This window comes from Prionailurus viverrinus, chromosome E1 (assembly GCF_022837055.1).
Source record: "Prionailurus viverrinus isolate Anna chromosome E1, UM_Priviv_1.0, whole genome shotgun sequence".
In the NCBI taxonomy this organism is placed as follows: Eukaryota; Metazoa; Chordata; class Mammalia; order Carnivora; family Felidae; genus Prionailurus; species Prionailurus viverrinus.
The window spans coordinates 38,197,912-38,438,516 of NC_062574.1; the positions used below are offsets into that span (position 1 = coordinate 38,197,912).

General features: G+C 46.1%; 2 protein-coding genes, 2 long non-coding RNA genes and 2 other non-coding genes across 9 annotated transcripts; 3 read left to right on the forward strand and 3 right to left on the reverse strand.

Annotated features, from left to right (window-relative positions):
- Positions 1-1,202: 1,202 nt before the first annotated feature.
- On the reverse strand, positions 1,203-81,455 carry ERN1 (endoplasmic reticulum to nucleus signaling 1). 2 transcript variants are annotated; one of them, XM_047833886.1, is made up of 22 exons: positions 81,244-81,455; positions 54,032-54,152; positions 35,302-35,335; positions 34,224-34,296; positions 30,989-31,061; positions 28,536-28,658; positions 27,065-27,166; positions 25,976-26,237; positions 24,682-24,760; positions 23,348-23,513; positions 19,138-19,256; positions 16,236-16,427; positions 14,212-14,479; positions 13,397-13,487; positions 12,918-13,107; positions 12,075-12,174; positions 11,584-11,783; positions 10,968-11,115; positions 9,094-9,221; positions 6,821-6,944; positions 6,305-6,372; positions 1,203-5,762 (listed from the first exon to the last, which is right to left on the reverse strand). In XM_047833886.1, exons 1-22 carry the CDS (start codon positions 81,286-81,288, stop codon positions 5,550-5,552), a joined length of 2,919 nt encoding a protein of 972 aa, XP_047689842.1. In that variant the 5' UTR covers positions 81,289-81,455; the 3' UTR covers positions 1,203-5,549. The 2 variants fall into 2 exon arrangements, with proteins under 2 accessions (XP_047689842.1, XP_047689841.1); XM_047833885.1 differs by lacking the exon at positions 81,244-81,455 and adding an exon at positions 54,276-56,088.
- Positions 81,456-93,902: 12,447 nt separating this feature from the next.
- LOC125151505 (uncharacterized) lies at positions 93,903-94,293 on the forward strand. Its single transcript, XR_007146822.1, has 2 exons — positions 93,903-93,980; positions 94,209-94,293. It is a non-coding gene; the product is annotated as an uncharacterized LOC125151505 (long non-coding RNA).
- On the forward strand, positions 94,061-94,130 carry LOC125152243 (small nucleolar RNA SNORD104). The gene has a single exon (XR_007147099.1). It is a non-coding gene; the product is annotated as a small nucleolar RNA SNORD104 (small nucleolar RNA).
- A 29-nt stretch (positions 94,294-94,322) lies between the features above and the next one.
- Positions 94,323-94,455, forward strand: LOC125152260 (small nucleolar RNA SNORA76). The gene has a single exon (XR_007147116.1). It is a non-coding gene; the product is annotated as a small nucleolar RNA SNORA76 (small nucleolar RNA).
- A 1,202-nt stretch (positions 94,456-95,657) lies between these two features.
- On the reverse strand, positions 95,658-201,765 carry TEX2 (testis expressed 2). 3 transcript variants are annotated; one of them, XM_047832625.1, is made up of 13 exons: positions 201,646-201,748; positions 159,242-159,430; positions 156,232-157,897; positions 136,988-137,188; positions 135,528-135,867; positions 134,028-134,275; positions 122,548-122,694; positions 118,271-118,370; positions 108,812-108,944; positions 102,875-103,000; positions 101,216-101,425; positions 98,877-98,997; positions 95,658-97,080 (listed from the first exon to the last, which is right to left on the reverse strand). In XM_047832625.1, the coding sequence occupies exons 3-13, from the start codon at positions 157,870-157,872 to the stop codon at positions 96,958-96,960; spliced, it is 3,390 nt and encodes a 1,129-aa protein (XP_047688581.1). In that variant the 5' UTR covers positions 157,873-157,897; positions 159,242-159,430; positions 201,646-201,748; the 3' UTR covers positions 95,658-96,957. The 3 variants fall into 3 exon arrangements, with proteins under 3 accessions (XP_047688581.1, XP_047688582.1, XP_047688584.1); XM_047832626.1 differs by lacking the exon at positions 159,242-159,430 and having other exon boundaries at positions 201,646-201,765; XM_047832628.1 differs by lacking the exons at positions 159,242-159,430; positions 201,646-201,748 and adding an exon at positions 170,342-170,445.
- LOC125151504 (uncharacterized) lies at positions 103,503-108,802 on the reverse strand. The gene is made up of 2 exons (XR_007146821.1): positions 105,599-108,802; positions 103,503-105,568 (listed from the first exon to the last, which is right to left on the reverse strand). It is a non-coding gene; the product is annotated as an uncharacterized LOC125151504 (long non-coding RNA).
- Positions 201,766-240,605: the final 38,840 nt, after the last annotated feature.

Below are 240,605 nucleotides of genomic sequence, written 5' to 3' on the forward strand. Positions count from 1 at the left end.
TGTTACTTGGCTCTTCATGAGCTCTCCTAGCTATGGCATGCATCCAGCATAAATGACGGAGGGGACAAATAACAGAGTACAAGCGGGTGCCTTTGCTGATGAAATACCGTTGTGTGTATATACACATTTACCTCATGAAATGTATCAAACGCTCAGAAAAAAGTACCCTTTCTCACAGGCCCAACATTGACTCAGCATGCAAAACAGCAAGCCCTGCCTCGGTGGCCCAGAACCATGGCCCTGGCCATGCCAGTGTCCCAACCACCTGCTGGCCTTCCTCCTGAGGACCCGCACCTCTCTCACTGCTCTCAGAGCCAGCTAAGGGTGCGACCAGTTGTCTGCCTCCCTGGCCTGGGCCAATTCAACATGTGGCCCCTGCCCTGGCTTAGCAGCTCCGTGGGGAATCCGAGAGCGGTCTGTGCTGTTGCATCAGATGGCAGGAGGCAGCGGCCAGGCGTCCACGGCATCCCGCAGCCCCCTCACACTTCCTGGGATTTGTCCACATCCGAGACCCAGAGCTTCGGAGGGAGGGTGTGTCCACGGTTCTCGGGGATGGTCCTGGGGTCCCACCGAGGCCGGGGGATGGGATGGTGGCAGGCGGAGCAGAAGGAGCCAGTCCCAGTGCATTGTGAGCGGTCCCTTTCCATGATGCAAGAGAAAGAGCAGCCTCCTCCGCTTTCACCAGACGGGATGGGGGGAGGAAAGCAGGAAGCACGCTGGCAGGATCCAAAGTTCCAACCAGACTGGCCGCTGGGCTCATTCCCTGGCGTGTGGGTAGACGGATTACGTGCGCCTGACATGCTCAGATCATGGCTTTCCCAGCACTGTGCTGGCCGTGACTGCAGTGGCTTTAATCCCTTCACGGGCTTTTCGGTCCAGTACCCCATTCACTGTACACACACCCCAAACTTGCCATGGGGCAGTTTGGTCCCAGCCTGGCCAGCTTCCTGGAATTCAGCCCAAACCAATACTTTTGGGGACTCCCTGCAGGGTTTCAAGGAACGTTTTCCCGCAGCCTCCAAGGAGGACGTTCCAGCCCCCCGGACCCTGCCGTGGATGCCGGCGGGCAACCGCGTCCCCCTACCCGCTGAGTCAGCCGCTCGCCTTCACCACCCAGACATCACACCCAGGAAGAGAGCTGGGAGTGACCCCTTGCCTGAAGGTGAGGGTCAAGGTCAAGTCTTTAAGAAGATGAAATCAACTTCCAGATCTAAAACTACCTTTATTTGTCATTGGCGCAACATGAGACGCCATCATGAATCAGCAGAATTATAAAACTGTACAGGAGGTACAAAAATAGGCTGTTTAACTTAGATAATTACCCTCACATCAAGCTTTAAAAATACACATAAAAATTGTACAATCTGGCAGTTTATAAAATATAAAGCTAAAAAGAGGATTGTAGGTTCACAACGAGGATTCTATCACACAATTAACACATACCCATTAAACAACCGTCCACAGAGAAGACACAATGGCACAGAATTTTCTTTAAAAAAAAAAAATCACTTAAAAATGAAAATTTTTACCCTGACCAAATCATTCACCCTTTAATGACAAAACCACTGTGAGGCATCCATTCCGTGGAAGGATACAGTAGAACTTTTCCAGTTTTAAAATGGTCAGGGGTGTGTTGTCCAAAACAAATCTGATGTGCTTTCAAAGCAAGTGCAATTGTAACCGGGTATACGTCAGAGTAAAAATTAAATAAATATAAATAGGTTAAATAAATAGGTCATTGCAAAAGGAACACTACGTAAGGTCTGCATCTGAGAATGCCGCATGTTTGACTGGTAATGCTTTCCAGGTAAGTGGGGACTCCCCCGTCACAGCTTTTGGGATACTGAAAAGAAATACTGTACCCGCCGAACACACAGAGAGCACAGGGTGAAGCGAGCGGGGTGCGGGCTTTGGCCAGAGCGTTAAGGCTGCTCCAGTGGTAGGCTCGTCGCAGATGCTTTCTTTGTGGTTGTCCAATGAAAACAGAAAGGGTTTACGTGCTCATACAAGAAACGGGAACCTGGGTTACTCATGGGAAATCACTGTTTCATAAAAGAAACAAAGTATGGGAAGAAGGGACACTTTGATTTAAAAGGTAATGGTCCAACCTTGGAAGGCGGAATTTGGGCCCATCCGTATGGGGCACCTGGTGACTCTCTCCTAGGAGAGACCAATGCCAAGCCATACTCAACTGAAAGGACTGCTCCGGGATGGTGAAGGCATCAGCAAGGAAAAGACACTGACACGTACAAAGAAAAGGGATTTCAGGAACTAAACGAGCAGAGAGAAAGCTAAAGAGAACTTAGAAGACTCTTTACAGGTGTGCTGTGTGCTTCCTCATCCAGCTCTTGGGGGGCAAAGAACCAGTCTACCCTCTGTGAGGACTTCAAGGCCAAGGATGCAATGAACAGGGCTGGAGAATGAAAGCAGTCTCGGGACATCCAGGCCTGGCCAGAGCGCGGCTTCTGAAGAGACAGCAGCTGAGAGGAGAAAGGCCTACAGGCCAGAGGCCCCCCCACAAGTGCGAGGGGGGCAGCCGGCTCATCTTTCACGGCAGTGAGAGAAACTGCAATGGGAAACAAGTCACACAAAACCTCACCAAAAGTTGACTCTGAGATAAACACCTTTCTTCTAGAGTTGGCAGAAAGAAAATACTTTGCTGGACCCACTAACCTGTGGATCTTCTAATATGTGCCAGAGTGAGGTCTCACCGGAAAGAACCGAGGATGACTATGGCATGGAGAGGGAGTGGGAGGGAGAGCCTGCCGCGCCCCGGGTTTTATGTCAGCCACTAGATGATTCAGTGACTTACCAAGGACACCAGTGATTCCCCAAAAGTGCAAGTGCTCTGATACGCTGAAGTCAAAAAGACTCAAGAAGCAACAGGAGAAATTCTGGCAGGCGCACCGAAGACAGATTCAACGCGAGGTTCAAGACAAGATTTAATGAGAGTGTCCCTGGGGTTCCTAACAGATGCGACTAAATTCTGTCGGAAAAAATGAAAGTAGCGTACTTCTAAAAAGTTAAACAGCCTTCTAGAAATCACACTAAAGATCAAATAGCTCAGCTGCTACACGATGCACACGGCTGAAAAACCCTGTTCTAGCAAAAGACACCTTCCCGCTACACTGAGCACAACAGGAAACCAGAATTCTACAGATTAGAACAAGATATAGCAGATGATGCCCAAGGTGTTTCCACGACAAGTGCCCACACAAGAGACCTCTTCAAACCACCCGAGGGACTGATGAGTGACCAGATTCCGAAAAGCGACGGACAGAAGGCCAACGGAACAGACTTGACCAGATCAGACGGGTTCTGGGTCACAGGCAGCTTTAAGAAAGAAGAAGTGTGAACAGCAAATGAATGCCCTTGCCCACCCTCTGGCTTTTCCGGGAGCACTGGTGCTTACTTTCTGCTTACTTTCTTACTTTCTCTCTCACTCCACGCTCTTTAAAAAGCAGAGGTTTTGCCTATCTTGTTTACCTCTGCATCCCCAGCACCCAGGATCCTGCCTGGCTCACACAGTGACTACTCAAAATAAAATACATCGAATACAGGAGTCTGAGAAAGGTGGGTGGTTAGAAATGAAGGTGATAAAGAGAAAAGGCATTTAAAAAACAGCCGTCCTGGAGACAAGGTGGGCCCAGATAGGGAGAGGACACAAACCCTGGGCAGCCAGAAGTGACCTGACTACTCCCCCCAGGACACTGTTCAGCCATGAGACCAAAGCAGGCCAGGTCCCGGCAGCACAGAGAGCCAACGGCCCTGTTCGTCCCTTGTGGCACCTTCTCCACCTGACTGCCTGGCAGGCCATCACCACTCAGGCCCGGCTGTGAAGTGACCAACCACAGAGCCATACAGACAATGGTGCGGGTGCATCAGAGCAGGGAGAGGAGAGGCGTCTGGCCGTGTTCCTGAAAAACGGGAAGTATGGCAGAAGATACCACGATGTCAGCCAAAAACGCCAGGGTTCCAAGGTATCAATGAGGTAACTGATGAGGTTTAAAGACGCAGGATAATGCTAATTTAAGAAAAAAAGTGACTTCAGGCATTATGAAAGGGAACTGAATTCGACGAAGGCAGAAGGCCCTCATACAAATCCATCAGCAAGCACGTCACAGAAGAAACAGTGAGTTCTCGGTCCATCAGTACACCCTCGCTCCTGAGTCTCGGAGGTCGGTCGCCAGCACTGAAGGCAGCGTGATGATGTGCTCACCCAGCTGGACAAAGGACACGGGAGACATCTCCTTACTTCGTACCCTAATCTCACTTAACTGCTAAGGCTCTCGGTAGAGAAAAGACAGAGGAATTTTTGACTGAAACTAAAGTTAAAAATTAAACTAGTTTTAGCAAAAAAAGATGGTATGGACATAATGTAGAGAATATCACTTCGAAGCTGTTTAATGGATGTATATAGCCTTGCTCTAATGTTTTACTCCTCAGCAGTAGAGCACGTTCTGAACACGAACGCTCTTTCTGGAGGGGATGGAGACTTTTGGTGCCACACAAAAGAGAAAGTGTGCTATAGATCTTGCATTTAGCTTCTTCACAAGTAAACTTCAAGTTCAGCTTACCTATGCTAACGCAGCATTCTACAGTATGTTCAAAAGTTATTAAAATCTGCCAGGAGAAACATAAAAACCTGCCCACGAAGCAAGTGGTGACCCTGGCCTTGGCTCCGCCCCCCTGGCCCGTCCTGCCGGGTCCAGGGATGGGGGAACCTCATTGCCCACCTGCTGGCCCAGGGCTCTCCCAGGGTGGCTGAGAGGGTCCTATTTGGCCTGCTCTCGCCTGGGTGCTGCTCTTCGTGATGGGGAACTTACCACCCCTCGCCCCCAAATGCTCCTAAGCACCCCCTTAAATCCACCAAAGGCCACTGGGGCATGTGGTGCTGATCTGTCCCAATGCCACGCCCCACACTCCAGACTCTGCTGCCCCCAGGGAACACTGGTTATAGTGACCTGGGAGGCTTTGGGCACGTTCACGATGAGCGAGGCATCTGTGATACCCGGGGAACGACACCCTCTGAACGTCTTCTTCCTCCTTAGCGCCGCTCACCTCTGGAGCCCCACTCCGAGCAGAGGCTGCACTGAGTGCGTCTCAGCCTAGCTGGTCGAGGAGAGAGATGCTCCTGGTCCTGCCTGTAGGCAAAACGTAGCACTCCCTCCTCTCTCTTCCTCATAGGCCGACATCAAACAGGAAGTTTACAGACAAGTGTAAGTCTGAAGCACGTGTGTCCACGAGGAGGTGGAGGATGCCTCCTTCGCTGCCTCTGCGATGGGCCCTCCTCGGCAGAGGACCCCCGAATGTAAAGCTTTCATGGCCAACAGCTTCCCAGCATCCTACAGGCCAAGGCGGGTGGGGGGGGGGGGCCGTGTTCCCCACTTCCTGGGGTGAGCATCATCTTCTGCTGGCTGTAGAGCAGGCTCAAGGCACTTGGTTTGGGGGCCTGGTCTCCCTGCTAAGCCGGGAGGCATCAGGCTCGGGCTGGTAGAGACCAGGCCCTCAGTCACAGCTGGGGCCACCAGAACGGCGGCCACCCTGGCTCAAAGGGCGTCTGGAGTCACGGGGGGCCGGAGCTCTGGGGGCTCGTGGAAGTAGTAAGGCTGGAAGAGCCTCTCGTGGCTGCAGGGCTCCATGGCCCGGTAGGTGTGGGGGAGGAGGTGGGGGAAGCGGGACGTGAAGTAGCGCACAAAGTCGTCGGGGAGAGAGCCCAGCGTCTCCCGCACCTCCGCAGGGAGCTCCCGGTAGTGGTGCTTCTGCAAACAGGGCGGACACACAGACATGGTGGTTAGCAGCTGGGAAGCTGGGAAACACCGCTAAAAGACCCTCTCACTATCCAAGGAAGATAGGATGTTAGCTGGTTTTCTGAAAGGAGAAAAGGCTTATGCACCCAACAGTCCATCTGTTTATCTTACTTGCTTCCCCTCACTCAGGAGGGGGCCTCAGAGCTGGGCCTGGCCCGGTGCTGTGAAGGCGGGAGGGAGCTTCCCTACCAGAGTGGCCCGCGGGCCAGGCCTGCATGGGAAGGTCTCCATTAAGGGAGTTTATACGGCGGCGCTGTATCAGGCAGGCACAGGGCATACAAAAGTCACCACAGACAACAGCAGCATCAGAGAGCCTGCTTCCCAGAGCGGAACTCCTCACAACATCCCTGAAGAGACAACCCGTCCGAGGCAACACAGAAGAGCCTCTGCGAGGTCAGGATTCTAGTATGAATGGAAGGACCCAGAGGACAGAAAGGAGGAGGAGGGTGGTTGTACCCGGGCTGCTGGCCTCATCTGGGGTTCACCCCCCTTACCTTGTTTCTCATGGCTCGGAGAAGGTCGCGGACAGAGCCACCTTTATAGGTTCTGAATTTACGCAGATCTAGGGGAAAAAACAAGGACTACAATGTAACAAACACATTTCAAAAGGAAAGGACTGCTGGGGTTCCCCGGGATTAAGCGATCAGACTGAGACGCGACATAACTCTGCCATACTTGTGACTGACAGGAGTGTGTCCCCCAGAGTGAACCCGAGGGCAGTGGCAGTCTGAATTCTGCCTCCTGGTTGCACCCACAACCGGGAATAACCAGTGAGGGCAGGGCACCCATCACTCACCTGTCACCCTAAGGGACATGAAACCCACGTCAGTGTAAAGGTCTGATTTGTGCCCAAACCCCAGAGGACACACCCACAAAAGCCTCAACCCTGCGAGGGGGATTTGGAGCCCAAACAGCCCGGAGTTGCCAATTCCACGTTCACTTCCTAGAAACGGCTGCTGCTCTTGAAACGCGTCTGCCAACATCTGCCGTCAGGGCCTCGGCACGGTCACCTGTCTGCAGGGGGACGGTGATGTTCTCTCTCCAGTCTGTCTTCACCACGGCTCTCCCGCCTCGCTCCAGCTGCTTCACTATCGGGCCGTCCAGGGATTCCTTTTCTATTCGGTCACTCACGTCCTATGAGGGTGACAAGGGCAGCAGGTGACGGTCAGTGTGCAGAGAAGCAGAAGCTGGAGGAGTGAAACACCAGGTCACGGAACGGTCACTGCCCCGCAAGCCCCAGGCCCAGACTGAAGTCTGCCCCAGAACCGGCAGCGAGCGTCCTGTCTCTGTCCCCTCACGATCCATTCACTTCTCCCCCGTGAGCAGCCGTGTCTGGGGTTCACAGGGGAGAGGCCCACACGGACATCTCCGTGACAGAGACGTGTCACACCTCTCCACAAACCCTAACGCCTCACCCACGTGTCACCCATGTGCACACACACGACGTGCCACACGGAGCCCCTGTGTGCAACCTGTGTTCATCAACGGACAACAAGCACCACCACCACCACCAGAGCTCAATTCTGATTTGCATCTTGCACTTTTCCACCACCCAGGGCAACGGGACAAGCGCAAATCTAGGACTGGCCATCAGTCCTCATGCAAACAATTAGAGAAGACAGATGAAGCCCTCTTGTAGAGGGAGAGAGCTGCTGACAAGAGTGTGGGCTGCAGAGGCCCTGGCCCGTGTTTGAGGGACACAGCCTGGGCACGAGCTCTAACAGCCGAGAAAACAGAGCGGCGAGCCCCACACACGTTAACGCCGCACCGCCTCACTGGCCATGGTCTCTTTCTTCTCTGATGAAGATGGAGCCTGGCTGGCCGACTCTCGGACTTGTACCTGCCATGGGCAAGCCTTGGAGGGACAGCTTCTGCAAAGCGGGTAGAGCTGGTCAATACAACGGAAGCCTGGTGTGTTCACAAGACATGGGACTTGGCAAAACTTAAGAGTTTCAATCCTAACCCACAGAGGGGTGGAGGTCCCTTTCTGTGAGCTTTATTCCTGCCCTACATCTGCTCATCATCAAAGGAACCTGGCTAGTTTTCAGAAGTCCCTGCAGGACAAGTGACCTCAGAACTCAAAGGTTATGACCTGTGCGACACAGAGAACGAGCCTGATGTTATCCACACTCACTGCTGCCATGGAGAAGGGCACGAAACCCTCCCCTTCCCAATCCATCCAAACAGTGACTAAGCATCTGCCACGTGCCAGGCTATGTCCTGGGCAGTGGGGACACAGCAATGAATCCAGAAACCAACCACTCCTGCCCTCAAGGCGCTTACATGTTGGGAGTTACACCAGAACCAAAGCTCTAGTCAGACTCCAGGACACTTTGATGATCACTCCTAAACCCAAGCTCCCCTCCGATCCAGGCCCAGGAGGAAAAGCGCTGCCCGCATGTGCCTGCTTCTCAGAGCTGGTGTGCTGGGTAGGATGTGTCTGGATTGAGCCATGCTGATCTGACCCCAGAAGGCTCGACTACAAAGCCTTCACACAGCCAAACCACTGAAGGAGCTCACAGCTACTGATCCTACAACTTAACATCTCAGAATCCACCTTAAGCAAAGAGATATGGGCAAAGACTGAGTTAAAAAGGATAGAAAGAGCCCAATGTAAGTAAACGTTTAGATTTATGAGACTTGAATGAAATATGATGCCTATGATTTGCTTCGAAGTAATCGGGTGGAGGGTGGTGGAGAGAGAGCAGAGGTTCAGGTAGTAATTGCTGGAGCTGGCTGATGGGTAAATGGGAGTTCATTATAGTATTCCCTCCACTTTTGTGTGTATTTGAAAGTTCCCAGAATATAGCATATGACAGAGCACTAGAGTCATTAAAGTTTTAGAACTTTAACATGAAGAAAGATTATGTTAAAATTCTAAAGATCATATTAATACAGTACTATTAATACTGTAATAAAATACTAAATTAAAATATTATGTACTGTAAAAAAAAAAAGAAGATACAAAATTGTATATACGGTTTGATCCTAATCACATTTTTATCTATATGAAAAAAGTATGTTAAAATGTCAACCATGCTTATCTCTTGGTTATGGGATTAGGAGCCATTTGTTTTTTGTTTTTTGTTTTTTGTATTTTTTATGTTATGTTATGTTATGTTATGTTATGTTATTTTATTTTATTTTATTTTATTTTATTTTATTTTATTTTATTTTATTTTATTTTATTTTATTTTATTTTGCCTTTTGCTGTACTTTCAAAATCTGGAAGAAGTTAAATGAAGACTTTTGATAAGAAACAAACCACAAACAAGAGATGTACCTGGAAGAACTGGAGCTGCTTTTCCAGGCTCCAGAAGAACGGGTGCTTCAGCACATGCTTCGCAGAGGGGCGTTTCTGAGGATCCATTGCGATCATCTTCTCTATTAATTCCCGGGCAATGACATCTTCTACAGAGGAGGAAAATAAACAAGTAACTGATTATCACCGGCCCACAGCCACCATGAAATACTCAAACCTTAACAGTGCATGTGCCTTTTGATTCAAGATTCTACTGACACAACCTCACTCCAATAGCGTAATTAAGAACTTGCACAAGCTTCAGCTGATAAGGGGAGTCCTCACCACATAGTCTGTGAAAAGAAGTAATTGGAAATACCCACTGTTGGAGGCTTTGGTAACACTGCCTCCACGTACTGGGCTGTGCTATTAGAATGATGCCCTGGTAAGGGGTATCTGGGTGGCTCGTTGGTTGAGGGTCTGACTTCGGCTCAGGTCACGATCTCATAGTTCATGAGTTTGAGCCCCGTGTCAGGCTCTGTGCTGACAGCTCAGAGCCTGAAACCTGCTTCGGATTCTCTGTCTCTTGCTCTCTCTCAAAAATAAATAAACAATAAAAAAAAAAATGTTAAAAAAAAACGATGCCCTGGTGGAATACCTATCAACTTGGAGAGATATTCAAGATGATGTTAAAAAACAAGCATGCCAACTATCAACAATAGCCAAAGTATGGAAAGAGCCCAAATGTCCATCGATGGGTGGATGGATAAAGAAGATGTGGTATATATATACACAATGGAGTTATTACTCGGCAATCAAAAAGCATCAAAGCTTTCCATTTGCAACCACGTGGATGGAACTAGAAGGTATTATGCTAAGCGAAATAGAGAAAAACAAATATCATATAACTTCACTTATATCAGGACTTTAAGACACAGAACAGATGAACACAAGGGAGGGGAAGCAAAAATAATACAAAAACATGGAGGGGGACAAAACATAAGAGACTCTTAAATATGGAGAACAAACAGAGGGTTACTGGAGGGGTTGTGGGAGGGGGGATGGGCTGAATGAGTAAGGGGCATTAAGGAATCTACCCCTGAAATCATTGTTGCACTATATGCTAACTTGGATGTAAACTAAAAATAAATCAATAAATTAAAAAAAAACCAATTATCCATAAAAAAGAACAAAATAAAAATAAAGGCATGTAAGAAAAAAAAAGCATGCCAAAAAAGAGTATGTACTATTTATTTTACAAAAGTATGCATATCTATCTAAATACGTGATTGGAATAAGATATACAAAAGTATTAACAGCAGGAATTCATCACTGTGTAATGGGATTATGGATCTTTTATGCTAATCTGTTTTTTCTACAAGGAATAAGAAAAATTAATGCAAAACAGTGAGTTAGTTTTACATTTTTTAAAAAGGTGGCACTGGGTGTCATGGGCCAATTTTAACACAGGAAACGCTGAAGTCAGGAAAAAAGACCTGTCGCCCCTGCACCCAGAGAGCAAGACCCAGCTGTCTGCCCCCCGCCCAGCCACACCCCCTGATCACTGGCCTGCACACGAGTTTATGGAGCACGGACGACTGTCCTGAATGTCAGTGAAGGAAGAGACTATTAAATGCTCACAAGCCACAAGCTGGAAAATAGAGGTCCTTGCCCAGGTCACACAGGTAACTGGGGGACCTGAAGAAACCTCAGAGCTGTGTGCCTTCAGGAGGAGATGCTCCAAAGACAACCCAACCTTCTACCAGCTTTGGAGTGAATCATCGATGCACTGAGCCCCACAGGGCCAGCAGTTGGAAAGAAGGGCCTCTGGAAGCACAGGGCTGGCGCCCTCCCAGGGCTCAGGGGCCACGTGGTCAGCCGGAGCGGCTCCCGACCGTCCTCTGCCACCCACTCACCGTGCTTCTCCGGGTGTAAGCAGTCGAGGCTGTAGGCGCCCAGGAGGATGTTGGCCTGCCGCTGCAGGGACTTGCCAAAAGGGTGGCTGCCCTCAGATATCACGTAGTAAAAGACACAGCCCGCAGAGAAGATGTCCACTGTGTAGGTCTGAAAAGAGAGACGCAGGGTGTGAGAGGCTTTTGGAAAATTCTCATCCTCACTGAGAAGCAGCAAGGACAGGAGTGCTGCTGTTGCTTCTACCACCTTGAAGGGTCCCGGGAGACTGGACTGGCACGCCGGAAGTGCCCAGAGCAGCACTGGCACCCGCAGGGGCTGCATGAGGGTCGGTGTTTGCAGTGGAACGTGGGCTCTAGAGCCGACTGGCTGGGCTTGGAAGTGACTGAAAAGTAGGGGGGGAGACACGGACAACTGCCCACACTTGCCCCATTCACTTGTCTGAACACGAGACCACATGGAAAACGCCAGCAGCATGCTATTTACACAGAAGCTCTTTGATAAAGAACTGTCATGTTCCAGCTACGTGCGCCGCAGCCCCCAAGTCTTGAATGCAGAGGCTCTCGTCCCCGAAGATGCGAGAGGCTGGCAGTTTTCCCCAGAGCTGCTCCCTCTACTCACGGGATTGTCCTTACAGTCCTCGCTCAGCATCTCCGGAGCGATCCAGCCTTCTGTGCCAGGCACTCCTGAGCGGCGGCTGAAACTGTGCCTGCCCACAGCCAGCTTCTTGCAGAGGCCAAAGTCAGAGATCATGGCCTTGATCCTGCCATGTGCGTTGGGCATGGACAGGAGAATGTTGTGGGGCTTCAGGTCTCTGTGAACTAATAGAAAACTCCAGATCAGTCTGGTATTTACCAGTGGCATCGGGCCTCCTCCTGCGGCGGGGAGTGCACTCTTCACGGACTCCCAGCGGGCCCACCAGACCTCTAAGGGTTTTCTCGTTTGCAGCTGTGAAAGATTCCTCCTCAAATTCTTATTCTCAAAAGGCCACCTAAAAACCCCACAGGCACACCAGTGATGACACTGAGATTCTCAGCAGAGGCAAGGACCCCTCCCCAGCAAGGGAGCTCCCCACCGGGCCGCGGCTGGTAAATACAGGGGAAGCTTCTCACCAATGTTGAGGGAGTGCAAATGGGCCAGGCCCGAGGTGGTCTGCTGCAGCAAGGTGATGGGCTCCAGGCCGAGGTGGGCGAAGTCCTTCTGCTCCACGTACTGCAAGAGACACACGACAGCCAGGTCACACACACGGCCCTTGGGGACGGGCCCCTCCACACAGCACTTTTTTTCTCTAAGTGATTCAATTTTATTCAGGAAAGTCCTGCCTGCAACTTTTTGCCTTAATTAATGTTTGGCTATTTTAAGAAAGAAACGGGAAGTTGTACTGACCACACTCTATGTCCAAATCCACATTTGCTCACGGACTTTCTCTGGCAGCCGTAGGCCAACTTAAAAGTTCCAGCTGACTCGTGTACGGTGAGAAAGGTAAGAAGGCAAGGAACTCAATTTCACTGCCTCCTACAGGCAAACCTGCAGGTGTCTGATACTGACATAGTGTCACGTGAGCCTGGAGACTGAGCAAAAGGAGTTCGCTGGATGGTCTCAACGACCTGACTCCTCAACCAGCATCCTCCAAGCCCAGAGCAGCCCTAACCCACGGGGAGAACAACTGCCGGGTTTCCTGGAGGCAGAGGGACAGAGATACTAACTGTAACCAAAGACCATCCCACCCAACTGAAGCTGAGGTGATAAAAATACTCTCCAACTGGTTTGTGGTTACGTGGGTGTGAGCCCGTCACATGCACCAACTGTTCATTTACGTGAGTGTGCTGTGTTGTAACTTCAGTAAAGTGAATACAGAGAAATAAAGGGAAAAGAAATCACAGTCTCTCGTGCCACCTGCCTCCAGGAGCAGGGAGGCCGCAGGACGAAGGCAAAGCGGCCCCGGGGGCACCCACCTCCTGCAGGGTGGCCGCACACAGCTCGATGGCAATGTACTGGAACTGCCGGTCCCTCTCCGTGCAGAAGTAACGAATCACGTTGGGGTGCTCGTCTGATTCCCGAAGCAGCTGGACCTCACGGTCCGCGAAACTGAAACACTCGGGGAGGATCCTCTTGACGGCCACGTCGCGGTTGTCGAACATGCCCCTGAGGACAAGGATCACAGGTTGGTTTGGGGGGGGGGGGGGGGCGCGAGCCAGGCTGTGGAAATGGGAGACCCGCAGACCCATGGTGCTCCTTCTGCGATGCGGCAGCCACCCCGGGAGCCTCGTAGCCCCTGACCGACCACCACGCGGCCAGCACTTCTTCCCTGGAGGTGAAGTCCTCCGTCTTGGCCACCACCGTGACCCTGCGGCACCCCCCAGCCTGGCGTGCCACCTGCAGGCCGACAGACCTGGACGTGAGGGCAAGTCACAGAGCTCTCCAATCCACTCACCGGTACACAATCGTGCCCTCAGCTCCGTGGCCCAGCACGTCCTTGGGACAGAATGAGATCTTCCCAACAATCACCATGCTGGTTTCCTCATCTGGGACAAAACAAGAAGAAGTTGTTTTAAGCAAACCTAACCTGAAACACCTTGAGGCTAGAAAGGAAGCAGCGTCCTGAGCTCAGGTTCAGAGATGGGATCTCACAGGCTCTAGGTTCCCAGCCCCTGGTAACAAGTGCCCGCAGGGCATTGACACCCAGGGCTGCCACCTCCCCCGCCTCCTGCCCTCTGTTCCTGCCTTTACATTATTATCAGAAGACAGGGCTTCTCCACAGACCCGCCTACGATTTGAGCCTGGAGCCTCCAGGCAGTGGATGTGCAATGAAGAGACCAGCGGTGGCCTGGCCTGGGGCTCAGGTCTCGTACACTAGCTCTGTATCCATCCCCTCAGAACATCGGCCCTGACAACCGGCCCGAGCCCACTTCCCAGAGGAACCGGGATCAACAGTCACACTTGGCCACGGACTGGCTGTAGGAACTCCCCCAAGCCAGATGCCCAGGGCACCTCTGGTCAGCAGCAACTGCCAGCCCTTATGGGGCAAGATGGCAGGAGGACAAGGTGGACCCCAAAAGGCCCCCTGAGTGGGAGAGGCCCGGATGGCACGCAAGCCTGGCCCCCAGAGTGAGAGGGACCTAGGTGAGAACACGGTGAGCCCTTAGAAACGACACTTCACAGTCCCACGGAGACTCCCCCGGAGAACATGCCTCTCAGGTTGTGTTCAAATGAAAGAGAAAACAGCACCAAAACAGCAACTCGCTTTACCTTCATCGTCCTGCTCCAGGAAGGGGCTGGCACCAGCCCTGGAGGCAGAGCCACTGGAGTGGAGCGAGTGGTTGGAGGCTCTGGGGGATGTGCTGGGGCTGCTGGTGCCCGAGCTCTCTGAGTACAGGCCGGACGAGTCCAGGAGCTCAGCATCCTGAGCCACGTCTCCAGGGGGATGGAAGGGCAGCTGCTGCTGTTGCAGGAGCTGGATTTTCTCTAGTTCCTTCTGGAACTGCTGGTGCTGGAGCTGCTGCTGCTGATGCATGCTCTGGGGAGAGAAACGCACATCCAGACACGTGCAGCCCACTCCCCCGGGGACAGAGAGAGGCTGGAAGGGTGAGGCTCCCTGCGGCAGAGGAAGCAGGTGCGCTGCCCAAGGGGTGGGGGGCGGGATGAGACCAGTGAGAAGGCACAGGAGGAGGGATAGGGTGGTTGGAAGACTCGAGTGCTTCTCGCCAGTTAGGAGTTCCCAGGACAGCCCACGCCCCCTGCTGGACGGGCCCGACAGGGGCGGGAGAGGGGACTGAGACGTAGGTGGAGGCTGGGCCAGATGAAGGGGGCTCCATTTAAGTCTAAAATCCTGGGGCTTTCACGGAAGTCTGGGAGTGGTTGCAAAAATGAAACCAAAGAGGAAGAATGGTTATGCCCCATAGCTTGGAGCATGGTGGACACAGGCAGCTCCAGGCTTGCCGTCCACTACGGCTGTGCACTTGACAGAGGCGAGTGCACAGATGGCCACCGACCAGGCAGAGGAAGCAGCGGGGGCTCGGAACCTCGCTGCCATCTTCCCGCGGCCACACAGCCAGAACGTGGCTGAAATGTGGCGCCTGGCCATGGCCCCACTCCAGCCCCATTTCATCAAGCTGCCCTCCCCATACCCCACACTCTTCTCTCTGTTCCGAGAAATTCTTTGTCATAATTTGAAGCAGCAGTGAGCCATGATTGTACCGCCTGCGTGGGAAGGGGACCGAAGGGATGGGTGTGAAGCCAACACCCCCTGGGAGTTTTCTGGTTCTCGTGTACACCCCCCCACACACACTGTCTCTCTCTCTCTCTCTCTGAACTTGGGTTCAAATCTATCACCGGCTGACTAACCCTGGGAAAGTTATTTAACTTCCCAGAGCCTGGCTTCTTCATTTGTGGGCAGGGCACAGTAATAATGACCTCACAGGACTGTGTGAGGTAAAATAGAAAACAGTGTGGGTGGAGTGGACCCATCTGTACCAATGGAAGGGTCTGTCATCGCCATTCCTGCAGGGGACATGAGCTTCCTGGGCACTAGTATTCCCAGGTGATGACACTTCAATGCTCTGAGCAACTCGAAAAAGGAATATTCTTCTACAAGGTTTTATCCAACCCACAACATATTCAACCATGTAAATTTAGCTCGCTCATTTCCAACTAGATAGTGCAAGGGGTGTTGCCGTTTTCACTCGTGCTAGTGTCTCTAAGAGGCAGTTTGTAAGGGAGGAAAGTTAAGTGGATTTTCATCTATTAGGACTATTCTCAAAAAGGGAAATAGTTAACTTTGGGTGGCTCAGTCGGTTAAGCGTCCCAACTCTTGGTTTCGGCTCAGGTCACGATCTCACGGATTCATGAGTTTGAACCCCACGTCAGGCTCTGTGCTGACAGTGAGGAGCCTGCTTGGGATTCTTTCTCTCCTCCTCTCTCTCTCTCTCTGCTCCTCTCCTGCTCACGCTGTCTCTGTCTCTCTCAAAGATAAATAAATAAACTTTAAGAAGGACTTCCTTCTCTTAAAACAAAAATAAAAACAAACAAAAAACCCTAAAATGATCTGCAAGCAAGGTTTACAAATCAGCTTTTACAATGAGTTAACTCTGAGACATAGGTAAAAAAAATTTCCTGAGAAGCTAGTGTCTCTTTGATTACAATGTTTCTGAAGAGAAGCACATACTTACTCTTAAATGTGAAAGGAAACATATCTGCTCGTTTGTCATGAACATCAGGTGACCAGCACAGTTCAAAAACATACAGGAAGGCAAAGGGAAGGGGCCGAGCTTTACCAAGGGGTAGGTGATGATGAAGGCCACCCAGCCGATGAGCAGGAAGGTGCTCAGGATGATGGTGGCTATGTCCTTCAGCACAGAGTCCACGGGGGCCTCGGGCTTAGCGGGGGCATGCTCGAACTTCTCCTCCACCTCCTGTGAAACGGCGGTGGGCGCGTTTTCTGAAGTCTGCTCGACCAGGTTGATAACCTTGTGTGGGACAGAGGGACTATGTCACTGCAGAATTTCTAGCCAGATACAAAATGGCCAAACAGTCAAGAGTAGTCATGACTACTTACCAGGAATGACCCCCACCGTAAAATGTGTTTTTTTTTAGAGCTCATCAAAGATCACAAAGCCAAACAATCGCTGCCTTTATCAAAGTGACTGCCCTGAGATGCCATGCTTTATTGTAGTGACTGTATCAGTACTGAGAAACAGTTCTAACAGCAGTACTTTTGGAAATGGCTTCAGATCCATATTCTTTTGAAAAGCCTTACTGAAGGCAGATCCTTCCTCCTTTGATGGTAGATTTGATAACTGGGAAAACTCTGAAATCATCTGTAACAAAGTCTGGTAAAAATGTTGGCAGTCATTAATACCATGTCACATTAAAAAGGTGGCTCAGTGGATTAAGCATCAGACTCTTGATTTTGGCTCAAGTCATGACCTCAGTTTGTGGGATCGAGCCCAGTGTCAGACTCCACACTGACGGTGCAGAGGCTGCTTGGCATTCTCTCTCTCCCCGACTCTCTGTCCCTCTTCCACTCGTGTGCACACATGTGCCCTTTCTCTCAAAATAAATAAATAAATTTAAAAAATAAAAAGGAAAACAATGTGTGTGCACACACACGCAGCTGAAGAGTAATGAAGCAGCTTGCTTCTGTGGCTTATAAACTTTTGGTGCAACTCCAAAAACAAAATCATTTTCTCGAGTATTCCACTCTTTTTCAAAGTTTCAGAAAAACATCAGAATCTTTTGTTAAAGAAACTTTTACTTGGGAAGCCCAGAATGAAATCAGATGAAAGTGGACCTTCCGTCTGAACTTCTTGGAGGCTCTAGGACTTCAAGAACAGTTTATAGAACACGTCGATTCATTCTCGAACATCCAGGGTTCCAGGAGTGCCATTACTGCTTGTCCAATGAAGTGACTGCACGGCCTCTGGGCAAGTGCAGAGGGTTTGGCGTCCCCCCCAACACCCGACCTCACACACCCACCTCTCCCGTCCGATTCCTGCCTAGGGCTCTCTCCCAGCAGCTGCCCCACCCCTACAGTGCATGGGGCGGGGTGGGACGGCTGGTGTGGAGCAGGCAGCTCAGGAATGTCTGCTGAGCACGTGACCAGGAGCAACCCTCCTTTGGTTAGATTCTGTTCAAACGCGTTTGTTAAAGAAGGTGCCTTATTGCCATATCAGTGTACTTCAGAGTATTTTAATGGAGTTTTAGAAAACTCTGTCCAAGTTTGGATGATTATTAAAATCTTAACTGTGGCTACCTCTGGGTGTTACATTGAGGGTCCTGTCCTCTTTCCTTCTCTATACTTTTATTTTCTAAGCATTCCAGGATGGATAGGAGTGACTTTGATAAGATCAAAATCAGACGGAGACTTCAGGGCACCAGTGCTTTCCAAAATTACTGTCCTAGGACTCCATGTATTTTCCTAACTGGCTACCTCTAGAGTAACAGGCAACTCAAGATATTTTGCTCTAGAATTTTCAACAGGCACATGCTTTTCCTTCCTTTCTTTCTGGATAAAATCTGGACCCCTACAGTGAACTTGCCGTGATCGTGGTCCCCCCGCAAGCCAGCCCCTCTCGTCTTCCTTGGACCTTGTCCCTTCTCAGGCCCCTTCTCGGGCCTGGGGTCTCCATGGCAAGGATGCCAAGACTCGCCAAGTCCAAATGGACCTTCGGACCCGCCCCCACCTCACTGGCCATGCTGGACGCCTGCCTGCAGAGCCACCCTCCTGCCTTCTCCACCTGCTCTGTGCCACCTACGGGCATAGCAGTGGTCTCCCGGCCCCCTGGCTTCTGACTGGGACACCAGCAGATGGGCCAGAGGGAGGAGAATGAGGTCCAGTTCCGTGGGATTGCTGAACATGTCAACTGAACCTCTAGGCTCCTGGCCTGGGGCCCTTTCCACTCCCTCCCCCCAACTTCAGGCTAAAGGATGCAAAGAGAAGCCCTGGGACTGTCCACATCTGTGTGAATAATCTCTTTATTACACTGCCCTCTGATCATCCTAATCTGAGTGGCCACTGGTGTCCAGCTGAGACCCTGACTGGCACCCTGTCTCCCCAGGGCTGCAGGAGTGCAGCCCAGGTCAGAGGCTCATGGCAGCTACCACCTGGGTGGGCCTTCCCACTGCCCAAAGCTCCATCCCGTGGGCACCCTGGGTCCCCACCAGACCGAGCAGCCAAGCAGGCTGCTTCCAAAGGGCCACTCCTGGCTTTGTGAAGCTTCAGGTCTCCCACGTCCTCTTTTCATCAACCCTTTGCTCCACTGCCACGTGCCAGCGAACCTTGGTAACATGGTTCCTCTGTAGGACACGGCCCCATTTCTCACGACTCCCCCCCCCCCCCCCCGGTGGCCTCGGAGTAGGTATTAGCCCCAGAGGTGCCCAGGCAAGGTCAGTCCCACCTCCAGGCCCTCATCTCTGCTGCTCTCTTCCCTCCAGTGCCGTCTGCCTCTCTCCCACCGGGCCAGACCCCCCCCCATCCCTCCACCCTTCTTACAGCCTTCATTAAGCCCTTAGCACCAACCCCCCAGCAGTCTGTCATGGGGTGATGCGTGCTATGGATTCCCGAGCATCCCTCTCCCCTCCCGAGTTCACCGTAAGCTCTAAAGCCAAGGGCAAATGCCTTAGCCCCCAACACCTCACATGAGGAGCCAGGAACTAACTGTTTACGCCCCCACTCACTTCCTCAAAGCTCTTCTTCTCTGAATCGGCAGGAATCACATTTTCTCGATGTTTGGGCAGATTATTGGGGAATCTCTCCAGCATCTTGGTAGACGCAGACAGGGGGGTTTCATGGTGTCCTACGAGAGGAAACAAGCCTTCCATGAGAGCAGCCCCCCACACGGTGAAAGTCCCCCATGCTAAGCTTAGCCTACAGTGGCTCCCCGTTGAGGGGCCCACAGTGCAAACACCCACATATGTAAAGTGAGAGAAAACGACAGGCAATTACCAGAAAAATCTCATCGAGACAGAAATTTGATTACTTGGTGGCACGTATACAGTATTCTGAATCTCATAATGAGGGACGAAGAAGTGTCCTTGTCATGAGAGGAATCAGGACCTTTGAGATGTGTTCAGAGTAAGACTTGTGTGGGTAATTCCTACTTTAGGCTGTATGCTGCCCAAGCATCATGAAGCTTCATTAAAAATTCACGCAGTTCTCCCCAGTTACCTTGTAATATCCCTCTACTAAGGGTCTCACATTCCCCCCCTTGATATTTAAATTGCTCAGGCGGAGTTCTATTCCGATGATCTGCATGCATACTTCCATCCTGGCAAGTGGTGAATTATGCATAAAAGAGAAACGCGATGTATTTGCTGGGGAGCAGAGGGTCACGGCTCTCTCAGCGCCCACTCCCTGTTCTCCACACTATCTAGTACATGTTACACACTGATTGAGCGTCTACTGTGTGCATATCACTGTAAGAGAGACAAAGTTGAATATAAAATAAGCAACTGGGACTTGATCTGGCGGGAAAGTCTGTTTAGCTCTAACATTAAATGACTCCTGTACTAACTACCCAGAAGAACCAGTTCACTCTCATGCTGGGCTGTCAGCCCCCTGACATAATTTCTTTTTTGTTCTTTCACTGTGATTCGGGTCTCACCCTATGGATCCCTCCACTGTTCTCTCAAACCTATCAAGGATTTTATGATCTGTATTTCCAAGACAAAAATAAGCAAGGACTAGTCCAAGCTGTGTACATTCCTTGATCTGGAAAAAATCTTTATCTTTAGGTCAGTTCTCTATCTACAAGAGAAGACTGCTCTTTAAGGGAAACCTTGTTTTGTTTTAAACCATCGCCAGGTGAGGACCATGAGACATGCTTTGCCGTGAAGCAGGGTGTCCTCAGGTGGGCTCCACCTACCTCAGCCCTGAGATCAGACTTGCTGATGGGGCCCAGGGGTCTGAATGTGAGTTTCTCCCGGTGCCTCTGAGGTTCACTAATAAGAAACCTTCGCTCTAGGGGAAAGCAGGGTGCCTTCCACGTGCCGCCTTGTGTTGCAGGAGCCTCCCCCAACCCTGCACCTACCCCCCCAACAGACCACTGCAGCCCTGATTAGCCCGCAGCCTGCTTCCTCCAGGGCTACTTCTCCTGAACAGGTTTCACCCAAATCTGGGCCTTTAGGAATCTCATTCTGCACACTCCGACCCAGCGGCTCCACAAGGCCAATCATGAGATCCTCAAACGTGTACAAACAGTACCTGGTCTTAGTGATTTATCTGTCCTCATCACCATGTCTGGGCTCCAGAGCAAAAAGCACAGGCCCTGCCCCAGACCTACTGAATTGGGATCTGCAGGGGTCACACGTGCTTCTGTGACAGACCCCCAGGAGAAGCCAAGGGCACTCCGGGTTAGGGCCACTGCTCGGGGAAACCCTAAGGCCGTGCCACTCAAGGTAAATGGACTCAGTTTATTTTCCAGACCAGTGTGAAAGAGGCAAGATCCTTAATGTCCTCCACAAACACCAAATCAAAGGACAAGGCTGGACGTAAAAGAGCGTATGTTATTGTACCTGTAGCCCTGAGTCTATGCAGAGATGGTCAAGTCGTTCCACTGCCTTATTTAAAAATGACTGGCTCTGGAGCTCCTCAAGGGGACTTCAGAGGTGTGAGAGGATCCCCTAATTACTTCTTTATACTTTGTTGAGTTTCTCAGTTGTCTTACTTGGACAACCTTTACATTTTAAAAGGATATCTTTCTGCGGCGCCTGGGTGGCTCAGTTAAGCATCTGACTTCAGCTCAGGTCATGATCTCACAGTTTGTGGGTTCGAGCCCCGCATCGGGCTCTGTGTTGACAGCTCAGAGCCTGGAGCCTGCTTCGGATTCTGTGTCTCCCTCTCTCTCTCTGCCCCTCCCCCACTCATGTTCTGTCTCTCTCTCTCTCAAAAATAAACATTAAAAAAAATTTTTTTTTTGGGGCGCCTGGGTGGTGCAGTCGGTTAAGCGTCCGACTTCAGCCAGGTCACGATCTCGCGGTCCGTGAGTTCGAGCCCCGTGTCAGGCTCTGGGCTGATGGCTCAGAGCCTGGAGCCTGTTTCTGATTCTGTGTCTCCCTCTCTCTGTGCCCCTCCCCCGTTCATGCTCTGTCTCTCTCTGTCCCAAAAATAAATAAATGTTGAAAAAAAAAAAAAAATTTTTTTTTTTAAAAAAGGGTATCTTTTTGCAACCTAGCCATGAAGACTTTCTCCCCATGTTTTTTATAATCTTGCGTACACATTTCCTTAGTTTCCAACAGTTTGTTCACTTTGTGACCACTGCTGGGCAATTTATGTAACCCTTAACTGGTACATAAAACTAAATGACCTTGTGATTTTATTTTTTTATTTTTTAATTTTTTTTTCAACGTTTATTTATTTTTGGGACAGAGAGAGACAGAGCATGAACGGGGGAAGGGCACAGAGAGAGGGAGACACAGAATCGGAAACAGGCTCCAGGCTCCGAGCCATCAGCCCAGAGCCCGACGCGGGGCTCGAACTCACGGACCGCAAGATCGTGACCTGGCTGAAGTCGGACGCTTAACCGACTGCGCCACCCAGGCGCCCCGATGACCTTGTGATTTTAATAGCCTCCACTCATCAGCTATTTTTTTCTTCACCTGGGTCCACTCACACATGCTCTTGAAACTACTTTTGTTCAAAAAAAAGGTAGAATTACTTTGTTATCTCCTTTGCCCATTATTCTGTAAAAATAATAACCAAAAGAAAGTGGCTACAGGGAGTCAGGAAGAACAAAAAAGAACAGGACCCGGACAACCACAAAGGGAGCGATCGGGACTCCAGGACGCTCAGGCTCCTGTCTGCAACACCCAGTTACACACCCCCGTCCGGATGCCGCTGCGGGACAGATCCTGCGGCCTCCCGGGCCCACACGCCTCCACACCGCTCTATGTCCCTTCCCTGTGTCTCTGGCACTGCCCTCTCTCCCCTCCATTCCAGTCAGCTGCTAGTAGGGGGGCGGGGGAGAGAAAGGGGTAGTGGGGGTGGATGGGGGGACCTCATCAACCCGTGTGCTCTGGCACCCTCCCCCCCCCCCCCCCCGCCTCCTCTCTCCTCCCACAAGGCTACATCCTCACCTCTCACCACCTCTGGGGCTGACAGTCAGCAGATTTGGGGGAAGACAGGGCACAGGAAGGCAAATCAGATTCAAGAAAACTCTGTCCTGCTCTAACTGCTTGGGACACTTGCCAGAGACACAGCTCCTCTCACGTGACTGCCTTCATTTGTCACACTCACTGCCTTCGGGTGTCATCTCGACTTATCTCCGTGGCTCACAGGACCCCCAATTCAACCCAAGGGCCGTTAGCAAGGACAGCAAGAAATGGAAGAGAAAGGAAAAGGGACCACCCCCCCACCCCCACCCCCACACCAGGGACTTGTGCCGTGACTCCCTGACTCAAGTCTAGCCTTGAACCAGACTCCTCACCCCACCCAATCCTTCCCGGGTCTCCCACCCTCTCCTCCCCCAGCCCTGGCTCCCACACCAACCCCAAGGGAATTCTTCCATAGGAACCGCCCTGGTTCCCCATAAGTGGAAATAACAAGAGTGTCTACCTCACAAGGGGCCGCTGTGAGAAATAAGGAGACGGGTTCTAAAGTGCTTACTGCCAATGCCCGGCACGGAAGACGTTCAGTGTGCCAGATAACTGCACGAATTTTATGTTAGTCGGTACTTGAGTTTTGTAACATTAAGCAATTTTTGAGAAGTGACTTGGTAACACAGCTACTCTACATAATTTTCCTTGGGGGTAAAACTGTTCCCAGGTCTGAAAAGACTAATTTGGACCTGAACTGAGCACAGCGCGTTAACCACAGTAACTAGCATGGAGGGCTTTTGTCCACCAGGGGGCAGCACGCCATCGCCTGAGGAGCCGAGAGACCCACTCTTACCTATCAGAAGCCAGTAGTTCCTCAAGTAGTTGAGCTTGCTCTTCCCTTTGAGCCCAGGGTCAAACTTTAGGTCTGTGCTGGGCGTGATCACACACTCCCCTTTGTCCCCAATGGTGACCCCGTCAGTCTGGGGGCCTTCCAGCAAAGGAAGTGTGCTGCCCCGGGGCTGTGAAGACAGAACAGGAGTGAGGCCTGTGGTGCGGACGAGCACCCAAGGGACGGCCGCCCTCCAGGGAAGGGATTTCTGTGTGGGGCTGGTCCAGGACAGTCGGAACAAGACACAAAGGCCCTAAGATGGCAGAGGCCCCTCCTTCAACATGTGACAAGGCCGTGTTGACATCTTTACCACGGACATCTTTTTTTTTTTTTCAATGTTTATTTTTTGGAGAGACTGAGTGTGTGCGGGGGAGGGGCAGAGAGAGACGGAGACACAGAATCCGAAGCAGGCTCCAGGCTCTGACCTGTCAGCACAGCACAGAGCTGTGGGGCTCGAACTCACAAGCCATGAGATGATGACCTGAGCCGAAGTCAGACGTTTAACTGACCGAGCTACTCAGGCGCCCTATACCGTGGACATCTTTTTAAATTCTTAGGTCTGGGAACCGGGCAGAAGGCGTGTGGAATTCCCAGAGGCTCCCGTGAGGAGCAGAGGGAAGTGAAGGAGTCCGCAGGGTGACACTGACCAGGGCAGAACAAGTTCCAGCCAGGAGCCGGGTGCAGGCGCTGCCCCGCTCACAGGAGCGGCCGACAGTCTAACTGAGAAGACAAGAGATGCCGACCAGACAGCTCCAGTGCTGTAAGGACCCGACCAGCGGCCACGATCACCACGCCTCGAACGTGCAGAGACAGAGCAGTCTGAAGAGGCCGGTGAGGTCTGAGGAGACCTCGACAGGTCACAAAAGGTTGGGAAGGCTTCGGACAGGAGAAAGGAAAGGAGAGCGTTGGAAGCGCGAGGCGCAGCCTGAAGAAAGGTGGAGAAAGGCGAACAGGAAACTTCTGGAAACGGGGAGAAGATGGACCATCCGACTCTCCCAGAGACGCCAGCAGTGTGGCCGAAGGGCCCTGCGTGACTGGACTGAGGAAGGCGTGAACACCAGCCTGGGGACTTTAGACTCAAACGTGAAAGCAAAGTGGCATGACCAGGGCTCTTGTCACGCATCTTTCCTCACAAAGTAGAACGAGGTATGGGCAGGGATTGTCTCTGAGGATTTGCGACCTGTGTCTTGATGCTTCACCCACAGGATGTCCACTTATAACTCAGAGTCATCTTTGCTAAATGGAACAGGAGCAGTTAGGAGGAGGCTGCATCTGTGAGCCCCCCAAAGTAGACTTACCACAACGGCGACCCCCTCGTGCACCATGGAGGGGGAGGCATACAGGCTGGTGGAGTATTTCCCGACATACAGGGTGGGCCTAGGAGACAAACAGACACACACATTCCACAGCCATTTAATTCCTGCATCCCACAAAAGGGGCCTTTCTGGAGAGAAGTATCCCAGCCCCAAATGCCACTCAGAAGAATAACCAGATTAACCCCTAGCATTCCGAACGGTGGGGATGTAAAGGCCGAGCTACTGTCCTGGGAACCTGGACTGCAGGCCCCCGCTGTCACTCACTGCCTACAAACAAAGATGTGCACAAGTCACCTAAGCGCAAGCCTGGGTTTCCTCCTCTGCAAATGGCAGGGCCACACTACGGCATGCCCACGATGTCCGCAGAAAGAACCAGGTGCGGTGATCATCCGGGAAGGACCGAATGTTTGCAACCATCGCCAAGCCTCTAAGATAAGATGGTCCCGGCCACAGCACGCTCCAACAACCAAGCTGCCATTCTCTCTCCAGATTCTCAAGGCGTCTAGAGGTTCTACAGAAGCCCTAAGAGACAGTCAACTGCTCTAATCAGGATGGCTGGAGCCAAGGGATACACGGAAAGTTCCAACCGGGTAAGACTTCCATTCCCCGGGGTGGGTGGGCTTGGGCTTTGGCTGTGGTGTCGGCATGAAGATGTGGGGGTGGCACCTCCAGACCCTTCTGGTTTCTGTCAACAGCCACTTTGGCTGAATTCTTGAAACTTCTCTCAACAAATATTTTACGTTTCAAAGGTGTACAACTCAGAGAACACTTTCCAGTTCCCTTTGCTCTTTTCTGCAGCTCTGTAAGGTGGGGACTGGGAGGCAGCGAGTCCAAGGGACCGAGTTTCAGGTTGTTAACAGGCAGGGATGGCGACCACAAGCCTGGGGTGTCTTAGACGTACACACTGTGACACTCTTCCCGATTTTTACAATGTTTCAGTACCAGCAAAAATCCAGAAACCACAGTTAAAAAACAAATACACCTCCCGTGTTCCCACCAGCTGAGGCATATCCAAATTGTACTGTAGCTATATACTGGCAGTGTCTTTCTTATCCCTGCTCATGATTTTATTTAATATTCAAAAGTTCTGAAGCATCAAGGGATGCCCCGGTTCTTATACGTATTGTGAGCTTTCTGAGTAAGCCTGTCTTGGCTCTTTATACACCCCACGGCTTCAGAGATGTGTGCCTCGAGCCCTGGCATGCTACGCTGCAGCAGGACTGGGACGTCTGGGTCGCAGCCGCCCTCTTCTGCCCCCGAGTTAACCCAGACTCACGTCAGCTTGCTCTTGGCCTCCGTCTCCTTGGGGAACGGGTACTTCCACTTGGTGATGCGGCCCACCTCCCCAGACATGAAGGTCAGATAGCGCAGCGTCTCCACTGCGACGTTGATGTGCATCACCTTCCTCAGACCCTCCCGCTGCCAGACATAAAAGGCCACCACAGGGGAAGCGTAGTTTTGGATCCACAGGACATCGCCAGATTCACTGTCCACGGTCACCACCAGCCCATCGCCGTTGGACACAAAGTGGGACATCTCTGTACAGATCAAATAAACAAAGCATGCGGTCTCACCCCACTTTGTGACCACATCCTCTCTCTCTCCTGGCAAGTGGCAGTCACTCAGCTAGAGGAAACAAGACTTCTGGAGTATTCTCAGATATCCTCCCGACAATTTCGCTTGTTTCCAATGGACCCGCGCAGGCTCTATGACACAATCCAGACAGTGAGAGCTGCCTGCTCTTTAAACATAAAAGAGGATCACTCCCTGGAAGGCTATTTACTTGGGGAGATGCTTCAGCACTCTGTTCAATTAGTGAGAGTAAATATGGAGGAGAAAAGGGCCAGAGGAGGGGCCTATGGTTCTGATATTGTATAGCAGTCATTTTGAACCGACTGATCAGGCTGAAAGTCAAAGCTGACCACCGACACTGCCCACGTCTGCCCACAGAGGAGATTTCTGGCAGACTTTCAGGTATCGGTGTTCAGATGGCAAAACCTTTTTTTAGCGTCCACTTGAGCTGGGGGAGTGTTTGCGAGAGAAACGGGGTGGGCTGTCGATGTCACAGCTGACGCTTAACTCTGCCTCCCATGGGCTTCTGGTGCGTTCCTTCTGTGACACGGAGGGACTCACCAAAACGCACCCCTCCCTCCTCTCAGGCTAAGCTCCCCACCTGTTTCACTGAGGTTTCCTTCCACACTTCTCACCCCGGCCCCGGCCTTCAACACTGTCAAATTATTTACTAGAAGCCCAGAAGCTGGCGATCGAGAGTGCCTTAAGAGAAAACCCAGCGTCCAGGAGAGATTGCTTCCTCATGGGTCACAAATACCCAGCCAACCTCGCACAGCCGCCAGGGAGCACTTACTGTAGTCCCCGTCGTCCTCCGGCAGTGAGGCCGCGTAGTCGAAGTAGGTGGCATTCCACCGGAGCTCGCGGGTTTTGGTGTCGTACATGGTGATTGTGTACTCTGGAGAACACACACCAGCCTGTTACCTGGAGGGGCCACAGCTCCTGCTGAGGTGCTGCCCGTATCTAAACTACAGCAGACAAGGGGTGCCTGGGTGGCTCAGTCGGTTAAGTGCTCGACTCCTGGTTGCAGCTCAGGTCTTGATCTCACGGTTTCGTGAGATCAAGCTCCATGTAGGCCTCCGTGCTGGGTGTAGAGCCTGGTTGGGATTCCCTCTCCCAGCCTCTCTCTCAAAATACATAAATACACTTTAAGATAAATAAATTACTACAGACACATCCTCTCTAAATTGTGTGTAAAATGTCCAGGCCATCCATGTAGAAAGAGAAAGGCCACGTAGATGAGAACTGAAGTCCCAGGCACGAGTGAACCCGGCCGATGGCATGTGGGGCGGAAATAAGCCAGTCACACTGCACCCTTGAACTCATGACTCACCGAATCAATATCATGGTGTTGTTGGTGTTTTGTTTTCTTTTTTTAATTGCACATCACTTTTTTTTTTTTTACCATGGTTTTTTTTTTTTTTTAAACCACCTGTTATGGGGTACTTTGTTATATAGCAATAGATAGCTGATCTTAGAGAAGGGTACCTAGAAGTGGGGTAGGGCCATAACAAAAAAAATGAAGCATGTAGCATTGACCGGGACAAGGTGGCAGCTGGAGGCTGGCAGGTCACCGTGGAGACTGGAAGAGCAGTAAGGAAATGCTACCGGAAGCTGCAAAGGGATGGCCCAGGTTACACAGTGGTCACACTATTAGGAAGACCAGTGCTTGCAGTCACTTGGAAAAGTGCAAGAAAGCACCTTGGGAACTTTGTGGATCTGGTGGAGGTAACCCGACCCCCGGGCACCCCAAGTAGTTTCTTGAATATAATGCAGGACAGAGAAGCTGAAGAAGAAACCATTCAGTTTTCAAGTGAATACAGAGGAAATACAGAGGGTTCAGAACCGATGCCCCAGCTGAGCTGGAAAAGATTTTCACTGCAAAAAAAGGCCTCAAGGTCAAGATCAAATCAGGGCAAAAATGTGCATACCTGGTGGAGAGGGACCCGCTACTGAACATCTTTAAAAATAGCACTGCTTCTTCTGGGAACTGCTTGGGAAATGTTTGAGCGAGGGAAACACAGCCAAGGCAGGCAGGGGACAAAAGGGGAAGTCAGTGGAGGCTTTGCAGGCTGCGGTGGTTTGGGCTAATCCCTCAGGCAATGGGGAACCATTGTGGGGTCTTCTAAAGGGGAACAATGTGGTAAAATCTGCATTTGGAGAAAACAGATCTGGAGACCTTCTAGAGAATGAAGCCCGGGCAAAGGCTACTTCGGGTTCTTTTTTGGAAAGAGGCAGCTTGTAGGTAATAAAAGGTTCCTTCTTACCTGTTCGCCCGAGATACAGCAGAGAGGTTGATGGGCAGAGACTGTCTGCAAAGGCCGATGACAAAGTCTGCTGCTTCTCCCCGGTCAGAAGATCGATAACATACCAAATGTCCTGCTTTTTACCTGAAAGGTCACGAGGACACGCTGTGGTTTACGCTCATCCAATATGAGAAAAAATGTATCTCTGCCAAACGAGCAGGCCAAAACGTTCTCTGTGCCGAGAGGCCTGAAGTTCTTGTGATGTTGAAGACATTTCCATGATGCTCCAAGGGTGACAAGGTAAGTGGTAATGTGGAGATCATAAAACTTCTGGAGCCTCTGGGTCTTAATAATAACTTAATAACCTAATGATGGTTTAAAAATTTCTTCAAACCTACTAACCTAATAACTCCTAGATTTTATTGCTTTGATTAGTGGCCTTAAATATGAAAAAGCCTTGGGGCGGGGGGGGGGGGGGGCGCTGGGTGGCTCAATCGGTTAAGCATCCGAGTCTTGATTTTTGGTCAGGTTCGTGAGATCCGGCTGCGTGCTGACAGCACGGAGCGTGCTTGGGATTTTCTCTCTCTCCCTCTCTCTCTGCTCTTCCCCCGCTCGCTCTCCTTCTCAAAATAAATAAACTTAAAAAATATATATGAAAAGCCTGGCCTATAAAGGACAATCCTTTTCCCATAGACTAGGATCTATATATAGAAAGGGACCCAAGGGTTCATCTCTCTGGTAACCATTATTCATAGATCTCCGCATCCCTACTAACGAGCCCGCATGTTAAGAGGATCTACCGTCACTGTTTATATCTCTAATTAGCTGATACCTCTGACCGGGCAGTAGTCGGTTGCAACCTGGTGCTAATGAGGCCGAACTTTTCTCAGCCCCTGACGCCAGCCAGCAAGTTATTTGCCAGCCACACACTACACCCTACTCCTCAGTCAGCTGATTAAAAGGTATGAACAGGCAGACAGCACAGCCAAACAACACTCCTGGGGAATCTCAAAGCGTATGCATCTACGATCTATGGAACATACACCAGAACATCATCCCGGTGATAGTGAGTCCGTAGCATGGGCCTCTCATCTGAAAGTCAACACATTCACCGTAATGTGTGCATTTCCGTTTTGTAAGGCATGGCCTTACGTGGTCACTTGTATCTTCCTAACTTATTGGCCGAGGTTCCTCTTTCAAGGGAAACGTGGAAGCAGAGTACAGGGATGTCAGGAAGATCACAGGTCATCAGAATTTGCTAAAGCTACACTTAGTTCTAACAGATGTAATGTATATGCCTAGTCTACATATGTGAAACTTGTTGATAACTTTCTGTTCTCAACAACAAAATCTTAATATGAAAAAGATCTGCACATAGAGTGAAAACATCACCCAACAGCTGTGACCATGAGCCCTTTCCATCTGGCATGGCACCCTTACTTCAAGAACCATTACAGTCTGCGTAACTCAGTTACCTCTTTAATGATGGATGGGGCAATTGCCACAATTTTAAATATGTTTAATGAACCACTTAAGAGGGTACCACACGAAGATGATGGAAACACACTATCCTAAATGCATCATAAGGGATGAGCTGCTGGCAAAAGCTAGAAGACTAGACAGAAAACAGGGACACAGATGGTCAGATGGGCCTAGAGCGAGGCCCAGGGGAGAAAGCAAGCCTCTGTTGATCACTTCCTCTGAATTTCAAGGCTTGGGACTTCCTCTTTCTGAAGGTGTGCGAGAAAGCAACAGCTCCAGCGTCCCTGGCAAAAACTTAAAAAATCCAGCCTGCACTTAATGCCCAGAAACACACATAAAGCTCCTGAGGCATGAATAGGCAATAAGAACTTTCAGTTCCTCAGAAGGAAAGCTGCTGTATAAATACAGGATATTATTACTACTATGATTTCAAGATAAACACAGCTCTCCTTTGTATTACAAATGCATTTTTATTGACATTTTGGCAGCAACATGGTAAAAGAAAAGAGGCGATCTGATGCTTTGAAAGAGGTGACCCCCACAGGTATGAAGGCAGCTTATCTAGCCAAGCTGTTAAGTGCTGTTTTATCCAATATTCTGATAGCAGGAAGTACTAAGAAAGTCCTATAATTAATAGGCAGAACCTGGCTTCCCTTTCTTGGCTCAGAGTCTTGTGTTCACTTTAAATTTCATCCAATTGCTTCTGGGTATGTTGCAATCTTTAAATCACAGGGGTAAGTCAACACAGCAGCTAAAAAGCTTGTTAAATGAGTAACCATATTAATGTGTCAAGTCTGCTCCCAGGTGGGGGGAACCTTTCCTTAATTGGTCAGCTGATCCTGGCGTGAACAAGCACAACTAAGAAAGACCTTTCCCAGAAGGGTTGGTGGGGAGTGACCGCACACCTCTCTCTCAGACACACCATTGTCCCAGAACCTGGGACTCGTTTCCAAAGAGATCAAAGTTTCGGTGTTGAAAACAGGAACTCTTACCCATGTAGAGAATTCCATCTGAACTTCGGCATGGGGATGCCTGTACGAGCTCTGGGATGGTAAAGGGAAGTTTCTTTTAAAAAAAAAAAAAAAAAAAAAAAAGGAAAGGAAAAAATAAGTTAACCAAGTCTTGTGCAATTATTATAATTTTACTGTAGTCTTTCTGTTACCCCATTCTGCAAAAAAGAGAGAAGCACTGTTGATGGTAGATGGGAGTTTTCCTGACTGGAAACCCAAGAAAAAGGGGGGCCTAGATGCCCTAGTGTTCCATATCCACTGTGGACAAGACTCCAGCCGCCGGGTCCCCTCCAGGAGCCCCTCAGAGTGTCTTGTCCAGAGCACTTCTGGGGAAGACACAAACCTTTGCTGAAAACACTTACACAAATATGGAGAGTGACAGAATCTTTGAAATTTGGGGCGGTCGGGGGGGAGGCGGGAGGGGTGGACAGAAAGAATTCTCTTGTCTTGGAAAACTGACCCAGAACCAGCGAGGCTGAGTGGAATGACATGTTTTCAGAGTGTGTGCGAGCCAAGAGATTCATTCTGAAGAGAAGCGACCCCAGCACCCAGCTGAAGCTTGAAGGGAAAGGAGAAGTCGGCATTATGTGGGTGACCCAGGAGCTTGAGGTGGAAAAAGTTGTTCTGATGTTTGCTTCAGAAAATAATTCTCTACTGAAAAACACAGAAAATTAAGCCTTTTTCAGTATTAGAAAGAAATTATGGTAGGCGCCAGGAAAAGAAACTCAAAGGAATCCACATGTTTCAACTGCATTTCATCAGAAAACTGATTCTTCTGAGTCCACACAGCTGACATCTGAGGGGTTCTTCTGGTTAACATTCGTTTCAGTATACTTTATTTTTGGAACATTCTGTGTTCTTGAAACTATTCTATACATATACCTGCTTCTGCCACACTGTCATCTTTTTCTCCAAAAAAGAAAAAGATTTCTCTCTAGCTTTAACAAACAGAACTTTAAATAATCAATCGTTTGGATTTTCCCATTATCCCAACACTTAAATGAAGCCTTAGAAAAGGACAAATGCCAAAGAGAGGCTGTCGTGACTGACTGGATTTTTGTCAGGTGTTTTGGAGAATCAGAAAGTCATCGCAAGGCTTCCAGTCTGGAATCCTGTAGCGTCTGCTAAACAGCTCTACAGGACTCCCTGGCCCAAGGGGGAAACACACCGCTCCCAGAACACAGGAAGGCGTGAAGGGTGGTGGTCAGAGCATCCTTTGGAGGTTAGAGCTCAAGGCCAGTTCCAACACTGGAAGCTTTGGCCTTGGGCACATTCCTTCACTTCTGTGGGTGAGGTTTCCACACGTCTTATTTGGGGTAACACCTATATCCCAGAGGGCTGCTGAAATAGGAACAACTTCTACAGGTAGTCCCACACAGGGTCTAGCAAAAAGTGCTTCGGAAACAGGCTCCGGAATGTGGAGAGAGATGCTCGAGGTGAGACACGCACACACCTCTCCACAAGGCTTGCCCTCCTCCCATCTGTTCCAGTCACAGGTGTTCATAAAACAATGTCAGAATATGCCAATCAGAGTTCACAGCCACTTATAGTCTAGATCGCTGCTTCTCGGCCTTAGCTGCACATCAGAGTCACTTGGAGGCTTTTGAAAAAATATTTCCTATCGAAGCAGAACATACAAACAGCACACAGAGTGCACAGCTCAGCTAAGTTTTGCAGTGAACCAGCCCATGTAACCAGCATCCACATGAAGCAGCAAAACATTTCCAGCGCTCTGAAAGCCCTCGCCTTCTCTTCCAATCATCCCCTCCCAGGGCCATCATTATCCTGACTTCGAAACAGCATAGGCTGGTTTTTCCGGTCTCTGAGCTTTACATAAATGAATCATTCAGTGTGTAGCCTTTCTGGTTTATCATCTTTTGTCCAACCTCCTGTTGGTGAGGTTTATCCATGCTCCTGGGTAGTGTCACAGGCCGTTGGTCCTCACTGGTGGAGACCATTGAAGGTGTATCACTATCCCATAATTTATTTATCCTGTCCACTATTGATGCTGTTTGGACAGTTTTCACTTTTTGGTTATTCTGCATCATGCTGCAGGACATCTGGTACCTGCCTTTGGGGAACATAGACACAGACACTTCTGTGGGTACACGCTGACCCAGGAAGGATTAACTGGGTCATAAGGCTTTACAGATTTTGCCAGTTTCCAAACCGGATATACCAAGTTGCACTTTCACCAGCAGCGTCCAAGAGTTCTATGAATCTTTTGTTGGAGTCATATGTGTACTTCAAGTACATTGTGGCCTGCTTCTCTTAATGGTGTCTCTTAACAAAGAAAAATTCTTAATTGTAATACAGTCCAATATATCTATTTTTTTTCCTTTCTCATTAGTGGGGGGGGGGGTATTTTGTTTTGTTTATCTCATCCAAGAAATTTTTTCCTACTCTAAGGTCGTGCAGATGTTCCATTACTTTCTTTTTTTTTTCTTAAAGTTTTGTTTTTACGTTTCACACTTAGACATGCAATCTCTCCGGAACGGAGTTCTGTGTGTCTGGTGTGAGGCAAGAGCTCAGCTTCTTTTTCCACGTGGATATCCCAGGTGACTCACCACTTACTGAAAGACCACCCTTCCCCACTGCACTGCAGCCACACCTCTGTCAGGAATCAGGTGCCCGTCTGTGTGGGCCTGTTTCTAAATTCTCTTATCTAGGGAGCTTTTAAAAATTCCTGATGACCTAGATCAATTAAATGGAAGCTTTTGGGATTGGGACCCAGACTCAGTCTTTTTTTGTTTGGTTTAGAGCTCTCCAGGTTATTACAATGTGTAGCTAAGGTTGAGAACCACTGGTCTAGATTCTCAGATAAAATTGGGAATGGAACATCACCTGCCCCCCTACCTCGTAAAGGGATGTCTGCTCGGGTGGAGGTGGGCAGGGTTGCAAACTACCCTCCACCCCCAATTTGAAATCACTAGTCGGAGCAAGCCCTGCTGTTAAAGGGAGTATCGTACCCCTCTGGTGTGTTGGCTGGGCCTTGAGAACCTGCTGGTCTAGATCAATGCTGCTGAATTCTGGCTGCCAGTTAAAAGCTCATTTAGGAAGCTGTAAAAAAGATATTGATGCCCAGGTCTCACTGCAGACCTCCTGAATTAGAATCTCCGGGAATTTTTTTTAAGCTCTCAGGTGATCTCGGTGTGCGACAGTTGAGGACCACTGGTCTGGAACCTCTGAAGAACACAAAGAAGCTAAATGCACTCACCGTCAGGCCTTCATTATTCTTGCCCCCAAGTGTATACAGGCTGCCATCATTGGGATCTGGGAGGAAGGCAGGCCTAGAGATTAAGCAATGAGTATCAATAATAAATTACAGCCCAGGGCACAAAACAAAATATCAAAGCCATGCAAAGCCATGTTTGGGAGGAGGGGGAGGATGTGTGCGTATAAGACAATTCCACCCACGGCTCTTTCACTTTTAGCAAATAAAATATCCCTATGGTGACAGGCTACGTTTGAGCAGAAAAAAGCAACCTGCAGAAAAGAAAAAAAAAAAAGCAAAAAACCAACCACAGAAGAGTAAACTGTCGTTTGGTCAAAGCATCCTGGATGATGATAAATAAGTGAAAAGGACCCAGTAAGTCTGCTTTCCAGTTTCCAAGTCAATTGTGTACAGAACTTTAATAATTAATATTCAATAGCATGGAACAGTACATAAACAGGTAGGACAAATCTACCTTCAGTGTTCAACAAACATTTATTTTTAAACTGGAGGCAATTTAAACTGGAGGAAGCAGACTCTGAAAGCCTGACATCTGACAGGACCTGCCAAGGAGATGGATGGTGTCCAGTACATGGCTCCTCACGAAGCAGATACAACGAGGTCTTTGGTCACGTTAACCTTCTAAAGTCTGCGCTCTGACTAGTCACTCAGGAACCTGTTGCTGAATCTTTTCTGTACTTAGGATGTCCCATCATGTGAGCTCCTGCTGGGGCCATAACACACATGCTGTAGTAGCAGGTCACGGCCATGTTTCCCCTCCATGGTGCGACACAGTGAAGAGGGAGAGATCTAAACCCTCTGGCAGGACTTTGGCAGCTTAAGCTCGAAACTCAACTTGACTTTCATCAGACTTTTTAATATCCCTGCCTCTGCCACTGGCCCCAGCAGCTGACCACCCTTTCCTGATCGTAGAACCTGTAAGACTTCCTCTCTCCAGCACTCTCATTATACTTTACATATATGCACATAATGTACTCCCAACAGCTGGCTTCCTAAATATTAATTGACTAGTTTAGAAAATGAATTAAAGGGAAGTGCTTAAGCAAATCAGAAGACTTACTCTTCCACATGCGTTGGAACCTGCAGAACCGGATCTGTGCAAAAGAACAACAAAGGCATCGTCAGACAGACTCTAAAATATCGGGATTCCGAGAGAGCCCCCCAGGACTCACTCACAAGTGACACCAATAACTTAAATTTACCTACAGGAGATAATGTACGTGAAGGCACACTTTAGAAAACACACACCCAAAGACACAGACGTAGGCTCTTATGATGGTCTCCGAGGCTGGATAGAGAACAGAGTAGAAGAAAACTGCTGTCAAGAAACATGCACACAGGGGCAGCTGGGTGGCTCAGTTGGTGAAGCACTGGACTCTTGATTTCAGCTTAGGTCATGATCTTGCACAGTCTTGAGACCGAGCCCCACGTCGGACTCCACACTCAGTGTGGAGCCTGTTAGGGATTTCCTCCTCTCTCTCCCTCTCCCTCTGCCCCTCCTCTGCTCCTGCTAGCTCTCTAAACAAACAAACAAACAAACAAACAAACATTAAAAAAAAAGGGGGGGGGGGGTGGTGCCTGAGTGGCTCAGTTAGTTGGTTAAGTCCAATTTCAGCTCAGGTCCTGATCTCATGGTTTGTGATTTCGAGCTCCATGTCTGGCTCTGTGCTGACAGCTCAGAGCCTGGAGCCTGCTTTGGACTCTGGATCTTCCTTTCTCTCTGCCCCTCTCCCATTCACACTCGGTCTTCCTCTCTCTCGAAAATAAACATTAAAAAAAATTTTTTTTAAAAAGAAATGTGCACATAACTTGGGGGATGGACATTGAAGGAAGAACCAGTCACAACCCACAGTGGACAATGGGTCACACTGTCACTATCTGACATATCAAGGACTTTTAAAACCTAAATGATCACCCTGTCAGATACCTGGTGTGGTACTAGGTACTCCCATTAGGAAAATCAAAACGATGTCTTAAGAATAAACTTTCCTGTTGATGAGAATTTTGTTGGATGGTAAATGAATACACCCCTTTGGGGCAGCAACAGGGCAATCTTAGAGCCCCCAAGGGCTTGTTTCCCTTGATTCCCTTTGATCCATTTCTATAAAATCTAGTTTGAAAGCAACACAAAATAGGAGGCACCTGGTGGCTCAGTCAGTTGAGCATCCGGCTCTTGATTTCTGCTCAGTTAAGGACTGGCCACTTGGCAGAAAATCACAGCTTCTAGAAGGCCTTATAAAATTTTTTTAAAAATGTACAAATCTTTATATTATGATGTTCAAGAGAAAAGATAACATTATACATAGAGTATTAATGCAACTGGGGAGAAAATCTTCAATGCACAGAAAAAAACAGAAAGGCAGAAAATGCTAATTGTGAATTATTTTTGTTGGAAGTATACATGACCCCCTCTTTTTTTTTTTTATTTCCCAAAACTTGTATAACAACAGGCAGTACTTTTTACACTGGAAAAAAAAGGGTTTTCCCAAAGTCAATTTTCTATCTGCAGTAGTCAAAAACAGCATTATCTCTCTCTCTCTCTCCTGATTCTCCCAGGCACGAATCAAGAGGATGCTCCTGGTTCCTTGGGGTCAATGGCGGCATGAGAACACAGTGACACGACCAGGGCTAAAGTCCACAGGCATGAGGCAGCTCAGTCGTGAGGGGGTTCCCAGCAACCAAAACCCCACGGGCTACACAGACCCACCGTCCGCCACTTCAAAGCTGGGGGTAAGGAGGGCTAATATTGGGACAGGATTTTTGGACACAGGGTTCCGGGCTCCACCGGCTGTGCATGTGGTGACAGACGGCTGCCTGACTCCCCCCGTCACCTGGGACTCTCAGATGAAGAAAACGCTTTCAAGCCTTATCGTCTGTTGACTTTGCTTTACAAGCCCAGCTCTGACATGAAAGCATACGGTGTTCACAGTGACAGAAGCCACACAGACCGCACAGAACATGTGGTCTGTGGGCAGCAAACAAACAATTCATTAAACCAAAAACATTTTAGGAAACAGGAGGAACTTTCAGTTAGTAAGCCTGCGTTTATTGTTCCCATTAATCGCTTCTCGGTACAAACAGACTGATGCAAGAGACAGGAAATACGGACACGCGGCGTTCACCCCACCGAACAAAGTCAAGGTGCAATTACAACCCGCTACCTCTACACAGCCCTGATGCCACACAAGCCAGGAAAAGCAGGAATGCCACATTCCAAAGAAAACACGGCAGTCGGGAGGCATCTTTGGTGTCCATTTCAGCTGCTTCAAGGCGTCACAGACACACACAGAGGAAGAGGAGACACTGCCAGATTCTAGCACTTTCACCAGAAATGAGACACGGAGACTGACAGGATTTCGAGTCCCGTTCGCAGGCTTATCTTTGCCGTACGGGCACCGGCTCACTCTCAGGGTCTTGCCTTCAGCTGCGGATTTTCCTGGTTTTCGAGAGGTCGTCCACGGGTCACCTGACACTGAGGCCTCAAGTCCCCAAACGTGTCCTGCACCAGACAGGTTCAGTGTCCAGTGAAGGCACGGGCCCTCGGCAGGAGCTGACCAGTGGGACAGCTACGCGGCTGTTGAGGATCTGAGCTTTCTCTAGGCTGAAGAGGAGAGGAAGGTCGGCTTAGCATTCCCACCCACTCGGTAAAATAAGGTCCCCGGAAGGAACACGCGTGGAGTTGTGGGCCAGGTAACAGCACCACCATTAATTACATCAGCTCTGACAGGCGAGCAAGCGCCGCTTGGCTTCTGAGGGACGGCAAGTGACCTAGGCCCTAGGGTTTTTGTTGGTTTGTTTCTTGAAGAATCGCTTGAATCTGAGATTTGCTTTAAAATACTACAGGAAAAAAAAAAACCCCACATGGGGAGTGGGGAGGGCAGATAAAACAAAAACTGGCCGCCTGCTGCTAACTGTTAAAGACGAATGTGGCACTGGGTGGGGAGTCACTTGGCGATTCCTTCTACCTACGCTTGAAATTTCCCGTAACGTGAAAGGTTAAAGATAAAAAATATTTGGAAAGCCAGCAAAATAGAAGCAAGCGGCGTCATCTGAAAATGTGCAACGAAAGCCCAACGTGAAAAGGTGGCTGTTTTTGTTTAATAACGAGAATGTGTATCAGGCAAGATTCTTGCTTTAAAAAAAAAAAAAAAAAGTAAACAAACAATTCAGCCATGTGAACAGAAACCTGGCCTAACTATAAGGCTATAAACAAACACTGCTCCAGAATAAACCGCTCTATCTATACGGAGACTGATAAGGATAAAAGCCATTTCATAAAGCTGTTTTACTTTCGGAAGGAAAAAAAAGCAGGGGGTGGGGGTGGGGGTGGGAGACGAGGTTACTTCACAAGCATGGAAACAGGTGTTACTCAAGGTAAAGGCAAGGATCTCAGAGGAGGAACTGACTTGGGCAGAAAGTAACCTCCTCACTGCTCCCCAGGGAACGAACACTGGACGGGACCCGATTTCCTAGTGGCTCCAGCTCGAGCCCGAAATGGCCCAGTCTTCACACCCAGAGAAACGTGGATGAGGTTATGTGACAACTCATTGCTACTGCTGTGCTAATTGAATCCTCCTTTTTAACCCGGGACAGAAATGGCTCAAAACAGATGTTTACACCCTTCCTTTTGCCCAAGTTCCTAAGGACGTTTTTATTTCCGAAAGATGTGAATTTTCGTCGTTCCACGAATACCTCTTTCACCTTCGTTCTCCATTCCGTCCTGTCTGGGACCTCATGCCCTCTCCCTCGGGACTGGGCCACACGTGGACTCGACTCTGCTCCTCTCCTGAACTACGGGCCTTCGTGGCTCCATCCAGCACCACCGACAGCCCCACCCACCCTTTCTGCCGCTTCTCGACCATTTGGGCAATGCCACGTGCCCACTGCCCCGGACCACGCAGTCGGAGGCAGCCCCTCCACTGCCACTTCCCACTCTGTGGCTCGCCCCGCCCCTCGGGTATCCCGCCCTTCAGCCTCTGTGGCCCTGCACAGCCTGATTTCTGTCCCCCCCCCCCATCCTTGGTGCCCTCTTTCTCTACTCCCAACAGGGAGGAACATTTCCGGGTGCTCCCCTGAGTTCTCTCAGAGGACACATCCATCTCTGTAACTTCAGCCTACATGGGGAGAGTCCAGGGCCCCTATTTCCTGAGCTCTTCTTTCTGGATCAACTGGACACTTCCACTATTTCCTACCAGAACTCAGCTACCACCTGCCCAAAGTCATGCCCTCCATCTTTTACCTCAGATCAACTTCTACTCTTGATTACCCTATTTTGTTAACGGCCCACTATTCTCTTGGAAGGCAGACAGGCTCCAATGACTCTGTTGACACTCATTTCTCCCCAATACATCTCATCGGTTGTCAAACTTGAGGGTCTACTTCTAGAACAATCGTCACTTTGTTTCCTACACCCAATATCCCTCCAACATCATCAAAGCCCCTTCCCTTTCAAGGACTCTAGTCTATGTGGCCTTTGGATTCAGCTGAGTCTATGCTTAAATCCTAGCTCTGCCAGTTACCAGCCGAGTGACCTCAGCAAAATTATCTAATCTCTCTGGGCCTGAATTTCTTCATCAATAAAGGAAAAACCCCAGAGAGATAATAATACCAACCTCATGAGGCATCTCTAGGTGGATTAAATAGGATTAAATGTTTGTCAAGACTTTAAGTCTGTGCCTTGACACAGAGAACAGTGATCCTTTTAAGGACAGAAGTCAGAGTACTCTCTACTCAAAACCTCTGGTGGTCCCCATCTCACTCAAAAAGTCAATGGCCACACGGTGGCCTGCAAATCCTACACAATTCCACTCTCCCACCCTCTAACGCTCTCCCACTATTTCCTCCTTGCTTATTCCAGCCGAGCTGGCCTCCTTGTATTCCTCAAATACCGTCTAGCCTGTCCCTGCCTCAGGGCCTTTGCATTTGCTGCCCCCCTCTGCCCACGTCTTTGATTAAATATCACCATCTCAGAGAGGTCTTCCATGACTACCTCTTACCGCCCCCCCCCCCCCCACCAAGGATTCCCTACCCCTCTTCCCTACTTGATTTTTCTCCACAACACTTACCACCTCTGAAGTACAGTACATTACTTACTTTGTCTGACTCTGGGGAGCCTGGGTGCCTCAGTTGGTTAAGTGTCCAACTCTTGATTTCCGCTCAGGTCATGATCTCACGAGCTCCGTGTTGGGTTCTGCGCTGACGGTGCAGAGGCTGCCTGGGATTCTCTCTCTCCCTCTCCCCACCTCTCACCTGCTTATGCTCACTTTCTCTCTCAAAGTAAATAAATAAACTTAAAAAATAAATAAATGCCTGACTCTAGCTACTATTAACTACATAAGGGCTGGGATTTATCTTTTGTTGTCTGCCATATTCTCAACACCTAAAACAGTGCCTGGCACAGAGGGGTGCTCAATATATTGACTGAACGGAGCAATCACTACATGTTAGTTTCTTTCCTACTTCGATTCGTGCCCAGCCTGGACATCCATTACCAATTACTTTTTTTTTTTTTTTAACGTTTATTTATTTTTGAGAGAGAGACAGAGTGCGAGCAGGGGAGGGGCAGACAGAGAGAGAGGAAGACACAGGATCTGAAGACGACTCCAGGCTCTAAGCTGTCAGCACAGAGCCCGACGCGGGGCTCAAACTCACGGACCGTGAAATCTTGACCTGAGCCGAAGTCGGAAGCTTAACCCAGGTGCCCCCATCCTTAATTACTTTTAATAATCCAGCAAATATGCTCTACCATCGCTCACCCCAAAATCTGTGCAATCCCCTTTCCTCCACTCAGGCTCTGAGTTGTGCTGAAGAAAACACTACAGTCACTCTGGAAAAACCATTCTACATCTATGGCCCACTGGGCCCCATACTGTAGGAGATACACTTATCTATTTCCTGGTTGGCATCTTTAAACTTGCACTCCTTGCCTCAAGGCCTCCTTCCCTCCACACCCGATTCTGCCTTCCGTGGCACAGGAGGAATAAGAGGGGACAGAGTGAGCTCTCCCAAAATTCCTACCTTTCTCCTCAAGTTTGCCCAATCCCATTTCACTTCTCCATACAGAGACAATGCGTCCACCTCCATACTCATAGATACTGCCCAGCCCCCAGGTGGTACCATGTCTCCAAGGACCCACAGGTCCTCCTCTGCCTGGCTAACTCCTTCCCCTCAGCCCACAAACACACTAAACCTCTGGGCTCCCCTTCTCTTTGGCACACGCTCTCCTTTCTCTCCTAAGGCAGCCACTTTAAGTGTACGATTCAACGAGTCTTGAGAAACATACACATCCACGTAACCACCCTTACACCCTAGAACATTCCCATCACTCCAAAGCATCTTCTCACGCACCAACTCTCACCCCCACATAACCACTGACAGGTTCGTTGTGTTTGTTCTAAAATTGCACAAACGCAGTTCATACGTTAGGTTCTCTTGGGTGTCTGGCTTCCTTCTCTGCATCATGTTTTTGAGGTTCATCTACATCGTCGCATGCATCATGGTCTGTCCTTTTATATTGCTAAACAGTGTTCCACTGTGTGGATATGCTATAATTTGTTTATCTGCTAAGGGACACTGGGTTATTTCCAGTTTGGGGCTGGAAAATGAGACTAAAGCAGCTATGAACATTTATGGTACAAGTTTTCGCTGGGACCTACGTTTTCATTTCTGTTGGGAAAATACCTGGAACGTGGAGCCATATTGTTTACATGGGACTCGACAAGGAGCTGCCACACGGCGCTTCAAAGTGGTCGTGCTATTTTAGGTGCCCACCAGCACAGGATAAGTTTCCCTATGGTTTTTTAAATGTCGGTTCCTGGGTCCTTCCCCCAGGAAGCTGATTCTGTGGGTAAGGCCAGGGAATTCGAGTTCTTAACTAGGAAACCATTATCCTGTATCTTATTTCACCTTCTCGCCTTCTGTGTCTTTCTCACCTCACGGCTCTCTGGCCCCTACCCTCGGAGTAAGACCAGAACTGCCACTGTCCAGTTCCAGTAACCAAATCTAACACTTGCAAATCCTTATTATTAGGTTCCCACATGGCATCTGACGACGTCTTCCCGTGGAATCCATGACTCAGCCCCACTTCGAGCTGCTTACAGTGTATCTCCACCCTGAGGTCACACCCCCCAAACCTGATCCTCCTTTACATTCCCAGATTGGCTGGCCAGCCCCACTCCTGCCCTGTCACACAATCCGGAAACACAGAGCCGTCCTCGACTCTCCCCTTAATTCTTTTTTTTTTTTTTTTCAACGTTTATTTATTTTTGGGACAGAGAGAGACAGAGCATGAACGGGGGAGGGGCAGAGAGAGAGGGAGACACAGAATCGGAAACAGGCTCCAGGCTCCGAGCCATCAGCCCAGAGCCTGACGCGGGGCTCGAACTCACGGACCGCGAGATCGTGACCTGGCTGAAGTCGGACGCTTAACCGACTGCGCCACCCAGGCGCCCCTACTCTCCCCTTAATTCTAACCTGCTCCCATTCAATTAGATGCTGAGTCATGTAAGCTTCGACCCAGCACACATTTCTCAAAACCTACGTCCTCCTTTACCACTGCCAAAACTAGGCAGCCATCATCTCACTGGGTCTACCTAGCAGTCTCCTAACCAGCTTCCTGTCTCAGATCTTGGCATCTTGGGCTTTTGGACATGCATTCTACCTACTGTCTGCAAGGGCCTGACACAGGCAAATCTGTTCACGTCTTTCCTCCACATAAAACCCTTCAATGGTTCCTTCCTCCCTCTGCCTACGGAATACCTTCCATCTCTGTGACTCAAGTCAGAGGTTCCCAAACTTTCTTGGTTCACAACACCCTTAGTGTGTCAGTAAATTCTTCATAGGGCCTTCGGCAAAAAGAAACGCCTGACGGTTCCATTTATTAAGCAGTTAGTTCCAAATGGCCTAAGTATGTAGGGACTAGCAACTTCAAAGCCACTTGAAAAAGAGGAATACATGTAAATGGAAAGAAAACTATTTCATTCTTAACCATAACTACTTACTAATGGGATGTGTCCCTGCTGGGTGCTACACATATTCCAAACCTTATAATCGGATTAGACACTGCCACCCTCATTACCATTCCACATTGCTTTTCATGTGGTGTTTGAATTTTATTACAGCAACCACCAAAAATTCAGCCTTGCAAAGATACGTCGTTGAAAGGAAAGCAGCACAAGCTGATGTTGAAACCCCAAACTACCTCGAACAGGGTGTCTGACATTTGTTTGTTGAGTACTGCTATGCTTCTCTCAAAACTTGAAAACAAGTTGCAGTGCCTCTGTGAGTTTACTGCGGCCCCCAGGGCCCCTGAGGATGGTTTGGGAGTCACAGGCCTATGCGTTCAAGGCTGTGCAAAACGCGGGCCCGATTCTTCTCCATGACTCTCTTTCAATCCAGTCTCTTCCCAGAACACCCCTGTGCTTTCATGTTGGTCTCTGTGCTCATCACTGCCTGTTCCTCTTTAGCTATCTAAATCTGCTTGTTCATCAGGGCCAATTCAAATGCCCCCCTTCTCCAGGAAATCAGACAGTGACCACCCACCGCACTGGGTGTGTTCTTAGAATGCACTGATCACGCTTCTCCAGGGCTGGTGTTTCGGCGCAGGTGGCCTTTCAAATATCTGGGGGCTGGACTGAAGTTTAAGCATGTTGAAGGACAGGGACCATCTACATCACGTACATAAAAAGCGAGATATACACAGAAAAGTACATAAAGCTTATGTACGGTTTAATGAGTAATCAGAGAGTGAACTCTGGGGTAGCTGCCATCCAGGTCTCTGCTCCCCTCATACTTAGTAGACAATACTCTCTGCAGAATGAAAGGAAATCCGTGATTTAAGATATTCAGTCCTATGGGGCGCCTGGGTGGCTCAGTCGGTTGAGCGTCCGACTTCAGCTCAGGTCATGATCTCACGGTCTGTGAGTTCGAGCCTCGCGTTGGGCTCTGGGCTGACGGCTCAGAGCCTGGAGCCTGCTTCCGATTCTGTGTCTCCCTCTCTCTCTGCCCCTCCCCCGTTCATGCTCTGTCTCTCTCTGTCCCAAAAATAAATGTTGAAAAAAAAAAATTAAAAAAAAAAAAAAAAGATATTCAGTCCTGTATGTCATAGTGTCATTCCAACAAGTTTTTTTCTAACGAAAAGGACTTTTCCACATAGAAACCTATGTGATAAAAGCTAAAGAGAGCTGCCAGGCACAGTTTGGTATGTTCACTCACATTTAAAAATTGTTTAAATGTATGGGGGGGGGGACGATATGGTATTTGCTTCAGAATAATGAAGGAGATGAGGAAGGGGACTGCCTGCCACATGTTGATCACTACTGAACCTGGGTGCTGGTTGCATGAGGGTTTCACGATACTATTCTACTCTTTTGCATGTGTTGGAAGTTTTTCTAAAATGAAAAATTTTTTAGAAAGAGAGAAGCCAAGAAAAAGAAGTCATTCAAGCAAGGAAAGCCTTTCCAATATGTTCAGAAGAAAGGCCTGTTTCTCCTGCATTCACTTGAAGTATAAACCTTCACTTTTTTTTTTTTTTTTTTTTTTTTTTAGTAATCTCTACACCCAACACGGGGCTCAAACTGATGAACCTGAGACCAAGAGTCACATGTTCTACTGACTGAGTCAGCCAGGCGCCCTAAACCTTCACTTTCTGAAGTGAAGCCCGATCCTACAATGTCACAGGGTTTGAAGGGACTGGAGGGAAACCCACTCAAAGAGCAAGAAAGACCTTGTCAGCACTGCCACAGGCCTCCCTAACATGCTTAGCAAAACTGGTGAGGATGTGGGAAGACATGGGGGTGAGAAGTCAGCAAAACAGAAGAATGTCTCTGACGAAGTCAACCAAAACTTAAGTAAGTCTTTCAAAACAGAGCCCACATTTAATGGCCTCTCCGTGGAGGTAGCTCTGGGCAGACTTTCTTCCACGTAGGAGGGAGTAGATTCCTTTGATTACAGAAGCCACAAGAACAGGTTGCCCATCTGACTGGAGCTCAAGGAACCTTACAAGATCATTCTCTTCTCTTCCTCAGATAAGCGTTGAAATTTCTGGAACACACTGCTTCTCTGGCAGAATCTAGATGAGCACTGGCTTTTCTGCCCTGCCCCACCTCACTCTCCTTTCCAAAGCACAACCACCTGGCTGACCCCTACACCCCTTGCATTTAAAACCCGCTTCCTCTCTGACTAGAGGACTTCTCTGGGTACATCTCAGATGTCACAAAATATTTGAAATTCTCCATACCAGCCCCTTCTAAGTACACCTCTAGCAATGATTTGAACACTTCTGGGCTGGCCCTTCTGAAAGGTATTTATGGACCAAAGAAACCCAGGAACGAAGCCTCCTCATATACCAAATACTCAAGAGCCTTGTCCTTCCCTCTCTCCCTTTCTCTCTGAGGAAGAGTATGACAACCCCACTCTTAGTAATTATCTGTGGAGATTTACCACACACATCTCAAAAGCAAAGATAGAGCGTCTGCTATCAGCTTGATTCTCTGCTCCACGCTGTGTGGGTTAAAGAAAGGAGTTGATGCAGCCGATGTGCACGAACGGTATCTGATGAACTGCCGAAGCATGTGGTACACACCACAGGATTTCCCAGGTGAGGGAAGTCGCTGAGGGCTTGTGTACTCGGGGAAGAAAGGCTTCGTAACGGAGGCTGGCTCAGAGGGTGGGAGGACCTGACAGCATGAGTGAAGAAGCATCACCCCATCTGTGGCAACGAGGACACAGCCTTGGCGAATGCAAAGTGTTCCCTCTGAGAAGCAGTGACAGTAAGGCTGGACAGGAGGCAGCGAGGCCATGGAGGAGAATGCTGTGACAGCACTGACACGGTGGGTGCTAGCCAGGGGCTGACTGGAGGCTTCCGAGCAAAAGAGAGACGGGATCGGAGTCCTCCGAAGGCAGGTCAGATGGGCAGGCATCAGGGCACAAAGTGAACAAGACAGGGAAGGAGTCAAAAAGCGCAGTGAGGGAGGCGACAGCGGCCTGCACCGTGCTGGGGAGGGGGAGGAAGGGCGGCAGGAGGAGGGGGAACGTATCAAGAGAACTTAGTTCTGATGAAAAAAACGCAGGGGACAAGAAGGACCTCAGGAGGACATGGGGATTTTAATCCTAGAAGACAGTGAAGCTAGACTGGCTGGTCTGAATGCAACGAACCACCGGCATCTCCTCAAGAAAATGCTTACGGTTCTAATACTCTTTTCTTACAGAAATCATTCGTAAAACAAGGCCGTCCACCCTCCCTGAACTCAAAAGGTAAGCTTCCCCAAATATGTTCCACGCACTCAAGTGAATCTGTTAGGGAATGCTTCTCCCCAGCGGCAGCTCACTTCCTCCCCCAAAGGAAAGGTGCTTCTGCAATCTGAACCTCAAGTTCCCGTTGAAGTTGCGAGGTCCAACGTGTAAGATAGCAAGTCTCCAACGTTTCTCAAAGTTCAGCTTTGATAAGGAGAGCATTTTATTTTTTTATTTATTTAGCTATTTATTTATTTTTTCAACGTTTATTTATTTTTGGGACAGAGAGAGACAGAGCATGAATGGGGGAGGGGCAGAGAGAGAGGGAGACACAGAATCGGAAACAGGCTCCAGGCTCCGAGCCATCAGCCCAGAGCCCGACGCGGGGCTCGACCTCACGGACCGCGAGATCGTGACCTGGCTGAAGTCGGACGCTTAACCGACTGCGCCACCCAGGCGCACCAAGGAGAGCATTTTAAAGCGGACATCTCACCAAAAGCTAACCCTCGAATTCCAGGTCTCACCTGAACTGGGACAGGACGTTAACAAGTCTTCTCTGCGAGTCACCAGATGTCACGCTCAACAGAGACCATCATGGGGACATGCCAAAGTAACCTGAAAAAGCTCCCACTCCAGAGGCAGTCGGATTCTACCATGTTCTTCCTCACCTTCACCCTGACAGGAGTCACTCAGACCTAAACACACACACTATCATCACCAGTGAAAGAATTAAAGGGGGGAGGGCAAGACAATTCAATGCTATGGCCTGAGCCCAAACGCCTCTCAAGATGTCAGAGCTTCACAGAATCCGTTCGTGAGTAACCAGAGTGCCATCAAACCTTGCACGGTCAGGCCAAGATGAAAGGACAGGTAACGAAGTTACAGCCAAAAAAGGATTTTATTCACGTGCTTCAACATTCACAGCTGGATCTCGACACAGACCTAGTAAGAGTGCAAAGAATACCCACTGGAGTGGAAATCTATGCCACCAAGCGTAGTGACAGCTGTTTGAGAGACCTCCTCACAACGAGAGACGTGTCACTCTGAGGTAAAGCCCAAGCTTGAGGGAGGACGCCAGAGGGGGTACCAAGGAGACTGAGCCCGAGCTGGTTCTCACAGAAGCTAAATGAGGAGGACACGAGGGTTTGTACCTCTCATTGTCTCTAAGTTTGCGTATGTTTAGAATCTTCCATGATAAAAAGGAAAACACGACAAAGAAAACACATTTTCAAGATACTCAAAACAGGCCCCTCTCATATCCTCTCTCACAACTTAATTTTCAGTCCTCCCAAACAATGGAAAGCAAATAAACACTTTTCTTGTGCTTAAGCAATGAGGTAGAAAGGGAGTAATGCATATCTTAAGCCTAGAAAATTCAGTAAGAGAAGACAGATTAGAACTATGAACGAAATACTGCCCCTTCTCACACTTCCCTGCTCATGTTTCCATCACACCTCTGAAGGCAGATCTCTCTTTCAGAGGAACGTGCTCGCTGCCGAGGGACAGGAGAGAAAAACCGACAGCAAAAAGTCACAAAGAGCCATACGAAACTCCAGATCAGAAACTGGAACTGGAACCTGCCGTGACAGTGGTCCAGGTGACAGATAATGCATCCCAAGGGGGCAGAGTCCAGGCTCATCTGTTTCTCAGGGTTCCCCAAAGACATCTAGTCAGAGGGTTCCGGGACCCGAGTCAGCATCAGGTGCCTGAGACATCTACTGAGCATCCCTGGCTGTCTAGGGAGCCCAACCTCAAGAAATTAGAATTCAGGGGCGCCTCGGTGGCTCAGTCGGTTAAGCGTCTGACTTCAGCTCAGGTCATGATCTCTGTGAGTTCAAGCCCCACATCATGCTCTGTGCTGACAGATCACAGCCTGGAGCCTGCTACAGATTCTGTGTCTCCCTCTCTCTCTCTCTGCCCCTACCCTGCTTGTGCTCTGTCTCTCAAAAAAAAATAAACGTTAAAATTTTTTTTTCAATAGAAAATAATAAAGAAATTAGAATTCAGTGGGAAGACAAATGTAAACAAAGTTTCACAACACAAGCACAAAGTGCCCTGAATCCAGATGAGGAAAGGAGCTCACCCTGCTTGAGGGGTCAAGAAGGTGACCGGTGAAGGGGATCTTAACAGATCTATAAGGAGCCTGTCCAACGCTGCAGGCTGCTGGTGGGGAGGGAACATGAGCGAAGGCCCCATGTTGCTGAGGCCTAGAGATGGGGTGAGGGCCAGATGGTGAAGGACCTCGCATGCATGCAAAGGGGCTTAGACTTCACTCTGTGGACTGGGGCCTTCTCTGTGGCGAGGGACCAGTTACTGAAAACTCTAACCCAGCACGGATGACTCTTAGGATCCCTTCTGTACTTCTCGTGGACAGGTAACACAGGTGGGCAGACCACACTTAGGGCACTGCCTTAGACGGCACCGAGGCTATCTCAGCAGAGGTGCAGCCTGGTCCGTGGTCTCATTAGAGGGCAGGTCTGAGAGCAGCGTGATGGGTGAAGGACAACAGAGATGGCAGGCAGCCAGGAAGCTGTCCTCTTGATCTAGGAAATGAGTCTGGCTGAGATACTGGCTAGAAGGACTGGGTAGCTCAGTCGGTTGAGCGTCCAGCTCCTGGTTTAGGCTCATGTCATGATCTCACAGTTCAGGAGTTCGAGCCCCGCGTCGGGCTCTGTGCTGATGGTGTGGCGCCTGTTTGGAATTCTCGCTTTCGCCCTTCTCTCTGCCCATCCCCCACTCTCTCTCTCAAAACAAATAAATAAAAACTGAAAAAAAAAAAAGGAGCCACATTTAAGAGACACTACCTCAGTCTACATGACAGAACTCAGTGACCAAGTAGCAGAGCATCACCGTACTCTCCAGACTGGGGGGGCCGTGGCTGTCGGCACCAGGAGGAACTACGGGAAGAGGCACACGTTAAGAAAGGTAAACTCAGGCGGGAAGATTTTCTTCAAATTTCACGTAACTTCATTCTTGTATTCTATTCTATCTAGTTTATTCTTTATTATTCTTCCAAATAATCCTAGTTAGCTTGTTAATTTTAGTCAAATGGTATCTCAAAGTGAATGCAAGAAGCCTTAAACCAGCCCAGGCAATACCAAAAAAAAGTCCTTTCAACCCCACCAAGCCAAAGCAAGCTTTAGAAAACCAATCTAACGCCAAACAGGGCAGCAGTGTTTTCTGTTTGCATCTGGGCTGAAAGTGCAGAAAAGAAACACACACTCAACTATCTCCACTGGTGAAATTTCAGACAAAGCCAGACAGTGTTGTTGCTACAGTCACAAAATCACAGCCTAGAAAGATTGCACCTCGCGTGGTGTCAGAACTCGTTAGTTTCTGAAAGCAAATAAAACTCGTTTTCTGTACTAGGTGCAGTTCGCTGCTGTGGTGTAAGAAATCTTCATTTCTGGGAATGGCAACACATGTTTGGGTGAGGAACAAACGCACCTGCCAAAACCACTCTGTGGAAAGAAAAAAGAAAACAAAACTCTCCCAGTCTGTTGGCCCCTGAAACAAGTAAACAGTCAGGAAACCATGAAATGGAGTAACAGGTAGATACTGTGCATAGCCCCAGCTTGATGAGTTAAAGGGGTCTGTTTGCATCTGCAAGTTTCTTCCATTTGCCTCTGATCCCCCACTGCCTCTCAGGCCCAAGCCCACAGCCTCCCTTGCCTGGACTGGTGCGGCAGCCTCCGCCTGGTCTCCAGCTTCCTCCTGGCCTCATCAGTTCAGTCTCAACATGGCACCTGCTAACCCTGTAAAGTGGAGGCCAGGTGTCTTAGCCAGCTCAGGCTGCCTTAACAAAATCCCACAGTTTACGTGGCTTAAACAAGAGACATTTACCTCTCACTGTTCTGGAGGCTACAAGCCCAAGATCAGGCTGTCCGCAGGGCTGGGTTCTGGTGAGAGCCCTGCTTCTGGCTTGCTGACGGCAGCCTTCTCACTGTGTTGTCATATGGTGGGAGAGAGCAAAGGCTCTGGGCTTTTCCTCTTCCCAAAAGGGCCACTGATCCCATCATGAGGGTCCCTCCCTCATGACCTCATCTCAACTAAATCCCACAGGCTCCACCTCCAAATACCACCACATTGTGGGGGAGGGCTTCAATGTGAATTCTGGAAGGACACAAACATCAGTCTGCAATACCAGGGCAAGTCGCTCCCCTGATCAGATGTCTCCGGTGGTGGCTTCAAAAAGGCCAACAGCCTCACACGCCAGCCACCTGGCCCTACACCTCTATTGGGAGGCTATACCTCTATGGGGAGGGCACGGCTTGCCAGGCAGCACTCAGGAAATCTGTGAGGGGCATTTCTTGGCGGTCACAGAGACTGGGGGGGGGGGGGGGGGGGGGCGGCGGGCACTGCACAGCCAAAGATCATGTCAAATCTGTACACCGTTAGACACTCCCACAGGCCAAAAACCTTTGATAAATCCCTGGAGCCTACAACCTCACTTATGTAAAAGCACAAAAGTACTTTTTGCATAATTTTATACAAGTAATCTTTCCAGACTTTAACTACTGTATAAAGCAGGCAAGGTCGCACTTCTGACGTGTGGAGCGTTACCAAGAATTGCTCACCATCTTGGAGATGCGGGCACCGCTAAATGTCCTGGTGTTTTTATCAGTCTGCATTGGCGGGCACCACATTCACTCACGGCGGAGTGTCATCATGTAGGGGGGTATTTACATGTTAAATTACATGTAGGTGAGTAAGAATTACTTTTCTATTAGTCCATTGTTAGATTACCAGCTGCATAATACATGTATTTCTTTCTGAAATTGTGTGTCTGTGTATGTGTGTGTGTGGGGCGGGGGGGGGGGGGGGTACTGTCTATACCTTTCACTCCAGGACAGTAGGGGGGCATTTCCGTAATAAATATTGTATGGAGAGAGCATGGCATCCCCGCAGGACTGGCGCTCTCATCTCCTACTCCTCTTCCTCTCCTTTACTCCCTGCCCCCCCTGCAGCCACTCCCATACTCCAAGTCCTCCACCACGGAGGACTCTCCCCCCCTCGCCCCTACTATGCCTTCTGCCTAAAGGCTCCCCTGCCTCCTTGAGTTCTTGCTCAAATGGCGCCTTCTCTGTGGGGCCTTCACTGTTCAAAGTTGCAGCCCCCACCCCCACCTCCACCCCTGGCCCTCTCTATTCCACTCCCCTGCTTTATTTTTCTTCAATAAAGTCATAGCTTTTATCACCACTACGTAATTTATTTCCTTGTTTCCTGCCAGAATGAAAGCTCTAGGGGGGAGAGGATTTTGTCTGTTTCTTTCATTTGCTGTACCCACAGGGCCTGGAACAGTATCTGGATACCATTATAGGCGATTTACAGATTAATGGTTTAGAAATATCAATTTTGAAATCTTTAGTTATAATTGCAAGATCAAAACTAAGTCAAAAACTCAGGGTCTCTATGCATTATCACCCTTAACCTTTGTGTAGAAATACATAGATATACTGTAATATACACAGTGTTTACATCTATTGTAGAAATATATATAGTGACTGGTATCCAGGGCTGAATTTAACTTTAAAAAGCCAATCTAGGGGCGCCTGGGTGGCTCAGTCGGTTAAGCATGTGACTTCAGCTCAGCTCATGATCTCGCAGTCCGTGAGTTCGAGCCCCATGTCGGTCTCTGTGCTGACAACTCAAAGCCTGGAGCCTGTTTCAGATTCTGTGTCTCCCTCTCTCTCTGACCCTCCCCCATTCATGCTCTCTCTCTGTCTCAAAAATAAATAAATGTTAAAAAAAATAATAAAATAAATAAATAAAAAGCCAGTCTATTCTCAGAAAAACAGTGAGACTTAGAACGTAATGAACATCACTTGAAATTATCAGACCTTACTGAGATTTCTCAAATTCTCCCTTTAAGTGTCTCTTAACACCTCCCTGCTCTGCCTCCCTAATCTGTTCCTGGATTCCACTGATTTGTATTTCTGTCCCGCCTCTCATCCTTCCCACCTCTTCCCATCCCCCTGCTCCCCTTTCCAGGTCTGCCCCACAGCTCTGGCCTCTCTGTCACTGGCCCACACTCCCACACTGCACTGCAGGATTAGTGTTGAGTCACTCACTCTCAGTCATATTAATGGTCCCAGCTTCCTGTTCGTCCCGGTGCAAAAGCCAGGATGCTACCGTAGGACTCAACATGCCCTCTGCTTCTCTCCCTCCACCTCTACTCCCTAAGCCCCTCCCAAACAGGACCTAGACCTGCTGCCTCCTTTGCAGGCCTCACTCCCGACAGAAATTCACAAGGCTCAGCTCACCACAGCTTCAGAAATCTTTCCTGCTCTCAGCTGGCCAAGCTCAGAGCAGTTCCTACCACCTCCCAGAGGCCCTTAGAAAACCGTGGCCCAGCCCTAACATTCAATGGTAAAAAGTGTTTCTCTCAAACCTTTTGTTGAGGATTTATTGATTTCATCTTTGGACAAAATCAGACACTGTGAAATTTAAAGGACTCTACTTTTGTTTTAGAAACATTAGAAGGCTTAAACACGAAGGAGAGACGGTACAGATAACATTCCGGGAGGCTGTAATACAATGCTGAAAGCCTACAGTCTTCTTGTGGCCACTCACTCCTGAGAAAGCTGGTCCTTCCGGCTGCCTGAGGTTCTTGCTGATCCGAGCAGGGACCCACTCAGACAGGTGAGGCAGGGTGGTCTGTGATGCCCCAGCTGCCGCCATCTATGGACCGTAACCAGGTTTGCTGTTGGCTTGATAAAATGATGTGTCACCTTACGATATATGCCAATATTTTTCCATTCAAAACACTGTTCTGAGAACATTTTATTAGCGAAAGAAACACACTTGCTGTGCTCATGTAAATAATGAGTCACAGATCAGTGACGAAAAAGAGTATGCTGGTCAGACCCTAATCTAGGGCCAAATCAGAATTATTACTGGACTCTGAAAGCCCCAAATCCTTGGCTTTGCATAGCTTTATCCAGGACGATTGCTTTGGAAATCATATACAATTTCCCAGCTGTAGGACTCTACCGTGCTAACTATCACCAGCAAGACAAGATCATAAAACGGAGGCAGAGTAGATTAAATGAGAAACAAGTTCAGTGTTTCACTTCCCTCAATGTAAAGACCCAATAAAGCGGCTAACTTGGATGAATGTCAAGCTTTACAGCCCTCAAGTAGTTTAACCTCTGTAAAAACAAACGAGTAATTTGAGGTTACAGAAGATAGTTCTTATAATTATGATTACAAGATTCTAATCATCAGCTAGAACTTAAAAAAAAATTTAATGCAGCATGTCTTTGTAAAAGACCTACCAGCCAGAACTATTAATAGAAAAGCCTAGAGCCATTTAAACATGAAATCTGGACAGAAGAAAAAAAAAAAAAAAAGATAAAGCTTCCTCTTCAACTGATGCACTTTGTGAATAATCACAATTCAAGCTGTAAACATACCCTCTGAGTATAATTCCCTCTCTTCTCCTTGCCTCCATTATCCTTTTTAATTTTATTAAAATGTATAACTGTTTTTCTGGAATATGTTTCCTGGGAAGTAGCTGAGCAAATGCCCAGGTCAATCAAGGACCATATCCATATTACCTTCTTTTAAAGTCCATTTGATTGAGCCCGTCCTCTTACTGACAGCATGCAAGCTTCCATCCAGGGTTGACACAAACAACAAGGTTTCGGGAAGTGTCACTGTGCTGGGACTTCCAAAAATCTGCAATGAGATGTTCGTGTTCAATAGTAATCTTCATCTTGGGCACGTACAACCACAGACAGACCCTCCCACCCCACCGCCGCCCCACCCCACTCCAAAAGTTATCCTTCTAAAATCTGCCACCTCACAGATGAAGACGCTGAGGTTAGAGAGCCCGCATCCAAGGCACATGTCTAGACAACAGTTGAGTCAGGACTAGATCCCAGTTGCTTTATTCTCCCTAAGCAGCAATCCTTCCCGCAGACAGACAGGCTTATCACCTGACACAACAATGACAGGGATTCTGAAATAATCCACGGGCAGCTCCACTGAAACAGAGGAAGAAAGTATGCTCAGCTTTCTAACCGACTTCCTTCTCTTGGTTATACTGCACCTTCTAAAACTTGGTCATCCTGCAAGACTCACTGGTAAAGAAGAACGCCAGCACACCCACACTTGCCCACGTGCACTTACGGAATTTTAAAAAGGCAAAGAGCTAGGGAAAAGTGTTTAAAGCAAAATAGGAAAAACAGCTCTCATTACGTAAAAAGTTCATACAATGGGGAGCCTGCTGGTTCAATCAGTCAAGTGTCTGCATGATCTCATGGTTTTTGAGTTCGAGCCCCGTATCATCCTGTCAGCACAGAGCCTGCTTTGGATTCTCTCTCTCTCCCTCTCCCTCCTTGGCTTATGCACTCTCTCAAAATAAGTTAAAAAAAAAAAAAAGAAAAAGAAAAGTTCATAGAACAATAAAACACCAAGATTTCAAAAGAGGTTATAAAAGAAAATATATGAAAAATATAATGCAAATTGTTCTTCACTTACAGTCAAAATGTAATTTACATAAAATTTTTTATGCTTAATGTATTAAAACACACACACACACACACACACACACACACACACACACACACTCTTTACAGAAAGCAACCAAAGGTGGTGAAATTCACTTTCTCATCCATTGTTGGTGCCAATGAAAATTATAAGTCAGTGCAATCTTTCTGGAAAGTATAAAAATGCTCAGATTTTTGATCCTATAATTCCCATTCTGTATCCTAAAGAAATAGTTCCAGAAACAGAAAAACGTGTGTGCACAATTGATATGCTTATCATATCCCATTTCCCATTTACAAACACAGAAACTAGAAAGATCTGGATTTCCAATAATATCTAAATGACTGAAATAAACTACAAACACCCAACGGAATATTATGTAATCATTAAAATAGCACTTGGGAAAAGTTACAGCAACACAGAAAAACGCTTCTATACATTTTCATGTGAAAAATACAGAGTCCAAATTTTAATGTACACCGTGGTGATAATTATACTGGACAAATTTTCTTTGCCTATCCTCCAGTTTTGCTAAGAACTGTACCCTCATCTGCAGTTGCCATGGGAACAGCTGTGTGGGGGGGCTCATGCATGCGCACAGGCAATACATCCATGTGCAGGTGATAGCTGATAAGGTTTCCTGAGACAACACCCTTTTGAGGTATTCAATTCCAGCTTGTTTTTTTAAATGTTTGTTTATCTTGAGAGAGAGCATTTGTGCAAGTGGACGAGGGGCAGAGAGCAAGGGAGAGAAAGAATCCCAAGCAGAGCCTGATGCGGGGCTCGATCCCACAAACTGTAAGATCATGACCTGAGCTGAAATCAAGAGTGGGACACTCAACCAATGGAACCACCCAGGTGCCCCCAGCAATGCCAACCCTGTAATGAGACTTTCTCTTTGTCACCATACTGTCCCATAAGCTACCTGGTTCCTGTGGGTCTTAAATTAAAACTTGGCCAACGCAACTTGCTTATCCTGTGAGAGTTTGGATTTTGGCACAAAAATTTTTAAATATAGGAGTATGGCTGGCTTGTAGCACTAAACAGGAAAGACTGGGGCTTTATGTGTGCAAGGCAGCCTAACCCTAAAATAATACCTGCCCACTCTCGGTAAGAACCAGGATGGCACCCAGCTAATACCTTAATAAGGAAAGCCCGATGGCTCTTTCCAAAGCAGCCTGAGATGGCAGGACAGACACCCCAGTCCCTGCATTCCTGTGGAGACCCACTGGCAGAGGGGGCGAAGCAGCTGCCAGAGCCTGACTCATCTCCGCTCTTGTGTGGTTCCGGCCTAGAGGTGAAGAAGTCCACCCTTTACCTTGCCCAGAGCCCCTGGGGCCCACTCACCTGGAATGGAAGAAACAAGAGCAAGCTTTATCACTGCCTGTGGAGTCTATTCTCAGTGTAAAGCCCCAAATCAGAGGAAGACTTTTAACTCTATCTTGGGAACTAGGAAATTAGTCTGGGTACGACCTGGCTAGGAAAACAGAAGCCTCAAGGTGGTGCCTGCCCTAGCTGGGAATCCAGAGGTCGTGCATACCAAGTGTTTTAGGGATAAGATTATTTTAGCCTGCAGATTATAGACCGCTGTTGAGACTCATCTGAACCTGTTCACACCTGAACTGGAGAAACGGACACTGCCCGGAGCACATGGGCCTGCAGAACAGTGGCCCTGGGACAAGACGGCTAAGGGCTGTCGCTAAAGGACACTTAAGGCTATCCCCCACTGAGAAAGTGATGGGTTTGCAGCAGGACGTGGGACTCTGAGATCATATCAGCTGGGGGCAGTCTAGAGCTGGAATGAATGAAAAGGGAAGAGTGCCTGCATACCCGGGGACCGGTAGGTGGAAAGGCCTGCCGAGGCCCCTCTACCTGTTGTTTTGTACAACAGGTCTTGGGATCACACAAGAATTGTGAACTCTCTGGTCGCTCAACTGGTAAGGAATTAAAACTCGAGAGATTTCTGTGGATGTTTGCTGGATGTGAGAGAGACAAAGATTGAAACAGAGAAAGAAGCCTGAGAAGAAACACAGCTGAAAGACGGACAGAGTGCCCTGGCTTCTACTGTTCCTCAGGCCAACTTCCTGTCATTGGGCTCAGACACACACTGTCCCTTACAAGAAACTCCTCCTCTTTGCTTACATTTGTTGGAACTAGATTTCTGTCACTCGCAATCCAAAACAGTCCTAAAACACACACACACACATGCACCGTTAAAAATATATATGGAGAGAAGGGCACCTGGGTAGCTCAGTTAGTTAAACATCTGACACGACTTCAGCTCAGGTCACGATCTCACAGTTCGTGAGATTGAGCCCCACATTGGGCTCTATACTGACATCGCAGAGCCTGCTTGGGATTCTGTCTGTCCCTCTCTCTCTCTCTGTCCTTCCCCCATGTTCTCTGTCTCTCCCTCAAAATAAACATGAATACACACACACACACACACACACACACACACACACATATACACACACATATATGTATACATATATATGCATACATATATATGCATGTTTATTATATTATATATATTCATGTTTATTATATTACATATATTCATGTTTATTTTGTATTTCTATGGGTGTATATATACACATATATATATACACACACACATATATATATACACACACACAGAAAAAAGATGAAAGAAATATTACAAAACTATGGCAACAGTTTTTTTTCTCCTGTATTTTCTAAATTTTCTATGATATGATCATGTAATCTGCGATGAATTTTTTATAAAACGGAAAGAAGATGGACAAGTTAGCAGGTGGGACAGAAGCTCAAAGTTAGAGGAGCTTCAGCAAGCCCCTCAGGATATTAGGCAACTCAACCACCTTTGATCATTAATATCCAACAAACAGAAATAAAAGTTTAGAAACAAAGAGGTCCCTCAGTAAGACAGTGTGCATCCAGGAATAGATGAGTTTTGTCATTGCTATTAAAGCCTACAGTACAATGATAATGAACTAAATGCCCCCAAATATAGCTTATCACGGTATTAGTATTAAAAAGGGTCAATATTTACTAAAACATATCAGTGCTGCTTCATTACTAGTGTGGAAACAAAAGCCACCTGCCTCGTCTGATCATCCTGGAAACCACAGGAAGAGCAATTGTCTATGGTTGGTTGGTGAATCGAAATAAAACACTAATCACATAACTAACACAGTCTTATGAAAATCTTAAAAATACCAGGTTTGGCTAGAAGTTGAATTTAGCAACTGAGAGTGCCAACAGTTAATCACAGTGTCCATACGGACGTCACAAACCCTGTCACAAGCTTCTCTCCTCTTTAAAGGCTCTTGACAAATTCCAATTAGAATGTCTGGAGAGACACTCTGAATGGTGTAATTCTTTCACATGGCAAATTAATATGACAAAATTTGTCGCCTTTCCCCCGACATTTCTGAAAGCTGCCTGCCCTCAGATACAGTTGCTATCGCTAACGTGAATTAAATAAGCTTCTAGATGCCTTTTGGGATACTGAGCAAGCTGAGAACCATTTGTACCTGAACATCTAAAAATGCTGCTTCACAGTAATGAACTTGCACATTTCCTCACCCAGCCATTTCAGCCATTAGGGCTCTCTTCTCTGATGGATGAAATGGCCATAGGTGTGTGTTATACACACTCGTTTCCGGACAGCCTGAAACTGGAAAAAAAAAAAACAAACAAACCCTGATTCTGTAGATCTGCTTCGAGCTGACTCCCTAGAATCTGACTCATTTTTGCAACCAGTGGGATATGTACTCCTGGCTTGGATGATGACTTCTAGCAAGTAATCCCAGTAACACTATGGAGGGTGAAAATGCTAGTGGCAGGTAACCTACTCTAACCTAAAACTAAACACCCATTAGCCAGCTGGTCCTCATGGAAGTCTGGCCACACACGCTCTCTCCCAGGAGGTGACCCTGAAACACCCAGCCTGAGGACTATGAAGGAAGCCTGGTAACTCAGGGCAGATGATGCAGGACAAACGTTGCTACTAAAACCAACTTATTTCATGTAGGTTCGTTCAGTGGTAAAACAGGGCCCTCACCGAAGCCCTGCTCAGTCTGGACTTCAGCAAGAATCTCCCTCCCATGAAAAGAAACGCAGGACAGGGACTGTGTCCTTGTGTTCAGTGTTCCGATGGTAAAGCAAAGTGCAGCACCCACACCATTTCATAAAATGCAACACTCACTTTAGCTTTACTACAAAGACCCGGAAGCAACTACCGACAGCTTATACAGAGATGATTAAGAGGTGAGCCACCAACAATTTCACCCTAATATTCTAAAGTCAGCTAATTGTTAGTTGCTCTTGCATTAATGAACTCAGCACCTGGTATTTCAGGTAAGAAAAAAATCTTTTCTAAAATGAGTTTTGGGGGGCGCCTGGGTGGCTCAGTTAGTTAAGCATCTGGCTTTGGCTCAGGTCATGATCTCGTGGGTTCCTAGCCCCGCCTCGGGCCCTGTGCTGACAGCTGAGAGCCTGGAGTCTGCTTCGGATTCTGTGTCTCCCTCTCTCTGCCCCTCCCTGGCTCGCTCTCTCTCTCTCTCTCTCTCTCTCTCTCTCTCTCTCTCAAAAATAAATATTTAAAAACTTAAAAAAATAAAATGAGTTCTAGGAAGGTCTGGCTGGCTCAGTAGGTAGACTCGGTCAGTAGAGGATGCAACGCTTGACCTCAGGGTGGTGAGTTCGAGCCCCACATTGGGTGTGGAGCCTACTTTAAACAAACTGTTAAATGAGTTAAGTAACTTTGTTTAGAGAATGTCTTCAGTAAAGAGAATATGGACACACGAGATAGGTATGTGTTTAAGCAGCACGAAACAAATGAAACTGCCTCTCTTAAAAACCCACCCGTTTTGGAACTAGTACTTAGGACTGGTCAGGCAAGGAGGCAGCTCACAAGTACCTGGAGAGCCCAAGGCTTGGTTTCAGCTGCTATGTCTATCACGGAGGTGGCTGCTCCTTCCTACTCACCCTCTGCCCCCAGCCCCAGGAAGAACAGCAGGCAAGCATATTGTAAGCTCCTCCAAGATTGAGAACAGAGGAAAACCCAAGGCTTTTCATCAGCGTTTCCAGAAATGCTGCATCTTCCCAAGAAATACCATGTTTAAGTTTCAGACACATTTCAAGAAATAGTCCGCACACACATTAACTGACTACCTAATAACAAGGGTCATAAATAAGTTAATAAAAATAGCACAGACTTTTCATCTTGAAGTCAGGGGGAGGAAGTGGTGCCATGCACACATGTCTTACACCCAGCTCTCCAAAGTGATCTACACTTGATAAGCGTTGTAGTGCTGGTTCTATTTACAACACTGGGGCGTCCCACCCCCACAAAAAAGGTGCGCGCACACATCCAGAAGACCCACCACCGTGAACGAGAAAGCCATACACTTCTCAGGTGGCGTGCAAATCAATCAAGTCAAACCCAACTGCACATCTCCAAAAGTTAAATTTATATGGCAACACTGTAGCACTGGCTTAGTCTGATAAGCAGAAACAGTAAAAATAGTTAAAATCTTTTGTGACTCTTCTCTACTTCCCACCTCCACTCCAACAGACCACAGTATTCATAATAATATTCAAATACAATAATGTGGCTAATAACATAATGATTCTTTTTTCTTTTAGGAGTACCACACCAATTTCCAGGATATATTCAAAGGCTATTGGTTTGTTTTGTTTTTACTAATTTTTCCTCTATGTTCATTGGACTACCGTTATATTGCATAATGCAAACTTTAGTTTTATTTATTTAAAGCTAGTAAACCAGGGGCGCCGGGGTGGCTCAGTCGGTTGAGCGTCCGACTCGGCTCAGGTCATGATCTCGCAGTCTGTGAGTTCGAGCCCCGGATTGGGCTCTGTGCCGACAGCTCAGAGCCTGGAGCCTGCTTCCGATTCTGTGTCTCCCGCTCTCTCTTCCCCTCCCCCACTCATACTCTCTCTCAAAAATAATAAACATTAAAAAAAAATTTAATGCTAAGAAAACCATTCCTCTGAACTAAAAGTACAATGCTTGTATAACTCTAGCAAGGATACTGGCATGTTTCCAATAAAATATTATTACACAGCATAGTGAGCACGTGAATTCCTGGAAAACTACAACCTGCCATCAACAACCAGTCTGCCTTATGCAGTGCAGCAGCTCCTTGCCAGGGCTCAAACCCATTGGATGGCTGGCCACAGAGGTAAAGTGAAGGTAAAGGGACTTACAAGTTCACTTTGGTTAGTTAATATGTACACATTATGGTTTTACAGGTAAGGCATAAAACAAAGTCCCCAAGTGAGGGAAGGATTACATAAGAAAGATTTCCACGTTCTTTTGTTTTACTACTTAAGGACACATGCAATCTTTAAAAAAAAAATTGTTTTAATTATTTTAGAGAGAGAGAGAGAGTGTGCGAGCAGGGGAGAGGGGGAGTGGGACAGAGGGAGAGAGGGAGAGGGAGTGGGACAGAGGGGAAGAGGGGGAGAGGAAAAGGGGGAGAGCGGGAGACGGGGAGAGGGGGGGAGAGAGAGAATCCCAAGCAGGCTCCAAGCTCAGCATAGAGCGAGGCGGGGCTCAATTCCAAAACCCTGGATCACGACCTGAGCCAAAATGAAGAGTCAGATGCTCAACCTACTGAGCCACCCAGGCACCCCAGACACATGCAATCTTGAGACCAGATAAAGCTGCGTGTCATCAAATGCAGAATAATAGATTTTGAATGGATTAGAATATGCTAAAGAATGAGAGCTTCTAACTATTAACCTTAGCAATGATGCCCAGAGGGGAGAAGGGCATTCTCTGTGGGGGATGTACAATGCCACAGGAGGGAAGACAGTGTGTGTGCATGTGTGGATGTGGTAGAGGAGGTGGTGTCTGATGGATAAGAAGGTAAAGGTGAGGGGTAATGGCAGACAGACTGGATTATTCTCCTGTTCATAGTTAGCAGAAAGCTACAGGATGGATGAGCTGAGTTTAAGAGAGATCAATAAGCCACTTCTGGCATGCCATAATAGGATACCAGCCCTACAGGGCTTTACACATGTGCGCAAGTGCGCACACACACACACACACACACACACACACGTCAACCTGCGCAGTTAATAGGCCAATTCAGCAAGAAGTACCTTAAAATAGCATTCTGTAACATAGTCCCCAAGTAGGCACAATACTGAAGAAAAGGGCATCTTGTGTCTATAATTCTATTTATAGCAATATTATCTACCTCAGACCATAAACTTCAACAAAGCCTGGCTATTTGCAATTCTGGTTGCTTTACAAAGTACTCAATGGAGTACTGGTGTTCTGGTATCATTTGATCCCACTGTACAAAAATGATGGCCAAAAAAATCATCAAGAATTCACCAAAGCAGCATAGGACACAAATCAGTGCCCAGTAAATGCCTGCACACACCCATTAAAGATCTCTTGATGAGAAAAAAACAAAAACAAAACAAGAACAAACAAACAAACAAAAACATGAGTTTAAGCCTCGCCGATCAGGAAGGCGGGCTAAGCCAGCAGCTCCCAAAGGCCTACCGGGTATTTTATGGTATCTTATGGAAAAGCCTGATTAGAGAGATACAATAAAGATTTTTATTCTAATCCAACTCTCCTCCCCACCCCCCATCTCATTTACATGTCCGATCCAACAGTAAAGTACCTGTTCACAAACACGGAGAGTTCTATATGGCCATCTGTACAAGGTGATAACACAAAACTCACTGTGTTTAGTCTCCTGTCTGCTGACTTGGGATAAAGATTAAGAACAGAACGAAAACATCAGTGTATTGTATTAAGAGACTTTCTTGTTTAATTGTGTCTGTTTTCATGATCTCAGTCTACTACAAACTCATTCCAAACTCTATTATACTTTGTTCACCTGCAGGTAGGTCAGTAATAATCCATCAACCACACAGTTCCTTCTAACAGACTATTGGCTGTTATGTTTCCTGATATTAAAGTCAATAAAGGTAACCATGACATTTGCTTTGGATGGGAGTCAAGTGTCTGGTTGGGATGCTAAAAAGGGCAAGGTCTAACTGAACAGCCATGTGTGGTTTCCAAACTAAGCAACTGAGAGAGTTAAACTTGCATTTGTGGCAATTCTTGTGTGTGGTGTAATTAACCACCACCCAAGACAGTTACAATTCTTCAGTTTAGGCTGCTCCTCTAATGGTTCTGATAAAAGGTTCCTCCTAAATCCACTTTATTCCTGAGTGTGAAGATATGTTAATTTCACAACAGGTGATTGTTTCCCCCAAACTGGTTTTGGGGCCCCAGGCTAAGTGTCTAAGTTCAAGCAGCTGGCAGTTCTGTTTGTCTTCATGGTCCCTCTGCCATCAACTTATATTGACACCATGGGAGGAGGAAATACAATTGGGCATGAAAGGTTCTACTACGTGAAACCCTTTAGCACACTGTGGCCAAGGAAACAAGCCCTTATTGTTTCAGGTGGTATCAAATCCCTAAGGTCCTGAGGCATTTATGGACATGAAAACTAAAACCCAAGGTTTCACAATCATTTAGAGGCTGAGATTTAGAACGCAGGTATTGCCACTATTACTTCGTTGCCTTCACTAAAGAGAAACAGCGCAGTTGACATCTTGTAAAATTTGAGAAACCTGGGAGGCTCACTTACCTTAATGGAGCTGCATCGTAAACAAACGAAACTAATAAAGGTCTGACTTAAACTGTAAATGCAGTAGGGGACTACCAGCCTCAAAAAAAAAAAAAAAAAAAGCCGGGTTTGATCTACTTGACTATGCGTACTCATCTGCAGTTAAACGGATTAGGAGGAAGTCCTCCTACGAAAATTTCAACGGAAAAAAAAAAAAAAAGGACTCAATGAGATACCAAATTTTTCAGTCGGAACACTTGCAACTAATTTGAAACTGTCAATTGTTTCTACCGAACAATTGCAACTAATTTGAAACTGTCAATTATTTACTCTTTATACTGGTTAGAGATTTCTTTTGCCTGGAGGGGAACGAATGGGGTCAAGTAGAAAGTGGATAAATAAATGCTCTAGTTAAATAAAAATTATCTGCAAAAAGCTGTATTTATGACATAATTGCCACCCAAGCTTGCCAGATGTTGCCAAGTTTTATAATAGAAGTTAAACACTATGAAATGCACCTCTAGTTGAGATAGATACCTGGCCAGCCTGACTTCCCCTAGACAGAATCCCCACTGTTCCCAGCACATTTGAGGATTATCTACTTCCCTACTGGCCCGTGCACCACACCCCGTTCTTCTCTCCAATTAGCTGGACAGTCACTGAAACCCATATGGCTCCACACAACACAGATCAAACAGCAGGGACCGTTTACAGCTTCCAGGATAGGCCATCTTAGAGATGAAAAAGAGAGAGGAAGTCAAGGCCCGGAGGGGTAAAGTGACTTGCTCAAGGCACCAGAGACAGTTAACCATAGACACGGGACTAGAACCAAGGCATCCGCCTCTCCGTCTGGCCCTTTGCCCACTACACCACACTATAATTTCACTACTTTAAATCACGGTTCTCTGAGAACCATAAGCTTAAATTACTTCAGGCATGGAGCTCCCCTTTGAATTTTGCTGGGGCAGATGAAGATCTGCAAGCACCCTGCTCTGATAAGGGGGCAGGAGCTTTTAGAGGAGACCAAAATATAATTTGTGGATTCTACATAGACACCCAATATACCAAAAGGCACTGAAAATTATACAGGGTGGGGTCTTTAAAAAACTTTCTGGATATAAATTCCTGAGATCCCACTGTAGATCTAAGAGGGTGGGAATAACACCAGAAAAAGGTTGGCCGCCATAAAAAATTCCTGCAATACACATTTACCCAGCCCAGTCCCACTGGCTTAAAAAAAAAAAAAAAGAAAAAAGCTCTTTGATGATGATGATGATGATGATGATGATGATGATGATATAGTGACCGCTGCCAACTCCTTTGATGAAGCGAATCATTCTTTTCATGCCAGTGTCAAGGAAACACACATTACTGATTAGCACAGGACAACTCCCTTGAACAGCAAGAACCATTTTAATAACCAAACACACACTGATGAGCCTCACGTAGTTAAGCCAGGACTGCTACACCTAGCAAGAATAAGATGCTCACAAAAAAGGGAAGGAAACACAGATCTGAATATTGACTTTTTCATGTGAAAAAACCCATAAGCCACCAGATTTCCATCATTTCAGCAGGGCTTCCTGTGTTCTAGGCTCCTCTGAGAGGCAAATGTAAACATCCCTATGCAATTCTCACACATTTGGACAGAGCCAGAAACGCAAAAGAGACTGCTCAGAAGATTGTGTTGGCACAACCAAGTCCACAGAGTTGTGGTGTGAAAACCAAGGGCTAAGAAACAAGAGTGAAGCCAGAGGACGGTCCCGATGGAACAAGGCTGCTTCCTCCAGCTTACTGAGCGGTGGGCAGAGAACAGACACAGCACAGCATTACCAGCAAGCAGCTACAAAGCCTTTGGGGTCGAGGAAGAAGCCTTTCCAGACACTAAGGAGAACAGAACTCCCTCCTAAAAAAGGAAAAATGACCGTCCAGGGCAGGGATGGGAGGGGGGGACTCACTCTGTTGCCAACAGGCTCCACATTCCCAGGGACCTCTCTTCCTAAAAAGTCACCACGTTGATCAACCTGCTGCCTCGTCTGGAGGTCATCCAATCTTACTGCCGATTTCTCCGAGTCACAAAAGTGGCTTATGTGGGGATCTGCATTGTGGAGCAAGGTGGCTAAGCTTTCAAATGTTTTTTCTTTTGAAAACTGAGGGACAGCGACATCTCTTTAAATGCCGAGAAAGCAAAATAAATGTTAAGAATGTCAAAGACAAGAGTTATGTAAATATTAGGGAAGATCGTTTTATTTAAGAAATTGGTGGGGGCCAAAGATGCCATCAGAAAGTTAAACAAACTCAAAACCTGAATATCTACCCTGTCTCACAAGCTCAACTGCTCGCTATGTATCCTCCTGGGCAGACAGCAAGCATACGGTAGCTGTACTGACAATCTGGAATCATTAAGAAAAGGCTAAAATATGTTCGGTTTGTGGTGTTTAAGCAGGAAGAAGACTATAACTGGTGAAAAGATTTTCACCAAACAGCACGTTTCAAGTTCTGGGGCTGTACCTGAATTATGTGGAAACTCACTCACCTGGTACCTCCTATTTTCTGATGATGCTTAATAATTCAACTTCCATTTGTTAAGCTTTAATGCAGTGCCTGGCAGGACACTGGGGCAGCTAGAAGGGCAGACTCTGGAGCCAGACCATCCCGGCAGTCACTTAGCTCTCTGTGCCTTGGTTTTCTCGCCCGTAAAATGGGCACGGTAATCATACCTACTTCAAAGGGCTGTTGGGAGATTTAGATGAGTCAATGTACGTGAAGTTCTTAGAAGAGTGCCTCATATACAGCGAGCACCATGTGTGTGTCGGCTGTTATTAGTATGATTAACCAAGAACTACCTAAGGCAACAGGATCTAATCATAACAGATCTATTCCCGCCCTTGCGGAGTTTATGGTCTAATCAGGGACTGCATTAGTCAAATGATCACACAAACAGAATGACAAATTACAGCAAGTGCTATGAAAAGGGCATACGGGGAACCACGAGAGCCTGACAGGAGAAGCTGCTTTGGTCTCGTGATGGGGGTGCACAAGATCGCAGCGTCGAAGGATGTCCTGAAGGAGCGATACCTGAATCAAGATCTATAGGAGCGGCGGGGAAGGAAGGGAAGAACTGCCTGGGCAGAAGGAACAGCCTGTGCAAAGGCCCTGAGACTAAAGGTAAGTTACTGTGTGTGAAGACCTGTGGGCCTGTGCAGCTGGAGAGGGCAGAGCCGGGAACGGGCCGAGGTGGGGCTGGGGAAGCAGACAGGAGCCTGGGCGTGCACTCGTGCCGAGTGGGCCACAAAATCAGAACCTTCTTCACGTGCTCGTCTGTCACCCTTGCAGCTGATGGAAAGAAGAGGAAGGTGTGCTATTCTGATTGGTGTGAAGCAAATCTGGAAGGAGAAAACCCTCCCCGCTAAGGTGCAGTATTTGATATGCCACACAGTCTGTGCTCACACCCCAGGCGAGTCTCCTCTGGTGTTCTGACTTATACTGATGTTAGACTAATGTTTCTTAGCTGCGTTGACAGCTGAGTATGAGCACAGCGCACCCAAACCGCATGGGCGGGTTTAATAACTAAGACTGTTGTGACGAAATACGGCTACAGAACAAACCCCGGTACAATGTCTCTTGCTTGCTGAGACCCCCTCATCGGAGGGACCTCTCTGCAGCCACCGCACATGGGATCAGAAGCTCCCTCTGAAGCCCCAGGAGTAAGACAGGCCCCCTGCTCTCTTTTGCATCTTCCGGGGGGCTCCATCCCCCCCAGGCCCCTCAATCGGTGCCAGGGCCATTTTTGCTCCTGCAGGCAGATTCCAGGGGGTTCTATCATAAAATGAGGGAAGTCGCCGGATCACAGTCGCACATTACTCAAGAAGGCTGGCAAGGATATGAAGTATGTATCAATCTCTTCCAGGCACTCCCGGCTTCACAACTCTTCCTGTCAGCTGACTCTTCTATGTCCATTTTACTTGCTAGTTCACCCATTCCAACCCCACCCCCAGGCTGGGCTCTTTTATCCTCCAGATACATAGAAAGAGGGGTCCTGTCACGCATAAGGCACTGGAGCCCCAAGGCCTGCGAAGCTTCTGCCTCCCAGGAGTGTACCATCCGTCGGAGAAGCAGTACCTTACAAGGGAAAAGACGGGAACCCCACAACCGTATCTCCTGGCAGCACCTGGCAGTGCCCTCAGGCCCTGCCCAGAGCAGCTCCCTCAGATTCCGAGCCCACGCTTCCCCGCTCAGGCCTTCTCACTCTGCAGCCTAAGCCTGCGTTCCTGTAACTCCAAAGCCCACTCATCATCCTCTCAAAACTCCAAGTTAAAAAAACTTGACATGCTCAACATTCGCTTTTGGGTGAGGAAAGCTGAAAGGAAATGAGATGGGGCACGGGGGCACGTGTTGTGGTTTGGGCTCCGGGCATCAGTTTCCAATTCTACAAAGTAAGAAGACCGGGTTGAAGCTGCCATTTGTCTCAGAAATGGGACAAGTCCATGCTTTACCAGGCCCTCGTCCATCCTCAGGCTTTACTGAAGATTCTTCTAGCTCCAACCAATCAAAACACGCCCAAAACCCATGAAAGAATTTGAGAGAGTTTAAAAGTCTTGATGTCTTTCAACATCCCGCTGTCTCCACTTATCTCGAAACATTTCAACATTGGAAATTAGTAATAATCTGATTCACTTAAGCTTCAGGGTGGGGAAAAGAAATACCGTAGAAATCAACTAATGTTATATGGGAGGAAGTGGGTGACTCCCAAGCACACATTCTTGCTCTAGATGCTAAAAGCAACCACCTCCTAAACTGAAAGGGAGATCTCGGTCTTCTCCAAACCACAAATCAGATAAGTGATTGAACTTTACCCAGGCACCGAAAGCCCTAAAGATTTCCAAGTACTGAACCGTCAGATCAAGATGATTTAGGATTGCTTTTCGAAGCAACTGTGGTTTGGTTCCCAGTCAGCTGAGTGCCAGAACTACAGATAAACTTGTTCTTAATCTCTACGCATAAAGGAAACCGTTTTCTGCTCTGCAAAAACAGAACACAGCAAGTGGAAAATGAACCCTAACACAACTAAAGGATGAGGTCACTGGATTTGTTCAAAGAAAGGTGGTGCCTTTGAGGTCAGAGATTCCCCAAGCTGGCTTTACATCTTTCTTGCAGTATCTGAATTTATCTGGAGAGCTTATAGATACTTCTACAATGGAAAAAAAAAGACTTAATTTTGTTTGTAAAAAAAAAAATATATATATATATGTATATATATATACACACATAGACATACATACAAGCACATGTACATTTGGGAACAGAACCATCACAAAAATCAAAGACTTGCTGGTTCTGTTGTCTGAGTTGCGGGGGTTTCTGAGATTTCCTTGATAGAATTTTAAACCTTCTCTTATGTTGTCATTAAAAATTGGCCAACAGAAGGGCGCCTGGGTGGCGCAGTCGGTTAAGCGTCCGACTTCAGCCAGGTCACGATCTCGCGGTCCGTGAGTTCGAGCCCCGCGTCAGGCTCTGGGCTGATGGCTCAGAGCCTGGAGCCTGTTTCCGATTCTGTGTCTCCCTCTCTCTCTGCCCCTCCCCCGTTCATGCTCTGTCTCTCTCTGTCCCAAAAATAAATAAAAACGTTAAAAAAAAAAAATTTAAAAAAAAAATTGGCCAACAGTTACACTCAGTACCTCATAGTTGCTCAGGAGTTTCCAATGTACAGGAGCCATCAATACCAGTCCTTCAGATGATTAGATGTGAAACAAACTAGAATCTAAACCTGTATATTAACCCCAACACTGTGAGATGTGACGCCACTCAGAGTACAGGAAGGGCTCCTGTCTGGGAGAGGACAGTGGTTAGGGAGGGACCCACAGGGCAGGGGAGTGTAACCTGATGAAACCACAGCCCACTGCTGGGGCAACTCCCAGGCCCTCATCTCCCTTGCTCTGCTCTGTTTTCTTTCCTTCTGTAGAATTTTATCACTTTCCCACAAATATATTTATGGATTTATCACGCTATTGTGTCTTGACTCCACCAAGTAGAAGTTTTACGAGGGCACAGGTCTTTGTTTTCTTCATTAATGTGCCCCAAGCACCTCAAACAGTGCCTGGCAAATAATATATACTCAACAAAACTGGTGGATGAATGAATGAACACGTGGAATCCACTACATTCGGGAGCTAGGAAAGTTGGAAGGCTCAAACAAAGTAGCCCTCTCGTCTCTGACCACCTAGGTAGGAGTGAATGTGAAGCTGTATGGTGGGGGCACTAGTCACTTTAACCTGAATTGTGTTCCTAATTTGGGAAGACATTCAGGAATAGGCCAGCTTAGATTTTCTAGTTTCATGCCTTGTTGTTTTTTTTTTCCTAAACGTTTATTTTGAGAGAGAGAGAGAGAGAGAGAGAGCGCATGCGCGCGAGCGTGCAAGTGGGGGAGGGGCAGAGAGAGAGGGAGACAGAGAATTCCAAACAAGCTCCATGCTGTCTGACACGGGGCTCAATCTCACGAACCATGAGATCAAGACCTGAGCCAGTATCAAGAGTCAGACGCTTAACCAACTGAGTCACCCAGGCCCCCCCATGCCTTGTTCTATGGATGAGGAAACAGAGAGGAACTAACTCATTTGTCCAAAGTCTTCTAGCCGGCTAGCACCAACCCCTCCCTCAACTCCCAACTCCCATTCACTGAAAAAATACATGTGTATCATATGGGTCAAAATACACATGAAAACATAAAACTATGCCTATAAGCTACACTTCAAAACAGCTAAAATGACAAAGTACACCTACCTATCTACTTGAGGAGAACAGAATGGGGATTTCCTTTCGGCATGAAGTTCAGTCTGGAAAACACAGCCCCTGTCCCGGGGTTCACCCAACTCTGTTAGGTCAGAAGCCCAGCCCCATGCAGAAGCTGTCATCAAAGACTGACTTCCCAATCCTACTGACGTTTGTTCACCATTGTTCCAGCAGCATTTTAGATCTGGTCCAGCTCGGTCAATGTGACACTTAGAAGAGAGTCCCCCTTGCTTCTAAACCACCCGTTCAGATTGCTGGGGTCACAACGGATGCGAGACCAGTCCCTAAAAGGACACGTTGGCCAGCTCCCTGCGTTCTACAGTCAGGCCCTCTACCCGTGCACCTGCTGTAAAATCCCTGAGGGCTGTGAGGCTGACGAATAATCCAGATATCCAGCCCTCCCAGGAGAAGAGGAAGGAGAGTATCACAAATCATATCCTCCCACGATTTGCTTCCAATCATGGTCTCACCCTGATAAGAAAGTTCCTTTTTATTTACGTGCTTCATTCTTGTACTTTAACTATTGAACCCACTCCTTTCACAAGTTTCTTCCATACCCACTCCCCTTAGCTGCTTCACTCTGGCTCCAGTAGGCTCTTTTAAAACTCAGAGAGGGTACTGTAAAGGAACCTGGAAGAGAGTCTTGTTCTGATTCCTTAGGGCTCTTAACATACAGAGAAGGCAAGAACACTTAGTTAGCATTAAGCATAACTTCAAATAATTCTAAACATCTCATAATTCAATAACTAAGTGTATTTAATGCAAAGCCAGTTTTGCAGTTAAAGCAGATTTCTTAAAAAGCAATTTCAGTAGCTAGTACTCAAAAAAAAAAAAAAAAAAAAAGCCCTTTGGAATTACCTGTTCTTTAAAAGTTGGGAAATACAATGTATTAGAAAAAACAATGCTAAATTCTCCATTACCAGGTCTGCCACTAACTGGCAGGACGTATCAGTTCCAACTTCTCTACAAAATGAGCCAAACCTGTCTCCGGTCTGGTCCGGTGCTGTGATATTCCAGGGCACAGGGAAACACACTTGCTCTGTCCAGGATTCAGACACGGGAATTACTTGACAGCCTCAACCTGGCTGCATAGTAGAGTCCTCTGGGGCTTCTGATGTCATCAATAGTGTTTCTACAGAGGGAGAGGGGTTTCTGGAATCCTTGCGCGGTCGGCCATGAACCAGTGTGTGGTGTCCTCTTGATGGGCTCCTCATGTCAGTAACGAGATTAATTTTTCCATTGTCAGACCCCGTGAGATAAATGGTTGGTAATCATTCAAGTCAGTTTCATTTTTCACTCAGCATGATGTTTCATTGTTGAAAAATTTTTTTAATGTTTGTTTATTTTTGAAGGAGAGAGACATACAGCACGAGCGGGGGAGCAGCAGAGAGCAAGGGAGACGGAATCCGAAGCAGGCTCCAGGCTCTGAGCTGTCAGCACAGAGCCTGATGCGGGGCCTGAACTCACGAACTGTGACATCATGACCTGAGCTGAAGTCGGACACTTAACTGACTGAGCCACCCAGGCGCCCCTGATGTTTCATTGTTAAAAAACGAACCTTGATCTAGGGCTGTCTTCTTATGTATAAAACATATTTAAAAAATTAAAGTTATATGTATACAATTATTATATTTTATTTAAAAGAAAGGATGCTGGGCTCCCTTCCTAGAGATTCTGATTTCAGTCACCTTGGGTGGCACCTCAGGGTTTTTAATGAGCTCCCCAGGTGACCCTAGATGACTAATTCGGCCAGGGCTGAGAGGCATTGCCTCAACTTCACACATTCCTAGTTGCAGATGTGGCCTCCTAGACAGGTGTTTCTCTCACTCTTAGACGCTCCTCAGGAGTCATGGGCCGTTTAATTTAAAAGAGATCTGACTCAGTTTGGTCAACAAACACCTGTGACCCAACTGTAGGTCAATGACAGTATCAGGATCTAAGGATTCTGACAGCACTGTTTGTTCAGAAAATGTATGAAAAAATTCAGTTTCCATGACAAACACTTCTGCATCTCAGACGAACAGTTATTCCCTCATCTGAAATAGAGGGGGGGAAATAATCCACTGGAGAATGGGGTGGTTTTGAATTATAATTAGAAATTAGTCTACTAACTAGGGAAATGTTTTATACATAAAAGGACAGCCCTAGATCAAGGTTCGTTTTTTAACAATGAAACATCATGCCGAGTGAAAAATGAAACTGACTTGAATGATTACCAACCATTTATCTCACGGGGTCTGACAATGGAAAAATTAATCTCGTTACTGACAGGAGGAGCCCATCAAGAGGACACCACACACTGTGGTTCATGGCCACCCGTGCAAGGATCCCAGAAACCCCTCTCCCTCTGTAGAAACACTATTGATGAGATCCCATTAAAGGACACAGGAACATCTTCCTCCCCATCCTTCCCCCTATGAAACCCACAACCCACATGCCTGATGATAAAACAGCCCCTTGTTTTTATGGGTCTTAAAAAACTTCAAAAAGGAATACTCAATCATTATCTGCTGAGTGCTCCCTACAGTGGGTATGGCCAACTCACCGTGCTAAATGCCACAGAGGATGCAGATAAGCAAGACAGGGTCCCTGCCTTCTATGTCAAGAGACGTGATAGCCCTCTCTCCCTAGAGCACCTTCCTGGTGCCCTCCTTTCTCCCTCATTACTCTCCTGAAATCCACCTAATCTAACCTTCGTCCCTCCACTGTGGTCCAAGGGCCAAGGCCACTCTCTCTCCTGTCACCACAGACCCACTTCCTGGCGCCAGAACTGGCTGAGAGGCAGGGGCCTCTGCAAGGGCAAACCAGGCCGAGCCTGATGATTAGAAGGTTTGATCTTTTCAGGATTCTGTACCAAAGACTGGCTGCACCAAGGAAGAGCAACTCTGGTTTAAAGGCTTCTAAGATAATGAACTTTCAGTTTTGCTATTTCAGAAACATTTCTGGGTAAGATCTTACTGAAACACATGCACCTGCTTGGATATTATTAGATCTGAGTATAGAAACAAGCTTCAACTATGAAATAGGCTTAGGGCCCCTGAATCTCCTCTATCCAGGATCATTGGACTCGGCTCCAGAGTTAAAAATGGTCCTTCTTGCTGATGGAGAGTCTCAGGCGAAGGCAGTGTTTCCCCCTCAAAGCTGCATCTTTCGAGTACTGGAACAAAGGGTATGAGGCCACAATCCTAAGGGGATGAACAAAAGCATTATCTGAGCATGTTCCTGAAGCTTACTAGAAAGTCTGCTTTCTTCTCTTCCCAGTCCTTCTCCACACCCAATCTCTCACTGCAGCAACGTTGGTCACCTGCTCAGGGTGTGACTGGGGTAAACTGACTGGTTCTCACAAACCCACCAGAACTTAACCACTGCAGGAGCTGCTCTTCAAGAGGAAACAGGAGGATTAGCTTCAAAGTTCAATTCTACCACTGAAGCATGACCTTGAACAGGTCACTAGCCCTCTCTGGCCTCGGCTTCCTCATCTGTCTGCTCTGGGGAAAAGGACAGAGAGCATTTGTTCAATTTGGGAGGGGAGGGAATGGCATATGCCCCAAATGTACTCCCACTGTTACTGATGGATATGCATTCTATTCCTAACATGAGGTGGGGAAAATACTGAGGCTCACTGGACTAGATCCACAAGACTCCTTCTAGCAGTCTAAGACACCCTGACTCTAACCTTGGGAGGCTATCCATCTATGCACATATGCTCCCAATGCTCACAGTATTTGTGGAATTTTTTTGGAAATCCCCTTCAAAGAATATACTGCTGAATCCCCTAAGTGATAGCAAGTGTTTAGTTTTTAAAAACCAAAAATCAGATCCAGGTGTCCTCAATAAGTTATACATCAGTCTGAGTAACAGTTTTGATCAAAATTTCAGTGTGAACCATGTAGAAGTTACAGTCGAGCAAAAACTGGAAGGAAACTGGGAAAGGTTTTACATTGTGTAAGGATCACCGGCTTGAAAGTAAATATTTGCTTTTTTAGGGTTCCTTTGTTTTAAAGTTGAATTATTAAAGTGGTTAAATAAATTCCTAAGTGAAATAGTGAAAAGTAGAACTAAAAACAAAAAATTTTTAAACTGATCTGTATGACATGACCCCTGACCCCTAAAGAGGTGATTATTTGGAAAGACATGACGTTTCTTTGGATGAATCAGTTTAGGTATGTTTATAGGAAAAACAAAACAAAACACCACCAAACATATTACTCCACTGTCAAGTGCTACCTGAGTCTTCCCAGGAAAAACAGCTGTGTGGACAAGCTATATGTTTTAAGAACTGCAGCCTCCAAAAGGGACAATCAATGCACCAACTCTGGATTTATATATAAACAGTCTTGAGGCAAAATTTTAAATGGCCTCTGGGGCACCTGGGTGGCGCAGTCAGTTAAGGATCTGACTCTTGATTTCGGCTCAGGTCATGATCTCACAGTTCGTGGGTTCAAGCCCCACATCAGGCTCCGCGCTGACCGTGCAGAGCCTGCTTGGGATTTTCTCTTTCCCCCTCCCCTAGAAAATAAATATATAAACTTAAAAAAACATTTTAATGGCCTCACAACAAACTACAGAAAGAATCTTGTCTGCAGGAGATGGGCTACCCTCAAAACCAAACTCACAGAATCATCCCAAGGTATTTCAGGGTGCTCGTGGGAGCCATATCTGCTACAAAGCTGATCTGAAACCATGGCAGACCAAAGGACTCTGCAAACAAGTTACTTAACAAATCAGGATAAAACATTTCTCAGCAGCTTTTAGGTATATAAGTTGTCATCACGAGACCACCATGGCTATTTACATCTACAAAATAGAAGAAAAGAAAACAACATCTAAACATTCCACTTTCGCTTGACCTAAAATCCACACTGCTAAAAAGAAAATGGGTTACTTTAAAATGGTTATTATAAAACCAATTTAAAGGTTAGTTTTGTGTTTTTTTAAACATCCAACACTGCTTGGGGGCTGGGGGGAGAGGGCAAGAGTAAATAAGGTTAGCAAATTCTGGTACTGGGAAATTACCCCAAGGAAATCATCTGGCAGTTGAGATATGCTTAAACAAGAAGGTTTATCACATTGCTTATAATGCAAATTAAAGACAGCCTCAATATCTAAGTGGCTGAATGGTCAAATTATGGCATATGCATCCAGAGAAGTATGCAGCAGTGAGAATGTTATAGAATTAAATTTATTGACACAGAAAGATCTAGGATACGCTCCAGTTTGGGGAAGAAAAATATTATCTATACAAATATGTGCACAGAAAAAAATGTCTGGAAGGATATATATCAAGATATTAGATCAGCCATTAGGGAAATGCAAATCAAAACCATAATGAGTTACCTTTTCACACCCAGTAGGCTGATTACAATCAAAAAGAGAATGTCAGATGTTGATGAGGATGTGGAGAAATGAGAACCCTTCTACATTGCAGGTGGGAATGTCAATTAGTGCAGGTGCTTTGGAAAACTGTCTGCCAGTTACTTAAAAGGTTAAACACAGAGTTGCCATATGACCCAGAAGTCTCACTCCTAGGTATATATATATATCTAAGAAACATGAAAAAATATGGCCATTCAAAAGTTTGTACACAAATGTTCATAGCAGCATTATTCCTAATAGCCAAAAAGGGCAACCAACCGACCAAATGTCTATCATCTTAAAAATGGATAAACAGGGGCGCCTGGGTGGCTCAGTTGGCGAAGTGTCCAACTTCAGTTCGGTCATGCTCTCACAGCTTATGGGTTCAAGTCCCACATCGGGCTGTGCTGACAGCTCAGCGCCTGGAGCCTGCTTCAGGTTCTGTGTCTCCTTCTCTCTCTCTGCCCCTCCCCCCCACCCTCTGTCTCTCAAAACATGAATAAACGTTTTAAAAAAGTGGATAAACAAAATGTGGTATATCCATTATAATGGAATATTATTCAGCAATAAAAAAGAACAAAACAGCAATACAACATGGATGAAAACACTATGCTAAGTGAAAGAAGTTAGTTACGAAAGACCACATGCATGCATTAAGATTCTATTCACCTGAAATGTCCAGGGCAAATCTATATAGATAAGAAAGTAGATTCATGGTTGCCAGGGGCTGGGAGGTGAGTGGGAAATGGAGAGTCATAGCGAATGTGTGGAGTTTCTTTGGGGGATGATAAAAATATTATAAAATTGATTGGGGTAATGGTTGCCCCGTTCTGTGAATATACTAAAAACCACTGAATTACATCTTTAAATGTGTGAACTGTAGGATATGTGAATTATAGGTCAATCAAGTCTTAAAAATGTAACTAGAGGTAATGTTTGGGTAGTATGATTACAGGTTTGTTGTTTGGTTTATTTGTTTAATTTAGACTTATCTATGCTTTCTAACATTTCTATAATAAATATGATTACTTTGAGGGATTTTTGAAAATCTTCCCATGTTATCATATAGAAAGCATCAAACATACAAAAGATTTAAAGAAAGGGAAATACATGGGGCGCCTGGGTGGCTCAGTCGGTTGAGCGTCCGACTTCGGCTCGGGTCATGATCTCGTGGTTCGTGAGTTCGGGCCCCGCATCGGGCTCTGTGCTGACAGCTCAGAGCCTGGAGCCTGCTTCTGATTCTGTGTGTGTGTCTCTCTCTGCCCCCCTGCCCCACACACGCTCTGTCTCTCTCTGCCTCTCAAAAATAAAGAAAACTAATAAAATTAAAAAAAAAAAAAAGAAGAAAGGGAAATACATCTCTCCTTATAATAATGGGAAAACTGGAAACAACTTATATGACCCCAGTAGGGTGGTCACTATGCAAGGCATCGTTTACTACCATATCGATCTTGGTCAGTTATGACCCTTGTCCCCAACCTCAGACTGGGCACAGAAGGCTCAAATGCTTTTGGCATGGATGGCTGTTTACTAAGGTGCTAGTAAAAGTGACAAATTCAATGACATACTCAGAAAATGTCCTAATCGTTCTGTGGGGGGAGAAAAAAAACCAGAACATAAATATAGAACACATATTTTTATACTGTAGTATTTGCTGTGTGTTCGTACATGAACAAAGATCACATGATAATCAGAAGTGATGTAGAGGGTGCCTGGCTGGCTCAGTCAGTACAGCATGGGACTCTTGATCTCAGGGTTGTGAGTTCAAACCCCACATTGGGTGTAGAGCTTAATTTTAATTAAAAAAAAAAAAAAAAGAACATGGGGTGCCTGGCTAGCTCAGTCAGTTGAGCCTCTCACTCTTGATTTCGGCTCAAGTAGTGATCTCATGATTTGTGAAATGGAGCCCCAAGTTGGGCTCCGCATTGACAGGTAGACCCTGCTTAGAATTTTCTCTCCCTCTCTGTCCCTCCCCTGCTTGTGCGTGCACGCACTCTCTCTCAAAATAAATAAACTTAAAAAACTTGAAAAAATGCAAACAGGGAGCTTATGATTACTTTTAAAAGTTCTACTTTCCCCAGTCCATTTCTTGTCTGCTGCACTCACTTAAACATCACTAAGAATGTGTTGCTCTGAGGCAGGAAAGTCTGACACCAAACATGGGATATAGGTGAAGATAAAGATAGGAAAAAAAAAAAAAAAATCCCCAACCCCTGGGAAATACAGCCAACCAGCATGTTTATTATTCACAAACTATGATTCACTGTCCCTGTTTTTAAAGCCAGCACCACACTCTAATCATATTGCTAGGTTACAGGCCCCGAGTTATTTGTGCATAATAAAAACTGAATCCATTAAAATGATACATTGCATCTTTCCCACCTATATCATCTCTTTAGGGGCACATTTGATCACTATAACACGTGGACAATACTAAACCTAAAGATTACGTTGGATCCCCAAACCAGAGGTTTTCCAGTGAAAAATGACATCATTATCCAAAGATTCCTCAACCTGAAAAATGGGAGTCAAAATCCGAAGTGGGCAAATAACTCTCTCTCCCAGGTCCATGAAGGTGGCACTATTCTGTCCAGACAAGAAACCTTTGCGTATTTCACCAGTTTTACATTCAGGAATATGGTCTACTGTTGAACTCTCTGAAGAGGAACTCTCATACATTTTCTCTTGCGCCCTGAGAAGCTATATTACTGTGGAAAGCCCAATGGCCAGGCAAGTTAATGACATAAAATACACACACGTGCACAACTACAGTCCAATTTCATGATCGGCAGCCCTGATATGAGCTTAATGAAACATTCACCTCATGGCCTCAGTATAAATACTTGATATCTCCTAGTGGGATAATTTGTGCAAGCGATAACTATCTGAGTAAATGATAAGCAAGTACGTTTCTAGTTAAGACTCCGATGATATTCTTAGTGTGTTTCTGTACATACGTGGCCCTTAGTTCTCGGTGACATTGTTTGTTCTCCTCTAAAGCCAAAACACTGGCTGAACAAAAGCAATTGTATATATTCTAGCTGAAGAAAGCATTTTCCCTCCCATGCTGCGGATCTCTTTGGTACCTGACAGAAGTGGCAACACCATTAAATGAGGACTAGAAGACAGCAATAATGTAACACAAACCAACATTAGGCACAAGATCCAGGTCTAAGAAGGAGGGAAAACACTCACTAAATATGCACAATTTGGATGAACAAAAGACAGCCTAAAGTTAGCAACACCGATGTCACTGCATTTTGGATATGGTAGCCTAGAGTCTCAGCCTATGAGTCAATGTCTGGCCTAATCAGTCACACTCTCTTGAAAAATAAAAAAAATCACAGTATTGCCTCCAATGCCCTAGTTACTTCATCAATCAAAGCAAAGAGCACTGTGGTGCCTGGCTGGCTCAGTCAGAAGAGCATGCGACTCTTGATCTCAGGGTGATGAGTTGGAGCCCCATGTTGGGTGTAGAGATTCCTAAGAAATAAATAAACTAAAACCTTTAAAAAAGAGAGATAGCATCGAAAAATATTCCTCCTAGAGGTACACTATAGCAGTAACAAAAATAATGACAGTGAAAAGCATCTGGTGGGGGGAGAGTTTACATTTATTACCTATGATATGCAAGGTGCCTTCACATGTGCTGGCTGTCCCCATTTCGCATATCAGGAAACAGAGTCTCTAAAAAGTAAAATAACTTGCCTGAGGGCACAGCTAGCAAGTGACCAGTTTGAACTCAGGTTTGTCCAATTTTACAACCAGTGGGTTCTGCAGGACCTGGTTTAACTGCAAACTCAGCAATGAGTTCCGTTTGGCATTTAAAATAATAATTCTCACTCTGGGGATCAAAATTTTTACTGGTAGATAATTCTGGGAGTGAAATTCTGACGTTTTACTTACAAAGCAGTTATACTAAAATGTAACTTTTTAATAAGGGTCTGGGATATTTTACCATGAACTTTGAGAAGGGTGGATTTCTAAATACAATTTGGAAATATTTACACAAACTGAAACTATAGTCCCAACTAAAGCGAAATAGTTATTTTTGGCTCTAAGTTACTCAATAACTAAAATACTAGAGTCCACCAAAGAACAGCCAATGGAAATATGTAGCAAAACCCAAAGCCCATGTATACCTAGGCTGTGATATGAAATGATCGATTTCCGTATCATTTGTTTGGTCATTCTGTTTATACTCTTATTTATGAACAGGTACCAAACAACAGTCAACCAATTCAAGGCCAAGTGTTCAAGTTCAAAACAAGACCCTAGCTGTGAAAGTGGATTTTTTTTTTGAATTGGAAGAAAAAGTTAACTTACATGAGTTCTATCATGAAGTATGTACAAATTTTCCTTTAAAAACAAACAAAAAAAACCCCAAATCTGAAAAAGATGATTTTATATTCTATTTTATCTGTTTCCAAATTCTTGTTACTCCAAGAGCACTGACTATTATTTACCAAAAGTGTATAACCTCCGAGGAGTTCACACTGTGGCCCTTAGGTACACCTGGACAGCTGGTACATGATATACCGTATTAAAGAGTACATAGTGGAAGTCATTAAACAGAACCTGGCCAGTGTACCATACCCCACATCCTGAACAATGCGTTTTTTTTTTTTTTTTAACCACTAATTTAGGTTCTTCAAACCAGAAGAAAAAAAGCCAAGTCTGTCCACAAAATGTCCTCCCCAGCTATGGGGCCCAAATCCATAGCCTGAGTAAAGGCCTTAAACAGTTAACTAAATGTAATCCAGGAGCTTCTCTCCAGGAAAAGATGAAAAGGCGTTTCAGACAGCTCCACCGCGCTCTCCCAGGAGGAGACGGTCTTTCATTTAAAGTTTTGAAGCGGCTTTACCGCGCGGTCCCACAAGGGATCTTTAAAAAGAGGGCAAATCCCTCGGCTTAACCTCCTTAACGAAATCTTGGTGCAGGAAGCCTCCTGCCTCTGAAGACCTAGAAACGTGCGAGGCAGGTAAGCAGAATCAAGCTCACAGGTAAAAATGCTTACCCATTCCCAGTTGCATTTGCCTCTCAAAGTTTTCGCATTTTTAAAAGTTCAAACCAGGCTTATAAACGCAAGACATTCCCTGCCCTTCGGTTACACGGCCCTTTTGCATCCTTGCCCCACGGCCTCCGGCAGGTAGAGGCGGCGCCCACCTGTGGGAAGGGTCGGGCAGGTGGGATGGCCTCCCAAGCGCGCGGGGCCTTCCAGAGGCCCCGAGGTGCCGCCGGGACGACACAAACTTGTACTGGAGCGCACGGAGTCCGGGAAGCGCTGCCCGTGACAGCGCGCTGACCCGCCAGGCCCCTCGGGTGGCGTGCGCCTCGGCGGGGCCGGCCGCGGCCGCCACTCCGGCCGGCCGGGAGGTGCTCGCTCCCCGCCCGGCGCCGTCTCCCACGCCCGGCCCGAACCTCCGCTGGCGCGCGCGGGGCCTCGGGCCGCCGCCGCCGCGCTCCCGACTCGGACCCCGGTCCGCCACGCGCTGTCCCCCACCCCACGCTCCCCGGTCACTCACCCCGAGGCCGGACAGCAGCAGCGCCAGCAGCAGCCGGACCGGCATGGCGAGGACTCGGGCCTGGCTCCGGGCCCGGCCGGCCGGCTCCGGGGGGGGCGGTGCGGGCCGGCGGGCAGGCAGAGGACGGGGCGGGGGCGCCGCGACTACAGCGCCGCGGCGGCAGGACTTCAGCCGACGTAGAGCTGACTAGGCGGTGGCGGCACCCCCATGCCCTGCCCTATAAGCACCGGGTGCCGCCGCTTCTTCCGGTCGGGGCGGGGCCGGAGGCGGGGCCGGCCTGGGGGCGGACCCAAAACTGGGCGAGGGGGGCGGGCCCGAAGGCGGGCTCGGGGCGGGGCCGTACTGGAGGGGCGGGTCCGGGGCGGGGCTGGCCTCCTGCTGGCTGGGCGTCACGCGGCCCCGGTTGCTGGGGGGAAGGATCAGGCCTGGGCGTCAGGCGTCTAGGGGCCCTGAGCGATTTAGACAGGGAGCTTTTCCGAGGGCTGAAGGAGAACAGCAATCCCGCCACGCGGGTGCACCCCCTCCCCAGACCGTCTCACCAACTCCGCCGAGAGACCCGCTTCGTAAGACTCGACCAGGGGAAAGGTCAGGAGACGGGCGGTGCCGGGTGTTCCGAGCCCCCGCTTCGTCTTTTCGTCGTGATGGAATCTTTTTTTTTTTTTTTTTTTTAATTTTTGTAAGTGTTTACTGATTTTTGAGAGAGACAGAGTGCAAGCAGGGGAGGGACAGAGAGAGGGAGACACAGATCCGAAGCAGGCTCCAGACTCCGAGCTGTCAGCACAGAGCCCGACGCAGGGCTCGAACCCACAAACCGTGAGATCATGACCTGAGCTGAAGTCTGACGCGTAACGGACTGAGCCACCCAGGCGCCCCCAGTCGTCGTGATGGAATCTTGAGCAACCTCCAGAGCCAGGGTCAGCAGCTGGCAGGGATTCCAGCAAACGCAACACTTCTGCCATGCGCGTACAAGCTCTGGGGTCCTCCAGCTGTGCCTCAGCTAGTCCGAAGGCCCCTTTCTTCCCTTTCAACAATTTCCTTCAAGTCACGTCCCACAGCCATCAATTCCTTTTGGAATAAACCACAGCCAAGTCATTCGCCAAAAATTATAAGCAAAGAAGGAAACCATTTCAGCAGCCTGTGTCTTGTGTTTATGTGACATTTAGTAGATGTGACCTGGTGAAGCTAGAGATGACATGTGTCATAACCCATTGGAGGGACTGGGTGTGTTGAAGGCTCATACAAGATCTATTTGAGGATTATGGACTATTAACCTGAATTTGGTCACTGGGTCCATGCTGCTCTCCTCTTGGATGGAAGTGGACAGAGAGGGCATATTGTTTGTTACAATATAAACTAAGATTCACAGCACATTTACATATCTTTGGAAGAAAAGACAAGGGGATAGCAACTTCTCTGATTTTTCCTAACTTGCTCATAGGACAGCCTAAGATTTTTTTTTGGAGTTTGGGAGACTGGAGTAAACAATGCTAGAGAAAACAGCAAAGAAGTAGCAGAGGACTGACCAAATGTCTGGTCTGTGTGCACTGTGGATCAGTCCTATCTAAGTATAAGACAGAAATGTTCAGAGGAAGCCCAAATCCCAGCAACAGAGCTCCCTATTCCCAGCCCCCAATGCCTGGATGGAAGTCAAGGGACTAATCTCTACCAATGCTGGAGAATCCAACACCAGTTTAAGAGTGGGACAAATCTTGGCAACTGTGAAAGTCGTAGACACATTTTGAAAAGTGTTTTCGGCATGTTTCAGTGCAGAGAGGTTTGGGATTGACGGAGAGATGTGAGGAAGCAGAGGCTCCATCAGTCCCAAGCAGCATAGCCAGGTGTCCAGGGAGGAGCCAACAGCACAGAAACTGGGAGGAGTTCTTTAATGATTACCTGTCCAGCTTGTGAGCTGAAGACTGGATCTGTAAGAGCACATGTTTGAGTTAAAAGAGAAGCTTGACTACAAAATGTTACTTTCACATCCCTTCTCTGGTGCTTTTCCTAAAACAGAGTAAGTCTAGGAGAGGAACTTTCTGTGCTGGAACTCTGGCAACTCTTTGACAATTCAAAATGTCACTGTGACCCTGTAAGCATGGTAGATAAAACACAGGGGAATCTGACTCATCTGACTCACAAATCAGTTTTAGAGATCCAATGAATTAAAAAAAAAAGAGAGAAAAGCCCATTCCAAAAAGTCCAGGCCAGGTTGGTATAGTTTGTATCTTGTACTCAGTTGGACCAAATCTTCGGTCCTTAACTGCACTTTTATAGGTTCTCAGAATTTCTTATATACCAGTTAGATTGTTCTTACACTTAATCAGTTCCCATGTTTTATGTGCTTTCCACTTGATTGGCAACTCATACTGATAAGCTCTGGTTTTATTTATGGCAGCATTGCCCATAATCTTGCCCCACAGTTAGGTACTGTTTTAACAGCTTTTTGCTCATGATAAAGCAAAAGCTGCCATCACTGATAAATACGAGCACAAATGGAAATATTTTGTAGGGTGCCTTTGAAGTGTACCTGCCCATATAAAAGACCTGAAAATGGACAGTAGATGACCTTTCTGGAAGTTGCATTGAATGGCATCCACTAAACAAGGCAAAGGTCATGGTCTTTGTGTAAAGATAAGCCCTCTTTTTTCACCAAGGCAAGAAAAATATGTGTATCAGATTCAACAAGGACAGCAGCAGGACCTGAATGTGTATGAGGAGATGGGGGCTGGGAGAAAGTGAGTTCACAAAATCTTATTTCACTTCTCTCTAGACCAGTGGTTCCCAAACTTGGAGAACATTTACGTATGTATTTATTTATTTAAGTTTATTTATTGATTGAGAGAGAGAGGAAATGCAAGTCAGGGAGGGGCAGAGAGAAGAGAGAGAGAGAGAATCCCAAGCAGGCTTTGTGCTGTCAGCACAGAGCCAGGTGTGGGACTCGAACTTACAAGCTGCAAGATCATGACCTGGGCCAAAGCTGGATGCTTAACTGACTGAGCCACCCAGGCACAGCCCCAAACTTGGAAAGTTTAAAAAAAAAAAGAAAAAAAAAAAAAGAATTCCAACGCCTTTTCATGCCCTCCTCCCCTACTGATTCAGCGTCTCCGGGGGTGGACCCCAGGCCTGTGTGTTTTCCAGTTTCCGCAGGTGACTAAGGGCAGCCAAGATCCTGGGCGCCAGTTCACTTACAATGTCCGGTGTTAATTCCTGTGGGCTAATCCCTTTTGTTTATTTTAGCAAATGTCGCCCTCTGGTGGAATAAATTATGACTCAGCCTTTGAAGAGTTTGTGCCTGTTTCATTCCTGTTTAAAACCCTTCAAAATTTCATTTAAAAATGATTATGAGGCTGGTTTGCAGATAGCTATTTGGAGAGTGGGTAGCTGCCTTTGAAGGAGACTTGAAAGGAAGAGCTGGTAAAACCAAAAAGAGAGGTCACGGTTGACAGTTTCAGGAATGTCTCAAAGGTAAGTGTTGTTATTATCACTGTTAATATTTATTGGCTGTTGGGGCACCTGGGTGGCTCAGTGGTTGAGTGTCCAACTCTTGATTTCCGCTCAGGTCATGATCTCATGGTTTGGGGGATTGAGCCCCGTGTTGGGCCCTGTGCTGACAGCATGGAGCCTGCTTGGGACTCTCCCTCTCTCTCTGCTCCTCCCCCACATACACGTGAGCATGCTCTCTCTCAAAATAAATAAACATTATAAAAAATATATATATTTAGGGGCGCCTGGGTGGCTCGGTCGGTTGGGCATCCAACTTCAGCTCAGGTCATGATCTCACAGTTCATGGGTTCGAACCCCCTGTTGGGCTCTGTGCTGACAGCTCGGAACCTGGAGCCTGCTTCAGATTCTGTGTTTCCCTCTCTCGCTGCCCCTCCTCCGCTCGTGCTCTCTCTCTCTCTCTCAAAAATAAATAAACATTTAAAAAATATACAATAATATATATTTATATTATATTTATATATTTACAAATTAATGTTTATAATTACTATTTACAAATTAATATATTTAAGATATATGTTAACTGTTTGCAACTGTTTGGAAATGTGCAAGTACCTGCTTTATGGGATCATCTCATATCTGCACAGCAATTACAGAGGTAGGTGTTGTTTGCCCTATTTTACAGATGACACATTGAAATTTTAAAAGGTTAACAGTCTGGTGGGGTAACAAACAGCTAGCAAGAGGCACAACGTGGATTAGAACCCAGCTACTTAGGAGTTTGGCTGGGTCGAATTATGTGACCTGTAAACATAGCCAGTAGCCAGGATTGGCGCTTCCCTGGAGTACTGATAACAACCAGAAGTTTGTACAAATATGTGCTGATCAGGGGCATTGCCTCAAATAGCATATAAGCCTCCTGGTCTCATGCGGGGTGGGGGTGGGGGGGTTGTGGAAAAGAATGTAAGTAATAGGGGGGCCATCTGGGAAAGAATAGTGAGCTTCCTCTTGGGAGTTCTGCCCTGTGAGATAATTCAATCTAATCTTGACTGCTTATTTGTTCACTTGCCTGCGAGCTGTTGTATTTCACACCCAGTTGTGCCAAGTCTGTATGCCACCGTGGTGAAGTGTCCATAGTGTCACCGTTTATCATATATTAATACTCTCAGAGAGCCAACACGGCGCCAGTGTGGAAATGACTGTCCTCTCAAAATGCCTCCACTTTTTTGCTGGCCAGTCCCTCCTAATCCCCTGGGGTCTGGCTTATTTCCACAGAACTCTCTGGAAACTTCTTTCAGGCAGCTCATAAACATTCTTCCTCTTGTAAAATCCCAGTGGCCATACTTCATCTTGTTTTTCCTGGGCCTCCCTTCAGGTATGCTAACAGTCCTTTTTTCTGAACTTTCCCCTCTCTGGATATTCCCATTTTCTGGCTCTTTTTCCTCCTTCCGGACTGTGTTTCTCAAAGCTTACTGCGTAAACCTTACCTCCTCTCTCTGTTTTCCCTCTAGAACAACCGGATTTTTTATTATTTTTTTTAAGTAGGCTCCACAGAGCCCAACGCGGGTCTTGGCCTCATGACCCTGAGATCAAGACCTGAACTGAGATCAAGAGTTGGACACTTAACCAACTGAACCACCCAGGCTCCCTGACATAACCAGATTTTAGAGCAGAAGGCAACTTTAGTTATAATGTAGTCAGCTTCGCATGGCAGATGACTCCATCTCTGACTTCTACGTGAATGATTACTACTCATTCATTCATTCTTTAAAAAAAATTTTTTTAAACATTTTATTTATTTTGAGAGAGAGGGCGCACGCAGGGGACGAGCAGAGAGAGAGGGAGACACAGAACCCAAAGCAGGCTCCGGGTTTGGTCAGCACAGAACCTGACACGGGGCCTGAACCCACAAACTGTGACATCATGACCTGAGCAGAAGTTGGACGCTTAACCGACTGAGCCACCCAGGTGCCCCTCATTCATTCATTCATTCATTCTTTTAACAAATATCACCAAGGGCTTCTGAGTACAAAGGATTGGTACCATGAGGGAATATGACAGCGTAGGCAAGTTGGTGAAAGTGTTATGACCTGCACAGAAATAACCACCATGCAAAGCTAACTGTGAAAAGTTTGAGGAGGCAGGAATAAACTCAGAAACAGAACTATAGTGTTCAAGAGCGAGATGGATCAGGTGGAAGAGAGGGGGTGGGATGGATAGAGCAGGGCGGGGTGGGCTTCACGGAAGAAGTAGTTTCTGTGCTGGGTCTTTTCAGATACGGCAGGGGAAGAGGAGGGCCTAAACAAAGGCCTGGGGAAAGGATGACCCTGTGTGGCGTCACGGAAGCCTAAGCTGACTCATCAGTGAGCCGGGGTTTGGCCTCCCCACGGGGGAGCAGTGGGAGATGAGGTGCGGAAGGCAGGCAGGAGGGCCAGTAGGGTGCTCAAGTCCGGCTGGGCTTTGTCTAGTAGGCAGCAGAGTGACAGGACTGAATCTGAGCTTTAAGGGAAAAGACAGGCATTTGAGAGACTGTTAGGATGTCATTAACAAGAGTCACTTCGGTCTTAACCTAGAGCAAGAAAAGGGAGAGAAGAACAAGATGGATACAAGAGACCTCGCCAGGGCAGAATGGAAAGCATTTGACTGGTGTAGTTACATCCACAAGATAGAGAAGAAGGAATTCGACAAGAGTTCATCAAACGTTCGCCATGTTCAAGGGGCTCTTCTCACTGCTGCAACCTCAGAGGGAGCAAGCAAACAAGAATTGGGGCCAGCCCCTGACCAGACAAGAGGGGCGGATACGCCAGGTTGTGTGCCAGACCTGTTGACTGTCCCCCAGTGGGCACCTCCCGGGTTGGGCCAGTCATATCACTCTACCGTGGTAGTTAATTTTCAAAGATGGTCCCAAACAATACTCCACCTCCACCCCCACCAACCTCCATATGCATATGCCGTGCTGCTCTTCTCGTCCAAAGATAGAGCTGTTTGGGGGCTGGCTCAGTCAGAGCACGTGACTCTTGATCTCAGGGTTGTGAGTTCGAGCCTCACGTTACGTGTAGAGATTACTTAAAAATAAAAATCTTAGGGCATCTGGGTGGCTCAGTCGTTAAACATCTGACTTCAGCTCAGGTCATGATCTCACGGTTCGTGAGTTCAAGTCCCACTTTGGGGGTGAGTTCAAGCCCTGCTTCAGGTGAGCTCGAGCCCCACTTCAGGGAAAACATGAGCCTCACCTTGAGTGAGCCCCACTTCTCTCTCTCTCTCTTTTTCTTTCTGTCCCTCATGGGATTCTCTCTCTCTGCCCCTCACTCACTTGCACTCTCTCTCTCAAATAAAATTTAAAAATCTTAAAAAATAAGTAAGCCAAAAAAAAAAAAAAAACACAACTAATTAATTAAGAGCTGTTTCTCCTCCTTCAAATCTAGGCTGGCTCTGTGACTGGTTTTCACCAGAAGTGACATTCAGGGACTTCCCAGCCCAGGTTTAAGAGGACTGGCAGCTTCCATTTCCTTCCTCTTAGAACACTTACTTTGGGGATACTCCTTCTGGGAGCCTAGTTGCTATGTTGGGAGAAGCCCAAGCCACACTCAGGGCACATGGAGAATGGAGTTGCTCTAAGTAATCTGCAGCTGAGCTCCCTGCGGGCCAGCACCAGCTGTGAGCCATCTAGGTGAGCCACCTCGGATGTTCCAGGCCAGTCGGCTACTTCGAGTTGGGTTCATCCCTCAAAACCAATAAACCCTGATTAAAATGCTGACTCAGTATTTCTAGGAGGACTAAATCAACATTGCGTATGACTACGCCCGGCCCATGGCCAACCATCAGTAAAGCGGAGTTTTCTTTCTCCTTTTCTCTTCCCTACCAGCACCTGCACTCTGAGGAAGACTGTGGCTGAAGGGGATTAAAGGGGGATAAAATGTAGGGGTTTTCTTTTTACCCTCAACTACACTGTGGGCTACTTGACGATAGGGACCGTTTCCTTCCCATTCATGCTGCCCATGCCCAGAACAGGATCAAGCATGGAAGGGGGACTTTAACGTGTTTGTTGAAAGAGCAAGTGAATGAGAGGCCACATCTTCTGAGACCAGAGAGAAGGGTGTTATGTTGAGGTGGAGAAGAGGGAAGTTGGGGGAAATCACACGGGATGATTTGGGTTCCTTTCAGCTTCCACACATCACACCTCCCTCCACCCATACACACCAATGGCAGCCGCATCTGAGCAAGTTACCATGCTGGCTGGACGACTGTTCTAGACGGTGTTCTCTGTCTTCTCTTTCAACCCCCATATGCTGGTGTCTTTCTTATTTACCAGGACCCTTGCTCCACACTCACTTCAGGCCCCTCCAGACTTAGTACTCTTGACTCTCTTCCTAGGGGCTTGGGTCTCATGTCTTCTGTACAACTTCTGGGTCCACCTACTGTTCTGGGTTAGGACTCCCCACTGCCCCTCCGGCTCCCGGTCCCTTCATTCACTGGGTGGTTCATAGTATGGGAGGTTAGTAATCCTCTCTCAACAGTGAGGTGTGTAGGTATAAATGTTGGATGAACTCAATCTTCTCAGATAACAAGAAATGGTTTTCACTAAAACAGAGGGTGGTCCTTAGGAGATTGCATGGTATAGTGACCAAAGAGTATAAGGTTTGAAATCATATTGTTATGAGTTCAAATCCCAGCTCTGCTTAGCCATCTATTAATTGTGCAAGTATAATTGAGCCCTGGTTCTGATTGCTCCGGGAATTAGAGCTAAAAACCAGAAATAACATTCCCTACCTTTCAGGACTGTCCCGAGAATTAGAGCTAAAATTTGTCGAGTGCCTTGCCTGTGGTAGGCATGCCATTGTTAGTAGCTCATGTTATTCTTAAGGGGGAGATAAATCTGGACTGTGGAATGTCACAAGGAGTTTGAAGTCCACCTGTCACTCTTTTGCTTAAAACCCATCAATGATAAATTGGATTTCATCAAAATTAAAAAAGCCTCCTCTTTGAAAGACACTGTTGGGAAAATAAAAAGGCAAATATTCACAATACGCATATGTGAAAAAGGATCGAAAGAACTCATATAACTCATTAATAAGAAAACACTTTTAAAAGTGGGCAAAAAGTCTTCTGAAGCTGATTTGCCCCAAAACAAATGAACCATTAAACTCATTTGACTTTATCAAGCTGTGTCTTCTAAACCAAAGAAGAGTTTTATTTTAGTAGAGAACAAACTTAAAGTTGATGGAGGGAGGAGGGTGGGAGATGGGCTAGATGGGTGATGGATACTAAGGAGGGCACTTGTGATGAGCACTGGGTATTGTTTGTAAGTGATGAGTCACTGAATTCTACTCCTGAAACCAGAATTGCACTGTATGTTAACTAAAATTTAAATAAAAATAATTATTTTATGTTTAAAAAAAGTGGGCAAAATATCTGAACACTTTACAAAAAGATACAGTAATGGTCATATGCAAAGACTGTCAACATCTTTGGTCATCAGAAAAATGTAAATTAAAACCACAATGAGCTATCACCACATATCTACTAAAATGGCTAACATTAGAAACAGTGACAATACCAAGTGCTGACTAGGATTTGAAATAACGAGAACTCTCATGCATTGCTGGTGGGAGTGTAAAATGGTACAACCACTTTGGAAAATAGATTGGCAGTTTCTTCTTTTTTAAAAAATGTTTATTTACTTATTTTGAGAGAGAGCATGCATGTGTACTTGGGGAAGGGGCAGCGCGAGTAGAGAGAGAATCCCAAGCAGGCTCCGCGCTGTGAGGACAGAGCCCGACACAGGGCCCTATTCCAGGAACTGCAAGATGGTGACCTGAGCCAAAATCAAGGGTCGGATGCTTAACTGACTGAGCCACCCAGGTGCCCCCGGTAGTTTCTTATAGGCTTAAAGATATATGCTTATCAGATGATCTAGTAATTCCGTTCCTAAAATTTCTTCCTAAAAAGAAATGCAAATGAATGTTCATAAAAAGACTTCTACACTCATGTTCGTAACCACTTTATTTATAATAGCCCCAAAGTGGAGACGACTCAAATCCTGTACACGTGTGAATGGAAAAACAAACTGGCATATTCGTCCAATGAAATGCCCCTGAGCAACAAAAAGGAATGCACTACTGATACAATATCAGTATCAGTATTTGAGGATGGACCTCAAAAACATTAGGTTAAGTGACAGAAGTCCGATGGCAAAAGATCACAAACTGAATCCATTTACAAGAACACCAAAAACAGGCAAAGCTATTCTGTAATAACAGACATGGATCAGTGTTTGCCTGGGCCGGTGATTGAAGGGGGTGGGTACTGACTACAAAGAGGCAGGAGAGAAGCATTTTGGAGTGATGAGAATGTTGTGTGTCTTGATTGTGGGGGAGGCCACACAAATGTACCTATTTGTGAAAACAAAACACTAACAAAAACCAGAGCAGATCTATCACCCTCAAAAAGCACTCATGCTGCACCTTTGTAGTCAAACGCTCCCACACCTCCAATTCCTGGAACGTCTTTTTTTTTCAACGTTTATTTATTTTTGGGGCAGAGAGACACAGAGCATGAACGGGGGAGGGGCAGAGAGAGAGGGAGACACAGAATCGGAAACAGGCTCCAGGCTCTGAGCCATCAGCCCAGAGCCTGATGCGGGGCTCGAACTCACGGACCGCGAGATCGTGACCTGGCTGAAGTCGGACGCTTAACCGACTGCGCCACCCAGGCGCCCCTCCTGGAACGTCTTTTATCTGTTTTTGGTTCCTATAGTTTTCTCTTTTCTGGAATATCGTATAAACAGAATCATAGCATCTTTTGAGTCTGGCTCCTTTCACTCAGCATCACGCCTGCGAGATTCTTTCAAGTGTTGCACGTATCAGTACTCCATCGTATTTTATTGCTGGGTGGCATTCAGTTGTATGGATGTACCACAGTTGCTTAAGATTCCCCCATTGAAGGGCTTTTGGGTGGTTCTACTTTGGAAGGGTTATGAATAATGTTACTATAAGCATTTGTGTACAGGATTTTGTGTGAACATAAAATTCCATTTCTCTTGGGTAAATTATAAGAAACTGTCCAAATTCTTTTCCAAAATGGAAGTAACCAGTTTACGTTCCCAAGTAGTAATGGAGCAAAGTTCCTGTTGCTTTGCATCCTCCCCAGCATTTCGTACTTGAAGCGTAATCTTAACACATCACTATCAGTCAATGACAGCACATATACTCCCGATCAAGTATAAAACAGACATTTGGTCAATGTAATTACAACACAGTTAATGTTGCATTAATAAACATTTCATGTCAGTGTTTGTACATGCTAGTGAAAACATCTTCAAGAATCTGTGGAACATTTGTAAAAACAGATCCCATTCTAGGCCACAAAGAAAACTTTGACTCATTTCCCACTGTAGAAACTGTATCACAATTGTAATAACTGCTGAAAATAGTAACAAAAATTTAAGCAGTGATAAAAATAACCACATAGAAATTACAAACCATTTGCCAAAATAATTATTACTTTGGGTCAAAGAGGAATTTTTCAATTTAGCTAAAGTCTATGTAGAAAATAATGAAAATAAGAGCACCATTCAACCACAAACTCAGGTTGACATGCTTTTCTTATTACATTTTCCTTATTATGTTAGGAGGAAAAAAGGAAAACAATTCTCAAAGGGAACATAAAGGAAATAAAGATAACCAGATATTGTGACTGTCTGGTTACTGTTCTCTCTCCTGATAAATCAGGCTCTTAGGGGGCAAGACCATATTCTTATTCTCCGCTACAGTGGACCCTGGAACAACATGAGTTTCAACTGCGTGGGTGCACTTATTTGTGGATTTTTTTTTCAATAAATACAATACAGCACTGTCAATGTATTTTTCTCTTTATGATTTTCTTTTTTTTTTTTTTTTTTTAGGGAGGCTCCCCCGCCAAGGTGGGCTTGAACTCATGACCCTGAGATCAAGAGTCACATGCTCTACTAACTGAGCCAGGCACCCGGTCCTCCTTAGGATTTTCTTTGTATTTTCTTTCCTCTAGCTTACTTTGTTGTAAGAATACAGTATATGATACATATAACACACAAAATATGTGCTAATTAGCTGTTTATGTTATCCATAAGCCTTCTGTCAACAGCAAGCTATTAGTAGTTAAGCTTTGGGGGACTCATAATTTAGGAATTTTCCACTGCTGTGTGGTTGGTACCCTTAACACCTCCTCCACCCCCTTCCCTGTTCAAGGGTGAACTGTAGTGAATAGTGTGCCTGCCTTACAATATGAGTTCAATACTTAGAGGCATTTTTAATTTTCCCAAAGTTCGGCATTCTCTCCTTTGAGCTTCCACAGTAGGCTGTTCACAGCTCTATTTTACCATTTATCATTTATTTACTTCTTTAAAATTTTCTTAAAAAAATTTTTTTTAAATGTTTATTTTTGAGAGAGACAGAGACAAGAGAGTGAGCAGGGGAGGGGCACAGAGAGAGAGGGAGACACAGGATCCGAAGCAGGCTCCAGGTTCTGAGCTGTCAGCACAAAGCTAGATTCGGGGCTTGAACCCACAAACCTGGAGATCATGACCCGAGCTGAAGCCCATGCTTAGCTGAGTCACCCAGATGCCCCTATTTTAGCATTTATTAAAGCACTGCACTCACATAAGTTTTCCACATCACACCAGCCCTTTAAAAACAATTATTTGTTTACCATTCGGCCTGTGCCAGGCAACTGACAATAATCCATTTAATCCTCACGACAGCTTTTTTGAATATTCCTATTTTCCTGAAACTGAGGGTCATCCAACAAATTCCTCACAAGTTCAGGATTTGGTTGCACACACCCTACTTTCAAACATAGGCTTTTTTTTTTTTACCCAAACAGGTTACTTTGAACTCAGGAACAAGGTTAGATTGTCACCTTTATACGCTCAGCTCTTAGCCTAGCTCCTGGCACAGAATGTCTCAAACAAGTGACGCATTAGTAGGGTGCTGTTTGTAAACGTTCCTTCCGCGTACCGTGGCGACATGTGCTAATTACAAGCCAGCGACGTAGACTCGGAAAGAAATCCAGAATTTACGGACGCTGCAGGACTCTCGGTCTTTCTTTCACTCCCATCTCTATGGTTAGCAAGTGACCACTCTACACTCTGGAGGACTCAGCGAGCGCAGATGAGCCCTAGGCGACCTTATTGGCACGTGACCGGAAGTCTGACTTGCTATTGGTTAATGCTGGTAAAGCCCGCCCAACAGCCTCCTGTCAGCTCCTTTAAGTAGACTCCGCGGGGAGGCGCTCAGTCTTTCGGCGACTGTGAGGTTCGAGAGGTGAGGCTTTGTTTGTGGTGGGTCCTGGCGCCTAGGCCCGGGTCTCCGGGCCCTGGAGCCGGGTGGGTCGCGGGCGGCCTGCAGTGATGACATGCCAAAAAAAGCACGTGTTAGACTGCTGACGCGGGTGATGCGAACTACAGTCTGAGCCGAGCCTCCGCGGTGGCGGCGGGGAGGGAACGGACCTGCGGGCGCACGTCCTCTAACCCACTGCTATCGTTCTTGCAGATTCCTGCCGGGCCGAGAACGTAGATCACCTTCTACTCCCCTTCGACCTTTCCCCGAAGCCTTTGAATAAAATGGTTTGATCCCAGCCCCGGTCTTGGTGTTTCTTTTCGCGACGCGCTGCCTTTGAGCCCCCGCCGCGCCTGCGCGTGGCGCCGGGGGTCAGGCTGCAGCGCCAGAGCACACGCTTGCGCATAACTGGGGCCGCGCGGTCCTCCGCCAGCGGTCCTTTTAACCGCGAGCCACACGTCCGCACCCGGCTGCAAGGGGGTAGGCGACGTTGTGGGAAGTGCCCTGGAGAGACTACGGGGATCCTATAGGCCCCGCTACTCCGTTTCCCGCACATTCCTAGTTCTTTTGTGGAAGTCCTGTCGTCTCCGTGATTATCGGGACCTGCAGGTTAACCGTGGCGTGGGGGGAGGGGGGGGAAGGGGGCCCTGAAGGGAGGGGAGTACGTGGCCTTGAGCAGTTTAAGGACCGCGGTGTACTTGAACTGGTTTCGGTCCTGATGGTGCAAGAATAACACCTGGCTGAGGTGTGGCAGTGATCTATTTGAGAATAACTACCCTTTAGGGCCAACTGCTTATTTGGATACTGTACCAAGCATGGGAATAAAAGCTTGGACAAATTAATGTGTCCCAGTTAGCCTCAAGAAGGTCATTGGGAAGAGAATTTCGATCTTCTGCATTGCCGGGCACGGCAGGCACCTAAGTAAACGCACACTCCTCTCGGGTCCAGATAGGGGAGTAGCGATGTCCCCTGGGTTTGGGGGAAATGTGCATCAGTTCTGAGTACAAGGCAGCACATGTTGAAGGCCGAGGATGCAAAAGTGCAGTGTATCAACTGCTTTGGCCGTAATAACCGCAGGGGTCCCCAAGTTAACAGGATTGCTAGGCTGTTGAGGGTGCATGGAAGCAAGACGGTCTGCCTCAGGAGAGGGAGATTTTGTTCTAAAGATTCTAAGTAATATGCACTGAAGGTGAAGCTAGAGTTTACGACCCCCGAAATCGAGTCACATGCTCTACCTACTTAGCCAGCCGGGCGCCCGCTCCCTCAGTGTGGTGAGGACCGCCTTGCAGTTTAGAAAACCTGCCTGGTGGTCACCAGGAAATCCAAGCTGCTTTGGCAGCTGAGTGACCCAAGTGGCCTGTACCCACTGCTTAATTGTCTCCCTATTACCTAAAAAGGATTCAGTAGAAATAACTTAGATGCTTATCTAGTATTTGACATTGAGAGATTTATTTTGTGAAACAACGCAAGCGACTGTAAATCCCCACATACTATTCGGTTAAGTGCAACAGGGGACTCGTGTAATCTACACAGTAGTGCATCTAGTCCTTTGCCTTTAGTTATTGCACAAAAATTCTAATAGACCAGTGAACAAGACTGACCGGCAAATCGGCCTACACAATGAGAAATCAGAACAGTACACCGACTGGAATGATCAAATAATTTAAGTCAAATGTTTTAATGGTGCGATTAAAGTAGTCAAGGGTTCAGATATATTTTTTCAATATATTAATTTCTTTAAAGTCAGGTTCAGGCAAGGTGCTGTTTAAAAAACCACGATTAGCTTTGTCCACAGATGTAAATCATCAAAAGTTACCCATGGTAGTTCTGATGTTGAATGCAGCTTTTAAGCAATAAAAAATTGTTTTAAGTGTACTTCTCAAAGCAAATGATACAACTAGGGAGCCCCCAAACTTGTAAACTAAGACCTTCTGACACAAATGCACAAAATAAGATTGGCAACGTTAAAGAAAGGTCACGTGAGTTCTGAGCTAACGTAGTGTTTAATGTTGAGCAAAACTTGGTCTCAACTCTCAAAGGTGGTAGAGAGTTCTCGCCTTTGGCTGTCAGAAGAGGAAACTGCCCATAACCTCAAAACATCCCGAACCGGTTAGATTTAACAAAGCATTTAGACGGCCTGTAGAAAGCACAGGGCACGTAGGAAGTGCCAGATCGACCTTGCTCTGGCTTTCCGCCCCCTACCCCAATTCTTTATGTGCAGTATTTGACATTTTCACATACCCTCATGTCTCAGGAAAACATTTGGGATTAGTTAGAAACCAGGTGATTGTACCTCAGTGGTAGAAGGCTTGGGATGGTTTGATCTCATGGCTTTGCCTGATGTTCACATAAATCTCGCTGTCCCCACCCCAGCTGATAGGATGTTAGTGTGTGTATGTTCTATGGCTACTTGCTTCCAAAACGCACAATTTAATAGGAAAGGTAAGTTGCTACGCGTATCTCTTTATCATCAGTGAAATGGTTCACAAAGTTCCACTCCCCACCCTGCTCACGTTCCTGAACAGACATTCTCTGGAAGCGCGGAGGGCTGTGTCACCTACGGACTAGAAGTGCAAAAACGTTCCATTGTGCACTGGCTGCCTGAGGAAAAGCTTTGGAGGAGTCGGGGCAAGGGGAAGAAGGCCTTCCAGTTGTAAGCTTTGCTCGCACTGTGCTCTCGCTGCCACAAACACTGGAGCCATGGTGTGAGTCACCTGTCACCTCTGGATCCACCGTGGTCATTCTTCCACAGTCCCTTTGCTGAGTCAAAGCTTTGCAGCAGGCAGTGCAGACACCAGTTCCCGGATGCGTGGAATGACACCGCACAGTGGAATGGGCACCGGCAGGCAGAGGGCAGAAGCTGTGGCACAAGGGCAGACCAGTGCTACAGCGCAGATGGCAGCCAAGAACCCCACACTTTGAGCCAGATCTCGTAATACTGGGAAGGTCAGATCTTCACCCATCACAGCTGGTCAGCAGCCTCCACAAGTGGGTCTTTGAGGAGGCAGGAAGCGGAGCGAGGGTCCATGGCTGAGTGCATTATGGGGATATAGACATCATCCATGTTTGGCATGACAAAAACCTTCTGTAGAAAGAAATTAAAGAATAGCCGTGTGGAAGGATGCTCGGGTTCCTCAGGCTGTTGCTCTACTCTGTTCTGATAATTTTAGGTTTCAGATAAGTTTTAAATGTACATATGAACCAACTTTTCGTGCACATTCTAAACTAATTCCTCTGCCACATTTAAATAGTTGAGGAATCACAGTGCATGAACACAGGTCTGAGGCAGAAGCAGCCTTTGATTTCATGTACATATAAAAAACTACTCATGAGTTCATAAATATTTAACACCATTACTTTAAGAGGACTGGCTTAAGTTGTTCATAATATTTCCAAATTACTATGTCCAGAACACATATTCCAAGTAAGTTTATTTACTTAAACCCTAGCAAAAAAATGTAAGCTAATTTTTTTTCACACCAGAACCAGACAAAGCTATATATGAAAGAAATTCTGCCATAATGAACACGTGAAGGATCATCAGTGATTGAGAATGATGGTACTTTGACTATCATGTTTATAAACTAATTTTATGCAAGTGGATCCTGGCAATGCATTCAGTCTTCAGTAATGCCCTCTTACAAAAGCAAAAAAAGGTGGCTACGGGAGGGTGTAACAGTCACCTGTCAACTTCCCAACTTGCCTCAAAAATACCAGGAGCCAATCTCTGACCCTTGGCCTTTCTTTTCCCCCTTGTACCGCAATACCCCTGAAAGAGATAACCCACTCTAATTCCTATTGTAGGTTCTAGGGAAAAGAAAAAAAAAAAAAAACCTAAAGGTTGCCTTTCCTCTCACTAGGTTCAAACTACTTTTCTGCTTGGTGATAATACTAAGCTTCCCAGAAATTGGTTTTCAGTTAAAGTTAATCCATAGCTTTTGTTTATTCATTTGAGAGAGAGAGAGAGAGAGAACACGCACCACATGCGAGCCGGAAAGGGGCAGAGAGAAAGAGAGAGAGAGAGAATCTTAAGAAGGCTCTGTGCTATCAGCACGGAGCCTGACTCGGGGCTTGTTCTCACAAATCGTGAGATCATGACCTGAGCTGAAATCAAAAATTGGACACTTGGGGCGCCTGGGTGGCTCCGTCGGTTGAGTGTCCGACTTCGGCTCAGGTCATGATCTCACGGTCTGTGAGTTCGAGCCCCGCATCGGGCTCTGTGCTGACGGCTTGGAGCCTGGAGCCTGCTTCAGATTCTGTCTCCCTCTCTCTCTGCCCCTCCCCCGTTCATGCTCTGTCTCGCTCTGTCTCAAAAATAAACAAACATTTAAATAAAAAAATTGGACACTTAACCAACTGAGCCACCCAGGTGCCCCTAATCCATAGCTTTTAAATAAAAACCATAATTTTTCAAAGGCGGTATCTCAAAACATACCACTGCAAAAATATGGGTCTCCTTCAAACGGTGACATTTATTTCAAAGTAAATTGTTTGCTAATCCATAAAACGTTGACAGACCTCGGATATCTGATAAAAATTTGGTAGATATAGCTCATCCCAGGGCCTCGGCTACATTATTTCCTTTGGTGGCAGAAAGCAGAAAACAGGCTTGGAGAATGAGCTCTGGCTTAGTGGACCCAACTTTCGGGTTTCCTCTGAACTACTTAACAGGGTTCTGTGGCTGAGGCTCCGGGTTTCTGAAATCGTACCTAAGATGTTATGCCTGTCTGATCATAACACGTACCTTCCTGGGATGAGGGTCCATAGCTTTCATTGGATTCTCGAAAGAGGATCCTGACCCAAATGAAATTCAGAACCTCTGTTCTGCCCTGAGCTTTGAGACTCGTGTGAAACACACACCAGATGATACCACACGTTTACCTGAAACTCCTGTTCCAGTTTCTTCTCTATCCAGTCTGTCACATGAACTAGAGTCACTTCTCTCTCTCCAAGTTTTGGCCGAGCTTTCAGCTCTACATATGGTGGCTTCCGGAAACCATACCTTTTTGGAGAAGACAAGTAGCAAACAACTGCATTTAGAGGCAGACAAGGAAGTAGACAAGTACCAACAGCAAACATTCTTCATGTACCCAGGGCTTCTCCCCATGTGAATGTTCTCTTACGCTGAACACCCCCTCTAAAAATGATTCACGGCAGCAAATAGGAATTGCGAGCTCCCACGTCCCTGGACCAAGTGTAGGGCTGTGATGATTTGAGAACAGTTCTGACAAACTGGGAGAGCCAGGAAGCACCACTGGAAAAGTCTGTGACCTGGGCGTTGTTTTCTGGTCTTTTGCTTCTCCTGAAATGGCAAGGATCTCTTTTGTTTCTATTTTAATAAAGATAGTGTATGCGCATTACAAAACCCAAAATATACATATGTATAAAACAGAAAGTGAAAGATACTGCCTCTCTCAGAATCTTATCCCCAAGACAGGACCACTGAGAGAAGCGGGGTCAATTTCCCCCATACTCTTAATATGCATGTGTAAACAGAGAACATTCTATAACCGGCGTTTTCATTCCATCCTCTACAGCATGCTTATTAAGGCTTCCCAGTGGAGCTGACTGGCACTCACACTGTTGGTAAAGGATCCAGACAAGAGACTGTGTGCTATCAAACTACCTAAAAACTTCCACCTGGCATGGACCAATGTTTAAAAAACTACAACAAAAACATCAAATTGCTATAAACATATCTAAACACTCTCAAGATCTATACTTATCTCTGGATTAATAACAAATGTACTGGGTAGCACTATCCCAGAAGCCTTTAATTTCATCTTCCACTGAGCAGTGGCATCTGTAACCGATACATCTTAAAGCATGAAATTATGTAGGTGAAGGTATGTTGTATCAACTCTTACTATTAAAAAAATTTTTTTTCTTAGGTTTGGAAGACTGTACAGTAAGATATTAACAGTGGTTGTTTTGGGATGATAAGATTATAGGCTTTTTTACCCCTCTCTTTTTTTTTTTCATTTGTTCCTTTTTTTTTTTTTTACAATGAAATATTACTCTCTAGAAATAAAATCTAGGGGTGCCTGGGCGGCTCAGTCAGTTAAGCATCCAACTCTTGATTTTGGCTCAGGTCATGATCTCATGGTAGTGAGATCGAGCCCTGCATTGGGCTCATGCATGGAGTGCAGAGGCTGCTTGGGATTCTCTCTCTCCTGTCTCTGCCCCTCCCCCGCTCATGGGTGTGCTCTCTCTCTGTGTCAAAATAAAGAAATACACTTAAAAAATTATTTTAAAATAAAACCTAAAAAGGTATTTTAAAGTTTTTACTGGGAAATACCAGCATCCTCATCAAATGGTCAATTCAAAAAATTTTCTGATAAATCTTTAAAAATTTTTTTTAATGTTTATTTATTTTTAAGAGACAGAGAGACAGAGTGTGAGCAGGGGAGGAGCACAGAGAGAGGAAGACACAGAATCCAAAGTGGGCTCCAGGCTCTGAGCTGTCAGCACAGAGCCCAACGTGGGTCTCAAACTCGAGAACTGCGAGATCATGACCTGAGCCAAAGTCAGAGGCTCAAGCGACTGAGCCACCCAGGCGCCCCTAGAATGTCAATTTTAAACTGCAGTTCACAGATAGTGATGTTCTTCTGCTGGATCCATGAATAGAACATTTCACCGGTTCTCAATGCTGGCTTAGTCCTCCATGCTATGGATCCTGGGGGGTGGGTGCATCTCTGTTTTTAACAAGTCTCCAGGTGACTGTGATGTGCACTTTGATTTGAGGGCCACTAGTTCATTCGATGACAACTCCTCAGATAGACCTCCTCCCACAGTAACCAAGTGCATAGGTTCTGACTCCTTAACACCTCGCTCTAACCCAGGGAGCCTTCCCTAAGCACCTCAGCCTCTGCGGAATGCATGATCCCCCTCTGTAAAGCAGGGATACCAGTGGTACCTATCTCTGCAGGATGTTGTGAGGCACTCAGGCCAGGCAGAGAGTAAGAGCTCTACAGAGGGCAGCTCTTCTAACTGGTGGAAAGAACTGGCTTTAGAGAGGAGGAAGACCGAGAATAGAAACATGTGAAGATGAAGCTTTAAATGTGAATGAACCGTTCACAGAAGAAAGTAGAATTGGATTTGTGACAAACATTAAGGTTCCATGAAAAACGTGTGTAAGTGCTTCTGCCCAGAGGGCACTTTCCACAATGTCAAGGGTACGCAGGCCGGATTTTTATGGCCACACAACAGGTTGTACGCACCATATTCGGTCAGTCGGGGGAGGTGGAATGTTGACCGCCAGGGTTCCTCTACATTCTTGCACTTCCACAGTGAGCAGCAGGGGGGTATTGGAGACTTCTTCAATCTTCTTTTTAATGAACTCTGTCTCTGTTGCTTTTTGGAAATATTTTGACTTGGTAATTTTATCAACAAACCTCATAATCTTGCTTGTTCGATGACCCCCAACATACCTTTAAATGAAGGACACAGATGTTAGTATACTTCATACACAGAACCTCTGTGGTTCTTCGTTCACCTTACTCTAGACCAGAGTTTCCAAACCGAAGCACTACTGACATTTTGCACTAGGTAATTCTTTGTGGTGGGGGCTGTCCTATGCACCGTACAATGTTTAGCAGCACCCTGGTCCGAGCCTTCTAGGGGCCAACGGCATGTTTCCCCCAGTCATGATAATAAAAATTGCCTCCAGACATCGCTAAATGTCCCCTCGTGGGCAAAACAACCTCCAGTGGAGAAACCACTACATTAGGGAAGGTGCAGACATCAGACAGGACCCACGTCTTGACCAATGGAGAGACAAAGTTCTCACAGTGCAGAGAAGGCATCCCACCTGTCCTCCTTAACAGCCCTCAACTACTGAACGTAAATCCCGAGTTCTCCTAGAGAAACTTCCCCATGTCTACACAGCAAATAGGAAATCGTGCTGCATCTGACAGGGACATAAAACACAGTCATTAACTGATTGTCTTTTAGGTGATGGCATACCAACTTTCAGTGGCAACTACTTTTCAAAGGGCTTAGAACTGTTTTCTAAAGACAAATGTTACCTCAGGTGGCATATGCTAGAAGGCCACGAAACAAGCTTTTGTATCAGGTCCTATCAACCATAGGATTGCCCTAAGGAAAGAGGGCACTTGCTTTTTAAAATCCTCCGGAGTTCCAGAGTGCCAGGAAGAGTATGTGTATATGTGTAGGGAAAAGCAGTCATTCTTAAGGTCAAGAGGGTAGATTTTAAATAATGAACCCAAGTGTTAGTATTGACCCTTCCAACGTCTCGATTCTCTCCATCTTCTGTAGGATCTCACAAGTGAACAGGTCGATATTTTCTTACAAATGCTTCTGAATCTCTGGTTTCTTTATAATCTTAGTTGCTTCAACTCACTTCGAATAATTAAAAGATCCTTACAGAGAAGCTGTTTAAGCACTCTTATTATTCCACAGTCCAAGTTACAGGCAAAGGGAGCCCCGAAAATGAAGTCCATGACCCAAAAGATCAGCTAAGCAGCCCACATCTTCAAAATTCACCAAAAAAATCACCCGAATGTTCCAGCCTCATAGGAACCGGCAGCTCAATGAGAAAGTGTGACCCAACTGAGGGCAGCGATGCTCTCCATCGGGCACTAGGGGGAGGTGTTGTGTAAGCTCCTTGCACTAAACACGCCTTTCAATGCTCTATTATTAATTTCTTCACTGGCCCAAGAAAGCCATTTTGATGGGGATCTTCTTAGCTATGGAAAGAATTCTTGGGTCTTTCTGCTGTGGGGGCTGGAGTTTTAAGCACTGACTCTGGGTTCTTAATGTAAAAGTCACTCACTCAATACGGAGGAAGAAGAAAGATTATATAGGACACCCAAGTTGGTGCCCTGAGCCCTGGAGCCCTGGAAGCTGGATCCACTCACCCTTCAGCCCCTGGGAGGAGCGGTTTGTCTCCCGCGCTGGGCTCTGGAGCGTCGTCTTCATCAGAGGAGCCAGCACTGGAGGACTCCTCATCACTGTCCGCCAGACAGTACGCCCTGGGCCTGCAACTGATCAGGGCAGAGTCACCACCGTAGCCTGCCCTTCAGGCTCTGCTTAGAAAGAGAACACACATGCTCCACCGCCATCACCGCTAACATGTCCTCATTCTCCCAACCCACCCAGAAAAGAAGAGGTTGGATCCAAGAGCCCTCGGGTTGGTCAGGTTACCCGGAGTCTCCAGTGCCAAGTGCCCTGAGAGCAGCACAGGACTTGGGGCTCGAGAGTTCCATTCTGTGCATGCGTCCGGACAGGTGGTGGGAGTGTGATGCCGTCCACACAAAATGCAGTGATCTCATTGACAGTGCAGCAGTAGCCAAGTGGCGGGGCGGGGGGCAGGGGGGATGGATGGAAAGCACGATGGTTGCAAGGGTGAGGTGACAGCTGATGTTGGCGACATAACCTCCTCTCACACATGACGGGATGACGGGGATGTTTAGGCAAGTCCCTGGGCTCTGCCTGAGTTCAGTGACTCTGATGCTTTCTGCCTTAGTTGCCTCCAGATTAGTTTTGACTCAAGACTCCTTCCTAGTGAAATTATGTGTCTTATCCCATACCTGCTCTAGCTCCTAAAGGCCACAGGAAAAGCCAACAATCGCAAGGGACAAACCTCAAGGGACTCTAGAAAACAACCGACAGGAGAGCCTAGGAAGTTTCCCGGAGAAATACAAATTTAAAAACCATGAAAAAAAAGAAAGTGATACAAGGCCTCGTCAGTGAGTAACGTTCCCCGTTAATCTTTCCAGGGATACTCAGTTTCCAGAGGCATGGGGGTTACTAGATCACCAGCAGTGGCGAGGGCCACTCTAATGGCACTAGGGGGGGTTCTTGGCCGGGATTCGGCCCCACAAAAGGCAGCTCCCTCCCTGGATGGTGGCTTTGCTTCAGAGAGGCAGACAGGTAGGGCCCACCTCTGAGGCTCGGAGACTTGATTGGGATGAAGCCAACGAGGGACAGAGTAGTCTCTGAACACTACTAAGCAACCAAATGGTCACAAAGCAGAGCCTTGCATTTCTGATAAGGACAAAATTACTGGGAAGGCAGCAGAGCTTAGGTCCAATCCCTACAGGTGTGATCCCTATGGGGTTTCCCTCCGATGCTCACAGGGGGCAGTCATCTCCTGGCCAAAAGTGGCCAAGGGCACCCAAGGGCAGAGCACACACGCTCGTGCAGACTTGAAGGCCCAGCAGAATGGTGGAGCTGAAATCTCCACCCTGTGAAACAGGAGCCTGACTGTAAGAGGACCTCACAAGTGTCCTCCCTGGCAGGACACCCGGATCCTCCCCGACCCCGGCTCTGAAACATTAGAGCCAGCCGTTCCACCAACAGGCTTGCATACAGTTAAAGGGAAACTCCCCGTGCACGTACAAAAGCCTCTTGTCCCTGACCATGGAGACAATACCTAACTGACTCTTTCTTCCTCCTTCCGTTAGAGTCCTGGCTAGTCCGGGAAATGCTATGGGTGTTCACTGGTCGCAAAGCCATTTCAGAGCTTTCCCTGGTTAGGCAGTCCTCACAGAGATCTTCTTTTATATAAAATGTGCGCAGCAAAATATTAGTCCCAAGAAAGCCTATAAATTGGGTCTCGAGATGAGGAAAGTCAGGGAGGCAAGTGCCCAAGATAACACAACCATCCGAGAAACCCATCTCACTTGTCTGTCGGTTCGAGGACTGCTTCCTGGCTCTAGATGTGCCCTCAGACGAGGGGTCTGTGTCCCGCCAGCGCAGGTAGCCTGCTCCCCCTCCACGCAGCACAAAAAGCTGCCTCAAGATCTGTGACCGCAGCGAAACCTGCTGAGCCACCAGCCCCTCCTGTTCCCCACTGGTATTTGTCATCTGGCAGCCTCCAGCCCTGAGGCAAAAGATGCCAAAGGCTGAGCACTGCAGAGAGCTCTCGGGTTCCCAAATTAATCCTCCGCAGGGCAGAGCACAGGATAAATTTTGCGGCTTGAAGTTAATAATTTAGACAGTGCCGTATCAGTGCAAGTGGATCAGATGACATAAAATTCTGATTTTGACCAAACGGTTACCCCAACGTGGCACCCAATCCTTACTAGCTAAACATGTAACTGTTTGGCTCATATTTAGTTTTATAACTCAACATGAATTTTATGATCTCGTGATGTCAGCATGAACTTCAGAGAAAGATACACTGCACATTCTTATATAAGATGTGCTGGGGGGGCACCTGGGTGGCTCAGTCGGTTCAGTGTTTGGCTTCAGCTCAGGTCATGATCTCGCAGTCCGTGGGTTCGAGCCCCGTGTCAGTCTCTGTGCTGACATCTCTGGGCCTGGAGCTTGCTTTGGGTTCTCTGCCCCTCCCCCACTCATGCTCGGTCTCTCTCAAAAATAAACATTGAAAAAATAAATAAAAAGATGTGCTGGACCGTTAATAAGCCTAGTTTTTTTAAAACACACCTCAGAATCCAGATGAGTATGACATCCTTTCAAAGAGCCGCCTTAAAGGGCTAATTCTAGTTTTGCTGCTCTGCTAAAAATCTTTGGATACGTGCTTGGAGCCAGACACATAAGAAAAAATGAATTATTTTATCACTGATACTCTATCTTGGACCAAACATCTTATTTCTTGGTCTCAAGATCACCATCACCCCTGAACAACTTCTAGCAATTTCTCTAAGATCCAATCCATCTACAAAGCAGGATGATTTGCTGATATTCAGAACAGTTAAAAGAATGTCACAGGCTCTGGAGGCAGTCCTAAAAGGCAGCTTCCAAAGAATGCTTTAAGTGAAGGCTGCATAGTTACATTAAGCAGCCCAGTGAGGTGGCCACGCACGGGAGAATGTGTTCACTTTCTCTAAGTGAAATCAGCACCATGCATCTGCCACAGACACACGCGTGCACACGCCCTCCCAGCTAGACCGAGTCACAGTGGGGGCTGCAGGCACTCGGCTCCCAAAACACAGGGGCTTCGGGGTGGTGGTGGTCCGGGCTACGCTGTGGACTAGTGACCCAATATGGAGGTCACAGGGGCCTCCCTATGGGGACTTGCACACCGCACCCAGGCTGCAAGGGTAACGCACAAACAGGTTGAGCGCCTTACAGGACATGCCCTACTCCAAAGTGGCCAACATGTAGGATGTTTCCCTTACTGACTCGCTCTGGGCCTCTTCAGGTCGAATACAGTTATGGCCGCTCAGCTAGCTACCTGAATTCCACTTTGAGCACATTATCGCCCAGAGTTATGTTAATGACAGTGTGCCACAGGATGGCTATTTGGGAAATCAAGACTGAAGGAAAAATGCCTAAAAATATAAAGTATACACATATTTCAAAGAGAAAGGGCTTCACTAGAATAAAGCCACACAGATTTCAATTTCTCACTGTCATCCTCAGGGTAATAATGTGAGGACATGAACAAACGTTCTACCAGTAAGGAGGACTTCCCACAGGTTGAGCAGCATTTTCTAGAGACTCCCCCGGGGGCACAATCACTTGCACACTTGAAGGGGGACCGAAGAAGGCGGTGAAACAAAGCAGAGGTCCCACCAGAGCCTAATCTCTGGCGAGATTCACTGTGGAGGGAAACGTCGGTACCAAAGATCGCATGCTCAACAGTAGCTACCACGTACACTGACGTCCGTCTCTCCTCGGTATTTAGACTCAGGGTGATTCCAATATGCTCATGACTGAGGAAGTGAAGAAGTGGACTCTAGAATCACTCGTGGGATTAGGTTCTTAGTTATGGACGGGCTTTCAGAGGCTCTCAGTGCACTCAGAAATTGTGAGCCAGGTGGAGTGGGCATTTTCAGGGAGAAGGATCCAGAGCTCTCAGATTCCCCAAAAGGGGTCCTTTATGTAAAAAAAGAAAAGGCTAAAGGTCCATTTTTCCAGGCCTTTTTCTCCCAAATGAAGCACTTTTGGGAATGCGTGTTTTCCTTGCCTTTAAAATTAAATGACAGCCCATTACATGTCAGCATATTTAACACCCTCACAGGAAGAAGCAAAACATTTATCCCAGTCTCTACTAGGAAAAAAAAAGGTACTTTCTAAGTATATTACAGACAAATACCATTGTATTCCCAGAGCAGAGGAGATTTTTCATGCAGTCTAGTGAAACACTGCTTACTCAGAAACAGGTCCACCTGTTCAGCCAGGGCTTATGAACTTGAGATTGTGCCAAGAGAGCCACGTGAGTAACAGCATTCATGGAATACCTAAGTGGCCAGGATCTCAGGGACTTGGATGTATTGGGGTCTCATCTGCTGCCCAAGACCTCCCTTTCTATTGGAGTCCCAGCAGCTCTGTGTTGGGCACAGGGCTGTTTCCAGAACAGTCTCCTTCCACAAGGTTCTGACTGAAGTTTGCTCTGTCCTGCTCCTGTGTAGTTAGACCTCATTTTCAGGGTTGCTTCTGCCCAGAGTCTGCTTCATCTCATAGGCTGGATGGCTGATAGTGCAGCTGTGCAGGGCAGTGGGATGGGGACATCCAGGCACAGGAAGTTGAGTCTGATTGGATCAAACGCCCAGCAACTCAAATCAGGGAAGTTGGCAAGATTTTCCCTCCCAGGAAAGCCTCTTAAATACCCTGACCTCAATCCTCTCAGGTCTATAAACTGAGCCTCTACGTCCAGGAACATGTTAAGGACAAGCTTCCTAGTGGTGTCACACGAGACCAAACAAGACTCAGCACCTACAGGGCATGAAATGCTACATGGAGAGTTAATAAACACCACTCACCAGAAAATACAATCCACAGATTGCCGAATCCAAATACATTTTAACAAATAGCAGAAAAATGAAAGGAAAATAGCACAGATACAGGTTAGATTGCGTACGGCAGGGGAAACTTTCCAATCATTAAAATAGGAACATTTCATTAAGTAACCTGGATAAATCAGAGCAAGTAAAAGCACATTCTCAAATGCAAGACCCCCTCCCCCCCCATCTACTGTTACCACATGTATGAATACAATCATTAGGTCAGCATCATAACTGAACAAAAATCTAAGAGTCTGTGTCTCATATTCAGACCCTGACAAGGTGGGTCCTTGTGGGGTTTTCCTGTCATTGTACTGTCAATTCCACACCAAAGGTGTAAAGAGATGAGAAATAGACTCCACTTAGCATTTTTAGTTCGGTAAAAACAATAATCAAATTTACATTTTCAGTCAGAAGCAGTCATTTTTAAGGGGTATGGAAATGTAGAAGTTCCAGCTTATCCATTCTAGGCATCTAAGGAAAAAATAAATCAACCTTCATTAACTATCGCACAGATTTGAAATATTTACTCAATCAGACAAACTGGGCAGCAGATGCAGCGTCTTCTACAAAGAGAGGAATTTACTACTAAGCAAATCAATGTCGTTATTATTTAGGGAAAATACATCTCAAAACACTTTAGGAGCATCCTCTTGGCTACAGAAGCAATTATCTTATTATAAATAATTCTGACTTTGTGATTACAGCAGATAGACCCCCCAGGGACCTTCGCATCGCCCACACATTGCTGTTTGTGGGTGGAAGGAGGACGTTTCCGAACGATTCCCTTCACAGAACATTTTATTGTGCAGATGAACCTGCCCCGCCGGTCTGAGTCAGTGAGTGATGCTTTCTGGATAATCGATGCTGTGCCCCCAATGGCAGCACTGAGGCCAAAAGGTGCTGAGCAGAGGTGGGGACTCACGGCTTTTGGGGGACGAAACTAAGGAACCATTCCCTGAAATCCTCTGTGGTCCAAAAGCAATCTCGTGGAAGCTCACCCAACATCTGAGGCCACTACACATCAAAGCTGCTTCTCAAATGCTAGAGGGAGAGGTTGGTTCCCCAGGGTTGGATTAGTAAATCCATATGGCCCCTTACCCTTCTTTGCCAATTTCTCCAACCTTCAGGGCTTCAACAAGAGGCTCTTTCCCCAGTTTGGTCAAATTCATTTTGGTCTCGAGAGTCATCAGAAAGGACCCATTGTAGGACATTCCCAAATCGATCCAGAGTCCTGCAGAAAGGGCAAAAAACAGAAGGTTTTTTCCCCCCAGGAAAACAGGACTATCAATGACAGTATAAAAATTTATATCACATTGATGGGGCGCCTGGGTGGCTCAGTCGGTTAAGCATCCAACTGCGGCTCAGGTCATGATCTCACGGTCCATGAGTTCGAGCCCTGCGTCAGGCTCTGTGCTGACAGCTCAGAGCCTGGAGCCTGCTTTGGATTCTGTGTCTCCCTCTCTCTCTGCCCCTCCCCTGGCTCATGCTCTGTCTCTTTCTGTCTCAAAAATAAATAAAACATTTAAAAAAGTTAAAAAAATTATATCACATTGAAAGTCTATAGATTTGTATCGCCTGTACTACACTGCATGCAAGGGGAGGTCACACGAAGAAAAGCTCCTGGAAATGGTTCAAGCGTTTGTCAGCTTGCCAACATGTGAATATCCATTACAACGGTCACAGTGAGCTTAGTGAACCTGTCAGCATTGGAAGGATCCAGTCCTCTGGGTTCTTCTCACATTTAGTAAGAAAATACACTCCCAACAGGAGATGGCTTGACCCAGGGCAAAGCCAGGAGAAAGTCTGCTGATTCCCAGCCAGTTATGAGGCAGAAAAGAGGGGCTATTCTTTTTTTTTTTTTTATGTTTATTTATTTTTGAGAGAGAGAGAGAGAGAGAGAGAGAGAGAGAGAGAGAGAGAGAGAGAATGAATCCAAAGCAGGCTCTAGGCTCTGAGCTGTCAGCAAAATGCCCAACACGGGGCTCGAACCCATGAACTGTGAGATCATGACCTGAGCCGAAGTTGGACACTTAGTTGACTGAGCCACCCAGGCACCCCAAAGCTGGGCTATTCTTTAAAGACACATGTGAGAACCACTGTCTTGAAATTATCTCATGTTGGTGGGACAGTGGAGCACAGAAAATGCTCCAGATTGAGCTCAGTATGATAAAGATAGGGACAAAAACTTTTAGCACCCTTTTCTCTCTGGAAATTGCCTAGTAATGGAAATAAAATAATTAATGTTCAAGCCCCAGAATTATCCAGATAAAGTGGGGTAACCACTTTGTACCCTGGTTTAAAATACCAGTGTCAATGAGATCATATCTAAGTTTTGTGGAATGTCACTGGGATGGCCTACCAACAGAAGTGGTCACTGACCAGAAGTCTAAAATGCAAACAGGGATCATCTCATGACCTTCTACACCAGGATTCTGTGATTTGGCAATAGAACATGCTAGGCTGTGATTTTTCAGCTCAGGATTCTGTAACACTTCATGGACTTTCAATCAAAATGTGATCCTTCATGTGGGTGTTTAAATGTTAATAAACGTTATAGATCCTCATTAGACACATGACAACATCTGAAAGGAAGCAGGAAACTAATCTAAAACCATTGTTCACACACAGCAGCATTTTCAAGCAATTACAGTAAATAACTTATCCCCTATTTGGCCACCATTTCAGATAAAAGCTTTGCTTAACCTCAAGAAGCACTAATGGTATAATTCTTCACTAAAGGCAGAATAATTTCCATTTTGTTTTCAACAAATTCATTTCATCATAATTGGAGGTAATTATTTTCCATGAATGACATTAAGTGATATGCAGATCAACTGTGACTGTCTTGTTTGTCACAACTCACAAAACTGCATTATTTCTTGCTTATGTTGAGCAGTTAAAAATCATCAATTAGCTTGCTCTTCAAAGGTACTGTTACTGAAAACAAAGGGTACGTCTGCTTTTATAAAGACATTTAGTCAGAATCACTTCCAGGAGAAGGGAATAGGGCAAAAGGCTAGATATTAATAGGTTTTCAACTCAATATAGATAGAATATCAATAAAGAAGATACTTATTGCTGTATAATACCTCCACTTTTTTTTTTTTTTAACTTGAGAATCGATAGGAGTCAAACTACCTGGCTGCTGTATATATTCAGAAATAACTTCTTTTGAAAACCCTGGTCAGGCTTCCAATAAATATTAATAGTATATAGTGCCTCTGAAGATGGTCATGTTAAAGGCATCACAATTTTACTTCTTATAAAGTACGTTTTGTTTGTTTCTTTAAATGAGGAGGTGTGACTATAGCTTAGTGCACTGCTGGCTTATGCCCCAATAACTGGGACATTCAGCCCAGTGATGTGTGGTCCAGAGCCCCCTCTGCTAGGAGCTGGGGTGGGGAAGGCAGAGGGAAGGCGCACATGGAGCCCTGGCATGTGGACTGGGGCTTGAGTTCCACTGGAACTTTCTAGACCTCTGTTTACGGGCTTCCTAATGTGCACAAGGGGGCTGCGCTGCCTCTTCAGGGGAGGGCTATGTCCATCCCAGCTGGGGCTCTTCCCTCTCTCTGCTGTCGCCAGCCCACTTTGCTACTTCCATGACTCTTTGCTCCAGCCTAGGTTCCCGCTGTTGCCATGGCAGACGGGGACCAGCCCAGAGAAAGCCACGGGGCCAATGGGGCACTAGGTAGGCAGAGAGTCCTGTCTGGGCTGGGGAGAGCACGAAGCATGGACATCTATCTGATGGAGCCTCTGCCTGAGGAGCAGGGTCTGTTTTCGTATCACTGTGTATGCCCCAATAGGCCCACCCACAGGGCCATGTTCAGCCCTGGTTCTCAGGGAGAATATGAAGGAGTCAAGATTGGCCTGAGAACTTTTAAAACCAGATATAAACTGCAGCCATTCCAACAGATTACTTTAATATGACACGCTTGCATTTAGATGAGGGGAAGACTATTTTAGCATTAGGTGCAAAGAAAAATCTTCTTCTGTGACAATGATTCAGCAAGCCAAAAAGCATCCTGAAAAGCCTGGAGCTCACACAACCTGGAGCTGAGACCACACGGTTACATAATGGGTGAGTCAGGATGCTCTGCCAGTATGAGTGAAAGATGAAATGAACAGTTACTAGAAAGGCTGTCTTCTCGGTGCGGACAATCTGCGTCAACAACGTAAGGATGGGAACACGCCCTGCTCCTTGACCGGGGTCTCAATGCTCACCAAGCTGAACACGACTAGCCCGGATGAATGTAGGTGCAGAGAGCTCTTTCTTTTGTGCTCTGGACAAACGTTAAGACCCTTTCGCGAGGCATTTCATTTAAAATGCTCCTCTCTACCAAAGCATAAGAGACTCTTAAAAACTGAGAACAAACTGAGGGTTGATGGGGGGTGGGAGGGGAGGGTGGGTGATGGGCATTGAGGAGGGCACCTGTTGGGATGAGCCCTGGGTGTTGTATGGAAACCAATCTGACAATAAATTTCATATATTGAAAAAAATAATAAGATAAAATAAAATGCTGCTCTCTATAGCCGCCTGCTCTAGCACTCGAGGACAAAAACCAAACGTTGAGCCAGACAATTTTGAAGCCTTTAAACAGGAGTATGGCAATCAGTGTACAGAGAGGTTCTCCAGAAAGGCCATGAAAACAAAGGGTCTCCTATTAGCCTGCTTGGGTCGCTATAACAAACGGCCATAAACTGGGTTGGCTTAACGACAGATATTTATTTCTCACCATCCTGGAGGCTGGAAGTCCAAGATCAAGGTGCTGGTCAATTCAGTTCCTAGTGAGTTCCCAGTGAGAGCTCTCTTCCTGGCTCGCAGAAGGCCACCTTCTCACTGTGTGACCTCACACGGCAGACAGAGACAGCAAGCTAGCTGGCTGGTCTCTTCTCATAAGGGCACCGATGCCATCATGAGGACCCTTCCCCCTCAGGACCTCATCTAAACCTGGTCACCTCCCCAAAGCGCCACCTCCAAATGTCAGTACATTGCAGGTTAGGGCTTCAACATTTGAATTTGGAGGGGGGATGGGACAGGGGACACAAACATTCAGTCTGTAACAGACCTCCCCTACATAAGCGGTCCTCATGTGAAGAGTAGTAGCTGATGACTAACAAGTCCCTGTACCATTGGCACGTGATGTGGCAACACGGGGAACAAAACGGACAATGACGACTTCAGTCGGTTTTCATGCCAGCACCTGTGAGGAGCTCCGATGGCTGTTTTTCCGCTCTCCAGCTTCATGAGGGAAGGATCAGTCACCATTGCCACTGCTCAGAAGGAGACTGCGGCAAAGGTCACAGCCTGCCCCACCGAAAATGTTCCTTGAGTTCTCAGTGCAAGATGTCAGAGCTGAAGCCACTGAGATGAATCCCTGGCCTCAGGCACCTTATGCCTGAAGACAGATAAAGACGGCCTAAGGCCACCTGGTGCAGACTGGCACGCCTCAGTGTCACCAGAGACAACTAGAATACAGGTCTTTTGGCCTTCTCCTGGTATTCTATTTGACAGACGCCATGGACACAGGAACAGTCTCACTGGGGCCACATAAATCTAGTCATTTCTCTCAGCAGCTCACGGTTTCGCCACTGTTAAAGTAACTAAAAGGCATCAGTCTCACTGGAGTAGGTTCAACAGGGCACCCGTTCCTTCGGCGGGGTTAGAAGAACCGAAAGCCGCGCTCACCTGAACTTGGACCTTGTGTCATCTGCTCCTCTGTTTCCTGCTGATTTTAACTGTTACTGGTTGGTTTCCACTTTGAGAATCAACATTTGGCATCCAAAGAACAAACTTCTTAAAATGGAACATTTAATAATATATTACTAAGAACAGACGTTGGAGTTACAGGTTCTGAGAAAAGCACACCAGGGACTGTCTTGTTCCTGATGCCATACTGCTCACTCAAATACCACAGAAAACCAGCATTCCTTGTATCTGGGTGTGTCTTTTAGGACTGATGCCGCCCTGTCTACCTGTAATTGTTCTCGGAAACTGCTCCGCCTCTCAAGATTGATCGAATCAGTCTCCTCTCTTCCATCCCAACCAAATTCCACAAAATGGTATTTTTCTCCCTTTCCACAAAAAAGTAATTTTTCTTTCTGCAGCATGATCCGGTCAGAAAGTGTGGGCCCATTCCTGTCAGTGCGGAGCCCCACAGTCTGGCCCTGTCACTGTGCTCAACTCTGGGCTGCTGTTTTCCTGTATCTTCTTCTTCTTAATTTATTTTGAAAGAGTGAGAGTGTGCACGAGTGTGTGCGGGGAAGTGGCAGAGAGAAAGGCGGGGGGTGGGGGGGGGAGGGAGAATTCCAAGCAGGCTCTGCACTGTCAGTCGAACAGGGGCTTGAAGTCACAAATCGTGAGAACACGACCTGAGCTGAAATCGAGTCGGACGCTTAACCGACTGAGCCACCCAGGCGCCCCTCTCCTCTTTGTTCCTTTTTTTTTTTTTAAACGTTTTATTTGTTTTTGAGACAGGGAGAGACAGAGCATGAACAGGGGAGGGGCAGAGAGAGGGAGACACAGAATCTGAAACAGGCTCCAGGCTCTGAGCTGTCAGCACAGAGCCCGACGCGGGGCTCGAACTCACAGACCACAAGATCATGACCTGAGCCGAAGTCAGCCACCCAACCGACTGAACCACCCAGGCGCCCCTCTCCTCTAGGTTCTTAACAAGGGCGTAGTGGAAGGAATGGGCAGGTCACAGACCGGCTCTGGTTCCAGGTTTCTGCAATACTCAGTGGCAAAGTAACTTCGGTCCCAGCACCTGATAAAGGCACCAGGCACTAAAGGTCAAGGTCCGGAAGGCAAGTCGTAGATGGCAGATACCACCGGTCATGACCAAAGGCATTTCTGAAAACAGACAAGGTTTCTGTTCCTGTGGGACACGGTATCTTGCCACAGAATCCAACACCTTCTGTCAAAGCTTGGGCTGTTATTTGGGAATCTTGAAATAGACGGCACTCTGTCTGTGGTGGACGCTCAGTGCCTATTTGTAGGTTTAAATACATGCAGCCAAAGTCCTGAAGACCAAATGAATTTGTGAGCCTGAGGGGTCAGAGCCCACATCCTCGGTTCATCCTGACATTGCATGACATGCCTGCAGGTGCTGCTCTGACCCTCCAGGGCATCTGACTGCCATGCGGCCTGAAAGAAGAAAGGAGACCCACGCGTGGCCCTCAGTCAGAGGTGCGTGTGGAGTGTGCAGGGGTCAGAGATGAAGCAGCAGGTGCACAGCCAGTTTCCAAGGGACAAGTCTTCCCCTCTTCCAGCCACCTGCAATGATGGGGAGCGAAGACGCCCCTGGGGAAGGTGGTCATTCAACCTGAGAAACTGGCTGTGTGTCCTGGGACTCAGACAGGCCGATGGTGGCCGACATGTGATTTCATTTGGAGGAACTACAGACGTTGCTCCTTTTAGTGGCAAGGCCATGACAGCCGAGGATGGCCTTTTTCTTTCCGTTTATTCCTGTAAAATGGGTCAACTGGGCACCATAGCCACCTACACTCTAAACTCTCCCAGAGCAGCAGCAGCGAAGGCACCACTATCAATGGTAAAAATAATAGCCTGCACTTAACCGCACTCCCTTGGCATCACGCCTTCCAGGTACCTTCCATGCAATAACTCACTGAGTGCTAGACCAGCCTAGCCCATCAAGTCACAGTCTCCCCACTTCAGAGAGGGGTTAGCGAGGTTTACGGAAACTGCTCAAGGACAAGGAGCTGTGAATCCCAAAGCCCGGCCCCAGAGCTGTGCTCAGAACCACCGTTCATCGCTCATCCTGAGGACAGAGTGATCCAGTCAGCCTTGGCCCGAGTATCTGCACCCCCACCCCCCAGCCATTGTCTCCAACAAGTAAGTTAGGAAACAAAAAAGGGGAAAAAAAGGGTGTGTGGGGGATTCCCCCAGAAGGTGCCCCATCTTTAGGGCTGTGGAAGCCTTCTTCATTGGGCTTGTATTTCCCCGGAAGGTGAGCTCTGCTTTCCAGAGTCCATTTTAGCCAGTCACTCTTGATTTTCATTTCCTTCAAAGTAAAGTTTCCCTTAGAGCAATGGAATCCAAAACAGCACATTTCCTTTACGTTTATGTCTGTTGTACCATCACAAGCATCCTTTGCAGACTTGGGAAAACCTAATTTGATCAAACTTTTAAAACCCACAGGCTTTATGTCTTTTATCATTCCTTTCTTTCATAACATTTCCTTCCTTATTACATAAGCAGGCAGATGTCTAAAGCTTGCCCTGAAAGGAGTTAAGTGAGCCTCGAATGGATTAAAAACTGGCAAAGCTTTGATCTGGGTAGTGAAATGTCTTGCTCCAGAGGAAGAGGAAAGAGGCTTAGGCATTTGGTGAATTTCACTCAAAGCCTGACCAAGCTGCCCTGGGAAGCAGCAGAGTTCAAAGCTACGGGGACACTCCTTGGATACAGCAAAGCCCAGCTGTGGCCCTGCTTCTTTCTTGCTGGAAATTTCTATTAATTCAACAAAGGACAGAGATAACAGACTGCTAACACATTAGGAAATACAGCATGTACACGTATTATTTACTTTCTTTAAGCCTGAGGTGTATGTTAGCTGATCATTTACCAGCCTGTTACTGGCCAATTGCTCACAAAGCCAAGAGCAAAGGGGAGCCCAGAGCCCACCAGAGCCAGAGGGAGACAGGCAGGCAGCCCTCATACACCGATGAGGTGGAGATCCTAGCTAGGTGCTCAACATATAAATAATGTACCTTTAAAATTTTCACATGTAGTTAAAAGAACTCTAGCTAAACCGTTGTTTGCAAATTATCTTTTCTAGAGTTACCCTTTGTGAACCATAAATTAACCAAACCCAGGAACACTCAGATTTACCAAAGGGTAGACATGATCAAGGGGTTACAGGTGATCTTAACATGCAGGTATTAGGTGGACTTTTGGACTTGTAAATAACACTCTGGTCTATCTCTAAAATCCATGTAATACTAAAAACATGGAAATATGGGCTCACTGTAGGCTGCAATATTGCTAAAGAGATCATCAGAGCTGCAATAATTGTAGGACTAGAAAAAAAATCTCTTTGTATTCACATTAAATGTATACAACACTGAAAATGATTTCATTAAATAAACTATTCAAGAGCCATCTGATACAGCTATAGAGAGACAAGAATAGATGCTATAAATTTACCAAACATTTACTTCAAAACAGATATCACCCTCGGAAAGTTGTAATTATTTTCTCTCCACCTTGTTCCTGTGCCTTTGAGGAATAATGTCAATCTGGTTTAGGTGGAAAGAGGTGCATCTGGAAAGCAATACTACATAAAAGAAGTCGAACACTTCCACAATGGAGAGATTTTCCCGGCCTGTTCACGGACTATTCTCGCCTACCTGGCTTGCGCCTCTGATTTCCCCCCATTCCTGTGTACTAAATTTTCCATCACGGTTCTTTTATTTTTTTTTTAATTTTTTAAACTTTTATTTTTTTTTAATGTTTATTTATTTTTGAGTAAGAAAGATAGAGTGTAAGTGGGGGAGGGGCAGAGAGCGAGGGAAACACAGAATGTGAAGCAGGCTCCAGGCTCTAAGCTGTCAGCACAGAGCTGGATGCGGGGCTTGAACTCATGAGCCGTGAGATCATGACTTGAGCTGAAGTCAAGTCTGATGCTCAACCAACTGAGCCACCCAGGCACTCCTCCATCATGGTTCTTTTAAAACCACGTGACACAAAATACACACAAGTCTTTATGTCCATTTTTTTTTTTTTAAGTAGGCTCCACACCCAGTGCAGAGCCCAACATGGGGCCCAAATCCACACCCATGAGATCAAGGCCCAAGCCGAGATCAAGAGGCAGACGCTCAAATGACTAAGCCACCCAGGTGCCCCTTTTACATCATAATTTTATTTAAACTCTATACATCCTAATCAGTTCTTTCTGCCCCAACTCACAAGAGTAGGTGTAAATAAGGTGTCAGAGCATGTCTTAAAAATCAAATCTGAGCACCTTCCCCCAGCAGAGAGAGATACTCTCAAAATATTGCTGACAACACGTCTTCATGTTTTCAAATACCTACTGAGCGCCTACTAGGCGTGGGAAGGAACATCAAGATGCGAAACATGAAGGTCAAAGAATCTGCAACCTAGAAGCTGGGGCAACGCAAAGGTGCGAATGCATATGAAGAATGGCAGCACCTGGTAAGGGATGAAGGCTGGGGCAGGTGCACGTTGGGGGCGAGCAGGGCTGAAAACCCTCTCAAGGGCTGCAGCCATCCAGGGCAGGGGCTATTTTCTAAATCACACAAATGCCCAGGCCCCACCAACTGGTACCTGGGCATGTTTGGGCTGGGTGAGGACCTTCAAGGATCTGAGAGACTAGAAGAATTAGGATCTATTCCCTATCGGCTGAAAGCTGTGACTGTTAAGAACAAAAGACAATTGACATGAGACAGATGCTTAAAAAGGCCCCAAACCCCCTCTATACACAAAGCTTTGGTATTCAATCTGCTGTGATGGAGACATTTTAAGACATTTTAACACCCGTACAAATGGGCGATTCTCTGCTAGAGGCAATTAAGAGTTACCTTGGTGATCAACATAAGGCTTGAAGGCCTGAAGGATTTTTGGCACAGCCACCCCCATGTCAAGTTCCGTCAGAGTTAGTTCATTCATAAAGTAGGGGAGCTGGAGGAAAGAAGTAAACAATGAATGAGACGTTAGTTACCCGGTCAATGTTAGAATTCAACATACTCTCAGAAGGAACGACGGTCAAGGTTTTGGGGACACATTCATCTAACCAAAATTTACGGAGCACGTACCACATACTAGGCATCATCCTACAGAGAGACCTGTGGACGAGTCAGGCGAGGTCCTTGCTCTCGTGGGGTTTATGTTGGAGAGGTGGAAACAGATAAAGAAGTAGACAAATAAATAACCTGAGAGAGTGATTAGTGTCACAGAGAAAGTAAGGCAAGTAGTGGGATAGAGGGAGCTGGGGTGTGGGTGGGAGGTGGCTATTTTGGCCAAGGAAGTCAGCAAAGGCTTCTGTGAAGAGTGCTGTCTGGCTAGAGACCTGACTGAGGAGAAGGCGTCAGCCATGTTGATCAGGTCACTAGAGTTGGCTACAGTGTGGGAAAGTGGACCTCTCTTAGACTACTAACTGCTCCAACGTTTCTGATAGGCAAATTCATGGTATTTATTAAAATCCTTGGGAAAAAAGAAAAAAATCACATCCCTTGAACCAGTGCTTGACATTTTCCTTTTGCCTACCCTGGATGCGAGTTCCTCACTCTACCCCGAGAGACTGGTCTGTGCAAACCACATCAATGGGCTATCCTGCCCTCTGACTTCTGGCTGGGCTTGACCCATGGGATACCCCAATGGGCAGGGAAGAAGGGAGGTACATGGGGAAGAGTATTGTCAGGGATTTGTCTCCTCCCTCTGTTGAAGGCCACCACTCCTGTCAGACAGGCAACCTCTCCACACAGCCATGCTGCCCAAGGCCTGGTAATTGCTCCTTGCTTTTGCCCCTACAGGGAGCGGTAACCCTCCCCTACAGGGAGCTGCCAGCCCTGGGTCCTGCCCTGTCCCTTTTGGTTTTCCTACACTGGCCCACACATTATAAATCTTCCCCTAATCAACTCTCCTCTCAGGTTACTCCCCTTGAGTGTGCTGTTTCTTGCTGGGACTCCAACTAATAGAGCATCAGTCGGAATTTGCTCTAAAGAAAATAATCCGAGTACTCATATGCTTAGAAATTCCTACTTTGCCTCAAGATGACAGAATTAACCCATCCATGTTTCTTTCACCTGAATTGCATGTGTAAGACATGCAATATACTGAAATTAGAGAGGTTATGATGGCTGTGGTGGACAAAATGTGACTAGAGACAGTAGTCAAACGTGCATGTGAATTAATTGGTGGTTGCTGTATTTGGAAAACCTTTTTCCAAGGCATCAGTGTTATGTGGCAGTTGGCCTCCCTGTCAGCCTACAGAATGCTACTTGGCCAAGAATGTAGCCAAATTCTTGCACCCTTGCCCCAGACTGTTTTGTCTATTATCAGCACTCTAATACCCAGTGAGTCAGGGGCACGCTGGGTTTCTGTGGGAACAGCAGTCCGACACTGACCAAGGGACGTGAATGCAGAGAGGGTCTGAGTTCCCAGACTCCTGTCCAACGTCCCAGTCCTCCTATCCTGTGCCCTGCAGTTCCCCGCAAGGGCAGAGGAGAGACCTAAGACAAGGGAAGGGCTGTGGGACTGGGGACTGAGAAAGACTCGGTAGGGCTGAGCTGGGCTCTAATCACCAGTAAGCAGAACGGGGAGGGACTCAGCAGGACCTGGCTTCCTACTTATTCACCAGAGTGCCCAACTCCAAGATTCTAGAACATCTCTAAGCACCCTCCCCCCTCCAAATCACAATTGATCTGAATCAAAACTCTCAGGTCCAGGCCCTAGCCTGGTCAGCCTCCTTCGTACTCTGTAGGGGAAGGCAAGGAAAAGTCACTCCTTCTGCTCTTTTCAACCAGAAACTTCTTCCCACCCAAAGGCACCACCGTGAGGTAAGAACCCACTGCATGTTCTTTACCCTCCCGAGTAAACCCAGCTGGACATCCAGGTGTATGGAACATTCTCAGGTTGGTGGGGGGAACGCTGGGAGTTGTCTTCGGTAACAACACTTGCTGACCCGGGGCACAAGAGGCCCATGATGACTGAGGCCCCATGGCGGTGTTGGGAGGGGCCGGCTGGGGCCAAGAATGTACTTGCTTGTTGGGGCAGAAAGTCAGCTTGCTTTAAACCATCACTGGGCACCAGATACACACACAGGGCTGCTCTTTCACAACATGAGTCACTCTCACATGGGAGGGTGACAAACTGAGACTGCAGGGCAAGGACATCAAAGAGTTCTCCGCATGTCAGGCCTTCAGGGGAAAGCAGGAGACAGGGGAGATCTTTGTCACAGCAGACAGCTGTGCGGGCTCTTGTACTGGCCGTTAACCAACACTGGCTACCAGGTTTAGTTCTTCCCGGGATATCTGGATACTGGTGATAGTAAGACTTGTCTTGGCAAGGGTGGTAGGAGGTTCAGAATTTGAGTAATATCCTACTTCTGTTTATTCCATCACATCCAGGGTGTCCTCTGGTCTGCAGGGGGGCAGTCAGGGCTAGCAGCTGGGGTCAAGGTGGAGCTGCTGAGGCTGGCAATGGAGGGGGCACAGTCCCTGCCTCTGAACTGCTGGTACTACTGAATCTAGGCCACTTTTCTCCATCCTAACCGTCTAGCGCTTCTGACCTCACAACACAAAAGGCAGCTTTAAGTCTGTAAACTGAAAAAGCCCGAGACTTTCCCTCAACTTCCTCTGGGATGAGAGAGCCCACCGATCTCCGCCAGGAGGGCAGAGGTTCCATGGACTTCCAGCACCCGAGAGAAGCAAATGTGTGTAACAGGGAGAGCAGTGTCCTGTCTGGAGCTGAGGTATGCCCTGCTCTCTGCCTCCCATGCCAGGGACCCCAGCCTTCACGCTCGGGGAAGGCTTCTGGGAAAAGAGGAGTGTTGGCCCCGCTTGCCTGTCTTGACCCAGGAACTCAAGCTCTCCACCATTCTCCAGAAAGAGGGAAGAGGTTGAGTGAGCTCCAGCGCGGCTGCCTGTATACAGACACAAGAGGGTTACCGCCACTTCCTGCCCTCCTCTTGGACCCGGCTGGCAGAGCGGTTTCAACCCTCAATCTACCTGAAAAACAACAGCTGACCTGTGTCAACTGAGCCCCCCCAAATCCCTGCCCCGAATTCTGCCTCGAAATCCACTCTTCCAGCTCAGAAGGCAGCCTCTCCTCTTCAAGGGGTTAGGGAAGAGAGGACACTGGCCTTCGGCTGGCACACACAGCCTGCCAGGGCTTGATCTGTCACCCAAAGGAAAGACGAAAAGTCACATCGAAGCTTCTCCACGCCCACATTTTCCTTCTAATGCAATTTTACCTTAGCTCACCGTTTCCTAACCTGGAGTCCTTGAACTCTCTGAAGTCATGGGCAAAATTCTGCATCACTATGCATTTTTCTATGGAAAGAATCCATTCATTTCTGCGTCTCAAAGGTATGTATGACCCAGAAAGATCCACTGACTTAAGCTGCTGACTGTGCAACTTCTCAGTGACGATTTGGGGACCGAAGTGACTCTTCCTTGGCTGGGTCTTCGCTTGGTCAAAAACTTACTTCTAAGTAACCTAAACAAGGTCTCTGGGTTGGCAGAGGTGGCACCAAGTTACTCATTTAGTGGCAATCGTGAGTAATATTTATGCAGTTTAAAATTACTTCCAAGTGGGCCCTTGATCAGCACCAGGACTGGTGTTTTTCAGCAAAGAGAGAGCCCAAAATAAAATACCATCTGGCCAGAAGTAAAGGTCAAACCCAGACACATTTAGAGTTCCATGCTAACTTTCCCGGCCTGGAGAGGCAGCGCGACTTGGGAAAGAGGTTTGTAGTCTGGCACTTTTCTCAGCAAGGATGGCGCGGCCCCTAGACGGTGAGGCTAGGTGGGCTCCAGGAATACAATTTAAGTTCCTTACTAACTGAAGGATAGCAGTGGTCTACATGACAAACCAGCTACAAAAGCTCACATTTTCCCACATCAGATTCTGGGCTATCACCTAAAATAGATAACAACGTGGGCAACAAAAAGGAAAGTGTAAACAGGAACATTCATTAAGTCCCCAGGTATGGTTAGTCATAGGGCCGAGGTCACAGCTGTTGTTCTCATATGTTATATGCTTCAAGCCAAATTATTTTTCACTTACGATATAATGATACAAAACTTCCAAATTAAGAAGTGTGAAAATTGGAAGCCTCTTGTGTGGAAAACGATACCTTTATTTTGCTGAGTTTCATTTGGATTTTCTTAGACACCAGATCAGACCAATATTTCTCTCCTAAGAAGTCCCAAAACATTCTTCCAAGCAAGGCATTCACCCAGGCTTCCTGTTCTTCCTCCTCCGAGGGTGGAGCCTCTGGCAACTGGCAAAAGAAAAGGAACCGAAATTAGCTGGAAAGCAACTGGAGAACAAGACAGGTGCTTATTTTTACAAAGTCACTGAAGGTTCCCTTCCTATAGAGATGGGCGACCACGGGAGTTGTATTTCTTTCCTATAAATTACAAGTCTCACATTATGTCAGTGAATAGAAAAAAGGAGAAACAAAAGCCACCATCACAGATAAAAACTCCTCTTTGTCTGTTTTCTTCTACTACCAGTCTTCCTGTGAACCAGTTAATATTTCATACAATCAGTTCAACCAGATTGTCCTGCCTTCCAAATTACCTTGGTACCCACTTTTGACTAATGACATCTCTGATTAAATGTCTGCCTATCTCTTCCAGCTGAGGCTTCCTGGACATATAACCATCAGGCTGGTCCTCACAAAGCAGCCTGAAAACGTCCCATGCCCAGGACTCCTACAGTCAGCCAGGTTCTTGTGAACCCACAGCCCTCTTGGGCGAGGGAGAGGCAGGGAGGGTGCTTACACTGGGCCCTATACCCAGAGATACTCATTTAAGCGGGTATCAGAATTTTCAGAAGCTCTCTCATTGATGGACTAAACAGGTGAGATTGAGAACCACAGCCCTGGATTAGAGAGAGCTCACTCTCGAGAATTCTGTGTAATTCCTACAGCTCTTCTCCCCAAGTCAGCCCAGTGAGATACCCTGGGTCTCACCTCCACTTGGTACAATCTGTCTTAAACATCTAGCATGGCCAGTGTGTAAGGCGGGAGAAGGACAAATTTGAGTTAGTTTCTGGTTTCCAAGGCTAATCATCAGATGACGGACCCTGGTGTGGAGAGGGCCAGGTAGGGTGTGGCAGGGCACCTGGCAGTGCAGGTAATGCTTGTTGACCACCACCGTGGTCACTGTTGCTGCCCCCTGACCCTGTGCCAGGGCCCGTGATAAGACTGTTTCTCAGGCTCCCTCATTTATGCCCTACGATGCCCCAGAAACATGGAACCCTTACTTCTATTTTAGGGATGAGGAAATGGACTTGGAACCATTCAGTGTCCTGCCCGAGGCCCCTCATTTATCAGCACAGCCTGACTCAGAGCCTCCTTCTCCCTGATCTCCACCTGCTCTGTCCCGAGGGAGGAAGGTGGTGTGACTGGCACCTGGTGGGACAAGACATTTCCTTATGCTGAGGTCTCTAATTAGACTACGGCCTTACAGAAACAATTTGCCTTGGAAAGCAAAGACCAAAAAAACTAGAAACGCAGAAATCAGCGAGTTGTTCACCCTTTCTCTTCCCTCTACGGTTTGTACAAATGCATCTGCTCTGACCTTATGGGCTGTCTGCGGCCATAACGCACGTCAGACGCCCTCGCCCTCTTCACACTTTTAGTGTGTGTGTGCTCATGCCGGCGCTGTCTGTGGCAGGCAGCTGTGACTGCCCACATCACAGCTGTGTGCCTTGGCCAGGGGGACTGTACCCAGGTGGCCTGGTGCTCTTGGACCTGACGCTTGGAGATCTGATGACTTGTGAGTACCCCAAAGGCCTGTGGCATGTACCTACATGGACTTTTCTGAAGCCTGGACTTCTGAGGGTCCGAGGCAGGGGAACTGGTCACTGAGCTTATACAGGGCCTAGTGGACTGAGTGGCACCCACCTGTCCACTAGTCTTGTCAGAGCAGATGCCGTCTCTCTCTTTGGGGGTCTGGGAGTTTGCTTGCGGTTTTTAATCTGTTATCGCACATAAGGGGAGACTATCAGTGGACATTTTGTGTTCTAGGAGTCCTTTAAATTTGGGTGTTTTCTGGGGCGCCTGGGTGGCGCAGTCGGTTAAGCCTCCGACTTCAGCCAGGTCACGATCTCGCGGTCCGTGAGTTCGAGCCCCGCGTCAGGCTCTGGGCTGATGGCTCAGAGCCTGGAGCCTGTTTCCGATTCTGTGTCTCCCTCTCTCTCTGCCCCTCCCCCGTTCATGCTCTGTCTCTCTCTGTCCCCCAAAAAATAAATAAATGTTGAAAAAAAAAAATTTTAAATTTGGGTGTTTTCACGGGTGTCCCTTAGGAATGTTGGTGAGTCTCATTAAAAAAAAAAAATTAACTCTGGGGACGCCGGGGTGGCTCAGTCGGTTGAGCGTCTGACTCTTGGCTTTGTCTCAGGTCATCATCCCACGGTTTGTGGGACTGAGCCCCGCATGGGGCTCTGCACTGACATCGGGCTCTTTCTCTCCCTCTCTCTCTGCCCCTCTCCTGCGCACACACACTCTCTCTCTCAAAATAAAAACAACTAAACTCTTGTTTAAAAAATAATACATGTTGGTCATTCCAACACTTCAATGGATATACAGTACCTCTGTTCTTTCCAGTGCTGTAATATCTTTTGATATTAACCAAGACTTTTTTTTTTTTTTTTTTTTAAGATTTTAAGTAATCTCTATACCCGACGTGGAGCTTGAACCCAGAGATCAAGAGTCACATGCTCTACCGGCTGAGCCAGCCAGGCACCCCTAACCAAGACATTTCTAGCACCAGGATGCAGGAGCAGAAGTCTGTGATCACTGAGCACTCAGTCATGCCACAGATGGGACATGGTTTTGGGAATCACTTTTCTCTCTGCCTGAACATCTGCGCCCAGCCCCCAAGGGGATACGGTCCAGCTTCTCTGAGGTTACGGTCTTTGAGTCTCATCAGCTTATCTACACAGGCTTCCGAGTAAACACCCATCCAAGAACAATGTCCTCCTCCCCCGGGTATTTAGACATTGCCAAGTTGTGCCCACACAGGGCAGCGCGTGTCTTGCTTAGATCTGTAGGCAACATAAGAGGATTGGTTACTTTCCCTTCTCACGTGGGGGAGTCTACCCTTTATTAACCTTTCTTTACAACACTAGTTATTCACAGCAAACGGGTTTAGCACAAAAGAGCAAGAAACAAAGGCTATTTCACAATTTATGTTCCAAGCCAAACGCATACGATGTGGAAACAAATTTCTGAAATAACCGACAAGCAGGTTGTTTTTTCTTTTCAACAGTTCCTTCTCCAGGCTTCTCTCTTCACAAACTCATTGGAACAAAGAAAAATCCAAGAGCAGCAAAACATTGACAATGCATCGAAGCAGCTTTATGAACAAAATCTGGCTTCACCAGGCTACTAGAAAGAACTCATTTCCGATGAATGTCATAAAAATGTAAGAGCTTAAAGAATAAATATGCGTGTTTCCTAACATTGCTATTTGCCTGCAGGAAGGAATGTGAGAATATTCATTTCACCATTTCAACTATATACATACTTTCAGATAGGGTAACTTTCTCAAAATGACTTCCAAAAAAAGGCCTGGAGAGTCCGACGGCCTGAAGCTGAAGGAGGCCATCATGAGTGTCTGAGAAGCTCTTGGGATATAGTTTATTTTTTATTTTTTAATGTGTATTTATTTTTGAGAGAGACACACACACAGAGACAGACAGAGTACAAGCCGGGGAAGGGCAGAGAGAGAGACAGAGACACAGAATCTGAAGCAGGCTCCAGGCTCTGAGCTGTCGGCACAGAGCCCGATGCGGGGCTTGAATTCAAAAACCGTGAGATCATGAGCTGAAGTTGGATGCTTAACTGACTGAGCCACCCAGGCACCCTGGGACATAGTTTTTATTAAAAGCTAAACTCCAGAGTAAATTACAAATTTACTTAATTTTTTAGTGTAAACTTTCCTGTAACAAATGGCAGGAGGCCAAGGCCAACCCTGCTTTTTTTTTGTTCCAAAGAGAGCTCAGTGCCTCTGCTCCTAAGGTTTGGTCACACACGATTTGGCGCCATCAGGGTTTCACAAAGGACTGCTGGGTCCAGGGGAAGGCACAATGGAAGACCCTTCCCCCAGGCCCATCAACTGTTTCCCCAATTATAAAAATAATACATATTTATTACAGAAAACACCCATAATTCCACTATCTAGATATAGTTATTTAAAACATTTTTATTCTATTTCCTCTCTGTCTTTTTTTTCAATGTATGTAACTCTTTAAGACACAGAACTTTAAAAAACAATTGGATCAAACTAACATGGTTTTGTATCTTCTTTTTTTTTTTTTTTTTTTTTTACAGCTTTACGGAGATACAGCTCACATAACACACAATGCACCCATTTAAAGAGTAAAATCTATGGTTTTTAGCATATTCACAGAGCTGTCACCACCACCAACTTTAGAACATTTTAATGACCCCCAAAAGAAACCTCGTGTTCCTGAGCGGCCCCTAGCCATTCTCCCCCAACTCCACCCCCACCACCGTCCCCACCGTCCCCAGGCAACCAACCATCAATTTATCTCCGTGAATTCGCCTCTTCTGGACATTTCACATGAGCGGAATCATGCAATATGTGCTCTTTTGTGACTGACCTTCTCTTCTGAGGCATCATGTTTCCAAGCTTTACCCGTGCTATAGCACGTGTCCGTACATTATTCTTTTCTATTGCAGAATAACATTCTATTGTATGCGTTTACCACATTCTATCCATTCATCAAGTGGTAGAAGTTTCCACTCTTGACTACTGTGAATAATGGAGCCATGAACGTTTGTGTGCAAGTGTTTGCATGGCCATACGTTTCCGTTTCTCTGGGCCATATGCCTGGGGGCGGGACTGCTGGGTCGCACAGCTAGAGGTTCACTTTGAGGAGCTACCAAAGTGTTTCCCGTAGCAGCTGCATCGTTTCACTTTCCCACCACCAACATACAATGCTTCTACCTTCCCTACTTCCTCACTAACATTTGCTATTATCTTTTTTTCATTCTAGCCATCCTAGTGGTTGTGAGGTGGTATCTCATTGTGGTTTTGATTCTCATTTCCCTGATGACTAATGACCGAGTATCTTTTCTAGGCTCACTGGCCATCTGTTTATCTTCTTTGGAGAAATATCTATTCAAATCCTTTGCCCATTTTTTAATTGGGTGATTCACTTTTTAAAAAAAGTGTTTGTTTATTTATTATTTGTGGGGGGGTAGCAGTGAGAGAGGGGGAGAGAGAGAATCCCAAGCAGGCTCTGCACTGTCAGTGCAGAGCCCACTGTGGGGCTTGAACTCACAAACCACGAGATCATGACCTGAGCAAAAGTCAGACTGACTGAACCACCCAGGTGCCCCATGGGTCATTCACCTTTTTATTATTCAGTGGTAAGAGTCCTTTAACTATTTTAGGTCTTAGAATATCAGATACATGATTTGCAGATACTTGCTCCCATTCTGTGTGTTGTCTTTTCACTTTCTTGATGGTATTGTTTGCGGCACAAGTTTTTAATTTTGATGAAATATAATTTATCTTTTTTTTTTTTTTTTTTGAGAGAGAGAGAGAGAGAGCATGAGCTGGGGAGATGGGCAAAGGGGGAAAGAGAGAATCTTAAGCAGAATCCACATTCAGTGCTTGATGGGGCTCAATCCCATGACCCTGGGATCATGACCTGAGCCAAAATCAAGAGTTGGATGCTCAACTGACTGAGCCACCCAGGCGGCCCTACTTTACCTTTTTACAATTTTTTCTTTGGTTGCATGTACTTTCAGTGTCCTATCTAAAAAAGCTTTACCTAACCCAAGCCATAGAGATTTATGCTTATGTTTTCTTCTAAGAGTTTTACAGTTTTGAGCTCTTCTGAGTTAATTTTTGTGCATGGTGTGAGGTAGGGGTCCAACTTCATTCTTTAGTCACGTGGATACCAGTTGTTCCAGCACCATTTGTTGAAAAGACTATTCTTTCCTTCTCCCCGCTTCCCTGAACTGTCTTGGCACTCTTTTCTGTATCCTTTCTAACATTTATTTATGTATTTAAAAAATTTTTAATGTTTATTTTTGAGAGAGAGTGAGAGACTGAGCATGAGCAAGGGGAGGGACAGAGAGAGAGGCAGACCCAAAATCTGAAGCAGACTCTAGGGTCTGAGCTGTCAGCACAGAGCCCGATGCAGGACTTGAACCCATGAACTGTGAGACCATGACCTGAGCCGAAGTCAGATGCTTAACTGACTGAACCACCCAGGTGCCCCTAAAATTTATTTTTAAATTAACTATATGGTTTCATGGGTTTTTTTTACTCATTGTGTAAGGAGCACTTTTCAATTCTACTTTTAAATGTTTGAAGAGCTGTCGTTGAGCAGAGAAAGGGGAAGTTTTGGAAAACCACTCTCCCATTTAAGACTTCCTGGTTTCTGTTGGATTCCTATTTGCTTTTTAGGGTTCTCATCTGATAACAGCAAATAGGGAGTAATATCTTACAATCCAGTTCATAGGTAACAAGACAATTAGTACAACTAGTAATAATGAAGACAGGACACTCCAAACCTGGGAGGCCTACAGTATCTCTCAACATTTGGGATCTTCCCTGGATAATGAGCATGGAAGTGTGTGACACAATCTGAGTATCAGAGCCTTGCTCCTGGAGGACAGGCAAACCACTGCCCCACCGATGGTCCTCTCTCCCAGGCAGGCCACTTTGGGGCACACAGAACTAGCAGCCTCCAAGAGCAAATCTGCAGGCAGCCCTGTGGTCCCCCTTCCTGAGCTAACCACACTAGGGGTAATGCTATGCCACCTGGAGACATTATTAAAAACAGAGTTTCCTTATTTTCTTGTTTTCTGAATTACTATTTAAATTTCCTCCTCAAGCCAAGCAGACTACCTTGACAAGACAATAAAGCTCTGGCCTCCTCAGCCAGACCCATGGTCTCTCAACTATTCTAGATGTTGAGGTGCCCGAGCAGCGAGAAAACGGCGCCAATGCCACAGGGGTTTGGAGACTTCGGAGGCTTGCACAGCCTGTGGCTGTGGGACAAAGCAGTCGCGAGGGCCGGTCAGGGCTCGGTAACTGGTCACTAACCACTAAAGAGGTGGAGAACCAGGCCTTTCCTTGAAAAGAGTGGTTTTATAATTCAAGTTTTGAGCTCCAAAGTGGTTTCAATATGCAGAATCCCCTGAATATGTTTTTAATTTTTCTAAGAATAATTACAATATTACTGTGTCGTTTTAGTGCTGTTTAATACAAACCTAGTCTATATTTACCAATTACATCCTGGGTGTTTGTAACACAAGTTTGGCTCCTGAGCACCAGTGGCCCCATTCACCTCCTGACCTAGTTTGGCACTGGGTGAATGTGAGCAAGGAGGCCCAGTGGGTGGAAGCTGCCATTAGACTCGGAGCCTTCAGGGTAAGAGATGCTCTGACCATGGCCTACAAGGGGCAGCAGCAGGGGGACAGTGGGGAAGGGGAGAGGTTGAAGCGAAGGCCTGGAGCTGTGTCCCAAGCTCCCTCTACGAAAGAGGAGGGGACCTGCTACACTGGGTAAGCTCTGGCCGGTGGCTGACACTGGTGACGTGACAGTGTAACTTGAAAAAAGGTCAAGGGTTCCTTTTTGTCTCTGAGCCCTTTCAGTTTCTCTCGGACTCATTATGTCAGAGGCAGTGGACCCTAAGAAATAACGTGGCCCAGTCTTTGGCAGGAAGAATGAACAGTAATCGCCACATCCAAAGGGTCCATATTTGGCGAGACTGTGGGGGCAAAGGCATTCATGGCTGGTGGGAACAAACACTGGTGCGATGCTTACGGAGGGGATTTGGTAATACCTCACAAAAATACATGTGCATTTACCTTCTGATGTGGCAACCTCACTTCTAAGATTTTATTTTAGAGATACACCCCCAACAACACAAAAACACACATGCACAAACTATTCACTGCATCACTGTTTGTCATTGCGAAATACTGGAAACAACCTCTACGCCCCTATAAAAGAGAGAATGTCTATATACTGTGAAACATTTTTACAATGGAGTAAGTACTTTGCAGCTGTTTAAAAACAAGAGGAGAGAGAGACATCTATGAACTGATGTGGAGTGATTTCCAGAATGTACTGGTAAGTGAAAAAAGTAAGGTACAAAATAGTATCCATAATATGCTACCATTTGACTAAGACAGAAGGGGCAGTAAAGCCAGAAAGGATAAACTAGACACTAAGGAGATTGGCTTACGTCAGGGATGGAGGAATGGAAGATACCGGGTGGGGGAGATGGCCCTTTTCTGAGTGTAGGTCTTTGCACAGCTTTGATCTCTGGAACCATGTTAATGTTTCACACGCACACAAAATTAAAAAAAAAAAAAAAAATTAAAAATGGAGGGAAAAGGTCCTTGGTTGCTCAAACTGCAAAATGAATAAGAAGTAAAACTGGTTAAGAACTACTTCCCCTGACTTAATTCAAGGAAAGCATGAAAAGAAATAAAATTAGTACAGGAAGCTATAGCAGATCTTCCTTCCCCCAAACGGCACAATGGTATTTCCCAACCCACACGCTCTTCCAAGAACTTGCTACTTCTCCGGCAAGAGGTAGAATCTATACCCCCATCCTTGAACCTGGGAAGGTACACTGACTGCTCTAAAAGAACATGATGGAAGTGATGTTATTTTACTTCCACGACTAGGTCATAAAAGGTGGCTCTTTCTCTAGAAAGACTTGCCCTCAGAACCCAGTCACCAGGCCACACGGAGAAGCGAGCTCCCAGCCAACTACCAGCATCTGTGTGCCAGCCGTGGGAGTGAGGCCTCCACTCCCTGGATGCCTCAGCTCCTCTGGCCCCCAGTCCGGCCTCCTCAGCTGACACTGTATGGAGCAGAGAGAAGCCTTCACTGACAAGCCTAGTCAAAGTACAAGTCGGTAAGAAAAATGAGTAACTGTTATGCACGTGAGGCCGCCACACGCTTCAGGCAGGCCAAGTGGATGCTGGAGGCCGGCACCAGGCCTCATAGGCCTTCTTCAAAAGGACAGTCGTCCCGTTCACACGGTTCTGCCTCTCTGGTTTCCCAGCCCACGCAGACTGGAGTCACTGCATTAAGGGTGGGGGTGGGAGATGGCGAAGCACTCAAGGAAAAGCAGCTAGAAGGATGCGGACAAACAGCAGCCAAATGGCAATGGAGATGAACGGCTGCAGGATCCGCACCAGGATGGCTCCGACGGGGTGAGAGGCCTCTGACCTCAGCAGGCCTGCGTGACGACAAGCTCGGATTTGTTTGTTGTTAAGTTCTTCAATTATCAAGATTAAATCGTCCCTGCCTGCTCTGCCTAAGGGGGCCAGGAAATGCAATGTGGCTTTTAAAGATTTTCATCATACTTAGAAGACGAAAAACATGTTTTGACACTTAAAGAGGTAAATGCCAAGTACTCAGAAAGGAGGTCTGCAGTAGAGAATCCCCCAGGGGCAGCGATGCTGGGTTGAGGGGCTGGGCTATGCGCCATCAGGGCCCCCCAGCCCCTCCTGGGGCTTCCACAGACCCCAGTGGGGACATGATACAACAAGCACATGTAAGAAACACTGAGGAAACAATGTTCTAAAACATGTTTGCTTTGTTTTGTTTTTGAGAAAGAGAGAGAGAGAGAGAGAGCGCGCGCTCACATGTGTGAATGCAGGCGGGGGGTGGGAGGCAGACGGGGAAGGGTGGAGAGAGAGAATCCCAAGCAGGCTTGTGTCAGTGTAGAGCCCGACGCGGGGCTTGATCTAGCTCGCGACCATGAGACCACGACCTGAGATGAAATCAAGGGTCAGATGCTTAACCGACTGGGCCACCCAGGCCCGTGTTTTTGTTTTTGTTTTAAATTTAAGGAACTCTTTCAAAAGGAAAGAATTTTATTACATAATTTTCTTACATTAGTATGAATACAATTATCTTCCTGATTTCCCTGAGTCTGATGAGAGGCCAGACAGCTGATAACCCAGGGAGAAAAGGGATTTGGGGTAGTGGGATTCGCTGGTGGTAAACAGGACATCCCTAGAATCGTTTTGTATTACCCAACCCCGGCCTAGAGGAAGGTCAACTTCCCACTTTAGCTGGTAACTTAGGTCAGAGGGCAGAGGCAGTGGGTGAGAGGCCGGCAGAGGCATATGGTCTGTTTTTGGCTGACAGAGTCAGCTGAGTGAGGGTTCAGGGGCCTCTTCCACACTGAAGGCGATCAGTGAAATGAATGAAAACCCGTGACTGGCTAACAGCGCAAAGAAGGCGGCACCAAGTGCTTCCTGTTAAGAACAGAAATACAGTCACTGTAAGAGGTCAAACACTGTAGCAAGCTACTGAACATGAGAAAAACAGGCTTTGTGCTCCACAGGCGGGAGGCGGTGCTTAGGGCCTGAGCGGAGTAGCGGCGGGAGGCCTCAGGTCCAGCACAGTTTCAGAATGGCCAGCAAAATGACAGTCGTGGCAGCTGAGGGCCTGGGAGCCCCCGGGCCAGGTTTTGTACACGCCGTCACTTAGCAACTGTGAAATTAAGCTACTCAACTGGGTGAGCCTGTTTCTCCATCTACAAAATGGGAGAGAAGAGCATCTAATCTGCAAGACTGTTTAAGGGATCACGGTAGTTCTATGGAAGTGCCTAAAGAATCTGGCACATGGCAGCTTATATTCCTTATCTTATCGCAGATGATCTTGAGTCAATGTCCAGCTTGTTACACTGTGGGAGTAATGCGCGTGGGAAATCTTCAAAAGCACTGGAAATAGCTCAAAAGCACTGGAAATAGCTAAGGAGTCTGAGAATTTAAGAATACAAAGGTAACTGAGGAATGAGACCTCTATTACTCACGAGCCTGAGGACGTCCCCACTGATTGCCCAGTTGCTCAGGTCAAAGGTTAGGAGTGATCTTTGGCCCATCTGGTTCTCTCACGCCCCAGCCCTAATTCATCAGCACATCCAGCCAGCTGCCCTCCATCCACGTCTCCCAACTCAGTGGTTTTCCCCTCCGCGGCCCCACTCCCCACAGCCCGCTCTCAGCCCCTCACCCGCTCTCCAAGAACAGCCGCTTCTAACCTTAAATAGATCAACATTACTCCCTGCTTAAAAACCTCCCAGTGCGTCCCGCCCTCCTCAGAACTGATCCCACGAGGCCCCGCCTGTCACCACACTGGCCTCATCGCAGTTCCATGAATACGCCAACCACCTGCCGGCCCCCGGGCCTCGGCCTCAGCACTCGCTGGCCTCTCCCCTGGAATGCCACTCCCACACAGATCCCATGATTCAGTTCCTCACTTTGGTCAGGTCTCTGCCCAAATGTCACCTCCTCAAGGAGGCCCTCCTTGACCACTGCTCTAAAAAAGCTATCTGGTCATTTTCCATCTTCCCGTACTTGGCTTTCCCTTCATTCTTGCCACCACCAGGTGTTTGTTACTTGCTGTCTTCCCGACCAACTGAAGCACCAGCCACCTGAAGGGACAAGGCCCTTATCCGTCTTGTTCACTCCCATGTCCCCAGTGCCTACAGCTGGGCTTAGTACACAAGAAGTGCTCAGAGTGCTTACGTAGGTAGAAATGAGTTTGAGCAGAAAAGCAGAAAAGCCACGGCCCAGGCAGCCAGCTTTACCTTCTTCCCAGCCGTGGGGCTGCTCTCCGCGCTCTGCACGGGGCTCCTCTGGGGGCTTCGGTTTTCTTGGGGGACACACCTGGCCATGTACACGCTGTAGTCCAGAAGCATCTTCTGCCGCACACTGCCCACCAGCTCCTTCTGCTTCGGCTGGGACATGACCTCCTCCACACTGCCTTTGCTGCTGCTGCGGCTGTGGGTCAGGTGCCCCGAGGGGCTGTTGTGTCTGCTATGTGAGGGCAAAACCCCTGCAGCAAAGAAGTGATGGCTGTTAATTCACAGAAAGAAAAGTGATTGCAGAGGAAACGGAACACAGAACATCGAACAACTATCACCACTGGGTTGAGCTGAAAACCAGCCAATAATGCTAACAAATGATTGTTTAAAAAAATACACGGTTTCATTTCCTAGCCTGAAAAATACCTTCCACTCTAATAATAGATAATGTTTTAGAACAGTTTTTAGTCTTCTCCAAGATAATTCAGAAGACCTGAAAGCCATGAAGTCCATCTGGTAAGTCCCTTTCTCTTTTTTTTCCCCCCTGGTAATCACTTAGGGTCAAATACGGAACTGACATACCCCCCGGGACAAATGGAAAGTGGGCAGAAAGCTAAGTGCTCACCCACGGCTTGGGGCAATTCTAGACCTACCATCTTTCATTCAACAAAGGTTTTCATCAAGCACTTTCTCTGGATCAATTCCACATTAAAAGAAGAATGAGACATAATCCCTGACCTTGAATTTGGGCACCCAGGCAAAGAAATCACAGCTCTCTATAATAACCATCGTAACTGAAGCCCAACTGAAGGACTTTCAGGGCAGAAAGATGGGGGTGACTACCTCTGCACAAGAGAGCCCCAGGGCTGACTTTCACAGGTAGTGTCCTCCAGGCTGCCTCTTAAAGAAGTAGTTGGCATTTTCCTGGTGCAGGTGGGGGAAGAGCATTCCAGTTAAAGGGAACAGCATATGCAAAAAGGAAGGACAGGGTCCTGTAGGTCTAGAGAACGCCGAGAGGTTCAGCGAAGGTCCAAGTGGGGTCCATGGGGCAGAGGGACAGGTCCTCGGTACAAATGTGAGTCGGGAGGCCAGAGGACTCTGCATTTCTATGGTGATCTCAGGCGTGGCGGACCATGTCCAGGTTTGGGAGCCTAAGAGCACTAGCTTGAAACTGCCCTGACTCACCTGCCTCCTTGTCACATCTAAGGTTCTCCTGTGTTTCTTTTCTCAGAGGAGTCACAGTATGTAAAAATAAATATAATCCTAAGGAACCAGGAAAGGCAAAACCCCATACATCTGCAAGTCATTCCGTCCCCGGTTAAATGATTTGGTGCAAAGGGTTGCAGAGATCAGCCTAAAAGGTAAATGATTCATGAGAACACTCCTTAGACAACCATCAGTTCAGGGTGGGCTTCCTTCCTACCTACCTGGGAATCTCTCTCAGAATCTGTTCTCCTTCAGACTCTTTAAACATACGTAAGCATTTAGCACACATGTTATTACCTGGTTTACTTCCAGAGACTCCAGGCGGCTTCTTGATTTCCGACTTCAGTTTCGATGCCAGAATAAATCGCCTAAACCACTCCTCTTTCTCTCGGCCAGTTCTCCCAAAGAGATACAGTATCTGATCTCGCTGGCCTGATCTCGTTCCCTCCTGAGGATGGGGTGGCTTCTTAGGGTCCTCGCCTCCCAGCTCTCTCTCAGCTGGTGGCTTTTCTTCAGAAGTCTCTTTATCAGTCTGGGCCTTAGACATAAAGTCGTCTTGTCGACCAAGCTCGATACAAATGGGGTACTTTTTATTCCAAATTCGTTTTCGAGCCAAACTTTTAGGTACAAGATAAATCTAGAGTGAAAGGGAAATGATGATTTACACACAAAATTAAGAATTGGCCACACTGTGCATTAATATTATGCAGAACATGATGCAAACTTCATAGCCTTTTGGACTAAAATGAATGCGACATAATTACTACCCTGTCTACAAAACGACTATAAAAACTGGGATAAATTTGGGGCGCCTGGCTGGCTCAGTTGTTGAGAGCGTGTGACTCTTGATCTAGGGGGTGTGGGTTCGAGCCCCACCCACGGTGGGTGCAGGGATTGCTAAAAAACAAAATCTTTAAAAAAAGAAACTGGGATAAATGTTTAGAAGTGACCTGCTATTCCTCAAACTCCTTCAGAAGCAGATGTTTAAGAATTCGGGAAGCGTTAACAGGTATCTGTAATTTTTAGGTAACAGTGGCACATAAAGTATTGAGTAGATCATCATCAACTAAGTTTGACTATTGACTGAATTTAATGATCCTGGGCCAACCTTACACCGGAAAAAAACAAATGAATTTATCCACCTAGATCTAGATGGTAGCTCAAGTTTATTAGCCTCAAGAGTGAATTTATACAAAAATACTTCCGCATTGGGGTAAACTTCAAGATCTCTCACATGAGTTGTAACAACAGAGAACCTATAGCTTTTTGGAATAACAAATGATTTACCTTTCTCAAAAACAGAGGCATATAACCCTTATCAAAATGTAGTTATTTTACATGCCCATAATTTCCACATTTACAGTCGTTATTACCCTAAACCACTAACATAGCTTTTTGTTTGACGGAAAAAAATAACCCTTAAAACAGATGAGTGTGCTATGCCTTTGTTCCTCAAAGTGTGGTCTGCTGACCAGCAGCAAGAGTATCACCTGGGAGCTCACATAAATGCAGATTCTCAGGACCCATTCAGAGTTGCTGAAATAGAATCTGCATTTAAAAAGATGCTTGGCTGATCTGCATGAAAGGCACCATCCTAAATTATACTAATACTTTAAACACACACACACACACACACACACACACACACACACACACACACACACACACACCCTTTTTGAGGGGAAAAAAGGCAGTAAAGCAACCAAGATTCCAAATGCTTTTCTTTCATTTGCGTTTCCCATACCAGCTGGGCTCACCTTGCTGTCTGAAAGGTCGTAGATTTTCTGGCTGATGTAGGTAACCTCTGGCTTTGTTTCATTGTAGCTTGCCCTCCTGGATATATTTTTATTGGGTTTTGAAAGTCTTAAGGTCCCACCCTCAAGTCGAACAAAGACTGAATGGGTCAAAGTCGCGTGGTAAGTTTCTGGGTCATAGTTGTAAATCTCATTCATCCATCCCTGATGAAGAAAAACTTCCATTAGTAAAATTAGAGTACAAATCTGATTGGCTATGAAAACGAAGACCACTGAGGTATTCGGGACACTGAAACCAAACCTAACTATGACGCCAGTGTCAATTCATTGGTGACCAGAGGTTGCTAAGACAAGTGCTCAGCTTGAAGGATAATTAGGGTGGAGGCATAATTTAGTATGTTTCTGACAACTAAAAATCTGGATTTGGGGGAGAATGATAATGTCCATTTCTCTAAATAGAAGGTTCTTTTCTCTTTTCTCTTTTCTTTTCTTTCTTTTTTAAAGCTAACAAGCAAATCAGGAAACTCAAAAGTGTTATTCATGTAAACAGAACAAGTCTCTCCGCCTGACCTCCTCTGGGGGTGAATAATCCCATCCAGTCTGGCCGTCTTAAATTAGCCAAACTCATTCTCTTCTCAGGTCACCTGCAAACCATCTTTAGAATGTCACAGATCATATTAACTCATGCTACCATTCCAGGACTGAGAGAACACCTACCGCTCCATTTCTGGCTTGCTGAAATCACACAGTAAGGCAGATGATCAGGAATTAGGCACTGAATATTATAGATATGATCAACAGTATTTCAAAATCCAAACACATATAAAAACTTCAATGAGTAAAATTGTGCCCCAGGTCTCCCCTCAATAACATAAATGTACTTATACACTGATCTTCAAAAACAGCACACACATTAAAGTGTATGGACAATACACAAAAGCCTAACACACCATAAAATTATGCTAAAGCTCCTTCTCATAGCTGTGATCAATATTCATCATCTAATACTCTACCTGCCCCACAGTACTTTTTCAGATGATACAGTGTCCCAGATCTCCTTAAAAGAAGTTCTCAGGGCACCTGGGTGGCTCAGTCGTTAAGTGCCCGACTTCAGCTCAGGTCATGATCTCCTGGTCCATGAGTTCGAGCCCCGCGTCCGGCTCTGTGCTGACAGCTCAGAGCCTGGAGCCTGCTTCAGATTCTGTGTCTCCCTCTCTCTCTCTGCCCCTCCACTGCTCATGTTCTGTCTCTCTCAAAGATAAACATTAAAAAAAAAAAAAAAGAAAGAAAAGAAATTCTCTAGGGAACTTTAATTGATTATCTCCCACTCCCTTCACTTTATAAATGTTTCTGGAACAAGCAGAGAGGTACTAAATATCACACTGCAGTTGGGATTGCCATCCTTTTCAAAGAATGGCCATTTCCGTGGTGAGTACTTGAGTCTCACACTGAAGTCTTGACCTGAGAGCCTCTGCAAATGCAGAATCCTCAGAATTCTCTGTTATTCAATTATCCATTCATCAAAACATGCACTGTCTCCCTATGTGCCAAGTAATTTGTCAAGAGCTGATACAAAGACTTTAAAAAGGACAGGAGTTTTGACCCAAGGCTGCTCCCAAATCAGCAGAGAACTGGGTCTTCATTTCACCATGTTACCACCCTGCTGGGGTAACCATAAAAACGTCGTCACAAAAAGTACGCTGAATGTAAGTTAAAAACAAACAACCTTCGTCGTGGGGTATATATGCAAAATTTATGAGCCAATTCTATAGTTTTATAGATCTCAGTAGGGTGTTTTGTTTTTTTGTTTTTGTTTTTTGCATGCGTTAGGAGTATCTCTTCCTCCTCCTAATGTGTCACTGCATCTATTAAAAATGTTGAATAAGCAAGCAATGGCCACAGGAAGAGGGTGTATTCTAGGTGTTGCAATGATCAGAGCAATGAAATGAAAAAGGGGACAGGCGACATACAGCACAATGGGGCTTGAAGCAGACTGTACTGTTAAGAGTATCAGTTTGGGTAGTTTTATTTTGTTAAGTGTAGAACTAAGTACATTTTTTGATTCATAGTGTTTTGTGTGTTTTTCCTTAGTCTGTTATAATGGTGAAGTACGTTCATCGATTGCTGAGTGTTGAACCAATCTTGCATTCTCAGGAAAATTATGTATTGGTCATGATGTGAAGTTGGATTATACCAGCTCGCGAGAGCTAATTCTACACATCTCTCCCTGACTCCACGGTCAGTGACCTCACGTTGTTAGCTTACAATTAGCCATGGTGGGAGTTTTTATACCCTGGAGATCAGTAAACAGGATGAAGAGCGTTTCCCCTCGTCCCAGAGAGCCAGCTTACCAGCATACCACTATTATTATCCTTTTTATACACTGCAGAATTTGGCTTACTAATATTTTGTTCAATTGTCCCTCTAAGTTCATAAAGGAAAGTGGTCTATAGTTTTCTTGCAATATCTTTCAATATTAGCTAGCCTCATAAAAGGAGTTGGGAAGTACTCCTTCTCCTATTTTCTGGAAGAGTTTGCGTAAAATATTTCTTCCTTAAAGGTTTAGTCAATTTGCCAAGGAAGCCATCTGAACCTGGAGTTAGGGTTAGGGTTAGGGTTTGGGTTTTCTTCATTGAAAGGTTTTAAACTATGAATTCAATTTCTTTAACTGCTACTGGACTATTCACGCTATCTATTTCTTCTTGAGTGAGCTTTGGTAGTTTGATAGTTTGGGTCTTATGAGGAATTTCATAGAAGTTGTCCAACTTCCGGGTATAATGTTGTTTGTAATATTTCCCTATTATGCTTTTGTCTGTAGAGTCTAGTGATATCCTCTCTTTCAATCCTAATATTGGTAATTTGTACTTCTAAAACAAGCATTTAATGCTATTAATTTCCCTCTAAGCACTGTGCCAGCTGCAATTTTTGATAGGCACTTTCAATTTCATTTGGTTAAAATATTTTTTATTTTCCCTTATGACTATATTTGGACCAACAAGCTAATTAGAAGTATGCTGTTTAACTTCCAAATATTTGGGAATCTTCCAGATTATCTTTCTGTTATTGGTTTTTAGTTTTTAATTCCATGATGGTCAGAGAACATGCTTTGCCTAATTTCAGTTCTTTTAAATATGTTGTTGTTGTTTTTTTTGATGTTAATTTATTTATTTTGAGTGAGAGAGAGAGAGAGAGAGAGAGAGAGCGAGCAAGCATGAATGGGGGAGGGGCAGAGGGAGGGGGAGAGAATCCTAAACAGGCTCCGAGCCCAGCACCAGAGCCCGATGCAGGGCTCAAACCCACAAACTGTGAGATCATGACCTGAGCCGAAATCAAGAGTCAGACACCCAACTGACTGAGCCACCCAGGCATCCCTAAATTTGTTAAGTTTTTATGACCCAGAATATGGTCTATCTGGTGAATGTTCATATATACTATAAAAAATATGCATTTTCTAGAAATATATTTGTCTTTTTAAACAATGTTTATCTAAAAGGTTTCAAACAACATTTTCACTGAAGATCTCCTGCATGCAAGCCACCATTTTCTTTTTATTTCAATTTGGTTGCAGAAAACACTTTCTTACATAAATAGGCTTACTAGGCCAAAGTTCTAAAGGCAAATAGATTAATAAAGGACACTTTCTTACATAAATAGGCTTACTAGGCCTAAAGTTCTAAAGGCAAATAGATTAATAAAGGACACTTTCTTACATAAATAGGCTTACTAGGCCTAAAGTTCTAAAGGCGAATAGATTAATAAAGGACTTGAAGCAGATCCGATTTTTCTGGGCTATGTCAGAGCCATGCTGAAAGGCCACGTTGTAGTTACTTGCAGAGCTACTAAAACCAAGAAGAATCCATGGAGGGAGGGATGGAAGGGCTGGCGCTTAAGACTTTCTTAGGGTCAGGGAATGATAATGAGATTAAAAGAGCAGCCTGCTATCGGTGTCATCTATGAGCTTGAATTATTTCATTCTGAGCACACATCTACCTAGAAGAGAGGCTACCTGAGGATACACAGCATGTGTGATACCCTCTGCGGGCACCTGCATCTGGTTAACGAGAGCAATCATTTCCACAGGGCTTCAGGGATTGGCTTCTAGCCACAAAGCCATGCTCTCAATCCAGCAGCCTGAGCTCCTTCCCAAGCCAGAGAGCCAGCCCTCCGGAGTTCTTGCTGGGGGCAGCCCGCATCCCCCCAACGTGGCCGTGGCTCTGAGACGACATGTGGTTGTCCTCTGCTGACTGCTCTGACAGGTAACAGGCCACCCTCCGCCACTTGCCAAACTGTAGAAATACTAGAACAACCTGATTTAAAGGCATGTGGAAGAGGGGCGCCTGGGTGGCGGTGGTGCAGTCGGTTAAGCGTCCGACTTCAGCCAGGTCATGATCTCGCGGTCCGTGGGTTCGAGCCCCGCGTCGGGCTCTGGGCTGATGGCTCAGAGCCTGGAGCCTGTTTCCGATTCTGTGTCTCCCTCTCTCTCTGCCCCTCCCCCGTTCATGCTCTGTCTCTCTCTGTCCCAAAAATAAATAAAAAACGTTGAAAAAAAAAAATAAATAAAGGCATGTGGAAGAGAAAAGAGAGTTTTAAGTCATACACAGTACAAAAAGAAAATCGTACGCCTGCCCCACTGGAAGACACAGCAGTGAGAGGCAGGGGGAGGCCTGGGAAGACAATCTAGGAGATGCCTTTCTTTGGGAAAGGTCCAAGGGGCTCCAAGCTCCCTTCCCCTGGCTCAGGGCTTGCTTGGCCCTCCTTCTCCCTATCTGCTCTTTCAGAACCACCAGTGGCTGCGCTCCAAACACAAAGGCTCCCATGGCTCCTCCTTCCCTTTTATCTTCACATTGCCTTCTTCCCACACTACCATTTTCTTTTCTTCATGTTACGGAGTTACAAGAGGCTAAAGCCCATACCTGCCAACAAACAAATACAACCCATGAGTCAGGATTTCAACTGCACGGTTCGAATTTGATGGTCTGTGGTGGACCATCGTTGGTTAGCTTAAGTGAGGCCTGACCCTTGATCATACTTGATTACAGGACAGACTGCTGGTCCAAACACACGCCCTGAAGCCCGCCCACAAACATGAGCAGAACATGAGTCTGACACACCTGTGTTCCAATCCTGGCCTCACCACTTGCTGACTGCCAAGTTGGATGATGCTTACCCTGTTTTCTCCCCAGCGAGAGCGTCTAACATGGCTTACTTCCCAGCTTCATGCCTCCCCCGTCCCCACCTCACCCTCTGCTCCAGCTGTAATCAACTTCTCCATGCTAACAGCACTTTGTTGAAGTACAGTTTGCATATATAAGTAAAAAGAATAAATCTTACACGTAAGATTTTAAGATATTAATATTAATATTTGTAAGAATAGCTGACATTTGAGCTCATACTATGATCCAGGCACTTCAGGTGCATTATCTACTTCTGCCAATTACCCAAGGTTTTCCAAGTGAGGAAAATGAGGAGAGAGGTTATGTGATTTGTCTAAAGAGTGGTTTAAAGAAACCAAAACAAAACAAACAAGCAAAAAAAACAAGTGGCCCAGAGAGTGGCAAATCTAGAACTTAAGCCAAGTCTACCTGACTGTGAGGCCCAGGCTCCTACCTCCCCTCCATGGCATGGCCCACCTTCTGTCTGGCTGGTCATCCCCCAGGTCACGGCAAAGGTGACACTTCTGCCAGGGAGCCTCTATGATCACCTAGGCTCAGTTCTCTGTTGTCTCCCTCCTATCCCTGCATCTGTTAACTGCCTGGTCTACTTGAGTACAAACACCACAAGACAATCCGAGTTGTAACGAGTGTTTGTTGACTGAATACACGAACACAGCCCAATTCAGGGGGTGCCCAAGAGGATTAAATGAAATCTGTATGTAAAGCACAAGGGAATAGGACAGGCTGGTGTGCTCTTCACAGCCTGGTAAGTATTGTTCTAGCTGCCTAAGTGGAGAGAAGCAAAGGAAGGAGCTGAGATCCTACCAAGTGCAGAGAGTGGCAGGGGTTACTTTGAAGCAGAAGGCTTGGTCACTGCTCCCAAGGAGAAAACCAAGTTATAATTGCACAAAATAGCACAGAACGAGAGAATAAGTTGATCATACTTGAGCACACCTAGACTGCCTGGGTGGCTCAGTTGGTTTCGGCTCAGGTCATAATCTCACAGTGAGTTCGAGCCCCGCGTCGGGCTCTGCGCTGACGGAGCGGAGCCTACTTGGGATTCTCTCTCCCTCTCTCTCTGTCTCTCTCTCAAAATAAAAAAATAAACTTAAAAAAAGAGAGGGAATAGGTACCCTTGGGAAGAATCTTAAGAGTTAAGATTAAAGAGTAAAAAAGAATTGAAGAGCAAAAAAGGCTTTTCAGGACAGAAACTAAATTAGCCATTTCCCTATAGCAGAGAAAGGTAGGTGCCGTGACTGATACCAAGGTTTCCTGACTCTCATGCAGAGCTCTTTCCAGAACATTACAACCTTTGAAAGGAGACCCTGACAGACTCAAAGGGGCTATTTCTCGACCCACATTAGTCAGGACGCTGACTGGCTATTCGGACGCCTGGACCAAGAGGTGGCCAGGCATGATCCTCCTGCTTCCGTCCCCTGATGCATCCTCCTGACCCCAAACCAGGCAGGCTGTCCCTGCAGAAAGTGATCTCCCAATACAAACCCAATTGCCTTTCATACCATCACTCAGCCCACTTTTTCCCGCAGCTTGACCAACTCCCTGGATTAAGCTGCAAACAGCATTTCCAGATCTAAGTCAAATATCAAACTTGAGGGGCGCCTGGGTGGCGCAGTCGGTTAAGCGTCCGACTTCAGCCAGGTCACGATCTCGCCGTCCGTGAGTTCGAGCCCCGCGTCAGGCTCTGGGCTGATGGCTCAGAGCCTGGAGCCTGTTTCCGATTCTGTGTCTCCCTCTCTCTCTGCCCCTCCCCCGTTCATGTTCTGTCTCTCTCTGTCCCAAAAATAAATAAAAAATGTTGAAAAAAAATTTTTTTTAAAAATCAAACTTGAGAGCAGTGCAGCGACTTCAAGGCCTGCACCCTGTCCCTTGAACACACCCGACCATCTACTGCTCAGCTCTCTAACATTCTCAACCCTGAATTTCTTACCAAGTAAGATATTTCTCCAATTTTATTTTGTTATGGGACATGGGAGTGGGTATAAAGAGATATGCAGTCAGCAACTCATTCCATCTCAACAGCTCAACTAAAAAAACTCAGAGATTTGGGGCGCCTGGGTGGCTCAGTCGGTTGAGCGTCCGACTTCAGCTCAGGTCGTGATCTCACGGTCTGTGAGTTCAAGCCCCGCCTCGGGCTCTGTGCTGACAGCTCAGAGCCTGGAGCCTGTTTCAGATTCTGTGTCTCCCTCTCTCTGACCCTCCCCCATTCATGCTCTGTCTCTCTCTGTCTCAAAAATAAAGGTTAAAAAAAAATTTTTTTTTTTTTTTAAATAAAAAAACTCAGAGATGTTCTCAACCTACATGAAAGCAGCTCAGACAAGCCTTGTCTCTTTCTGAGGCTGGAACTGTTAAAATGGAGACAGTGCATACACTAGGGGACAATGACCACAGTCAGCTGGGCTGCAGCTGTCTGGCCCACCGACTGGTCCTGTGATCCCATCTGTAAAAGGTCAGGGGTTTCTCTTCCATCCTCTACTGGATTTAGAAGCCGTATCTGGCTGAAAGTACAAACCACAATCTATAAAGGGACTCATTTCATACTTGGAAAGATTAAAAGCTGCAATTAACCTTTTGCAAAATAATAAAGTCTGGAAGGACTACTATTATGTTCACTTTCAGTTACAGTGCCAACCAGGAGGTCAAGACCAATGCTCTCTTGGTCAGCTTGATGCTGTGATGACCAGAGTAAAGCATCAGCCCTCCGGCCCGAGGAAGCGATGGGGCTTCTCTATCTTCAGTGTTGCACGGACTGACATTCTGCTGTCATGTGGCTGTGCTGGCACTTGAGGCTGCCTGTCACTCAGCTCTCCTGCATCATTCCTTCATCTAGCCTATCAGGGAAGGAGCAAATCCTAAACAGGACAGAGCCAGGGATGAGGCCCCTACTGCTGAAAATCATCTCCGAGGCAAATAAACAGGTGATCACTTTTCTTCTGTCTCCAAAAGTAAAACATAAGCAAGATTTTCTCTTTTCAGGTTTTGGCCCTTTTTAAAAATTTTTAAATGTTTTTTATTTATTTTTGAGAGAGAGAGAGAGAGAGAGACAGAGAGTGAGCAGGGGCGGGGCAGAGGGAGAGAGGGAGACACAGAATCCGAAGCAGGCTCCAGGCTCTGAGCTGTCAGCACAGAGCGTGACGCAGGGTTCAAACTCACAAACTACGAGATCATGGCCTAAGCTGAAGTTGGGACACTTAACCGTCTGAGCCATCCAGGTGCCCCTTGACCCTTTTTGATATATTAATAATGGTTTAGAACTGGAGTCGTGAGTTAAAACGTGATATCACAGATCATGGACTTAGAAAATACGGCAGGAACAGTCTACTTAAATTTACAGAACTTTAGATATAAATTTGGTTTTACCCATAAAAGACAAACAGACCAACAGACATATAGACTTCATGCTATGAACGACAGCCTCAAGCAAATGGTCAACATTCAAAATAAGTGCTGCTCCTTTCAACAATAGCCAAATTATGGAAGGAGCCTAAATGTCCATCAACTGACAAATGGATAAAGATGTGGTTTACATATACAATGGAATACTACTTGGCAATGAGAGGGAATAAAATCTGGCCATTTGTAGCAATGTGGATGGAACTGGAGGGTATTATGCTAAGTGAAAGAAGTCAGGCAGAGAAAGACAGATACATGTTTTCACTCATATGTGGATCCTGAGAAACTTAACAGAAGACCATGGGGGAGGGGAAGGGGGAAAAAAAGTTACAGAGAGGGAGGGAGGCAGACCATAATAGACTCTTAAATACTGAGAATGAACTGAGGGTTGATGGGGGGGGGGGGGAGGGTGCGAGAGAGGGGAAAGTGGGTGATGGGCATTGAGGAGGGCACCTGTTGGGATGAGCACTGGGTATTGTATGGAAACCAATTTGACAATAAATTGTATTTAATATCAAAACAAAACAAAACAAAACAAAATAAGTGCTGCTCAAAGATACCATCAAGAAGAGGAAGAAAAAGGTTCATTAGGGGAGGGAAATCCCAGCATCAATACCATCCACATTCTCCAACTGCCTGCTTCAAGGTCACCTTCACAGCCGTGTCACTAGAAGCTATGGAGTCAGAGCTAAAGCCACAGACACTGGCAAAATGGCCTTTATCTCAGCTTTTCCTACTCATGTGACCATAGAACACTTTTTATTTTTTTATTAAAAAAATTTTTTTAATGTTTATTTATTTTTGAGAGAGAGACAGAGACACAGCATGACAGGGAGAGGACAGAGAGAAAGGGAGACACAGAATCCAAAGCAGGCTCCAGGCTCTGAGCTGTCAGCACAGAGCCTGATACAGGGCTCGAACCCACGGACCGTGAGATCATGACCTGAGCTGAGTCGGACACTTAACAGACTGAGCCAACCAGGCACCCCATAGAACACTTTTCAGAACGTACTGGCAAATAGCAGGAAACGTAAGAGAAAACATTCACATTTGACCAAAAAATAACATGATCTCAGATGAATCACTGAAATAATCAAGGTCTCGGTTATGTTAACACATGATAAACATTAAATCATATCAACAAGTTTTGAAATTATAAGACAATAGATTAGCAAGCCAATAAATCAGTAGCCTCCAAACTTTTTAGATCATACATCCTAGCAGCTCGAAAATTTTGAGTATGTACCCATAATATATCCATTTGTTTATAAATCATGTTCTAATATATTACTTTTATAATATAGTAAAAAATAGAATTGAGAGATATATAGCTTTTATAAAGCTATATATAGGAATTGAGAAGTATATAGCTTTTATAAAAAGTAAAAAATAGGAATTGAGAGAAAAAGATGAAGTAATTAACCTTTTGGAAATTTTTAGTTTTTCCTTTCTGAAAGCTTTGTACTATCTTCAGCTGACACCTCTAGGCACAATATATATACTTAGGGTGAGGCTCATCATTAATGATAATGGATGTAAATCCATATTTCAAATAGTCTTGTCGATAATTTCCAAGGATTTTGACAAAGGTGGTTATATGGCCATCTGTATGTTAAATATTAGCAAAGCCTATAAACTTCCTTAGAAAGAGTAAAAATACATATAAATAGAAACTAATACTTTTTTCTTGGATAGAGTCTTTAGCAACCCATCTTGGAGACCACTGAAAAGAAGCAAAAGAATGAAACAGAGAGATCACAACAGCGGCCTTGGGCACCAACACACCAACATGTTCATACTCTGATGCCATCTTGTTGGGAACCTCCCTTGGGGGTATAGCAAACCTCTTCTTAAAGGTTAAATACTGAACAATAAGAACAATCTTCGATGGACTTAGTACTTTTCTTTATACATTAAAATAAATATTAGAGTTGAAAAGATATCTAGCATTGATTTCTTTCATGATTAAACCTTACTCTTCCAAAAAACATGATTGAGACTCACCTATGCCCACAGCCTCTCTCCTCACTCCATAGATGAAACTTGCAACAAAACCAAAAAGGATGGTTCTGTAACACCCAGCCGGAACTCAGGATATGTTTTCTCAAGGAAATGATGTTATAAACTTAGTTCTATAGGAGTGAACCAGAATTATTGTTTAGCTATGCTGTAAGCTAATGGGTTGAGTGGGAAACTGGCAAAATGTTGATAATTGTGGAAGCTGAGACTGGGTGTTGGGTACATGGGCTTTCATTACACTATGCTCTCTACTTCTGTGTATACTTGACATTTTCTATAATGAAAAGTTGAAAAATAAAAGTTCAAGAAAAAAAATCATGCTGGAGTCACCTGACCTCTTTAACTACACTGTTCCCATGGAATTCAGGACACATTTCCTGTGCCGTTAACTCTCCAACCAACTTTAAAACATGGGTACCTGCTTGCCAAGTGAGGGCTGCCTGCTTTGAAATATCTCACCTAATGCTTTTCAAACAACATGGGACATTGGGAAACAGACATGTTTATAAAAGCCATACATAAAACCTCAAGTGACCCATTGTGGGAGCAGAATATTTCCAGTTCGATATAACGTAGAAATAAATGCTTTTTTATTTCTTGTACTCATTGTACTGGGGGTTGTAAGAGACCAATGAAAACCAACCCAAGTCTCTTTTGGCTGTAATGGGGCTGTTTTCTTCTTAAGATTTGCACACTCTAATTTCTTAAAAGAAAAAAATTCCATGAAATTGAGATTAAATTTACAAGTTTGAATTTCTTCTCAAAATTGATCATGTTCTCTCTACAAAATTATTCTTTTACATATCAAAACCAAAGCCTGTATTTTGGGAATTCAATATTTAAAAAACTCTCCCTCTTACTAAATATCTAAATTTGATATTTAAGGAACCTAAGGAAAAAAGGTTCTCCAAAATTCATCTCTATTAGCCTTGCAATGGTAGAAATGTAATTTTAGTCAACCTTCTGGGCCATCTTTTTTAAAAAGACACAGATCAGGGGCACCTGGGTGGTTCAGTCAGTTAAGCTTCTGACTCTCGGTTTCAGCTCAGTTCATGATCCCAGGGTTGTGGAATCCAGTCCCGTGTTAGGCTCTGCGCTGAGTGTGGAGCCTGCTTAAGATTCTCTCTCTCTCTCTCTCTCTCTCTCTCTCTCTCTCTCTCAAAACAACAACAACAACAACAACAACACAGATCTTCACTCCAGAAACTGACATTCTACTGTTGTGTTCTACAAGCAGTTTATAAGTCTGAAATAAAGAATTTACCCACAAATAGAATTCAAAACTGCATGAGTCATACACTTGAACATATCCAAAAACCTTCTGAAATCTTCAGGAAGCTTATCATTATAGACATGGGGAAGGTCATTGTGCACGACTGGCACTGAAGCATACTCCTGGTCAAGTGACAAGTGCATTGTTAGAGAAGAAACATTCAACTTGCTTAAGAATGCTCAGCAAAAACGAACATCCCAAAGGCACTGCTGACTCTAAATGCCTCATTCTCCCCATGCCCAGACCCAGTCTTTCCCAGGGTCCCTAGCTCAGGCTACCTAGCTAGTCCCCCCAAATAAAACCCCCAGAAAGTTACCATGCAGAGAGCGTTGCTCGAAATGATGCCCTTGGACTCTGCAGCACACGCGAGGCTCTGCCTGGAGCTAACCTAGCCCAACTGCCAAGCCTTCAGTCACATTAGGGTCTCCTAACCTTCTGGCCTTCCCTCCTGGCTGTCACGCATTCGACTTGTCACCTGGCTGCCTACGTGGCAACCTTTCTCCTATCTGCTGCTTCTCATCAGCAGCGTGAATGTATGAATTCATAATGTATGCAAGCCCCAACATTAAGAACAATCAGGCTCTGGAGGAGGATCTAAGAGTCATTCTGTGGACTTTGTGACAACTGTTTGGCCTCAAAGAGGTTTTGACTGCTTCCGTCCCGGACCAGAGAGCTGCTGACTGGCAGGGTTGAGTGAGAGATGGCAGAGGGCATGAGGCCTAACCAACTGCCTATCAGGCTTTGGGAACAGCTACTACTTGGCTGCAAACTGGTCTCTGTGACTCTCCATCCTACATATTCACCACTGTAGCAGGGTCACTGTTGAATACAAATGTGTACAGTGTGGATGGAATAATAAAATCACCTGGATAAAGTGCAGAAGAGCTTTACTTTTCCCTCTCATCTTCATGGGAAGTCTCATAGAAGAAAAACTGCAGTGCTTTCTGGATTGTTTATGGAGCCAATTTAGGACTGTCAGCCCAGGCTGCAAGGATTTCCTGGGCCCATCAATGAGAACGTACATGTCTCAGAAGTTTAAAAACATGCAGTCTCCTAAAACAGTCCTGGAGCACCAGGACCCCTGCCTCTGCGGTTCACGGGGCTCCTGGATGGGGTACGTGGGACCATGGTCAATGGGCTGTGCCTCTATACCAGAGATCTTTATCACAGGCGGGTTTTACAGCATGTGTCCTGGAATTGTTCTTAGAGTTTCCATACTTGCCCTCAAGAACTGCACCATTACATCCTCTATAAATACCAACAGGATAGTATTGCATCCACAGAAAATAGCTCAAAACAGCTAATTCCCTAAATCAAGCTATTTTTCAAAAAGGGGTTCTTTCACACATGAAAAAATGCTCAACATCACTCATCATCAGGGAAATACAAATCAAAACCACAATGAGATACCACCTCATTCCCGTCAGAATGGCTAACATTAACAACTCAGGCAACGACAGATGTTGGCGAGGATGTGGATAAACAGGAACCCTTTTGCACTGCTGATAGGAATGCAAACAGGTACAGCCACTCTGGAGAACAGTATGGAGGTTCCTCAAAAAACTAAAAATAGAACTACCCTACGACCCAGCAATTGCACTACTAGGCATTGATCCACGGGATACAGGTGTGCTGTTTCGAAGGGACACATGCACCCCCATGTTTATAGCAGCACTATCAACAATAGCCAAAGTATAGGAAGAGCCCAAATGTCCATCGACAGATGAATGGATAAAAATGTGGTGTATATATATATATATATATATATATATATATATGCATACATACAATGGAATATTACTCGGCGATCAAAAAGAACGAAATCTTGCCATTTGCAACTACGTGGATGCAACTGGAGGGTATTATGCTAAGCAAAATTAGTCAGAGAAAGACAAATATCACATGACTTCACTCATACGTGGAATTTAAGATACCAAACAGATGAACATTAGGGAAGGGAAGCAAAAATAATATAAAAACAGGGAGGAGGACAAAACATAAGAGACTCTTAAATATAGAGAACAAACAGAGGGTTGTGGGTGGGGGGATGGCTAAATGGGCAAGGAGCATTAAGGAGGACACTTGCTGGGATGAGCACTGGCTGTTATGCGTAGGGGATGAATCACTGGATTCTACTCCTGAAATCATTATTGCACTATATGCTAACTAACTTGGATGTAAATTATTAAAAAAAAAAAAAAAAAGCGGCTCTTTCAACTCCACCCTGGGAACAGGTTCACAGACCTGTTTCATAAAGGAACCAAGGCCCATCTCCTGCATCGCTTTTAAAACCATACATTTAGGGAGCAGAGATCTAGAACTTGCCACCATCCCCATTTCTCTAATGCTCTACTTGGCAGACGCCAGCGGTCTTCTCTCCCTTTGAATTCAGGAGGCCAGTGCTATATGAGTACAGGTAAGAGAAAAGCAGACTTGTTGCCAGATGCTTCCCAAGCAGTAAACATCAGGTTTCAAATCCTGTCAAAGATGGGCCACCTTGGTGTTTCCACTGCAATGGGGAAATAAAAAAAACTCTCACTAATCTGTACTTTTTGGTAATTATTTTTTATCTTCCTAAAAGACCACCCCTTTCTGGGGCGCCTGGGTGGCGCAGTCGGTTAAGCGTCCGACTTCAGCCAGGTCACGATCTCGTGGTCCATGAGTTCGAGCCCCGCGTCAGGCTCTGGGCTGATGGCCCAGAGCCTGGAGCCTGTTTCTGATTCTGTGTCTCCCTCTCTCTCTGCCCCTCCCCCGTTCATGCTCTGTCTCTCTCTGTCCCAAAAATAAATAAACGTTGAAAAAAAAAAATTAAAAAAAAAAAAATAAAAAAGACCACCCCTTTCAATCAATTTTTTTTTTTTTTTTTTTTTTTTTTTTTACAGTATCAGGGATTTCTTTAAAAAGAGCAACTTCATTAGGAGATGACCGGGTCAATACTGACTCACTGCCTACATTAAAACCTCATTCGTTCCTTCACTCATCTATCCATCCACCCACCTACCGATCTATTCATCCAATAAACACTCTTATCATGTGCCCAATATGTGCCAGGTGCTGAGGACATAATGATGAACAAGATGGATATGGCCTGTGCATTCATGAAGCTTATGGTGTACTGGAGAAGACGGACGATAAACATACATGCAACTAGGATACTTGTAAGTACTACGAAAGGGAGGCAGAGAAGGCTAACTGTGCCTTCAAACTTCGGGCACCCCTTTTCTGTAGTGTACAGCTGTTGCTGGGAAGAATCTGCCCAGGCCAAGTCCGAGATTCCCGAGGACCCCTGCTACTTTGGAGGACCCATATGACTAGCTCACAGTGGAACGTGAACAGAAGTTATGTATGTCACTTCTGGGTACAGGCCTTATAAGTAGGTATGCCTTCTCTTCCTTTCTCTTTCTCCTTCTGCCAGCTAGATGCAAAGAACTCTAATACCCCAGGCAGGGGTCAACAAACTGAGCCTGAGGCCTGTTTCTTTAAACTTTTATTGGAACACAGCCACACCCATTTATTTGCACATTGCAGCTGTTTTCCTGCTACCATAAGGAGTTGAGTGATTGTAACAGAAACTGTATGACCCACAAGCCTAAAATATTTATTATCTGGCCTTTTAAGAAAAAGTGTGCTGGGTCACACTATGGAAGGAACTCGACCCCATGAATCAACGTGTGGGATGGGCACCCATTCTATACTGGAGTGTTATGCAGGCAAGAAACAAACTTCTAATTTGTTACAATAGCTAGTGTTATCCTACCCCTTAAGGAAAGTAAAGCACAATGTCCAATGACAGAACGTAACAGAAAATAGATGCTCAAAGTCAGGCTCCGCTACACTTCCTTTTCTCATCGCAACATTTGGGTCCTAAATTTAATGTCAACACTGCTAAATGTTTTAAAGTGTCATATTTTTAAAATGGTTTCCAAGAATATGATCTCCGACTCAGTAAAATTAATTAAGCCCAAAGAACTTTTGCATTTGAAATCTTTGGCTTACAATATACAACCTACCCTTGTAATCTGTAGTAGTGTCCCTTTTTTAAAATAAAGAATGTATTTAGCCAGGTTTCTAAAAACAGCCCCACATACCAAACAAAAGACCTCAGGCTAAAATGTACTTTTCCTCAACAGTAATTAAGTCATCCCTAACAAGGCTAAGAATGAAAAAGAACTACCACAGCAATCAGAGTTCAAACATTAATCAGAAAGAATACTCATAAAATAGCATAAGATAATTTGCTTGGGTTATAGGTCCATGACAGCATTTAAGGTCTTGTTCTCTTACCACAAAGATTCAAATATATTTATCTCAGCAGCAAGGGCAAAACGCCCTCCTTAAAAGAAATAATTAGTTCTTGGCTCCCCCACTCACAAGCTGTGCAACCACGAGCAAGGAACTTTAACCTTTCGGTGCCTCCACTCCTCATGAGCACTCCCTAACTAAAAAAGGCTGTAATGAGGACTAAATGAGAGAATGCACCCAACACCTAGCCCGATATAGGTGTTCAACACCACAGTGTTGCCTTTCCTCTTTCCATGATCGGATCAAAGAAACCAGACTGTGCCATCATATTAAAACCCTATCCCATTGGCATCCTCTGTGTAGTAAGTAAACTCTTACCATATAGCAGTGATTGGACTCAACACTGAAGATGGAATGCATTAAAATTAAAACTTCCCCAAATAATCAAGTGCTCACACCAGTTTAAGCTGAATGTCATGATTGTTAGGCACTGGAGTTAAATGTCAGTACCATTTTTCCTTGCTGAATACTAACTTACTTAGAGGACACGTAATTCAGGTCGCCACAGTATCACCCTATCAGAAGCATAGCAAGCATAATGAGTCACTTTTATTCTACTTCATATACCAAGCTTAAGTGTGCCACATCCTCAGGACTCAGCACAAGCTTCTCTTAAAAAAAGAAAGTCGCACGACATACTGCCGTGGGGTAAGAAAGAAAAAAGATCAGGGGTGCCAGGGTGGCTCGGTCGGTTAAGCGTCCGACTTCGGCTCAGGTCATGATCTTACAGTTCATGGGATCGAGCCCCGCGTCGGGCTCTGTGCTGACAGCTCAGAGCCTGGAGCCTGCTTCAGATTCTGTGTCTCCCTCTCTCTCTGCCCCTCCTCCGCTCACACTCTCTCTCTCTCAAAAATAAATAAACATAAACAAAATTTAATTTAAAAAAAAACAGAAAAAAGGTCAGACTGCAAAATACATGATTTCATTAAATCAAAACAAAAAGAGTATGCGAGTATGTATACACTCACATATGCAGGAACTTAAAAAAGGAACAAAACTAAGATATATATCAAAATCATTAGTTCCTTTCAGTAGTGTGATAAAAAACTTTTTTTCTTTCAGTTTCCTCTGTTTTGAAAACACTGACCATGTATTTCTTTTCAATAAGGTAAAAAGTTCATGAAACTAGAAAACAAACAGTATTTTGGACCCTTAGGATTTTTCCCCTTGATTTTTTTGCTTTTTGTTTTTTGGGTTTTTTGTTTTTGTTTTTGTTTGGTTTGGTTTTTTTTGCAATAAAAAGAGATGATGCCATTTTTTGAACATTCTTATTTAAACAAAGAGGAGGAAAAAACCTTTTAACAGAGAAATGGAACCAGCTTTGAATACAAAAAAAAAAAAATACAAAAAACAAAACAAAATAAAACAGAAAACGAGTTGTGAGGAGTTGGAGGAATTAAACCTCTTGTCTCTGCTGGTAGGAATGTAAAATGGTGCAGCCACTGTGGAAAACAGTATGGCTGTTCCCCAAAAAATTAAAAACAGAATTACCGTAGGAGCCAGCGCTCCCACTTTGGGGTATATATCCAAAAGAGTTGAAAGCAAGATCTCAAAAAGCTATCTATAACATCCGTGTTCGTAGCAGCATTATTCAGTATAACTAAAATGTGGAGGCAACCCACGTGCCCATTGACGGATGAATGGATAAGGAAAAAGTAGTATATACGTATAATGGAATATTACTTGGCCTTGAAAGGAAAGGAAATTCAGACTAATTCTGATTATGCTAAGTAAAACAAGCCAGCCACAAAAAGACAACTACTGTCTGATTCCACTTATATGAGGTAGTCGGGAGTATTCAAAATTGAAAAGACAGAGTGGAACTATGGTTGCAGGCTCCGGAGGCAGAAGAATGAGGAGCTACTGTTTACGATAAAAAGAGTTTATCTGTGGGCAAGATAAAAAGAGTTCCAGGGATGGACTGCGGTGATGGCTGCATAACAATGTGAATATATTTAATGCCACTGAACTGTATATTTAGAAATGGTTCAGATGGTGGGGCGCCTGGGTGGCTCAGTTGGTTAAGCATCTGACTCTTGGCTTCAGCTCAGGTCATGATCTTGTGGTTCGTGAGTTCGAGCCCCGCACTGGGCTCCAGACTGTCAGTGCGAAGCCTGCGTGGAAGTCCCTCTCTCTCTCTCTCTCTCTCCCTCTCTCTCTCTCTCTCTCTCTCTCTCTCCCTCTCTCTCTCTCTCTCTCTCTCCCTCTCTCTCTCTCTCTCTCTCTCTCTCTGCCCCTCTCCTGCTCTGTCTCTCAAAATAAATAAATTAAAAAAAAATGTTCGGATGATAAGTTGTATGTTATTTGTATTTTACCACAATTAAAAAAGCATATATATATATGTATATATATATATATATATATGTATATATATATATATACATACACAAAACACATATATGTGCCTATGACTTACAAACTATACAAGCTACAACTGTATATATATATATTTCCAAATATTTTGAAACATACACAAAACCCTGAAGTTTTTAAAGTATGTACAAATACAAATGGAAGTGCTAATATTTTCTTCCTGCACCCTAACGGATCTTCCCGGCCCCCCTAAGGAGGCCCGAACCCTGAGACTGTCACGCACCGGAAGGTGATGTCTCTCTCTCTCTCTCTCCAGCCCACACCTCACTGTGCGCACAGGAAAGAGCAGTACCATCAGTAACCACCCCCCGACACCAGTTTGCCTTCTCTTCCTCCTGTCCTTCTCTGGCTTTCCAGGAGTGCTGAACCCTTCTCCAAGGGCCCCAGGCGCATGCAATCCTAACAGACTCGGCAAGTAGCAAATCCCTGGAAAGTTTAGAGAGAGACTGAAATCCGAACCGCATGTAAATGCTACTCACTGGCACCGTGGAGGATCCTTGAAAAACTCCTCAGTGAGCTGGTAAAACTTGAATTAGAATGAGGTTTACCAGAGAAGTCTCCTGGGTGCCCCTGGAGTGAGGAGAATCCAAAGCCTTAAAAATACTGCTTATGTGAAAACCATGACCGTCAACTAAGACCATTAAGTTGGATCTAAAATCAGGCTGTCTGGGGGAGAACGGTGGGGGGCGCTAGCGGGCTGCTGCAGAGGGACTTACCTTCAGTATTTCCGGTTCTTTGATATCCAGGGACCTGGTGTTCCAGTGTTGTAGGCTTTTATGTAATCTGTGATATTTATGAGCACTTGGTGGTGTAAAAAACCAGATCATGCAAACCGCAGTCATGAACCCAAGGCCAATTCCCAGAAAGAGTCCGCTCACGTAATGGGGGAGGGGGAGGATGAGGTACCCATAGACACACATGATAAAGAAGCCCAGCGTCTTCACCGGCAGCTCCGGGTGCTGCACGGCCGAGTGGGCCTCGTCCTCACTGTCCAGAGTCGGACCGTCATCCGCCGGCACCTCGGGCCCGGCAGGGAGATCCGGGAGCTTGTCCGGCGCGCTCTCCACCTCCGCTTCCAAATCAAAGTCCTCGGTGTACAGTTCGCAAAACTCCTCATCCTCTTTGCTCACCAAGGCAGACAAGGAACATTTCTCAAGAACCAGGGAGCTTGTCTTCAGGCCTAAGTCCTTCAGACTGCCGCCCTGGGAACTCTTCGGTTCCGCCTCTCTTGAGGGCGGCTCATCGGAGGACCTGGGGGGGTCACTTCCGGGGCCGCTGGGGTCACTCCCATAGGGGTCCCCCTCGGAGTCACACTCCTCTTCCTTGATGCTGTAGTTGTTATTGCTTTCCAAGTGACCGTTCAAGCTGGACAGATTGGAGAGTTCTGAAGCACTTGAAGATAAGGCTTTGGGCCTGTGGCTGCCACTTTCCTCCCCTATAATTTTACTAAGGAGCTGAAAAGGCTCATAGATGACTTCTGAAAGGCGACGCTTAGTGTCTTCGATTTTAGCCTCCATCTCGGGCACTTTAAAAAAGGAGCGCGTATCGGAGGGAGAAGTCAGTGGGGAAGAAGGCGCAGTTTTGGAATCTCCACCTGTGCTCCGTGGCTGTGTGAACTGCTTGAACAGGTGTAAATTGAGCTTGGAGTCCGGTGGTTTATAGGACACGGTATCCGACTCCTGCCTGGAGGTGTCTGTGGACAGAGACTTGACTAATGTCTTCATCAAGTGCCTGTGCCTCGAGGGGTGTGGGGACTCTTTTGGCTCCACCTCGGTCGACAGGGACTTCACAAGGCTCATGAAGGGTTTTGCGCTGGAGAGGGTGGAGGCTGAGGCACTGGACGACAGGATAGGAGACTTGGAAGGAGAGGACAACGGGGAGGAAGAACTGGTTTTCTGCTCAGAAAGGGATGACACACTGGGAGAGCTAGCTAAGGGCCCAGACGAAGATGACCCTGGGGACAGAGCCAATGGCACTGTACTTAATACTTGCACTGCCGGAGGAGGGGACTCCAACAGCTTTACAGTGTTCGCGGAGACGGGCAAAATGGCAGGGGACACGGACAGTCCATCTGCCAGGATGGGCTGAGCAGCAGGGCCAGTGGAGTCATAGCCACCCTGGGGTTCAAGATAGAGGTCTTCCTTGGCCTCGAGCCCCGTTACGATGCTTTGGTCGTCCAGCCCCTCCTCGAGGTACTCCCTGAACTCCTCCTCTTCTTCCTCCTCCTCCTCCCCGGATGCCGAGAAGTGAATGGCGATAGTGTCTCGGGACACGGACCTCTGCACGTGCACTCTGGGGGCTGATGGTTTTGGCATGTCAATGGTTTTCTCGGCATGGCGACCATTCAGACTTGTCATTGCCGGCTTCACGAGGGCTCAGGCTCTGCAAAAACAGCAAGAAAACCAGAAGTCAGAAAGTCACTTCTCCACAGGAGAAACTGTCATGTGCACACTGGAGCACAGATGACGCTCACTTCCAAATGGTGATTATGCCTTGACTTGGCAGATGGCCACTGTTTGTCACTTGAGCAGGTCTGATGGTTTAATTTTCACCAGATAAATCCCAGTTAGGCATTCTCTTTTATGAGCAAACTCCAAACTGGTGTTACAAATGCCATACAGTCTGTCTCACTTTCGCAACATCTGAGTAATCGTTTCCTCCCTCTTAACTGGCTCATTTCGATCAGCAGTTCTAGATTTCAACACTTAAAATACCTGTACAATAGAGGTTACCAGCATCACTTTCAAAGTCCAACGAGATAAAATGCGGCATCCTGGTGATTTTGAGGATCTTGGGACAAAAATTTCACCAGTGTTTTCTAGCTATAAAAAGCCAACCCAGGAGGATTATTGCTTCCATTGCAATTTTCTCAGCCATCCTAACAATTCTTTGGTTTGCCTCTCCCACCAAGACTCATACTATCTTGCCACTGCAAAGAAGCAGCAAAGTCTCCAAGGGCAGCAAGGGAAATCTGTCAATGAATTGCTATGACCTGTTGGCTTCTTTATTCCCCAAATGGCAGAGTATTTGGGCAGCCATGAAGACATGGGCATGTGCTGGGGCTTCAGGATAAAGGAAACACATTTTAAACTGAATCCACGATTCAGAGGGCAGGAAAATTAAGGATCAATGCTGTAACCCACCACCAACCAAGAACTCTAAGGGCTACGGTCAGAGACGTGGAAGCTATGCTTTCTGCTCTTCTGGAGCTTAGCAGCCAGCTGGGGAGAAGACAGACACCTGGGCAGTGGAACTAAAGTCACCAAGCCGACTCTGTGACATCTAGTACATTACTTCTCTCCCCATTCACTAATGGGCACCACACATCGTAACAGACCCTACAAAATGGAAATTAGCACCACAATCTGGAAAGAGACCCTGTCAAAGGAGCAAGAACACACTTGAGGAGTGAATTTCAGGTGTTCTGAGGAGGCTGAGACCATTGTAGGAAGCAGGACACCGCGCTCAGTGTTTTAAACTGATGGGTCAGGGGCGGTTGGCCGGCTCAGTCGGCAGAGCTATGCAACTCAATCTCAGGACCATGAGTTCAACCCCATGTTGGGTGTGGAGCATACTAAATTAAAAAAAAAAAAAAAAAAAAATTAAAAAAATAAAATAATAAGCGGATGGGCAGGTTGTGACAGAAAGGGCATGATTAGAAAGAGGGGAAAAGGTGTGAAGATGAGCATGGGCATGGTTGTCCTGCCACACGGGTCTGTCCTTTACCTCCAAGGGTGTGGGTGGGGTGGGGTGCTGGGGAGCACTGGGAGACCACTGGTACAAGAGCAGCATCATGGGAAGTGGAAGAGCGGCCCCGGGAGCTGCCAAATAGGGCTTCTGGTACTTTCTCCTTTTCCAGTTGATTCTGTGGGACCCCGAACAAGCCTAAACTTCTCTGGTTCTCAGAATTGTCATCTGTAAAATGGAGAATCAAGAGTTCTTTCCAAATCTAAAATCCTACATGTTTATGACGATTGTTACCACCCAACGTAATACGCTCAAACAAGTCATCTACCATCGACGATCAACATTACATTGCTTGCTTGTTTCTTCAATTTGAAGAACTCCCATATTGAAGTCTTCTGCCAAATATTAATTTCCAAAATGCTGGCAACTGATACTACTAACAGGAGAAAAGGCAAACCCATGGTGGGAGGGGGGCAGGCAACAGTGATCCTGGGTCCCTAGAACAGAAAATACCCCAACGATGACAAGAGTTACCATTCAAGGGCCCAGTCACAACATGGACACATCTGAAACTCCCCTTTTTTAGTATGAATACTTAAGAGAAATTACTTTCACTGAAACTTTCCAACAGAGCTTTGCCCCTGCTCATTCATGACCCTCAGACTCTCCTATCACCAGTGGATTCAGGAAAAGGACAGACAAAGCAGTTTAAATCCAAGAGCTGAGGGCAAGTTAGAAAGACAAAGCCTCCGGTCTAGGACCATCTTCCCGGTTATCTTTGAGCCAACAGGTTTGTAAGCTTAGTAAGAAAAATACCAAGTGCAACACATATTTTTCATTTGTCACCTAGTTTTATAAGGGCACTTTAAAAAGAAAATTATAGAGGTAATTTAAAAAGAAAAGGTTGATATTTGATAATTCTCAGTAGGCTGAAAAATGAGTTTCATTTAAATTGCCTTAATAACATCAAGGACCACGTGTAGGGCTCCGCTGTTCTGAGGCTGCCTGATGGCATGGTGGCTGCAAGTTAAAATGACTGCGGGCACACGTGCAAATACAGAGCACGATGTGGGGGCTGGACAGTGTGAGCTGGTCTTCTGGGGAGCAAGGCGAGAGTGGAGAGGCCTGTCCGTCGTTGAGGGTGGGAAGGCCTAGGAATCAGCAGGCAAAGTCAGGTCCAGGAAGGGGCCCACGGGAGAAAACAGTAGTGTATCCAGGAGCCTGTGGCACAGTGAGCAGGCACCTGCCCAGGAAGGAGCACCATCAGGGGCCTGCTCGCCCACCTCTCCACAGAGTCAGGCCCTGACTTGCCAGTTGAAGGGACCTCTGCTAATCTCTGATCAGACTGTCTCAAGGCCTGTGTCAGCCAGCAGGGCCCACGGGGGACTCCGTGGAGAGCTGGATGCCAGAGAGCCAGCTAAGGGCAGGCAGTCTGGCTCATCATCTAATGTCTCTCTCCTGGGCTCAGGTAAGTAGCCTGAGAGATCCAGAGTAAACTCCCCCAAATCCACCCTGACCACTTATTTCACTGGTGTGCTTTTTGTGTTTGTTTGCTTTTACAAATACATGCCACGTGAGGCCAGAGCAGCACTGCTACTGCTTAAATGCAAGAAAATCTCAGGGCTCTGTTCACTCATCTGCAAAATGAGGGGATGAGACTAAAGAAAAGCCGCTTCTAGGACCAAAATTGCTGGATAATTGAGTGTCCTGGAACCAGAGTGGATACTATGGGTTCCAGACAACCCATCAAGTGGTCACTCCCTCTTCCTGGGGACTACTGCAAGCCTCCTCCTCTCTGTCCTCCCAGTGGCTGGCTGCTGGGGCCAGCAAAACTGACCCTCCCACAATCACAGCCCCGCAGGACAGCCAAGGTCAAGAGAAAAAAGCACCTGACTGTTGCCCAGGAAGATTATGTGGTTTGTTCAAGGCCGCAGCACTGACTAAAGGAGGGGGAGGGAGGGACAGTTAGACATGGGCTTTTGACACCGATGTCCTGATGCCTTTTTCACCACAGCAAACTGCTTCCTCTAGCATATCACGCACATTCTTTATGACTGCTTTGTCCTGGTACCCGCTGTCTGTGCTCCTCCACGGACAGCTCTCCCAGGAACTAAGGGCTCAGTTCTCAACAACCAGCCTGTGACCAGCTGCATGGAGAAATGGAGAGTCGTCTCATTGTCTCATTATCCATCCGACAACCTAGTATCCTAAAAAAGTACCTAGCTCACTAGCGCCTGCCCTCCACCACCCAAACTCAATTATAACTGGGCTTCCAAAAAGGAGACCACCTTATCAAGCCCTTGGGAACTGAAATGCCCGAAAAGGAAATTTCCTTCCCAACAGGTCTCCTTCTTCCAAAGCCACCAGCAGATCACAGGACCCCGGGCTTTGACCCTGACTCCTGAGTCCTCAGAGGGGGAGGGCCTATATCTTACGTTGCCATATAGGATTTCCTGCCAGAGATTCATTTAAGCAAAAGTCTGATTTGGTCATGAGCAAAGCGGGGCTGAAGATTTACTGTGTCCAGCCCCAGAATGGATGGGAATGTTAGAGACAACACTGAAAAACTGAGGCCGGAGGTCCGGTGTCTGGGAGGGCAAGCTGTATTATCAGGCTCACCATTCTGCTTAAAACTAACACTGAATTCAATATTAAAAAGAAAGGGGGAAAAAAAAAACCTGAAAACTTATGAAAAGCACTGAAATTTTAACAACTGGGAAAGGAATAACCAGGCCGAGACTACGGAAATTGGGAACCCGGAGAAGAGCTCTGGAGAAGCCATTCTTGTCCTCAAAACACTGGATGATTCTGACAAATGGGAACTATTTATTTCCTTATTTTTTTTTAAATGTTTATATTTGAGAGAGGGAGGGAGGGAGGGAGAGAGAGAGAGAGAGAGAGAGAGAGAGAAAGAAGTGTGAGTGGGTGAGGGGCAGAGAGGGGGGGAGACAGAATCTGAAGCAGGCCCCAGGCTCTGAGCTGTCAGCACAGAGCCGGAGGTGGAGCTTGAACTCATGAACCGTGAGATCATGACCTGAGCCAAAGTTGGTCGCCCAACCGACTGAGCCACCCAGGCGCCCCAGGAACTTGAATTTTAGTGCTCTTCTGAGCAGAAATCAAAGTTCAGGGCTGGCTGAGATACAGCACTAGCTGAAGACCCTTCCACAATGAGCTGCTCCAGAGGGCTACACGTGCTCAGCAGTGGGTGAACAAGGAGCAAACTGGCCCTCTTCGAGTTGAGAGCTTTGAGAACATAACGCTAAGTGAAGTACACTGGTCACAAAAAGCCAAATGCTGTGTGATTCCACTTATTTGAGCTTTCTCAAGTAGTCAGCTTCATATAAACACAGAGTAGAAGGCAGTTACCGGGGGTTGGGGAAGGGGAAACGAGGAGATGTCTCACGGGCACAGACTTTCAGTTTTGTATGATGAAGAAGTTTTGGAGACTGGTTGCAAAACAATGTGGATCTACTTAACGCTACTGAATTGTACACCTAAAGAGTTAAGATGGTAAATTTAATGCTATGTATATTTAACCATAAATTGGGAATAAAAAATATTTTGAAAAATATTCATTCAAAACTTCACAATGATATGATATTAACACTTTGAACTACTTATCATGCCAACTAAAACAATTCTATTCAAAAAGCTCACACTGTTCTTTAGTATTTACCATACGGTTACATTTTTAGGTAACAAGTGCAATTGTATTTATGCTCCCATACTTTGTGGGGGTCAAAAAAAACTGTAGAGCCCAATGCCCCCTGCACCTTACCCATGTATGTTTCAGGGGAAAAGGATATTTGAAACTCTTTTGCTGATGGGTCTTTCCCAAGGTCTTGACTGCAATTCTCCATTAAAGTTACTATGCCTTGTAAAGATGGTCACTGCTCTCATTAAGACTGAGAAAGCTTCAAAGAAGGGCTTCTCTCCCTAGCATTTATGCAGGATTCTATCCTATCCAGTCTAAAAACAAGGAATAAATCAATGGCTCTCATCTAACCTGAGCTTATAAAAAACAAAGACCTTAAACAGGAAGGTAGTAGCCAACTGCCCTATCATGAAGTCTGTGAGGCTCTCAAACTTAGTACAGTTAGAGTTAGAATATGAAACATCCATGAAATTTATTTTATTTCTAGTCACTCAAAAAGGTTATTGTCGTTAATTAGGCCATGAAAAACCAATCAATGATAAATCAGACTATGTAATGAAAGATGAACAACTATTTCAAGACTCAATTTTGGCATTTATTAACTCAAATATAATAACCTCCCTGAATTCTGGTGGTTTTTTTTTTTTTTTTTTTTTTTGCGGGGGGATAATATTCTAATAAAAACTGCCCTTCCTACCTCCATCTGTATTTGAAACAATTCAATCCTGGGATTTTATAGAGTCATAAAAAGAGAAAATAGTTCCTTCCAGGCTGCTCACTTATCAGAAACCCATCCCACTTGGTCCTCCCACATTAAAACAAATAGTGATGTGGCCATTATGATCAACATTATTATTACTTTCTAATTCATATACTAGATTAGAAGGAGTGCAGAAGGAAAGAAAAAGTCAGAGAGGGAAGCAAGGAGGGAAGAGAGTAATTTTGACTGCAAATGGAACTGGTTTCCAGATAAAATGTGTACAGTAACATAGCAGATCTTAGGAAACAAGCCTGTTTGGAATATGCCTCATTTCTCAGGAGCATCACTAATCCTTCAAGATCATTATTAAAATGCTTTGTCTTTGTAAAATTCAGCCTGTTAGATATTTGCTGCCTCTGAACAAGCTTGCACTTGGACATATGATGTATGAATACCATCTGCTAGCATGGGTTGAGTCAGTCAATAGTTTTAATTCAAAAACTTCTCTTGGCAGGGGAATAGAAGCAAGCTGCATTGTGTTGCAGAGGATGGCTTAATACCTCTTATCTGTGCATTTTTTAATAGGATTTGGTTTTATAAAAAATACGAAAGAGGCCTTAAGACTCCATTTTTCCACCTTGATGCTGCTGAGGAAACAGGTGAATCTAGTCAAACCCACCATAGTAGAAAGGTCTGATTTAGTCTAAAAATCTCAAGTGCATCTTAACAGCTATCCCTTGATTCATTTAAATTCAATGAAGCAGCTGAGAATTGCCAGCAGCCATTCTAATCTGTTAATACTCCACCTCGCAAACAAAAATCAATATTGACATTATAGATAATGAACTAGCTCGGGCCTTAGTTTCATTTAAGAAAAGAAAAGAAACAGAAAAGAAAGTACTCTATTTCCAGCACAGGCAACCCTCTCAAGACACTTGGACTGATTGCTAGAAACTCAGAATGCCTTTCCCATTAGTTCTTAGATTCTGAGACCCACCCTCCAAAGTTTCTTCCAGCCTGGCAGGGTTCAGCACCACAAACAACACAACATAGGTTTTATAACTGCTAATAAACAACAGGTCCACCCTCTTGGGCCACAAGGCATGGACCTTTTACCGGCGGCAAAGAAGGTCTAGCTGGTAAGAATGCCATATCCACGGAGGAAAAAGGTGTTCAAACGCATCAACACGATTAGAATTTTGCTTTACAGACTGCTAGATAGATCTAATAATGAAATCCAAGTTCAGTTCACAGTAACTCATTCAAAACCAGGTCATGCCTCCAGCACAACCACACAAGGTCTATGGAGGTTTACAAAGGTTAACGCTGGTGCCACCCACTGTGGGGAACTCAAGGAGACAACAGATGGACATCGTGTATGACATCTATATGAAAGCAAAAAGGCCCTAGAGTAAAATAAAAACCTAGAACAGGTATGCCCAAATCAGATGGTGCTAATTAAGTCAAGAAGTCTGGGAATAATTTTTTTTTTTTTTTTTTTTTTTTTTTTTAAGCAGAAAAGTTATGGCTGGGGTGCCTGGGTGGCTCAGTCGGTTGAGTGTCTGACTTCAGCTCAGGTCATGATCTCGCGGTCTGTGAGTTCAAGCCCCGCATCAGTCTCTGTGCTGACAGCTCAGAGCCTGGAGCCTGCTTTGGATTCTGTGTATCCTTCTCTCTCTGCCCCTCCCCTGCTCATGCCCTGTCTCTCTCTCTGTGTGTCAAAAATAAATAAACATTAAAAAAAATTAAAAAAAAAAAAAAGAAAGAAAAGTTATGGCTGCGGCCTACACATGAAAAGAATATTGCAGTTATGAAGCATCAGAGCATGGAAAGGCACAGAGATGGGAACAAGAGGGTCGCTGAACGGTTGGGTTAGCTATGGCTGAGGGGCTGCGCTGGGGGGTGTGGGAGGAAGGCTAATATTTGAATTAAGGGCAGGGAATCAATTATTCAAAACCTTGAAAGGCTAAGCATTTGGATTTATACTTATTTATTTTTTTGAGAGAGAGAGCATGCATGAGCGGGGAAGAGGCAGAGAGAGGGAGGGAGGGAGAGAGAGAATCCCAAGCAGGCTCCACATTCAGCATGAAGATTAACGTGGGGCTCGATCCCATGACCCATGAGATCACAACCTGAGCTGAAACCAAGAGTTGGACGCTCAACCGACTGAGCTACCCATATGCCCCTGGGTTTGTATTTAAATCTTAGGAAACAGAACCCCTGTAGATTCTTGAGAGGTGTGAGAGATGTTTTTGTTCAGGTGAGTGAGTGCCTGGAAGCTAGGAGGCAGGTGCTGGAAATCTGGAAGAAGGGTAAGAAAAGAGGCGTTAGTGGCTGTGTTCACCAAATAACACATTTCAAAAGCTGATGTTCATGGGGTCTAACGTTAACAACACGCAAATCTGGGAAAGAGTTATAATGCTCCTTATTCAGTTTTTATTTTTTGCAACTATTTTAAATACTGAAATTATTTCTAAATTAAAAAAAAAAACATCAAAAAGGGGCATCTGGTGGCTTAGTTGGTTAAGCGTCCAACTCTTGGTTTCGGCTCAGGTCATGATCTCACGGTTTTTGAGTTTGATCCCCACATCAGGCTCTGTGCTGACAGTGCGGAGCCTGCTTCAGACTCCCTCTCTCTGTTCCTTCAACACTTGTGCTCTCCCTCCCTCTCTCTCTCAAAATAAATAAATAAACTTTAAAAACAACAACAACAAAAGCAGCGTTCCTCACCATTATTTGGCTTTGGATCTGTTGGCAAACGTTGCTCCCTCCTGCCTCCCACTGTTGTACCAGTCAGAATGATCAAGGCCAGTTACAGGTAGTAACAGGAGGCAGCGTAAGTTTTACCTTCCTTGAACTTTTGAAAGTTTCATTTTGAGGTGATTATAGGCTCACAGTAAGTTGCAAAGGAAGTGCAAAGAGGTGCTGTGTACCTTTCACCAACCATTCCTTAAATTTTCAAGCCAAATCAATTCCAAGTGGTTAAGAAGTCAGGTGTTAGGGGTGCCTAGGTGGCTCAGTCCATGGAGCATCCGACTTCGGCTCAGGTCATGATCTTGCAGTTTGTGGGTTCAAGCCCCAAGTTAGGCTCCACGCTTACAGGGCGGAGCCTGCTTGGGATTCTCTCTTTCTCTTCCCAGCTCTCTCTCTCTGCCCCTCCCCCACACAAGTGTATGCTTGTGTGCTCGTGCACATACTGTCTCTCAAAATAAATAAACTTAAAAAAGAAAGAAAGAAGAAAGAAAGAAAGAAAGAAAGAAAGAAAGAAAGAAAGAAATCAGGTGTTAACCACAGACCACCAATTCATCCCTGTAAGAAAAATGCATCTACCTGAGAGTGGAACTTCCCCTTATAAGGACTTTCTGATAGTCTTTCTTAAGGTCTTAAATGGTCAAGTTTAGGAAGGTATCATCAATAGATAATTCCCAATACAGCATCAATAGATACGTAAACAGGCAATTCAACTAAAAGTTCAAATGGCCAATGAACAAACAAACGAAAAAGGCTCAGCTCACTGAAAGCAACAGATAGCTGGGAAACAAATCAGTTGAACGATTTTAGTCATCAAAAACCATCACTGAAATATAATCTGTGATGCTCTCAAAGGCACACTGAGACAAACTGATTATTGTTGCCCTAATGGTTGGAACATGATTCGTAAAAAACTTTTCTGAAAATAATTTTGCAGTAACTATTAAGTCCCTCAATAATGTTCATTCCATACATGCACTAGGCAAACTCAGAGGTGGGTGGAGGGCGCCTGGGTGGCTCAGTCGTTTAAGCCTCAGGCTCTTGATCTGGGCTCAGGTCATGATCTCACGGTCCTGAGATGGAGCCCTGTGTCTGGCTCCACACTGGGCGTGGAGCCTGCTTAAGATTCTCTCTCTCCCTCTGCCCCTCCCCCATGCTCTCGCACTCACTCTCTCTCTCAAAAAAAAAAAAAAAAAAAAGAGGGCAGCAGGCAGCATTAATGCCAGTCTTCTCTATATAATGGGCATATCAGTAATTTTTACTTTCTAATTTTAGACCAAATACTTCCAAAATGTGGGGAAAAAAATTACATGTAAATGCATGCCAATCTTTAAAATAAAATCACGATCTTTGGAATATAAAATTGTACTAGCCCTTCCCTCCCCCACCTTACCCATGAGAAAACTAAGGCACAGAAAAGATTCATTTTTATAAAATGAGTCACACCATATGTATACATGCGATCTGTTTTTATACACAAGACTCCACAGAGAAGTAATCTAGCATATGGGTATCAATGAGGCCTTTGGCTTCAGTTCCAATAACTTGGGAGGAGTGTGACCCTCAGGCAAATTAAAGCCTCTGTTTAAGGGTCTTAAGCCTTAAGCCTCTGTTTCTCCATCTGTAAAATGGGAACGGTAAAAGAGGGTTCAGATTAAATAAAACAATTTATGTAAGGCACTGAGCATGGTCCCTGGTATAGAACAAGCATTCCTTAAATGTTACCTGTGCTTGTAAGTATTTCCTCACATCAACAGAGATTCTTTTACACATGATTTTAAATAGCTAGATAAGGGGCGCCTGGGTGGCGCAGTCGGTTAAGCGTCCGACTTCAGCCAGGTCACCATCTCGCGGTCCGTGAGTTCGAGCCCCGCGTCGGGCTCTGGGCTGATGGCTCGGAGCCTGGAGCCTGTTTCCGATTCTGTGTCTCCCTCTCTCTCTCTGCCCTTCCCCCGTTCATGCTCTGTCTCTCTCTGTCCCAAAAATAAATACACGTTGAAAAAAAAATTAAAAAAAAAAAAAAAAGAAACAACTCATCTTGTAAAAAAATAAATAAATAAAAATAAATAGCTAGATAAAATGAATATTCCACAACAGAACCATTTCATCACAGGATACTACTTGGAATTTTTTGCCATTACAAACAATGCTACAATACATTATGATTTTATACACAGATACACAGCCTTTGACTGCCTCTCTGATTACCTCCTCAGTAAATCGTTTTAGAAGCGGTATTAGGGATTAAGTAGCATATGTACAATTTTCGAAAAAACAGTTTTCAAGCTCATTGTAGAAACCTTCTAAAACAGATGTATGCAGAAGAAAAGTGAAATTTTCTCCTGCTCCCCTCGAATCAACAGTTTAGAATGTATCCTTCTTTCCAGTCGTTTTATTTGCGTTTATCAACACACACAAACACATAAAACTGTTTCTGTTTTTTTTGTCTTCAATGAGATCATACTATACAGATGGCTTTGCCGTTTGTTTTTCACTTACTATTTCTTGGACTTCTCCCCATGCCTATCTATATAAGTCAGCAGGTACGCGCACACACACACATGCTTCTTCCCCGTAGTACAGATATACCATCATCCACTTACTCATTCCTTTGATAGAAATTTGAGGGTTTTTTTGAGTTTTCACTATCAGAAACAATGCTGTCTTGAAAGGCCCTTCCTATACATCTCGTATACAAGTGCAACTCTATCTGTAGGGTACATTCTTACAGGTGGAATTGATGGCTCAAAGGAGGTGCCTGTTTACAATTTTGGAACTGTCTTGCCAATTCGCCCAATTTGCTAACGATGTATGAAGCATCCACCTTGAACTTTTGTCAAGACTGAACATCGTTTTTAATTTTTGTCCATCTGATTGATAGTAAAAAGGCATCTCAATGTTTTGATAATCACTTCAAGCTTTCCCCCCTCTGTTTCCCTTCTTCTGTTAACCAGTCATTCATTCTTCTTGCTCAAGCATTTTTCCTACTCACTTTATGAGTCATGGACAGTTACCACTTTCTCTCCTGTGTGTTGCAATATTTTCCCCCATCTCTGATCTGACTTTTAACTTAATTTTTAAATATATAAAGTTTTCTATTTTGAGGTGTTGAATCTCTCAGTCTCTTACTTTACAGTTCTGGGTTTTATACTTCCCAAGGACGCCTTCCCCATTCCATCAGCATAAGAGCATTAGTCTCTGAAATCATTGCAGAAAATGATGACAATAAGCATATACAACACACATACTGTTCTCTGTTCCTCATACAAGGATCAAACCCTTTAGAAAAATGGACTGATACGAACAATAATTTCTCTGTATTTCCTAGCCATAATAAACGGTCAAGTATTTGGATCTTTCCCCTCCAAATCATATTAGTACACTAAGAAAACCTAGTTTATTTATTTTTTTAAATTTATTTTATTTTATGTTTTTTACTTTTTAAAATTTACATCCAAATTAGTTAGCATGTAGTGCAACAATGATTTCAGGAGTAGATTCCTTATAGAAAACCTAGTTTATATATCTGAATCCATTCGTATCTACTGATTGCTTAGCTTTTCCACTCTCTGAGAAAGGAAGTAATGGGTGGAGGTAAGAGAATGTGACTTGAATGAAGGTTTCACAGAGGCATATGTGAGCTGGCCCTGGTAGACTTGACGGGCTAACCACAGAGACTCAGGGATTGAGAGTACATTCTAAGTGAGGGACAGACGATCAGGAAAGGGAAGGAGGCAAGAAACCCAAGACCATGATGAAGACCTTCAAAGTCACAAGGTACTGCATTCCTGGCAGAGGCATGGTCCTGGATGGCCAACTGGCCACACTGAGGTTCCTTCTAAAGAGGCCGACTTGCCTGCGGGCCCCGTCAGATAACATTCCCCCATCCTACTCAACCACCATTGTGGATGTGACAGGGAAGGTCTTGAGCTGAGGGAAGCCTAGTGATAGACCAAGTCCAAAAGTTCCACCCAAGTGTGAGATTCTGATAATTGTTCAGTTGGTAGAAGCATCAGCCACTGAAAATTCATACCTAGTGAAGCCACGAGGCAGCAGGGTCAGGAGCTCGGAGGGAGACCATGACACTCAAATGACAGTGATGGAGCTCACCCACTTCACCTCCCTGGGCCTTGGGTTTTTTCACTGTAAACTGAGGGGATCCTCCTGGTCTTCAAGGAATTTTCCAGAAAGCTCTAAATTCTCTATGTCTATGGTTCTATGATTCAATATTCATGGAACAGAACCTAGAGTCTTATTTTCTCATTTCACCAAGAGAAATTCTTGGCAATTGCTCAAGTAAAGGAAACCAGAATACACTTGAACTGATTGATGTGTCTAAGGCAATTAAGTCAAAATATTTTTCTAATAATATTGAAACAGTTCATCTCACGTTAAGAAATACTTCTAGACCTTGTCTTGCTTAGACCAGCTGTGGAAACATCCCTCACTTCTTCTGGTCATAGGTGGAGAGTTTGCTGAGTCTCCAAAAGACGAGATGCAGATACTCAGCGCTTGTGTGTGTGCCGTGGCAACAGAAAGCTTCACTCTCTTTTGGATTCAAATTATTCCTCCTCCAGGTTCCCACCTATCCTTACAGGGACACAACTCCATACCCTCTCATAACAAATGATCTCCCTCGTCCACTGCCTAGCGTTTTTGTTTTTGTTTTCAAATGGGAAGAGAGCAAGGTAAGAGAAAGAGAAGGGCTGGCCTAGTTTTTAAGATGAAACCACCATGTGTATTTTCAGACCAAACCACCATGTGTACCACCCTCTCTAAATCATTAACACTGCTATCCACTGCCTGTGAGGCGTCCCCACCTCCAGGCCTGCGAGTCACTCCCACTGCCATGGACCTCTCCATGGACCTCTATCCCACCTGCGGTGGGGGGTTGGGGGACGGACTTCTTCAGATCCTAGTCAGGAGGGGACTGTAGCATGCAGACCTGGACTAGGACATCGCTGTTTCCAGGAAATTCCTGAATGAGCTCACTGGTTTCTTAGTCAGATCTCCTAGTGGTGCGATTCCAGGCCTTGTCTCTCATCCAGGCCTCCAGTTTTGTCTCCCTCCTTTCTCCCTCTAAGCAGATGGCCCTGCCCCTAATTCACTGGGAAGGTGGTAGGAGTTGCCATCTTGTCTCCCATACCCAATTATGTACACAAATCACTATTCTCATCCCTTGGCTAGAAATTCTTCTATCTGTTCCTCTCTAATCCACACCCACACACAGATCTTATCTAGGTCCAAAGAGGTCTAATTCTAAACTGAATGGATCCATTTGTCCCCTCATTCCTGCCCACCCAACCCCACCCCACACTAGGGACCACTGATTCTCCAACCACCAAGGATCCAACCCCTAAGGTCATCTCTGATGTTCCCTTCTTTATTCTCCAAACCTCTTTTCTTCCCCACATCCTCTTGACAGAGTTCTTTTATCACCTCACACCTCAACATTTCTTTCTGGCTTCATCCCCTGTCCCATCTCCACCCACATGGCATCCTGCCACCAGGCTTCTCTTCTTTAAACACTACTCTCATCACGTCATTCTTCTGCTCAAAAACCTTTCTTGTTCTTGTGTCTCTTTGGCTTTCAGGGTCCAACATTACATGGCCACCCTCTCTCTCAACCTTATTTTCCGTTACTCTCCAACGTGTTCCCAACGTTCTGGTTGGGTTTGATGAACTATCTCCTCCTTCCCACCTCCATTCATGCAGCTCTCTGTATTGGAAATGCCTTGCCTTGTCAAGTGCTAGCATCCTCCATGAAGCCAGTGATGCTTGAATTGAACCCCAGGCCTTCCTCCTAGACAACTCCAGCCTCCCAGCTGACCCCCTACAACATTTATGCCACGCAAGTAATCATAGAATGTGTATTCTCAACCAAGAGTAGTTGACTTTCAAAGGTTCATCAGTAAGTCAGTTGTGTGAAATTCAAAATCCATTTATCCTGAAGGAAAATACATGGGAAATAGGTTCTAGGCCATGAAATGTATGCAATCCACAGTGTAACTTAACCGTGATACAAATGTACCTTTCCAACCATGCAGAAGATAACTCAAAAGAAAAACACATTCTGAATTCAGATAATTCCAGGACGAAGGCCTCTGTCCATACTCCAGAAAGAGACAATTCTAAAGAATGGGAAGCCAAAAGCCAGGGTATAAATCGAAACACTTCTCATGCATCTGCTCCAACCCGACCTCTAGAATCTGAACTCCAATTTCCAATCTAGCCCAAGGACAGGAGTCTGTTTTAACTCATGTGCAAAATTTTCTCATTCAATAGAAGCAAGACCCTGGAAAAATACAGAGGAATTGGACCTGTCTCTGCCCCTAGACACATAGGGGCCAGGTAGCCGTCAGAGGACATGCTTCCTCCTGGGGCACCTCCATGCAGCAGCAGAACTGCTTTGGTGACTTCCAAGCATCGCCATGGCAAAAGGCATCAGGGAGAACACGGGGAAAAAATATTTTTTACTGTTTATTTTTGAGAGAGAGTATGAGTATGAGTGGGGGAGGGGCAGAGAGAGAGAGAGAGAGGGAGACACAGGATCTGATGCAGGCTCCCGGCTCTGAGCTGTCAGCACAGAGCCCGACACGGGGCTCGAACTCACAAACCAGGAGATCACGACCTGAGCCGAAGTCAGATGTTTAACCGACTGAGCCACCCAGGCGCCCCAAGAACATGGGGAAATTTTAAATTTGTCCAGAGAATAGAGCAGGGCACACAGATAACTTCTAATTAGGAACTTGGTGGCCACTCCTCAGTGGGGATTAGGTTCTAAGGTCAGTGCAAAAAGCAACCAATAGCCAAGATTTCCCCACAAAGTACTGTATAAATGCTTCAGGTGACCTTGTGCAGTCACTGTTGTGCCAAGTCAAGTCTAAGAAACTTCAAGGCCAGCAAAAGGATGGAACTAAAGACAAGACTGAGTGTGGCTAGCCGTTCACCCCACTCTGCCCCCAGGAAGGCTAACAAAACTCTAACGCAGATGGGAAGTTCCAGGAGCTCCCGCTCGCCTGCAGCATTTGCTCTTGTTTTAATGTCAAGTCTCTGTGACCTTAATACACATTAATAGGTGTGCTGGGAAGATTAAGGTGGAAGGTGGGGAGTTTTCTGAAGCAAGAGAAACCTGGTTAAGAATTCAAACTCAAGCATTCCAGCTTCAGATCCCTGCTACACTGCTTACCAGTGTGTGACTGGACAAATTACTGCAAAAAGCCTCTGTTTCTTTTGGAGAAAAATGGAGGTAACAGTGCCTACTTCAGAAGGGCTGCTGGGAAAATTAAGAAATACCATTTAGCATATGTAAATTCTTAGTATCAGCATCCACAGCAGGCGGGGCACATCTTCTTATCCTTGCCCACTGGGCCATGTTATCAAGGACCAAACGGCTGGTCTCCAGCCTCTCTAACCACCTAAACTAGAGACTGTCCTGCCTGACTTCAGGTTTAGTTCTGGCAACTGTGACCGTTAAGAATTATAAACACAAGGGCAAAACAGAAATATGGAAAGGTCTATAAATTGTAGTGCAACATGAAAAAGCAGAAGTTAGGATGGTGAGCATTAAAACAAACAAACAAGAAAGAACATACAACTAACAGGATCCTAGGAGGCTACAGAGACTAAATATTAACAGTCGGTGCTTTACTGTGAGTTGTATTTTTTGCTTTTACTGCAGGGCTGGTTAAAAGGACCACTTTTAAAATGAAGGTGCTGAATGAGGTCTGTGGTTCCACCAACCTCTTTTTTTCTGTCCCTTCCCCACTTTGGCCACATATTTTTGCCAGATTCTAGCAAATGATGTTTAACAGTGATTGGCTAATTCTGTTTACTATTTTTCCATTTCAATGCTGATCTACATTTTAACCAATAATCCACATTCATAAAGGGTTTACAATAACATTATGAAATCAAATCACTGACACAGGTGGAATGATGATAAGCATTGCTAAGTAAGCAAGAGACCATCAGTTGCTTAACTCTGATAGTCAAGGTCAACCTCATTCTAAAAGGTAGTGAGAGAACATTCAGTTTAAGGAGGGAGACCTGATACTACCTCTAATAACAATGTCTAGAGTTAGACCAATCCTGTCTCAGAAATTCTTATTATGTCACCTACAGCCAATCAGAACTTGGAATCAGCATGAAACCATACAGGCTTGCAATTCCAAACAGAAGAAAAGAAACTTGATGATTTGGGTAGCTTTTGTGTCCTCATCCTGGGTAATGCATAGTTTCTATTAAGCCTTTTGAAATGCTGAAAACGGCCCCCTGGCTCCCATGGGGTTTCTTAGCAGGTGTCAGGTTGGAACCACCAGCCTAGGTCAGCTCTACCTAGGAAACTGGTGGGACAGCCGATTAGCCAGCTCTAAGCACCTTCTTATTCCTAGTAATCAAAGGGCGAATGAATCTTAGGATTAGGCGGAGGGGAAATGTACCAGAAAATCTTAGGAAATGTGTTCATGCAAAAGACTCAACCACCCCTGCCCATCTCAGGGCTTATCATAATTGAGAAGGGGTGGGGGGGATCAGAAGACAAATAATTTGAAAAAATTCCCCAGTAATCACAGCCTATGTAGGTAAACACACATGCCCCCCAGTATCTACCAGGGAATTGAGACTCACTGGTCTAAATCAACTTAGAATATCAGGAACACATTATACTTACTAACTTACACACACACACATACACACACATGGGAAAGGGTGATGAAATCACCAGGAAGTCAATTGGAAATACAGTACCTGCCATTCCTAAGCACCAGTAACTGGTTGATCCAGTCTACATGTATGTTAGAAGGCACTGCCTTAGAAGCGACTGCTCTGTACCTATGGTAAAAGGGCGGGGAGGTGTCTCTCTGTCAAGGTTAATCAGTGAACTACCTCAGACCTGTAACAGAGTATAAACTGTGAAATCAAGAGAGCCTCATTTCAGATGAGGAATCAGAGGTGGGCCACTGCTTTCATGGGCATAGGACACAACTGGACTGAGTTTTGCTCTTGATCTTTGATACACCTGACTGCACTGTTTGCCCCTTGAGCTGTGGCCTCATCTCCTGGGGCTGGTCCTAGTTCCCGCTCCCCAACCCGACCCCAACCCAGACCCTAGGTATAGAGCTGACCCCAGCCAGGGAGGGCCTCCACAGCTGTCCATTCCTGAAGGTCTGTTTCATTGCTGTCTCAAGGACCAAAAGCAAGACAGAAGGCAGCAATGAAGGGCAAATGAAAAAACAAACAAACAAACAAAAAAAAACAAATGTGGATACACAAAGTAACGAGAAAAAGCTGTTTCTTGGTAGATAAGGGGGAATAAGCACCAGGAGCGGTTCATAACCAGAAATACGAGTACACGGCTTAGAACTAAACGGCCTAATCTAATTCTGGAGGCACTATAAACCTGATGGCTGTACTGGGGCCCCATGTGACGTTTCAAAGTAGAGAATGCTGTAAAGTTGTGATCTTGATGTTCTTCTGCTCATGGGCCCAACAACTGCCTAGAAGCAGCTTCCTGCCCTTTCCAGATGATTAGCGCTGTGTTGTTGGGTTTCGCCCTCCAGCTTCTGTGGGTCCTCAGGGAGGACACTTGGCCAAAGCAAAATGCCAAAACAGAAGCAGCATTTTCTGGCCATCCACGTGTAATTAGGATACCATAAAATCCCACAGCAAAAACTCAACACCCAAAAGCAGAGCCTGGGGCAGCTGAGACTAGCTGGGAAGTGCCACATCTTGGGAGTGGCCTCGCCGGGACTGCATCTTCCGATCTGTCAAATGAGAGTCGTGATGGTGGAAGCCCAGCCCTCAAATTGCCAGGAGAAAGAATAAATGGGACAGCACTTCATAAACTGTGAAGCTTGGGCACCGACAGCATAGAAATGTTATAATTAACCACAGGGCTCTCTCCCCATGGACAGGATGGAGCAAAGAACACCAACGGAATATTATTATTTCTTCTCAAAGACCTGTTTGGCAGTTACTTTATTAAAAAATTTTTTTAATGTTTATTTATTTTTGAGAGAGAGAGAGAGAGAGCTGGGGAGGGGCATAGAGAGAGGAAGACACAGAACCCGAAGCAGGCTCCAGGCTCTGGGCTGTCAGCACAGTGCCCGACGTGGGGCTCAAACCCACTAACTGAGAGATCATGACCTGAACCGAAGTCAGACACTTAACCTACTGAGCCACCCACGTGCCCTGGCAGTTATTCTATTTAAATAAAGATGCAACATGGTTATCTTCAGAAAATAGAAGGTTTCTTTTCATCCAAAAACTTAATGCGGCCACTTTCTGAGCTGAGAAATTAACTTTTACACAGGCCTCGAGGCCTCAAGGCCTTACCAAGAAGATCTCGTTTAAGCCAAACAACTGGGAGAGGTAAGTACTATTATTATTCTCAGATTTTGCAGATGTGGGAAAAGGATGAAAGTGGCTTAGGCAACTTACCAAGGCAACAAAACTACTGACTAGCAGAGCTAGGGCTCACGGGCCAAGGCCATGCTCTACACCTCTGCACTTACTGCCTCGCTCAGGTTATTTCCAAGGACAAATCAATCCATGGTCAACAGAAGCTCTCTACAGGTGCTCTGTGCTTCCATAAAGACTTACATCTATTCAACATTTATTGGACACTGGCTGCATGCCAAGCCCATCACTGAAAGACAAAGACCTTCACACCGTCTGTCCAGGGAGAGCATCAACTCCAGGGTGAACCCTGAGTCTAAAGACACCTCAGGAAAGCAATGAAGAGTACTTTTTTTTTGTTTTAAGTTTATTTATTTATTTTTGAGAGAGGGAGAGAGAGCGTGCACGCATGCACACACACACACAAGCACGAGTGAGCGGGGGAAGGCAGAGAGAGAATCCCAAGCAGGCTCTGCACCCTCAGTGCAGAGCCTGTGATGGGGCTCAAACCCATGAACCATGAGATCGTGACCTGAGCCGAAATCAAGAGCCAGATGCTCAACCGACTGAGCCACCCAGGTGCCCTGAAAAGTACTTTTTAAAAAGTCCCAGTATGGGATTCAGCATCCGACTCTTGATCTCAGCTCAGGTCTGGATCTCAGGGTTGTGAGTTCAAGCCCCAACCCACGTTGGGCTCCATGCGTGGTGTGAAATCTACCTTAAAGAACAAAACAAAGCAACTTGTAGTAATTCAAGAACAGACTATAAAATACTTAGTTGTATTGTTATAGGCCCCTCAAAGCCTGCTTGGGATGACAATCAACCTACTAAGGAAGTGTGCTCCGCATCGGGAAGACTTTCTTCTAGTATAGTACACCACAGTTTATAGCAAAAAAAAATCCGGCAGGACCTAATCAGCCTTCAGCACTACGTGGTCTCCCCACCTCCTCTACTTTATTGCTGTATATAAGTAAATGTTCTATTGCATGTACTAAAATTTTAAGAAAACCCTAAAAATACTGCACATCCCTTTTTGTGTGCTATGGGAACATATTTCCATCTTAGGGAAGTCGGTCACAATTAGCTGCGACTTCCCTGAGACAGTGAGAGGCTACATCAGATGAGGCTGTGTAGCGAATGTTCCATCCACGTTATTGATTACCTGGTGACTTGACTGATATCTGTCTTCCCTTTTATACTAGCCATCTCAGGCAGCTGCTACCACAGATTTTCCCTATGTAAACTACCCCACGAAATGTTCATCTAAATGTCTCCAGGGACTACCATATGGAAACTGACTTCAAAAACAACATCCAAAGACAAGCTCTTATTTTCTTCTCAATTTATTATGTCTATAAAACAAGAATTTGGAGTTGATTGTAGATCTAAGGCTCTCTCTTTTCTTTTAAATGTTTATTTATTTTTGAGAGAGAGAGAGCGAGAGCGCACGCGAGCAAGCGCAAGCAGGGGAAGAGCAGAGAGAGAGGGGGACGAGGATCCAAAGCAGGCTCCGTGCTAACAGCAGAGAGCCTGATGCGGGGCTCGAATTCACCAACTGTGAGATCACGACCTGAAGTCAGATGCTTAACCAACTGAGCCGCTCAGGCGCCCTAAGGCTCTCCTGACTTCACAATTTATGCACTGTTACAGGTCTGTTTGCACAAACATTTTAATTTCAGCCAAACCTTTCTAGCTGCACATGTGGGATTTAAGCTCTAAGAGCAGAGACCACAATTGAGCATTCAGTACTTGTCATTTGTATCCTGCCTTACAATGCGCAAAGCAGTACTGGAATAGCCCTCAGGGAGCTTAGAGAAGGGCTGTGAGAGATATCATCGAATAATCAACACAAGAGCTCTGAAGTAACATGAAGGGTACCAGGAGGGCACAGCCTGTAGGGAAACCTAATCAGTTTGAGGATCAGTCACAGAAGGGTCCCTGGAACAAGTGGGAATTGGGCTGACATCTCAAGGATGAGTCTGAGTTGGCCAGGACTGTAATGTGGGCAGCCCAGAAGGGAGCATGGCATGAGCCAGGGACCTGAGGCAGGAGCACAACCTAACAGAGGAATACGAAGAAGCCCCTTGAATGTGGGTACAGTGGACAAGGCATGAGACTGGAAAGGTAGGCAGGGACCAGGTCATGCAGGACTTTGAAGGCCACATCAAGAGCAATGAGGAACAGCTGAAGGGTCACTGTATGTTGTCTAGAGGCAGGTACGGAGGTGATCAGATGCACGTTCTGAAAAGCTCACTCGGTGCAGTGTGAAAACAGACTGGAAAGGGACAAGAAGGGACTCAGAAAGGTCAGTTACACTCTTACATTTTAGGTGAAAGGTGACAGTAGCCCAGACAAGGGAGGTGGCTGTGGAGATGAGACAAGGGGCCTCAGAGACAGAAGATGAAATGGGTGGGACTTGGTGGGTGGGCTAGGGAAGGAGGAAGAAGGTATTTCCAAGGACAAGCCTTAGGCTTACAAGAGAGACAGTGGTCAGTGGTCCCATTTATCATGTCTGGGAATAAGAGAAGGATCAGGTTTAGGGGGAACGGAGTAGGTGCAGTTGGGAACACCTTTTTTTAATGTTTATTTATTTATTTAGAGAGAGAGACAGAGTGCAAGCAAGTGGGGAAGAGGCAAAGAGAGAGGGGGGAAAGAGAGAGAACCCCAAGCAGGCTCCATGCTGTCAGCGCAGAGCCCAGCACAGGGGTCGATCCCATGAACCATGAGATCATGACCTGAGCCAAAATCAAAAGTCGGACACTTAACCGACTGAGCCACCCAGGCACCCCCAATTTGGGACATCTTGAGTCTGACACTTGGTGGCCTCCAAAGGTAAGTGTCAGAAAGGTGTTGAAAGTTCTGATTCAATAACTAATACTATTACACATCCACCCAGAAGGGAGACTAATCATTCCTTACAAATACCCAAAACCAGTAGAAAGAGAATTCGTTGAATGACGAAGTATTTTCTTGAAGTCGTGACCTCTAATGATACTGTGCAGGTAACATGTAATAAAACCATTTCAGAAATGCCTGCCTACGTTCAACTTTTTGGAACATCTTTCAGAGAAATTGAATGCCATCTACTATTCTACACATGCAAAAAAAATCTTCAACTTTTGGGACCCTAATTTAAAACAGGCAGCAAACAAGAAATTTCAAAATGGAGCAGGAAAAATAAGTTTCCTAAAATGAGGAGTTGGCGGGGGGGGGGGGGGGGGGCAGGGGGAGATCTTGGCATCACCCAGACAGCTCACTTGGCATGCACTAATTCACTGAGTTATGGAGTTATGGAAGTTCGGAGTTATGGAAAACAAACTTTGAATGAAGATTTAAGTCCCAGAGACATCAAGACACTCCTCATTCCATCTTTGTGGCCCTAAGAGGCTGGAATTGTGTTTTCATTTCAAATGAGGAATGGGAGACAGAGAAGCTGAGAAACTTGCCTAAGGCATCATTGCCAGTAAGGGCAGAAATGCAAAGCAAACAGGTCTAGGCAACTCCCTTTACCAATGCCCACCACCACCAGGAAGAGGAAGAAGCAGCTATTTCCTTGGCACTGATCCTCTGCTGTAGAGGTTGAAAATTGGGACGTTTGTTTTGGAAGGTGTTTTCTGTTATCACCTGTAGTTCAGCAATTACATTCTTAGCCTCAAGATAACCTTAATTTTTAAAGAGTTTTCTTTGTCAATTCAGTTGTCTCTGTTTCGGCTTCTTAAAGGGTTTTTGCCTGGTTGGACATATAAATCACACCCAAGGGGTGCCTGAGGGGCTCAGTTGGTTGAGCGTCCGACTCTTGATTTTGGCTCAGGTCAAGATCCCAGGGTTGTGGGATTGAGCCCCACGTTGGGCTATTCGCTAGGCATGGAGTCTGCTTAAGATCCTCTCTCTCTGCGCCGCTCCCCACCCCCACCCCCCCCCACTGCTCGTGCTCTCTTGTTCTCATACACAAACAAACAAACAAACAAACAAATCACACCCAAAAATGCTTTATAAGGTTTAGTTGTGATTGCTTATAAAATTTGGATCCAAATGTAAACTCAGATCTGGAAAAAACAAATGTTTGTTTTTCATCAAATGCCTACTGCATGTTTCCAGCCAAAATCCACTGAAACTATGGGGAATAAGCCGCCTCTAACTTACAGAACAATTTTTCAAAAACCACTTATTCTTAAGCCAAACTCAGAACTTTTTTCCCTGAAGAAGAAACGCCATCACGGACCTTCCTTGCCAGGCCACAAAGCTTAATACCTCAAACAGTCAACCAAGGATCCTGTATGTTAACAGGAAATATTACATAGTCCTTACAAAGAGTGTGTAAATTATATAGAAATGGGGGAACATGCAAGTGAAATCACGATAAATGAGAAAAAAACACAAACTAGTACATGATTACACAATGTTTATAAAGGTAAGCGTGTCGATACGCTAGAGTGAGAGAGTTTAATTTTCCTCTGTATCGCCACCTACACATACACGTGTATGTAAGTATATGTATATAACGCATGTGTGGATGTGCGTATAAAGGTCTTTGTCAACAAATGCTTACGGTCTATTAGCCCTCCAAGTAATCTTGAAGCACTGCTCAACTTGGAACTGCTGCCCACGGGCCAGCCCCCAACACCCAGCCCTGACATAGACTCTCAGGTGGGTTGCTGGCTCAGGGACCTGGCAAAGTGGCTGAGGGGACACTGAAGAGGAGGAGGGCAGAGCAGGAGTTACAGAGGCAAGAGGGGAGCAAGGGACAGGTGGCCTCAGGGAGCTGAGGCAGGCGCCTGCCAGGGTGGTAAGAGCAAGCTTTTCCAACTCAGATGGGGGGCAAACCCCAGCTCAGCCCCTCACCAGCTGTGTGACCTCAAGTTAGGTACATAATATTTTCGAGCTTCAGTTTTTTATCTACAAAATGGGAAGAATAAAGTCTACCTCACAGCAGCTGTGTGGGGATGAAAGGAGTTCCACACAAGCCTTTACACAGGCTTCTCCTTGGAGGGCTAGCCCCCTTCCTCCCTTCGCAGGTGTCGTCACTGTCCCGGTCTGCAAAGAGGTGGCAATAACAACAGGATGTTGTTCGGATGAAAGGAAGATGTATGGTACTGGGTCTGCCCATTGTGGCCCTTATGCAGATACTGGTTATTAAGACATCGCTCATTTTTTTTTTTTTTAAGACATCGCTCATTTGTCAAGTTAAAATTTATTGGAAATGTTCGCTCATCTTACGGAACACTCGCAGAACAAGTTATTTGTGATCCAAGGTTTTACTATATACTACTTCCTAGAAGATTGATTTTGCCAACGAAATCAAATGACATTCAATTAAAAATGACATTCAGGAGGGGCACCTGGGTGGCTCAGTCGGTAGAGCCTCCGACTTTGGCTCAGGTCACCATCTCGCAGTATATGAGTTTGAGCCCACATCGGGCTCACTGCTGTCAGCACAGAGCCTGCTTCAGATTCTCTGTCCCCCTCTCTCTCTGTCCCTCTCTTGCTTGTGCTCTCTCTCTCTCAAAAATAAATAGAGCATTAAAAAAAAAAAATGACATTCAGGAAAGGGGCACCTGAGTGGCTCAGTTGGTTAAGCATCCAACTCTTGATTTCGGCTCAGGTCATGATCTCACCATTCATGAGTTCGAGCCCCATGAGTTCTATGCTGACAGCGCAGAGCCTGCTTGGGATTCTCTCTCTCCCTCTCTCTCTCTCTGCCCCTTCAAAAAAAACTACATTGGGAGGGGGGGAAAATAACCTTAGGCCAATAGCTATAACCCGTCACCCTGTACCCAGGTCCCTGTATCTGGAACTCATGGCCAGTCTCAGGTCAGTTGGCCTTTGGATGTGGGGACCCTTCCCAGGAAAGCATTCAGGTTGTCAGACTTGGTGGAGTAACAAGTGAAGAGTCAGTTTGTTCATTTTAAAGACCGCCAGGCATGCGTAACATCAGAAAACCAGGCTCGGTGGCCAAAAGCTCAAAGCCAACCGAGAGCAGGGAGATGCTTGGTGGGCTTTGAACCACCAAGAGGACAGCCAGAGGCAACTTTATTTCTCCTCCTGTTCTTGCCACAGGAAAAGTGATAGTAAGCAAAAGAGGTTACCAACCAGATAAGGTCAGTCATTCTCTCAAAAGGTCATGGATACCAAAGTCCCAACTCCTCAAAAGTCCTTCAAATTAATCAGTCAAAATCTCTGCAAAGAAGGGGCCCCTGGGTAGTTCAGTCAGTTAAGCATTGACTTTTAATCTCAGCTCAGGACATGATCTCATGGTTTGTGAGATTAGGCCCCTCATCGGGCTCTGTGCTGACAGTGTAGAGCCTGCTTGGGATTCTCCCTCTCCCTGCCTCTCTGCCCCTCTCCTGCTCATGTTCTCTCCCTCTCTCTCTCAAAACAAACAAATAAACTTAAAAAAAAAAAATCTCTACAAAGAAGCCTCACTGAATTCCATGGCCCGAAAGACGAGTGTTACTCCCCAAAATTATTAATTAATAGCAGGACTCAACTCTAATGTCTCCTCCAGACAAAGACTCTCCTGACAACCTTATCCTTAAAGCACGGCCTCCCTATCTCCTGGTTCTCTTTATTTTAAAGAACAATATTACTACCTAACATTGTGTTATATGGCTACTTACTTGCTACCTCTCAGCCCATAGAATACATGCTCTATGAGGGCAGAAACTTAGTTTATTCACTGCTGTGTTCCCAATGTTGTGCATAGTAGGCACTTAAATACTTATTGGTTGAATGAATGAATGAACACTGCACTTAATACCTAAGTAACCTGTTTATGTCCTTTTCAGAAAATTCCATACAGTACAGAAAATAAATATATCATTTACAGTCTAGTATATTTTTAGCAACTGGGCATTGGGTTTTAGCTCCAGAATGTAACATATTATAAATATATTATAACACTTGCTAGGAGAAAGTGAGATCTAGCTTTATACCCGGATCATCTCTACTGGGCAGTATCCTTTGCAGGAGCACAAGCCTTCCTAATGCAGACTGTGAACATGGTACCTCTCCTTTCCAGGGAACCAATGTATAATGTTGTTTCTGCTGGGAAAATGCATTTCCTTTAGGAAACTGAAATTCCAAGCCAGCCGTTAACAAAGAAAAGGATCCTGGGGCATCTGGGTGGCTCAGTCTGTTAAGTGTCTGACTCTTGATTTCGGCTCAGGTCATGATCTCACGGTTCGGTTCGTGGGTTTGAGCCCCACGTCGGGCTCTATGCGCTCTCGCTCTCTCGCTCGCTCACTCTCTCTCTCTCTCTCGTTGCCCCTCCGCTTCTTGCTCTCTCTCTCAAAAATAAATGAAAAAAAAAAAAAAGAAAAAGAAAAAGAAAAGAAAAGGATCCTTCAAGAGAAGGGGGGAATACCCCTGGGTGGCAGTGACCTCTTAGATCTTGATGGCTTAAATAAGAGCTCCTCTGCAAGTCGCCATCCACCAGGGGTCCACAAGTGGAAATCACAGAGCTGTTGCCACCAACAGGACTCCAAGGTCTACACCTGTGCTCCCAGGCCTGCCTTCGGACCAGAAGCTGCCACCCTCAGCTTGCCTCACGTGCCAGGCCCATTGGAAGTGGAGCAGAGGCCCTGAGAGCAGGATGCAGATCTAATACATGCAGTTTGTATAAGGCACTTTCTTTAAAATATATATATATTCTCGGGGTGCCTGGGTGGCTCAGTTTGTGAAGCGGCCAACTCTTGGTTTTGGCTCAGGTCGTGATCTCACAGTTTGTGAGTTCAAGCCCCACGTGGGCGCTCTGTGCTGACAGTGCGGAGGCTGCTTGGGACTCTCGCTCTCTGCCCCCACCCCCGCTTGTTCATTTTCTCTCTCTCTAAATAAATAGACTTTAAAATACATATTTTTAAGTCTATTTTTTAAAATCTATTTTTATATATATGTACATATATTCTCAAATGGTAGAACTCTGAAGTCATGTTGTGCATAATAAAGTACACAGTATCTCCTTCACAACTAACGTAACAAGCAATTCATCTAACATTAATTTTAGGCTCTTAAAACCCACTTGGTCAAAGGCTGCGTCAGTCGTTTCACTCTAAGGGGAAAAGCATATGAGTAACCAGGGAAATAAATGCAGAGTCGGTACTGCTTTTTCATATACACATAATAAATAATTGCACCTAAACAAAAAGATCTCCAAAAAGTCCCTCACAGAAAACACTGGCCCCAGCTTTTGAGGGGACTGAGGAGTTGCACCTTCTGGAAGCACTACTCTCAACATCTGCACAACTCTCTCAAAATCAGCCTGGCCGCACGCTCCAGCCCTGCTAAATCTTACTGTCCAACAAGCCACAAAGCACACTCCCAAGCGAGTGCCCTCTACCTGCCAATGAAAAATGCCAGCTCCTTCCTAACGTTCTCTTCAAAACCTTGCATCGTATTATTTTACGTCAAGGGTTTTTTGGGTTTTTTTTTAACGTCTATTTATTTTTGAGAGACAGAGAGACAGAATGTGAACAGGGGAGAGGCAGAGAGACGGAGTCACAGAATCCGAAGCAGGCTCCGGGTTCTGAGCTGTCAGCACAGAGCCTGATGTGGGGCTCGAGCTCACAAAGCACAAGACCGTGACCTGAGCCGAAGTCAGACGCTTAGCTGACTGAGCCACCCAGGCGCCCCGTCAAGGGTTCTTAACATCTACATGCAAAATTTGGTCTGTGTGTACATGTGTTCTCTAGGGAGACGGTGCATAGTGTTCAGAGGTTGAAGGGGTGTATTTTCCAAAAGTGAAGACACCACTCTTTCAAGGGGTTCCAGAACTTTATCTGTTCTTTTGGGAAACCAAAGATTCTCAGGGCCACCTCTGGTGAGCGATGTTTCTATCAAGTTGGGAACTATTTCAGATCACACACGTTTTCCCAGGAAAAATACCAGGAAGCCAAAGTACTAGCTGCAACACTTGTTCTGGGGGTGTGGATCCCTGGCATTTCTGGGGTGCCCAACAAGAACCCGTTGGGCCTCACAGTAAGGTAAATCAAGATGGTGAGTCAATGTGAGGTCTGCGCTTAGGGTGTTGATTCTTGAATTTGCTTTGGACTCTTGGATGTTGGCATTTTCCACCACGGGGCTTCGATACTTCATGATAACTTACTATTTTTTCCTCAGAAACGCGTTATTTTATCCAGCTTCATAAGAAAGGCCAAAACTAATGTGGGGTCAGCTGTGCTTCGGTGTATCACTCAAAATGCAGGGCACAGCTCCACAGAAACTTTCCTTCAAGGCAAGTCTTTTCTTTGACTGAGCACTTCTCCATCAAACGTAACCCTTAAGGCACTGTTCCCACCATTCCCTGCCTCCGTCAAGAAACTATGTCCTAGGTATTTAAAAAATTTTTTTCAATATCCTGTAAGGATGCAAACATGCACATTCCCCCTCCCATTTTTTAAAAATTGACTTTCCATTTTTGTTTTAACGAACCACTGCTCTCTAGGAGCTGTTTCTAACATGGAAATTTAAATATCATACAAATAAATTTAAATATCCTTCAGATTACACGAACTCTCCACTTCCACCAACCCCAGCTGCCAGACCTGCTGTGATCACACATCCTTTGTTTCTACAAACCATGTAACAAAGTGACCTTGTTACTCTGAAAATCTCACTTTCATTTCAAGTCCACCCAGTTACCAATCTTCTTTCACACATACGGCAATTCTCGGTCTCTCTTCAAAAATGTGGCCGAAGGTATAATAAAAGAGAGGCTAAAAAAAACCCCTGTTCCCTGCTTGTTCTCCTGGACCACAATCTTCCTCTGTCATTTCCTTTACACCAAAAGGTACCACCGTATTTGGAAAATAATCAGTTTTGGAAAAAGGTACCTTTACACTATTATTTCCAGAACAACAAGATGTACAGAAGGAGAAATTACAATCTGCTGAGAAAATGACAAAATAATTTCCAACGCTATTTGCTATAATTTGACAATTCTATCTTAAGAGACTAAGAACTGTATCATTGTGAGATGTCTCAAAGCCATTATCCTAATTGAAATCTACTCAAATGGAATAGTTGCTTTTCAAGTCACATGAAGGTACATATAGACCAGAGATCCTATTAAGTCAAGGGATGGTTATACCTATAAAGTACGTCACCAAAGCAGTAAAGATCTTAGCTTCAAAATATCTTAATCATTTATCTTGATCTGTGCACGCACCAATCTAGAGAACTTCAAATGTTGACATACACACAAAATGAAGTATTGAACAATGCTCCTTTAAAAAAAATCAACGTCAGGAAATGCAGACATTCATCTATCTGGTTTTCACTCCCAAGTTTTTGTTCTCCACACATTTTTATTGTTTTCTTTTAAACACACTGGACTTTTGGGGCGCCTGGGTGGTTCGGTTGGTTAAGCGTCTGACTTCGGCTTAGGTCATGATCTCGCGGTTCATGAGTTCGAGCCCTGCATCAGGCTCTGTGCCGACAGCTCAGAGCCTGGAGCCTGCTTCGGATTCTGTGCCTCCCTCTCTCTCTGCTCCTCCCCTGCTTGCACTCTCTCTCTCTCTTTCTCAAAAATAAATAAACAGTAAGAAAAATTAATTATAAACACACTGGACTTTTCACTTCTCTGTGTTCACCGAAGAGAAAAGTGGAATGGATAATCCCAAACAACTGACTTGGGAACACACTGCATTTTTCAGTAGCTTCCCATTAAAATGGGTCTGTGTGGGAGGAACATAAACCAAGCAGACTGGAGTGGGAAGAGAGCCCCTGGGCACAACAGGGAGCAAAGGGAAACCAGCTAAAGGCTTAAAGACCAGCAAGAAATAATCTACTCAGATAACTGAGAGCCGATGCCATAACTTTCTCTGTTATTTAAAATCCACAGTGCTGACTCTTCATTAATTTTGGATGAATTTCACGGTAGGTTTTTTGTAATTACCAACAGCTTGCATTACTAGCTCATGAGATGGCTCTATCAATTCAGAGATCTGGTTTCCTAAGCAGAGCCTCCTGGATCACATGCCCACCTCCATGTGAAGGTTAATGCTGCCAAGGGGCTAATGAATCCTCAGAAGCAGCAAGAGTAGGAGACCTTCCTCCCAAACTGTTTCAGGGCCGGACCCCTGACTCCCCAGAGCACTGGGGAAGAAATTCGGAGAGGGGAAGAAGCTTAAGCTACGCAAGGTAGAAAATGATCACCTTTTACTGCAGTTTAAATTTCTGCTTATTGCAATAATGCACATTTGTCGCCGATGCTCTCTTGTATGTTGGCCTGCCTCTGGAAGAACAGTCTTTCTGAAAGCAATAACTTCTGTCTTTTCTGCCTCTGGCAACATTGGAATAAGGGATATAAAACAGAATCCTACTTTCATGAGCACAGCTTGCCATCACAGGATACATATGAGGTCCACAAAGAAAAGTAGGAGCCTGTGACAGCAATGGCATATGTGTGTTCCTGGCCAGTCAGAGGTCACCAGAGCGGATGGCTGACTTCTGGGATAGAAGGGGGTGAGCTGAGACCCCCGGCATCCCAGGTAGGAGCAGGCTCCAACGTCCAGAACCACACGACTGGAAGGACCAGCCTCTGGGTTCTCTGCCTAGCTCAGGTCCCCCTTTCTGGCTGCAGATAAGAATTACCAGACCTAACAGAAAAGTCAGTGACAGGGAACAGATTAACTTAGAACTCATTAAGAAAAAAAAAGGTGGGGGGAGGAGGAAAGGGAGGAAAATGAGGTGATGTAAGAGATAAACCCAAGAAAAATGAAAAGAGAGGCTTATGAGAAGTTAGGGAACAGTCAGGACACTGACAAAAAAAAAAAAAAAAAAAAAGACTGAAGAAACCAAGGACAAAATATCCTGGCACATGGTACGTGGCTTGTAGGACAAGTTTATCCAGTGCTCTCCCAACAAAGGATACCTTAAGGACTGGAAAAGGGGAGAGAGGACAGTAGGGAGGAAGGAGAATCTCAGGGACCCAGGGGTAGCCAGGGAGGACCAGTGAGAAGCCAGGCTTGCGTGCATGGACTCCCGCCCCTTAGAAACCTGCAGTCTGTGCTCTATGTTCTTTCACTTCTGTTAATCTGCCCCTCCTTTCTAAATAGCTGGCCTGAGAGTTTTCTAGATGAGTGGTACGGACACTTTAGAGCTGGAGTCCCTCCTCAACTTTTCTCCTTCAAGGGCCGTTTGGAAACCTGATGAACATCAAAGACCCTACCACCACCAAATACAAAGACTTCACACTCAGTTTTCTAGAAGACATAGACTTTTCCCCACCCCCACCCCCCACCCCCCCCACCAAAGGTTTTTAAAAACCTTGCTTGAAAGAACTCGTTACATGGTTCTGAGTGACAGGTTAAAAACTTTTTGATGTACGCCCTTTGGATGGTGGGTGCGTGGACTTTTAGAAGTCTGGGCAGAACAAAAGAGAGCAAGATGAAGTCCTGCCCCAAGAAAACAGTCTTAGTGTCTCCCAAAGTTCCATGTTTTGTTTTGTTTTTTTCCTAACTCTTGGAGCAAAGACCTTAATGGGAAAATAGGTGGTTCCTTTCTAGACTCTCTACAAACAACCAAAAAATTGAAAAGCAAACATTCCAAAACATACTTAAGTGCTTGCTTACGTTAAAAAGGAAAGAAAAACTGGCACACTGATTTACAAGCTATTAATCAGGAAGAAAACAATCTAATTAATCATTTGTAATTAAGAATTTATCGTGTTTAATGCCATGCAAATGCATGCTTTAGATTCTTCAAAGACCTCCCTAAAAAAGAATGACAAAGTGGGTGAAGACCTTCAAGAGACTCTCATTTAAGAGATTCACAGAAGACTGACTTTCACTGCAAAAGAGTCTGGACCTGCCCCACGACAGTCCCCAAGCACGGCCATTGCCTTGGGAGCAGCGTCATCTGCTGAGTGCTCAAAGGATCACTGGGTAATCAGCCCATATTAACTTAGTGTGGGGATAACCCATTTGATAGGTCCTATCTCAAGCCCCAAAGAATTTGGCTTGAAATCATCGAGCCGGTTGGACGAGGGGTTCTGAAGCTAGTTTCGGGGCTTCCTGCTTGTCTGGCAGGGCCACTCCCTCCCTAAGCAAGAGCATCACGGTAGGTTTTTTGTAATCAGTCAGAGAAACTGATGTGTACCCTACAACAATGGGCAGAAATACACGGATGAACCAGGTAACTACCCTCCTTTAAGGTAGCAAAAACCTTTCCTTTCCCCTTTAAATACCAATTTGGGCACCTGTGTGAACTCCTAAATTAGGAAAATGCAGCCAAAAAAAAAAAAAAATCACACTTTTTTCCTTAGCTTGCTATAGAGTACCCATCTCACTCACCACTTACTAACCACCACTGTGCAGTGTTGGGTGACAGGCCACAGTACCCAATTGTAGCACTGTACAAGGGAGCCCAGAAGGAGCAGCATGCTATTTCTGGGAGAGGAAATTGCAGTTAATGGGTCAACTCTGACAGATAACACAAAATGGCTAAAATTCTTAGGCCACAGTACAGCTAAGACTTGTAATTTCTGGCAGACTTCTTCTAAGCTGTGGGTTATAGAAATATACATTTATTAAACATTTTTAAAAATTTAGTTTTTGAGATGAGCACTCAGGCATTATAAGTTCATACAGTTTGAAGGACCTCTTGACCATCTGCTCCAGAAAATTCCAGGCCCTGCACTTGCTACATTTGCGGCCAAAGCAACTCTATCACCGAATTCAGAAACTCAAGGTATGTTTTCTCCTTCCATAAGATTTTCATGCCACAAATCAGACCTCATGAAACAAAATTTGCTTCAGGCTGTTAAGCCTCTGCCAACACCCCTCTTGATCACAAAAGCCAGGCTGACCAAATGAGGTTGGTCTCTGGCTCAGAATATGATCAATAGTCATTTCTGTTGGGAGGTTTAGCCTTAAAAAAAAGTTAATGCTCCTGCTTTCCTATTAACCTACCCCATCAGGAACGAATACCACTCATCACATCCCCATAGACCTTATCCTACCCTGGGAAATTAAAACAAAAGCAACTCCTTTCCCGTGGGTCTTCTCTGACTTATTTTCCATTTCGATCTTGCCTCTGAACTTAGCCAGGGCAAGCAGCTCGACTTTCCCCGAGGACAACTCCCTTCAGACTTCCAGTACAGGTACTGCAGTGTCTGCTCTGAACTCTTAGTGGGGGGAGGGGAGAGGCAGACGGAGACCAAGAAGGAGCCACATTAAATCGGTCATTGCTATGGGGTGATGCTCAAGAGGTCATTTCCATCAGGCATCTGGATGTGAAGACACCAAGATGGCTCCTGTTCAGCTTCCATGATAGCAGTTCCATCATTTTTATCAAAGGAAACAACAGTATAAGGTAGGAGATGCTCCAAGAGCAGGGGCTGTGGAGCCAGCCAAGCCTAAACCCAAGCTCTGTGCTTATTTCTGGGCTGCGGTCGTAGGCTCCCTTGCCCTCTGCACATGGCTTTACCCTGTCCACAATGTCAACTGGCTTTTCCTTATTTGTCATCGTTAGATCCAAACAGCACCCTGCCCCCACAACACACACACACACACACACACACACACACACACACACACTTTCCTCTACCTGCTCTCAGAGGTAAAATATCAGCAGGGTAGTGCTAAACTTACCACATGGTCCACTTCTAATAAGTCGCCTAAAAACGTCTACATGATCTACGACATCTGCCGGGGCCTCTTTTAAGATCTGTCTATGGAACACAATCATTGCCACCTCAGTCTGGCGGGCTGTCTGTCCTACAATTACATACCTGCCCCTGCTCTTTCCATCACAACAGGAATGCTCGCCACGAGCTTTCCGTGGCCAGGGCACACAGAGGGAATCTCTCCTATGATTTTCCATGGGGCCAGGGGTGCCCATGCCACTTTGCTCTATTCCAACCTACCAGCAGATCATATTTACCTGTTAAGGTTTCCAGTGCCTGGAGGCATTGGCTGCTCAGCCTCAGGCAGGAGTTTACAGATACATGACCCCTTCTCTCCACACTGTTCTCAAGCAGCTTTGGTGCTAATTTCCATTTGAGACTTTCTGGGCACCGCTTTGGTGGCCACACTGCTGCTGAGTCACACAGGTCTCTGTGTTGTCAGCTTCGGTAGATTTCCTGTATACTTTTCTCTTTTTCTTTTTATACTTTTCTCTTCTATCCCCTTAATATTCAGCTTAAAGCCTTTCCAACCAGACTTGCAAGTCTCCCAGAAAAGACATCACTCTGGTCTTCAATAAATACCTCCTCTCTGGTTATTAGACAACCTGGTCTAGGGACCCAGTCCCTTCTTCCAAAACAAAGCAAAGGGAAAAAAAGTTACCAAGGAAACCAGCTAATGACATCCCACATCATTTTTCTTTCAGAATCACAATCACAAAAGTTGTAGAAGAAATTTAACCTCCATCTCTGCCTCAAGTCCATTTCCTTTCTAGAACTTCAAAGTTCCAGTGCAGATCCAGATGTCTCTTATGACTCCCTCCCATGTGACAGGTGATCTGAGGAGGGAGGCTCTTCCCCTCACCTGGAAACTGGCCTCAAGGAGAGGGCAAGTCACCCCACCTGCAGGGCCAGGTCTAAGTACAGCTGCCTCCCCAACAGGCATTCTCCCCAAATCAGGAAGCTTCTTCCCCTCCCACTGCTGCCTAGAGCCCTCTTCAGGGCTCATCTGGCATTATTTTTGAGTAATACCAGGGGCTATTAAACACCTGCTGAACACCTCCAAGGGCAGAGTGCTCTGGTTTGTCGATGGGAGTGAGGACAGGGGAGGGGGGTGTGAGAGGGAGGAGATACAAATACGAACAGGGCACAATCCCTATCTTCTAGAAGGAGAGTAAGACTACTCTATCCCTGACTGTGGACCACATGTGGAAGACTCTAACCTTGAGGCCTCAATTTGGAGACCCGTGCTACTGATGATGTGCTTCGGCAAAGAGAGCCACTTCCTGAAGCTGGAACAGGGAGCCCGTCCAGAAGAGAGGGCCACCCTTACAACCTGGCCCATACAAAGGTTTCGGAAGGTAGGACAACCCCCAGCCTGGGGACTTGTGTTTGCTGCCAGGAGGATGTGGAGGTGCAGAGGAGACGGGCTGAGGGCCTGGGCTGTCTTGGTCACCTCTTTCTTCCCAGCACATAGTAGATGCTCAATGAGCATGTTTCAAAAATGGATGACAGTTTTCAAGAACAGATTTAAGAGCAAAGCAGGAGAACAGCTTTTCTGAAAAACAGGTGCCAAGGGAAGTGTAATACCAGTGAGTTGCAGAGTATGTACAGCCAATGTTTTCTGCCAGGAGTAATTTACATTTCTCTTCACTGCAAATGCAAGCCGGCCCTTACCTAGTCCTTTACCAAGTGATATGATTTTTCTCTTTAAACCTCTCCTGAATGGTCTCTCTCTCTCTCCCATTTCACTGCCACTGCTCTGGTCCAAATGACCACCTTTTTGCTTGGAAGACAGCAGCAGCATCCCCCTCATGGCTCTCCCCACGGCAACTTCCATCTATTTGCCCCACTGTCATGGGAGTGATTTTAAAAAATGCCCTAATGTGGGGGCACGTGGCTGGCTCAGTCAGTAGAGCATGTGACTCTTGATCTCAGGGTCTTGAGTTCAAACCCCCCACTGGGGGGTAGAGCTTACTGAAAAAAAATATTAAATTAAAAAAAATTCCTAATATGAGCATGTCACATTCTTGCCCAACACCCCAAGAGAGCCTCTTGTTGCTCGTGGGTTAAGATCCATATTCTGAAAAGTGCTGTGTGATCTAGTCCCTCCTGCCTTCTGCTTCAGCTGGGCCACATGGCTTTCTCCTCCTAGTTTATTATGTTCCAGGCACCTTTCTGTTCCCAGGAGGAAGGGACAGAGGCCTGCTCGGAACCACCTGCTCCCTCTTCAGGAAACAGCTCCGCCCACTCCCCTCGCTCCCTTTTGTTCTCATCCTTTGTAGCCCTTCTCACCATTTCTCATGACATATTTTTTAGTAGACATCTGCTTTTCTCCTTCTCCCAGGAGGGCAAGGACCTCCTTGTCAATTTTGCTCACCCCCATGTACCCAGTACCTGGCACACTATCTGACCCATTGTGCAAGCTTCTTAAATGTTTGTTGGGTCACGAATGAATGAATGCAAGTACAGTAGAAAACAAGGGTTAGGGATCGAACAGTTTTTATAGCAGAATAACTCAGAAAGCGAAATAAGGGGGAAAACAGTCCACGGGAATTCATCCTTGGAGCATGCAGTGGGTTCAGATCCATCTTACAAAAGAAGCAAGTTCTGCGCCCTTGACCCAGACTTCAAATGCATTCTCCCGTCAAGTTGCAAGGGCGGCCCTCTAGTCTGGATGGGCCTCTTGTCCCAGCCTCAGGAGGCATCACTCTCACTGAGTATGTGATCGGGGGCACGGGGCTCCAATTTGAGACCCCAGGTTACAGTCTTCCGTATGCAGCCGAGTCAGGGATGCCTACTTTTCACAAGCAAGTCCATGAGGGCTTGTAAGAAATGTTCATTTAGGATTCTGAATTTTAACTACCAACACCAGTCCTGTAATTAGGCAGCATGCAACAATTTTTTTTTTCTGGGACCATATCTACCATATAATTTTATATTCCAAAGATACATTTACACTGATAGAAAATCCACCAATAATGCTTCAAATTGAAACTATCTTGGAACAAGATTAGGAAAATGTCACTAATTATTGGAACAATGATAGATCCACGGGGCTCATTATGTTATTCTTTTGTGAATTTAAGAAATGTTTCCAGGGGTGCCTGGGTGGGTGGCTCAGTCAGTGGAGCATCCCACTTTGGCTAGGGTCGTGGTCTCGCGGTTCATGGGTTCAAGCCCCGCATCGGGCTCTGTACTGACAGTTCGGAGCCTGGAGCTTGCTTCAGATTCTGTGTCTCCCTCTCTCTCTGCCCCTCCCCTGCTCTCACTCTTCTCTCTGTCTCTCAAAAATAAATAAACATTAAAAAAATTCTTTTTGGGGCGCCTGGGTGGCGCAGTCGGTTAAGCGTCCGACTTCAGCCAGGTCACGATCTCGCGGTCCGTGAGTTCGAGCCCCGCGTCGGGCTCTGGGCTGATGGCTCAGAGCCTGGAGCCTCTTTCCGATTCTGTGTCTCCCTCTCTCTCTGCCCCTCCCCCGTTCATGCTCTGTCTCTCTCTGTCCCAAAAATAAATAAACGTTGAAAAAAAAAAATTAAAAAAAATAAAATAAAATAAAAAAATTCTTTTTAATTTAAAAAATGTTTCCAGAATAAAGAGAAACTTTTAAAGGAACGAATGCAATTATATACAAATTTGACCAGTTCTAACAAATACTCTGCAGGATAAATACAAATTTTGATATGGCTGGCTCTATACTATTTTACTAAACATCCCAAACCAGGCCAAAGAACCAAAGCCAGTGACTCCTTTTATGAAATTTCTTCCTATTTGATCCTGACGTGTGGCGGCTTCCCTGAGAAAGCACCACACCAAATCTCACAGGGCATGGAGTTCAGGCAGGCACTGCACTTAGCAACTCTTGAGTTGTCACATTTGATCATCAGCCTCTGGCCTCTGCCTCCTCTTATAAGGGGGAAAAAAAAAAAAGAAAGAAAGGCTAAAAATTGACCTCCCGTGTCCAAACACAAATGCAGACAACTGCAGGAAGGAGCAGAGGAACACTGCTTCTGGTCCCCGCTTGCTTCCAGCTGAACACAGCACCCACAGCCGATGGAGCAGAGGCCCCGTGGCAAGTGCTCCCCACGCACAGGTGCTCAATGTTAGCGCATGACAGACGGACCAACACCGAGCTACCGTAGAATGCGTCCAGCAGACACGCATATTAGCTATCTTAGTCTCCTCTTCAGCCCTGCGGTCACTTTACACACGGAATGATGGAAAATGCTGACCGAGAACAGTGGCTTACCCACTCCAGGTCAAGTTCTCCACTGTGTGAGAATCAGCAGACCCTCGCCCCCAGCCCTTCCTACACATGCCTGGCACTGTCCTCCAGACCTCGCAGACATCAGCTCATTCAATCCTGATGTCACTTGGAGGCGGGAAACTGAGGCACCACGAGGCTAAGAAATCCTCAAGGCCCCTGAAGCAACGCCTGGCTCCTGAGCCCTGGCTCTTCGTCTCTATGCACGGCTCTCCCTGGGTCTCCCTGTGACGCCTCCTTCCCCATCCTCGCCCCTCCTCCCCACAGCCACACTTTGCACATGCCGCTCCCTCTTGAAATGCTTTCCTGGACACTCCCCATGCTGGCTGGCTCCCTTTCTTCCTTCTCAGTGCACTGTTCTTCCCCTTCACAGGAAGGAGCCTTCACACTTCTCACAGTGTAATATATACACACAATGCGTACATCTCGACTTGTTTATTGCCTGCACTAGATAATGTGCTGTATGCCGGGCAGAGACCACATGTTTTGCTCCCCACTGGATCTCCAACACCAGGCACAATCGTTGGCTCTGGTAGATGCTCAAATCTTTATTGATTGAGTAACAGTCATTGTTCAGTCAGTCCTTTCAATGGCAAGATTTTTAAATTCTCTATTTCAAGCCCCAAATGATAAATAGAACCATCTTTAGGAACACTGCTTAAAAAGACAGCATTAGATGTAAGAAAGAATTTAAAATTGAATAAGAGAACAGGCCAGCTTATGTCAGCTGTAAGAAACAACAGAGAAATGAAACTCAGAAAATGCATATTGTGATTCTGAAAGATTATTTGCAGGAGCAATCCAAGGGGTGGGTTTAAATCTCAAATCCCAAATAAGCTTACCACTGAAGAGGGTTCCTCTTGCCCTGGGCCATTCTCAGCTGTTAGGATAAGCCGGGGAGGCACTCAATTTGTTAGTTCCAATAAACTTCTTAGTAGGGCAAAGCCCTCAGAACCAGCATTTCAGGCAAACCCAAAAGAGAGAGGTTACCCGATTGTTTCAAAGCCAACCCACGTTTCCTATCCCACCAGCTTCCACACGGAAAGGCTGCTGGATTCTGCTCTCAATGGTCCCACTTATGCTCACAGTGACCCAGGTTCTGGCTTCTGTTCATCAAAGAAAAACTTTGCCTTTCAGGGACTTAAGTCGCCTACAACTCCCATAGGGGTTATTCTTTACCTTGAACAAAGTTCTCCCAGTACACAGCAGATGTCCTGAACAAGAACTCAAATTTAAACAGGTGTTGAGTACATGAGAAAAGAGTAGGATATTTGTGACTCAAAGCAGGGGAAATCTAGGAGCACCTGGGTGGCTCAGTTAGGCATCTGACTCTTGATTTCAACTCAGGTCATGATCTCATGGTTTGTGACATCGAGCCCCAGGTAGACTCAATTCTCTCTCTCTCTCTCTCTCCCTCCCTCCCTCTTCCCCACTCATGCACTCTTGCACGCTCTCTCTCTCAAAATTAATAAATAAAGTTAAAAAATAAAGCAGGGGGAATCCTGCTTTTGAACTGGAAAACTCCTATGGCACATGGCTTGAGAGATTCCCAGACAAGGCAGGGTCCATCGGAAACAACCATAGCGCTCATACAGGTAGCAACATTAGCCCTCATCCTTGCTGTGTGATCACGGACAAGTTACTTACTTCTCTCAACCTCAGTGTTCTCGTCTTAAATAAGACTGATAGTGGGATCTACTACTCATAGGGTGATGTGAAGATTTAAAAGTAGAGACAGTGCCTGGCACACAGCAATTCTCCATCAATGATAGTCGACTCATTTGTTATCACCTGACTGTTGTTTTCTGCTTTACAAAGTACTATCACAAACACCCCAGTGAGACTTCAGGGAATCCTGAACGAAGTGTCTTTCAACCATTTAATTTCTCAGATCCTTAGTTCATAAACTGGCATAATCTACGATACTGTGTTGGAGGGGGTCAGGGGAGGAGACTGAGAAATCAAGTCCTCATTTTGGAAAAGAGACCCTTGAGGCTCAGAGTGGTGAAATGAGCCCAAGAACTCACATAATAAAACCCTAGGACTAGAGCAGGCCTTCCGACGGCCACTCTAGTGCTCTACCTCACCTACTGCTAGTCAAGGGCTTCTGTACTTTCATGACCAGCTAGCCTCCTTCTGATTAATCTCCCAGACACTTCGCCCAAAGCAATTAAACATTAGAAGTTTTGAAAGGGGAAACACAGAATCTTGTATATAACCTTGAGGTGCTTTAAACTTCACACGTGAGAGCATTCGCATCAGTGTAGGTTTCCAATCTTCTTATAACGCTATTTCTTTTTAACTCGGGATTTAAAGTTGACAAAGACCTTAATGAATAGGCAGGACAAAGGGAGTTGTCTGTCCATGGCTCGTCAGCTCCTGAAGTTAACACTTCTCATGGGGACAAGAGTCAGCCAAAGGACAGAGTTCCAGGCAAACTGGAAAACGCTCCTCTGGCCCACAGATCATGGATTAGTGCCTAAACTCAAAGTGGTAAATCTTGTGAGATGTCCCCAGCTTTTCCAGAGTGACCCACCACTTAACCCTAGCCCTGTCATTCAATAGCATCCACTGATACTGGCTGCTCACTATGTGCCAGGCATGTGAGCGTCTTGGTGTAATCCTCACGACTACCTATAAAGAATATGCTACTATGGTTCACCTGAGACCCCACTGCTGTACGATGTACCATTATTTTATGCGCAAAAAGAGGACATCGCTGCCAACTACAACGGTGAGACCCCATACATCATGAGACACTTATCTTCAGAAATGTTAAGATGAGACAAACGGTACATATCTTAGCACGGCTGAAATGTGCACACTGTCCCCGTTTTACAGATAAAGAAACTGAAGTATAGAGAGAAAAAAAAAAATTGCCCAAAGTCACAGAGCTGCTAAATGGAAGCACTGGGATGCCCCCTGGTAAGTATGGGCAGTAAACTCAAATCTCCCAGCAGCCACGTGAATTACCCAAAACGGTACCAGGCAGAGAGGCAGGACACAGGGCGCTAATTCTTGGTCCACCGTGAGCACATTAACTGTGGCAATTCTCTGAACATCTCTGAACCTGACCTTCCATATGTCCAAAGAAGGCACTGTGCTAGAACTGCCATTCCTCTTCTGGGAGAAGCCATGGAGTCCAATGGAAAAAGCAGGCTTTGGAATCAGAAAGTTCTAGACTGAAATTCTTGCTCCACCATCTAACCAGCTTATCACTCTGGACAAGTTACTGAACTGCTCTGAGCCTCAGTTCCCTCCCTCTTCCATAAAATGAGGCTACCACAACCTATCTCCCTTAGAGCGCTGCTCAAGGACTGGAGATATGTATGTGTATACATATCTCCTACTGGAGGCAGGGAGAGGGGGAGAGGGAGAGAGGGAGAGGGACAGAGAAAAGAGAGAGAAAGAGAGAGAGGGAGGGAGAGGGAGAGACAGAGGAGAGAGAGGGAGGGAGGGCGAGAAAGGAGGACATAGCAGAGTTGGAATTAAACAAATGCTCTCTTTTCTGTATTAGCTGCCTTCTGCTTTGGGACAGGATCAAACAACAAACGTCCCCTGCAACCTCAACAATTCCCAAGGGGGGCGCTCAGGAGAGACCAAGGGTCAGACAGAAGAAAGCAGATGCTGAGGGATACTCAGGCCAAGAAAATGAAGTGGAAACATCTGGCGGCCAGGGACTATGTTTGTTTCATGAACTTCCAAATTTTTGAACAAATAAATTGATAGAAGGAAGATGGCACAGGAACCAACACCATGAAAAGATACTGGCCAACAGATACGAGGATGCAGAGGGTTTTATACCAAACCTGACACAGAAAACCATTCTCTGAAGTTTCAGTTTGACACCAAAAGTGATCTACAGTGGGAAGATTCTCCCCTGTTGTTCTGTTTTGTTCTTACACTAAGTAATATTCGGTGTATTTCTCCCTTTCTTTCCTCAAGGGCTTCAGAAGATCCTTAAAAGAGAGCTTTTTTGACCTGGCGGGAAGGCGAATCATACCGCATGTAGAAACAAACTCTCCACCCGTTTTGGTTTTTTCCACCATAACCCACAAGGCCTGGCAGTTTCTGGCACACTATCGGCTCAATAAAAATTAGTTGAATGAATATTTTTCGACTATACGCGATTTCTTTTGGATGAAAGAAATCCATTGATTCTGCCTGAAAGGCCTAATCTCTCCTGCTGCTTTTCCAGAAGTATTCTAAAAACATAATCTCTAATAAACAAACAATACCTTCGGTATGTGTGGTATCTCCAATCCTTTCACAGGGCCACATGCTACTTTCTTCCAACCTCCAAGCCCCGGGACACTCAGCCCAAGCATACTCTTGCACTTCCCTTCCCTCCCTCCGTCCCAGCCCCTGGGTGACTTGTCAGTTGTTGCAATGACCACCATCTTGATTTGAATCAGGTTGCTAATCTCCTTCCTCTCAGGCATAGCACCCCTTCCTGGAGATAAATGCAGGCCAAGTTGAGTTCACCCACAGCCCTCTCCGCACATGGACTTGAGGCCTTCACGGACACTCCCGGAGAGGCCCGTGTGAAAGAAAGAAGCTGTATGGCAAAAGGCCCGCTCTACCCCCATCACCTTGGGAGGCTTACTTGTTTTCCGTAAGTTTAGACCAACTACCAATTCTTGGAAGAACTTGAAATACCAAAACAGCTGAAGGGTTGAGTAAGAACTAATAGAAATGGCTGTTTGACTCTTTCGATACCTCCTGTGAGACAAGCTTCACTGTGTCACCTGGTTCTAAACTCACAAACCTGGCCTGCTCAAATACCCCCTACCCTGGAGTTCAAGGATCATTTGCCCCTCTGATTTTCCTTATTGGTGTCCATGTAAAAGTCACTCGTTTTCCTTCCAGCTTACATCTGGCTCCTGAAAGGAATCCTTTAAGTCCTTTGATGAGAACCATCAAAATGTGCAGAAGGCCGACTCCTTTCAATTGCTGTGCAGAGCAGAACCACGGTGGACTTCAAACGGGAATCTGGTACCACCCCTGCCTTCAAGGAGCCCACGCTTTCCCTTCAACTCTAAAAAAGTATGTCCGCCCGGCGCAGTGTCTGTAAAAACGTAGTGACAAAGTACTTCATAGCTTCGGAGAGCGAGCGAGGGTGGAAACAGACTTTGCCCTTACATTTGATGCCCCGTAACCATGACGACCGATGGTTTAAGTAACCATCAACCCACTGAGGGGCTACGTTTTCCAAAAACCGTTTTCAAAAGGGGAAAACTCCCCTGCACCAACTCCCGCGTCGGCCGTGCGATCTGGGCAGCGTGCGTGGTGCAATCGGAGTAGCCGTGCGTTCCTCCTCCCGGTGCCTCGGTCTCGCTGGGGTGCTAGCCAGCGGCCAGCAGCCCCAGCCTCCACCGTCAACACCCGCGCTCCCGGGCAGGGCACCTGGCGTTAGGCCTCAGCCCAATGTCACTTGTTAACCTTCCGATCCCCCGGCTCTCGGCACGCCGCCGCCTCCTGTCTGAGGCACGCAAACCACCCCACCGCCACCCGCGATTTCCAAGGAGTTGGAGAAAAACAACCCGAGCGCAGCCAGCCCCTGACAGATCCGCGTAAAAGTAACTGCGGTTCTCGACTTCCAAGCATTTAGTGACGCGGGCGAGGGGGGCGGCAGGAGCCGGGGGGCCCATTCATAAAATTACGAGCTGTTTTCCTTTAGTTTGCGAGTGGACGGCCCTCCCTGGCCCGGGCCGAGCCCGGAGCCCGGAGCCCGGAGCCCGGAGCCCGCGGACCGCAGGCTGGAGGGGATGGGCCGGCCGGCGCCTCCGTTTGGGGTCAAGCCCAAACCGCCACGCCCGACCCCAAACGAACGAGGCGTTCGCCCGGGGGCGTCGCGGGTGGGCGTCTCCCGTCCACGCCGCGTCGTGACAGCGGGGCGGGATCCCGGGAGGGGGCCGATCCCCTTGCCCCGCCGCACCAACGGCCGCCGGCCCCCGGCACAGCCGGGACCCTGCGGGGTCGGGCCGCCCCCCGCCCGGGCCTTCTCCGCGGGCGCTCCCTCCACCGCCCCCCGCCCGGCCCCGGTCGCGCTCACCCCGGCTCCGCTGGCTGCTTCATTGTACTGCGCCGGCGCCCGTGCTCCGCGGCCGCCGCGGCTCCGGCTCGGGCTCCGGCCGCTGTCCTGCCGCCCGCCCGCCCCCGGGCACCGGCCGCCCCGCCCCGCCGGCGGACCCGCCCCGCGCCCGCGGCCGCCGCCACCAACCGGAGGGCCGCAGGGGCGGAGCAGGCCGCGCGCCAGGCACGGCCAATCCAGCCCCTACCCGCGCGCCGAGGAGCGACCGCGGAAATGGGCGCGCGATTGGTCAGGTCTGTTAAAGGGACCGCCGCCCACAGGGCTAGAGGGGCGGTGACACGGTTACCTGCAGAGTCCGGGTGGGAGGGGTAAGAGCTTCTCTTCTCTCCCAGCCCAGCTGCGGCGCTTTCTCCAGTTCTTTGCACTTACTAATTTCCTCTTCCTGCAGCCTAGCAAACAAGTGGGGGCAGAACGTGTCCTGGCCGAAGGGAGAAACTGAGGCTGCGAGAGCCAGGGGTTTCCCGCTGGGCATATTCACTCAAATTTGGGTTTTAGAAGGCCGTCATCTATCCCGTCCAATCCCAGAAATTCGCTTAAAAAGACACATCCTCGGCTTCACCCTGGAGGAGTTTGACATAAAGATCCCTAGGTCCCACCAGAGTCTCTCATTTCCTACTTCTGGAATGGAACTGGGGAAAATACGCATTTTTCAACATCCCTCCCCCAACGTGAGTCTAATGTAGGTGGTACAAGATCCACACACACTCAGGTGCGTATTTCGAGTCCATCATAGTAATGGAATTCAAAGTCAACTGCCAAAAATAAAGCCAAACTCTCTTTTATCCTCAAAATCAGTAATATGGCTGGGAGACTTTCTAGCTGGGCTGGAGGCCACCTACTAAGAAACTCAGAGCAGCTGGCTGAGTGGGTCCTGCTAAGAACTGAATTTGAAGGGAACTGGGCTGGGAGGAGGTAACAAACCAGTCTTGTTCTCTGAGTAGTAAGACAATGCTGAAATATCTTAATGACAAACACACCCTTCCTCATTGCTATGACCAGACCCGGTCATAAGCCCAGGAGGGTGCCTTGCCCCTCTGGAGCTCCCTTCCAGTGCCATCGAGTCCTGCCTACTCTCCCAGCCCCCCTCCTCTCCTCATCCTCCGTGTCCCAGGTATGCATCTGACTGAAAAGTCACTGCCTTCGATTTCAAGGTCAGCCTCTCCCACCTAGACCCCTCCTATGAGGAGCAAATAGCTTCCACAGAACAACCCATATTTTGCTGTAATATCTGCTGGGTTCTGGGTTTGCCAGAGATATCTCCACACACACATTGATCAGCCTTGTCAGGGTTAAGTCTCTGGGTTGCTGATATCACTGCCTAGTATTACCATGTCTCCTCTTGGTTCCCAAAGGAAAAGGAACTCTTCCTCAACAGGAGAAGGCTCCATTCATGCATATCTGGAAATGTGCAACAAGGGCCATTATCACTGGAGAAACAGCTCCCAAACTCTTCTTGGCCATATCTTAAAACCTCCACCTCAGTGGGGGGTTGGAGGATAGGCCCTGAAACTGCACCACTTGAAGCTGGCAAGATGCATCTCAAGAGTCCCCACCCCCCCATGCTCATTTCAAGCCCTACCTAAATATTAGATTAATTAATACTATATCAACCTGACCTCAGACTAGAGTCCAGTAAGATCCAGCATGAACACTCAGAAGGATCCCTTCTTTTTGAAAAGTGAGTAACTTGGATGCTTTGAAAAATAAATGGATATATAATAACATAATAATATTAACACTTCATACCTAGTAAGAACCTGCTATGCACCTTACTAAGCCTAGGACTTTGTACATATTGTCATTGAAACCTCGCAATAATCCTGTGTGGTAGATAGGATTGCTGTTTCCTCCATTTTATGGATGCAGAAACTGAAGGCCAGAGAGGATTGCTGATGAGTCCAAGATCACAAGACTAGCTAAAGAAAGAGCCAGCATTCATGACCCTAATCACCAGGATCCTCCGAACTGCTCCGCTCCAGTGCCTGCCAAATGCCCTTTGTTGCTGCCAGAAACAGGATGGATGGATAACTTCAAAAGGCAAAGGAACAAATATCACTAATCTTCACCAACAATGTAATATAGAAGCACTGCCTTGGAGTTTAAGTTCCCTTGCTCTAACTTACATCTATTTGACTTTGAACAAGATGTATAATTAAATCTCTTTGAGCCTGGATTGCTCATCTATAAAATGGGATAATAGGGGCGCCAGGGTGGCTCAGTCAGTTGAGCGTCTGACTCTTGATTGGCTCAGGTCATGAGCCCAGGGTTGTGGGATGGATGGAGCCCTGCGTCTGGCTCCATGCTGAGTGTGGAGCCCACTTAAGATTCTCTCTCTCTCCCTCTGTCCCTCTCCCCTGCTTGTGCGCTCTCTCTCTCTCAAAATAAAGTAGGATAATAACCAATTCTGCCTCCTTGGGCTGGCATGAAAATCAAGTCAAATATATATATATATATATATATATATATATATATATATACACCTGTACTTTGAGCTTATAAATGAAAAGAGTAATTTTAAAGTTTGGCATCTATGACTCATTATGGCAACCTATGACATAGGTCAGGGATCGTGATGCTAAATTCAGATATCACACAAGATTCTTTACTTTATCCCCCAAATAGCTGCTTTACATGCAGAAAATAAATTTCCTACCTATAGTAGAGGTGGAAATCATAGAAATTCAAGCTCAAGTTTTATTACTGCTCTGGCATCAGCCACCCTTTCTCCCAACCGTCAACCCAGTCTTCAGCTTTAGCTAACATAGGTTCTGGCGACTTGAATTATCCCCAATTATGGCATTTCAAGATAATCCCTATTTTCTCCCCAAGCCCTAAGCAAACAAAAATGCTATAAGATTTTTAATTCAATTTTTTGACATTGCATTTGTACTTTTGACGAGAGAAATGGTTACAAAGTATACAAAAACAAAAAAAGTTGATCCACTTGTACACCTAAAATAGGCTAGGGGTCCATTGTGCACAAGCTGTACCCTTAATGAGCAATCACTGAGAGCTCAGGAAGTACCAGGTGCTTAAGCACTGGGGATGGAGACGAAAGTTAACTATTAAAAAGTGTAAAAAAAAAAAAAAAAAAAATGGTAGAATTCGGCCACTAGATCTAGTAGAGAAAGATCTATCAAGTTGATAGACCCTTACAGGCTTCCGTAAATGTAAGCCCAGGAGCTCCGGGCCACAGAATAGGCATTAATACCCCCCTGGGGAACCCCAGTAATGTTTTAGGGGTGGCCAGGTGAGGGCCATTAAGAAAAGAAACCAGGGGCGCCTGGGTGGCTCAGTCGGTTAAGTGGCCAACTTCGGCTCAGGTCATGATCTCGCGGTCCGTGAGTTCGAGCCCTGCGGCGGGCTCTGGGCTGGTAGCCTGGAGCCCAGAACCTGGAGCCTGCTTCTGTTTCTGTGTCTCCCTCTCTCTCTGCCCCTCCCCCATTTGTTCTCTGTCTCTCTCTGCCTTTCATTTTTTTTTTTTTTAAGTTTTTTTCAACGTTTATTTATTTTTGGGACAGAGAGAGACAGAGCATGAACGGGCGAGGGGCAGAGAGAGAGGGAGACACAGAATCGGAAACAGGCTCCAGGCTCTGAGCCATCAGCCCAGAGCCTGACGCGGGGCTCGAACTCACGGACCGAGAGATCGTGACCTGGCTAAAGTCGGACGCTCAACCGACTGCGCCACCCAGGCGCCCCCTCTCTCTGCCTTTCAAAAATGAATACATGTTAAAAAAATTTAAAAAACAATTAAAAAATATAAAATAAAATAAAATAAAATAAAATAACATAAAATAACATAAAATAAAATAAAATAAAATAACATAAAATAAAGAAACCATAAAGGAGATAAAAACCCAAGGGAGAAGATATTTGGAGAAGGAGGAAGTGGTCAATAGCGACATATGCCTCAGAAGGTTCAAGTTGGAAGAGGCCTGAACGGTAAACTTGGGGATTTGGAAATTAGAAAGTTATTGGGTCGCAAGCAAAAGCAGTATTGGTGGGGCTCGGAATGCAGAGGACCCCCAGAGCTGGGGTTGAGGAGAAGAGCTAAGAAAAGAGAATGAAAAGGTCAGGCAGGAGAGGGCCCACAGGGAAAGGGAGCAGGCCCGGGGCAGGAAAAGGGTCTGGTCTCCCACTGCAGTGAGCTAGACACTGATAAGAATGGGTGTGGGTGCAGATTCATTCATAGGTGGAAGGCAGGAAGTTGAGGAAATTCCTGCCTGCTGGCTTCTTTTTTTCTTTTTAGCTCTAAAGTGAGAAGCAAAGTCATCTCTTGACAGTAGGTGGGAGGTGATAACAGGGGTTTGAAGGAAACAGTGAAGAACTGAAAAAGCCTCTGAGAGGGAATGAAAGAAGGAGCTTCGAGCTTCCAGATTGAAAGGAAGAGTTCTAAAAAAGAAAGAGAAAGGAAGGAAGGAAGGAAGGAAGGAAGGAAGGAAGAGTTCTGGGCAGCCCCTTGGGCCCACGCACTTGAGGCGGCCACAGGACCGTGGAGGACTAGGCAGCTGGGCCCAGATGTGGAGAATCCAGAGTCTCCAATTTATAGGGTCGGAACCAGAGGAAAACAAAACAGCAGGTACTGACCACAGAAGGGTTGAAATGATGGGTCATGGATCCTATGTTGGATGGACATAGAAGGAAATCCAAGGAGGAGGGGATAGGCAGGGGCAAATATGTGGGAGCAAGACAGGTGAGAAGACCCAGGTTAGCTTTCATTCGGAGTGGGATGGGGAGGCAAGGTTCTTCACAGAAGAATGATTCTGAGGAATGACAAAGTCAGGTGTGGCCACAGAACTGGAATTTCTAAAGATGGTCAAGTCCTGGTTTCCCGTACCTCGGTTCCTTACGAAGAATGATGGGCGACTGTGCACTCACTCTCTGTTCACTCTGCACCAGTCCTGGGGTGACTCTCCAGAATGATGGGGGGCGGGCGGGGAGAACATATTGTGGTCTGGTTTTCCTTCTAAAATAAAAACCTAATAATCAGGACTCTTACCATCATCAAAACATGAGCATCTGTGGGAAGGGATGTGTGAGGGAGTCTTCAGGGGCTTTAGAGAGGCCTCCACCAGTGGGCTGATGCTCTGTGAATAATTCCCGGTCATCAGGGAGCAGCGAACTGCAGGTGATGTCACTTATTTACTCTGCTAGTTAGCACATGAGACCTGGGGTTATCAAATATAAATGTCTCAAAGCTCTGTCATTCCCAGGGTCACTGGGGGAATGGTGGCTTCCAGTTGATGTGGAGCAGAGCCAGAATAGAATTTCTAGGGAGGGGGTACCTGGGTGGCTCAGTTGGTTAAGCGTCCAACTCTTGGTTTCGGCCCAGGTCATCTCATGGTTTGTGAGTTCGAGCCCCACGTCAGGCTCTGAGCTGACAGTGCAGAGCCTGCTTAGGATTCTCTCTCTCTCTCTCTCTCTCTCTCTCTCTGCCCTTCCTGCATCGCTCTCTCTTTCTCTCTCAAAATAAATAAATAAACTAAAAAAAAAAAAGAATTTCTAGGGAGAAATTCTTTCCCTGCCCACTCTATGCCTTGCCTCTCAGACCCCCGCCCCCAATGCTTACAGAGAATGAATACACAATACAATATTTATTCTCCTGCTTTCCCTAAAACCTTGATGTCACTCACCATCCTCGCTGCCTTCCAACCACCAGTCCCGCTGCTCCACTCCAGCGTGGGAAATTCAATCTCCAGCTTGCTCAGAATCACCCTGGAGCACAGTTCTAACTCCAGGGATGAGAGGGTGGAACAGTGCAGGCAACAGGTGTGGCCCCAGCCCTGCATTTCTCCTCCCCACCAGCATATATCACCCCTTAAGTAGCAGAAACAGGAGGGCTCAGCTGACCATTTAGCAACATATGCACCCACCTAAACATGGGGGAAGGTTGAGCTTTTTTTGTTTTTATTTTTGTTTTTTAATTTTGAAAAGGAGGTTCATATGTTTTCTACTTATATTCCCTGGTATATTTCCTACAAGTCGGTAGGAAATGTTAGCTCCTGACCAGGTTGTTAAATAGAACTGAAATGGAAGTGGAATTGCAAATCTTTGCCATTTCCACATATGTATTCTACTCAGCACCCATGTGATTCACAAGACAAAGATGGTCTATATTTGAGTGAGCACTTAAGCAAAGGAAATGTTTCAATATGTGCTGGCCAGGGTGTCCTGGAATGTGAGAGATGTCCTTTGAGACAGAGCTCACATACAAATACATTATTGTGGAGTATGAAGCCAGGAAGCATACCTGAGGCTCAGGACTCAAAGCAAGAATGAAGGCAGAGGCATTTGATGATGTGTCATTGGGGTGGCCACATTCCAGCTGCTTGATTTGGAAGGACTGAGAAGCCCTGCGGAAAGCATCTCAGGACCCACATCTGGGATGGGGGACAAAGGGGAAGGCATTTATCCAAAGGCCTCTGACCCCATTGGTGAAAGGCTCTGCCCTGATTCCAGGAGGCACTGGCCTGGCTCCGAGGGGCTGTTGACAGATGCCCTGGGGCGGGGGGGGGGGGGCTGAGAGGTGCCAGCTGCGGGCCTGAGGCAAGACACTGTCAGATTGCACCTGCTCTAAGCTGGTAGGAGTATTCACAGAACTGGCCACTGCAGCAGTAGCTAGAAGTTCTCAAGTGGTGCTCAAGAAGTTTCTGGTACAAAGTCCATTTTCTAAAAGAGAACCTTGAACTGTCCCCCCAAAACCGCCATCTTAGGGTATAGGGATATAATATTTCAAATGTCTTTTAATGTTGTTGTAATGTTCTTTTTAGGGAATCAGCATCAGGCTAACAGCTTTTGGGGGGTCATTTGGACCTGGGTTCAAGGTTTTGCCTTTGTCATTTCTGAGCCATGTGACCCTGGAGAAGATATTGAACTCCCTTGAGCTGCTGTTTTCTCATCTCTAAATTGGAGATACCCACATCATATGTTATTGCAAAGGTTAAATATATGTATAAATACTTAATATAGCAGCTTTGCATAATAGGTGCTCAATTAATGGAAGCTGTTGTTTTTCACTCCAGGGAAAATACGCTCTGGCAGTGGAAGAGGACAACGGAGTGACATGTTTAAGCCTCAAAAATAAAAGTGAAAGAAGACACACCATGGTGGCAGGGAACATAAAAGGACTTCTAATACTTTAAACAGCCAAACAGTTGTATTGACAGTGACTACCTATCTTGGAGTTTCCAGGAAAGCATCAATATCAAACATTGTTTCCGTATGTAAACTCATATTTTTGAGAGGAAGTCACCTTGATCTTGGACCAGAAAACAGCATTAGAGATATATCCCATCAAGAAGGAGAAATGTCAGCCCTCTAGTTTGCCTTTGCTCTGCCAGCTGTTGGAGAGTGGGAAGCACATCTCTTCTTTAGAACGAGGTCCTTCCTCCCACACCTCAGTGCAGGGGGGGTGAGGGGTGGGGGTGGGGTCAGCTTTGTTTGCACAGGTGTGTTAATTAACAGCCACGTAACTTTCAGAAGAACCAGATACTGGAAGCACAATGAATGCTGCCCAGCAGAGGAGGAACCCAAATCTGCAGGTGGAGGGCTCCCCTCTCACTGTCCCCTCCAGTTCCTTCTCCAACCCCTCCCCCACCCCCCTCCACCCAAGTACACGTCTCTTCTCCGGACCTGTGTGATCCACCACAGAAGGAAATGGTTTGGGGTTTTTTTTATCATGAAAGTGATAAAAATGCTCAATTTAGAGCATTAAAAAACCAGAAACTTAGAAGAAGTAAAAAAAAAAAAAAAAACCCAACAAAAAAACCCCCTCACTCATCTGCTTCCCACTTACTAATAACTGTCAACATTGTATTTCCTTCTGTTCTTTTTAAAAGCATAGTTTGGTTTACATAGCTGTTATTTTATACTATATACAATGTTGTATTGACTATTTGAAATGTAACATTATAACATAAGGCGAAGGAGGGCTTGGCTTGGGGTCAGAAGGGCCTGAGTATTAACCTCAGCTCTGCCACTTACTCACTATATGACTCTGGGTGTATTATTGGCTTTTTCTCAGCCTCAGGCTGGCATCTGTATAAGGACAATGATAGACACATCCATTCTTTGACACTAGTTTTCTATGTGGTCCTGCCTGGACTGTAGGACCTAGACTATGGTCTAGACTGTAAATTCTGTGAGCACAAAGTTCTTCTGTCTGGTCCTCTGCTAAATCTCTGGGGCTGGGCTCTGGTGGATAAAGATGGTCACAAAGTCTTGGTCATTCCCCCTATCCAGAGGTAGCATCTATTTCTCTGCCCGTTGGAATCTTGGGCTAGCCTTGTGTGTAGCCAGCCTCCAAGATGTTCCCAGTGATCCTCACTTCCTGGTCATTCATGCCCTTTCATGGTCTCCTACTGCAAATCAGGGCTGGTCTGTGTGACAAAAATGTACGGCAGAGGTGATGAAGTCTGACTTTGAAGCTAGCTTGTAAAGGTCTGCCTTGATCTCTTGGATCACTTGCTCTGGGGAAGCCAGCCACCATGTCACAAGGACACTCACACAGGCTGTGGAGAGGCCCATGTGCAGAAGAACAGAGTCCTCTTGCCAAAGGCAAGCACAAATTTGCCAACTTTATGAGTGGGCCATCTTGGAAATGGATCCTCCAGTCCCAATCAAGCCTTCACATGAGCTCAACTCCGGCCAACATTTCGACTACAATCTCATGAGATACCCCAAGTCAGAACTGCCCAGCAAAACTGCTCCATATTTCCTGAACAACCCACAGAAGCCGTGAGAGATAAATATTTATCATCATTTTAAACCACTAAGTTTTAGAATTATTTGTTACGCAGCAGTAGGTAACTAACTAACACACCCCTATGACTGGCTTTAACCAATAGAATGCAGCAGAAGTAGCATTCTGGAACTTCTGAGCCTGGGCATTAATGGGCCTGACAGCTTCCACTTTCTGGCCTTTGGAAATCAGTCACCATGCTCTGAGAAGCCCAAGTCACATGGAGAAGCCATACAGAAGAGCACTGAGGCATGGCAGGTGAGAGACCCAGGTAATCTCCCAGCCAACACTTGGCACCAGCTGCCATCTCTGTGAGTGAGCCATCTTGAAGGGTCTAGCTGAGTCTTGCCCCAAATAACTGGAGCCTCAGCCATTACCATATGGAACCAAAGACCCACACGGCTGAGGTCCGCTGGCCCACAGATATGTGAGAAATAATAAAATGGCTGTTGTTTTAAGCCTCTGAGTTTTGGGGTGATGTGTTTTGCAGCAATATTTAACCAAAACGCTGGCCTGGTACTTAGCACATAATTAGCTCTTGAGAAATGTCTGGTGAAAAAAACGGATGACTTTTGTGGGGCTTCAGTTTCCTCTTCCATAAAATCACAGAGGTTAGACCATTCCATGCCTTCCACCCTGCATGTTTCCATCTCTCTATTGTTTTATGACTGCTCACCTGGCTGCCTGCCACATGGTCACTTTACTATTGTAGGAGGACTCCAGCGTGTGGTATCTCTGTTACTCACCCCCACGCCAGTTCCTTCCTCTTTCTTTCTGTGGCACACACGTACTCCAGGCACCTGGTCCTCATGAAGCTGTCCTGGGGATCTCAGTCATCGGCCTGTGTGACTTGGCAGGAAGAGATCAGAGAGGCCTCCGCCCTACAGGTAGCACCTGCTCAATTCAGGCAGAGGAAACTGGAAATGCTCCCAGCAGGTCCCTGGGACACACGGACAAAGAACAGAACAATCACAGACTACGTTTTCCATCTACCTTCCTCAAGGTCAAGCCTTGCAGTTGTCTTTTGGCTAGAAAACAACTTGGCATCTTTGATAGCATCCAGGGCCCCAACAAAGTCTCCTAGAGTAGAGACAAAGTCTCCTAGAGTAGAGACAAAGTCTCCATTTCTGAGAACTGGTGCTCAGCTTCTGCTTTATTAGGTCCCCTTGTTTGCCACAGAGGTGCCGCAATTTTATCAGCGGTGCCTATGGCCATTTGGGGTGGTAGATCTCTATCACTTCCATTAAAAATAACTGGGGTGATTGGGTGGCTCAGTTGGTTAAGCATCTGACTCTTGATTTCAGTTCAGATCATGGCCTCCTTGTTCCTGAGCCTGAGCCCTGCGTCAGGCTCCGTGCTAATAGCATGGAGCCTGCTTGGGATTTTCTCTCTCCTTCTCTATTTGCCCCTCCCCCACTCATGTCCTCTCTCTCTCAAAATAAATAAACTTAATAAAAAAAAAAAACACCCCTCCCCCCATAAAAAACAAATTCAAAAGGTGGGAGAGGTCAAGTAGTTAGCCTGAAGTCACAAAGCAAACCCAGCTTACTGGTGGAATTGGAACTCCTTTCCTCCCATTTTCTGATCACCCACCCCACCCTCCTACATCCATCCACTTCGCCAGTCATGGCACTCTGAGCAATCATGGTGTGACCCATTCAAGTGATTATTCAGAAGAGCAGTTGGTCCTTCCTGACTATAAGTCATCCCCAACTCATTGTCATCATCATGTAATTAGCAAGGCCTCTCTCATTAAGCTATGAAAGTATCTGTTCCAGGCTTTACAAAGTCACCCAGTTTCTGGAGGGTGGGGGGGGGACCGTGATGTTATCTATCTATCCAGACAGAAAACGGTCATGGCAACCTACTGCCTTCCAGGTGTTCTGCGAGGTGCTGGAGATATGTCAGTGAACAAAACACAGGCCCTGCCTGCAAGGAGCTTGCAGTCTAGCGCTGGAGACCTTCTTCCTCTTTGTGCAAGTCAGGATGGTGAAGCCACATACCCAGACCCAGCTCACGACATACTTCTCATACACTGTAGAGCAGAGCAGAGGAGAAAACCTCCCCCTTATGCTCCAGCCTCACCCAACTTCCTGCCTGTCAAATCCTTGATAGCCGAACTCTGCCAAATCTCAGGTCGCTTCTCTTTCTTGACTCCTCAAATGGAGCTCTTGGTCTCTGCCACCCCCATCTTAGTCCATGCCCCTCCTCCCCACGCTCACTGGCTCGAGTCAAGAACAATGAGTTACTCTTGATTTCACCCTCCCCTGGGCACATCCAGTCCATGGACAAGTCCCGGTTTGGGCACATCCAAACTCTCAAATGTGTCTGCCTCTCTCCTTCTCCACAGCCACCATCAGTGCTCACCTGGACTCTGCTTTCACCTTCACTCAGTGCTTCCTCATCGCAGACCTCACGTGGGCATTCAGGCCTGGCCAGCGAGGCTGCGTTTTGTCAGTGCGTTCACTCCCCCGCTCTCTGGGACAGCACCGACCGCTCTCCCTACGGATGCCCAACACCGCCTCCCCCCTCTTAACCGCTAACCCCATCATCTCCTTCCCGGGACGTAAGTACCCAGGGAGGCAGATAGTCCCCTATCTTCTCCACGCCAACTCTACCTGTGGCCTTTTCATGCATGCCCTCTGTTTACTGTCCTGTCCTCAGTCCTTCCCAAGGTCTAACCTCGCTGGCTTCCTGGGAGTCTGCTGATCTAGTCATTCCCCCCCCCCCCCGCCCCCCGTTTCTCTTGCGTAATCAGTTTCTTTCTCTCAACTGGATCCTTCCTGCCAACACACAATCATGCCCTGTATCTCTCTTCTGAAAACCCCCTTCTCTCCGGTCCAAGACTCCCTCATGTTGTCCCATTCTCTGCCATCCTTTCTCAAAAAAAAAAAAAAAAAAAAAAAGTTCTCTTCCTCTCCTTTCATCCTCTTTAACCTGCTCCAAAGGGGCTTCTGCCTCCACTGTTCCCCTGGAGTGGTTCTTGTCAAATCCTTGATATCTGAACTCTGCCAAACCTCAGGTCGCTTCTCTGTCTTTCTTGACTCTTACTCAGTCCTTTCCCAGACCTCTACTGCCTACCTCTCATCTCATCCAAACTTTGCTCCTTAGTCTAGTTTCTCACATCCCCTCTGAGCCGTGGTGGGACAGTGACAGCAAGCTTTGTCACCCAGGTCAGGTCACACATTTCTGGTGGTCTGTTTCCTGTCCAGCAGGTGGGGCATCCATCTGTCCATCGGTGCCAGGAAATGTAAGGGTGGGGTGTTGGCCAGGGCGGGCCCTGGGATGTCTGCTACGAGCACCAAACAATGTCCCCACAGGCCTGTTCTCTTCATCTTATACACGGGGGGCTGGGAATGGTCAATGCACTACATTGATACGGGGGTGTGATAGGATCGCTGGTGTTTCTTTTTCCCCCCTCTTAATTTCCATCATTAAAGTTCTAATGTTTGGGCAATAAAGGTTGGATGCCAACAATTAAAATGCCTGATAAGAAGATTTAGCTCTCATCTGCAAGGATCTCATCTGTGGGTAGAGTGCCAGGGAAGAGGTGTCCACGATGGGGAGCAATCCGTGGAGGTGACCTGCCTCTGACACGAAAGGATGTGACAGTCGGGGGCCTGTTGGCATCACTCAAGACTCTCACGTAGCTGTGATTATATGATTGTATCTCAGTGACCTTTCCGAGCGCTTGGCTATAGAAGTCACGTATCTGCTATAATTCTGGTTAGTGTTTCTGCTGACAGAGTGCCCAGGGAACAACTTGAAACCTCCCCGCCTTTTCTCCCTTTCTGGACGTCAATCAGTATCAGATCCCAACTTTTTCAACGCTTTTCATCAATATCTACCTCTTAATTCTCAGGCCTCTTCACTTTTGCTAGAATCTTCCTTCTCTAAAGGTGAATTGAGTCCTGTCACCGTGGCGACCTGTTTCCTTTGGCCCTGGGTTGTAAATCAGAGAGGTCTAGGTCCTGCTGCTGCTGTTTATCTCCTCTGTGATACTTACCAAAAGAGTGATTCCAGTCATTATTGGCATCTCCGATCCTGGACGGCGAGCTCTGGGGCGGCAGGGATCAGCTCTTGTTTCTTTCTCCTTCCACAGTGTCAGGCCGTCATAAGAAGGGACCCCTCTGGGCCTGTTGGGCCAGGGGAAACACCCCTCTTCTCATAGACACATGTTCTATCCACCTAGAGCTTAGAAGGGTCCTGTCTACCTCCAGCCCTGTCTATCAGAAGGAGAAGACAGGCAAAGTTCCTGTAATTGAGGTATTTTTAGGCTAGAAGCTGCTGGGATGAGCCAAAGTTTTGTTCTCACTCCACGGTGGTATGACAGACATCATTTCTTTGTGTCTCAGAAACTTCAAACCAACAAGTCCCATCGAGGGAACAAAGCAGGCCCATGAGAAAAAAGAGGTGCAAATTCTGAATCCATAGGGTGGAGTTTCCAAGGCCTGGAGAAAATTCTTCTCATATATGGTGGGAGGAGGGTAGTGATTCCAATGACTTTATATCCAACACCGAACCTAATAAAAACCTTGGGTAGTGGTATTTGTTTAAGACAGTGAACTCTCTCCCCTTAAAAGACTTTGGCTCCTAAATCACATGGCATATATAAAGATAGAAACTCCTATTTCTGTGACCAAGGCAGGGAAAAAAAAAAGAGGGAGAGGGCGTTCTAGCTTTTGTTTTGCCTTAAGGACTCTCTTTTCCCCAGAGTATCTAATATTAAATATCAAATATTAATAAATTTATATTTATAATTACTCATATAGTAAAAGCTGAAGACAGCCTATATTTACTAAACACCTACTTTGTTCTTTTTTTCTTGCTTTTCTTTTTTTTTAATGTTTATTTATTTTTGAGAGAGAGAGACAGACAGACAGAGTATGAGCAGCGGAGGAGCAAAGAGAGAGGGAGACACAGACTCTGAAGGAGATTCCAGGCTCTGAGTTGTCAGCACAGAGCCTGATGTGGGGCTCGAACTCATGAGCCGTGAGATCATGACCCGAGCCGAAGTCGGACACTCAACCAACTGAGCCACTCAGGTGCCCCTTTTTCTTGCTTTCCTTAGTTGAGATATAATTGACATATAACATTATATTAATTTCAGGTGTGCAATGATTTGATTTCTATATCTACTGCAAAATGATCACCATAGTAAGTCTAATTCACATCCAACACCACACATAGTTACAAAAAATTTTTTTTCTTGTGATGGGAACTTTTCAGATCTATTCCCTCAGCAATGTATGATAGTGTATTATTAATTATAGTCACCATGCTATACATTATATCCTCAAGACTTATTTATTTTTATTTTTTACTTATTTTTTAGGACATATTTATCTTATAAGTGGAAGTTTGTGCCTTTTGACCCCCTTCACCCATGTCACCACCCCTAACCCCTGCCTCTGGCAACCACCAATCTGTTCTCTGCATCCGCGAGTTCTGTTTTTGTGTTTTAGACTCCACATAGAAGGACTCTGGAGGACTGAAAAACCAAAACCTATAGGGGAGGATTTACAGCCTTTCCTTGGGCTCCTCTTCCAGATCTCCCCCCAGGGGACCAGCCGCGCTGAGCAAGTGCTGTGTGGCAGGCCCGTGCTGGCAGAGTTGACCAGGTATCCTGGGGAAAGGATGCGGGTGGGTGGGTAGAAGGTGCCAGCCCATAAGAAGTGCCAGGAGGGAGACATGAGAGTAAAACCATGGAGGGGTATGTACGCAGGGTGACAAAGCGTATAACTGACTTTCATTTTGATGCTGTGACCTCTCCTGGGGAGTCTCCAAATGCTCAATGCTCATCATGTCCAGAGGACACAAAACATTTTCATTTTTAAATTTAAAATGATAGGTGAGGGGCGCCTGAATGGCTCAGACGGTCGAGCGTCCGACTTTGGCTCGGGTCATGATCTCCAGGTTCGTGACTTTGAGCCCCACATTGGGCTCTTTGCTGTCAGCGTGGAGCCTGCCCCTCCCCTGCGTGTGCTCTCTCTCTCTCTCTCAAAAAAAAAAAAATTTAAAAATAAAATGATATGATAGGTGAGGTTTCCTACTATGAAGAGAAACACTGGACAGTTCCAGAAACTCAAAGCCTGCACCAAACTATGGTTGGGAAGTGTCTGCATGAAACTGTCATAGAGCGCTGATTATAATTCAGAAGATTCTCAGTAGGTTAAAAGAATGAGGACCGGATACCAAAGATTCCTTCCAACTCTATGACCCTATTAAAAATAAACAAAAGTATTAGCAAAACAAAATGGATTGATACGGTTTGGTGATAGGGAGACCTTAACTCTTATTTGATGAGGAGAGAGAGACGAGCAAGACTATTCTGCAAAGCTACCCCATGTTTCCTGCCTTTCTCACTAAATTAGGCAGAAGAGGAATTATGGGTCTGGCTTCTCTTACAGATTATAAGATTTTTTTTATAGCTATATTTGAAACTTTTCATCATAGAAAATTCCAACCATATACAAAAGTAGAGCGAATCGCATATTCAACACCCGTGTACCCATAATGGAGTTTTATCAGTGATCAACACCCACTTAAGTTCTTGTTTTTATTAATCCTCTACTCCCCCCTCAACTGGATTATTTTTTTTTTTATGTTTATTTATTTTTGAGAGAGAGAGAGAGAGAGAGACAGAGCGTGAGCAGGGGAGAGTCAGAGAGAGGGAGACACAGAATCTGAAGCAGGCTCCAGGCTCTGAGCTGTCAGCACAAGTCCGACATGGGACTTGAACTCATGAACCATTAGATCATGACTTGAGCCGAAGTCAGACAGATGCTTAACTGACTGAGCCACCCAGGCACCCCTCAACTGGATTATTTTTGAGTAAATTCTAGATAATATTATTTCACTTGTAAATACTACATTATGCATCTGTAGGAAAGGCTCTTTATTATTTTTTAAAGGTTTTATTTAAGTAATCTTTACACCCAATGTGCAGCTGGAACTCACAACCCTGAGATCAACAGTTGCACGCTCCACTGACTGAGCCAGTGAAGCACTCCTGGGAAAGGCTCTTTAAAAATATGTAACCACAGGGGCTCCTGAGTGGCTCAGTCAGTTGGGTGTCCAACTTTGGCTCAGGTCATGATCTCACAGTTCATGAGTTCGAGCCCTGCGCCGGCTCTGTCCTGACCTTAATATATGGTTGCTGTATAACGTGCAGCAATCAATGTGTTTATGAAGAACTTGTAGTGACACAGAAAAATACTATATCAAGTTTAAAAATGATTAAACAATTATACTACCATATAGCCACAATCATGTAAAAAAAAAAGTGTCCAGGGGCGCCTGGGTGGCGCAGTCGGTTAAGCGTCCGACTTCAGCCAGGTCACGATCTCGCGGTCCGTGAGTTCGAGCCCCGCGTCGGGCTCTGGGCTGATGGCTCAGAGCCTGGAGCCTGTTTCCGATTCTGTGTCTCCCTCTCTCTCTGCCCCTCCCCCGTTCATGCTCTGTCTCTCTCTGTCCCAAAAATAAATAAACGTTGAAAAAAAAAAATTAAAAAAAAAAATTTAAAAAAAGTGTCCAAAGTTAATATACCAAATGACAGTTTGTTATCGAGTGGTAGTCCCCCCTCACCAAGATTGGAAAGTGCAGAATAGGGAAAAGAAATGTAAGATTTGATCCGTTAAGAAGGGAGCAATCTTGAGTTTTTCTTCTGAAAGACCTCAAGATCTAACCAACCCCAACTATGGGCCACCAAGCCTGTTAGCGTCACCTTGTGGTCAAAGTAAGCAACTACTCTTAGACAAAGATGAATTAAAAAGACCATTAAAAGGTATATATAGCTCCATAGGCAGCATAAATGTCATGCTAAATTTTCTGCCAGGGGACTTCCAGCCCAAGGTCCATCTCAGTATGTGGGCACAGGGTTATCCTGGGGACCTCACATAAATGTCCTCAGGTGAGAAACATGGCTCGTGTCATCTCATATGACATCCTGCATGAATCTAGCTCACCTGTCCCATTGGTATTCTATGTTCAGTCTGAGCTTTTCTGGAAACTTGTGCTCACTGTGTGTGTCCAGCTTATAGGGGATCCTGAATGCCCCCGGGTTTACCACCAGTGCAGAGAAAACTCAGCTGACACCTGCCCACCAGAAAATCACCTGAGAGAGGAGCTGCCTAAGAAGAACCTGCACCTTGTTCACCATAGCTCTGCCCACACCAGATCCTTCCCAGGTCATCTCCGTTCTGTAAGGAGCTAAACCAGCTGCCAAGTCACCTGTCCTGTAAACTGGAGGGAGTAGACCTGAGGCTCCATGAGGTTGATGCCCGGATCAGCTGCATTAGAGCTGTTTGGGGGACTGTGACATAATGAGTTTTGTTGCTTCCGTCCAGAAATTCTGCAGGGGGGGGGGTGCTGGGAATCTGTAATTCACAAGACCTCAGCAACTTCAGGGATCTGGGAATCTCCAGATGACGTCCCTTACAGAATTGTCGGTCTCTCTCTTCTTCCTGCAGAGTCTGGAAAACTTCCTCCAAGTACGGCATTGTTTCAAGTGCATCCAAAAGTAACACATATATCATCATGGTTAAAAGCAGGGATCTGGAGGCGAATAGATTTTCTCCTGGATCTGTCCCTTAACCTTGCTCACCCTTGTTTTTTCATCTCTGAAATGAAGATAATAATATCATATTTACCTCACAGGGTTGTTGTGCAGTGAAGATTAAATTATTTATTATAATCATTTAATTATACTTACATTTAAATTTAATTACAATTATTATTGTATGCAAAGCCTGAAGCCCTTAGAACATGTCTAATACATAAGAGCTATTATTAGTAGCTATTATTTTAACTATTATCATTATTACTATTATATACAGATGAATATCTTTAGATAATAATAATTTTTGTCTTGTTTTGTTTAAGTTTATTTATTTTGAGAGAGAGAGAGAGCATGAGCAGGGGAGGGGCAGAGAGAAGGAAGACAGAATCTCAAGCAGGCTACGTGCTGCTCACACAGAGCCCGATGCAGGGCTTGATCCCATGGACTGTGAGATCGTGAGTTGAGCTGAAACCAAGTATCGGATGCTTAACTGACTGAGCCACCTGGGCGCCCCTAGATAATGGTAATTTAAGGTAAACCTTAAATCTTGAAATGGTAATTTAAGGTAAACCTTAAATCTTGAAAAAGAACTTATGATATATATAGTTAATATACAGGGTTCAAACCATCCCCCCATTTCCACTCCCATAATGAATCCAGATGCAATACCCAGGACAAGAATTAGCTGCACCATCTACAGAGGCAATGGTCTCTGAGGAAGGGGACACCACTGTAGGCACCTGAGATGTTTCTGGTGGTCCAGGGACCAGTTGGTCAGTAAGACCCATGAACCACACCACTGTTTTGACCCTGTCCATGATGGGTCAGCTGACCCGGGTGCTCAGTGCTCTGGCTGCTCTGTTTCATTCTGAAATGAATTAGCTGCAAATGAATTTACTGTACTGCCTGCAAGGGTGGGAACGTTGTGCCTTTCATCTCTATGTGCCCGGCCCCTAGAACCATGCCTGACAAACAGAAAATGCTAATAAATTTTGTTGAGGGGCGCCTGGGTGGCTCTGTTGGTTGATGTCTGACTCTTGATTTCGGCTCAGGTCATGATCCCATGGTCATGGGATCGAGCCCTGCTTTGGGCTCCATACTGAGCATGGAGCCTGCTTAAGATTCTCTCTCTCTCTCTCTCTCTCTCTCTCTCTCTCTCTCTCTTTCTCTGTCTCTCTCTCTGCCCCTCTCCTCTGCTCATGCTCTTCCTCTCTCTAAAAAAATTATTTTAGGGCCACCTGGGTGGTTCAGTCGGTTTAGGGTCTGACTTCAGCTCAGGTCATGATCCCATGACTTGTGGGTTTGAGCCCCACGTCAAGCTCTGTGCTGACAGCTCAGAGCTTGGATTCTGTGTCTCCCCCTCTCACAGCCCCTTCCCCATTCGTGCTCTGTCTGTATCTCTCTCAAAAATAAGTAAAAATGTTAAAAAATTTAACAGAAAAATTTTTTTAGATATGTGTTGAGTGAATGAGTCAATAAAAGTGGCTTCCTAGATTATTTGTCCAGCTCTTGATGGCTTGATTAGTGAGCCTGATGAAGTGAGCTGATAAAGAAGTTCTGGGGAAGGTAAGGCCTGAACTAGAACACTGCCTGGAAAGACCCTCTATTGATGAGTAAGAAAGACCCTTCCCTGCCCTGCACCCTACACCTGGGCTTCACAGGGCTGTGCCAGGGACAGTCACAGCCGCCCCACCGGCCCTTACCTCCAGCCCTTTCATCCCTGCTGGCTGGGTTTAAATGGGCACCTGCCGAGGGCTCACAGGCCGTCTGTGGACTCAAGACCCACAAGGTGAAGTCTGAGAAGTGGTTTTCATCTGAAGTCCCATCACAAAGAAGCAACATCTCAGAGACAGGGATGAATGGGGCTGCTGGGAAATGGGGTACGCTTCTCAAAAGGTCGTCTTCAACCCACCTGGGGAGCACATAGCTGTTCTCAAAGGAGAGGGCTCAGAACAGAGAGGGCCACCCTTACCTTCTCTGGCGATCAATCCTAAAATTCGTTTGTATTTATTTATTTATTTATTTATTTAGAGAGGGGGGAGGGGCAGAGAGAGAGAATCCCAAGCAGGCTCTGAGATGTCAGCGTGGAGCCTGATGCGGGGCTAGAACTCACACTGTGAGTTGATGACCTGAGCTGAAGTCAGACCCTTAACTGACTAAGCCACCCAGGTCCCCCATCAATCCAACAATTAGAACAGTCATCCAGGGGCACTACAGCAGCTCACCAGAGATCTGGGGAAGCGAGAACACCAACCTGGGCCGTCACACAGTCAGGATCGGCCACAGTCCTAGCGTCCCAGAATGCCTGAGGAAGGATGGTCGCCTGTCTTGGGAGGAAGCGGCATGACTCGGGAGAAAGAGCACTGCCCTGGGGGTCCAGGCAGGGCCCATGACAAGACAAGCCATGACAGAGAGCACAAGACAAGGCATGACAGAATCACTCACTCGCGAAAGTTTCCAGAGCAGCCGATTGAAGGATGGATGGACCTCTCCCCTGGCTGTAGGAAGGTTTTGAGGACTTCCTGCCCTGAGGGGACATCAGGAAGCAGTTTCTGGGGCCACTGCAAGAACCAGCAGGCCCCTTCTTCACAGCCCTAGGCTCTGGGCATGTCAGACTCCTCCTAGGCCTTTGCTGTGGACCTGTCTCTGCTCACAGAGCCCCCTCGGCCTCCTTTCACGTTGCAAATTAAAGGGGACCCCCATCTGAATTGGATCCTCTTTCAAACAAAGCAATCGTCAATAACACTTTTGAAATAATTGGAGAAATTTGAATATGAACTGGGTATTAAGGATATTAAAGGAATATTGTGACTTATGCTCAGTGGGATAAGAGTATTGTATACAGGAAAATATCCTCCTTTTAAAAATATGTACTGAAGCGTTTTTTTGTTTATTTCTTTGATTTTTTTTTTTTGAGAGAGAGAGAGAGAGCATGAGTGGGGGAGAAGGGCAGAGGGAGAGAGAGAATCTTAAGCACTCTCCATGCTCAGCATGGAGCCCAATGTGGGGCTCGATCTCAGAACCCTGGGATCACGACCCAAGCCAAAATCAAGAATCAGACGCTCAACCAACTGAGCCACCAGACACCCCTGTGCCCCTGTATTTAGGGGTGAACTGCCACAATATCTGAAATTTGCCTAAAAAATTTTTCAGAAAAAAATCTGGCAAGATTTCGAGTCCTTACACACTGGTAATGAGCATGTCAGGTTTTCTGTAAGTTTAGAAATTTGTATAGTATGATGTGGTAAGAACAGAAGTCACCCCCTCTGAGAAGCCTTCCCTGATCCTCCAGAATTGGACTGAGTGCCCCTCTCGTGGGCTATTGTTGTTCCAGGACAGGAACTATTGTCACCAGGGCACTTACTGTCCTGAAGTCAAGCACCTGTTTCTCCCACTAGGCGAAGACCCTTGGGCGCACCTCCTAGAGTCTGGCAGGGAGTAGAAGCTAATAACGAGCATCAAGAGGAAAAGAGGCAGAGGCTACGGTCTCAGCACCCATCTCAGTGCCCACCAAAAAGCAGGTCTTCAGCTCCTGTCTATAAGGCTGAACTTTCTAAGCAGCAGCTTGGTCTTCCCCCTCATTTCTCCCCGAAACCTCCATCAGTGTGACAGAAAACGGGCTGGCTTTTGCAGCCACCTTCACGGACCTTGTCTCAAGCACATCCTCAGCCAAATTGCTGAGGAGATTGATGTTAAGTATTTATGTCTACCCCCAAAACATTCATGCATGGATGTTCCTGGCAGCATTACTCACAAGAGCCCAAAGGGGGAAACAACCCAAATGTCCATCAACTGATGAATGGATAAACAAAATACGCTACATCAACACAATGAATGATATCTTATTTGGTAATAAAAAGGAAATGGAAGTCCGGCCTGAGCGCCAACATGGTGATTCTTGAAAATAGGATGCTAAGTGAAAGGAGCCGGTCACAAAGGACCACATTCTGTCTGAGACCCTTGTATACGAAAGGTACTGAAAAGGCAAATCCCCAGAGACAGAAAGCAGATTGGTGGTTTCCTAGGGCCAGGGGCATTAAGGGAATTGGGAGTGACTACCAACGGGTACGGGGTTTCTTTTGGGGGTGAAAAAATGTCCCAAGATTGATGGTGGTGATGGTGGCACAACTCTGTGAATATACTAAAAGTCACTGAGTTTGTGCACTTTAAAGGGATGATTTTTATGGTATGTGAATTATATCTCAACCAAGCTGTTATTAAACATATCTACATATATGTTTATGGCTGCTACCCAGTCTATACCCCCTGGCGGCATGGCAGACAAAGACGTCTCCCCAATTTAAAATAGAATAATAAAAGATGAACTTGGTAGGGAAGGGGGGTGGTTAGTATGTAACAGAGCCTATAAATAAGACCTTGGCTTTTAGCTGCCAGATGCAAGATGCTGATTAGGGCTGGTTATCTGTGACCCTGTAAGGGGTGAGGTTAGATCTCAATCTACTCACTAAAGAGCAAGTGTGATGCGATGGAGATAGGAAGGAAGAAAACTCCTTCCATGATGCTGGAAAGATATAATTAAAAACATAAATTATACTTTCTAGGCTTTGGAGGCATTCATCATGCTGCTTTCCACAGGCACGCACAGATAAAGCGGTTTGAAGAATTCTATTAATTATCTCAGGAAAGAAAAGGAGGGGCCACCATTGTGGGCACCATGTCTGGAGGAGGAAGGGAAGGAAAAATAACAGAGCCGTAGTTCAGTACGACTCAGGGACGGGGAGAGCTGGAGGGGGCTTCGCAGCCTGGTGGGCCACACCAGAATACATTTTGTGGGCTCACACAGCAGTAGAGATTTGCTTAATCAGTTGCTGTAAGAATGTCAGCTCTGGGAGGGCAGAGGTTTTTGTTTATTTTGTTCACTGATGCATCCAGATGGCTGGTGCTCAGTAATTTTCTGTGCATGCAGTGAATAAATGAATATTTTACAATTAGGAGGTTTGAAGACAGAGTACTAGGGAATAGCCTGAAACAACTTAAAAGTTGGACATGATACATGAAACAATGGTTGTCAAGACATTGGACACTGGGCAGCAGAGGACAATGACCCTTGGGAGATGGACAGATGGAGGGAGCCCTATGATTGCTCCAACTAACTGCCCGGAGGGTTTGCAGGCCATGGTGTGGGTGGTGGGAATCAGGTGGAACTTGGCAACCTCCCTGAACTGAGGAGATGGAACCAGGCAGCCAGGGCAGCTATTTTGCAGGACAGAGACTTGGAGAAGAGAGCTTCACAAAGAGAAAGTTCCAGAAATCTGCACAAGGTCCCACTCAAGTCACCAGCTAAGTACTGATCAGCCCAACCATGTGAAGAAACTACCAGAAGCCAGAGAAAGGACCACCTGAAAGGAGTAGAGAGAAGAATCTTTGGAGCCCATACAGGACCAGGAATAGTCCATGTTGCTACCAGCCAGAGTGGAAAACCTTGTAATTTGTGGGGCTGAAATTTGATGGGGGTGCCCCCCCAAGGTCTCCATACTTGACTGGCAGCCATGCAATAGGGGTAAGAAGCCAAAAAAAGTACATTAGAATAAGGAAGAGAAGCCCTTTGCCTACATCATCCGTCTAGTGCTCCTATTGACGAAGCTTAATATGGTGCCAGCTGCAAAGAAATGCTCGGAGTCCAGGGCAGACAATGAAGAATAAATCTGGAGCTGCCAGGGAATACATTGGTAACTGGTACAGTCACAATATGACATCCGATAAAAAATTATCAGGTATTCAAAGAAAAAAAAAACAACGATCCACAATGAGGAAAAAAATCAATCAGTAGAAACAGATGTAAAAATTACATAGATAGTACAACTGGTAGACCAGGACATCAAAACAGCTACAATATACTCTATGGTTGAGGAAGGTAGTGGAGAGTGAGCATGTTTAGTAGAGATATGGAAAATAGGGGGAAAAAATCCAGATGAAACTCCTAAAGATGAACAATACGATGTCTGAAAAGATATGCTGGGAAAAAGATATGCTGGATGTTATTAATTTCAGATTCGACACTGTAGAAGCAAGGATGAGTAAACCTGAAGACATAGCATTAGTAACTACCCAAAATGAAACACAGAGGAAAAAAAGACAGGGGAAAAAAAATGAACAGGGGGTCATTTCCCTGCTTCCCTTATCTCCCTAGTGCAGGGGTTGGGATAGTTTTTTTTCCTTTTCCTTTTTTTTTTTTTTAATGTTTATTTATTTTTGAGAGAGAGGGAGAGAGCAAGCAAGGGAGAGTCAGAGACAGGGAGACATAGAATCTGAAGCAGGGTCCAGGCTCTGGGCTGTGAGCACAGAGTCAGATGCGGGCTCAAACTCACAAACCACATGATTATGACTTCAGCCGAAGTCGGACACTTAACCAACTGAGTCACCCAGGTGCCCTGGGATTGTTTTTCTCAAAAGGCAGATAGTAAATGTTTTAAGTTTGTGGGCTTTATGGTTTCCATTGCAATCATTCAACTCTGCCTATTCAACTATGCTCGAAAGCAATCCCAGACAGTACGGAACAAATAGGCATGTCTGTGTTCCAATAAAACTTTACAAAAAACAGTCAGCCAGTGGCCTTAAGTTTGCGGATCCTGTCCTGAGAGTATCCAGTGGGCACCCTGACTGCTCAGTCAGCACCCCTAAAACTCAGAGGGACTGTCTGGCTCACTAGATGAGAGCCTACCCCAAGCTTCCGCCCTGTCTCCTTCTCTTCCTTCCTTTCCCCTGCCATCTGACATTTTCCTTCCAGCTCCCATCCCCCAGGGCCTTCAAGGATAGCTAGCAGATAAGTGAATTTATCCGGCCATTGTGATTTGCTGAAAAATGGCCCCTCAAAGATACCACATTCTAATCCCTGAACCTGTGAATGTTTCCTTATATGGGCAAATGACCTTCACGGATGTAATTAACTTAAGGACCTTGAGATGGGAAAGTCATCCTGCTTTATCCTAGTGGGCCCTCTATGCTGTCACAAGTGTCCTTTTGAGATAGAAGCAGAGGGAGATTTGACACACAGAGGAGAGGACAATGTGAAGACAGAACAGAGGGAGATGGGAAGACGTTGGCCCTGGAGTGATGTGGCCACAGTGAAGGAACCAGCAGCCCCTGGGAGCTGCAAGAGGCAAGGAACAGATTCTTCTCTAGAGTCTCCGGAGGGACCACAGCCCAGATAATGTGTTGACTTATGCCTTGTGATGCCGATTTTGGATTTCTGGTCTCCAGAACTGTGAGAGAAAAGAAACTGAGTGTTGCTTGAAAGCCACACAGTTTGTGCTCATTTCTTACAGTAGCCCTAGGTGACAAATACAGCCATCTATAATTACCTGCAATCATCAATACAGTTAAATGGCCTCCTCCTATCCTGGCTAATGTAGGTTTAGAGCCAAGTTAAGTGAGGCTTTCTGGAGCCCTTGCCTTAATCTAAAGCAGGCCTCATGGGAATGGGAAGGCGGCCCACTCAAGAAAGTGGATGGAGTCCCAACCAGGGAGTCAAGAGATCTGAGCATGGCCTGCTCTGCCCTCCTCACTGACTGAGCCCAGGAAAGTCCCAGCTTTTGGTTTCCTTGCCTGTAAAACTCCCAAACTGGGGTAGAGGAAGAGGTTTTTATCCAGCTCCAAGTACCATTAAGCTTAAAGGAAATGCTGATGAGGACCCTGTGCACAAACATTGTGTTTTTACTACCTGTGGGGCTGGGGGTTTTGTGGGGGGCGGGACATAGTAATTCTCAGATACTACACTGGTCGCCATCCTGCTCTAAGTTTTCGGAATAACAATACTGATATCAGGAGCAGCTACCCTTTACCGCGGGCCTACTATGTGCCAGGAGCCGTGCCAAACATTTTATTTGTGCCCATATCCAAAGACATGAGGACATGGGCGAGTGGAGTTTGCACTTTTGGAACCAGAAAGACCCGGGCTGGAATCTCCAGATCTGCCACAATTATAGTTGTGCGACCTCAAGCGAGCGACTTAGCCCGGCTAAGCTTCAGCATCCTCACCTACAAAATGGTGCTGCCTTGCGCTACCTTCCTGGGAGGTTCCAAGCATCAGATCTGCCTTCTGCAAAAATGTCTGGCACGGCCCTCTTATTACCGTTTGTTCTTTATAACCAGCGGTGGATTTGTGGCGAACACACACGTCCATGAGGAGATTGCCGATGTCTCTTGGTGTGGGAACATCTAAGAGTTGCTGGCATCCATTCAAAACACTCCCACTCCCACCCCTGCCCCATGGCTGCATTACTACAGAATCTGTCTTCTATAATAGCACCCAGACACCTGCATATGTGGTGATTTTTTTTTTTTTTTTTGCAAGAGCTGAGCACCTAATTTCCCCACCTAAAATTTATTCTCCCTTCTTTTGTTATTACAGACGGGCGAAAAGACATAATAAGAACCCTCTGAGTCTGGCAGAGAGAAACAACATGAAATGTGATTTGAAACTGGGAGTGATCATTGTGTCTACAGTTCTAATAAAGTTAATAAATCAAAGAAAAGCTTTTACAGCCAGGCTTAAGTCATGCAGAAGGGCCTGAATTCAACAGAGGGAGCTACACACATCCAACGATTTTTTTTTTTTTCTCCCCAAAGTGCCTCTCTGCCTGGACTTTATGTCCTGGCTAACATTCCCACCAACCCCCCCCCCCACCCCACCCCCTGAGACCCTCTGGTGTTAGACTCAGGGGTGCCCTCCATATTCCCTTTCTTGCTTCATCAGGCCATCCGGTCCTGCCTCTCCCAGCTGCGGGATGTTTCCCCCGGCCTCACTGTCCACCTCCCCTGGCAGAAGCAAGACGTGTGCCCTTGCCTCTGGGCCTGCAAACTTGGCTGAGCACTCCAGGGCAGCTGCCAAGGGATCTTTTTGAAACACAGATGAAAAGATCATAACAGTGGCCGTCAACTACTTACACCCTATTGCGTGCCGGCCATCTCGCTCGCATTTTCATTTCGTCTCCAAAAGTCTACCAGGTACCAGGCTTTACTGACGAGACAACTTGCTTCGGTGACTTGGCCAGATCGCCGAGCTGGTAAATAGGGGAGCTGGGATTTGAGTCCAGGTCTGTGGGACTTTTGAGTTTGTGCTTCATTCATTTCACTGGTTTCCCTCGCGGGCTTTCTATTGACCACAGCTGAGTTTGCCAAACTCTGCCACTGGGAACACCACTACGTAAGATGTTAATGATGAGTTTTCTTTAAAACAGCATCCACAGCGATGAAATGTGTATATGGTGGTGGTGGAGGTCTGTAGTTACGTAAACCGGGGACATGTTCCCTATGCTGCCTTGTCTTGGAGAACTTCCGACATATTAGTATATTGAAGGCTTTGATGTGTCCTGAAAATAAAATAAAAGAACACTTTAACCTAGAGTCTTCCAAAGGCATTTTTTCACAGGACCCCTTGAAGCCCTGAACATCTATCCATCGATCTGAAGGAGAACTGGTGTTCCTTGGCACACAGTCTGGGAACCACTGGCCCCTTGCTTCAAATGCAGGTCCTTAACCTAGCTCACAAGCCCCAGAGCTGGCCCTACCTGCCTCTCCCAGGTCACCTCCTCTTGGGACTTCGTGCAACCTTCTGCTCTAGCCACACCTCACTGCTCACATTGTCTCAAACATGTGAGGGTGTTCATGCCTCAGTGCCTTTGCATGGGCTGTTTCCTAGGTCTGGAATGCCACTTCCCTCCTTCTCTCCTAGATGTGGAGGACTGACTAAAATGCTCCATAAGTGGTTTTCCCAGGGCTTCTAACCAGAGCTAATTACCTAATTACTCCCTTGATGGCACCATAACTAGTACTTACCTAGTAGGACATGTTTCTCTTTGTAGATTGAAAGAATATTTGTTTTCTCACGACTTTCTCCCGTGGAAGGCTGTGAACTTCTTGAAGGGCCACATCGTGCTTTCTTTAGTTCAGAACCAATACCTGTAGAGGGCCTGGTACACAGTAGGAGTTTGCCAGCTGAACCTCCTATTGTCTTCTGGTCTATTTTCTTTTTTTTTTTTTTTTTTTTTAAATTTTTTTCTAATTTATTTGTTTATTTTTGGGACAGAGAGAGACAGAGCATGAACGGGGGAGGGGCAGAGAGAGAGGGAGACACAGAATCGGAAACAGGCTCCAGGCTCCGAGCCATCAGCCCAGAGCCTGACGCGGGGCTCGAACTCACGGACCGCGAGATCGTGACCTGGCTGAAGTCGGACGCTTAACCGACTGCGCCACCCAGGCGCCCTGGTCTATTTTCATAATATCGTTTTCTGATTATAAAAGTTCATGGACGCCTGGGTGGCTCAGTCTGTGAAGCGTCGGAGTCTTGATTTCTGCTCAGGTCATGATCCCAGGGTCTTGAGACTGAGCCCCATGTCGGCGTCTGCGCTGAGCATGGCACCTGCTTAAGATTCTCTCTCCCTCCATCTGTCCCTCTCCTCAGCTTGCACATGCTCTCTCTCTAAAAAAAACAAAACAAAACAAAAAAAAACAAAAACAAAAAACAAAAAAACCCACAAAAACAAATAATAAATTAAAATGTATCCCTCATTAAAAGTCACTGCTTAGGTGATTTCCAATATTTTTGTACTATAAACAAGGCAGTGATAAACATCTCCCTACATAAATATTATCTGTGGGTCTATTTGTTGCCTCAGGATAGATTCCCAGAAATGGACTCCCTGAGCGAAAGGGTGGGAAGGTTTTTAAAGCTCTTGGAAGGAGTTACTCTGCAGAAGGACTGTGCTACTCCCCTCTCCCACCAACAGCTTAGGAGGGTGCTGTCTCATCACACCCCATAATTATGACCAAAGAATACAAGAATAGTCGCTGTCAAACGTGAAAGAAAAATTGCCTAGCTGGGCGGTTCTTTAAGAGGGACATTTAGCAAGCTTTTGAGGTATAATTACTGTTTATTTTTTTTTAACGTTTTTTATTTATTTTTGGGACAGAGAGAGACAGAGCATGAACGGGGGAGGGGCAGAGAGAGAGGGAGACACAGAATCGGAAACAGGCTCCAGGCTCTGAGCCATCAGCCCAGAGCCCGACGCGGGGCTCGAACTCACAGACCGCGAGATCGTGACCTGAGCTGAAGTCGGACGCTTAACCGACTGCGCCACCCAGGCGCCCCTAATTACTGTTTAATCAAGCTTAGGAACGTACGGACTCCTTATTTTCTTTCTGCGCATGGTGGGGGACTTTGCCCACACAGTTAGCATCCATCAGCACTTTGTCTGTTCTCCCAGGGTTCCTGTTGCCGCTGTGCTTCCCTGGAGGGGCTGCTCTCTCTGGGTGAGGGACGTAGCTTCTGAGTGTCCTCCTCCCCAGAGGCTCAGCCAAGGGGCAGGTCCCCCCACCGAGATGCTCACCCCCACCCTGCAGGCTCAGGGCTGGCTGCCCACCACCTAAGCTCAAAGCTCAGTGTACTTGGCTGTCCTCTTTCACGCTTTTTCCTTTCTGCCTTCGGAAACTCTGGGAAGTAAGGACGCCCCTGGCAGAGCTTCTTAAGTTCTGGATCCACCTGCACCAGAAGCTTCTCTAGGCCAGCTCATTCCTGCCTTAGGATGGAAAAGGCCCCAACTCCCTCCCTTGTGCTCAAGGGGCTGGGGGTCTCCACGGGTTCCCTTGTGGTAGGAAGGGAAGTTTGCGGGAGGAGGGAACCACCAGGCACTGAGTCCACAGGACAACAGCCATTCAAATGCTAAATGTGCTCATCCTCTGACCCCAAATTCCCAGTCCAGAAATTCATCCCCGAGAATACTCACACGTGTTTGCAAGAACTTTCCCTGTTGTTAGCGGTGGCAGGGAGGGGAAAGCCCTTTAATGGGCAACTGGTTAAGTAAGTGAAGGTCCTTCCATATTATGGGATGCCAGGCAGCTGCACCAGGCAGTTAAAAATAATGAGGCAAAAAAGACAACGAGGCAGACCTGTGCCGGCTACAGGAGACTATCCGCTGTTAAATGAGAACGGCAGGCAGAAGAAAAATATGTTCAAAATGATCCCATTTCTGTAAAAGAAAATACTTATTTTATTTAACCAACATTTAATGAGAACCTATTCCAGGCCGGGCACCATGGATAAAAAGGCAACAGCTACACAAAGCCCCTGCTCTCGTGACATGCACATGACCAAGGTTTATGAAGGAACACAAAGCAGACCAGAAGGACCTGTTCCCATGGGTTATTTCTAGGCGGGGCGTCTGGGAGCAGGGACATAGTTTTAATGAGGGTTTTTCTATTTTCATCTCTGTGCTTCTATATTGTTTGAATTTTCCCACAATAAACATGCATCGTATTTGTAATTTTAAAATAATACACAATGAGGGAATTAAATGAATGAGAAATGCAGAATTGGGGCCCAGGATACAGCCGGGGCCGGAGACACAGGGCTGAGCCCCATGTCCCCCTGCTACTCTTCGCACGGCCCAGAGAGGTGGGACCTCCGTCGCTTCAGCCTTCCGTGGGCTCTTGGGTTTGATCTCTAGTCTCTTGAGGAAAACAAGTCAGAGAAATGGAGATAACCATTCCACCATGGGGGTGGGGGTTGGAGATTCAAGTTGACCCCAGCTGTTACGACCTGGTCTTCTTAAGTAGTTTCTTGCAATTGAAAGTGTGTCCGAAGATGATAGTTCTTCCTTTCTTCTGGAAAATTTCCAGACCTCAGAAAAGTGATGAGAAATAGTACAATGAACACTTGTATAACCTTCGCCTAGATTCACACTAGTTGTTAACATTTTGCCCATTTGCTCCCTCTCTCTGTCTGTATATATATATATATATAATTTTGCTTTCCTTTTCTTTCTTTCTTTCTTTCTTTCTTTCTTTCTTTCTTTCTTTCTTTTTCTTACAGAGAGAGAGAGAGTATGTGTGTGTGTGTGTGTGTGTGTGTGTAAGGGGCAGAGGAAGAGGGAGACAGAATCTTAAGCAGGCTCTACCCTCAGTGCAGAGCCCAATGCAGGGCTCAATCCCACAATCCTGGGATCATGACCTGAGCCAAAATCCAGAGTCGATGCTTAACTGACTGAGCCACCCAGGTGCCCCTATATAATTTTCATTTTTGCTGAATCATTTGAAATTTAGGTACAGACATCATGATGCTTTGTTCCTAGTAGTTCAGCACGTATCCCCTGGGAACAGGGACATCCTCCATAACCACAATGTATTATCACACTTGGGAAGCCTAACATTTAATACTATCCTAGTACTAACATACATTCCATATTCAAATTTTCCAAATTGGCCCAATAAGATCCTTTGATAGCTTTCCCTCCCCCCCCCCCTGCCCCCTTCTTCCTGCCTAGGATCCCATCCAGGATCACCTACATGTTGCATTCAGTTCCCTGAAACTGAAGAGTTTCCTTTAATCTAGAGCAGTTCCCAGCACATTTTAGTCTTTTCTGATATGGAGATTTTGAAAAGTCTAAATTGTTTTAAAACTACAATTACTTTAGGGGCCCCTGGGTGGCCTCAACGGGTTGAGTGTCCAATTCTTGATTTCAGTTCAAGTCATGATCTCCCAGTTTGTGGGCTCCGCCCTGACAGTGTGGAGCCTGCTTGGGATTCTCTCTCTGCCCCTCCCCCACTCTCATGTGCATGCACACATTCTCTCTCTCTCTCAAAATAAATAAACTTTAAAAAAGCAACTACGGGGCGCCTGGTGGCTCCGTCGGTTACACGTCCCACTCTTGGTTTCGGCTCAGGTCATGATCTCCCAGTTTGTGAGTTCGAGCCCCACCTTGGGCTTTGTGCTAACAGTGTGGAGCCTGCCTGGTGTGCTCTCTCTCTTCCTCTCTCTGCCCCTGCCCCGCTTCACGCTCTGTCCCTCTCAAAATAAATAAATAAAACTTTTTTTAATTAAAAAATAAAGATAAAAAAACCACGATTACTTTACATATGATATAATATTTTAATCCTAAAGGTGATCCTTGTCCTAGAAATGTAAATTTTCCTAAACCACCACTAGGTGGCGCTCTCAACAGTCCTTGGGCCAAGAAAGCCATCCTGGAAAGGCAATTTAAGGCAAGCAACCCCGCTTTGTCTCAATCAGATAAGGCTCTTATTTGGTAAAGCATATGATTGTTAAAAATGCCCGTGTGTTTATAAAGATGCTATTCTTTTGGGCATGACTTCTCACATATGATTCATAATCCCCCCTCCCTGGGATATTGCACATCAGGGCTCTGACTCAGTGGAACTGTGGTAGGTTCCAAGAGTTTGCATTTGTAACAAGCTACTGGTGACGGTGATGCTGCTGGTCTACAGACCACACTTGGAGGAGCAGGAGTTTAAAAAAATTTTTTTTTCAACATTTATTTATTTTTGGGACAGAGAGAGACAGAGCATGAACGGGGGAGGGGCAGAGAGAGAGGGAGACACAGAATCCGCAACAGGCTCCAGGCTCTGAGCCATCAGCCCAGAGCCTGACGCGGGGCTCGAACTCACGGACCGCGAGATCGTGACCTGGCTGAAGTCGGATGCTTAGCCGAGTGCGCCACCCAGGCGCCCCAAGGAGCAGGAGTTTAGAACAAGCATGTGAAGAAATATATCTATTTACAGTTAGGCAAATTTTACTTTTTTTTTTTTAACGTTTATTTATCTTTGAGACAGAGAGAGACAGAGCATGAACGGGGGAGGGGCAGAGAGAGAGGGAGACACAGAATCTGAAACAGGCTCCAGGCTCTGAGCTGTCAGCACAGAGCCCGACGCGGGGCTCGAACTCACGGACCGCGAGATCATGATCTGAGCCGAAGTCGGACGCTCAACCGACTGAGCCACCCAGGCACCCCATGCAACTTTTACTTTTATGTCACAATCAGTAAGGAAGCTGCTCCCATGTCCTCCTCCCTACACCCAGCCCTTTGGCCTCCTTGTTCCAAACAGTGGGGACTAGCTGTTCTCTCTGCCTAGAATGCCCTTCCCCTCCACAGATGTCCTTCTGCTTGGATAACGCTCTTGGCTCCCTCCAGCCTTTGCTCAAATCTCACTTCTTTAACGTTTATTTATTTTTGAGACAGAGAGAGACAGAGCATGGACGGGGGAGGGGCAGAGAGAGAGGGAGACACAGAATCCGAAGCAGGGTCCAGGCTCCGAGCCATCAGCCCAGACCCTGACGCGGGGCTCGAACTCAGGGACCGCGAGATCGTGACCTGAGTAGAAGTCGGACGCTTAACCGACTGAGCCATCCAGGCGCCCCTCAAACCTCACTTCTTAATGAGGGTTACCCAGACCACCCTATTGAATACCACCACCTACCCCCATGCCTGCTTCCACCTGCTCGATCCTTTTCCCCTGAAGCCCTCACTACCTTCTCACATACCGTATAATCTGCTTATTATGTTTATCGCTGATTTCTGTCTCTCCTGGCTAGAATCTAAGTTCCATGAGGGCAGGGATCCTTGTCTATTTCCTTTACCAATATATCCCAAACACCTAGAGCAGTGTCTGGCACATGATAGGCGCCCAAGAAAATATCTGTGCAACTTAATGGGACCTTCAAGATAGCAGAGCCCAATCCCCTGATTTTGCTGATGAAGAAATGAGCTCCAGGTCTCTAGGCCAGATAAAGACTTGCCCAAGGTCACACAGACTGTAGGGATATTGCTGCTATTCTTCTGAATGAATCTAATTTAAAAACAAGGGTTTGTTTCTATCAGTTAAATTGTAAGCGATATTTTTCATTTTTATTCTTTGGCTTAGGCCTTTTCCAAAAAGCATCTGAAGCAGCGGACAAGATTAAAGGTCATATAAAATGGAACAGTTAGGAATCAAAATGGAAGAGATACCATCTAAAGGAAGAGGGAGTCCACGTAACAGGCACTTGACAGTAGTTAATTACTCTAATGGGATGCGGGATTTGGCTCTAACTTCTCTGGCAGCTGAGTTAAACAGGAAGCACGTGGGACTATAGAGTGTTCATTGTCTGACCTAAGAAAACCTGAGCACTCAGCAGGGACTCACTTCCAGGAGGAACTGGTACCGGAGAACTCTGTGTAACATCCACTGGGCTCCAAGTTGGCCAATGTTTACAAAATACCCAAAGTCATGGTTAAAGAATGTGGTCCCTTTATCAGTGAAGACTGAGAGTATAACATTAAATCACACAGACCATAGACAGCTCTTGTGGTGCAAGTGACTCCGGTCCTAATGCTCTAACGGAAAATAAAGATGGAAACTCGAGAATCTAGAAGAATGCATAGTTCAACACATCTAAGAATATCTTTGACAAATTATCTGATGTCTTAAATCTTTGGTAAACATTGAACCCCAGGCAATTCATGGATTGGATTTTCTTATGTTCAAGAAATATCTGTTGAGTTTCTGCCACAAACCATCTCTTTCCTTTTCTGACTTCCCCGCAGGGAACTCCCTAGGCCCAGCTATCTCTGACGTAGAGAGAACACGGGAGGAAGCCACATCTGTTTCTCCAGGTTGCATCAAGTATTGGCTAGGGTTTGTTATGCGTCCAAAAGAGAGAGACTGCACGTATGACAAGTTCACCTCTTCTGGCCTCTGGGAAGTTGTGCCCTGCACCAAGCAAGGACACAGGTGCTCTTTCAAAACCCAATTCTTTTCCAAAGCCTCTAAATACCTTGTGAGTGAATACTAGCCAACATATTTGAACAAATGAACAAATGACAATACGTTATTCTCTTATCGACCCTTTGTCTTTTTTTTTTTAATTTAAAGAAATCCTAAGGCTTTTTTTTCTATGTGGTTCACCCCAAAATTTGTGTGTGTGTGTGTGTGTGTGTGCGTGTGCCCATACCATGTGTGATAAAATACACATGACATAAAATTTAACACTTTAGCCACTTTTCAATGTATACTTCAGTGGTATTACATACATTCATAATGTTGTGCAGCCAGCACAACTGTCCATCCCCATAACTCTTTTCATCTTGTAAAACTGAAATTCTAGGGGCCCCCCATTCTCTCCCAAGCCCTTGATGACCACCCTTCTACTTTCTGTCTCTGTGATTGTACCTCGTTTAAGTGGAATCATGTAGTATTTGTCTTTTTGTGACTGGCTTATTTCACTTAGCATAATGTCCTCAAGTTTCATCCATGTTGTAACACATTGCAGAATTTCCCTCCTTTTAAAGGTTAAATAATATTGCACTGTATGTATACACAATGTTTTGTTTATTCATTTATCCATCAAAGGACACTTGGGTTTCTCCCATGTTTTAGTTATCACACATGCTATTATGAATATAGGTATACAGATACCTCTTCGAACCCTGCTTTCAATTCTTTTGGACATATATCCAGAAATGGAATTACTGGGCCACAATGTAATTAATATTGCACTGTAATTCATAAATATTAACACGTTTTTAATTTCTTAGGAATTACCATATTGTTTTTCATAGTGGTTGTACCATTTTACATTCCTACCAACAGTACACAAGTGTTCCAATTTCTCCACATCCTCGCCAACACAGTATCGTCTGTTGTTTTTTTTTTAATAGAAGCCATCCTGATGAGTGTGAGGTGGTATCTCATTGTGATTTTGATTTGCATTCCCTAATGATTAGTGCTGTTGAGCATCTTTTCATGCACTTATTGGCTATTTGTAGATTTTCTTTGGCAAACTGTCAATTCAAGTGCTTTGCCCGTTTGGAAGCAGGTTGTTTGTTTTTTTATTATTGTTGAGTTTTAGGAGTTTTCTATATATTCTGGATATTAATTCTGTATAAGATATTTGATTTACAAATTAAAAAAAATTTTTTAACGTTTATTTATTTTTGAAAGAGAGAGAGACAGAGCATGAGCAGGGGAGAGGCAGAGAGAGAGGGAGACACAGAACTCGAAGTGGGCTCCAGGCTCCACACTGTCAGCACAAAGCCCAACGTGGGGCTCGAACTCACAAACTGTGAGATCGTGACCTGAGCCAAAGTCAGACGCTCAACCAACTGAGCCACTCGGGCGCCCCTACAAATATTTTAATATACTACTTAATACATTTCCCAAGGCATTTTTCTGTCTGGTGCTTTTTAAAATAGAAGTCACTGTGACCACGTCTTTAATTGAGCCCCCACCACACTGTCCCTCTGCCCATAACAGACGAATCACACACATAGAATGATCTTTCTCCACTTGGCGCTGGTTCTGCCGTGTTAACAGTCCTTGGCTGTGAGAGGGCCCAGAGCTTCAACACAGTTGTCAAGTGGCCTTAGTCACCAACTGGTGCTAGGTTTTGCACTGATCCAAACCTGGTCTTTTGCCTGAATGACCTGGATCCCTCTGCTTCAATTACATGGATCAGTTGCTTCCCTCTTGAAAGAGACCTGGTTGGGTTTGCCATGAGCCTGCTGTGTGCAAGGCATCGTGGTAAGGGCGGCTGTCTTGGAGGGCTGAGTAGGACTACAACAAGCTCCTGGCCCATGCTGGCTATTTGTGGGCTCCTGTTTCCTCGGGGCATCTGCTTATCTTGGCATCTTCCACACAGCCGTGGAACAAAGCCTCACATAAGCCAGATGCTCAGTGTTTGTTGAAAAAAATCAGATGAGCAAAAGTGACACGTGGACTGTTTGGAGACATGCTGTCTTGATTTTCACTCTTTGACTTAAATATCACCTATCCATATGCCAACACCTTCCTACAAAACAGAGAGAAGCACCTGTGTTGGTCTTGGCACACCATCTCCTCAGGGGCAGGGTTGGGGCATCCTTGTTCTCTAGCGTGCAGTGCACGTGCGTGTGTGCATACGGATGGGCACACGCACACGTGTGCGTTCACGCATGTGCATACCTACCAAGGGCTGGACAGACACATCACCTCAGGACAGACACGGAACGTCTGACAAACTCAGAGATGAATATAGTAGACCGATAGGTCCCAACCTGTTCAAGTACAAGGATTCTTCTTGAATGTAATATAGTTTGCAGGGCACCTGGACGGCTCAGTCAGTTGAGCATCACTCTTGATTTCAGCTCAGGTCATGATCCCAGGGTTGTGGGATCGAGCCCTGTGTAGGTCTCCATGCTCAGCCTTTAAAACTAAAAAAATAAATGAATAAATAAATAAAAGAGTTTGCAAAGATTCATACATGAGTTTAATTGACCTTTTTAGCATTATTAGGTTGATAAAAATACATCCCTATGCATTTGAGGACCTTTTGTAATGATTCCAAAGCTCTCCAGGTCTGGGGATCCACTTCATGAGTAGACATTAACACTAAAAAGGGATAACTACTGTGAACATTTGACATTTTGACATCTTTCCCCCTAAGAAGCATGACTAAAAAGCATGACTTCTCCGAGCAAAGTATCACAAGCACCAGAGACCCTGTCTGTCTGGTTGTCTGATGCATCTTTTTCCTTTTCCTAGGACCCAGTCCCGGGATCCTTCAAAGTCCCAACCGTGGGAGGTTGACTTGTGCTGCACATTCTGGCCCGAATAACCCAAGCCCTGAGAAGGAGAGTGTTAGTTGTACCAGAAACTAATGGAATAGTTTCTGGCACTAAACCAGACCCTCCTGTGCCAAGAGGTTCCAGGAAAACTAGCACATCCCAGGATCAGGAGGAAGTAAGGCAACAACTGGGGACTTTTTCCTAATAAATCTAATAAACGTTTGGAAAAATAATCCACCAATGGTCAAATATAGACAGAAACCAAAAACAACTTTGCAGGCTTTTGGAGGCATTTTTTTTCCTGAAAAGAGAGAAAAATGGAAAATATTCCATGCATTGGTTCTCAAAATAAATGAGAATATAAAACGCATTTATAAATATGAGAAATATATAAAAAGTTAAAAATGGAAATTCAACTATTGGCTATTTACCCAAAGAAAACAAAAACACTAATTGAAAAGATATATGTCCTGCTATGTTTATTGCAGCATTGTTTACAATAGCCAAGATATGGAAGCAGTCCAGTGTCCATCAATAGATGGATAGATAAAGAAGATGTGGTGAGTATATACAGTGAAATATTACTCAGCCATAAAAAATGGTATCTTGCCATTTGTGACGACATGGCTGGACCTAGCGGGTATTATGCTAAGTGAAATAAGTCAGACAACGACAAATACCACACGGTTTCATTTATATGTGGAATCCAAAAAACAAAACAAAGCAGAAAGACCCATAACTACAGAGAACAAACTGATGGTTTCCAGGAGGGAGAGTTAGGCAAAATGGGTGAAGGGGAGTGGGAGATCCAGGCTTCCAGTCATGGAATGAATAAGTCACAGGGATGAAAGGTACCGCAGGGGGAATATAGTCAATGGTATTGCAACAGCGTTGCATGGTGACAGATGGTAGCTACCCTTGTGCTGAGTACAACATAATATACAGAATTGTTGAAACTAATGTAATACTGTGTCAACTATACTTCAGTTTTTTTTTTTTTTTTTTTTTAAGGAAAACTTTCACAGTGAAATAAAGGAATAAGAAAGAGAAAAAAAGAAGTATATAAACTTCAATTCTGTATTATGGTCAAGTAATTGTGGATGAGGGAGACAGGAAAAAGATGAAATGGAGGGGGAAAAGGAAAGAAGAAGCAGGAAAAGGATGGGAGATGAGAGCAAGGACATGAAGAAGGTTAGAGACAGAAGCACAGTGATGATCTCAGAGGCAGAGACACCAAACACACGAAAGCAAAGCACAGTGAGCAAACATCAGACTGCGATGGCTCAAAAGGCTAGGTTATGTGCAGGTAAATCACCGGTGCTGTACCTTTCTATTTATAGGAGCATCTTAGAAACATGGAAAATCAGAGCTGCAAGGAGTTGAGCTCATCTTGTCACGTTCCTTCCACATTGGGTTGAATAGTGTCCCCCCCCCCCAACCCCCCGCCAAAATGCATGTCTACCTGGAGCCTCAGAACGTGACTTTCTTTGGAAATAGGGTCTCTGCAGATGTAAGTAGTAAAGGTGGGGTTATCCTAAATTAGGGTGGGCTCTAAATCCAATGACTGCTTTCTTTAGAGAAGTCCATATGAAGACACAGACACAGATACGTATGGAGAAATGCCTTGTATGACAGAGGCCAGGATTAGTGATGTAGCTGCAAGCCAAGGGATGCTGTGGCTTACCAACAACCACCAAAAGCTAGAAGAGGCAAGGAAGGGGACTTCCCTAGAGCCTTTGAAGGGAGTACGACCCTGTGGACAACTTGATTGGGGACTTCTGGCCTCTAGAGCAATGGGAGAATAAAGTTCTGTTGTTCTAAGTCAGAGTTGGTGATAATTTGCTATGATAGCCCTAGAAAATGAATGCAACTTCTTGTAGAAGAACTCTAAGATGTGTGACAGCTCAAGGTCACAGAATCAACTGGTAGCCAATCCCCTGTTGCAACTTGCCTTTTCCTTCATGCTCTGCAAACATGGAAATCATTTTTCTCTTCTCCTCTCCAAATTCATGTTGAAACTTTTATCAGTGCATGCTGGCTTTTATCAGTTTGAATTGTGAAATCCGTAGGAAGGTTTTAGAAATACTTTGGACTATGAAAGTTTTAAATTAATTTACCACCTATTCCTTTGGTGTACCAAAAATAACCTAATAGCTCATTACTTTTGGGAGATGAGGGCTGTCTCTTTTTAACACTGAGATCACCGTTTATTTATTTTGAGGCATTTTCTGAAGGCAAGCCAAGTTCCTCTAGGGATATTGGACTTAAAACAATCCACAAAGTAGAC

Bases quoted from the DNA above. Each gene is read 5' to 3' on its own strand.
- ERN1 (XM_047833885.1), bottom strand. From the start codon at position 54,323: ATGTGCCTTGGATGCGGGCTCTCTAACCTCAGCGTCTTCATCTGTGAG. The intron at 9,222-10,967 runs GTGAGTGGGTGG...CCTCCTCTGTAG, and splicing joins CTTACACCCGGAGAAGCACG to AAGATGTCATTGCCCGGGAA. The intron at 5,763-6,304 runs GTAAGGGGGGTG...CCCTGTTTGCAG, and splicing joins TCCGAGCCATGAGAAACAAG to AAGCACCACTACCGGGAGCT.
- TEX2 (XM_047832626.1), bottom strand. From the start codon at position 157,872: ATGACAAGTCTGAATGGTCGCCATGCCGAGAAAACCATTGACATGCCA. The intron at 134,276-135,527 runs GTAATAACATGT...TCTTTGCTGCAG, and splicing joins AGTCTCTGGAAGTAAACCAG to GGGTTTTGCCCTCACATAGC. The intron at 103,001-108,811 runs GTAAGGGGCCAT...TGCCCTGATCAG, and splicing joins GGAGAAATTGGCAAAGAAGG to TTGCAGGCCCAGGGCGTACT.